At 49.9% G+C, this 284047-nt stretch overlaps 3 protein-coding genes, 1 long non-coding RNA gene and 1 other non-coding gene across 7 annotated transcripts in view; 1 reads left to right on the top strand and 4 right to left on the bottom strand.

The window, feature by feature from the left end:
* Positions 1-19592: 19592 nt before the first annotated feature.
* On the bottom strand, positions 19593-19682 carry LOC113986945. Its single transcript, XR_003540322.1, has one exon. It is a non-coding gene; the product is annotated as a small nucleolar RNA Z159/U59 (small nucleolar RNA).
* A 79615-nt stretch (positions 19683-99297) lies between these two features.
* On the bottom strand, positions 99298-108099 carry LOC120324229. The gene is made up of 3 exons (XM_039386118.1): positions 107775-108099; positions 99963-100043; positions 99298-99602 (listed from the first exon to the last, which is right to left on the bottom strand). Exons 1-3 carry the CDS (start codon positions 108097-108099, stop codon positions 99394-99396), a joined length of 615 nt encoding a protein of 204 aa, XP_039242052.1. The 3' UTR covers positions 99298-99393.
* On the top strand, positions 106776-226439 carry RALY (RALY heterogeneous nuclear ribonucleoprotein). 3 transcript variants are annotated; one of them, XM_027719124.2, is made up of 10 exons: positions 107275-107408; positions 151475-151562; positions 207265-207529; positions 212770-212842; positions 219294-219341; positions 219575-219735; positions 220919-221032; positions 221579-221724; positions 224506-224554; positions 224777-226439. In XM_027719124.2, the coding sequence occupies exons 3-9, from the start codon at positions 207274-207276 to the stop codon at positions 224548-224550; spliced, it is 843 nt and encodes a 280-aa protein (XP_027574925.1). In that variant the 5' UTR covers positions 107275-107408; positions 151475-151562; positions 207265-207273; the 3' UTR covers positions 224551-224554; positions 224777-226439. The 3 variants fall into 3 exon arrangements, with proteins under 3 accessions (XP_039242050.1, XP_039242049.1, XP_027574925.1); XM_039386116.1 differs by lacking the exons at positions 107275-107408; positions 224506-224554 and adding an exon at positions 106776-106869; XM_039386115.1 differs by lacking the exon at positions 224506-224554 and having other exon boundaries at positions 107270-107408.
* Positions 226440-233869: 7430 nt separating this feature from the next.
* On the bottom strand, positions 233870-246372 carry EIF2S2 (eukaryotic translation initiation factor 2 subunit beta). The gene is made up of 9 exons (XM_027719128.2): positions 246228-246372; positions 241850-242033; positions 240849-240952; positions 239791-239926; positions 239363-239463; positions 238766-238914; positions 237873-237929; positions 237351-237436; positions 233870-235431 (listed from the first exon to the last, which is right to left on the bottom strand). Exons 1-9 carry the CDS (start codon positions 246240-246242, stop codon positions 235256-235258), a joined length of 1008 nt encoding a protein of 335 aa, XP_027574929.1. The 5' UTR covers positions 246243-246372; the 3' UTR covers positions 233870-235255.
* A 36515-nt stretch (positions 246373-282887) lies between these two features.
* LOC120324228 overlaps positions 282888-284047 on the bottom strand; it is a 5191-nt gene continuing 4031 nt past the window's right edge. Inside the window, exon 3 of the long non-coding RNA XR_005565360.1 lies at positions 282888-284047. This exon is cut by the window's right edge and continues 1241 nt beyond it. This is a non-coding gene — a long non-coding RNA (uncharacterized LOC120324228).

The following is a 284047-nucleotide window of genomic DNA, read 5'->3' as shown; positions in this document are numbered from 1 at the left end:
CCCTACTCGCAGTTCTCATGCCTGCCCAGCTCCATTTCCAGACTTGCTATTTGCTTTCTTTTCTTTAGCGTATTTTCCAGCCACAGCAGCTTGAACCCAGAACCTCGAAATAGCCAGAAAATGATCAACAATTTTGGAGGAGAAAGGGGGGAAAAAAGAAACCACAGGGAAATTTCAGAGTTTGAACATTGGTGACAATGCAAGTTATTTGTTATTTTATGAAAATAATTTGTGCCCTCAGTAATTTCAATGACTCTGATAATCAGGGAGCACAGCCTGATTATTTTTGAAGAATCGCAGAATAGTGGATGGATGTTTGGGGTTTTTTTTATTCCATGGAGAGTGGTATTCCATGGAAACTGTCTCATCTGCTCCTGTCATTGTGCCCACATGATGTGACACCTGAGCTGACTTTGAACCACATTCTTCAGCAACTACTTCATCCCATTTCAGAGGATCTTGGGTCTTGAAAATTCGTGAATGTAAAAGCACAAGTGTTGCTGCAGAGATAAGGGTGCTGAGAACAGGCTGCTTTATTCCCCCTGGAACAAACACCTGGGTCCTTCTCCCATGTTTTCACTGCCTGCAGTTCCTGCCAACACCTCTTTCCAGCTGCTACAGGCACAACTGGATCTGAGAGCAAGCACGACCTCGGCATTCCAGCAGATCCCCAGGGGTGTGTTTCAGCAGGGCAGCACTGTCTGCCCCATCCCTGACCATCAGCACTTCCCAGCAGCTTGGAATCACAGAAAGGGTTGGGTTGGAAGGGACCTTAAACACCATCCAAATCCTGTATGGGCAGGGACACCTTCCACTAGCCCAGGTTGCTCCAAGCCCCGTCCAACCTGGCCTGGGACACTTCCAGGGATCCAGGGGCAGCCACAGCTTCTCTGGGCAACCTGTGCCAGGGCCTCCCCACCCTCACAGGGAAGGATTTCCTCCTAATACCCAACTAAATCTACCCTCCCTCAGCTTAAAGCCATTCCCCCTTGTCATACCATCCCTTGCCCAGAACTTTCCAGGCCAGCCCAGTGCCAGGCCTGCTGAGAGCTGGCACAGGGGGTTACCCCAAACACACAGCCAAGCCTCAGCCCAGCGCTCTGGCCCCTTGTTTTCACAAAATCCCAGTGGCAAAGCAGAGATGTGTTGCTCATGGGTAGCTTTTCCCAAGTGTTTTCATCACCATGGTAACCAAGCAGTTCACCACCACGCCCAGAATCAGCCTCACCCCAAAGGCTCCTCACTGGGCAACCCCTATTTGTGTGGGGAGTGGGACAAAATCCTGGGCTGGAGCAGCCCCTGGGAGGTGCCTGAACCCAGGGCTGTCCCAGGGCTCTGGGAGCATCACCCCACAGCACCAAAACTGCCTCTCACCTGCCTCCTTCCCTCCACTCAGCCTTCACTTGCCCCCATCCTCAGCCACCCATATCCCAGTGCGAGCACCCAATTAGGAAAGGGAAGCTGAACAATGTATGGCAGCAGCTGCCACCCCAGGCTCTGAAACACTTTCACAATAAGGATAAATTAATAATAAAATAATTTCATCTTAAGAATAAATTCATAATAAAATAAAATCATAATAAGAATAAATTCATAATAAGAATAAATTCCACTTTCTCCAGGAAGTGGCAGCAGAGCTGGGCGTTGCCAGAGGAAAACATTCCAGTCAGGCCTGTAAAACACGTCCAGGTGTCCATCAATATGCCAATCTGCACTGAAATTCAACTCTAGGGAAGCTCTTCCCTTAAAAAAAAAAAAGGTGGAGGGTGTGCGTAAACCAAATTGCAGAGAGAAAAAAAGAAATTGTGACTATAAAATAGAAAAGGGAAAAAAAAGAGCAGAAAGCAGTTAAAAAAACCCAGCAAAATGCATCCTGGCATGAAGTTGCCCAGTGGCTACAGTCATTTCTACAGTGATTTTCATGCTTTTTAAGCATTGAGAGTCACCATTTCAGGCCCCGTGGGCTGGCTGGAGAGCAGCTGGAGAGCTGGTGGGGACTTCTGAGCCACCTCCCAGTTATCACACACACTGTTCCCACTGTGTGTTTTTGGGAAAGGAGCTGCAAGAGCAGCCCTGGCACCCACAGTGACACTTGCTCCTTAAACCACCAAGGACCAACTGCACCAGGTTGGGCAGGAACCTGCAATCCCAATGGGGCTGATCCATGCTGGATCCACTTGGAAGGGAAGATTTCCCCAGCAGGTCACGTACTAATAGGTCATAGCTCTGCAAAATTAGCAGTGCAGCTCATTTCAAAGGTGAAACCCTGTAATGTAAGGGGTGTGACCACAGCACTTTGACTGTCCGTGGAAATCTTTCCATGGAAAGATTTAAGCAGCAATTACTTTGCAGCAATGCTATGTACAGGGCTGGACAGCACTGAATTGTTGGCTCAGAGCAGGAGGAATGGATTGGGAAGCAAATCACCAGCCTACTGCCTGATCTTATATCAAAGGTCGTTCTGGCTGGAAAGGGGACTGCAGGCGAAGAAATTAAACATCATGCCCCAGATATCTCCTTGCCAGGCAACTCCAGGACAGTCAAGGCAAGACTCCAGCCAGTCCCAGCCACAGAGCTGGCAGAGCACTCCCCAAAAAGCTCTGGAAAATGTTTATTCAAAGTTGCTCACATTTAGTCATTTCCCAGTCACCCTGTTCAGTGGAGCAATGGGGAAACGCTTCCCCCAAAGGCAAGACCCTCTGCAGGAGCAGACACACACCAGGGCAGCCTCTGGGTGTGCTCCAAGCACAACCTGGGTGCCAGTTAAAGACTTCAAACACCTCATGAACAACCATCAGGTGCTCTCTGTGCACCAATACTTGGTTCTAGATTGCTTGAACTCATAATCCAAACCGCCCACAAGCCAAGTAACCTCAGTGAGTGGCACAGAGACAACACTGAGCTGAGCAGCTGTGCTGAATTCCCTCTGCAGCAAGACATTGCAGGGAAAAAAATAAGAGCTTTAGCTTTAGCAAGGTGACATTAGTATAATATGAAATTCTTTTGTTACATTAGCAAATTACAGTAATCGTGCCCGGCATGCCTTAAACAAAACTTGCAGAGCAGTTTTATATATCAATAAATAATAATAAGCATCTTCAAGCATTAGTGGACACAGCCCACTTTATTGAAAAGTGGCATTAGCTGCCTAATGCAATCCTAACAATGTCTCATTTTGCAGCAGTAAAATCAGCATCAAAAGCAGCCAGTCATACTTGGACCATTCTTTGTTTTAGGATGAGGTTTCTCCCATGTTATCCACCTGCCTGGAGAGGTTTTTTGCCTCTATTTTTTCCACTGGACATTTGCAGAAGGTTCCAGAAGGGAGTCCCAGCAGGTCTTTTTACAGTCAATGAAGAGAAACCGGTAATTAAGTGCAGGGGTCCTGGCTGGGGCCTCTGGCCCATCCTCAGGAGCAGCCCTTGCTCTCGAGCCCCCAGGTGAGGATCAGCTGCTGGGAGGGCATTTCCCGGGGGCTGGGATGAAGGAATGGGTGGGGAGGGCTGTGGAGAAACCTCCTTTGCTTGCAGAGGAGCCACAGCCTGGAGCAGAGAGAGGCAGGAGCTGTGGCCCAGCAACACTGGGGTGAAGCTCTGAAGCCTCTTCTCCCAGGTAACAAGTGACAGGACGAGAGGAAACGGCCTCGAGTTGCTCCAGGGGAGGTGCAGGTTGGATAATAGGGAAAACTTCTACACTGGAAGAGTTGTCAAGCCTTGGGACAGGTTGACCAGGGCAGTGGTGGAGTCACCATCCCTGGAAGGGATCTAAAAACACGGGTATGGTTTGGTGGTGGACATGGAGGTGGTGCTGGGTTGACAGCTGGACTTGATGACCACAGAGGTCTTTTCCAACCTGAACTATTCTATTCTATGAATTCCTTTCCCTGAGGGTGTCATGGTGAGTGTTGGTAGCTGTTGGCATCCCTTCTCATCCCATCTGTTCCAGAGGACACCTGTGAGCTCCAGAGGATATTCTCCCTGTGGTCCTCCAGGCCAAACATGGAATCACAGAGTCATTTAGGCTGGAAAAGACCCCTGAGACCATCAGCTCCAGCCATGAACCCAGCCTGGTGGGCACAGCAGTGAGAAGGTGGAGCCCTGGCACTTCACCCATCCCCACTAAGGACCTCAGGGCTCATTCACTCACTGTCCCTTGTGCCACCCGTGCCAGGGGTGACACTGCTCTGGGTGTGCCCAGGTCATTTCACCGAGGCCCCAAACAGCTGGCAGAGGGCACAGGGGGATTGCAGAGTTCCATCCCCCATTACCAGTGTCCTCTGCCCTGTGCCTACAAGTACCACAGCGGGAACACTCCACCAGCCTGAGGGCAGAGATCCAAAACAACCTCCAGAAACTGTGCATGAAACAAACACCTTCACAGCCAACAAGGAGACAAACCTTGGAGCAAATAAAATGGAGCATTTCTGCTAAATAAATTTTCTGGTCTCTTTATCAGGACATTAAAATAAGCATCAGTGCTGTTCAGGTTTGGGGATGTTGTGGGTGTTTTGGGTTTTTTTTAAAGATTGTAATTGGCCTTATTTAAATTGGTTTGGGTTTTTTTGCCTCGTGGCATCACCTGGAAACTTGTTGTGTAATGTGGAGGATGATTTTGTAGAGATGTATGGGCAGACACCTTGGGTTCTTTCAGTTTTCATTAATTTGATTCCTTCCAGGCAAGAAAAGGCTGTAATAATGTGATAAAATGAGGAAACTGGTGACATTTAATATCATAAAAGAGCACAGAGGGAGGCTTGGTGTTTTTAAGTGTCACCAGCACATTTTTCGGAGCCGGCCCAGCCCTGGGAATCAGAGCTTTGAAATAATTTAATCTGTGCATGATAAAAGAAATCACCAGAAATAATTCACTCCTTGTCTTATTGCATATAGACTAGTTTGGGAGCTCATTATTTATTTGGCAAGTATTTAGCATAACAAATCAATTTCTAGTGACACCTCGGATGAGGTAATTTATACTGAAAGTCAAAGGAAGATGAAAAAAAGGGAGATTAAACTTTGTTATTTTAGCAGGAGATGGTTTTGGTGAGTCCAGGAAAGGCCGAGTGGAGCTGTGACACTGCCTGGGGTGGCAAAGTCCCTCCCCAGCTCTGCCTGCTCATGAGACCTTCACAAAACAGGGGTAAGGAGCCCATCTGTGCTCCAGGGTGCTGGGAAGAGCCTTGGATGGCAGACACAGCAAGGAGTGGAGCTGTATATTCCCATAGGAAGACCTGGCTTCTCCTTGGACACTCTTTTTTTCACCTGCACCCCAGACAAGACCCTCTGAACACACCTGCCAAGGAAGGAGCAAAGATACAACTCATGGGAAGATCAGCGTGGCCTCAACTTGCTTCACTTGTCGTGTTGTGTCCTGTCCTGTGTCTGGTTGCTGGACTCGGGTGAACAAAAATGCTCCTCTTGAAGCACAGTGGTGGCTCAGGAAAATTGTAAAGGACACCTCTGGGAGCAGGGAAGGCTGAGGGAGCTGGGGCTGTTCAGCTCCAGACTGAGAGGGGCCCTCCCCAGGGTGTGTCAGGGGCTGCAGGAGGGGGCAGAGGATGGACCAGGCTCTGCTGGGGAGGCCCAGCAATGGCACAGGAGGAACGGGCAGGAACTGATGCCCAGGAAGTTCCCCCTGGACATGAGGAAGAACCTCTTTGCTGGGCAGTGACTGAGCTCTGAACAGAGACCAGAGAGGGTGTGGAGTCTCCTCACTGGAGATATTCCAGAACTCTCTGGACACAATCCATGTGTCCAGCATGACCCTCTGGAGCAGGGAGGTGGGAACAGATGCCCCAGTGTGGTCCTTTCCAACCTGAGCCATTCTGGGACTCTGTGAAAAGGCTCTGAACGAGGCAGAACTCAAATGCCTTTCGTGTTTGGCTCAGGAATGCAGAACAGGATTGATGTGTCGAGCACAGATCCCCCCTAGATTTTTGTCTGAGCTTGCACAGAACCACTGCAAAGGGAAGCAGAGGATGGGCCTGTGACTGCCCAGAAAGTCACAGCAAATACATCTCATTGGCTTCTGCTGCTGCTGCCAGCCCAAAAAAGGGAAACTGGACAGGCAAGAGGAGAGCAGCAGGGAGTCTGGAGAGAGAACCCTCAGAAAGGAGCTCAGGGAGTGGATACACTGTGAGGTGGGATGTGTCCTGGCACAGCTTTGGGTTTATGGATTTGCTTCTGGGATTTTCACTGCAAACAGCCTGAACTCGTGGAAACACGTGTTCCCCCTGTGTCCCTCTCACCCAAGCCTGGATAAGGGCAGAGAAGGACTGAGATCCTTGGCAAAAACACCCATGTGGAGAGGAGCAGCTCAGCTTCCCAACCTACTGGGATGTCACAGGGAGGAGTGAACAGTGGGGATTTTTTGCCCATTTACAGCCAAATCAGTGAAAGTCAAGTTTTCCAAAGGATCAGTGGCACTGGGATTTGCATTGCACTGGCAAAACATGAGACAATGTTTCAAACCAGAATTTTTCTAGTAGAAACTTCTTCCTTTTTGTTTTTGGTTTTCAAATTGAAAAGAGGAACACTCAAAAATGAGATGAAATTTCTCGCTAAGGGGTCACAGAACACTTGGTGGTGACAAAAAATGCTTCTCAGAAGCCAGTGGCAGCTGTTGGGGTTTTAATCACTGAAAGAAACAGGATCATTTTCTGGTTTCCTTTGCCCTGATTTTTTTTTCTTCTCTAATATTTCAGTTCGGTGAAGGGTAAAAAAACCCCCACCAACAGTATTTGTCTGGCTTTAGGCACATCTGGGAATTCACAGCCAACTGCAAGGTGCCCTTTGCCCTAAGACACCTACAGAATAATATTCCTGGGGAGCAAAAGAGCACAGAACATGGCCCTGCCCTCTGCCCACACAGCCTGCTCTGCACTGCCAGGTTACACCTCAACAACAACAACCTGCAGATGTTCAGCCATTGGTTTCCTTGTCCTGTTTGTAACCTTGTGGCATCAACCACCCATTTCAGGATTCTGTTACAGCACAAAAAAAAATTCAGCTTCCTGCCTTCACCTGACAGAACATCCAAATCTCTCAGGCCAAAGCAGCCCCAAGGGATCAAAGGAAGCAGAAAAGGATTTATTTTTATGGAAATATGTGGATTAATTCTGGTGGGTCCTACTGAAATGAGTAAGTGGAAAATTACCTTGGTCACTGTTCTAACTGGGTGGTAAGTCCTAAACTTTATTTTTATAACTAGAATAAGTTTTGTGTTAGTTTTCCCATAAAGGTTAATTTTAATGGTGAAAGGAGCACCTGGCACCTTCTAGGAGAGATGGTGGGTTCACAAGGCTTATAAAGCATCTATTGCTCCCTCTAAAATCCAGCAGCACTTTCTGACTTAATGAAACAGCCCAAAATATCACAGACATGTAATTTTCACAGAAGTTTGAGGACTTTTTCCTTGTAAAGTCTCAGTGATGCACTGCAGGATGTCCAAACCACGCCAGAGAGACACAAACGGTGTCACCAAAGGCAGTGTGGATTTTATTCTCCCTCTGTAAAGAACAGCTAAAATCATTTCCAAACTGGGACCAGATCTCAGTGTGAGCAGCTCTGAACTTGGAAAAACTTTGTTCCTGCACCAGAAAGAGCTTTTGGCCCTTTATCATCTATTTAAATTGCTTCCCCTTCCTAATTAAGGCCTCCCTTGCTATGAACCCCACAGACTTAACTCCATTCTGCCTCAATTCCCAGCATATTTTAGGAACCTTGGACAGAAAATTGCACAGATTATAGAATCCTAAATGGTTTGGGTTGGAAGGGACTTTAAAGACCACCTAATTCCTCCCCCTTGCCATGGGCAGGGACACCTTCCACTAGACCAGGTTGCTCACAGCTCCATCCAACCTGTCCTTTAACATTTCCAGGGATTGGGCATCCGTTTTTCAGATCCAGATTTCACTGGTGGGCTACAGAACCGTGTTCCCCAGAAGCAAGACCCCTCTGTTGGCAGCATCCCATGGGAACCAGCTTCTCAGGGCAGGCCCAGCCATCCCCCCTGGCAGCAGGGACATCTTGGGGTCTTGTGGGATGGCATGGGGGGGGGATGTGTGTGCACCCAGAACGTGTTCGCTCTCACCTTCTCCATATTTGCATCCAGCTGTTAATTAACAGCCATTAAGGCTCAGCAAACATTTAAGCAGGCTTTAAACAGCCATGAAAACACAATTGCCATGGAAAGCATGCCCACCGAATTAGTGTAATTAAGCACCGATTCCAGAGCCTACCCGAGGCACAGCACGGCTCCCCCAACCCCCCCGCTGGGTGAGCTCACTCCAGCATTCCTGCACAATTTCTGAGGGATGGCTCAGTGGTGGCAGCAAGCCCAGGCTGGTGACAGGGAGGTCACCACAGCGCTGGTTCCCCACTCAGCACACCTCAAAGTCAGGGATGTGGCTCTTTTCCCATTCCCACTGCCTGCCACCCTCCCAGTTTTCCACTCCTTGTCCCCGTGTTGCCTCCTCCCTGATCAGGAGTTGTTGACTCCCTGCTCCTGTCCCTGGTGAGGATTCCAGGCTGCTCCCCAGGGTTTCAAAAACCCCCAGGTCCTGGGAAAATCACCTGCCTGGTGAGCACTCAAGTGATCTCTTTTTAAACTCATTTTTTACTGATGCCCCCGATTTCTGCAGCATATGTGAGGGGAAGACTCAAGATTTTTTCCCACAAATACACCCTACATTTCTCTAAGAAGAGGCAGGCATTCTCCCAGCCAGAGAAGCGCTGAGCTGGGACTGGGGCAGCATTCCCAACCCTGGGCACTGAGAGAGAACCCGGAGTCTGACAGTCTGCTCGGGCAAGGATTACATGAGTTTAACCCCAGCACAGGTGGTGTTACGTGGGGCAGCCTTTCTGAAGGCACAAATCAAAGAGTAAAAACAAATGCAGAGAAGTGCTGGTTTGACTGTGCCCTCGACAGACGTTTCCCTGCACAGCCCCGAGCCACAGTAACACCGAGAGCACAGGAAAAGCTGCTTTTCCAGCAGAACATTCCCTGGGAGGGAAGGGCTGACCCCACTGCTGTTGGGTTCATTCAGAGCTCCTCCTTGTCCAACTTGCCAAGACCACTTCATGCAAAGTCCCTGAACATCCTTCACCAGGAAAAACTTGTGCTCGTCCCCAACTTGGATGAAGTTCAGACAGAAGACCCGGGAGACAAAAGCATCAGCTTTAACCACCTCGAGTGAAATAAATTCAACCCTAAATCTCACTGTTAGTCATCTGGATCATCCAATTCCCCTTAGCTCTGCAGATGAATCAACCTCCCAAAGCCCACATAACCTCTTTCAGGCAAGGCTAAGGAGGTCTGGAGAGCTGCTCCCGTGCCATTATCCCTTTGGATCTCGCTGGGATTAAATGAACCTCTCCAGTAATACTCCCGAGCACCCTGTCTCTGCATTAAGCCCTGTGCTATTTTCCTCACATATGTGTTTATTTGTTTAGCCCTCTAAATTCCGAGCACAAACTTCTGCCTTGGCTCACCCTCTGTCCCCATCCCTGGGACATGGGATGTCCTGTAGGGGAGCAGAGCCAGGAGCTCTCCTGGGGCTCCATCCTCCCCCTGTGACAGCTCAAAGGAAGCCCCTAACCCAGCCCTGCAGAGCAGCTCCTGTGCACAGAGTGCCAGATTTCCTGATTAAGACAACAAATGCCTCCAAGCAATCTGTTCCAATGCCACAATTTCCTTTTTTTTTTTTTTTTCTGCATGGAGCCCTTGGTGACCCCAAAACCTGCCCTCCTCCCCTGCCTCCCTGCTCGTGCACAGTGCCCAGGGGGGCTGCAGGGAACCAGAGCAGGCAGAGGAGACCGAGGCCACAGACCTGAGCCAGAGAGGAGGCTCAGCTCTGCACCCATTGGCCTGTGTGTGTACATGCTAATTAACCATACCAGGTGTGAATAATTAGTAATAATTAACGGCATGTGTCCTGGCAGATAAGGATGCCCATTCCCTGGATCTCATCACACCTCCCCTACATTGTAGTAGGTACGTGCTGCACCCCAGACATTATCTGAATCTTCCCCAAAGCCCAGACAAGCAAGTCTGGTTTCCATCCACCCCTCTGGGCGTGGATTTCCACCTGCCTTTGGGTAAATCCTGGCCTTGGTGCAACACAGAATCACAGAATCAACGGGGTTGAAAAAGACCTCTGAGATCATCCAGTCCAACCCTTGATCCAACCCCGCCGTGGTTCCCAGACCATGGCACTGATGCCACATCCAGTCTGTCCTTAAACACCTCCAGGGATGGAGAATCCACCCCCTCCCTGGGCAGCCCATTCCAATGGCTGATCACCCTCTCTGTAAAGAATTTCTTCCTAATGTCCAACCTAAACCTCCCCGGCACAGCTTAAGACCGAGCCCTCAAAGGACAAAGGGTAATGATTTTAAACTAAAAGAGGGTTGATTTAGAGCCAATATAAGGAGGAAGTTTTTTACAAGGAGGGTAGGGGGGCACTGGCACAGGTTGCCCAGAGAGGTGGTGGATGCCCCATCCCTGGGAACATTCAAGGTCGGGTTGGATGGGGCTCTGAGTAACCTCATAAAACTGAAGATATTCACGCTCACTGCAAGGGAGTTGGACTAGATGGCCTTTAAAGGTCTCTCCCAACTCCAGCCATTGATTCTAAATCATGATTTTAATAATGTGATTTAGAATATCATTTAGAAATTATTCAGGATATCATTCAGAACGACACATCATTCTAAATCACGATTCTAAATCTCCCACATCTCTTAGTGGAATGGAGTCACAGTACAAGTGTGACTTGCCCCATTTCTGCCCTTGTGGCTCAAAGCACTGGAGAATCCTTGACCACCGAGGCTAATTAGGGGAAAGAACAACATGCAGAGGGTTACTTTGTTACATCCCCAGTTGTTTATGTCATTAATAATGTAAAATGACACCTCATTAGCTGTTGAGGAGAGGGAAGGTGCAGAAGTCTATTAGAGGGAGACAACAAGGAGCAGCAGCATTTCAAAAGGCAGCAGCATTTATCACAATCCATTTGAAGCTGAGCTGTCTGAGATGTGCAGTGTTGTTTTACAAAACTCCAAATGAGTATTGCTGTGATTGTAAAACACATCAGGATCTTTGTGCTGCCTTTAATCTGTCAGTTCACCTTCAGGAATGTAATGAACTCGTCTGGGTTACAAAATGTTTTATTCAAGGCAAAGTCTGATATTATCATTTAAGATGTAAATCCTAAACTAATAGAAGCTGAAGCTGATAATAAAACAGCAATTAATCCACATTGAGAGTAACAAAAATTAACAAGCGGCTGTTCAAATATTTATAGCAGGAAAGTTGTGTTCCTAGTTCATTGGTACAGGTTTGAAAACTGACTTTGAAAGTACAAACCCAGCTTTCTGCCAGGCAGGGAGTTCTCCTGGCAGGAGCTGCCTGGCACTTGCTGCAACAGAAACAGCCCCAGTGACAGCAGCATCCACTGCAGGGGGAACTCATGGAATATCCCGAGCTGGAAGGGACCCACCAGGATCATCCAGTCCAACCCCTGGCCCTGCACAGACACCCCAACAATCCCACCCTGTCCCTCAGAGTGTTGTCCAAACCCTCCTGGAGCTCTGGCAGCCTTGGGGCAGTGACAGCCGTGGGGAGGATTCATTTCTAATTAACCCAGTTTTCCTCCTGCCGTTTGCTGTTCTGAATATTTAACCTCTTCTCCGTTCCAGATGGGAGCTGGGGCAGGAGGGGCAGGGAAAGGATTCCTGAAGAGCTGTAATTCTGCAGCTGGTGGGTTCCTCATCCACCTCACTGCACTTGCCTGGCCCAATTTAAACATTTAATGTGCAATATATCCAGAGCAGCTTTCTAACCCCGGGGATAGACTCTTCTCTCTGGAGTTTTTCAGACTCAGTGGAAAGAAAAACAAGCAAACACAAACGGAGGGAATGATGTGTCTACACAGTGACGAGCTGGGCAGTGGAACCCACAGTCACATCTAAAGGAGAGGCACCAGGAACTGATGCAGGCACTGAAGAAGTGGAAGTACATGAAGAAGTCCAAGAACTGGGAGGCCTAGAAAGGTCCTGCTTCCACCTGCAAGGCAGGTACTGGCAGGGACCAAGAAGAACCTTCCTGCACAGAGTAGTTATTCTGTTCCTCACCCGTGGGCAGTTTTACTCTTGAGACACAAAGCCTGGGCTTGGTTTGTCATTTGGGTTTGGTGACAGGGGTGGGCTGTGCCCCCTCAGATCATTGCACCGTTGCTGGGGAGGAGAGAAGGGGAAGGGAGAGGAGGACACGACTCCCACAGCCCTACCCAACAAACCTGCCCTGACTAGATGGACCACCAGCCTGAGCTGCTGCACTTACTGCTTTGTGCCCCCACCTGGGAGATGGACTGTTCAATCCAAATCCCTAAGGCATTAAAAAAATCATCTGTGCACCCCCAGCCCCTCCCACAAACCCTCTGTGGGAGTCAGACAAAAATGAGAGAGGGGGAAAAGGTGTGTGCAAACATCTGCAGGTGGCTGCTCATCAAGGCACACAGTCATTTCATCCCCACCACTTCTCCCAGGCCAAAGGAAAAATTCAAGTTGGCATGTCACTCTGCAGGCAGATGTGTTTCATAATGCATGGGCAGGGTATATTTTATTAATTGTGTTTTTTTGTAGATCTCTGTTTGCAGAGTTTCATCCTTCCATGAAGCTGCTTTGGCTCTGCAGGTTGTGTGTCAGGTTTTTAATTATTTTTCTTTTCCTGTGGGATGCTGGTACAACCACCCAGCTGTGGGGATCTGAGCAGTTGGGACAGCAGTAGGAGGGTCCTTGGGACAGAGGAAAGAGAGTCCCAGGCTCAAGAATCAGGCAGGGAAGGCTGTTCTTGACATTGTGTGAGGCTTTTAAGTACAGAGTCACCTCTGCTAGACAGCAGTTTACAGTGTTCCCTTGAGACCAAACTAAAACCAGTTCCAGGAGATTTAATATTTTCCTTCAATAAACCTTTTGGAAGTGTCATTTGCTTATAGGATCTAACTGCTGAAGGGGAAACAAAAAAGCAGGGAGATTTCTGTGCTGAATGCCTGCTCTGCGTGTTGACTGATGTGTGACAAAACCTCATTTCCTACGAGGCTGCTCTGCTCTCCCATCCCCCTGCAAAACACCCCTGGTATATTTAGGCAGCGTGGTAAACTTTAAACCAGTGGAGAACCCAGGAGGGGGTGGAAAAACTGAGGGGTCAAGGGAGAGAATTTTGTGATGCTTCAGCCCCACACACGCTGCTCTGGCACTGCCAGCTCTCACAGCTGTGCCCCCAGGGAACCCAAGTGGAGAATTCCTGGCTCCAGGAAGCACCATGTTCTTCTGGTTGTTCTCACTTGGTTTCTCTGACTCCTTCAAGCAGTTTCCAACACTCTGATTTACTTCTGACAGGACCCAAGGGAATGGCTGGAGCTGTGCCAGGGCAGGGTCAGGTTGGATCTCAGGGAAAGGTTCTTCCCCCCCAGGGTGGTTGGCACTGACCAGGCTCCCCAGGGCAGTGGGCACAGCCCCAAGGCTGCCAGAGCTCCAGGAGGGTTTGGACAATGCTCTGAGGGACAGGGTGGGATTGCTGGGGTGTCTGTGCAGGGCCAGGAATTGAACACAGTGATCCTTGTGGGTCCCTTCCAGCTCAGGAGGTTCTGTGACTCTGTGAGGCCTGGACTGGAGGGTGTCACCATGGCAGGGCTCACCCTCTGTGTTTGCAGCACATCTCTCACAGCTCCTTTCAGAGGTTGCAGGAGGGGCTCCTGCCCCAGCCAACAGCACCAGCACAAACACACCTTCCCAAGGGGCCAAAACTGAGAGTGAAGCAACCTGGGTTTTTTCTGCCCCACCTCCAAGGTGAGCCTGGCTGCTGGGCACAGCCCCTGACTGCCCCAGGCAGCTCCTCCCTCCTGAGCCCATCACTTCCATTCCCCTTTAGATGTTCTTCTACAGGTGAAAAACCACAAGATTTGGGGGCAGGAAAAGGCAGAAGTTAATATTTGGCAGGGGCTGCTCAGGGAGGTGGTGGAGTCCCCAGCCCTGGAGGTGCCCAGGGAAGGACTGGAGGTGGCACTCGGTGCTCTGGGCTGGGGGACAGGGTGGGGATCTGGCACAGGGTGGGCTCAACCCTGGAGATCTTTTCCAACCCTAAAGGATTCTGTAATGGACCAGCCATTGGGAAACACACTGGGAATGAGACCACCCACCACTGGTACCATCTGGGGACCAGCACTCAGTTTACACAAAACATTTCAGGGCCAGGTTAAAACTGGATATTTTTGGAGCCACATTTCCAGGATGGGTTTTTTTGGTGAGGTTTTGTTGTCGGGTTTTTTGGGAGGTTGGGGTTATTTTCCCTCACCTTTTCTTTTCAAAACCTTTTCAGCCACCTTTCAATAGTTTCAAAGCTCAGAAGCACAGGCTGAGCAGCAGAGTGTTCAGCTATTCCCTCATGAAACCACACCGTGCCCCAGGGCCAGCCTGCAGAATGTGGGCAGAAACCCTCCTGCTCTCCCCTTATTTGACACCAAACAAAGGTTCTATCACTGGCCTCCTCTTGGGAAGGACACTCAGAAACAAACAGGTGACATTTGGGAATGTGAACAGGCTCATGAGGGCTTGGGGCAGGCCAGGATTTAGAGAGGTGCAAAGTTCTTTTTAGACAAGATATTTTCAGGGTTGGATTTTCTAATTATCTCTAAAAAGAATTGAAGGATATTTCTAGAAAAAAAAAGTGGCAAGCTTGAAATCATTGGTATCTTCCTTTGAAATCACAGAATGGTTTGGGTTGGAAGTGACCTTAGAAATCATCTCATTCCAATCCCCTGCCATGGGGGCTTGGTGTTCAGTCAAATATTTATATATTTATTTATTTTACCTCCACTTTTGCCTTTTACTGACTCAAATTTCCAAAACTCCCCATGTTTTTGAATATAAATTCTTTTTGCCAAGAAAGATTTTGACACCCCCCCCCCCATCAGAACCTACCTTGAATTCTGGTTTTTCACCAAAGCTTGGTAGGAAAGATGGAAAAGTACAGCTTTGTTTGCTGGGGATAAGGGCTGTTGTTCCCTTTTTTCAGCCCTGCACTCAAACTGCCAGTCCCACTCCCAAAATTCCATGTGGACGAAGACTCCTCCCAGACAGAAAGTGCCAGAATACATCAGATTCACCACAGATCTTGCTGGTGTTGGATGATAGATCTAAAATATATGGGCAAAATGGAAAAGAGAAAAAATATTAATAACAAAGAAGTGATTAATGAACAAAGCTACCCAAGTATGGTATAGAAAATTCATGCAGAAATATATATATATTATGCTACAGAAATCCATACATAGAAGGAGACTTGAAAATGGAGTTTCCTAAACTAACTCTTCCCAAAACTCAGTTTTTCCTATTTTCAGGTAACATGCTGGATGCCACACTGTGCCAAGGAGCTCAATGGCTGCAGTATTGGAGATTTCACAATATTCCTGCACTGATCCCTCTCAAACACAAGTGCTGGGAGCACCAACAATTCAAAGCCAATGACAGGAACGAATAAAGCAGATTGAACATAACATTAATTAAACCTTCAGACAAGTTCATGCAGTGAAATCAATGTCTTCTGTGCAGATAAACTTCATCTGGGCAAGAAGCAGTGAAGTGACAACAGGTTCCCAAATCCATAATCCTCCATGGCATCCCATCCTGGCCTTTCCCTTGAAGATGTTCAGAGCTGATGGAAAAATGGAAGTATTCCTGCACTTGCCTTCACCCCTGGATGAGTTAGGGATGGGAGAAGTCCCTTTGTGTCACAATGCCATTAAATTATGGCCCTGAGCACTCAAAAGCTGCTTTAATGTATGTTTTCCCAGTGTTGGGGTTTCACAGTGGATTTTAAACTGAAATATCCAGGCAAGGCAAAGCAAAACAACATCTCTCATTGCTGTGAGCGGCACAGATGCTTCAATGTGCTCATTTTCAAGGCTGAAAAGACATTTCTCCTGTTTTGGTTTTGTTTTGTTTTGGGGTTTTTTAATGCAAAAAGCTATTTTCTATGCTGTTATTTCATATTTAATGTCAAAGAGTGAGGCTCACTCAGGCCAACATTTCTTTTCTGATTCCCAATGCTGGCTCCTCCTGTATTCCTTCAGTTAAGAAATTTCTGATGAAAAATACACAAGCAACCAAGTGTTTAGCTCAAGAAACCATTATTTTTTAATTACAGAAAAACAGATGAAAACTAACTAAATAAAAAATCTGAGATAAAATTCTGATTCTAAAGGGTAAATTAATATTCAAGATTCCCAGAGGAGGGACAAAAAAGTAAGAAAAAACCCCCCTGAGCTGCTTTTGCACAGGTCCATAGCACAGAAGAAATAAAACAGTTCTATTTGATCAGAATTCAGGCATTTTTTGCTGTCACATCAGGTACAATTAAATACTGGGTTTGAAAATTCTTATTCTGGCAAATCCTGTGCTACAAACAGATCATTCCCAAAGGCTGAGGATGAGCCCAACCAGCCACTGGAATATCACTTCTATATTTAAATAAACCTCACCTGGACTAGGCACTGCCCCAATATTCTTCACATGGAACATTTCCAGTACCTTGGCATTTAACCTGCCTTTTATTGTCACCTGGTAACAAAGGCAGCCTTATTCCACGAGATCCAGGGGTGGATGGAAACATCCCCTCCCCACAGCCAGCCTGCCCTGCTCCTCCAGCCCTGTGCCCCCACCCATAACAGGTTTAATTCACTGCAGGAGCTCTTGGGGAGGTGGGACGAGGAATCAGCAGCTTCAACAGCACTGTTCATGTGCTGATAAATGAGAAATATTGATCAGTGTGGAGTTCCCTTCCCGGCTTTCCGACTGTTTTTCCTAATCTTGTTAAAATTCCCTCAGCTCTGGCAGCCCCAGGGAGCCCCTGTGCTGGTGGAGCCCGAGGGGATCACGGGTGCCAAAGGTGAGGAGCTGATGTGCAGGGAATTTCCAAGGGAAAAGGAACATCTCCCCTCTCTCCCTCTGCTCCACTCCCTTTGTGTGACTGTGTGTCCTGCCAAGCACAGGTCTGCCCCCGAAATGTTTTGCTGTTGATTAGGACAATGCCATCAGGATTAGTGGTGTTAGAAGACAGGGAATGTGTGAAGGAAGAATGATGAACCACTCACACCCATCTGCAATAGAATCACAGAATGGTTTGGGTTGGAAGGGACTTCAAAGCTCATCCCATTCCACCCCCTGCCATGGGCAGGGACACCTTCCACTAGCCCAGGTTGCTCCAAGCCCCATCCAGCCTGGCCTGGTGGCTCCAACCTGACCAGCCTGGAGCTCTGATTCCTGACTAACTCACCCTGCTTGGCCTAGAGAAGTTAAATAACGTGCAATCAGCCATCCATGGCCATTGACCCAACAAAGCACCACACAAGCAACAGCATCTCCTTGCCCTCACTCTGCCTTTGAGTTTTCCTTGCTGGGCAACTGCTGGAAGGGAGGACAACCTTCCCCATCCCACTCACTCGTGTCATGTGACAACAGCAATTGAATCCAGGCAGCTTTCATGCTCAATTTGGCATTATTTAAATGACTACGAGAGAAAGAAAATGCTTGGAAATACAAATTTTCATGCACTCGTGTGCTAATACACCGTGCAGATCTGACTGCTGCAAACAAAAGGAACATCTTAATGGCAAGTGTTTATTATGGAAGTTCAACCTTCTGGATCATCTTTGCTTATTTCCAGTCCCTTTGATTTAACTCCTTTATTTCAGTTTATCCATCAGCAAAGCTGCTGAAAAGCAAGTCCCAAAGGGAGAGTTTTATCCTTAATCTACAACTCGTATTTTCCTTGATTGTCCTTTTAAATCTGTGCCCCTTCCTGTAATCTCCAGGGTCTCTTTTGCCTGGCAAAGTGAGGGAGGAAGTTATGTGAACTCACCTAGTAACTGCAAGAACAAGTCACACACCCACGTGGGGATTTGTGCAGAGCAATCAGGGCTCATTCCTGCACAATTACACTAATTACAGGCACTGAATTAAAGAACATCTTCACATATAATTGCTTTGGGATGGGGGCCCTCTGCACATCTCCTTCAGTGTCTATCTATAGGCATTTCCCTGGAAAGTCTTGACTGGAATTTGGTGCTGTTTTGGGGGAACTAAAGCCTCCTGCAGAGGAGTTGCAACATTCCATTAAGAAAAATGGACTTCTTGCCTGAAATTCTCTTTTTCTCCAGAAGTGCTGCTTGCAGGTTTTTCCAGCAGGTCCCTGTGCTGGGGAGCTTGATACAGGGTAATCAAATATACTTCAAAGTGAGGAGAATGTCCTGCACCATTAGAGCATCACAGAATCACTGAGGTTGGAAAAGACATCCAAGATCATCAAGTCCAACCATTCCCCCAGCACTGCCAAGCCCAGCACTAACCCATGTCCCCGGGTGCCACATCCATGTGTTTCTGGAACACTTCCAAGGACACCACTGCCCTGGGCATCCTGTTCCAATGCCTGACCATCCTTTCAGTAAAGCAATTTTCCCTAATATCCAACCTAAACCTTCACTGGAGCAACTTGAGGCCGTTTCCTCTCATCCTGTCCCTTGTTCCCTGGGAACAGGGAACCTGTGGCTGCTCCATCCCTAGAAGTGTCCAAGGCCAGGTTGGACAGGGCTTGGAGCAACCTGGGATAGTGGAAGGGAGATGGAACAAGATGTTCTTTAAGGTCCTTCTCAACCCAAACTATTCTGGGATCTGGGATCTATTCTATGAACCACAGACAGTGTTTCCTATTTCGACACCTGCACAAAAGAGAAAAGAGGCAGCACCGAAATGAAATCAAACCCCACAGCTCTCCATCGCCCCAGCAGCAGCATCTGGGATGTGGGGGGTCCAAGTGAGGACATGGACTGTCTCATAGCACACCAGTTTCCAACATTAGGATCCAAAGATCGGAGCCTAAAAAGCAGGGGAAGACAAAGGGCTTGGGATGAGAGTCTTGTGCACTCAGGGAAAAACCTCTGAACAGACTCGTGTGAGCTGAGAGTGTGTTTGACTCCCAGTGTCACACACATTCTACCAGCAGCTAAAATAAGAAACTATTAGCAAGGCTGCCAGAACTGGGGAAGGGAATGAACAGGGAGTGAGGGGCGGCTTCCAGGAGCTGCTCGGGGGTGGGAACAGCTCGGGAGTGAGGAGCAGCTCCAAACACATGGCTCTGGTGCTCAGCCCAGGGGACCTCACTGCCCCGGGGGCTCAGCTCGCTTAAGCTGGCAGTGAAGGTCACTGCAGAGCACTAAAGCTCAGCCTGGCTCAGGACCAGCCCTCTGGGAGGGAAGGCTACAGACTGTCTCGTTCTAATTTAGGTGCTGGGGGTTTGTTATCCTTTTTATCTGCCTCTGGAATTTTCTCCCTTTAACAGAAAGGCGTTTGTTAAATCATTTGGTTCTTTTTTGGGAAAATGGGGAAATCCATTCACTGGACACTGGAAAATTAGGAACACTTCTGCCAAGTTTTGGGGTCAGTGCATGGAAACTCAGGCCTCATTAAGAGAGATCACAGCCTAAAGAAAAGCCTCACAAGGATCATCCACTGCCCAGACTTGTCATTGGCTTCTCTACCCCATCAGTCCGTGTTTCACCTCATTGTTTTTCCACATCTGAAGAACTGCACAAGAAGAAATACATAATTTTTTTCTTCCCCAGAGTCACAAGACTTGGTCCCACAGCCCTGGAAAAGGAACATCAGAGTACGCACGATATCCAACAGAAAGAACAGGCTCTGGAATTGTCCCTTTTTTTAATCCCATTCACCTGCAAATAGAAGAATTGGTGAAGATGGTAAGATGGGAACTTATCTGGCATTTTCAGAGAGACCTTCCCTGGATGCTCATGGACTCCTGTGACCAAAAACATGCTCCACAGCTGCATTCCAAAGTGGATGACAGACAATTTCATCCTTGCTGAAGTGTTTTGAGATTGCTGACACCTGGCATGTGAGAAACTGTCTGCACCAGTCTCAAAGATAAATCCCTACCCCCTTGCACATCCCAAGTAATCAAAGCTTTGGATAATCTTTCCCTCCCCCACTGGGGTATTTTGGTCCCCAGCTGGTGGTTTGTCTCCAGCCAAGGCTGGTGGGGCAGCCTGGAAGCCCTGTGGTGGTGACAGAAGGCAGTGCCTGAGCACCTGCTGCTCTTATTCCAGTTCCTGCTGGCAGGGAGATGATGGTGAAACAGCCCCTGGGAGAAAATTGGGGGCAACCAACAACATCCCACAGCAGAGGGGCATCCCTTCTCTTCCCTTCTCTTCCCTTCCACCATCCCACTGCCTCAGGGACCCCTGAGAGCTAAAGTGAGCACGAGTTTATCACTTTTCCCAGCCCATCTCCTGTGTCTTCACTGCTGTGGTGCCACAGAACCAAAGCCTTCCTGAAGAGGGATTCACACCCTCAAACTCATGCTCTTCAAGGCCTTCACTGCCTGAGGGGGAAGGTGCTATCCAGAGGAGTCAGGAGGGCTCCTGGCACCAGTGACAGGTGGTGACAAAAACTCACTTTGATCCAGTTGGAGAAGGAGCACTTGAATCCTGCTGCAGAAGGGCTGTGGAAGGGCTCCAGAGACTCCCAGCATGAGCAGTTTTATTGTCTCTCCTCTCTGGCAGCAGCAATTCTTCCATATCTCACGGGCCTGACAATCCCAGCAGGGCTCCCTGTGGGCCTTGCCCAGGGGTGAAACCCCCCTGGCCCAGCCTGGCACCTCCCCTGGGCAAAGGGTGTGCCACAGACCCGGGCCATGGCAGTGCCCCTCTGACCCAAGGTGGCTCTGGAGGGAAGGCAGTGCTGCAACCACCTGAACCAGGGCTCCCACGTGCATTTGAGGTTCCCTTCCAAAGGGCAGGGAAGAGAAAGGTCAGGAAGAGGTTCCCTGGTCCCTGAGGAAGCTGAAGATGCTAAACTCAAGGCCAGAAGCAGAGGGGGGACATGTCCCAGATTTCATCAGCTCCACAGAACTGCTTTGCTCACGAGCTGCAAGCAAGGCAGGGCACTTTAAAAAAAAAATCCATGGCAACATGGATGGGATGAGAAAGGAAATCCTCATTTTCATGGAGAATGGCGGGGGAAAAAGGATAATATGATAAGAAAGCATGTATTCAAACACAAACACCACTTTCAGAAAGAGCAGAGAGCAGAGAATTCAGGAATTCCTTCTCTGCCACCACACAGTCATTCACATCACGAGCCCAAGCTCCTCCTTTGCAGAAACATGATTAGGCCATATATTCCACCCTGGAATGAATGAGGGTCCCATGGCAAGCACAAGGAAAGATTCATTCCTCCCACAAAAGTGACAAATAAGGATAATTCCACCTCATTTCCTAGATGGGTTTTTGGCCTGGCTGCAATAAAACTGTAACTGTAATAGCATGGGCACACAAATTATCTGGTTTGGAATTACAAACCCCTGAGGAATTGGGCATTTCACTACATAGATCTGCTTGGCTTTGATTTTTGGGAATGGAGTGTGACCCAGAGCAGCTCACACAGTCCAAGTGAGAGCAAGCACATTTTGCAGAGTAGTTGGTGGGAAAAAGGACCTGAGCCACAGCTCAGCCTTTTATCAATGGTAATGTCAATCTTTCTACTCTGGGAAAGATTTGTGATAAGGGTAAAGATACCTCAGACTGTTCTTCCCTTCCCTTGCCATAAATTTACAACCCCAAGGATACCTGTTAGCACGAGTGGAGATAAGGAAGGACGCTCATATTTCCTTATCTGGAGCTCTCTGTTTTATAGCCCTGCAGCTTTATGGGACAACAGTGGTTGTATTCCCAGAGGGAAAGTCCCTGTGCACTTAAGGAACAGCTTCCTAAACACTCAGTGGCCTCCTGAGAAGACAGCAGTGATTCACACCTGCAATAGAGGCAGACACACTGATGTAGAGAGAAAAGCCATGGGAGTTCATCCAGCCCAGGTCCCCCTCCAGACAGGGGCTTTCCCATCAGGAATAAATATTCCAGGCTTGTTTTGGTCTCAGATACCATCAAACCCCAGATTGTCTCTGGTGGAGGCAAATGAGCACGAGCAGAGTGAGTGAAATGCCAGTCTGCATAAAATAATTAAGGAGCAACATCCGTGGAGCACCCAAAGCCACCTGAGTTTCGACACCATCTGCCACCTCTTTGTCTGGCTTTTCAAACAGCACCTACTGGCAAGGCTGTTTGACACTGTGCTTAATGTACTGTTAGTACATTCTTTTATTTTAACTGTAATTTATGAATAAATTCTATAAAAACCTACAGTGGTGCAGTCAATCCCTGAGTTTCTCTGACTTCTGCTCAGTTTGGGGTTGGCATGCAATCTAGAATTAGTACTTAAGCCAGGCTTTACAAATGCTGGAACCTGAGAGGGCAGAAAAGCCGTGTTTGTGAAGAAAATATCAAACTCAAAACATGGGGGATGGGATACTGAGATTGTATTCACACCTTCTAAATGATTATTATTCCATGCAAGTGATTTATTTCTCCTTGCAACAATAGGCACATAATTGGAGCTGGCTCCTGTGCTGAGCAGCACATGGTTCACTGCCCAGGCAGCACGTCCTGCTCCCACAGCAGGGATGGGTGGCAAGGGATCTTTCTTGATCCATAGGGAAAATCAGGAGGCAGTGCAGACTGTGGGAACACTCTCCATGACCCACTGGAAGAACTTTCCTGTCCAGGCACTGTGGCAGAGGCTGGAAGTGGCCACACAGATGTCTCAGGTCAGAGGAATTACTCGTTAGAAGGAGCTGCGGGTTCTGGTTTAGATGTGCAGGTGATTAAAGGCTGGTGGGACCAGCCCTGCTCTGGAGGTGACTGTGTGACCATCCCTGGGCTCCTGACACTGAGGACTCTGCAGCTTTTGGCCATATTGGACAGGATTTGTCCCTGAACTCAGCCAACCCCTCTCCCGTGGGCCCTCAGCATCAGGAGCTGTGGGCATTCAGCTCTGACATCCCTGTGTTTGTGGGCAAATGTGTCTCTGAGAATCAGGGAGTCAATCAGGTGGGAAAAGACCTCTAAAAGCACTGAGTCCAACCACCCCCCAGCACTGCAAGGCCACCTCTAACCCATGTCCCCAGGTGCCACATCTACATGTCTTTTAAATCCCTCCGGGGATGGGAACTCCACCACTGCTCTGGGCAGCTGTGCCAGTGGTGGACAATCCTCTCCCTGAGAAATTTTTCCGTTATATCCAACCTAAACCTTCACTGGAGCAACTTTAGGCCGTTTCCTCTGGTTCTGTCCCTTGTTCCCTGGGAGCAGAGCCCGACCCCCCCTGGCTCCCCCCTCCTGTCAGGGGGTTGCAGAGCCAGAAGGTCCCCCCTGAGCCTCCTTTTCTCCAGGCTGAGCCCCCCCCCAGCTCCCTCAGCTGCTCCTGCTGCTCCAGCCCCTTCCCCAGGTCCATTCCCTTCTCTGGACACTCTCCAGCCCCTCGATGTCCTTCTTGGTGTGAGAGCCCCCAGGAATTGAGGTGTGGCCTCACCAGTGCCCAGCACAGGGAGACAATCCCTGCCCTGGTCCTGCTGGGCACACCAGAGCTGATCCAACCAGCAGGATGTCCTGGATGATGGTTGTTGGATCACCCAGACACGTGTGATCCACACGCCCAGCCTTGGCCATCCAGCTGTGCCAAAGGATCCTCCCCCACTGCAAAGGCTCTGAGCCACCCCCAGGCAGCCAAAGTGCTTTCAAGTCACCTGTGCTTCAGGTGGAAAGGGTTGGATGGGCTTTGGAATATGGGAATGGGAGGAGGAAGGAGGAAGGCAGAAGATAAATGGGAAATCTCTGCTATTTGATCTGCTGAAATGAAAAGGTCTAAGAGCTCTTCCTTGAAGTGCACAAGGATGAAAGGAAGAGGAGCACAATTTGGAGTGTGCTTGTTTGCTTGCACTTGAGACTAAAACTGCAAAAAAGAGCTAAAAAAGAGAACTCCTTTTGCTTCATTTTATCTGAGGACAGGATGCAGACAGCAGGGTTCATATTTACCTCTCATTTAGATTCAACAAATGTGTCCTGTGACTACATTTTTAGAAACTATTTTTCTTCAGGAATACATTTTTTATTAGCTGTTATTGCTCAATTTGTGCTGGTTTTTAAAGAACTCATGTGGCTTGTAGGGACAGATGAGGAGGAGTGATTCATGACTCACTGCAAAGATCCCAGAGTTTTTAAAAAGCCTCATCAATAAGTGGTTTCATGGGTTTTTAACACAGGTGAACACTGGAGCAGTTGTGGCCTCTCTGGAAATGCACCTGGGGAAGACACATCCAGGCTTTGCACAAAGGCAGGAGGGACAGGTTGGAGGTGACAGAGGTGTTCACATGGCACATCTGCACATCCCCACTGCAGACATCTCCTTGTGTGATCCTTTAATTGTCTCCAACTCCGAAGCAATTGAGCTTTTCTTCCTTCTACTCCTCTATTCCCCCTCCTTTCCCACCACTAGAGCTCACAGGACAAATGGAATCAGGTATTGGGATTTTACTACTTCATTCACAGGGTTATTTGAGGGATAACACCATTTTTTACAACAGCAGAATATATTTTCCCATTAATATCTGAAGGGCAAGGCCAAGATGGAAACACCAGAGAAAAAATACCCCAGAAAGTGTGTCCAAGTCCTGAGTGCAGCAGAGCTGGGACATTTCAGGTTGCACAGGATCTGGGAATTCCTCCTTCAGTGGTAACAACTCCCTCACACTGATGCATAAGTAGATTCTTTGCAATGCATATTCTCCATACAAATCTATTTTCTGCATAGGGATATATGTGAAAAATAAGTCTGGGGGGAAATCTGTCTCTCTCCATCCCAAGATCACATTTGGGATCACAGACCCACTTCCTTGGTCATACTAAATGACTTGCCACTGAAATAAATCTTTAACTAAAAAAAAAAAAAAAAATCCATTTTCTTTTCCCATTATCCACTGAAGGAAAAAAAATAATGGAAAAAAAAAAGTCAATAGAACAACTAAAAGGAAACAGGAAAGAAAGCAATTCCTCCTCAACCTGCTCCTGCCTCACCAGCACCCGGAGGCTGGAGGACTTTTCTCCTCCAGGTATTTTTGCAGAAAGATTCCCAATGCACAGAGGGGTCACACCAAGTGCTCCAGCAGCCCCAGGGGATCTGGACCCCTGAGTTAAGTGTGAGGTTTCCTCAGGAAGGAATGACAAGCTGTGAAAGGAGTGAAGACACGGCACAGATTGCAGCCACACAGCCCTTCCCACGCAGGCAACACCCAGGGAAGGGCAGAGCCAGGCAGAAGGTAGAGCATCACTGCTATTGCTCCCAAACCTCTGAATTATGAGGCTGAGAAATACATTTTTTATTTCCTTTTTTTTCCCTCTAAAATAACCCCCCAATCCTAGAGATCCTTCAGCAATAACTCATGTCCTAAATTGCTTCCCTTTCCTGTTCACCCTACTAGTGAAGTGTTAAATAAATTGCATCCCAGGAATGTTCTGTTGTTCTCCTTTGAATTAGCTGGTACAGGGCTGTAAAAGAGGAGAGATTTAGATTAGATTTATGGAAGAAATCCTTCCCTGTGAGGGTGGGGAGGCCCTGGTACAGGTTGCCCAGAGAAGCTGTGGCTGCCCCTGGATCCCTGGAAGTGTCCAAGGCCAGGTTGGACAGGGCTTGGAGCAGCCTGGGCTAGTGGAAGGTGTCCCTGCCCATGGCAGAAGGGTGGAACAAGATGATCTCTAAGGTCCCTCCCATTCTGGGATTCTGTGAAATGTCTTCTCATCTTTTTCTGGAGGAAAACATAAAAAAAAAAGAGCATTTAGAAAACTATAAACTTGTAGAACGCAAAAAGTCCTGCATGAGGAAACTGCAAAACAGTCATTAAAAATATCTCAAAATAACAAGGAGCATGTGGCCTTTTGCAGAATTCGGTTGTCAAGAAGTGCATCTGCTCAGTACAAGACCAATTATTTTCTTGGTAGGAAAGCCTAAAGACTTAAGTGATATTTTAATTAAGGAGCTTGCAGAAGTAGGGACACATATTAAATGTTAGACAAATAAATGAAAGGCAACCACAGTGCAGTGTGATGGCTGAAAGGCTGATGAAATTGGGGAGGAAGAGGCTAATTATATTATTAGAGAATAGTTGCATGATTTCAGAGAAGGTGTGACACAAAAAACAAGGGGTGAATGTGACAATGGTGCTGAAGCAGCCACTCATCAGTGCTTTTCCCAGTCCCCAAATGCAGAAGTTGTGGGTGTCTGGCCAAGCAGGGCTTGTATTTTATCAGCTCAGTGGTACTTCAATCAATCCCTGGAAGTTTATTCCTCAAGTCACTGAGGAATAACCAACATGGAAGTTTATTCCTCAAGTCGCTGCAAACACACTGAAGGTTTTTCAAGAGTGACAAGAGCACTCCTCAGCAGCAATGTCATCAGCACAACAACCTGGGGGACAGGGAAATAGTGTGACAATGTCACTTCAGCCTCTTGATGAAGAACAGAAACCGATTCCAGGAGACCAGCTGGAATATTGTCTCTGATGTACAGGTTAATTAATCACCTCGGACCAAATAAAAGAGCCAAACTCAGCTCCCTACAAGGAACCAGGCAGTGAAGAAGCTGACTTTGACCTCCCCTCCTTCCAGGTAAATGCTTTTCTCTCCCTGGTACACTCCTGAACCTGAGAACCTTGTCCATCACATGTCAGAGAATATTGGTATGTTGTACAAAATATTTTTGTTTTAACCAAATGTCCATCGTCAAAGAAAATTGGTAATTCAAGCCTTGAAGCAACTGTACCCTGGGGGGATTTAAAACTCATGGGGAGGTGAGTCAGTGGCTTGGCTGTGCTGGGTTAGTGGTTGGACTCGGTGGTCTTAAAAAGGTCTTTTCCAACCTAAACAATTCTAAGACCTTAAGACAGAAGGGGCCTGGATCTCCCTCCTGCCTGGACTTTCAGGATCCTGGAAAGGGACCCCATAATTCCATAAATCATCACTGCTTCACTGAAGCCAAGGGAAACAGGACACTCCACAGCAGTTAAAGAGCTGCCCTCCAAAGTTTGGCACTTTGGAAGATTAAGTTAAAACATTTAACTCATAGTTCAAGCTTGTTGCAGCTTCATTTCCCAAAATGGGATAGAGGGAATTTCACTCCAAACGCTGTCTCTGCGATCAGGTGCACAAGCAAAGTTCCCATAAGTGGGAAAAAGAGCAGATATCTCCTGAACTGCTCTGCACCAGCCAACAGCAGGAATTTGGCTGAGGATGCTCTCACTTGGAAACAAAGGGCATCAAAGTCTTCAGGCAAAAGCTGCCTTTCTTCTGTTTCCCTCAAATATTCTGGTTTTGACGCCAACCTTGGCAGTTGCACCTATTTATAACTGTTGGCCAACAACAACAATGCAATTTGAAAACCAAATGCATCCCAGTCCTTTGGAGACAGCTCTTCCTTCACCTTGAGCTCCTTAAACGAAGCTGAGTGAAAGAATAACAACATTCTGTAAGGCCAGAAGGGGACTGATGGCCTCTCATTTTCTACGCCATTCACTTTGCTCCAAAAATACATGAAAAGTCAAAGCAAATCCTGCTGAGCAGCCCACCAAGGGTGAGAAGGGAGGTAGAGCCGTTCTGGTTTTCCAAATGTCACACTCCAGCTCTACACCGAGTTACTGCTCATCTCCAGCCCCGTTAGCTGAGGGTCTGCAGTGTTTGTTAGACATGAAATCACCCCAGAGGGATTCCTTTGACTGCCCACAGCTGATTGTTCCTTTCACACGTGGGTTCTCATGGTTAAAGCCTGGCAGGAAGCTCACTAGATTTGCTCATCCCTGACCTGGGATTGTGATTTTCCCCATGGATGGTTTCCTCCACAGATGCACAGCTCTGCTTATCCTCAGGCTCTGTCAAAGGCCGAGCCTGCCCACACCTTGCATTTGTGTTGTCTTTGTGTCTTATCCTCTTAGTATCTTCCTTTTGTGACCCTTTGGGTCCCAGCAGTGCCAGAGAGAGAGACCTATTCCCTGATGTTCTCCTGGGAATGCCCTGATCCAGCAGATCTCAGCTCATTTTGCTTCCTGCCCCGTTTCATTTGCAGAGATGCTCCTGCACTTGGACTGGGGAGGCTTTAAGGGGTGCACGTCACCAGTGATGCTGCTCATGGCAGGGGACTGGAACTGGATGATCTGGAAGGTCCCTTCCAACCCAAACCATTCTGGATTCTATGACTCCATGATTCCATGATTCTGTGCTCTGGGCTAGCTCTCCAGGACAAGGCTGTTCCCTGTATGGCCTCGGAGTGGTTCTCCAGAACCACTTACTCGTTAAAAGGGCAACTTTGACTCCACTAAACACCAGGTTTTGTACCAGTGCACCAGTCACCCACGAGCAAAGCTTCCAGCTCAAGGATCCCTGCCCAGAGGACTCGGGAAACCTGGTAAATCCCTGGAAAGCTTTTAATACAGAGTTACAAAATCCTTGTGCCAGCTCTGCCCCTTCCACCCGAAGGACCAACACAACCCTGATGGCAGATGGCTCCAGTTCCAGCTCCAGGGAGGGAAGACAGAGGGGGCAAGGGCAGGACAGGCAGCACCCTCAGACAGACAAACACACACTGCTGGTGTGGCAGAAAGTCCAGAAGGGTGAAGAAACATGAGGAGAACTCATCTCCAGAGACAGGACTCAAGGAACAGGCAGGGAGTTGTGCCAGGGCAGGGTCAGGTTGGATCTCAGGGAAAGGTTCTTCCCCCACAGGGTGGTTGGCACTGACCAGGCTCCCCAGGGCAGTGGGTACAGCCCCAAGGCTGCCAGAGCTCCAGGAGGGTTTGGACAATGCTCTGAGGGAAAGGGTGGGATTGTTGGGGTGTCTGTGCAGGGCCAGAAGTTGGGCTGGATGATCCTTGTGGGTCCCTTCCAGCTCAGGATATTCCATGATCCTGTGGTCCCAGTCTCCTCTGAGTATTTCAAACACGGGCACAGCCAGTCCTGCCCCAGCAGACCCATGGGCAGGGATGGGGTGCAGGGACCAGGCACAGACCCAGGGCCAGCCCATGGATGGTTCTCAACCAGCCTCAGTGGCAGAGGAGCCCTCAGCACTGCTCTTCCTAACAAGAGCTGATGGTCCCAGAAGCTCCAAACTAATTTTCTGATGTTTCTTCACCCTTGTACCCTTCAGGCTACATCTTCAGATAGGATGAGAGATCCTTTCCTCAGTTTAATTTTGCTCCCAGACAAGGCAAACTAAGAAAAGAAGCCATGACAAGCCCTGCTGTTCCAAATAAATGACAGAGTGAGACTGTCTTGAAGCACAGAAGTTACATGAGTATATTTTCTTGCCAGAGCAGAGTTTAATTTTCCATAAGGAAGTGGCTGAGAAATGTTTCTGGGAAGATGTGGGGAATGAAGGATTTATAAAGGCACATTTTTTCTGCTTCAGCTGCTGGATGCCCCTCCACCAACCTTTCCTTCCCTCTCCTCTGGGCCCAGCTCTCCAACTTTACCAGGAGCTCCAGTGCTGAGTTATCTCTGATGTGCAGCAGCAATGCACGAGTTTAACAAGCTGGAGTAGGAAAATAGGCACATTTATTACTATTAGTGGCATTGCTGGTTAAAAGAGGGATGGGCAGAGTGAGGACCTTTAAAAATATCCTCTTCTGTGTTGCCATGCATTTCAGGAGTCCTTGTTGTGCAGCACAGCAACCAAAGAGCACACTGAGGGAGCTGATCATCTCTGCCCATCTCTCCCTGTACAGCTGCTATATTTAACCAGGATAACCCATAACCATGCCCCTGTCCTCCAGGGACCCACAGTGGCAGCATCTCTGGGAGCTCCTGGGTCTGGTGTAGTGAACCTTCCTCAGTAGGTGCAGATCTTGCCAAAAAGAAAGGTAGTGGTTTGTACCTGGCAGGAGCCTGTGCTGATGGGGATCCACTGGCACTAATGGCAGTTCCTAGGGAACACCCATGGGATTTGGAGTGGCCTGTTTCCCTTTCTCTGAAAGGCTCTTCTTGGTGGTGCCAACTGACAGAACAAGAAGCAAAGGGCAGAAAATGATGCCCAGGAAGTTCCACCTGAACATGAGGAAGAATTTCTTTCCTGTTCCTGTTCCTGAGCATTGGAACAGAGACCAGAGAGGCTGTGGAGTCTCCCTCACTGCAGACATTCCAGAACTGTCTGGACATGATCCATGTGCTCTGGGATGACCCTGCTGGAGCAGGGAGGTGGGACCAGATGCCCCAGTGTGGTCCCTTCCAACCTGAACCATTCTGGGACTCTGTGTGTGAAAAGATCATCCAGGCTCTCCCTACAGCTTTTTTCTGGATTCCTTCCATTGTCACCCAGCTCAAAGTCAAGGATATGGATCATTTCAGCTTTTCCATGCTCTGCTTTTGCTCAATCACCAGAATTAACAGCATGTTCCAGTGTGCCCTCTTCCAACTGCCAGCTTTCCCCACTCCCACCAACACCACAGATGGGATTCCATCCAGGTTCCTTCACCCAGGCAGCAGGGCATCGAGTACAGCTGCAAAGAATTCCTCATGGAGAGAGGTGAGACCCTCTGGAAACAGGGAGTCCAGAAACTGCATTTCTCCTTACTCTTGTGCAGCATCCCAGTTGTGTTAAGCTCTGGATTCTCCAGCTTGGTTTCTTTTCTACATCTTACTTTTTTTTTTTTTTAATTCTTTTTAATTATTCCATTTTCATGCTAAGCGTAAGGAGAACCCCCATTCATTTCATATATTTAACGTATTTGATATATTAATTGTGTATTTCATATGCTAACTGTGTAGTTAATCATCTCACCACCCCACACTAACAGCATAACTCCAAATTCCATACTCAGATGTGTCCTGGTCCATCTTCACTGGGAAATGACCCCTTCCTGATGCATCAGACCATAAACCTCCTCTTTCCAGTGATTCCCACTGCATGTGCCTTTCTCCAGCACATCCTGCAGCAGTTATTGAACACCTCCAGCCCTGTGCTGGGACAGAGGCCCCTCTGCCCTCCAAGGGGAGGGCACTGCCAGGCCAGGAGAGCTCAGTGACGCCGTCCCCTGCACAGCTTCACCCCTGGAGCATTTTAGGAGGTCTCAGTCTTGCCAAAAAGCACTTTATGACCCGTATCTTGCACCCCTGGGCAGGGGAGGTGATGCCAGCACAGTTCTGGAGGCAGCACAGCCACACCACTGCATTTTTCCCTCTGCTGGAGCTGGCCCAGGTAAAACCCCAGTGGTGGATCCACTCAGAATTAACTCGATTTGACTCACAAGTAACTTTGCTCTTCCCTGACTCACTTTCCTTATCCTTAAATGCCTCCCTCTCTCCTCTCCCACACAGACAACTGAGCTCCTGGGGTGTCTCCTTCTAGGCAGCTTCCAGAGCAGCTTGGAATTTCAACACAAGCTTTTGAGAACCAAAAGGAAAAGCCACCAGGAGTGGACTTTGCTTGGTTTTTTAACTAATAATTTCTGGTTTTTTTTAGTTTTCAAGGCCCTTATCACTGAAAAAAAAAAAGGAGAAGGCAGAGAAGACATCAAAGTCTTCATGAGATCAGTCCTGAAATCTCAGAATTGTATTATAAATAAAAAGAAATCACTTCTCCTTTCTTGAGTGTGCAGATTTAAGAGACTGAATAAACATTTCAGCTTTTAATAAAACATCTCTTTTCCAGTCTTGTGGTAGCACAGAGAATTTGGAATCACAGAAATGTTCAAAGCAGACAACTTCAGGGTTAGATCAGGTCATTCAGTGCTTGTCCAACTGTGTTCTGAAACCCTCCAAGAATGTGCATCCCACATATTCATGGTCAACCACTGGTGGTGCTTCACAACTCCAGAAGCTGAACAGCTTCACCCAAGTCTGTACCAAAGGTTCAGAAACCTGCAGGTAACCAAACAGAAATGGCAAAATAAATTGCTTTACAAAAAAACCCCATGTGATTAAGGGAGCCTTCATCAACATTTGCATGTGAAGAGAGATGGCAAAGCAGGTCAAGCTGGTTCAGTTTTCCTTTATCATGAATAACTTCAAAAAGATAAATATCTGGTTATCTCACCAGTTAAAGTGCTTTAGCAGTTGGTTCTTCTGCAGTGTTTCATTTTCCTTGCAGCCCATACCATCATGGCCAGTTTAGGTGGACAGGAATGCCTTGGAATCTCTCAAAGGTATCCTCACTTTTGAGGAAGCACAAACAATGTTATGAGGGTCCAACTTCACTCTGAGAGCTCCTTGTCTGTCCCCCCAGCACGAGGCTCTGCTGAGGGGCCAATCCAAAGACCAAGGGGATCTGCTGAAAGGCTCTGCTGCCCTCAGAGATCCCTGGAAAAGCCACACCTTGCTGGCAGCCATTCCATGGGGCAGCAGTCCCGAGCCTGTTTTGATGCTCTAATTAATGGCTTTGTTCTTTCCCTTCTCAAGCTGACAGTTCATTTTCCCTCCCCCAGGTTCCTGCCATCACACAAGAGAATATTCACAGCCATTATTCCCCGTGCCTGTGCATCCTCCCAGACAACTCTTCATGGGACATCCACTCTCCCTGAAAGGAGGCAGAGAGAAATGGAAGCTGAGGAGTCTCTCAGGTTGCACATTTCCCTTGTGCCTCCCTTAATTTTCTCCCAGCCTCTCCAGTGTATGGAAAAAAAAGGAATACAGATTAAAATATTTCAAAAGTCATCTCTGATGAGGAACCCCACAAGGTGGGGACAGCATTCAGGAGGAATTTCTTCATGGAAAGGGTTGTTAAGCATTGGATGGAGTTGCCCAGGCAGGTTTGGAGTCCCCATCCCTGGAGGTGCCCGAGGAATGACTGGACATGGCACTGAGTGCTCTGGGCTGGGGGACAAGGTGGGGATGGGGCACAGGGTGGATTTGATGATCTTGGAGGTCTTTTCCAACCTGAATGAGTCTGTGATTCTGGGACTCTGGGACTCTCAACAGCCAGCTCTGACACAGGTGCAGCTGTATCCAGGTGTCAGGCTGTTGGGAAAGAGCTGGAAGGGCCCTTCTTGGAGCCTCTCACTCTGCTCCAGCCTTTCTCTTTGGCTCCAGCCTGGCCTAACCATGGGTAAGCCTGGGGTGCATGGCCTTGGGTCTTGCTGACCCGGACTTGGAGGTGACCCCAGGAGGGGTCTGGACCCACTGCTCTTGGCCAGGCCCCAGGGACTGCAGCAGGACACCACTCCTGCCTTCCTGTTCCCCACTCCTGCCTTGTGTTCCCCTGGGAAGAGCCCACTCCTGCTGCTCCCTGCCAACTTATAACCAACTCCATTTGTTGGAAAACACGGCTCAGAAAAGGGGGCAAACGTGGGAGAGGATCCCCTTCCCTCTTGTTATAAAACAGAACGTGGTTTTGCAGAGCTTGTTGCTGAAATTTTGCTTCCTGTGCTTTTCTTTTAGGCTCCTCTAGTCAAACCAAAAAAAGAATTCCACCCTTTTTGTCGGAAAGGAGCCAATTGCTGGGTGAATCGTGCCTGTGGATTCACACTTAGGTCTGTCTGTCACTCTGGTGCTGTCCTTCTAAGCTGGGAATTGGGATGTGCTGTTTTTAATGCAGGACAATCCTGGAAAAAGCCTGTTCTGCTGGCAGCAGTGACAGTGCTGGGACACAACACACCTCTGAGGACACCTCAACCCATATCCCAACCTCTCTGCTGCTGCAGATAGGAAGACTGAATGGATGTTTTGTGCAAAATAGGACATTAATTTTACTGACAGGGTAATAATAAGGCTACTAAATCAGTACTAGGATTTTTGTGTTACATACACTATTTAAATTACTTGTCATCTTTACAAATTGTAACCTAGATAAATGACCAGCAGAATGTTTACACATGTGACTTGAAATTGAGACTTTCTAACCATGAAGTGGCATTACTGAAGAAAAATGTGCTGGACAGTGATAGTCCTCAAAATACAGCAGTGTGGCAACAGGATGATTCACTCCTACTGAATGGGAACTGTCTCTCCTGAAGTGCATTAATGCTATAATCAAAATGTGACCTCCTGAGCCGCTGCTTAATCTACATCAAAAGGTGAAAATTAGGAAATGTGCTTCAGGATCCTATTTCTTGCACCTGGAAGCAGGTGCTTGCAGACCCCAGAGCATTCAGCCACGAGGTGCCAGCTCCTCCTGTCCTCAGCATGGAGTGTTTCCAGCAACCAGCACATTGCTCCAAGCAAGGTCCAGCCCCTGCTCACCTGCTTCAGGTGAGGTGCAGGGCTCACACTGGCTTTCCAAAAGCAGAAGCAGCACAGTATGTTCCAGAGAAAGGAATTATGGTGGTGGGAGTTGCTCTCTGAGATCTTGAAGCCATTCTGACCTGTGGCTGGTTTCTGCCTTGCACAGGAGTGAGTCCTGTGAGAAGATCCTCCCCTGCAGGAGTTTAGAGGGAGCACAGGCAGGTCCCACCATCCAGGGCTGTGTCTGTGGGCAGGTGACATTTTAGTGTGCAAGGCAAGGATTCCTGGCTTTGGAGGAACTACAGAATCACAGAAGGGATGAGGTTGGAAAAGGCCTCTGAGGTCATTTAGTCCAACCTATGACCCAACACCACCTTGTCAACCAGACCAGTGCCACATCCAGTCTGTCCTTAAACACCTCCAGGGACAGTGACAACCACAGCATCCTGCAAGAACAGCTCAGGGCAGACTGACAGAACACACACACAAGGACTTATCCCTTATCTTTTTGAAAGGTCAGACCTGTTCTTTCTTTTTTCTTCCTGTTGTCAAGTCCAAATTGTGAACTGGGCTCCCTTCCATCAGGGGATACCCAGGCATGATTTGGACACAGCAAACCAGCAGCTCTGGGGGCTGATCCTGCCCCACTCGAGAGGAGCAGTTTGTTTTCCACAGGAACAGATCCTTGTGGAGGGCAGAAAAGAAAAAAAATTTCCATTCTTTCCTGCCTGCTGGACCAGCAGCTCAACTGAGGGACAGGGAGATGTGCATGAGCTGACATTTATACCTCTTGATCTCTGTAATGCTCTCATAAAAGATCACACCTTGATATCTCTCCTCGAGCACTTGGAGGGCATTAGATGAAAGATTTATGGGGGCAACACAAAGTCCTTTTCCATGGAGTGAGTTTTCTTCTGTTTAGTGGCTGAGTTAAGTATTCCAGGAGGAGACCTGCTTGAAAAAGATGTTTCTTTCAAGCCTCCCATCTTAAGCCATGTGAAAGCAGCAAATGTAGAGAAAAGAGTGACCTGTCCCAGGGAGCACGTTTGGTAACAAGATCCTGAGTTTGAACAGTTTTGGCAGCAATGACCATGACCTGCAGTGGCAGAGCCCTCTCACATCCTGCAAAATAACTGTCATTTCAAGGTTCTTGTGTGGATAACACCTATTGCTCATTTTAAATCACTTAGAGCTGTCACAGAGACTGGAAGGAATCACTCCTGGGACAAAAAGATACTTGCAAATGGTTTGTTGGCTCTGCTGAAAGGAGATTTGGGCATGTCCAAAGAATTGTGTCCAGAGAAGAGCAGCGAGGCTGGGGAAGGGACTGGAGCACAAGTGCTGTGAGGAGAGGCTGAGGGAGCTGGGGGGGCTCAGCCTGGAGAGGAGGAGGCTCAGGGGAGACCTCCTGACTCTGCAACTCCCTGACAGGAGGGGGGAGCCGGGGGGGGTCAGGGTCTTCTCCCAGGAACCAGCAGCAGGACAAGAAGGCTGGGTCTTCAGCTGTGCCAGGGGAGGTTTAGGTTGGATATTGGGAAGAAATTCTTTACAGAGAGGGTAATCAGCCATTGGAATGGGCTGCCCAGGGAGGGGGTGGATTCACTGTCCCTGGAGGTGTTTAAGATGAGACTGGATGTGACATCAGTGCCATGGGCTGGGTGACAAGGTGTGCTGGTTTAAAGGTAAACCAGCAGGGGAAATGAACTCAATTCAAAAGAGAGATTATAAGTCAGAATAACAATTTAATAAAATAATACAGTAAGTATGATTATACAGACAAACAATTGGTTTTAACCCACAAAACCCAAATGTATAACCCAGCACCCTGGGGCATGAACAGAGTGGTGTTCTTTGGCCCCCCTGAGTCCAAAGTAAAAGGAGAGGGAAAAACTTGTTGGTGAGAGTGCTGGTGCAGCCTGGTCAAGAGTGGTGGTCTGCGGTCTGGTTGAGCACGGTGACCTGCAGTCTTCCTCTGGATCCCACGAGTGGTTAAAAAAGTCCCAAGACTCCAAGATTATATATCCTCCAGTTCAGGCAGAAATGCTCAGTACCTCCCTCAGGGCAGGGAGTTCCACAGTGGGTGTGAGGACAGGAGCATCCTCTTATCTTGAAGGCCTCTTAACACCCAGTTTACAGCCTGATGAGTCAGGGCTGCTCTGGGCAGAGAGTGCAAATAGTCTGTTGAGAACAGTTTCTGGGCAATGGCATGGAAGGCTCTAGAATACACAGTTCTGGGTTACACCTATACAGTGATGAACTGGTCCCAGCTGTTCTAACTAGGACACAAAGTGGTGTTGGGTCAAAGGTTGGACTTGATGATCTCAGAGGTCTTTCCCAACCTGGTTGACTGTGTGACTCTGTGTTTGGTGAAGCAGGTCTCCACTGGAAATTCCTGAGGGAGTAGAAGGCTTTGCTCCAAGCACAGCAATGAGGTGCCAGGATTGCCCTCCCCACCCTTGCCCCTGGCTCACCCCCTCTGGGACAGCCCCATGGTGGGAAGTTCCCTCTAGTTTCCTGCCTTGCTCTGCCACTTTTCTGTGTGTGGCCATGCAGAAGTCACTGTCCTTTCCTGCCCCTTCACATCCCTTCCCCATGGGACACAGCTTTTGGGTATTCACTCCCTGGGCAGGGACTGTCTCCAACAAACAGCACCAGGGGGACTTGGCCTGATGAGGTGCAGCCCTTGACTGAACAAATCCTTCCTATGGGAATCACTTCCTGACTCCTTTCTTTGCCATTTAAGAAATTTCTTTGCCAATTTAAGAAATCCTTACTCAGCTGCCTCTTTTGAGTAATACACAGTAACAGTGTGACTTCATGTGGACTCTGCATCTAAGACCTTGCTGGTTTGCTCCCTGTTCAGTCTCTATATTAAGCTGCAAATCTTTGATTCACCAGCCTTCCTGGGAAGTTTCCAAAGCTTCTTGCTTCGAGGCTTGTGCTGTGGCAGGGTTCCTGTTACCAGCCAGGAAGGTTTGGGAGTTCAGAACAAGGTAATGTCACACAATCTGTGTTAAAATAACACCACAGCAACAAGCTCTGCATTTCCAGCCTCAGTGACAACCACTCTGTTCTCTTCCAAGAGAAAGTCTTGCTTAAGTTTTCTGGCTGCACGAGCCTGAGCCCCTGGTGTTAATCCCCAGCCTCTCCAATCCCAAATTTCAGGCTGTTGCCTTGTCTGGCAGTTCACACAGAAAGGCAGCAGGGATTTTTTATGGCCACTCAACCACTGTGCTCAAGTTCCTTGGAAAAGTCTGTTGCCCTGACTGGGACAGGAGCAATTCCTTTCCCTGCCTGTGTCCCCTCCAAGGTGGGGACCCAGAGCTGAGACTTGGCCATGCAGCACAGCAGGGACAGGCTCGGTCCAAGGGGAACATTTTCCTCCCAGTAAACCCCGAGGAAGCTGAAACACTTCAGTGACAAAACACCACAATAAAAAGGAAGGATTTGTCTTGCTGCTGTGCCACAAACCCAATGGAGCCTCTGCACTGAACAGCCACGAGTATCCACTGCATTGGACAAAAGATCACAGAATGTCCTGAGCTGGAAGGGACCCACAGGGATCATCCATCCAGCTCCTGGCCCTGCACAGACACCCCAACAATCCCACCCTGTCCCTTAGAGCGTTGTCCAAACCCTCCTGGAGCTCTGGCAGCCTTGGGGCTGTGCCCACTGCCCTGGGGAGCCTGGTCAGTGCCAACCACCCTCTGGGGGAAGAACCTTTCCCTGAGATCCAACCTGACCCTGCCCTGACACAGCTCCAGCCACTCTCTGGGTCCTGTCACTGCTCCCAGAGCTCGGTGCTGCCTCTCTCATTGCCTCACTTTCCTTTCTCTTTTTCCCCCTCATCTTTCTTTCTCCTTTTTTTCCACCTCTTGCCTGCAGCTGTTTCACTTTGACAAACTCTGCACAGCTCGTGCCTCCCCAAGCCCCCAGCCCAGGCCAGCTCAGTGCTGGCTCTGCATTTCCCAGCCCTCCCTGCCCTGCCAGCTGCTCCCTGAGCACACCCCAACACATTCCCCAGCCCTCGGAGTGAATCGGGCTGGTACTTACAGGAGCATCATGTTACAAGCAACGGGGCTACTGGCACCTCAGCTGTTGCTGCCTTAAAATAAGCAGAGTTGCTATGTCTGGTGGTTCTGCACCTTGTTGTGACAGTGGGGTATTAAAGAGAAGGTCCCAGCAAGGTTTGGATTCTGCTCTCAGCAAAATGCTGCAGGAGAGCTAAGCTTAGACATCATTTAACCACAGCTTTATGGGCCTCTTAAAGCACCAGGAGAGAAATATGTTCCTTAGCCAAGGCAGTGCATTTTATTATGCTCATCCAACAGCATAACCTCAGCTTAACTCCAGGTTAATGAAACTTAGGGCAGCACTGAAGGAATAAAAATTGCCAATGAGCAAAAAGAATCCTAAATCTACATTTTTGAGGAGCCACTAAAAGTTGTACCACCTTAGGTTTGACCTCAGGAACAGGGTTGCAAGAGCAAAAGCCACCTGAATTATAATCTTCACTGGAGAGTTCAGATTTATGCTGAATGCTGTGGGTGTGGACTTGTCTTTCACTGTGTAATGAACAGCTCACAATGAGACTTTATTTCCTCTCTATATCACAGTGTAGAGAGGAAATACAACAATTACCCACCAAGCAGGGAAGAGATTTCTAGAGCACCACTTACACTAAATATACTCACTCCTCCACTAAAATATGCCAGAAAGACTTTCCATGAGAAACGTTTCCATGGGCACTTTTTAAATGAGCAAAGCTGGTGGAAGCTGGGAGAAACCTGCCTGTTCTTGTCTCAGCCACGTGGTGACCTGAGGACTCTGGTGGTTAAAGGCAGGAGACCACATGGCTTCATGTCCTCTCTGTCTCTGTCACCATTGCAGAGCCTGTCCCTGCTCAGGAGCAACCCCTGGAGTCCAGAATACCCAGAGCTACCTGATTTCCAGAAGGAAGACAGAGCACAGGGAAAGCAGCCCTTGCCTTCAGGCTGAGTCCTGGTCCAACACTGGGACCACACTGTGCTGTGGTGTCCTTCCTTTGATGGGTCACAGCGTGGTTGGGGTTGGAAGGGACCTTAGAGATCAGCTACCCCCTCTGCCATGGACAAGGATGCCACCACTAGATGAGGTTGGTCAAAGCCCCCTCAAAACCTGGTCTCGTGCTGCCCACAAGCTTTAACTCCCCACGCCTCTCCATCCCAGCTCCTCCCTGAGCCTCCATCTCTGAGACTGAGGACTCCAGAGCCCTAAGCTACCCCCTACTCCAGTCCCACACTCTCCTTGGCCACTAAAGAACCCAAAATCTACCTCCCAAAATAATCAAACCACCCTAAATACATCCCAGAGCTACTCCTGTCTTCCCACTCTATCCCAGATAACACCACTATTTCCAGCATCTGGCCTCAAATCCATCTGTGACCAATGGAAGTCCATCCCAGCAGCCCGGGGCACCAGCACCAGCTCAGCTCCAGCTGCAGCCTCCCCCTGGGAGCAGAGTGGCCATGGAACTGCCTCCTTAGGCCTGGGGACAGTCTGTGTGAGAAGGGGACGTGAATTGTGACACACTTGGCTCTCAGCTGATGTCCCCAGCCTTGTGGCTTGCTGGGAATGAGGATCTCTTGGCTGACATTTCCATGCAGGAATGCACAGCAGAGCTCTGGGCTCAGCTCACCAGGCTGTGCAGGAGGTGTGAGAAGATGTTTTGACTGTGGAGAGACAGGAGTTGCTGCCCAGTTCCAGGCAGAGGAGCAAACAGCCCCAGCTTCGTCTTGACCTGATGGGAAGAAGGGCTGTGGAGCAGAAAAGGAACCAGCTGTGGTATGAAGGGTGCTGAGCTGAGCTCTGCCATGCTCCCAAGGAGCAAAAAGCCTTTAACAGACCAGGAGGTGCCTGCAGGAATCCTGCTTTCTATATTCATGGAGAGGAGGAGGCTCTGGGGAGATCCCTTTGAGGCCTTACAGTACTGGAAGGGGACTTAAAAAAAGAGGGAGAGCAACTTTGTGTATGGGCAGAGTGTGATGGGACAAGGGGGGACAGTTTTAAACTAAAAGAGGAGAGATTTAGATCATATGTTAGGAAGAAATTCTTCCCTGTGAGGGTGGTGAGGCCCTGGCACAGGTTGCCCAGAGAAGCTGTGGCTGCCCCATCCCTGGAAGTGTCCAAGGCCAGGTTGGACGGGGCTTGGAGCAACCTGGGCTGGTGGAAGGTGTCCCTGCCCATGGCAGGGGGTGGGACAAGATGATCTTTAAGGTCCCTTCCAACTCAAACCATTCTGGGATTCTATGATTCTACAACAATACCTTTGTTCTTCCCCCATCATTGCAACCCCCAGACTAACTATGACCCTGTTGGGGTGGTTTTATTTTTGCAGTGGGTCAGGATGAGCCACTCGAGCCCTTCAGCTCAGGACACATGATCTGCTGGGTACTTAGTGACCATGGTTGGGCTGGGCAGGGGGTTGAACCTTTCCCATCCCTGGGCTGCACTCCTGGGTCCCAGTGGGAGCACAGCCCAGACACCACAAACCAAAATCCCTGGGATCTGAGCTCTTCAGACAAGTAGCACAGGGCAGGGCTTGGGGAACGTGAAGAGGGCCCTGTTAGCACCTTTATTTCCACAAAATATAGAGAAACCTGGAAAAGGGAAATGTTTGCATGGACGTGATCATTCCTGGGGCTTTGGCAGAGTCTGTGAGCAGCAGCCCAACCACAGCCATAAAGAACACAAGTTCCTGACCCCTTTCTCCTGTTGTTTTTAATTTTGCCTGACTTGTTTTCCCTGACAGTGGGAATCTGCTTTGCTTATTCCCACACATGAGCAGCATCAAATTTGGGAGGATGGTGCTTGTCACCCAGCTGAGTTCCTGTATCTGTGGGGTGCTCATGGTTTACATTCACCCTCAAATTACAGAGTGCCAACCCAAATCAGGGCTCTGTTGTGCTCCCAGTCAGGAACAAACCCTGTCATGCAGAGTTTACAACCAATATGTGAGAGACAGCACATTTCCCACTTTATAGAGTAGAAACAGAGTCATAAAGAGCCTGTTTAAAGCATATTTAAGCTCCAGGAAAGGCTCTCCTTGACTTCCCCAGGTTTTGGACCGTGCTCAGGGAAATTAAGCAAGGTGCCAAAATTCACAGAGTGAGTTTGCAGAAAAGCCAGAACCCCAAAGCTGGATTTGCCAAGTTCCAGCATTCCTGCTCAAACCGTCCCCACACTGGAGGTGCTGGAATGGCAACAACAATCTGCTGGAGTGTGAAATTGGAGCTGCCAACCTGGCAATGCTCTTAGTTCCCTGACCTGTTCCATTGCTCACATCCAGGATTTTCCTTGAGCAGAGAAGAATTACAGAGAAGACTTGGCCAGGTTCTTTCATGTCCTTGGTAATCCATTAGCCACAGAGAGGAGGGAAAGAAGCTCATTTTCTGGGATTGAGACAGACATTTGGGTCACCAGGGGGCTTAATGGTGACCCAAGGATGCAGCTTTGTGCAGCTCGGGCAGCAGCTTTTCAGGCTGTGAGCTCCCTGATGGATTTGCCTTCCCAAAGGCTGCATCCCAAGGATATTTGCTTTCCTCTGTGCCAACCATGAGGATAACCAGCCTGAGGTGGACAGCAGGCATTCTGCTTGCTCCAGTGCCCCTCACCCCCACTGTGAGAGGATGAGGTGATGGACATTGCCTGGGCAATATATTAATTTCATGACACCAATTAAGTCCTGAGATTACCCCTCTCTTTCACCCACAAGTGAGTCTGGCAGTGTTTTGTTTGTTTGTTAAGCTGCACATTCCAGCTCAGGGGCTTTCCCTAAAGAAAAATAGCTGCTGCTGTGGACAATGGATTATTTGGAATCACTTCCTATATCGACAAAGTGCAGCCTTTTCTGCAGGGAAATGCAGCAGCAATTTAACAGCAGTGGCCAGGAATGAAGACAACTACAGCAGTGAAAACTGCAAAGAAAAGTGAAGGTACCTATGCACATGGAGACACTTGATTTTGGCCAAGGTGTAAGTCAGTTGTTAGAAAAGCATCATTAAAGCTTTTCTGACTAAATGTCCTTTAGTTTTGGATCAGATAAAAACATCTTTTGGAGAGAAGGCAAGGTGGTGAATTTATTCGAAGCAACAAATTTGAAAATAGAGTATTCTGAGGGGATTTATTTAAAGATCTTGCCACTGTTCCGGGCTCTGAAGATCTATTTTTATGCCTTTGTTTTCATTTGAAAGAGAACACATTATTCCAACTGCCCTACGACTAGCAAAGATGATTATGAAAAAGAAAAGAAACGTGCAACTCCTTCTCCTCTTGGCTGAGGAATTTGCATGTTATAATAATGGGTGTAAATTTAACAGCCTAACAAAGCAGAAAGCCCAGACATCTGCAGGGTGTGGTGGCCTCTCCCCCCACCCCCCTGCCTTGTGTGCAGGATACAGGAGATCAACAGGAGCACTTGAGAAAGGGCACAGATCTGGGGAGAGTGTGTTGGGATTTGAACCACACAAATGGTGCAGAACCCCAGCCCTGCTTCATCAGGACAAGGCTGGCTTCAATCCTGATTTTAGAAAGATAAATCCAGTGTGGATTCCCCCCCTGCTCAGAGGAGCTCAAGGGATGTCAGAGCTTTAGCCTGGATGGGGCTGCCCAGGGGAGAGTCCTGTTTGAGAGGCAGCTTTAAAATCAATCATCTGACGGTGTAAATGTGTGTTATTTCTACAGTGCAATGGTATTTTACACGTTTTACTTCAACCTCTTATTATTTTGGCTCTGTGGCCACAGGAATTGGGTGGATGGAGTGGGCAGCAGGTGTCACTAAGCAGTGCAATGTCCCAGTGCAAACCAGCACCTTCCCCCTGCCAGGACCTGCCGTGTTCCCTCCCAGCCCCACAGCACAGCTCCCACCAGCCCGGCACAGATTCCCAGAGCAGTGATGGGGAGGGGGGTTTTCTCCTCCTCCTACACAAAGAGAACAAAATCATGAATTTATCTTAGAAAAGGAACGAGCAGCAGGTTGATCAGAGTCCCGAGGGAGCTATGAAATGGAGAGAAAACGCTTGGCTTTGCTGCTTTCCAACACAGGAACAGGTTAAAAAAAACCCCAGTGAAATAATAAGGGTTGAACTCAGGAGGGGAATGTCCTGTCCCAAATTGTGGCAGCTCTGGGGGAGTCTCAGAATCAGGGTGTCCAAGGCTTTGAACTTTGGAAACAAGACAAGACTTGTTACTTTAATGAAGTGTGAGTTCAGCACTAAGGAGATATTTTTTTTTTTAATGAATATTAAATCTTGTTTACAAGATGCAAACATATCTCAGTTATTAAACTAGAGGGTTGAGCACTTCATGGGGTTTGTTTAGACTCTCAAACAAACAGTGAGGGAGCCTTGGACTTGCCTCTTTTGCAGAAGAAAAAGATGCAACTGAAGAAGCCTCAGGAGTTCCCAGCTTGGGCTAAATCCATTCCTGGCAAAACCAGACATGATGGTGTATCTATGTGTTATTTCTACAGTCCAATGGTATATTACAAGTTTTACTTTAACATCTCATGTTTTTTGGCTAAGAGGTACCAAGAGGTAGATGAGGTGATAACATGGAAAAGTGCTGAGCAGAACTAATTTGGGAGCAGAGGTGCAGCACCCCAGAGACGTGGCTGCTCGGTGTCATCACAAGGTCTCTTTACAAGTTCTTTGATTTCTTTCACAGCGAGCAAATCGTTCTAATAAAGTATCTCAGTGAAGAACTGAGAGTATCTCAGTGAAGAATCAATAGCCTGCAATGCATGTCAGTGTGGGCTTATCACTAAGAGATGCAAGCAAAATAAAGAAGGGTAATATTTGGGAAGAAATAATATTATCACCAAACATTCTGGTTTAAAATAATCAGACCTACATGGACTTGCACTGCAGCAGCAACTGGTCCTGAAGAAAAAGCCAAGGGAGGTGGATATTTTGTTTCAAGCTTTTCTGGATTAAACAGTTTGATTTTTTTCTAAGTGGTTCAAAAAACATTCTTACATTTGACAGACAGTGGCAGAACAAAAGCAGTGTGTCTGCTCCAGTTGGAAATGTGTGCTGTCAGGAAGGCAAGGGAACGATACATTCTGCTTGTCTTCATCTAAAATACTCCAGATTTGGGCCACAGACTTAAAATTCCAGGATCTCAGCAGAAATGCAGATAAAAGAGTGGCTTTGGAGGGTTTTCAGAAGAGTTTAAGGCTTAGAAATAGCAAATCACAGAATGGTTTGGGTTGGAAAGGATTTTAAATCTCACCTTGTTCCACCTCCTGCCTTGGGCAGGGACACCTTCCACTAGCCCAGGTTGTTCCAAGCCCCGTCCAGCCTGGCCTTGCCCTCACCCTTTCCCATCCTCCCTTGGAGATATGACCTTCAGAGCCCCTGAGGGCACAGCTGGTCAGAGAAGTGCTTGTGGGCACCCAGAGTATGGGTAGGTGGTTTTTACGTATGGAAACACTTAAAAAAAAGTGGAATTCCCAAGTCTACCTCCCACTTCCCTGTGGCCTTGCTTGTGTCTCACACAGGGACTCTGCAACCAGGGAATGTTGTGTTCCTCCAGAACCATCCCCAGCCAACATCCCACACCAACCCCACCAGTCCACAAGGCTCAGCAAGGCAGAACAACGATGCTCAATCCTTCAGGCTCTCCTGTTTTACAGAATCACTGAGAATCACACAATCAACCAGGTTGGAAAAGACCTCTGAGATCATCAAGTCCAACCCTTGATCCAACCCCATCGTGGTTCCCAGACCACGGTACTGATGCCACATCCAGTCTCACCTTCAACACCTCCAGGGATAGAGGGTGGTGATTCCATCACTTCCCTGGGCAGCCCAATCCAATCTCTGTAAAGAATTTCTTCCTAATATCCAACCTAAACCTCTCCTGGCACAGCTGAAGACCCAGCCCTCTTGTCCTACTGCTGGTTCCTGGGAGAAGAGCCCGACTCCCCCCTGGCTCCCCCCTCCTGTCAGGGAGTTGCAGAGAGTGAGGAGGTCTCCCCTGAGCCTCCTCTTCTCCAGGCTGAGCCCCCCCAGCTCCCTCAGCCTCTCCTCCCAGCACTTGTGCTCCAGTCCCTTCCCCAGCCTCGTTGCTCTTCTCTGGCCCTGCTCCAGCCCCTCCATGTCCTTCCTGAGCTGAGGGCCCAGAACTGGACACAGCACTCCAGGGGTGGCCTCACCAGCGCTGAGTCCAGGGGCAGAATCCCTGCCCTGCTCCTGCTGCCACCCTGTTCCTGAGCCAGGCCAGGATCCATTGGCCCTTCTTGTCCCCCTGGGCACCCTCTGGCTCCTGTTCAGCTCCCTGTCCATCCCCACTCCCAGCTCCCTTCCTGCCTGGCTGCTCTCCAGCCCCTCTGGCCCAGCCTGTAGAACTGCCGGGGGTTGTTGTGGCCAAAGGGCAGGACCCGGCCCTTGGCCTGGTTGAACCTCATCCCCTTGGAATCAGCCCATGGATCCAGCCTGTCCAGGTCCCTCTGCAGAGCCCTCCTGCCCTCCAGCTGATCAACACTCTCTCCCAAGTTGGTATCTGCAAATTTGCTGCAAATTTCTCTTTGTAGGACAGGCAGAGTCCCCCAGGTTTTAACAGGGCAGAGCAAAGCCAAGCCACTGCCAGCACAGGCCTTGCTGTGGGTCAGGGAAAGGGACATTAGAAGGCAGAGACAAAAGGCTTTTACAACCACCATGTAAAAGCTTGGTCCTGAGGAAGGTATAACACACCCCTTCCAAGCTCGGCCATCCTGAAAACCCAGCTCTGAAGCTAAGTCCTGATGCTTTCCAAGGCACAGAGTGACAGGAAAGCTCCTGACTCACCCAACCCTTCTGCAAAGGGCTGCAACTCTCTCTTGGCTTTCACAGAGGCTCCTTTCAAAGCAGCAAACTTCAAAAGCTCTGATGAAGCACAGCTTAAAGGCTTCACCTCTTCCAGCTCTGGGTTCAAAATTAATCTGCTGCTGGTCTTCTTCCACTCCTCTCCTGCTATTTCCCAGCTGAATAGCCAGGAGAAACTAGAGCTCAATGCAGAAATGGGATTGGGATGGTGAAAGAAATCCATCTACGTGAAGTCCAGGAAGGAAAGTGTATTCCCAGGAGAGAAAGGAGCCCTCTCAGGGAAAAGAGGAAACAGGGAGTGATTTTAATAAGGTGCATCAATCAGATGCACAGCAGAAGGAGCCAGAGCAGACTCTCACAGCAAGAAGAGCAGCAAAGGCATCTCTGGGGACTCCGAGGCCTCCTTCCTTCCTGGAACAGGACAGCAGGACCCAACATCCTCAGGGAATGCACCCAAGAACCCACAACATTCCTGCTGTGCTCCTTCAGCCATGGCTTTCCCAGAGCTGAGCCAAGGCAGCAGGATCAGTTGGGGAAAGGAAAATGCCATGTCTTTGGACACAGAGAGGTCTCAGTTAATTCTCATGGTCATCCTGGCTCAAAACAGGGGCAGGATTCCGAGGACAATAAAAGATGTTGGAAATGTTCATAAAGGGGAACTAAAATGAACAAGGTCGTTGCTCAAAAAGAGACACAAGAGATTTAATTGCAAACATTCTGCTCTAAAGGAAGGAATAGGTGGGTAACAGAACATCAGGAAAATTAAGGAGTTCTGCTGGATAACATACAGAAAGGGAGCAGTCCAAGAAGTCAAAGGTGGGAATTCTAAAGGATGCAAAAGGCATCCAGAGCCTCTGTTTCCATATCTCGTCCCAAGTGAGCTCGAGCACAACCAACACTCCCCAAGACAGGAGAAACCTGATGATTTGAAAGCAATCCTGATGTTTCCTTTCATAGAAAGAGTACTTAGAGGTATCAATCCCACCAGCAGCACTGTGGAAGGGGGATTCATCTTTGTACATCAGGGCTGAAACTAAATGATAATTGTTAAAGATAGGGAAGATAGAACGTGTGGGCGAGTCCTTCCTTACCTGCTTCCATTAAGTTCTTACATTCTGCTCTGAAGAAGAAACTACTTTTAATTTTAGTTTTAAATCACAACATAAACCTCAGTAAGAAGGGTCTGATCCAGCCTGGCAGTTCTCCTGTTCCTTCATTGGTTATACTAATTTGCAAGGTAGCTTTTAAAGTTGCATTCTTATATCAGTCCTGAGCCTTTAGATACAACCATTAAGCAAATTATCTGTGAGAAAATCAGCCCTTCAGGTTTGCTTAAGTTACACCGTGCTCTGTGCACCTCTGTCCAAAAACATTTGCTTTCAGAATTGCATTGTTTGGTTTTAAGAACAGGGAAACCTAAAATGGGATGTACAGAGTAGCTGCTTGCCCTTTTTTTTAAACTTTCCAAGCAGTTCTCATTCCGTGGTGGCCTACAAGTCATTTAGGAGAGGGCTGGATTGAAAGCCCAGGCCTGGCAGAGGAGAGAGGTGAGTGATCTGCTCTGCAGAGCCTCCCTGGGCTCTGTTTATTTGCTGCCAGTTCTGTGCTCCATCACCAAGGCAAGTTTATTGACATCCAGGCATCTCCACAGACACCCTCACCGACTGCCCAGGACTGCAAATGAGGGGATGGAGATGCCAGGAGACATCCTGAGCGAGGAACAGAGCACAGAGGAGCCAGTGCAGGGTGGGAACTCATCGAGGGGGGAGTCACAATTATCTCAGCACCTACAGCACACCAGACAAGTCCAGGACATGCTACAAGCTCCTTAAAATACCAAGAAATCAGAGTGTTATTCTTCTGTTGCATAAATGACATTCAGATCACGCTCAGCTGCTCCAGAGGAGATCAGTGCAAGGACTAGTGATGATGTGACATCTGTCCCATCACACCCCCAGCACATCACCCACGGAGAGCAGCACAGGGAGCTGGTGGCTGGGGAAGGATTCAAGGACAGCACTTCCTGACCTTGCCTCTCTGCACATCTGCTCTCGGGAGATGAAGGAGAAAGTGCTGAGCAGAGCCATGAAAAAGGAATCAAGGAAGATCTGTCTCGGATTTGCTTCTTTTGAACACTCGGCGACAGCTGCAGAAGTTTCCATCCCTAAAAGCACAAGAACTCCAGTCTAGAGAAGCCTTTATTTCTGGTGACACAACGGGAGCCATTTCAGATGCAGAACTAAACAGGAAAAAGCCAAACAAATCCCACTGCCCAAGTTTTCAAGTCAAGTCTCCCCATTTTCTAGCAAAGCCCAGCTTCATCTTGTCAGATGCCAACAAACCCTAGAATTACCTACACTAAGGAAACAGGAACACCTGCAAATGCTGCTCCTTCCCCCAGTCTGACACATCTCCTGGATCCAACACAGACAAGTCAGAGCTCCTTCCAGAGCTCCCATGGGATCACCAAGATTCCTTCTTGTTCTGCTGAGTTGTGAGAACAGAGAGGGTTGTCCTTATATCCAAATAAATGCTAAAGCCCTAATTTTGGAAGCCAAGACCATCCTGCCTGTTCCTGCTCTCCCACAGAGGTAGAACACACAAACACTTTGGTCTCCAAGGTCAGCAACCCACAGTCACCACCCCAGGAGACAGGTTGTGCAATGCTGGTGTTCACTTGCTCTTCAGCACAGCTATTTTTAGTGGGTCATTTCTTTGAGAGCAGGCTCTGGGACATATCCACGTCCTGGTCCTGGGCAAATTGGGCTGTATTTGCTGCTCACTGATTTTCTAAACAAAATATCTCTGCAGGGAAAGGAGAAACGTGAGGGAGGCAAAGGGAACCAGCCTTCCAGGTCCCCCTGATATCACAGAGCTGTCACATTTTAATCTACTCCCCTCCACCTCTGCATGAGTTCTGTGTGGCCACTGACCACATGTTGCACCCAGGCTCATATTGCACATATTGAGGAGAGATGAAGCAAGCAGGAGGGACTGTGTGTGTGTGAGCAGGACATCAGTTCCAGTGTCTGACCCAAAATCCACAGCTGACTGAGCTCAGACTCCTTATTTCCCAGTACAAATCTTCAACTGGAGGACAATGGCAGACTTGCAAACATCCAGGTCACATCACCTGGGCAGAACTGCCTCCTGCTTGGGAAAACCTAGCCTGTGCTGGGCCATGGAGGAGGGAACTGCACAGCAGATGTCCTGCAGCAGCACCCTTTGATGAGGAGTAATGGATTTGCCTCCTGAACCACCAGGAATTCTTCAGACCTTCCTGCCATTCCAGCTGTCCCTCCCTTTGGAGCACTGAGTTGGTCTCTGTGCTCCACCTTGCACCATCTCCCTGCCTTCCAGCCCACAGAGGGACAAGCTCCCCGTCCATCCCTTACTATTTCCTCCCTCAAACACGTCTTCTCTGCTTCTCCAAGTCCTTCCCATCTCCTCTGAGCTTCCCATGAAGGACAGTCAAAGAGTACCCACATCTCAGGAAGCCATTCCTGCATTCCAGGGCTCCTGCCTCTGCAGCTGTAGCAGACCCTGGGAGCTCCCCCACTGTCCCTGAGCAGCAGGAATGCCAGGGAAGGTACAGGGGCAGCCCCTTTTGCTGATCTTTCCCTCCCCTGGATTCAATTTTGCAGCTCATTAGTGTAGTCAGTGAGATACACTCGGTGCTGTTTTTCTGAATCTTTGTGGGTAAAAAAAGAAGAGAGAAGAAAAAGGCCCAAATCTCAGCCATGGTTTTCTGATTCCACACTGAAACCAGAGCAGGGGTGTGGATGTAAAACTCGAGCTACATCGAGGTTCAGTTTTCCATCACTCTCTGCTGCTTCTTCCTCTCCAAAAGGACTCAGCTCTGAGGTTTGCCACCCTGAGTCCCCTTTGGTTGGCAAACACAGGCACTGAATCCCACTGCCACCTCCTGTCTCACTGTCAATTCTGCATTTGTTGACAGGACAATTAGGGGAACACAGACTTTTTCAGACTCAGCCGAGGGCAGGAAATGTGAAGGCAGAAAACCTCCTGAACCTTTCCAAGGCAGAGTCTGCTCCTTGGACACCACAACTCTTCCCAAAATCCCTTGTCTCTCATGCTTAAAGTTTCTGGGGTCACTGATATGTTGAAAATAAGGTCAGCTGCCACATATGCCAAGTCCCTGCTGCTTCCCTCCAGACATTTCCCACCCTTACCCCAACAGGAAATATTTAAGGCAAGCTTTCAAGCAGCCTGTTTGAATAAAACTCCAGGATTTTCCTTGCTTTCATCAGTGCTCACTTTGTTCCTTGCTGTGTGGCACAGACAGCAGGCAGGAGGGCGAGCTCAGCACCTTGATGCTCCCAGATCAAGAGGCATCATCTGAGCACATCAGTTCTGCTTTGCTACATGGGCTAATTGAGGAAATATATATGAATATATATATACATATATATATATATGAGCTCCTATCCAAGGGAAAGGACCCCACATAGCATCTGCCTACACTCAGTGTCCACAAATCATAAAAAGTTAGCATAAAAAAAAAAGCAATGTAGATTTTGCAAATATGAAATCAAAATGCAACTAAGACAACTAGGCAGTCAAAGAAGAAAAGTCAAGGAGAAAAAATGAAAATCAAAATGCAAGTCAAGACAACTAGAAAGTCAAGAAGATAAAGAGAAAATTCATACTTGATCCCATTTCTGAGGGATGGGACATCAAAAGAGAAGAAGTTCTGTAGAGAGATGAACAGGGACAATGACACCCCTCCAAAGGTTGTATTTCACATAACTCCCTTGGAATGTGTCCTGTAGACCCAGGGATATTTTGGTCTCCAGTCCTCCTGGGAGCAGCACTGGGGGCTGCAGGAAGGGTTCGTGTGCCTGAGGCATCTGTGGCTGCAGCTCTGTGCTCAGACAATCCCTGGCTCCTCTGTCCCATCCATTCCCTTCCATGTGTGGAGGGCAGGATGGAAATTTTTTTAAAAAATCAACCAACCCATGGCTGTATCACAGAATCCCAGAATGGTCAGGGTTGGAAGGGACCTTAAAGATCACCTCGTTCCACCCCTACAGGAGTGACTGTCCCTTCCTGCCCAAAGCCCTGCACCTCCAGGAGACACCTGCAGATCCTTCCCAGCACACACAGATCCATTTTGTTCCTCACAGACTTGGGTGTCCCAGCAGGAGACTGGTGCTGAACGAGCAACTCCCCTAAAATATTCCCATTTTCTGATGAGTAAGATGCTGCCTGCAGCTGCCAGTCAGTGCATCAGCCTCTTCATTGTGCTTTAAAATAGGAAATAAAGGAATCCACTGAAATGTCAGGCAGCAGCCTCTCATCCTGCCTGCTGTAGAAGAGTAAGTTTAAAATAATAATAAGCAATAATAAAGCCCTGTCAGCTCTGGAGTCCCCACCCTTATGTGAGGCTGCATGTGACAGGAATTTGCAGAATGACAAACCCAGCCAGAGACAACACGGCCCACCACTGGCCTTTGGCAAAGGCTTTGTCACAAAGGGACCTATCAACACCTTCCAGAAACCCCTTATCACAGACCCCACTGTGTGCCTGGGGCATTCCTTGAGCAATGTTCCTTGAGGATATTCCTGCTCTGTCTCCCTGGGCCTGCTCAGTCCCAGTTCCCAAAACACACCTCAGGGAACTTCAGAGCAAGGGGAGCTGCCAATGTCTGGGTGAGATTAAACTGCTGGGAGTCCCAGGAGGGGACATTAAGCAGCACAATATTTACAAATAGCCACACTAATTACCAGCCACTGGGACAGTAAATCAAATTCACCAGCTCCATATTTCAAAATTTGCACCAACACAGTCTTGGCAGAAAACCCCTTTCTTCGCTTTTATTCCAGTTTAATGAGATGAAAGTCCAGCAGGAAGGTCTCAGGACCTGATCCCGTGGTGCTGCTCAAGAGGGTATTTGCATAGTCAGGGAACCATCAGTGGTTTGGACATTTATTCACTCAGACTGAAGCTCTCCTTGACCAGCCTTGAAAGGAATCAAGGTATTGGAGGTGCTGGGAGCAGATCTGAGGTACCACAAGCAGTTCAAGGGCTGTGAATTAAGCACATTAGTCTAGGATTCAAACCCCTAAATATCCCCAAATCGTTCAAATTACCAGAATGTTTAGATCAAACATCAAAACAGGCAGTGGAGACAATTTAACTTCTTTTACGCTTCATTTCAAAGCGCTGGGTTTTTCAAACTGATAAAATTTGACCATTTGAAATTTTAGCTTTGTGCAGTACAGCAGCAAGCCATGCCAATTAAAAGATGAAAAAAAAAGAAAAGGGGTTTGTAATTTTTCTGAAGATATCAGAGTGGCAGCTTTCTGAGGAGAAGATGATTCGAAGCAAAAATATTATCAAAACAGCAATGTGGCAAAGCTTCAGCAGAACAGCCTCTGGCTACAGAAGCATCAGAGCTCCTGCTTTGGGGAGTTTGCTTTTTTAGAGAAGTTCAACTCCAGCCCAAAGGTCTGAAAGGGCAAGGACCTGACTAACACATCAGCTTCTCTTCTGAACAGAAAATGTCTTGGCTTGAGGTAGATGTTGACAAGCACAAATTTCAAATTCAGCTGAAAGGAGAAAAGATTAAAAATAGGCCATGGAGGTAAATGCTATTAATCAGTGTTTTGTGTAAGTGGCATTTTTCACAGGAATTCCCTGGGTCTTCTGCCTTCAGTGAGAAGAATTCAGCCTTTGGTTTAACTACTTTATCAAGAAGACAACCAAGAAAATCAGCAGGACAGGACAGCACTGCCAGCAGTGACAGTGCCTGCACAGAACCAAGAGGAACCTGAACACTAGAAAGATTTGGCCAGACATGGCAATGGTGCAAAGGGAGGCAATGGCTGAAAAGAGAGAGGGAAGTATCAGCTTAAAAACTGCTGAGATTTGCAGCATCCCACCTGAAGCTGAAAAAAAGAAAAAAGAAGCACTGCCCTGAAGCTGAGGGGAAAAAAAAAGAAGCATTGCCCTGAAGCTGCAAAAAAAAAAAAAAGAACTGCTTGTTACCAGAGCCACTTGAAAGTAGGAACACTGTCAGTGCAAGGAAACATCTCTTTCATTGGGGTTATCTAGCACTGGTTGGGCATTAGCAAAAGGGGAGACATTTTCTTCCCCAACTGGATACATGTCCCGTGATTTATATTCTTTACAGCGTTTTTATGAGCTTCCTTAGCACATCATCCAGTGTAATAACAGCATGGTAATTGTGTTGGCTGCATGTCCTGGCACTTAATTATAATGCTGTCATTGTCATTTCCCAGCTTGTCTAACACAATAACCTTGCCACGTGGCTGACATCCAATTAAGGGGAAGGGGGGAGAAGGGAAGAAAAAAAATGTACAAATATTATATCAATATAAAAGATAGTTGTTTGATGGCTTTGTGATAAAGTCCTTGAGTTACAGCTCTGCACAGTATCCCCTTCACCTGCAGGCTCCTCACATGGGTTTCTGTGTGCAACAGGGACCTCCTACAATCCAGAGGCTTCGTTTTCTTTAAGATGCCTCTTCTTCCTTTCCTTCTGGACCAGCACAAGTCAAGCTCCACCCTCGTTTTGGCAAATGTTTGCTGTGCTCACATGAGTGGAGCTTTCCCCCTTCCCTAAGTGCAGGTACAGCCCCAACCTTTGAATACCTGTCTGAAAACAGAGGGGAAAAGCTGGATGGAGAATGAAGTGACACCTCAGAGAAGTCTCAGACTGAGTCAGGAGGCAGTAATGAGTTAATCCTCCTCATTTTCTAGCTGAGGTTTCTGTTGTAGCTCTCCCTTCCTGCTCCTGCTGGCTAACACAGCTGATGGGGCTGGCACCCTCCTCCACTCATCCTCACTCACCAGCTCCCACCCAAAATCCAATTGAGAAAATCTGGCAAATCTGCAGTATCTCCTCTCCCACCTCCAGGATGCTCAGTGTGTTCCAACAGCCAGATCACCCTCAAGGCAGAGGCTCTCAATCAAAGCAGAACTGAATTCCCTCTGGTTATCCAGCCTGGCCCCTCCAGCACGGGTGTTCCAAGGGAGTTTGCTCTGGGATCACTCTGATGCCTTAAAGACCCTTTTAGTTTTTTTTGATTTTGCTAATTTTTATAAGCTTTATATGTAATTATAGTAGAAGTAGATTTTAGAAGTAGCTATATTATATCCCTTACCATTTAGCACAACAGTTTATACATTCCTCTACCCCATCACCCCATTCTATGTTCCCCATATCAATCCTACCCCTGAATTCCAGTAGAAAATGTTTAGTCTTCGGTCAAGGCAGGCCTCTTCTGTTTGAAGACATCTAATCCTGGCCTGAACTGCAAAAGTACACTCAAGAACCAGGTGACCGTGTACCCTCTGTGCTCTGAAGAAGATGGAGGTGATGAAGAGGTGGCCCTGAAAAACACCCCAGACCCAATTTCCAGGGGGTGGGCTGGGGGTGGACCAGAGCAAAAGCTACGGGGTGGAAACACTTGGGATTGGACAGGCACTATTATAAATTGTAACACCTGATCTTTATGCCTAGGCACAAATTAAACCCTTTTCTTATCCCATCCCCAATTTACTGCTCCGGAGTTTTTTTTCCTCAGCTCCTAACAGGCAACAACTCACCCAGGCAAGTTCCCAGCAGTGGTGCCCAGACTGTGCTGCTCCAGCCATCCCCGTGGTTGTACCTCACCTACAACAGCTCTTACAACAGCTCTGCTCCTTTGGGGGAACTCCTTCGTGTGGCAGCCCCACAGCCTGGGATGTGCTCTCCAGAACAGATGGATGCAATTTTGGTATCATCAGAGCCAGGTATTAGAAGTGCATTATTAAATGATCATTACCTGACCCCATAGTTGAGCATCACAGGAATTAAGGAGACACTGCAGCTGCTTCCCAGCTGTAGGAATTCCAGCCCTGGAAGCCTCAGCAAATGGAAGATTGCTGTGTTCTTGATGTCCTTTTCTGCAGTTATTATTCATGTAACTGGGATTAATAGACAAAAAAAAAGCTGTTGGCAAATAAAATACCTATAAAATAACAAACTGCAGTGCTGTAAGATATTAATTAAAATTCCTCACTGCTGAGCAGTTCCTACACAGAAGTTTGCCCTGAGAAATTTCTGTAGGTATACAGGATAAAATTTCCTCTCCCTCTCCCTCTTTGCTCTATGAACAAGAGGTGAGCACAAGGATGCCTTTCACAGGCTCCTCTTGCTCTTGCCTTCTCCCTGCCCCTGCCCCTGCCAGCAGGGCTGTGCCAGACTCTGCCAGGCCCTGGGACATGGGCAGAGGGGAAGAGTGAGAGCAGTGTGGCACTGCAACCACAGCTTTGAGATTTAATAAGTTGTTGTGGCTGTGTTTATTCTTCCCAGCTGAAAAAAAAAAAAATCCTGAAAACTAAATTAAAACAATAACTGAAATAAATGTGAGAACTGTGGAGTTTGGGGAGGCTGTTCCACTCACAGCATCCAATACAGCTTTTGGCACATGGAGTTTCTGCAGGTGGGAGAAGGAGCAAACAAGTCCTTTTTCCTCCCTCCCAGGACTAGTCACAGCTTTACTCTGAATTTTGGAGCATTGGCTTCTCTCCCCAAGAAGCAGAAGAAGTCCCACAGTCAGCAGAGTAGGTGGGCTGAGGGGACTGGGAGGGAAACTCCGAGCAGGAAGGTTTAAGTGAATGAAGTGTGGCAGAGAAGAAAGGCTTGTTTTCCCCCTTTCCATACAGAGTATAAAATCACTGAATCAAAGCTGGGCTGACAAGAGACTTGAGGTGAGAGCACCAGCATTTGGGAAGAAAGGTGATGTGCAGCTGGCTGTGGCAAAGCTGCCATGGCCAGGGATCAGCACCTTAGAACAAGGTGGGGCACCCCGGGGGGCTTTGGGGCACAGCCCAACAGCCCCGTGGCAGCTCCTGTTCCACTGCTGAGGCAGCTTTGGGCAGGACCCCTCCCCAGCCCTGCACACAGCTCCTGTCCCTGAGCTCTCCCCAGGCACCCAGGGCTCATCCCTGCTCCTCTGGGGCTCAGCAGCACCCCAGTGCTTGGGCTTCCCTTCCAGCTGCCTTCCCTGCAGGGCAGCTCCGTGCTCCTGGTTCCACATCCAGCCCCTGCAGCAGCTCCACAGCACAGCAGCCCGTGCTGGAGGGATGTGCCACGTCCCAGGGAGGCTGCAAAGGGTCACTGAGAATTGTTCCCCCTTGATTCCTGTTTTTGTTTAAAAGGAACTCTGCCGAAGTGCCGCTTTAATGTAAATTTTCCTACAACTTGCATTTAAATTGATTTACGAGCGTGCACACCGAGGGCTGCACCAGCTTAACCGAGGCAATTAAAAACCTGATGTTGGCTTAATTGGTTGGAGGTTTACTACAAGCAGAGCTGAAATGCTGAGCTGCCTGTCCAGGAGCACAGCACACAGGCTCACTGGTGTGCTGCTCCAAAGGCACGTGTTCGCCGGTGTCCTTGGGCCTTGCTGAGCAGAACTGAGACCAGACACCTGTGTGAGAGCTCAGGGCTCCTCAGGGGGGTCCAGTTTTTCCAAAAAGAGCCACGTGCCCCAGCTGGAATCAGTTCACTTATAACATGACCCCAAGTGTTGCCCTTTCCAGCTGTTACAGCAAAGCCTCATTAGCTTCCTTAATACAAAGGTTTAGATCCAAGTTCATGAACATCCCCAATCCTGATCTGCAGAGGCTTCAAGAAGAAGCTTGTGATTTAGCCCATCTTTCTCAGCAGCTTGATAACCTGATTTTTTTATTGTTAATCAATTTTTTCTGTCCTGCAAACAACCTCCCCTTCCCTCAGCACAACATAAGCACCTTAATTAAATGGATCTGAACCTGTGGCAGGGGTGAGCACACCAAGCTGGGCGAAATAACATCCCGTGCTCCACTGATCTCATGCTCATTTGCAGAGCTGAATAGGAGCCAAGGCTTTCACAAACAAGCCTTTACTGCTGTTTCACAGGAATTGCTATGGAGCACTCACTAAGTGAGATCACTAAGCAGGCATTTCTCAACTAAAGCACAATGTTCTTAGCCTGAAAATATTTTTATCTGTGTAGCTAATCTACAGTCTACACATGAGACCATTTCCCACCTTCTTTGCTAATCAGAAGCATTTTCCTGGGGGAAAAAAAATAAAAAGGTGATTATTTGATCCTAAGGTGGGAAGAAAGAAACTTTTAGTCTTGGTCAGGTAAAACCAAGGTGAAAGAAATCTTTATTAAAGCCAAATTCAATCTGATTTCTTTAAAAATTCCCTCATGAGCACTGTCTGATGACTATTTCCCATGTATACATTTCCATTTGATACAAGAATCCCATCTGATTTCATTCTGCTTGGAAAGATGATGGTACCATGTAGGGCTTTGCCTACATCCAGGCACACTGAAAAATGAAACAGCCCTTCAGAGGCTCCTTCTTGAAGTACTTCTAGAAGTCCTTAAAAATCTTCAGCTCTTGCAGGATTGCCCATCCAAACTGTACAATCTCCAGCATTTTCTCAGGAAAAGAACTTGCTTTTTCCATATGCTGTCTTGATCTGCACCATCCCTCTATCCAGATATCCCCATCACAGCCCCATCCCCTCCATCCTCCCTACTCTGAGCTGCCTGTTTGTGGGAGCCAAGGCATTTGCCTCAGATCCATTTATCTTCCAGCAACCAGGAGGATTAATTAAAACACCAGTGACATCAACACACACACTTTGCTGGGCCAATTTGCAGGCACTGAGACAAGAAAGAGGAAAAAGAACTTAAGCAACCAAGGAGGAGGTAAAGCAGCAGCTCATCTGCCCTCAGGCAGGTGGGAGCAGTGAGGATGCAAACATCAGCTCCCAGGAAAGAGCCAGGGAAGGACAATCCACCTGCCCATGATAAAGAAGTTTTGCCATTATTTTGCACTGTCTCATATCAAAAGCAGAAATACAGCTCCTACTCAAACAGTCATCAACAGGAATTGTCTTTGCAGTTACCATTTCAGGTTTTGCACTGAGGTTTTGTCTCACTCCAGAGCCATCACCTCCATGTTTAGAAAGCTCTCCTTACCCTGGCCTTGCATTGAGGATTTATTGTGTTTGCATCTCTTTGATATCACAAGTATTACTATCCCCCATCACCCTTGGTTTTCTCTTTACCCTATTTATTTAAGGGGACTTTTTCCACCTGACCCAGGCAAAAGCCCTTTTAGCAGCTGGAGATCAAAGCTAATTTACCCATCTCAAAGGGCTTCACAAAAGCACAATTAAAGGTATTTTGTCCTGGTTCAAGCTGCATTCTCAGACCTGCAAACAGGGGAGACAGAAGCAGCCCAAGAGTCCCCTCCAGCAGGTTCCTGCTGGATGCAGGCTGGGATCCTGCTGCCAAGGCCAGCACACAGGGACAGGGAGGAGACCTCTGGGGGGAAAAAGTGATGGAGATCCCCCTCCATAACGTACTGCATCAACCTTCCATCACCTTCCCTCACCCTGGACCTGGATTCTCAGATGTGCCATTCCAGACCTGCTTTTCCAAGGACAAAAGCTTTATATTTTGGAAGACCTCAAGTTTTTTCAACAGCTGCCAGGGGTGTAACTCAACCACAGCCTCAGGTGAGGGCAGTGGGGCTGCTGTGATCACCAAAATCTGACAGGAGATTCTCAGGAAGTGCTACTGAAAAGGACTGTATCCAGTATGATTTGTGGCATGGAATTCTGCTTCCCAGAATTACTCCCAAAGCCAGCCAGGTACTTTTTAAAATGATTTCTTAAAGTGAAATTTTCTCTTTTATTTCGATGATAACTCTCGTTTCATCTGATGTTGCCCCACCTGAGAGCAGTTTTGCAAGGAAACCTCTGCACTGGAGGGCAGAGAAAATCTTACCAGAACTTCCTTATCTTTTTATGCCACAGAATCATGAAGATCTCCATAATGGACCTCCCTTTGGTAATGATCCATGTAGCCAGGAGGCAATTTCCAGGCTTGAGTCCAAGCACAGAAAGCTCAACACTCCTGTCCAGACTTTTAGCACAGCTCTTACTGTGCTGCTCTCCTCAACTCCGAGTTTTCAGACAAGAGCTACAATTTTCCAGGATCAAGAAGAAGGGAAAAGCCAACAAACCTGAGCCCTGCTTCCTTTCAGGCAAGGCCTGGGACTCTTCCCACCTGGTCCAAAGGCTCCCAGCAGCAATGAGCAGCCTCTCAGTTTGCCAACAGCTCCAGGATGGACAGTGCTGGAAGTGTCAGAGGATGAGATTTTAAGGGACAGTGAGTAGGGGCAGAATGTGTGGAGACTCACAGTAAAACCAGGCCTGAAAAGCTCCAGTGTTTCCACCCCTCTGGGCTGTGGCCTCAAGAGCATCAGTTCAACATCAGGGGAAATTCGCCTTTCATGGAATTACAGAATCAAAGAAGGTTTGGATTGGAAAGGGGCCTTAAAGCTCATCTTGTCCCACCCCCTGCCATGGGCAGGGACACCTTCCACCAGCCCAGGTTGCTCCAAGCCCCATCCAACCTGGCCTTGGACACTTCCAGGGATCCAGGGGCAGCCACAGCTTCTCTGGGCAACCTGTGCCAGGGCCTCCCCACCCTCACAGGTAGATTAATATCTAACAAGCAGATTAATATTCAACCTAAACCTACTCTCTGTCAGTTTGAAACCATTTCCCCTTGTCCAGTCCCTCCATCCCTTGTCCCCAGTCCCTCTCCAGCTCTCCTGGAGCCCCTTTAGGCCCTGGAAGGGGCTCTCAGGTCTCCCCAGAGCCTTCTCTTCTCCAGGTGAACCCCCCCAGCTCTCCCGGCCTGGCTCCAGAGCAGAGGGGCTCCAGCCCTTGGAGCATCTTCATGGGCTCCTCTGGACTTGCTCCAACAGGTCCACGTCCTTCCTGTGCTGGGCACCCCAGAGCTGCAGGTGGGGTCTCACCAGAGCAGAGTAGAGGAAGCAAAGTGTTCTCCTCATTAAAGGCCATGAGACATATAAGGGAAAAAACCCCAAACAAGCATCAGATGAACTGCAATGTGCAGAACTGACAGTCTGGCCACTGAATTGCCCTCCAAAAATCAGCATCCAGGTGTACATTGTTGTTTTATCACTTGAAGGACTGTCCATTGCTATGCTGTGACACTCACAGGTTGCCAGCACAGCCCAGCTCTTTGCTGAGCCCTGGGCACAGGGAATGGAGCCCTGGTTCAGGGCATGTTCACCATGTGGGAGCTGTGTTGATGTCACTGAATGCCCCGAGCAATTCATGCCACCCTTGTGTGCCTCAGTTTCCCTCCTGGTAACTGGAAGTTATCGACAGCAACAAGATGTCCTAAGCCGGTGTTTACCACGAGGAATGCTGGAGGAAATCTGCTCCAGTTCCCCACGAAAATTAGGTCCTGACTGAAGTGAAGCAGCACAACAGACTCCAGATAAACCACTATAAACCAGTCAGGGACAGGCTTGCCACAGCCACCAAAGCAGCCACTGCAGCTGTGTCACTGCAGGAGACAGGTCTGTCCATCCCCCCCAGTGACACACACCATCAGTGTTGTCCTTCCCTGCTCCCCAGCTCCCGAGGGATTCCCTCCAACAGGCACAGCAAAGGAAAGGACAGACCTTTTCCCTTTTCCCTCAGAGTACGGGCACTTGGGCTGGCACTTCTGCTTGTTCCTGGGCACTGGCACTGCAGGGCCCACACGCACTTCCATGGACAGGTTCTTCTCCAGGGGGAAAAACCAGAAGCTTCTTTTGCACTTCTGAATGATACCACGATACCTCCTGGGACAGAGGTGTGGAAGACAGCTGATCCCACAATCCAGGGCATCCCATCTGCCCTATCAACATGCCAGCACACCATCCCTGCCCTGTGCCAGTCCCTGATGGACACCAGCTGGTGGAGAACATCGACCTGCAGGAGAAAAGACCATGGGAGCCCTGAACTCCAGCTCCCAGGAGTCACAGTGCTGCCATCCCAGCTCCAAACCACCCCTCATCCTTCCTCGTGCTTCACTTTACAACCTCATCCCATCAGCCTGCTGGTTTAGTGCTCCCAGGTCTCCCTCATAAAAACATGGTTTATGAACATTTTGCATAATCAATACAATTTTCTGTTTCTTTCTAAAGGGCCTGACCAGCATCAGGATGAGGAATTGAGGTCAGGTCACTCAGTTCACTGTCTATAACAGCAAAGTATCATCTTCAATAAATATTAGTGTACAGTGAGTGCTCTGGCAACCTCTGCCCCCGAATTTACAGCCCAGAGTTAATTTGCAGGTTGGTCCCTTTTCCCGTAAGGCTCTTTAAATAGGTATCTAATATTTATATCTGCATATACTGTACTTTGCTGGGAGCAAATAAGCATTTTTTTATGAGGCAACAACAAAGTGCATTCACTTTATTTGGTGCAGTAACTATTTCCTTTGCAATGATTTAGTTGATATTGTGATTTCTGTTGTCTGCTCAGGAGTTTCCACAGAAGGTTTGTTCATTAGTTAGAAAGTGTTACCAGCAGGTACAAACAGGGAATTCTGAAAATGCTCCCTGAGCGAGGCAAAGAGAAGGAACAAGGTCAAGATGCTGTTGCGGGGCTTCTTCTGGAGAAATGAGGTTGGTTTATTAAAGTCATAATCCGTGCTGGGAGTTTATATCAGCACCACCTCTTGGGTAAAAATAAAATGCCCCTTGCCATGAGTTCAGCACTGCGTGCACAGACATCTGTGTGCATCAGCATTAGGTGGGGCTGGTCACTTTGGGGGCAAAGGTGGCAAATCTCCCCCTGCAAATGTTCCTGCTGCAAACACGTCCTGGGAGCAGGACTGTGACTCACCAGGCCCTGCGTGAAAGGATGACACAAACTGTGCCCATGGCCTGGGATCAGGCTGAGCAAACAGCTGAGAGGGGACCAAAATAGAAGGAGGAGAAGAATGGACTGGAGGCAGGATGCTCTGAATTGAATCACTGGGCTCCTCGTCTCATGGCAGAGAAAAAGAGGAGAAATTAATAAACGACAATAATAATGTTCTACATAACCGATGTTGAAATCCTGCGTGACTTCCCAGAATGCAGGAACACACATTTTGGGGGTGATTCTGACATGCTACAGATGGATTTCGGGGGGGGATGAAGTCAGTCTCCACGTGGGTTTCCCGAGCGAGGACATGAGCTCCCAGAAATTGTCCCTTTGCCAGGAGATCATCACTAAAAACCCCAGTTCTGGGCACAGATTTCCATGGATTTCAAACAACGCCGTGCTCCCGGTGCTGCTGCAGAGACCCTGGGTGAGGAGGGAGGGGCTTTGCAGGAGCACAGAACACAACAGCTGAGGCTTGGAAATAGATTTCCCACCCTGCTTTTGTGTTCAGACAGCATCATGTCACAATTAGTCATTGTTTCCTTCACAAAACTCGGGTCAGGATCCCAAAATACAGATTCTTGTGGTCACAGGACACTTGCAAGGCTTTTGCTGGCTGCTCTGATCTCCAGGCCTTTCCTTTCAGCGCTTCTCCTCTGGATTCTGGCTTGCCAGCAGGAATTTTGCAATGCTTTTCCTCTCCCCCTCCCACCTGTGTCTCTCTTCTTCCCGCTCTGGGACAAGAAGCCAAGGAGCTTGGCACAGCCAGGCCCTGGGGAGCATCCCTGGACCCTTGGAGAGGCCAGAAGTTGTGGTCAGCTGGTGTCAGGGGAGTGCAGTGAAGATGCAGCCTCCTCTCGAAGGAGGAGGAGTTTAGGACAGTGGGTTTCACGGATCTAGAAGGAGGAAAGAGCCAAGAAGGAAGAGGTGACCTCACCAGGCAAGAGCAGGATAGAAGGAAATGTCTTCTGATGGTGACAGGCCCAGAAATGGGAGAAGAGCACTGGGGAGGAAGAACCTTGGCACGCAAACAACATGCAGGGTTGGAAGCAAATGTTATTGGAGAAGCCAGTCCAGACCTTGGTTGATTTATGCTCTGTGGAGTTTCCCAACATCAGGGAGGAGTCTCAGGCCAAGCCAGGCTTGCACAATCCCCCCATCCCCTCCCCAGCAAACACACCATGTGCATCCAAATGCCACCGGGCCTGGGAGCTGCTGCAAACCTACCTGGGGACAGCTCTGCCCTTTCCCAGCTCTGACTCACTGTTTGTCTGGCAACTGCATTACACAACCCATGTGAGAGCCCCTCTGCAGGAAGTGCTGACGTGAGGGAACTGCTCTGTTCATTTTTCATGAGATGTCTGCCCAGGAGTGCTTCTGGTAACTAAAGGACCCCGAGGAGCCAGGCTCCAGGAGCAGATGGGCAGTGTAAAGCACTGGGTGGTTTCTGCTGAAACATGTGTATAATGCTCACCTTCCTCTGTCCCTGAAGCCAGCTTAGCCCAGTTTCTTCTGCCCTGACAGAAATATTTGTCTTCAAATGTATGGCAAGGGAAAAAAGGTTTTTAAAGGCAACCTGCAGTTTGGTACCAGAGTCCCACCACGTGGCAGGAGGAGACGGGTTATGATGCCTCTGTGTAGCCTCTGAATTTGCCTTTCTGTGATTCCTAAAACGTTTTTCCGAAGTACCACTTGGCTTTGTTACTTTTATAAAGGAGCGCAGCTCACCAAGAGTGTGGGAAAGGGAATAGCCCCACTAGGTACTGTAATCTGAGCTTCTGAAGAATGATTTTTAGAGCCACCTTGTTTTCATAGGTTCCAGATGTGTATTAAGACATTTTGCAGATGAATAATTTTCAATATTCAAACCAAACTCCACCAATTTAGCATTTGAGTAGGTAATCCCAAATAAGACAAATAACAACAGCAACTGTATCTTCTACCCAAATCCCCAGAGAAAACTAGAAGTGGGCAGAAAAAGGAAGGGTAAAAATGATACCATGGGCATTTCGGGCACGGCAGAGACAGAAGTGTTTAAAGAAGATCAACCACAGAATATACAAAGGCAGAAATAAGCAAACCTAAGAAGTTAGGATGTTCCCTTTTCCCTCTACTCTTGCAGAGAAGCTGTGAGATGTTAAGGAAAGGGAACACCCCCCATTAGGACACTCCACAGGAGGTACTGCAGCACTCATCTCCTGGAGCCCTGTGATTTAAAAATGCTGCTGCTGCCAACACTCATTTTCCAGCGCTTGCAACTGCAAAGAAACCTTCAGAAAGCATTTCATTTTCCCCAGAATTTGAGGTCTGCCTCATGGCAAGCCCACAAAGAATTAGAGCAACCCTGCCCTGTGCCAGCAGCCACCTGTGAGTGATGGGAGAGCATTTCTGGCTGTGAGGTCAGACCTGCGTGGAGCCCACAGAGCTCTGAGACCCTTCCACGTGGGAAGTGTTAATAAAGCCAGGTGGAGCAGCATTGTTATTATTTTCTGCTTTATCTCCTTAATTTAATTTCATGCTTCTCTTTTGTTTTGTTGGTCTTTCGTGCGCTGGAACATTTATAATCAGTCATTATTCTGGTTGATAGAGAATGCATAATGTTTTAGGAGTGATATGACATTTACATTCACTTGTGAGTTATTAGATGTCTTCTTACAAGCAATGAAGAATGTCAGATCTTGACATCTTGTATTTTGCATATCCCTAAGTTTCCTTTGTAGCTTCTTCTCAGTTTATTCACTATAAAATCACAGAATGACAGTTATTCGCTATGAAATCACAGAATTCTAGAATGGTTTGGGTTGGAAGGGAGCTCAAATATCAACTCATTCCACCCCCTGCCATGGGCAGGGACACCTTCCACTAGCCCAGGTTACTTCTAACCTAGGACAGAGGCAATCACACCGACTTCATAACATGGACAGAAATAATAATAATTACAGCATCCATCCAATAATTACATTTTGCCTGGACAAGACTAGATTCTGCATCTTTGTTTATGTGGCTGATGTCTTTAAAGTCAAGGAATCTACTCCTGTGAGAAAGTGCTACTCAAGGTTGTAAAAACAGATCTTGAATGTATTGTAAAGTAGAATTATAGAGCTACTTAACTCCCAGTTATAAGCTGAAGCCTACGGAGTAAGGAAAAGGGTCTCTTTATAAAATATTACTGTCATTACCAAGCCTGAGAATGGTTATTAAAATCCTTTTGGCACCACAAGTTACCTGCAGGTCCTGCTCTCCTCTGTGGCCAGGGAGAGCCACTGACCCAGCGCAGCTCCCAGGGCAATTTTTCCATGGAGGATCAGCCCTGGCACGAATCCTTGCCTGGTGCTGCACAGGGGCTCTGTGGGGACATCAACCATGTCCTGGACAAGGAGCTGCCTCTGTTCCTACAGGATCCAGCAATGAGGGATTAAACACAGGGAGAGTGCAAGATAGATGGAGAGAGATTATTTACATGGAGGGACAGGACAAGGGGGAAGAGCTTCCCACTGCCAGAGGGCAGGGTTAGATGGGATAGTGGGAAGAAATCCTTCCCTGGGAGGGTGGGGAGGCCCTGGCACAGGTTGCCCAGAGAAGCTGTGGCTGCCCCTGGATCCCTGGAAGTGTCCAAGGCCAGGTTGGACAGTGCTTGGAGCAACCTGGGCTAGTGGAAGGTGTCCCTGCCCATGGCAGGGGGTGGCACTGGATGATCTTTAAGGACCCTTCCAACCCCAACCATTCCGTGATTCTATAATCCCTACTTATACTTCAGTGTTGACCTCCCATCCTAAAGTCTGAGAAGTTATTTTTAGAGTGTTTCTAGATGGCATTTTTCCCAGAAATTTACTTCTGAGAGAAAGTGAGATCTCCATTTTGATCCCGTGTCATTTCAACAGTGCAAAAAAACCCCACTGAGAAGGATTTCCTGTTGTCTGTAGAGTGTCTGCCTTCTCCTAGGGGTTAAACTGCATGAAATTTTCATCAGAAGCATTTAAACAGAGAGTGGCAGGAAGGAAAACCACACACCAATAGGATACACTGTCACTTTATCTCCCTCTGTTCCTGCACTGAGGAAGGAGCAGCGTCTCAGGCTTAATTGTGTATAACCAGGCTCCCAGACAGGCTGATAAAGCAGCTCAGTCCCCATCCCTGCTCCAGAGTGCCACCAGACAAGCTGCACTTCGACACAACTCATTTTTCTATGTCAAGCAATTTTCTCCAGCCTGCTCAGCTGCTCCATGGCTTTGATTTAAAGCCCTGCTCCTCCTCAGGGGAGCAGCCGAGTGGCCTTTCCCAAGGCTGGGGATGCTCTGAGCACTTCGGGGCTGCATCCATCATGGATCCAGGCATGACAAACAGTGCTGGGAAACCTGCTTGGGAGAACAGCAGGCAAACAGGGAACCGGGGGAAGGAAGCAGAGCACAAAGGAGCCAGAGAAGCAGCTCCATGGGTAACGTTCTTGCTGAGCAGGTTGTGTCCAGGTGATCCCTCTTCACTGAAAAGGGGTTTTTTTCCCCAAGTCAGTGTGGCAAAAGCTCTCCCTAATTTCGTACCAAAAGGTGGCAGCAGTCTAACCACTTAAAGATTTAAACCAGTCTAACCATTTAAAATGTAATTTGGCTGTCCCTCACCCTGCTTCTCTTTCCCAAGGTGCTGTAGAGAAAAGGACCTACAAACCACAGCTTTTGGAGTCAAGCAAGTGTTCCCATGAACTTACACACCATTAAAGTAACTTTTTGTCCTTTCACAGGTTGGTGAATGGGGACCAGCACTTCTTTAAAATACTTCATTATTCAAAATAAGGAAAACAGATCAAGGACAAGCATCAGTTAAAAAGCAAACAAAGTTGCCCAGAGAAGCTGTGGCTGCCCCTGGATCCCTGCAAGTGTCCAAGGCCAGGTTGGATGGGGCTTGGAGCAACCTGGGCTGGTGGAAGGTGTCCCTGCCCATGGCAGGGGGTGGGATGAGATGAGCTTTAAGGTCCCTTCCAACCCAAACTATTCTGTGATTCTGTGATAAGCAAAAAGATAAAAGAACTAGAGAGCAGCCCAGAGATCTCACTAAAAATTCATCTTTAATTCAGATTTCGTTAGAAACTCAGGAGCAACCATATGCAAGGCTGACTGAAACTGGAGGCAAAAGGATTAAGAACACACAGATTAATAATACAAACACCAAGAGCAGCTCAGTCAGTGTTGGGATAATCACCCCACCGACTGTGGGAGAGGGAGGGGGGGTGAAACAGAGATTGTAACACCTTGGCATCAGACCATCTGAGATCTGTATGCAAACCAGGAAAACAATCCAGAATTCTAACCAGTTGATTTTTATACTTCTATTAATACATATATCTCCATTCAGAGTCATTGCTTTGCCCTATTTGCTCCATTTTCTACTCAAGCAGCAGATGAGCAGTCCCTGGCCCCAGCATAAAATCCTGCACAGTTGTTCAGTCACAGGACTAAGAAATTTGGCTCTATTTTGTTCACAAACTGAGTTCACAAGTTCTGCTTGAAGACTTTAAGGTGAAACCTGACACTGTTGGAGTCAGTAGGTGTTTTTTTTCCCACTGCCTACCCTAATAACATAATAAATATATTAATTTATTAATTTATTTATTCATGAACTAAATGTTGTAGGCAAAAGCCATCTAAGCCAAGGATTTCCTCAGAGTTCATTCGATTTGAATATCAGCTATTTATTGCTCACAGAGCTTTTTCAGTCAACTGAGACTACATTTGCACCCACTTTTGTAACTGGAGATGTTGCAAAACTGTGCCAAATCCACCAAGATCACATGCTGGGTACCTGAGTGCTTCTCCTCCAGCTTTTACACGTACACTTGCATGTCACTTCTTGTAATTCCTATTAATATTCAAATGCTCCTTTTCTCCCAGAACTTCTCACAAACAAGATTCCCTTCTATGAATGCTGATGAGGAATGGCCAGAAAGGATCAGAAAATGCTGGAAAATGTGTTGTTTTGATTGGAATAAGTGTTCACACACATCTCCTCACTCTTTCCATTCAGGCACACACTTGCAGAAGTCATCTTTTTATTATTAATTGGTTTTAGTTTCCTGTATTTACTGAAACCACCTTTTTGCCAAGCAGTACAAGCAGCAAGTCAACACGACACCATTAGCAATAATTATACCTCGGGTTTGGCACTGAAATAACTTATTACTCTGGCAGCTGAAGCAAAATATGTCAGTCACTGGGAGTTTTACTTCCAAGGCACTGCAACTCCCCCCATCATCAAAGTACAGCAGCCTGTGACTGGCGTGGGATTCATGTTGTCACTTCAGCAGCCTCTGGTGACACCCTGCAAAGTCCCTGACACTGCTCTGTGTCCCTCTGAGATCACACACCCTCAAAGGCTTCCCTGAGGTCACTGGGGAGGAAAAGAACCTGTGCAGCAGGATCATTACACTGGAAGGGTTGGAAGGAAGAAATTAGAGCTGATTAAGAGAGACCATCAGCAGTTCTGGGCAGGGACCAAACTCCTGTGCTGGGCAGGCTGTTGTGGCACAGGCTGTGGTGACAGATACTCCTCAGTCAGCTCCTGAATAACTAGATATCAACTATTCTACTCCCCCTGGAGAACGTGAAGTTGCTCATGTCCCCTGGGGCTCCAATCTAGACCTCCTTTGGGACACAATTCCCAAACACATGCTGAAAGAGTTGTCAGTCAAGGACAGGGATGTGGGCTCTCAGTTAATCAGCCAGGCAACCTCCTGAAAATAGCTGATAGAAAATAGCTGATAACCAAAGCCCTGCAGGAGCTCTGCTGGCAGGAGGCAGCACAGGCAGGTGCAGGTCAGCTCTTGCCTGCACAGCTCATTAAAATGAATTGCATCATTCATAACCAGAGGGGCAAATCTGGGAGGTGCAGACAGTGCCCAGCTCCTGAGATCTTTGCTTTGCCAACTTACAAATGCCCCTCAGCTCGTGGACTCTCATAAAAATTAAAAGCTGAGAAGGAAAAAAAAATATCCTACAGTTCAGCAGCACTGATTTCTCCCACATTTAACCAGCAGGATTTGGATGTTCAGCCCCACAGCAAGTCCTTCAGCTGAGCTATAACGAGGAGCAGGAGGAAGCTGCTGGGGCTCTCATGGACCTCCAGGACAGAGGGATGGAGATGGTGATTATCAGCTGTTTACTAGACAGCAGAGATAACTGCCTGATTAATGGCTCCAGCTCCATGTGCATTGGGAACTTCTCTCTCCAAAGTCCTCTTCAGCCCCTGACCATCTCCCCACTGTGCTTCTCAGCAGCTCCTCCCAAATCACCTCCCACCTCTGTACCTGCTTTTTACATGCAGCTCTTACCTATTCTCTCTTTCTCTCTACTCTTCCTCAATAATCAAGCCCCAAGAGGCTGATTTTATTGGCAGCTTCCTCCACTGCCTGGAACAAAAGGTGCCTCCAGCCACCCAGCATCCCCAAGTCTAAAATGACTCTCCTAAATATACATTTAATCTACTCCTTGTGCTCCCTGTAACACAAATACAGCCCTTTGGAGAACGTGGCAGTGCTCACATACCTGTCACAAGGAGGCTGCTTTACCCACGTGCTGAGCACAAGCTTTCACTCAGCTCCTGCTGGATTTTAATGCCATATTTGGACTTTTCCCAGTTGGCACATTCTCCTCCTGTACCACCTTGGGGGTCTCCAACGAGCTTCCAGCAGGCCTTTGATGGGGAGCTGCCAGGCTGCTCATTAGCTGCTCATCAGTCCCTCTCCCAAGCTCCCCATCACTCCGTGGTGCAGCTGCAGTAATTGGGCTGCAGGTTTGCCAGTCCTGGGTTTTTCTGAAGGTTTTTTTCCATCCTGGATTGTACTGCAGGTTTGTCAGTCCTGGGTTTTATTGCAGATTTTTCAGCCCTGAGTTTTCCTGCAGGTTTTGCAGTCCTGGATTAGCATGCCCCAAGCCAAACCCACCCTGCAGCACATCCCACCTCGGTGCCAACACAGTGGCTTTGTCATTGGTTTGGGGTCCTGTTTATTTGTCAGGCAAATGGAGGAGTTTTAACATTGGGCTTGGGGACTTTTGCTCTGGGCTCTGCTCCTTGCCTTGCCTGCCCCAGAGGAGGGTGAGAGCAGGGATTGCCTGTCCTATTCCAGAAGCACCTGGTATGTGCTCAAGGTTGAGACAATTATGTTAGAGGAAGAAAAGCAAACTTCAAACCTGGCCAGCAAATATTTAAAAGCTTCAGATACCTGTTATAAAGCCATTTTCATGTTAGTGGGGATGGCATGGAGAGGGATCCTGCAGTTTAAAGAAGCAGCTGGTTCTCTCTGATTGCAGCACTGAGAAGCAGGCTCTTGGTCCCAGCCTGCCTGAGCTCAGCACACCCTGAGGACAAGCCCTACCCTGCCCTGCCCTCTCCTGCTGCAGCCTGGGCAGCAGACCCTGTGCTGGGGCTGGGCAAGGACTGCCATGGTTGCCTCCTTCTCCTCACTGTAGTTACAACTTCCTGTGAGGAGACAAGGAGGGGCAGGCCCTGAGCTCTCTCTGTGACCGGGGACAGCACCCAGGGAACGGCCTGAACTTGTGCCAGGGCAGGGTCAGGTTGGATATTAGAAGAAGGTTCTTCCCCCAGAGGGTGGTTGGGCACTGCCCAGGCTCCCCAGGGCAGTGGGCACAGCCCCAAGGCTGCCAGAGCTCCAGGAGGGTTTGGATGATGTTCTGAGGGACAGGGTGTGACTCCTGGGGATGGGCCTGTGCAGGGCCAGGAGCTGGACTCGATGATCCTTGTGAGTCCCTTCCAACACAACACATTCTGTGATTCTTCCCCAGAGCTGCCAGAGGGCTTTGTCAGCACCACTGCCACCTTTCATTCCAGAGCAGCTGGGATCCATGAAGCAGGCAAGGCTCAGCAGGAGAGGAGAAGGAAACATGGATCTGTAAATAGATCCAGCACATGGTGGCCACAGGGTCTCTGCCAGGCAGCTCCTCATCCTCATCCAGTGGGGCTCTGGGCTCAGCTGGGTCTGTGGAGCCTGCTCCAGGCTGTGTGCCACCCTCCCCTGGCAGACAAACTCTTTCCAAAGGGAAATGGGCAGTTCATGGTGGTTCTGGCCCAGTGAATGGGATCCCTCACCCCTGTGTCTCCACTGCCTTAAACTGCACGTGACACCTCCTGGGAGGGGACAGGATGGCAAACCCAGAGCTGCCCGTGCTAGGACACACCCTGGGGAGCACAGTGTGGCCAGGGAAAACTTGATCTAGACCCAGTAAAATCAGAGCTATCACCCCTCTCCTTCGATCCAGTTCTTCCTAAGACAAGAGCTCCCTGTGCTCTGCAAAGCCTGTCCAGTCACTTTGTCTGTGCATGGGATGATGGAATCAACCTGCTCCTGCCTGGTTTGAAAAGCAAATCCAACAGGGTCCAGCAGGGTGATCTTCCTGCAACGGAGATGCAGCAGAACTCTGAGTGTTCAGGGTATTTCTGCTTTAGCCAAGCTTCGATACAAACAAAACCCCACTTTCCACAAGTGATTGGAAACTGGGTGGGAAAGCTCCAAAGCCCAGCTCTGGGAATATGCAGAGTTGTTTCCCATTCACCAGTGCTTCATTTGCTTTATACCCCAGGTATTCAGATCTAAAACTTACAAGTGAAATTTGGGGAAGTATCCTTCTGTGTGGTGAGGAGAAGCAGCCAAGGCTTTTTGAGTTCCATGAGCTCAGGTGAGCTGGAGGGTCACAAATTCTTAACCACTGAAAATCAAATTCTAAAACTCATCAAGCTAAAATAAAATTCCTTGTAGAGGTGCTGGAGAGCTTGTTACAAGCCAAGATCAGAGCAGTGGAGTTTGCCATTTCCCCTACAACTGCATTAACAATAGGTCAGAAAAGGAGGAAATCACTTCCAGCTCCTATTTTTGTAATATTTTCATTTGTCACTCTGAATTTTCTCTGGGCTTTCAACCTTGGGCTTGGCTTGTGAGCTGCTCAGGGCTGCTCAGGCTTGTCACCTGCACCAGTGCCAAGGCAGAGAGCTCAAACCTGCCTCAAAACTTCCCTACAACATCCCAGAGCATGGGGAGAAGGACAAGAAAGCAGCCACTGAGAGGGACAGATCCATCCCTGTCATGGTCCCAGGAACAGGCTGGAAAGGTTGAAGTTCTTAGGTCTAATCCCCACTGGGGAAGTTGCACTTGTTTATTTACTGTTTGCCCTGAAGTTTCTCAAAAATCATAGAATCATGGGATATCCTGAGCTGGAAGGGACCCACCAGGATCACCCAATCCAGCTCCTGGCCCTGCCCAGGACACCCCAACAATCCCACCCTGTCCCTCAGAGCATTGTCCAGAACATAGAGAGAAACTGGGTTTGTTGAGCTGGGGTTTTGCTGAAGGCAGGTAGGTAAGAACAAAACAAATGTGTCAGAGATACTTTCCACCCATATTTAGTAAAAAAATCCCCGTGCTTCTCAACCCATCCCTTACTGCCATGCAGCAGTGTCAGTGTGCAGAGGGCTCAGAGGGTGGGATGCAGGGATGAGAAGATGCCTATGGAGCAAAACTGTGCTAAGGAAGCAGGAATTCCTGCTTGTTCCAGGAGCTGGAACAAGGCCACATCCCCATTGACCTGGAAGGACTTGGCAGGCTGGATGTCACCTTCCCAACAGTTTTGGTTCAGGCCACATCAACAGCACAGGCATTTTGGGCTACATCTAATCCAACAAGCTCTTGTGGGGGTCCTGCTCTGTGTAGCTTCTCCTGGGTGCTGGAAACCCACAGGTTGTTCCTTTCTTTGTTTTCCTTGGCACAGTGCTGGGCTGGGCCTGAAAGTCTGAGCATATTTGTTCTGAAACCAGGAAAAGAGCCATTCCCTGCTCTGGGATTCCCAGGCCACCACCACAGAAAACACACTGCCCTGGAGTCTCCCTGAGCCATGAAAACCACTTCACCACTTATGCCCCATATGTGCAGGAACTGAACAGATCCAAGGGGAGCACTCCAGGAGGGGGGTTCACCCTCCAGGAGGGGGATTTGTACCCAGGAGCCTCACAGAGATTAAAGATAGAGCAGAACCTCAGAGGGGCGTGTGCAGGGAAGTGACAAATCCCTGCAGGGCTCATTCCTCTGGCAGGCTGCTCCTAAAAAATGGGGACAACCCACAGCAGCTAAAAGGAGAGAGATTGATGGTCAAAGATCAGAAGGGACTGTCAAAGAAGCTTGATAAATACAGCCCATCACAGATCAGTAGCATATGAATGAAGGGCATAAAAGCATGTTTACTAAACCTCAGCCGTCCCAAATGAAGCTGGAGAACTTCGTGCAACTCCTGCACTCTGTTTTCTACCTGCTGTGTTTCCTTCCCAGTGTGTCCAGTGGAGGAGGGAAAGCATCTTTCTCATCAGACATTTCACTTGTTCCCATAAGCCCCTTTTCAAGAATCACCTGTTTTCCTGCTCTGCCTGAGGAGCGAGATGGGCAAATTCTTTTGCTCTCTGTGTTTCTGTTTTCCCACAAAGGAGCCTCACTGGGAAAGGTCTCCTGAGCCCAAAATGGACCTCAGTATTTGCCCAGCCTGTCTCTGAGCAAACATTGTTAATAATCTCAGCTGACCCAAGTAATTAACAATATCCCATATGGGAATGTTCTCCATCCGTCACCTCTGCACAGTCTGAGAAGGTCCCTGTGAGAAGAGGGTCTGTGTGTGTCTGCTGTGGACAGGTGATAAACTGTTAGTTCATCATCCCTGGGCAAAGACATCCTGACAAAGTGGGGGGATAGCCAGGCAGGAAAAGTGGAATGGTTTAGGTTGGAAGGGAAATCATCTCATTCCACCCCCTGCCATGGGCAGGGACACCTTCCACCAGCCCAGGTTGCTCCAAGCCCCATCCAGCCTGGCCTTGGACACTTCCAGGGATCCAGGGGCAGCCACAGCTTCTCTGGGCAACCTGTGCCAGGGCCTCCCCACCCTCCCAGGGAAGATGCTGCAGCAGCCAGCCTGTCTAAATGTTCTCCTCAGAAAGGACAAAGGTGACTCTTTGTCCCAGGGGTGCACAATCCAAGGTACCCCATGTTCTGTTGTCCCTGGATCTTACAGCCTTTCCTGGCCATGCACTTCCTGCACAGCAGAGCTTGGTTTTGCAGAAAGAGCAAAGAAAGGGGGGGCAAAGAAAGCCTCCCTGCTCCCAGATGTGGGGCACAAGAGCAGGCACCAAGTATGAGCAGCAGGCACCAAGCCAGCGTGTCCCAAAGGAACCCTGGCAGGGGGCTGTGCTCGATTCTGCAGAGGAAAAGAACCCCAGGGATGCTTCCCAGCTTCTCCATGAGCACATGCCCAAAGGGACCAGGGGAGCCCTGAGCAGTGGTGATGCTGCAGAGGAAGGCAAAAACACCTGGGGGCCAATGTTAATCTGTCCCAGGGGAAAACTCCTTCCTGACCCCAAAGATGGAGACTGGCTGTTCCCTGAGCACGTGAACAGGACCTGCCTCCTTGTCCCACAGGCTGGTCACACCTCCCAGGAGATGCCCAAGACCTGTTCCCCCTCACACTGGAGCCGTCTCAGGACCTTCCAAGTGGCAAAATCCCCCCAGTCTGATCAACCTTGAGAGCAGGAATCCCCCCCATGCCTGGCAGGACACCAGTGGGTGCTCCAGAGCACTGGGACCCCTTGTCCACTTGTACATCCCACTCCTCACTGTGCCCCTGGCTCTGGGGGGAGGAGGCTGGTGAGTTCTCCAGAGCTCCTCCTTGGCATTCCCTTGTCTTACCAGTGCAACCCAGCTGGAAAGGCCTGAGAGCCTTGGGCACCTCCGGGGGCAGGAATTGTCCTCCTTCCTCTGTCAGTTCTGATCTTCTGAGGGCTGACAGCTGTTCCCTGAAGGATGAGACAGGATTCCAGTCCACAGAGGAGCTTTAAAGATGGCCCTGCCAGGAGTAGGCCTTCCAGCAGAGCACCTCATCCAGCCTTTTACCCTCAGCCCCCTCCAAGTAATTCCACCGGCTCCTCACAGAATTCCTCTCCACTGCCCTTGGGCTGCCCAGGCTGGCTCTGAGGGTGAAGTGGGCAGGCTGGCAGTGCAACAGGGAGCAGATTCCCCTGCTCCTGCTGGACAGGACCTCTGTTTGCTCCTCCAGGAATGATCTCCTTAAGGACCAAAGTGAAACCCCCCTTTTGTCCCGGAGCTCAGTGATGCCACTTGTGTGTGCAGCACAACAGGAGCTCCTACAACTCCAGGAGCACTTCCAGACCTTTCCATGCACACCTGCTGCAGGCTGGGGAGCTCAGCTCTGCTCTGTGCATCGGACAGGTGGACTTGCTCAAAGGCATTGACTGAATTGGAGATCAATGTGCTGAAAATGGAACTCTCAGCTTCTGCAAAGTGTGACATACAGTGGCATTTAAGGCAGAGCTGGGGAGAATTGCTTCTCTTGCATTGCACAGAATACTAACAGGGATTGATTCCCCCCTGTGAAGGCCTGGGTTTGTTATTCAGTGGCTGAGGGGATTTTTGGTGGTTGTCACCAGTTTTGAATGCTTTGCCTAATCTCATGTTTGAAGCAGGTGAGAGGTGCCCTGTGTAAAATCAAGCCAAGGTTGCACAGACAAGGAGAATTCAGCTCCAAGACAGAAGCTGGAGTCCAAACCAACTGCTTTTATCTCTCCCTCTGCCACCTCAGTGCTCTCTCTGAAGCGAGAGCTGCTCCAGTGGGATGTCCAAAGCTGGGCAGCCCTGGTTTGTGAGGGTATCCCAGAGGAATACACGCTCTAGACAAGCTGCTCATAAGGCCACACGCCTGGCCCTGCGTGTCCTGGGGACTCTGGTGGCCTCTCCAGGTTCCTTGTGTGAGGAACTTTCATCCTCACCTCTCAGAGAATTTTCCTTCCAGGGTGCTGCAGGCAGGGTCTGACGAGCAAAGCCCACAGAAAACCTGTCTGAGGAGGCTCCTTTGGCTGCCCATCGAGGAGGAGGATAAATCACTGCCAACGAGGGGTGGTGCCACCTTTGTAAGGCAAACCACAGGGGCACAAAATGAGCAAACCCTCAGCAGGGCTGGGCTCAGAGCACTGAGACTGAGCAGGAACTTCTCAGCTTTCCCATCTCTGCTCAATCCTTGTCCAGGTCAGCCAAGGGTTTGAGTCCACAGAGCTCCTCCTGAAGGATATTGCAGTAACCACGTGAGCCAAAACCCAAAAAATCTAACCCAGTGCTCACTGGGGTTGGTGGAAAAGCTCTCTGTGACTCTGCAGAGTGTTTGCTGACTGCAGATCATTTTTTGGGTGCTCAGCCATTCCTAGAATCATAGAATGTTAAGGGTTGGAAGGGACCCTAAAGATCATCTAGTCCTAACCCCCCCTGCCACTGGCAGGGACACCTTCCAGCAGCCTATGTTGCTCAAGGCCCTTTCCAACCTGGCTCTGAACACTGCCAGGGTTGGGGCATCCACCATCTCCTTGGGCAACCTGTGCCAGTGTCTCACCACCCTCACAGCAAAGAATTTCTTCCTAACATCTCACCTAAATTTCCTCTTTCAACTTGTCCCCATTACTCCTTGTCCTGTCCCTACAGTCACTGAGCATGTTGTGGTGCTCTCAGCTTTCCCCACATTACAAATCCTGGTCTGCCTGACATCCCTGGTGCCCAGCTAAGAACTGACTGTGCCCAAGATGCCCAAGAGGCTCCTGTTTTCTTGAGGGGATGGTGCATTTTGGTCATAGCTGAGGCACACAGTGGAAATCCATACTGCTCCTGCTGTTATCCTCTTTACCAAAAAGTGTAACTCCAGTCTCACAGCAGAGGAAGAAAATGACTGTGTCTGGAGATAATTGTTTTGCCTTATCTAATAGTGATTTGCTCATCCTTTTGTTCAGAGAACATTCATTAAACAGGGAGCAGGGGCAGGTGGAGTACTCCATGTCATGATCCAGAAGGGACTCGTGTCAGGGAAGTTTGTCTTTCCCACATCACATCTGTTGCACTCTCTGTCTCTTCATCCTCTGATGCTGTGGGAGCTCTTGGGCTCATCACTGACTGGGCTCAACAGACACCTAAGAGTAGGTTTAGTCCCAGCTTTATCTCATCAATCTGGGGAGTGCTCCAGTCTCACTTCAGATGGATGTCTTCATCTGGGATTGTGCACACGTCTTTCTCCTGGATTGCAAGACTAGAGGAAAACGTGGCTCAGTTTCTGCAGCCCCCGAAGCTGGAGTCTCACTTCATTCAGACCCACAAAAGCCTGGAGTCCCTCCATCAGTTACACTAATTCCAGCTTGCCCAAAATCCAGTGGAAATCCAGCCCCATGAGGGCTGGGAGCACACCTCTGCTGTCAGAAGTGGGTCCAAATAACCCACTTCACTGATCACCCCCCCTGCATGATGAGAGGCAATATTGTCCAATACTCTTGCTCAGTGTTTCCCACGGACACTGGAGCTGCTGTGCCGAGTGTTTCCAGAGCTCAGCTCTGCAAAGGAAGGGAGACAGCAGTGTCAGTGTTAAAAAACTCCTCCTCAGAGTCTCTGCTTCAGCTGCCCAGGGATTGTAAGGCCAGAGCAGAGCAGGACGATTATTGAGCCTGATTTTCTGATAACCCAAAGTTCACCCCAGGATTTCCACACCAAAGCCACTGACTGGCAGCAGAACTGAGTGCTTCAAAAGGACACTGGACCTCAGTTCAAAAGCCTCCATATCCATCTCTCAGTAACCTGGCTCAGTGATTTAAGTACTGCCACTGCCCAAAAGTGAACTTGATTTCTATCTGAATATTTTACTCACGGCCACATTCCTGTTATTTACAGATTTTTGCAGGGCAACTTCTGTTCAGTTGCATCATTTCCTGCAATAACAAATGGACCTACTGTTTTAGCAGTTATGGATCACACCTGCTTGTCAAAAAAGGGAAATTAGAAGGCATTTTAGCTGACAAAAGATGAGTTAGAGAGTGCAGGTCGCCTGTGCCAAGTGCAAGGACACTGATACTTGGAGCAGTGGGAAGTGTGGGAACGGAGCTTCTGTGGTTGTGAAGATCATGATTGATACACGTGGGATCCAATGAAGGGGAAATGATGGATATGTTTATTGTTTGAAGTTCAGCTTCAATCATTTTGACTCAGCCTTAAATGCATGAGGGTTTCTCTCCACTTAAGGGAGATCCAGCTCAGCTAATTGTGTCTGGAGGCTCTGACTGAGCTTCAGGAAGGTCCAGCTCCAAGCCTGGAGGAATGGCCAGGCAGGAATTAGCCAGGCTCTGCAGCAGCACAGTCTGTTTCTGGAATGAATAACGTTCAGGAATATGCAGCAGCACTTTCCCTCTAAATGGGATATTGTTACGAGGAAAAATAAAACCAAAATGGGAAAATAAAGTCGCTTTTTCTACATTTGTAAAGCTTTTTAGCCAAACAATCCACCACAATCACTATCAAATGTTTTGTCAGACAAAATCAGATTTTCACAGCAGAAAAAAAAAAAAACAGGCTTGGGTTAAAAAACTTTAAAAAAAAACCCTTGTAAGGGTTAAATACACTTTAAATTTCTCTGTTGTGTTCTCTGGGCCACTAATCAACACAGAGTTAAAGCTGACCTTCCCAGATTTTTAAGACAGTCCTTTGGGAATCCGTGATGAATGTATAATCTTCCTCATGAAGCAGTTCCTGCTTCCACACCACCATCCTCACAAAGGTTAGTCAGCTAATGAGACTTCACCAAAGCTGTGAATGAAGGGAGGAGGGAGATGGTTTCAGCTGTAAATGGCTGCAAACAAAAGAAGGCATTTGTAGCAATTCCGCAATTTATTTACTTCTTCAGAAAAAAAAAAATGTTCAGTCTCCTTTAAGGATGACATATCTGTGACAGGATTTCTTTTTAAATGCCATTTTGTTTAATAAATCATGTAAATTCCAGCGTGTAAACTAGAGCATTACAGACAGGCTTGTAAATAATTAACTGCTCGTTTGCATGAAGGGGGAGAAAATACCCAATTCAGCAAATCAGGCAGGCAGTGGAGGGTTTGCCCTCCTGAGGGATAAAAGGTTGGCTCCTAAAATTCTTGTGAGTGTGCTGATGTGATGAGAGACATGGTTTTTGCTCAGGATATTGGTTGGAGATGGGGAATTTAGTGTGGTTTGAGCTGGCTAGGAAGTGCTTCTGTACCTTTAAGCTTTGTGAAGGGGCTGTAATAAAGCTTACAGGTTTTTGGGGGCTTGGGTTGGGGGTTTTTTTGTTTATTTTTTCCTCAACTTTCTGATGTGGGAGTGATGGGGTGGGGGATATGAGCAGCAAGGGGATGGTTAAAGTAGGCTGATGGTTCTGTAGTAAGAACAAAGCTGAATTATTGATGAACATCTGAACCCACAAAGTCCTGCTAAAACATAAGAACTCGCTGTGTCTTCCTGGGGCATCCTTTACTGAGTTTAGTAAAGGAAATAGTTCCAGTTCTCACAATGGTGGTGCCTTCAGCAATGAAATCATCCAGGGCTCCAGGGAATCTGTGCAAAAAAACCCTCCTCAACAGATCTGTCAGTCCCTCAGGAAGCACCGAGGTCTGTATGAGGCTTAATTTCAGGAATGATGGGTTTTGGTGAAGGGCTAAGTCAGTTAATACTAAAGCTACTAAAGTTTTCTGGATCTTCTCTCCCCTTTGAGCTTCCAGTCTTTGAACCTGTTATTAGAGTAGCCTCTTATTTGGACAACTAAAAAAACAACTAAATAGGGAGTTAGGCAGGTTAGAGGACAAAAATCTGCCTTGCCTTTGCAGGGCTGTCTGCACAAATGCCCGTGGACACATTAAAGTGAGATGTGCCAGCCAAAGGTGCCACCTCTGCTGTTAAATTGCTGCGATGTGATTGAGTGGATGGAATCACAAGGGGCTACCAGGCCACTTACTGTAATATCTCAGGGAAAACAACAAAATTAGCAAGAAGCAAAAAAAGCACATTAGTCAAAGAAACACATTAGTCAGAAAAACTTGCTGCTGCCTAAAGAAGTCCTTGGCAGCTCTGGCCCTTTGTGAGCAGACCCCGTTCCTGCCCCGGGGCAGCTCTCGGTGGCTCTGTAATGCTCGAGCCCATTATTGGCACCGATTGGAAGCTGGATGTGGGAATGAGCAGCGGTATCACGCCAGGCTGCCTGTAAAATGGGTTGTTCCCGGGCAAAGCAGCGTGTGCAGTGTATCTCCGGGGGAGCAGAGCCGTATCTCTCAGCATGACAAAGCTTTGCCTTTCTGCAGCGCCAAGTTACTGCCGGTGAAAGGCGGCGCCTAAACGTGATTTAGTCTGTGCCTAATTCCAGCCCGGTCTGCTGGGTCAGTGTTACTGGTGCTGCCTCGGGAGGACAGAAATAGGCCACGAGGTGATCTGGGGATAGAGCAAATGGCTGGGATCGGAGCTCCCACCCGCTGACTGTGGGTGCCCCATCCCCTGCCCTGCACACCCTGAACTGGGGGCTGCAGCACCCAAAGGTGCTCCTCTGCCTCCGAGGTGTCCCTTTAGACAGGGAAGGTGTCACAGCACAGGAGAGCAGCCTTGGGATCCCTGTGCCATGGCCGGGGCACATCGAGGTAGATTCCTGGAAAATTCCCTTCCTTTGGGAGCTCTGCCCTGCTGGAGCCTGGCACTGGTGACAGTGTGCCCTGGCAGCCAGGAGGGACATCCCTGTCCTGGGGCATCAGGGAGGGGACTGTCCTGCCCTGCACTGCCCTGGGGAGGCCTCACCTTGAATATTGGGGCAGTTTGGGGGGACACAATGGAAGGAAGATGTTCAGCCATCAGAGAGTGTCCAAAGGAGGAAACGAAGATGGGGAAGGGCCTTGATTTGAAGCTGTGTGAGGACGCTGAGGGCACTTGGTGTGTTCAGCTGGAGCAGAGGAGACTGAGGGGAGACCTCAGTGCAGTTCCAACTGCCTGGGCAGGGGCAGAGGAGGGGCAGGGACTGAGCTCTGCTCTGGGGGGACCAGGGACAGCACCCAGGGAATGGCTGGAGCTGGGACAGGGCAGGGTCAGGTTGGATCTCAGGGAAAGGTTCTTCCCCCAGAGGGTGGTTGGGCACTGCCCAGGTTCCCCAGGGCAGTGGGCACAGCCCCAAGGCTGCCAGAGCTCCAGGAGGGTTTGGATGATCCTCTGGGGCACAGGGTGGGACTCTTGGGGATGGGCCTGTGCAGGGCTGAGGGTTGGACTGGATGATCCTTGTGAGTCCCTTCCAACTCAGCATACTCTGTGATTCTGTGTCAAATACTTGTATCTGCTTCTCCACAGCATTTTGTGCTTTCTCTGTTCCCTCCTTCCACCTGCTCTTCCAAGGGGACCACAGTCCTGCAAGCGAGATCAGTCTGTTGCTATGGAAATGGTTGTCACAAATGAAGACTTCACAGCAAGGCAGTGGTATTAAACCCAGACATTTACATTTGCCTCTGGCTCCGGGGGGATTTGGGTCTCCTCACTGAGCACACAGAAAGATGAGGCTGCTTTCCTGTTCTACCCAGGGTGGTGCTGGCCAGGGAGACCCAGGGTGGTGGTGGGATCCAGGGAAGCCTTCCCAGTGCCTGTCTGCTGGAATGTGGGTCAGCAGCCAGTCCTGCAGCATTAATGCCTCCTCCTCAAAGCACTCAGGCTTTCCCTCTGAAGTGCTGCACTACAGAGCAGCAATGTCAGCAGCCAGGAGAGAGAAGTCAGGGAAGAGTATTGGAAATAAATGTGTAGGGAGGGTGGCTCTGGAACCCAAACGTGCTGCAGGGCCGTGCAGTCTCCTGGACATCACTGGGGGGATTAAAGCTTCCCCCTGGGAAGGGGGCTAGGGGTAACAGGAATAATCCAAACATGGCATCTTGGCATTCCTTCCCCTAAGCGTTGCTAAGTTTAGCTGCACTGCTTCCAAGAAGGACTGCTCAGCTAAATCCCAAGGCCTGGCTTTGAAAATTTCAGCACGTCCCCTGTACTGCAAAATCAAAGCTTCTCCCCTGCTGAATACACCTTTGATCAGAACTGTGAGAAATATTTGCAACCATGTGAAACTTGAATGATTTGGGGTTTCATTACACACTTGAAACTCAGACCATTTTCATCAAAGGCATTGCTAAAGTTCACCAACCCTCCAAGAGAACCTTTGATGCTTTAAGGCTCGCGTTTTGTGTCAAACTCGCAGGTTTGCTCGACTTTTCGTAAGTGAGACTGGCTGAGAGTGGCTTTGACTGCTTTTGGAGAACTGAGCACCACAGAAAAGGCAGCCAGACGGATTTGGTTGCGTTCAGAGCTGCTGTAATCTTGCAATAAAGGGTAATTCTGTTGCAAACCAGTGTTCAGGGTTTGGGGCTGTACCTGGTGAGAAGGGAGCAGGGAGTGCTGGTGTGGCTGTGCTCTGCTCTGCACTCTGGGCTGGAGATCCCATGGCAGCAGCAGGGCTTGGTGTCAAGAAGATTGACATTTCTCAGTGCTGGCAAGTGCCCGGGGCTGCATCTTCCACCAGAGCACTTAGAGAGGGCCCAGCTTCTGGAATGTGGGACTCCATGGAGAACAACCTCTCCTTGTCCAGGTTCTGTCCCCAACAGGGTATTTTATCATCTCTAATGGTTCTGTTCCCCAAAACATGCCCCACTTGTTACTCTCTTACCCCATCACTAACTTTTGCACCTCTCTTCCCAGGCTGCTGCACCTTCCCTCCCACGGCCTGGGAGCTCTGACCTGCCCCTGCTTGTTCAGGACTGTGTTCTCTCTCTGGCAATGAGGTTCCTTCCCAGATTGGCTCATCCCAGAAAAAGCCTGGTCCAGGCAGAGTAGTGTCACTGGAGGGGAAGGGGGATCTCTCACTGAGCTCAAAATTCTCCAACTGCAGCACTGTCCCGGTCAGCTGCTGCACTCCTGCTGCCCTTGCTAACCAGCAGTGAGAAGCACGAGGGGAAAAGCAGTGGCTCGTGCTAAAGGGTCAGTCACAGAATGATTAAGATCAGAAAAGACCTCTAAGATCACTGAGTTCAATCAAGAACTAGATGGGTAAATGTTACATTGGCCATTTTCCTGGGCAGTCCCTGTGTATGGACTGTATTTGCATTCTCTCCTGGAAATCACTGAGATGTTCAGGGCAGCATTTCCTACCTGGAACCACTTGCAAACATTCAGAAGCCAGAGCCTCTGCTACATGTTTCCATCTCACCTTTTATTTGATGGATCTAACATCCCTGTGGAAGAGCTGGAAGTTGATTATGGTTAATCCTCAGTCCAAAGGCACAAAGCTGAGGAAACTGAGGAGTTCTTCTCTGCATTGAAAAAGAGCTGGGAGAGTTGCATTTGCATTACATGTGTCTATCTGAGAAGTCTTTGCATGTTTAGAAGCAAACTTTTGATTCAAGTGAAATATAAACCTTGGAAAATCACGTGTGTACAATACATGTTGGTACCTTGCTGCCTGAGGCAGCTGCTGGAGTGCCTCAAGGGATGCCAGAGGTGTCCAGCACGTTGTACTTTCTGTAACAAGTGACTTCTTGGCCATGAAACATGACTTTTGTCAACCTTTCATTACCTCCCCTAACCCAAGCACCAGAATTTGGAGTTAATTATGGGTGTGCTAAGCAGGAGTCAAAGCATCAGGCTTTGAAATGCAACATTTGGTTTGAAACGTGACCTGAAATGGAACCTCTCTGCTGCTCATAGTGCTGTGGGGACACTGTTTCCTGCTTTCCTTGCCTTTTTCTCCAGTTGCTTGAGCACCCCACTCCCCATGAGGCTGCTTCTCTGCATTGGAGTTGCAGCACAACTCCAGGCATTCCTCTGGTGGGGAGCCAAACAGAGTAAATAAATAGTGAGTGGCGAGAGATAGGTCAAGTCTTACACAAAATTCAGGGCTGAACTTCTTAAATCTTCATTGGAGCAGGCAGAGAATCTCATCCCTACCTTTGTCCACCATGCCTGGTGGATCCTGAGCTCTCCTCACCTCCCCAGGAGTCAGAGGGGGCAGATGGAAGCCAGATCAACGCTACATGATGTGGACATGGCTGCAAACCTTTCCTCTGGCATCCTAATGAGATAAAAACTAGGGAAAAAGAAATGAAAAATGCCTCTTTGACTGCATCTGACCAAGTGCAGTCCTGGCCCATCACCTTTCCTGTCCTGGGGATGCCCCTCCAAGAAAGAGCAGCTCTCTGCACACACACAGTGCACAGCCATCAGTGTGGGGGTGGCTTTTCCATGGGTGGAGGGAGGAGTCAGGCAAGGATAAATTGCTTTGCAAACCTCAGAGCCCAGGGAAAGGCAGCAAAAGTAAAAGAAGAATGAGGGTCAGTTATTGCTGGTCAGGCTGGCCTGGAGTGGTGAGATGAAGTGGGACAGTTTCTGGGTTACCTCACATGCTCTGCACTCACTGGGGTGTGTGGAGGGGGCACCTTGACATGGCAAGCTGGAGATGTGAGGGCATGATGGGCTTCTTAACCTAGCAAGAAGGATGGGGACATGGTCTATCAACCAAAATGAACATCCAGGGTGGGTTCTGGGGTTCTAGAACACACAGAAGCCCCTCCTGTCACCGAGTTCCTGTGGATGTTGGCTGGGCTGGGGAGATCAGAGCCAGCAAGCCAGGCTGCCTGAACTGCATTCCTGTTAGATCCCTGCCAAAAGGGTGATCTGGCCAAGGAAGGAAGGAGAGAGCAGCTGAGGAGCTGCGGAGGAAGGGAGAAGGTCAGGCATGCAGGAGGAAGCTGCTGATACCAGCGATGATCCCAAGACAGAGGTTCCAAGAAGGGCACTGAGACTGGTTGGAATCAGGAGCTGAAAACTGGGACTAGAAGAGAATTTTTGAGAGAAGTTACTGACCCAGAAGGTGCTAACTAACATTTACAGCCCAGGCTGTGTCCCAGCATACTGGATGTCTGTCCACAGCAGCAGAAGGCAGTGGGAGCACATTGCCCAGCATTGCCCGTGTGCAGGCTGGAGAGGGGGACAGGGCACTGAAGCATCTTTTATCTGCTGCTCACACAGTGCTGTGCCATCCCAAATGTGAGAGTTCAGGGTGAGGCCACTCCAAGGGAAGCTCAGAGCTTGGAGCTGGCCCAGGCTGTGTGTGGGTGTGCACACACAACGTGCTGTGTGTGTGTGTGTGTGCTGCTGACTGGTGTGTGCAAACCATATGGCACGTGAGAGAGGGTCAACACATGCATCATCAGGAGGCCAGGCAGGGACAGCCACCCCCTGTCCCCTTGTTGAAGGGTTTGTGCCCTACCTTATGCCAGAGGAAAGACACTCAGAAGGAGCTGCAGGAGCAGCAGCCGGGAGCAGAGTGCCTGTCAGGCTTGGAGATTAAATAGAAGCACGACAAAACAGGATTGTTCCTGCCAAAACCAACTTTCATTACTTTATAATTCAACATGTGTTACCAGCTCCTATTATTAGAAAGCCAAACTTCCTCCACTGTGGGAAGAGGCTGAGATGGAGCTTTCTAGCCCTGTGTAAGTTAATTACAGTACACATGTTAAAAGCAGCATCTGTCTTAGTCAATCTAGTTGATTATTGCAGCACTTTATTTTTAGTTATTATCGAGGTGGAGGATGACACTAATATAAGTGGAGAGCTTTGCACAGATATTGCTCAACTGCGTGTTCTCCAAAACCAGATCTGGTGGGTCTTGTCTCCTGGAGCTGGGCCAGGCAAAGCCCTTGATGGACTTGTAGGAACAGAGTCCATGTAACGTGCTTTGCCTTCAGAGTCACCACAAAGATACTGAGACCTGGCTGTGAAAATCAGCTGTGAAAACAGCAGGGCTGGTGGATCTTTGTAGTACTCCAGTGGCCAAAATCTTTGATGCTTCACTTCTATTCCAAGCTCCCTCTGATGCAAGTATTTCTGGCCTCATGACTGAATGCTTTGATTTATTGCATAACAACACCCTGTTCATTCCCTTACGTGTAATTCTGCTCCCTGGTGTTGTTTCAGCTCCTGGACAATGTGTGAGTGTCAAGGTGATCCTGGCAAAACCAACAGGAGCATGCCAGGAGAGTTTTCCTTGTGAATATGGGAAGCTTCTCCTGAACCACTGTGAAGCCTTAAGGTCTTTGAACCTGGCACTGGCACCATTCCTTGTGGACTGGAGACCTGGGGAAACCTTGGTTTGCTTCCTATTCACAGCACAGATGAGAAGAATCTGTCTCCTCCCCAAGCTCGAATGAACAGGTAAACAAGAAATGAGAAATCTTAGACAGAAACTCCCTCTGGGTTTTAGAGCAGCAGCACTTGGAAAGCCCAGGGAATGAGCAGTGTGGAGTGTGAGGGCAATGACTGCCCCCAGGGATGGTCCTCCTGGGCCTGGTCGGTGATCTCATGGCCAGGAAACCTAATTAAGTGGGGATGGAGAATGGAAAGAGTATTAACAGACCCTCATCACACTGAAACTCCATGGACCTGTGTTTGTTCCCTTCAGGACACTTCTCAGAGGGCTTGGACCTGTGTTTGTTCCCTTCAGGACACTTCTCAGAGGGCTTGGACCTGTGTTTGTTCCTTTCAGGACACTTCTCAGAGGGCTTGGACCTGTGTTTGTTCCCTTCAGGACACTTCTCAGAGGGCTTGCCTTTCTGAGCCCGTGTCTGTAAGAGCCTAAAGGGTCTCCCACCGTGTTTCTGTGGGGGGTTTCAGAGTTCCTGCAGGTGCCAGCTGTGGGGTTTGTGTGGCAGACAAGCACACAGACACCTTGTGCAGCAGATCTGGTGTCTGTTTGCTGGATCAAAGGGAAATTTAAATGTGCTGACAATCTCTGTCCTGCAGCAGCATGGGAGGCTGATGCTGTGTGAGAAGAGAGCAAACTTCCCAGGGGTTTGTGCAAGGACCATTGCCGGTGTGTTTGTCATCCTTAGAATTCCTGGGGGGTTTTTTGAATTGCTGCTTATCTTTCCAGAATGACAGAACAAGATGTAGCTGGAAAAGTGATGCCTGATTTATTGCTCTAATGTTGGATTTTAAAGGTACAAGGGTTATCAGGGGGTGGCCACGATTCCTGGTGCTTCCTCCCCACCTCATCCCAAGGAAATCCCCAGAGACAGGGAGTGTTGGGGGCAGGGTGGGAGTTTCAGACAGAGTTTATCAGGGAGACCCTCCCATGGGGGCAGAACCACCAAGTGCCTTTCACTTCTTCAGGTCCCCATCCAGGGACTGAGGCAAAAGCAGTGTCACCCTCCATGATTTTGGCACTTCCTGGGATGCACTGACTCCATTCACCTCTTTCATCTGGTAACCCAACAAGGACTGATGGTCCATGTGTGGTGGAGAGTGTGGTTTGTTTGCAGTGACCAGTGACACACCTGATGGGGCCACGAGTGAACATCATCCCCAGGTCACTCTGCAGAGCCGAGAGCTGTGAACAAACAGCTCAGGGGTTGGGAGAAGCTCTTTGGGTATTTCTGGCTCAGCTGGAGTGGTGCCCCTTGAAATACTTTGAGGAGGGATCATCAAACACTTCAAGGAGCCACCAGCTGACTTTCCAGAGACAATGCAGATAAAGTGGGTTAGTTGGGAGGGGAATTAATGTCCCTTGGAACACTAGAAATGTAAGATACAGTAGCCCTGTCCCCTTCAGTCCTTTTTAAAGAGGGCCTGGGCCCCACACCAAGGGTGTCTCTGGGATCAGTACCACAGGAACAGCTGGAGCAAAGCACTGGAGCCGTTGTGTCCGACTCCCACTGCCCACCGGGCAATGTGCTTATTCTGGAACAATTCACGGTCGTGTGATCAGAGAGAACTATTTCTCAGTGGAAGATCGCTTCAAAAGGTCACAGTTGCTGTGTGTTTACTCCCAGGAGGTCTGTGGATCCACTCTGGAATGAGGGATGGAGGACACCACGTCCCGGCTGACCAAGGGGACGCTCCCACAACACGCCCGAGGTTCCTCCTGGTCCTTCTCCTCGTTCTGCTCTGCCCGTGCCTCTGCCTGTGCCTCCAGGGCAGGGGAGCCTGTTCTGGCCGTGGCTGGGGTGGTGTGGGGCGGGCAGGGCAGGCAGGGAGCTGCCGGCAGGGGCTGTGTGTGGGTGTCCCACTGACCTCACTGTGACCAGGAGGAGGGACTGACGTGCTGAAAATGCCTCTGCTCGGCCTGAATCTTTGTAGTGCTGCAGCCCGGGGATAAAGTGTTCAAACACACCCCCCGAGGGAGCCTTTTTTCCCCCCCTGACACGAGCTGGAGCTGTTTGCAGAGGCTCCTCACCTGTGGCTGGAGCCCTGCCTGCTCCTCCCCTCCAGCTGAAGGCGCAGGAAAGGCTCCTTCTCGTTTGGCAACAAAGAACTTCCAAGGCCCTTCCAAGAGACTTTCAACTTAACTGCTCTCTTTGCTCCTTTCATGTCTCCTCTTTGTTTGGGGAGTGCACTAATGCAAGCCCCAAATAAGCATCTGTGCTCATAAGACATGAACAAATAGGGAGAGGATAATAATACCCGAAGGTTTTACAGGAGAGGTTAAAAAGGGAGCCAGACTACAGAGGCTGCTCAACAGTGGTTTGCTTGACTGATGTTACAAAGGCAAAAGGCAGAAAAATCCTTGGAAAATACCTCTGAGTGGTGATTGCTTTCTCAGAAAGCCTTGCAATTAGGCATGAAAGGAGTCCTCCCAAGCTTCTCAGATGTATTAAAGATGGTATTATGAAATAATCGAGCTACATGGAACAATTTGAGATCCTCTCTGTCCCCATCTGTTGAGGTCTTTATGTAGAGGTGACATGACAGGTCTTAGCAGCCCTCAGACCATTCAGATGCTCCTGGCTCCCAGTGCTCTGCCCAAACTGGACAAGAAAGGTGAAAGGAGCTCTGTGTGTTAATGGCAGCATCCTAAAGCACAGACCCGCCCAGCCAGAGCCCTGCCAGCACTGACTCCTGATCTCTGGAACTGTCTGTGACCTCAGGATGCCCCAGAGCTGCTCCCCCTGGCCCCAGGTGGTCACACTGCCCCCACCACACAGGGGGTCTGTGCTGGCCAGCACCTCTGTGCTTCTCCAGGGGCTTTGCTGGGGCGTTTCTGAGCACAGAAATTACAAGGCTGGATTAATTCCTTCTTAAATCCATCCAGCAGCTGATTGGTATCTTCTCCAATTCATCTTTGCCATGTTTACTCTGCTGCTGAGAATGGGAAGTCAGTGTTTTCTCAAGCAAATGTTGTATGTGACTCTGTGTTTCTGGGAAGCTAAAAAGGAAAGATTCAGTAGCTTGAAAACCCAGAATGGTGTCAGTGCTGAATTTGAGCAGTTATTAGTGTAAGGCTTTCCTTGTCCTTCCTTACTGGGTGCTCCATGGGGACCCAGTCTGGGTCTTCCCAGGAAGGCACAGGCTGGTCCAGAGCAGCTCCATGGGCCTGTGAGGTGGGAGGGGCTGCAGGCAGGGATCCAGGAGCTGTGTTCCATGTAGGAATGCTGTCCTGAGAGCTGGGACCTGTAAGCATGGACATAACATGGTGATACCTGGGATTTTTTCACTCCCACTGGCCATCTGATGGGTTCCCTGCAATAAAACCCTGCTGACATGGGATAGGATGTGGCAGGGCCAGCACTGGTGTGTGTGGCACAGCAGGGACCCTCTCACAGGCTGTTTGGTGGCCAGGCACTGCATTTCCCTGTGGATCCCACCAGGATCCAGCCTGGGGCTGTGTTCCCGTGGTTCAGATGTGAGTGCTGGGAGGTGAAACACTGCCAGGGAGTTCAGGGTGCTGATGGGGGAGAAGGAACCCCCCAGGGAGGAATCCTTCCCACTGTCCTCATGGCTGGGCAGCTTTTAAACCCCAGACAGCCAAGCCAGAACTCTGTGAACAGCCTTGTTCACTGACAGTTGCATTACACAGCTATAAACTGAATTATTAAACCTACAGGAGCCCCATAAAACCAGGGAACAAGCAATTAATACCATTTGACTCCACATTCCACTCTGGAAAAGAATTAGACAGGGCACAATCATGCTTGGTACAGAAGGTGAGGGGCAGCTCTGTTCACCCCATGGAGTCTGAGCTCTGGAATTACACTTGTGACTGCTGACATTTCTTAAATCTCCAGCCTGTTAGAGCCTCTCTTTGTTCTTTCTCCTCCAAGCTCAGTGTCAATTTGCTCCCAGTGTGGTGTTATCCTGAGCTCAGTCTGCCTCAGAACACGACAGCTCACCCCTTTCTCCCCAGTCCTAGGGATGCCTGTACAGTGGGAGGCTTTACTCGGTGTGGAGCCCACCAGTGTTTCCAGGAGCACTGGCTGAGCTGGCACAGCCCCTGGCCATGCTGGGATGTTCTCCTGGCTGTGGCACTGGCTGGAACGTGCAGCAACCCTCGGTGTCATTTCACACCACACTTTCCAACCCTCTCCCTGTCCTTTCCCGTGGGTCTGCTTTTCCTTGGAGACTGGGGCAGTTGAAGGAGCCACTCCTACACCACCTGCCTTCCCTTTGGAGAGGCATCATCTCCAGTGACTGCAGAGTGTCTCCAACCCAGGAGCTCCTCCAGGAGTTCCTCCTAAGCAGAAGGGGCTCAGCCCTGCTCAGAACCTTGTGCTATTGCCCCCAAAGCCATGAGAAGCTGGTGGGAACACCCAAGGCATGAGCTGGCCCTCAGGGAACCCCCCCAGCAGTGCTGCATCCCCCCTGTGCTGGGTCAGCATGTGCCCAAGAACCCCTGGTGAGGGTCTGAGATGGAATGGGTTGGGTTGGAAGGGACCTTAAAGATCATCCCATCCCACCCTCTGCCATGGGCAGGGACACATTTCCACTAGCCCAGGTTGCTCCAAGTCCCGTCCAACCTGGCCTTGGACACTTCCAGGGATGGGGCAGCCACAGCTTCTCTGGGCAACCTGTGCCAGGGCCTCACCACCCTCACAGGGAAGGATTTCCTCCTTCTATCTAAGCTAAACTTCCCCTCTTTCAGTTTGAACCCAAGGATCAGCTCCTCCAAGGAGCCACTGGCAGGACTGGCAGGCACGGTTGCTAATCCAACATCCATCATAGCTGGAAAACCGGGGCAGTCAGGAGAAGCTCCCAACAGCTGGATAAAGGGGAATACAGCCCTCATTTTAAAAAAGGGGGAAAGCAGAAGACCTGGAGAACTACAAACAAGGCTCACAAGGTACCAGTAAGGTACCCAAGCCCTGCTGTGTGTTTGAGGAAGAAGTTCTGCACTTCTCTGCACTCCAATACTCTCCCTCTCCACCAGGAACTGCACTGGGTGATGGTCTTTCCCAAGTGCATTCCTATTAAAAGCAGTGCTGCAGAACCTGGAGTCCTTACCCAGGGTTTTCACCCTCTCGAGCTCAGTGGGCTGAGAGAAAAGCAGCGTTTGAGACAGAGGATTTCACTTGAGGGGAAAAACAGAGAAGTTTCTTTCTGGGATTTGCTGCTAAGGAGATCTGTTCCAGACCAGAGGAGTTGTGTGGGTTTCCCAATCTGATATTTTCTTTCATTTATTGAACTCAGCTGAACTATGTGTGTTGTCAAGCATTTCTTTTGTAAATGCATGGATTAATTAGCTGAAGGACTTAATGTATGTCCTGAGAAAAACATTTTCTGCTTTCTGGTGCTGCCTTTAATGTAAAGTCTCTTTGACAGGAGGTTTCAGGAACATTTTCCTGATGACTCACCCGAAGCACAGGGGGGAGTCTGCATTCCCATTTACCTTGGTGGAGAATGATACCCTCCTGTCAGTGTGTGAGCAGGGTTTGATCAGTGCCTTGAAAGGAAATTTCATCCCTCCAGGAGATCTTTAGTCTTTAGAGCAGGACTCAGTGATCTAAACTAGGTCCAGCCTTCTTCAAGTGAGAGGTGATGCTCCCAAGCCCTGGGATGGGAGCTGGGCAAGGCACCTCCTGCCAGTCCCTGAGCCCTGTGCTTGGCACCTGGAGATGCTGCTGCTGCTGGACCACTGGCAGGACTGCTCAGGTGTGGGTGGGATAAACCACCCTCTGGGACAGCTCTGTGCAGTCTCAGGGGACTTCCTCCTGCATCAGCCAAGAGCAAAAGTTCATCTCCAGGTGAGAGAGATCCATCTCCAGCCATGAGACATCTCAGAAACCAGGTCCTGGAGGAGCCCTGGGGGAGAAGACACAGTCTGTCTTATCTTTAACCCTGCAGAGGTCCAAGCAAAAGGCAGCATCAATGCAGAGAAGCAGCAAAATGTCCTTCCCACACTGGAATATGATGGAATTGAGGACTAGGCACCCCTTGGCAGAACCTACTGTGATAGAGCTCGGGGTGCAGCTGGGCCCCCTGGGACAGAGACAGCCATGGAGGGGCTCTTCATCCCCACCTTGTTCCCTCTGGATCTTAAAGAAATGAAAGACAATCCTAAAGACCTCTTAAAGAGATGGAAGACAACAGCAAGGAGCTCCTTGGTCCATCTGCCTCGTGCTGGGAAATGTCAGGAGGCACCAGCAGGACCTGCCAGGCTGTCACTGGTGCCAGCAGCAGCAAGGACTGATGGCCAGCTCTGGCAACTCGTTATTCCATGGTCCCAGATGACCAAGGGGAGAAAGCTCATTTCAGCACAAATAGCTCAGGAAAGCTTGGTATTAGTTTAGATGAAAAAAATTAGTTTCACCATCAAAAGGCCAAGAAACCTTTCCTTTCCCCCCCTCCCCTTTTTTTTTCCCCCCCTTCACTTATTTCTAATGAAAGCTTCAAGTCTGAAACAAAGAACAAAATCCATGGGGATGCTCTAAACCCTCTGAATGTGTGGATTTTATCCACGCTTGAACATTTTGTGTGCCTCTGCCTGTGCAAAATGAATTAAAGGTTTCAATCCAGCTCCTGGTGGAAAAAGTGCTCCCATCACAACTGGCACTAATTGGCTCCCTTGTTAACAGCCCGGAGAGGAGGTGAGGAGAGAGCTCCACACAGCCTGAATCCCAGCAAGAGCCCAGCTCCCACCCCAGCAGCTCCTGGGATGGGCTGGGAAGTCAGGGAAGCAGGTCCTGACGTTTTGCCTCTACCAGGGAACATCAGCCTGTGCCTTCCAGGCCTGCCAACTTAGCATTAAATTCCCCTAAATCTTGTTTGTGATGGAAGCATCACCCTGACAGATTAATTGAGCTGTAAGATATGCAAAGTAACACGAAAAAGGGAGGCAGTTGCATTACCCAGTGTTAATGCTGCAAATAGACCCCACTACCTGCAGTGCTGGCTCTCCTGAATGCTGAAGGATCCCAGGCCTGGCTGCAGCAAATGAGGCATTTTAATGGGGAAAAAAACATCATTTTAGGCTCACCTACAGCTGAAGGAAAGGGAATCACATCTGGGAAGGGGCTCTGTGGTGACTACAGCGCTTCATCCATCAATATTAATAATAACACATAAAACTGTGGCTTGCATATTATCTCCCAATGAGCAGAAGGCAGACACTGGGTTCCATGTAATTTAATTTCAATTAGTGCATTGGAGCTTTTTAAAGAATGGACTATATATTCTTCTACAGTTACTTGCAGACTATTAAACACAATGCAGAAAAATTTTTATGTAAATGAGAATTATCTTATTGGCTTTAGTATCTTTCTCCCTTTTCCTTCCCCAGGTAATTGGGTAGGAATGTGCTGGGGAAAAAAAGCAGGTGATGGGGAATGTGAATAATGAAATCTCCACAGCATTCCCTCCTGTTAGATGCAGGAGCCCAGAATATATGTGTGTGTCAGTTTAATTTGCTGTTAATTAGCTTAAATGGCAGTGTTACCTTCCTCTGCTTTCACCGCATTTCTGTCCAGCTCTCATTAGGCAGCAGGATAAAGCAGGTGCTTGTTAAAAATACCATAAGTGCTTATTTACATTACAAAGCCATTCCCAGCACTTGTGGTAAAGGAGCTGAAGTCTTGTCCCTGGATACAGCTGGGAGAGGGGAAGCAACACCCTGTTTTCACATGTTTAAACACTAGAACATTAATTCCTAATACTAGTAAGATGATAATTTAAAATACAAGGGGCAGAAGGTTGGAAGGGACCTTAAAGCCCATCCAGTGGCACCCCCTGCCATGGGCAGGGACACCTTCCACCAGCCCAGGTTGCTCCAAGTTCCGTCCAGCCTGGCCTTGGACACTTCCAGGGATCCAGGGGCAGCCACAGCTTCTCTGGGCAACCTGTGCCAGGGCCTCCCCACCCTCCCAGGGAAGGATTCCTTCCCAATATCCCATCCTACCCTGCCCTCTGGCAGTGGGAAGCCATTCCCCCTTGTCCTGTCATTCCGTGCCCTCATCCAAATCCTCTTTCCAGCTCTCTCGGAGCCCCTTAAGGCACCAAAAGGCCACAATTAGGTCACACCAGCCCCTTCTCTTCTCCAGGCCAAATAATCCCAATTCTCTCGGGCTTTCCCCATGTGAGAGGTGCTCCATCCCCATAAATCCAGCAAATAAGCAGGTGTGGAGCTTCCTCCAAGGCCAGGTGGACAGCAGGCATTCACAAATCTGCCTGGAGGATTCAAGTGTTCGCTTTTTAGTCCACACAAGGGGTCACACCTCTCCAGGGATATGGAGATCTCCTTTCAATGGACATCAGAAAAGGAAGTTCCCAGTTTTTTAAAAGGAAACGTAAAATCTGGGGTTGATTTTTATCAGCACGGATAAACCTGGGAGAGAAAGAAGAGGTGGGCAAGAGGCAGCAGGGATGGAAAGGGGCACAGAGCAAGAACGCAGCGTAGGGGAGTGTGCTTTCAAATATTGACATGGGAAAGGTATAAATAGAAACCAAGGCAGGCTCGTGGAGCTAATAAAGGGCTTGTTTACAAGGGAGCAGAGGTTCATTAAGAATGAGAACGAGCACCTGCTCTGAAAATAAGGGAAATACTTAAACACTGAGAGGGTGGAGAAAGGGATTTGAGTCCAAGTGTGCTCAAGGAAGAGAGGAGTTCAGCAGCTCCCATCGCTCACCTTCACCATTTGCCTGCAGGGTCCCACCCCAGGGGCTTCCAGGAGAGCACATTCCAGAGCAGAGCAGTGGGGAAGGCACGGGGAGCTCAGGAATGGAGTATCTTGTTCCCAGTACTTTATCCCAAGGAGTATTAAATCCAAGCACAGGAAACAAACACCTCAGCTCCTTTCTTATTTTCAATTCAGCAGCTTCTCCAGCCTTTTTGGTTTGTTTTTTTTTTTTTTTTTTTTCACCTCACTTATTTCCATCCAGAGAAAAAAACCAGAGGCAGGGAGCAGAGTGTGAACTCCCTGGCAGTGTCCTGGTTCCACTCGTGACACAGACGTTTCCAGCTGCCCCTCAGCTCTGCAGGGGTGGGGGATTAGGTTGTGGTGCCATGAGGTTAAATCCTTCCTTGTATCCATCTTCACAAGGCCCCAGCTCTCGGGGTGTGCCCGGGCAGGGACACGTGCTGGGGCTGTGAGATCTCAATGCTGGCTGAGCAGGGAGAACAATGGTCAAATAACCTCCAGGAGTCACAGAACCTCCTGAGTTGGAAAGGACCCACAAGGGTGATGGAGTCCAACTCCTGGCCCTGCACAGGGCACCCCAAGAATCCCACCCTGTGCCTTGAAAATAAGCATGGAGGTGAATAGGGAGAGTGGTGAGAAAGAATGGCTGTGTCTTCTCCTGTGACCTCCCTCCAGAAGAGCTCTCTGGAGCCTGCCCCCCATCCTGCCGTGCTTTCTCTGAGGCTGTGATGGACCCCAGCTCTCTTGGCCTGGACCCCTGTGGCTTCACAGATGCAAAGAAGGCATTTTCCTGCCCAGGTCTGTCTGACCAGAGTGAGGAGGAATTTAAATGGGTGGTATTCAGTGGGGCAGAGCTGTTTGAGTCACCTCCTTTCTGCCCCTTGCTCCCAGCACTCCTACACCTCTCACCTGGAAAGGAGGGACTTCTCTTGAGTTTGGAACCAGTGCAAGACAAGAAAATTTCCTTGTTCCATTGAGAGCTCTCCTTCTTCCTCCCTGCCAGCCTGGTACAGACCGAGAAAATAATTTGAGTATGACCCTGGGAGAGCTGTGGCTGCTCCTGGGAAGGGGTTTGAAACTGCTGGTTGGCAAACCAGGCTCTTCACCAACTCACCTGCAACCTGACATTTGGGGTGAGGATAATCATAACATGGAGAGCAGCCTGAAAGCAAGCCCTTGCTTTCCACAGGGAATAGTTCAGTATTCCTTGGTGGCAGGGAAGTGGTGTCTGAGGGGGAAGGCTGCTGTCTGAGCCCTCACTTCTTCCTGCAGGGAGAGACAAGGAAGGCCCGTGCCCTGAGCTGACCTCTGCCTGCTCCCTGGCAGGGTCAGCTCTACCAGCCCCTGCTGTTTCCAAAAAAGCCTTGGAGGCCATTGCAGCAGAGGTACCCAGATAGCCAGTTCAGCACAGTTTGATCCTGCTCCTGGGACCAGAGCAGCAACCCTGAAGCTCCTGCTAAACTCCTGCCTCAGCTGGAGCTCTGCGGGGGGAGAGGAGCCCCGGCTTTGATCGTGGGGCTGCTGACAGCTTGGCAGGGCTTCAGGCACTCAAACCCATCTCTCCTGGGCTGGTGCTGCCCCTCCCAGTGCAAGTGCCCCCAGCCAGGCAGGCACACACTGTCTGCTTCCCCACTCCTCTCCTCCTGGGATTGCTGGGATTATCCCAGGGGTGTCTGCCTGCTCTGGGAGAAAGGAGCAGCCCTCCCTGCCCAGCACTGGGTGTTTGCACTGAGGTGAAGAGGAGCATCTTCCAATAGCTGTGTCTGCTGTTTGGCACAGAGTGTCCTGATGTCCATGAAGGCCATCTCCCTGTCTCTGCTGAGCAAAGGGATCAAATCACACTGTCACAAGGCACTGGGAGTGCAGGGTGGGAGGGTTTGGCCTTCCTGCACATCCCCTCGGGGTGGGTTTGCAGTGCAGATGGAGACAGAGCTCCCTGGTCTGCCCCAACAGCCCCGTGGTGAGGACGAGGAGTAAAGAGCCCATTTGTTCATTCTCCCAGCATGATCTGATTTCATACTCTGTGTTTAGCACAGAAGCTGTTTCCCCTTGAGCAGAGTTATGCACTTTGCAGTTACTTCTTTAAAATGACTTAGTTATACATTTGCTCCATGTTATTTTGAATTCTCTTGAAGATCAAGGACGCTACAAAGCCAGCAAGATAAAATTAGCATCTGAGCTGGAGCCTTTGCTTGGTATAAGAAATGCAGATCAGCCTCACTTGCAGTGAGTGCTGGAAGGTGAATTTGATTTCTGTCTTCCTCCAGCAGACCTAGTTCTGCCATCCCTGTTTGCTTTGAGTGCCACCACAGCCCCTGAGCTGTCCCGGTGGTTTCTGTACAGCTGCTTCCTGAGAGAAGCATCAGACAGCAGCAGGAGTGGTGAATTGGACCTCCAGCTGATAAGAAATCAGTTTGTTCCAAATCAGTTCTTACCTACTCCCAGTGTGATCCCCGGGTGTTCCAACAGGGGAGCAGTCAGGGTGGGTTCAGTTCGGGTACAACTCTTAACCCAGCACCAAACCTGGGGGTGTAAAAGCTGTCAAAGGGGGGAGTGTGGATGGAGAAGAGCCTCAGAAATGACTTTAGGGTGGGAGAAGTGCCATGAGGTGGGGGCTGTGATGGCCTGTCAGTCTGGGATGTGTCCAGGCCCAAGAGGCACCTGGCTGTGATGAGCAGTGAGTGCTCTCTGAGCAGACAGCAGTGCTCTTGGAGGCCCCTGCAGTGCAGCAGAGAGAGGCTGAACAATTGCTGGCACATGTTTAAAAAGTGAGATTAACCATCAGGAGGAGTGGCCAGAATGGTGCCTCAAGAGCTCTCCCCTCAACACCTTCCCCTGGAGGCAAATTTCTCACTCAGGTGCTTTCAGGGAGGGGAATTTCAGAGAATCCCAGATTATCTCAAGCTGGAGGGGACAGACCCATGAAGACCATAACATCACTCTCCTTACAGGTGTACCTAGAACTAAACTGTATGATTAAGATTCTTGTCTGAGTGCTCCTGAACTGTGGCAGCTGTGACCTGGGGAGCCTGTTCCAGTGCCTGACCACCCTCTGGGGCAAGGACCACTTCCTAATGTCCAATTTGAAGTTCCCCTGATGCAGCTTCATTCCATTGCCACACGTCCTACCACTACAGAGAGGAGATCAGCACCTTCCCCTTCACTGCCCCCTTGAAGCTGAACAAGTTTAACCCTGCACAGGTCCTCAAAATGGCAACAACTGAGCAAAATCCCATTGCATGTTCCAGACATCCAGGGAGAGGATCTGCCCAGCACCACTTTGGCACAACCTGACCCCTTCCAGGCCTTCAGGTGCAGGGTTGGAGCAGAATGGACCATGTCATTCAAAGTTTAGATCCTTCATTTTTTTTTCCTTTGGCCACCATTTGAGCTTTTATCCATCATCTCTAGCCTTCATCTCTCTTCCCGTGGATTTCCTGATATCTCTTTGAAAACAGACCTCAAACTGACAGCCTTCCCTGCGTTGCCTTGGCCCTGTTGGGTCTCACAGATGAAGCCTTATCTTCTCACCCTGGAGCAGGAGGTGACTCCAGGTGCCCCTGGAGCTGAACCCCTTGGGCTCTGCAGCTTTCCTGTCCTGCAGCTCTGGAGCTGGAGCAATGACCCCTCCAGCAAAGGTTTCATTTGAATCTGGCACATCCTAATCTTTTATTCATGGTGGGTCACCCCCAGTGACAAAGAGTCAGAGGAGGAGGAGGAGGAGGAAAGATTAGAGCAGCAGCAGAGCTGCCTGAGGATGCAGATGGGACAGTCAGGATTAAGAGATCCATTTTCAAAACCGGCGAATTCCTTTCAATGCTTCCTGTTTGCAGATTCTTCACCCAGAACCTGAGGAGCTCCACATTTCCAGCAAATTAATTCCCCTGAAATAAGGGCTGCCTTTTCTGTCTGTGTGCTTGCACACATTTCAGAACAATTCTGAGTGTTTCCACAGTGTCTGAGATGATTTACTGAGTCAGATCTAAGCTGGGTTGTCAGTGAGCATGACTGGGTGCCAGGCCCTTGATCTTCATTGATTTATATCCATTTATGCCAACACAGGATTATTCTTTCAAGAAAGTGGCTACAAATACCCAGGTTTTAAAGCCCAAGTTGTTTTAATTGGACTCATAGGCAGAGTGTTTCATGTTTCTGAAGTGAGCACTCAGTGGGATGAATTCAAAGACACTCACAGAGTTACTGATACAAATTAAATGTAGGTGTTTGTGGGAACAGTGCTGTCGTTTCTGCTCCTGTGTTTACAGTGAGCAGCAAGGAGCAAAGCAAACACAGTCCATCTGGATCCACTGGCACCAGCATCCACTCCACAACAGCAACCAGGGAGCTCTGGGTGCTTCAACGGGACTGTGAGCAGCCACACTCTTTGTTAAGGTAGGTAATGGTGTGCATCGAGCTGAAGATGGACATGTGCCACAAACATCCCCATCCAGACTTCACAATTTGGGATTTTCCATCCAGATTCTTTTGTCTGTCCCATTAGAGGTGAATTTTAGCTCTGGAAACAACTTCTGCCCAGTCTGCAGGAGGTGGGAAGGTGGACTCAGGCTGGACCAGAACACTGTGTCCTTATTGATGAATCCCCTGCTGGCCCAGGGAGGACAATCCTGCTCTGCCTCTGCTCACAGGACATGGAGCAGAGCAGTGAGGAGGAGGAGCAGGGCAGGTGCTGCTCCCACCCAGCCAGGACTGGTCCCCACTGCTGTGGTTACAGAGGAGAGCTCAGGATGAGCTATCCCAGCAGGAAGAGAGGGATAACTGGTGGGCTGCTGACATTGTAAGGATTTCTGCTGGTCCAGTCAAGCCTGTCCTACCTTGGGAAAAGGACAAAGTCCTCAAGGACCATGGATGACTGGGACTTCCAGAATGTTGTAGTAGTACCCAGCAGGTTTCCTGCCTTACTGTTTCCTGCTGGGGTTAGTATTCCCAAACAAAAGAGGCAGGTCACTGTGCAAGACTTTAATTTGTGGAACATAGAAAATGAAGGAGCCTGCAGTTTTCTTGTCTTCTCTTCCAACCCTAAAACAGAAGATCAAAAGGAGGGATTGTATTTCACCTCTCTAACATCTGCCTAAAACCCCCCTGAAATGGTTTGCTTGGTCTCCAAGTTACTCTCATTTGAGGCTTCACACTTTTCTTTCTGCTGTTATTTTACGTTTCGTTATCTCGGTGTTTGCAGATGAAAACTCCAGCAAGTCACTGCATGGGTGTTTTCCCTCTGTTGCACACACAGTGCTTCCCTGTCCCTCCTCAGCACCCAGCCCTTGGCAGCAGCAATATCCCTTTCATTAGATGGGTCAGAACCATCCTGCACCTTCTGTATTGGTTCCCCCCCTGATGCTGGTGTTGACGTGAGGCTGATTTCCATGAGCTCCTTACTTGTCCTAAAGCAAAATGTAGACTTGTGTGGGTACACCCACGTGCTGCTTTTCACCTCCTGCTTCCAAGCTGACGTGGAATCTGCAGGGAAAAGACAGATGTTATTTGCCTGTTGGGTCTACTAATTACAGGACGTGTTTTGGGGAGGAAAAAAATTGTTTTCACTCGCAGTCTTTCCAATCTGTTTTGAATTAGGAGACACTCAGGATTAGAAAGTGTATTCTCATTAGAACAAATGTCACAGATTTAAAAATCTCTTCATTTAAATTCCTCCTAATGTTCTTTGGCTTGAACGAGTGAGCTCTTAATGTCCGTTTTAATTAAAGCATTTCAGTGGGATTTCAGCTGGGCACCCACTGACAGCAGGGCTGGGGATGTGGTCCAACTAGGAAGGGGAATTCTAGGATGAGAACTTCAGCAGAAACTGTCCTTTGGGGCTTTTTAGGGAGAAGTGCTAAAGGACACACCAATTAAGGTGTGGACAAACGATCCCACAATTCCAGTGGCAGAAACACTGTGTGGTTTGGGAGCTGGGTTTGCAAAGAGATTGATCTTATACTTCCCAAGCCACTTGGAATTTCTCTCTTTTTGCTGCTGTTTGCAGGCCCTCAGCAGAGGCTGTGGCAGCAGAGCAGGATTGCTGGGCAGCTTTGGCACCTGCCTGTGCTGGGACATCCCTCCCTCCCTCCCCCCACCCACTGCCCCCCACATCCCTCATTTCCATTCAGGTGAGTGTTTGGTCCTTCCCCTGCTCCTCAGCACCTCCCATGGTGTTGGATCCATTTGGGAGCTGCCAGTGAGCAGGACATTGTTGTCTTTTCTGGGAAACAAATCCTTTGAAACATCAGATTTCACTGGGCAGGTCTGATGGTACAGGAAGGCAGTGGAGTGCTGTGAGCATCCATCAGGCACATCCACATTCCTTCCTGGAGCATGGCAATGGCAGTAAGAAGCTGATGGGGAATAGGATTGTCCAGCTTTTCAATGTTCTTCTTTTCCAGCTGCTCCCTGGCCAGCAGGAGTGCTCCCACTGCTCCCTGGAGCAGCCTGGGGCAGCTCAGAGGGGAGAGGCTGGTCCCTGCCTCTGCCACACCACGGGGATGCCATCCCGGGGGATCCATGGACAGGAGAAGGACCTGAAGGCCCAGAGCCATCAGACACTGGGAGCAGCATGTGGGGAGTGTTTCCTCATAGTCAGAATTGAAAGAGAAACAAACCACAGGGCCAGATGTCACTGCTGGAAATCAGAGAGCTTGGGAAAGTCAGAAGCTTCCCCTGGGTTCACACCAGTGCTGTCTGGCTCACTCTGTCCGTCCCTGAGTGATGAATAAACCTGGAGACAGTTAATAATGAAAGACTATTAAGATAAGATTTAGTCTTTATTGTTCTCGTGTTTCCTTCATTTGTCAAGCACTCGAACCAAACAGAGGAAATGTCGATCTGGGAAATGCTGTTGATACCCAGAGAGCAGCAGATTTATTGGTGCTTGTGCCCAGGCACTATCTGAGCAAGGAGGAGCTTCCTGGGCAGGTGTTGCCTGGTGGGATCAGCAGCTCTGCTCCCTTCCCTCAGGACAGCCATTTAAAGCAGCCACCTTCACCTGGGAGCTGATAAACAGTGGCACTGCTGGAGCTGGGCAGCATCTCTGGACCCAAAAGCAACTTTACAGGAAGAAAATCACAGAATCCCAAAATGGTTTGGGTTGGAAGGGACCTTAAAGATCATCTCATCAACCTTGCATGGGCAGGGACACCTTCCACCAGCCCAGGTTGCTCCAAGCCCCGTCCAGCCTGGCCTTGGACACTTCCAGGGATCCAGGGGCAGCCACAGCTTCTCTGGGCAACCTGTGCCAGGGCTGCTTAACCACCACAGTTCAGACAAAGAGGTTCATTTTGAATGATCCCTGGAAGTAATATTCTTTATTTGCTTCCCCCTCACCACCATGTTAATTGGTTTTCTTTCTTATTGCAGAGAATCCCGTTTGTGCTCCCTCACAGACTGTGAGTTGCTGTCTATCCTGGTGAGGTGGGAGGGAGTGTTTGAGTGAATCTTTGACTTCCTCACTTTAACAGCAGCAGAAAATAAGCAAAAAGTTTTTTTTCAGCCCATCTGCAGCTGCATGTAGTGTGTATTTTCTGGAAGAAATGGCACCTGGATACACACAAGGCAGTGGGCACGGCCCCAAAGCTGCCAGAGCTCCAGGAGCATTTGGACAACACTCTGAGGGACAGGGTGGGATTGTTGGAGTGTCTGTGCAGGGCCAGGAGTTGGACTGGATGATCCCTGGGGGTTCCTTTCAGCTCAGGAGATTCTATTCCATGATTCCATGATTCCCTAACAGGTGTTTCTGCACTCAGGGAAGCAGCAGGAAACCCTTCCTGAGACAACAGTGGTGTGGATCCAGCACGGCCACCTTACAAGCATCTGCTTTCTGGGATCATGTCCTCTGAGCTTTTCTCCTTTAACGTGGACGAGCCCTGCCTCCCCCCCTCCAACATCCCTTTGTTGCTTTTAGACTGACTTTGAGAGAGGGCAGGAAAAGAAATCTGAGAGAGGTGAGATCCAAGGTCAGTGCTGCTCACCCGCCTCTGTCATCCCACTGAGCTCAGAAATTGGTGTTAACACCTCCTGGAAAGAACAACAAATATCAAAAGAGAACCTTGCTCTCCCACTGGGAAGCAGACCCATTACTGGAGCAGGAGTCTGGCAGGACAGCAAATCCACTCCAATTCCACCCCCTGTTCAGCCCAGCTGTGCTCCCCTCCCCAGCATCCTGCCCATCTCCCACACAGGCAGGAGAAATCGGCCTTTTTAGGCAACCTCTCAAAGCACCCGTGTGTTTCTTGTTCCTCTGCTATCAGAAATCTCCTCTTACAGAATGCTCTTTTTTTCCCCCCTTGTTCTTTAACCAGCTCCTTACAACAGGGCTTCGTGGTGTGGAAAGCACAAATAAGTTCAGAGCCTTTGAGATGCTCCCCCCCCCTTTCATTGATGATTCTCCTCAGAGGGATTCATAAAATCTATTATTGCTGCTGCAGATTGGCCATGCTGTGACTTTGGAGAAAATTCTGTGTTGACACTGTTGCTTCCTTGTTATTCTTTCTGTACCAGTGGAAAAAAAATGAAAAATTCATTAAAAACAGAGAGAAAAACAAAAGGAAGAAAGAAACCCACTGGCATTTCTCTATCTCCCAGCACAAAAATCAAATGTTTGAGATTGGAATCAGGGTGATGCGGAGAGAAGGGTGAGAGGGTTAAATGTCTGAAAGATTCACAGCCACACATGCAGTGTCCTGGACAAACAGGCCAATAAAAAGGACCTGTCATCTCCTTCACAGGGTCCCACTATCAAATTAGGAGCCAGGAAAGGGTCTCACAGGAGGATGTGCTGTCTTTGGGATGTTTCAGCAGGCAGGGACCCCTTGGAGGAGCCCTGGGAGCACATGGCCCCTGGGAGCTCCCCACGCAGGGGGCTCTGCCTTTGGCCCTGCTCTCACACAATCACAGAATAGGGTATGCTGAGCTGGAAGGGACCCACAGGATCATCCATCCAACTCCTGGCCCTGCACAGACACCCCAGCAATCCCACCCTGTCCCTCAGAGCATTGTCCAAACCCTCCTGGAGCTCTGGCAGCCTTGGGGCCGTGCCCACTGCCCTGGGGAGCCTGGTCAGTGCCAACCACCCTGGGGGGGAAGAACCTTTCCCTGAGATCCAACCTGAGCCTGCCCTGACACAGCCCCAGCCATTCCCTGGGTGCTGTCACTGCTCCCAGAGAGCAGAGATTGGAGCTGCCCCTCCTCTGCCTCTCTTAGGAAGCTGCAGCCCCTGATGAGGTCTGACCTCAGCCTCCTCTTCTCCAGCTGAACCAGCCAAGTGCCCTCAGCCACTCCTTGGGGGCTTGCCCTGCAGACCCTCCAAGCCTGGCGGATCCCCACACACCCCTTTTGCAGACAGGTTGGCACCCACAATCCTCACACGGCCCCGAGTTCCCCCGACTTCCTTTCCAGCCTGGCCTGTCCCATTGCTCCAAGGAGGGAGGCCAGCCAGGGCAGGAGGGGGTGGGAGAGGACAAGCTGAGGGAAGCTGAGGCAGGGACAGGCTCTGCAGCAGTGGGACCCTAGGACCAGCTCTCCACCACACAGATGCTCTGGTGGGCTCCCAGTGCCTCCTTCCCTGGCAGTGGTGTTGGCAAGGGGAGGCTCTGCAGGCTGGAGCTCCCACCCACCCTTTCCTGGGATGAGGTGGACAAGGAACATTGTCCTGGTGATGGAGGTGGACAAGAAGGATCATTGGTGGTTCCTTACCTGGAATCCCACCCCACCCCACGTTCCTTGGTGCTGGCAAGGGCTTTGGCTCCCACAGCATCCTGGCATTCAAGTCAGGACATCACAGTCCAGAGGGGGGGCTCTGTAAAGCTGTGAAAGACTGGCTGGATACCCGGGCTCCAGGGAGATTAGGGGTGGGTTGGGCTCTACCTGGATGCCAGTGACAAGGGGCGAGACCTCCCCTTCCAATGGGAAAACCCCTCAGGAGTTTTTCCTGAGACCTGCCCTGATATCCATAGCAACGACCTGAGGACAAAATGCACCTCAAAATGAGACCCTCAGGGTCCCTTCCAACCTGAGCTCTCCAGGGACCTCGAGGCTCCCCAACCCCCTTCCCAAATATGCTGCAGGTTTGCTCCGCAGCTGCAGCTTTTTATTCTCATGACAGGTCTTGATCTGCACCACTATCAGGGTGTTATGTTCCATCTCACAAAGGGGACACCCCCCAAAATAAACATCTAAATATTTTTTAAAAATAAAAATGGCACAACATTTCCCAGCATCTCTGCTGAGGGGTGTCACGGGGGAAGAAAAATTCCTTTTGTGATCAAGAGGCTTAACTTCAAAACACCCAAACTGCACATCTCCACGGGGCACCTTTCTGCAGGGTTATTAATAAGAAATAATTGTTTTAAATGCAGAAAAGTCTGTGTACTTTTTATTCCCTTCCCAAAGCCCTCCATCGCTTGTCCTTAATGAATAATGAAAGATGCTTTTGTATTGCTTCCCAACCATAGACTTTCAAGTGATTTTTAAGCAATAATAAATAGGACTTTAAAGAAAACCAGGGTTTGATGGAAACTGAATTCTGGACTAATATGAGAAGCACCTGCTGTTGCACAAATTTATAGACATTCCTGGGGCTTTGGTGGGTGGAGAATTTTGGTGAAAGCTCTGAATGTCCCAACACTGGAAAAAAAATCACTAAATGACTTTGAAATGCTGTAGCACAGCTCCATAGGAATTAGAATTTGGAGGCCCTTGATCCTCTTTCTGGAAGGGAACCAGAGACTGCCTTGCCCAGGATATGCACTTTGCTACCCTGAACTCAGCACTGCTGTGATGCCCTGTCTCCCCTCACTCTGAGGGGGAATCTTCCATGGGAAGCCAAACCTGAGGTGGACATTGTTCTCTGAGGAGAGAGGCAGCACAACATCCCATGTCAGACTGGGGTATTTGGATTTCATGGAAAAACAATGCATTCCACTGGGAAGCTGCTGTGGCTCTCAACCCTTCCATGGGAAGCCCTCTCTGAAGGTGAAAACTGAAGCTTGGAAGGGATATCACAGAATCATGGAATGATTTGGGTTGGAAGGGACCTTAAAGATCATCTCATTCCAGCCCCTGCCATGGGCAGGGACACCTTCCACTAGCCCAGGTTGCTCCAAGCCCCGTCCAACCTGGCCTTGGACACTTCCAGGGATCCAGGGGCAGCCACAGCTTCTCTGGGCAACCTGTGCCAGGGCCTCCCCACCCTCACAGCCAAGAATTTCTCCCCAATATCCCCTCTAATCCTGCCCTGTCAGTGGGAATCCATGAGTTGCCCAAGAAAAACTAAGCTGAAAAACGCACTTAATTCTTCATGCTGGTCTTGCCTTGAGCCCACAGACAGTTAGGTCTGTCTTGATGTTGGCAAGAGAGTTCACCTCACTAAGGAGTCTCCTACTAGTGACCAACCCAACCTTCAGAGGTGTCTTCTGAGCACCTCATCACTCCCACCAGTCTCACCAGGAACAACCACCAGGCTGGGGAGTTTTGTGTACCTGAGCACTTAAACACCATCATAGTTCAGTTGGGATCAGTGGGGAAAACTTCAAGGGGGATTTGTCTCTGCCTTGATTATCAGTTGATCATCCCTGCTGTGGTTTTCATCCCAGAAATGTTGTAATGGGGAAAAAAAATTCTTCATGGAAAGGGTTGTCCAGTGTTGGCACAGCTGCCCAGGGCAGTGCTGGAGTCACCATCCCTGGAGAGATTTAAAAGGTGTGGATGTGGCACTTGGAGACATGGCTTAGTGGTGGGGGAACAGTTGGACTCAATGATATTATGGGGCTCTTCCAACCTTACTGATCCTGTGATCCTATGATTTTATGACCCTGTGCACACTGTGATGGGTCACTCCTGGTGGTGGGCTCCTGCTCTTCACTGACACACTGCAGACAGCGGTTGCACAAAATTATTTGCAGTAAATGTCTCGGTGACCCGAACACCATTCCCGCGAGCCGGGACGCCCCGCGGGAGCTTCTGGAACCCGTGTGCCACCTCCAACTGATGCTGTGCCTGCGCTACTCCCTGAACCCCTCGGCGTGTGCCCGTCCCCCCGGTGCCAGCGCTCTTAGCGCGGGCTTCCCACGCCTTTATGGAATGACGAAATGCCGCACGTTCAGTTTGGTCAGGAAACATCAGATTCCCAAGAGAATCGTTCTCTTCCCGGTGAGTGCGGAGGAGCGGGCGCAGAATGGAGCAGCCGAGCTGAGGATCGCTGTGTTACCGAGAGCACCGGGGCTGGACCGAGACCTCCGCTCGGCTCCGCGGGGACGCTGCGGGTGCGAACTTCGGCTGCGGCGCCGGCGGACCGGGGGTAGGGAAAACGCGAGCGGCTGCTCTGCAGCTCCGGGGTGCGCCGCGGGACCGGACCCCGCCGTGCCCGGCCCCGCCGTCAGCCCCGCACCGGGACCGCAGCGGGACCCGCCGCCCGGAGCATCCCCGCGCCCCGGCCCCGCCCGGCCCCGCCCCGCTCTGGACTCTTCCACCGCTCCGCCCGCCGAGCGGGAGGGATCGGCACCGGCGGACTCGCGGCGCTGCCCCCGGCCGAGCCCCGGCGGCGCCGCCCGGCCCCGCCCGGCCCCGCAAAGACCGCTCGGTGCGGGCCGCGCCGCGGGGGCACGGCGGGCGGGCGGGGCCTGCCCGGGTGTTCTCCCCCCTCGCCCCGCGTCCCCCCCGGCGCGGGGCCGTGGTACGGTCGGCGGGAAGGAGCCGCGGCGCGGGGCGGTGCGCGGCACTGAGCCGGCGGCTCCCGCGGGCGACGCGGGACGGGACGGGCCCTCTGTCCGCTCCGCCAGGCGGCCCCGCACCGCAGCCCCGCACCGCCCGCCCCGCATCCCGGCACCGACCCGCCCGGTGAGTGCTCTGCCCCTTCCCCCGGTGCTCCCCCGCGCTCTTTGCCGTGCGGTCCCGCTGGCAGCGCGGGTCCCCCCTGCCTCCGCCAGCGAATTACCGCCGCGTTAGTAATTAATTTTGATTTTCAGTTTTCTCTTCCTCCGCTGGTTTTCTAGCGTTCGGCTCGGTTTTCCCCCCCATCCTGACCCACGTTTAACGGGAAGCGGGAAGGAGCGTGGGGATGCCGGCGCCCGCGGGATGGGGAAGGCGCGGGAGCGGCTGCCGGTGGGTCCCGTCCTGCCGGGGGCGGCTCCGGGGCTGAGCCCCGCGGGTCCCGCACGCTGGTGGCGGCGGTGCCGGGGAGGGATGTCCGCGGTCGAGACTTACTTTGTGTCTCCTGCCGCCCGGAGATGCTCCGGGTCTCTGGCGAGAGGGGCCGGGAGCGGCTGCAGAGGGATGTCGAGCCCGAGCGGCGGGATGAGCCGCCTCGACCTGCGCGGGTGGTGCCCGGGCTTAACCCCGCTCCCCGCGGGTCCGTGCGGAGCCTGCGAGCGGTGCTGGAGCCTGCGGAGCCTTCCCTGTCGGGATTATGTTCAGGCTGCCGGTTTCCGTCGGTATCCGTGTTTGGGAACAGGCTCTCCTGGGAGTCACCGTCCCTGGAATTGTTAAAAACGAGTGGATGTGACACTTGGCGGCGCGGCTTAGTGAGCATGGGGGCACTCTGTCATAGGTTGGACTTGATGGTCTGGGAGGTCTTTTCCAACCCTAAATGATTCTGGGATTTGAGGTGATGTGTGAAACTCCAGGTCTTAGTCCTGGCTCTGCCAGAAGGGCTTTGGTGGATGTGAAAGAGTCAGCTTTGGCTGTGCCTTTGGGAGGGTGTCCAACGACTGATTCCTCTTGTTAGACAGCCCAGAAGGCTGGGACAGAAACTGCCGGGATGGAGAACAGCATGGATGTGCACCTTTGTTTTCCTGACTTGCTCCTGAAGAGCAAGAGCCCACCTGCAGGAACGACCCTGGTTGCTGCAGTGCTTCAGCACAGAGCCCTGGAATCACTAGGGTTGGAAAAGTCCTCCAGGATCACCGAGTCCAGTCGTTCCCCCAGCACTGCCAAGCTCACCACTAACCAGTATTCCCAAGTGCCATATCTGCACATCTTTTAAATCCCTCTAGGAATGGTGACTCCACCACTTCTGAGGATAATTTTTGGATGCTTTTGGTGTGGGGCAAGGCTGGGCTGGGCTGTGGGGCTGAGCTGGGAACCAGCCCACGCTGAGCTGTGGCTCCGGGGCCTTCCCACGCTCCAGTCACCGCTCGGGTCTCCGGGAGCTTGGGATTTTGAGGAGGCTGAAGTCAACAGCAGCACAACTGACTTGGGCTTACTTTTAAGGCCAGAAAAAACAAGACCCTCTTATTTCATATTAAGGAAATAGTTGTCTTTCCCCTGCCAGTAAATACCAGGGTGAGCGATGGCTGGTGCCAGCGCTGGCTGGGCACTGAGGGAGCCGGGGTGGCAGCACTGCTGGCTCTCCCCGAGCTGGCAGGGGCAGCACGAGCCTTCAGCCTGGCATTTGCTGTGGATCTCAGCACCCAGGCGGATCCTGTTTTCTTTGGCTGTGTCATCAGAGGAGCTGTCACGGTATGGAAGGGGTGGACTGTGTCACAGGACCCTCCTGGTTGTCCCTGCTGTGAGGAGAAGGGCTGTGCTCTTCCACAGGAGCCTCCACTCTTGGTCCCCTTTAAGCAGTTAGGGGGGAGATGGTGCTTTTCCTTTCGTTTTGTCCTGTCCTTTATTCTGCAGTTTGTTGGGATTTGGGCCCTTTACATGATTTTCTTCTAAAGGACAGGGAAGGAGCTTGGTTTCCAAGCGAAGCAGAGCTCGAGATGAGGAGCCTGCACTGATGGGCTGTAAAGGGAAGAACTGCTGGTTTTGGGGAGGTAAAGAGCCTGTGCCATGAGGAAAACCCCAAGTTAAGCCACAGCAGTGTGACCCTTGGTGACAGTTGTCACCAGGTTTATTGCTCACATTCCTGGAAGTCTTTTTGTGACTCTTGTTCTCAGGGAGCACTTGGCCGTGTGTGAAACCTTCCTCCAGGAGGGCTGGGTGTGCAGCCACACTCCTTCACTGTTCCCTGGAGCATGGCTGGGGTTTTACTTCCATCTCCAATATTATCTTGACAGATTTCAGGGGAATGGCCAAGCAGACGAAGGTGGGTCTCTTAAGAACCACTTCCTTTAGAAAAGGCAGATAACAGACAGCGAGTTTGGGGAGGATGTTTTATTTAGGGATTGAAAAGGGAGGATTAAAGCTCTTGACAGAGAACAGTTTATGTGGAGTAAGTGATGTGACTTGATCATTCAGAAAAAGAAGACTCTTAACATGTTCCCATCACTGAGAGAGCTTTCAGCTCTCCTTGTCCCAAATTATTCAATAAAAGCAGCAGAACTTCTTTTGATTTGAGTTCTTTATTGGTGGTTGAATAAGGAGTTTTCAGACCTAGAAGTAAACTTGCATCTGCCCAAAGAAAATGGCTTATGGCTATAAAAACCTGTGATATGCTGAAGGTGCTGTGGAGTTACCCAAGGTGTTAATTACAGGCACTGGAAGGAGCTGTGTCTGTCTGGGAGAATTGCAGCTTTTCCTTCCTTGCCCCCTCCCATTAAGTCACTGCCTTGCCTGGCACAGGGCTGTGCTCCTGGATTTGCAGAAGCACAAAGTCACTGCTTGCAGAATTACTGAAATAAAGTAGGTTTGTGGAGGGGAGAAGAAATAGGAATCAAATTTTAGGCTCAAGTTTTGATTCCAAAACAAGTCACTCATTCTTCTCACAGCTTGAGGTTTGTGATGGAAAGGTTGAAAACACCCAGCAAGAAAAACAAGCTAGAAAAAAATATCTGAACAAGCTGAACGGAGTGAAATTCAGAATAAACTGTCATCAGAGAGTGTTTATAAACCTACTGGAGAAAAGGGAGGGAGGAACCATTCAGATCAATAACAAGTTGGGGTTTTTTTGTAACTGTAGAGCCTTAATCATACAGTTTTAAAAAATAATCCTAAATGTGTGCTTTTTATACCTGTGCTGGTAGCTGGGGCTAAATCTGCAGAGTTCCTGCTGATCTGGGTAATCTGAATCAAGCTGAATAGTAAAGAGGCTCTTAGGAGGATCTGAAACCCAGGAGGCATTTTTCAAACCTGAGTTATGTCACTTTTTTTAGAGGTGCCTCAGGCAATTGCATTTTAAGAGGACAAAGCTTTTGTTTTCAAGCTGGCCTAGAAAAATGCCAAGGATGAATCCAAAGTAAAGGCTTTCAGAAGTTGTCATTTGTGATTAAGTTGATTTTGCTGTTGTGCACAGAATGCTCTTCCTTCCCCTGTGCTGTGAGAACTGGGGCTGTTTTTATTTTTGCCACCAGTCCTGGTGTACCTGTTTAATCCAAGTGAGTACCATCACACAGCAGGGTCTAACCTGAAAGTGTGTGTTTAATTAGAAGGTCGGGTGTCTGCTGGCCCCATCTCCAATATAAAATTAATTGTGTGTGCTTTATAAAAGGCAGAATTGAGATGACACCAGGGCAGAGATTGACTTAGGTGGGTGTTCTGCAGAATTAACATTGGTCTGTGTTCTGGTTTTAAGATTTAAGATGCTGGAACTATCAAAGCCAAGGCTTGTAGCCGTGAGCAAAGGCTGTTTCCTTTGGCATGTCTCAGGCAATCCTTGGCTTGCAAGGAGACAAGCCTGCATGCACATAGTGAATCTAAAGCTTTTCTTGGGGCTTCTCATGTTTCTTGCAGCTTAAAACGATCAGGAGGAGTATCCTGGGCTTGCCAGGCTGTGGGCAAACAAGAGGAGCTGGTTCTGCAGAGCCCGAGCTGGCAGATATTGTGCAGGATGGAGCAGATGATGCTGGAGCATGGATGTGAAGAAGGGTGTTGCCTGCAGTCTGTGCTGGTGTGAGCTCCCAGCAAGGTCCTCCTTGTTAGAGAGGTGAAATCCTGGGGGTGCTGTAGAGACTTCATTGTCTTGAATAAAATGAGAATGGTTTTTGTCTTAAAATCTGACCGTGTTAAAGTGTGCCCACCCTAAAGCAGTGCTGGCTGCTCAGTGCCCAGGGCTGTGCCACCTGGGCAGGAGGTGTCCTGGGGCTCACCTCACCCCGAGAACCAGCTGCCTCCTTATCCTGGCATGGCCCTGGATAACCTGGGAAGGGCTATAAGGGCAGTGTGAGTCATGTTTTTGGCTCATGTCTGACACTGTTGCACACAAACAGTGCTGTTTGTTCTGCTGCCTGTATTGTCCAACACGAGGAGGTGGAAGAGTGGATGGACCCTCTCTTACTGAGAGGGGGACCTGCTGAGCTGCTTTCCAAGCAGGTGGGTCCTGCAGGTCTCACACTGGCACCTCACAATCGTGGTATTTTATTTTTTTTTAAAGCAAGGCTTGAGGAAAACGTGTTGCAGCCAAATCCTGATGTAGAGCAAGTTGTGCCGGGGAGGAGCCTCCGAGGCAAGACTTGGCCTTGCCTTTGCAGGGCAGGTCCCTGATTGATTTAAGGCCTGCTGAGCTCTTGCTTCTCCTCTGCTGCTGGAGCTGCACAGCAGGATGTGCCCAGCAGGATGCCCAGCTCTGTGCCAGCAGCATCTCTGCACCTGCAGCAGAGGATTTCCTTACTGAACATCCACAGACTTGGCTGGTGATGTTGCCCAACTGTCCTTTTTTTTTTATTTGTTCCAAAAAGTCTGGTTTTAAAATAGAAAACACAATGCCAGGTTGTTTGTTTGTTTGTTTTGTTTTTTTTTCCTCCCTAACAAGACTGAGGTAAATAGCTGAACACCTGGGGGCTGTGTCTGTGTGAATTCAGTGGTTCCCAGGTGATGTCTGCAGCATCACCTCCATGTGCTGACTGATGGTGCCAAACAAAAGATGCTGAGAAGAGCCACAGCTTTATCTGATGCTTTTGCAAGCAGCTTCAATTCCAACAAACACAGCCACAGTGGGGATAAATGTGAACTCATTTTCTGATTGCTCCTACAAGCAGAATAAGAATGGGCAGGTTAAATGTATGAGCAGGAGCAATAACTGAGGCAGTGCAGCTCCTGCTCCTGCTGTGGCAGGATTAAGTGGCTCCTGCTGTGTCTCACCTTCCCTGGAGGGAGAGCATCCTTCAGCTGGGGGTCTGCCTGCTGGCACTTAAACATGGAAGTAGCAGAGCCAGTTTCTGCAGGAGAAGGTGTTGTGGGAATGGTGGCATTGGAGACTCACCTGGAATCGCTGTCGCTCATTTTAATGTGTGAATTCTGAGCTCAGGACTAGGCTGGCAAAGGACACGAGGGGGACAGAGAAGGTGGTTGCAGATCTTCCCCACCTGGGCTCTTGATGTCTTTATTAGTCTGAATCTTGTGCTTTCCTTCTGTCTTCAGCAAACTGTTTTTTGGAAAACTGTCTAGGGAGCAATTCTGGGAGAAAGAGTTCCTTTAGCAGGACGTGGGGAGCACTGGCTCTGTCAGCTCTCCTGCACAGGCACAAAGTGCTCGAACCTAACGTGTGGATGAAGCCCAGTCTTGAAGAAATAGGGATAATTTGGTGCTCCAATGAAGATATTTGGACCTCAACCAGAGGGGGCTTCATGGTGACAGCTGCTGCTGTGGCTGTGGTGTGACAGTCGGCTCTGTGAGTGTCCTCAGTGTTCTTGGTGCCTTTCACCTGCCCTTCAGCTGCTCCTGGACTTGCCAGGACTTCAAGGTGATTCTTCTGGCCTGAGATGTGGCCCCAGTGTAGCAGACTGCAGGCGGCTGCTGCTCAAACATACTTGTGTTTTTTCAAATGTAGAAACCCTTCTGAGGTTGCTCTGGGGCAGACATCACAGGGCTGGTGGTGCTGCCTGGCCTGGCTGGGTGTGTTCCTGCTCAAGGACAGCACTTGGTGGTTCAGCAGGTCCTGGTTTCTGTCCCTGGAGCTGGATCTGCTCGTAAAACAGGTATTGCTTGTGACTGTTGGTACTGCAGCAACCTGCAGTGCTTGGAGCTCTTACAGCCCCTGAAACTCTTTCTGGAGTGGTATGAGCTACAAGCTCTGCAAAAAATCTTCTTGAGCTCCTCTAGTAAGTTAAGGTTAGGTTTTTTTTATAATTTATATTTTTTAACTTTTGCTCCAAAGTTCAGTGTGCAACACATGTTTCAAGAGGTGAGTAAAACGTCTTTGGATTTGTGAGAATCACAGAATGGTTTGGGAGGGACCATAAACCTCATCCCATCCCACCCCCTGCCACAGGCAGGGACACCTTCCACCAGCCCAGGTTGCTCCAAGCCCTGTCCAACCTGGCCTTGGACACTTCCAGGGATCCAGGGGCAGCCACAGCTTCTGTGGGCAACCTGTGCCAGGGCCTCCCCACCCTCACAGCCAAGAATTTCTCCCCAATATCCCATCTAACCCTGCCCTCTGGCAGTGGGAAGCCATTCCCCTTGTCCTGTCCCTCCATCCCTTGTCCCAATTCCCTCTCCAGCTCTCCTGGAGCCCCTTTAGGCCCTGCAAGGGGCTCTCAGGTCTCCCTGGAGCCTTCTCTTCTCCAGGTGAACCCCCCCAGCTCTCCCAGCCTGGCTCCAGAGCAGAGGGGCTTCAGCCCTGGGAGCATCTCTGTGGCCTCCTCTGGACTTGCTCCAAGAGCTCCATGTCCTTCCTGTGCTGGGGACCCCAGAGGGTCTCATATTCTCCCTGAGCCTGGTACCCAAGTCCAGGACAGACCTCCCCACTACAAAACTACTGAAAAATCCTTGCTCCAGCTCTTCTCCTGTAGCCAGTGCCCATCCTTTACCCCAGTGGCATCTTGGCACCCACAGGTGATGACCAAGAAGAACATCCCATGGTAAACTCCCCTGGAAGGATGTGCTGTGACAGTGATGCTGTGGAGCATCTTCAGCACCTGGGGAGTGACTCCACATCAAAGGGGGTCTTTGTGTGTTTTCCTCCTGCTGAGGAGCCGAGTGCTCTCCTGCAGTGGAGCTCCCCAGCCCTTTGACTGCAGCTCAAACAGCAATTCCAGGGGGGGCACAGGAATAAACAGGGCTTTGTTAATACCTCCTGTGAGCACAACCACACCTCGTGGCAGGAAACAGGCAGGAAGGGCTTAGATGCTTTTAATTAAAGTTGTTGTGAGGGAGAAATTAAACTTGGGCTCTGGCCCTGCCCGTGTGAGGAGGGGAGCGAGCTCAGCCTCTCTGAACTGAGCCATCACTTGCCTTCTGTTTGCCTTGGAAAAAAAAGGCAATTTCTCCTTCAGCTTTTCCTCTGGCTCCTGGGCCCCAATTGCCTGTTTGTCTTCAGCAGCTCCCCCAAATCGCTTTGAAGATGCGCCTAAATATTGATCATCTCTGACAGTCCTTCATCTGTGTTCTGCCAGCAGACATTAGAAAAGATATTTTAAATTACCTCTTTTCCCCTAAATGGACGGGCTGTGTGTATGGTCTGGGAGAATTAAAGCTCTTCCAGCCCAAGTAGAAATCAGCTGCTCCCACGTTTGCTCCCCCAGCAGCAAGGATTCCAGGAAAGAGAAAAGCCAAAGTGAGACTTCATGTCGAGGCAGAATCCACCCAATGCTCCATCTGAGGAGCAGGATCCTGGTTAAAAATGACTTTCTCTCCCTTTATTGCCCCAGGGGTATCTTTTGCTCTTGCTGCTCCCTGGGGAAGGGCTGGGAGGGGTCTGTGGTGATGGCAGAGGGGAGGTGATGCCTGGCACTGGATCTCTTTCTTCCTTTCCTATCTGAGCACTGAGATCTGGGGAAAAAATACCCCGTAAGAGCAGAACATTTATTCTGTGTAAAACAAGCAGAAGACAGCAGAGGTGGCTAATTCAGCACAGAAAAGCTAGAGCTGAGCAGGAAGGAAGGTTTAATAAATCATATGTACCGTGTTTCTGGGGCTGCTTTATGCACAGAATGTCTTTTTTGGGGACACTTTGGTGGTGGCAGCTCCCTCTGCCCCCTTTCCCAAGCTGACCTGGAAGGCAGCACATCACTGATTAGTTATTTAGGTGCACAATGATCCTTGTTCCTGGTGCATGTTCCCAAATCCTGGTGAGAAGAGGTCCTGGAGAGCTTGGGATGCAGAGCTGTGCTCAGTGAAGGGGGGGTGCAGCAGCCTGAGCTGTGTGTGTGCATTTGTGATCCAGGCTGGCCTCTGCACTCATTGCTTTTGTTATCACTTATCATATCATAGAATCCCACACTGCTTTGGGGTGGAAGGGACCTTAAAGCTCATCCAGTTCCAGTCTCCTGCAGTTCAATTGGCAGGTTCCCTCTCACCAGTTTCGTGTGCTGGTGGTTTGTGCCTTTTCAGATCCTGGTTTGAGGGGGGAAATCAGTGTTTGTGACCTCAGAATAAGTAGGTTTTAGCAATATATGTAGCATAAACATCTATATTTTGTTGAGACATATTGATGCCTGGGATTCTGGCTCAGCAAGTCAAAGGCTTTTACCCACTCAGTCATGTGGGTACTTTATGGCTTGCCCCAAGTCTGCACAGCTGGGTTGCCAAACTGCAGCACGTTGAGGAGTAAATATTGCATGTTTACACAAAGCCTTTTCTCCCCAGGTCCCAAAAAAGAAGCTGAACCACACTTCAAGAGGCTGCTCAGGCTGTGGAGGTGCCATGTCCTGGGGCAAAATGCACTTGGACAAAGCAGCCCAGCAATACCTGATAAATATAGTAAATTTGGATTTACTGAGCATCTGCACAACCTGCAGTGATGTGACAGTGAAAAGCTTTGTGCCCTGATGGGAAACAGCCTTTAGACCCACGGAGTGGCTGCTAAAAGCAGGTGCCTTTGGAAGCTGATGCCTTTGGAAGCTGATGCCCTGTGCCCATGCTGGACTGCTGTCCCTGTCAGTAACAAACAGGCTGATGCTGCCAAGGTGCTCCTCCCCAAACGCAGGGGGTGAGGATTTGTGCAGCTGGGGGCTGCTTTATCAATTTCCAGATCAAATCAAGCAAGAAGTTGGGAGGTTTTTCTTTCTTACCCTGAAGTTTGTCAACTTTTTATTTCCCTTTCAGAGCCTCACAGGCGTGAACAAGGGGAATCTCTGGCAAGCGGGCTTTGTGATAAAATTGATACAAACCAATTAATTTAGTTGATTAGAAATATAAAATACCCTGAGCTGGAAGGGACCCACAAGGATCATCCAGTCCAACTCCTGGCCCTGCACAGACACCCCAACAATCCCACCCTGTCCCTCAGAGCATTGTCCAAACCCTCCTGGAGCTCTGGCAGCCTTGGGGCTGTCATCATTTCCCTGAGTTCTTGTTTATCCCTTGCATTTTGTTTGTTGGAAGTTTTCTAGTTAGAGTAAAGGTGACCAGGAGGTATTGCTAAGTCTTCCCACCCTGCTTTTCGTCCTCTCCCTGAAAAAAAAAAAAAAAAAAATCTATTTTTTAACAACTCTGAACAACCTGGAGGACTTTCTAGCCCGTCCTGCCACTTTTCCTTGCAGTGGGATGGTGTTGGAGCTCTGAGCTCGCAGCTGGTGAGCAGCAGTCGTGGCTCTGGAGTTTCAGCTCTAAATATATAACAGGTAGGAGGGCATGTGACTGGGCCTGACCTTGGGCAGCAGCAGAGCTGGGAACAAGGCCAGGTCCCCCAGCTCCCAGTTCCCACTCTCTGACGTGGGTTCCCTGAGCTCTCTCCTCCCCCCAGACCTGCCTGCAGAGCCCTGACCTGCAGCTGGGGGGGGGGGATGCCTGAATCCAGCCTGCTGCCTTCCCATCCCATTCCTGGGGGCTTTACCCTGTCACAGCTGATGTTCCCAGAGGGACTGGCCTCTGGGGAATGCCTGGCATGTGATCCTCACCTCGGAGCAGGCACATAGCAGCCGTTTTTGCAAGGCTTAGTGTTGGCCTGGGAGGAGATGACCCTTCTCTGAGCACCTTCCTGGAGCGCCTGGATTTTGTTTCCTGTTGCTGCATCTACTCATTTTCCTGCTCTTTTTGTCTCAAGGTTAAACTGTGAGGTTCTCTTATGGCAATAACCCCCCAGAATCACAGAGTCACTGAGGTTGCAAAAGACCTTTAAGATCATCAGTCCAGCCATTAACCCAGCATCGTGTTCACCAGTAACCCATGTCCCCAGGTGCCACATCCACGTGTTTTTTGAGCTCTTCCAGGGATGGTGACTCCATCACTGCCCTGGGCAGCCTGTTCCTGAGCCTGACCACCCTTTCAAGGGAAGAAATTTTCCCCAGCATCCAACCTAAACCCCTCCTGGGGCAACTTGGGGCTGTTTCCTTTTATCCTGTCACTTGTTACCTGGGAGAAGAGACCAACCCCAACCTGCCCAAATGGACCTGGGCTTTTGGTAGGTCACCTGGGTGCTGCAGGAGTGTGCAGCTTGTTTGAAATGAGGCTGTTTTGCAGTGGTGCTGGTGGTGGGACAGATGTCACTCCCTCACATTCCTCCCCAGGGCTACAGGCCTTTCAGTCTCCATAACAAAAGCTGTGTCTTAGTCTGGAAAATCATAGAATCCTACATTAGTTTGGGTTGGAAGGGACCTTAAAGACCATCTCGTTCCACCCTGGGCCAGGTTGCTGTCCAGCCTTGAACACTTCCAGGGGTTGGGGTGTCCACAACCTCTCTGGGCAACCTTGGGAGGGGTATTTAAACAAAAAGATGGACGTGCAGCTCTAAGTGCCCCCTGGATCCTGGTGCAGCGCTCCTGGGCACAGCTGCCTCCTGTGCCTGCACGTTCCCAGGCAAAGCAGGTGGTGTTCCATGTTTTTTTGCATTAAAGCCCTGCTCTGTGGAGCGGTGTGTGAGGCTCCTCACATCTGTGCACTCTATGTAGGTCACATGTGGAGTTGCTTCTTTACGAAGACTCAACTTGACAGCGTTTCCTCTGCGCAGCCAGCGAGGGAGGATCACAAAATTCACAGGCTGGCTCCAGCAGGAGTGTCCTGAGGGAAGGCCCCCGAGGGGCTGCGTGTGCAGGTGAAGTTTGTGGGCTTCATCATGTGCTCCAGGTTTGTCACAATGAGCTTTATTGGTGAAAGATTTATCTGAGCCCTGTACCCGGGGTTGATGCAGTGTCAGATCAGATTAGTCTTGCAGCTGGAAATACTAAATGCTTCCCTGCCCTTCTTCCAGCAGCTGCCTCTTGCTTTGCTCTGACTAAAAAGCCTTTTTCCTAATCTCTCAAGCCTGTGTTTCCGTTGCTGTTATTTCTTAATATGCAAATAGTTCTCCCTCCCCTTTCCTCCCCCCCAGCCAGTCCTGTTCTGGTATTCCTTGACCTCTTCTGACTCTGGTAGTGGTGGAGGATAAAATGAGCTGGGAACAGACAATCTGTCTTGCCCAGAAACCATTTAGGGGCCTGATCTCACACCTTTTAAAGCAGCTGCCTCCCTTTGGTCTGTGGATGTGGCCTCAGATCCAGATGTGGTTGGTCCTGTGGAAGATGCTCTACTGGGCTGAAACTAGTGGGGATCAAAGGAATGGTTCCTGCTAATTACCCACTCCTCAGGGTCCTCTGGTCTCCTTGGTTTGACTCCAGCCCATGAAGTTGGGCACCTAACCCAGTCTGCCTGGATTCTACGTGTTGGGGAGTTTCTTTGTCTCCAGTCCTGAAGTTCTGTGCTGATGTGAGAACTTTGTTTCTCACACAAGGAGCTTTGTGGAGGCAAAACTTGAAAATGGGTCCCTAAGCATCCATTAGAAGCAGATAAACAGAGGATCTGGGGTTTATTTTAAAGCTGGAAGGAACTGCTTTATTTTTCCTTAGCTGAGGTGACCTTGGAATTCACCACATTTGAAGCAGTGGCAGAGGGGGATCAGAGCAGATCAGATGGATAGATGGATGTCCTTATGCAACCCAATGCAGGGTGAGAGAGATTTCTAGTATTAAAACTTCTCTGCTTGCTCTAAAAGTCTATTAGGAACCTTTGAAGTGAAAGAAGGGCTCCACCTGCCACCTCCTCCTTTAGCAAATAGTCAACATCTGCAGATGGACATCACCCAGAGCTCTTCCTTCAGCAAAGGGATGATTGTCCACGAGCACTGCCAGCCTCCCAGGACTCTTGGAATGGGATGGGAAGTTCTGGGCTGAAGCAGCAGGATGACTATCCAGCACTTTGGGATCTCTCAGCAATGAGCAGATCCTGGTGATTTGAGCAGTAAATCGTAGTAGGTGGAGCCCCCCAAGCTGATTTGGCTCTGACTGATCCATGGATTTAGGAGCATTGGTCTGGGAATGGGCTGTAGCAGGTTTCCAGGGGGAGGAAATGGACTCTGGGCTTCGTAGAGCTGCACAAAGTTACATGGAAAAGAGCAGTGCTGGGGCACTTGAGGGGAAATTGGAATAATTGGCAATTGTCTGTCCTATTCTGTGAGAATTCCAGCAGGAGTCTTGGTTCTCAGTGTATAAATGTGTGAAGAGAGGGTGTGAGGACACCTCAGTACAGATCTTTCTGCTGGAGAGACCACCTTGCTAATTGCTCTGTTGCTGTGCTCAGCAGGAAATCCAGGGATGAGATGTTTCCCATGGCTGCTCCTTCCCTTCTTCCTAAATAAGATGAACAGTGCCTTGTTAGGGAAGCTCCAGAGTGCAACCAATCCCTTAAATCCCTGCTGATCAACTGAAACTAAGAGGAAACTAATGAAAATCCCTGTTGTCACAACATATTTGTTTTGACCTTTAAAAGGAAAATGTGCTGGTGAGTCAGGAATCCCACTGGGAAATCTGTTCAGCTCCTTTTGGGCAGAAGGTGAGTGGAGCTGGAAGAGGACAGGAGCAGTTTAAAACAGAGGGCAGAGCAGGGCACAAATGTGCCATGCTCTGGGTTATGGTGAGCTCAGAACTGGGCTCCCCTGAGCTGTTGGGTGTCTCTCAGCTTTTCTGTTTGTGAAGCAAAGAGAGTTATTCAAGTATTTTACAGTTTTTTCCTGATATGATTTTAAAACCAGTGTATAAACTCCTTATTTTTGGAGAATAAATAAGGGAGGGAGGGGGGAAGAATGCTGGTCCCTGCCCTGCATTTACATCAGAAGTGAAAGGACTGTTTTGGTCAAAACAAGTGATCTTGAACATTTTTATGACAGTGAGTCCCTCTGAGAAAGGTCTGGGTGAAGTCTGTGCTTCAGGGCAGTGCCTGGCTGAGCCTCTCAGGCTTGACAAAGCCTTTATTGATTTGATGTAAACTCAGAGTGAGATGGGAGAAGATGGGCTGGGTTCGGGTGCTTTGAGGAGGTTTTCCTCCTGAAAGTTTGGAGGCCAAGAGGATTTTCAGTGGGCCTGTGCCTTCAGCAGGACTAGGAAGCTCCTCCCAGCAGCCTGTTTGTTCTCTCCCTCCTTACAACCAGCATTAAATCAGTCCTCTACGTGAGCTGTTGGAATAATTCCCATGACAAACAAGTGTGACATCTCAGGAAGAGCCACAAGGGCCACAGAGGTCCCAGGACTGTCAAAAGGCTACCAAACTGTGTCTCTGCCTCTGCCAGCCACCCTGAGTGCCCCAGGAAGGAGTTTATTAACCTTCTGCAGATATTTTCTGTCCACATGCTCCTGGTTCAAATCAGGCGAGGCTGGGTGGGAATTAGGATGAAAGTGCCCCTGAAGCCCTGTTTGGGCTCCACACCCTGCCTGCCTGGAGAGCTTCTCCACTGGACCTGCCATCATCCCTGGTGCTGATCCAGGAGCAAACCTTCATGGGCAGGGGTCAGGAGGCACCTTTGTAACTCCAGGACTTCAGTGAGGTTGTCTCTGTTAACTTGTAGTGTTAAAAACACTGGGTTTGTTCACCCTGGAGAGGAGGAGGCTGAGGGGAGACCTCACACTGTCCACAGCTCCCTCCTGAGGGACAGTGGAGGGGCAGGCACTGATCTCTGCTCTCTGTGAGCAGGGACAGCACCCAGGGCAGGGCTGGAGCTGGGACAGGGCAGGCTCAGGTTGGATCTCAGCAAAAGGTTCTTCCCCCAGAGGGTGGTTGGCACTGACCAGGCTCCCCAGGGCAGTGGGCACAGCCCCAAGGCTGCCAGAGCTCCAGGAGCTTTTGGACAACGCTCTGAGGGACAGGGTGGGATTGTTGGGGTGTCTGTGCAGGGCCAGGAGTTGGACTGGACGATCCTTGTGGGTCCTTTCCAACTCAGAATCACAGAATATCCTGTAATAAGAAACCCAGAAGCTGATCCCTGGTGCAGGGTGGGCAGTGATGTTGCCCTGCCACCCCCTCTGCTGCCACCAGCGCTGGGCTTTGATTTGCCTCCTTGCACACACGGATTATTTTGATCTTCAGCCATCTGGGAATGCCACAAGAGCTGGAAATCCTGCATCCCCTGCTTGCTGCAGTTTATTAAAATCCCACATTCATAAACAATAACTCTTCAAAGCTCCAGGAGCTGCAGTGCTGGGCCATGTATAAAACATGATGCTGGGAAACCCAGGCTGGGCCTCTGTGGGCAGCTCAGATGTGGCCAGCCTTGAAATAATGCTCCAAACAAGGTGTGTCCTGTCTGTTCAGCAGAACCTGAGACTCCTTTAGATTAGAATGTGACACTGGATGTTGTCACTGGGATGTGATTTGTCCCTTGGAACGGGAATTATTTCCTGGCTGATGTCAGCAGTGCCTCTGGGATGGTGGGATTTAGCTGCAGATTAGCAGGAGGTACTTGGTTTGAAGGAAGGCAAAACAACCCACCAGCCTGAGCAATTTGACCAAGCTTTCTATTTATCTGTGTTGCAGGGACAGAAAGGAGCTCCCCCAGCCCAGGCTGGAGCTGTCAGTGCTGGTGGCTGTGTGTGGCACCCTGTCCTCACTGGAAAGGGGCTCAGGAGGTGGGAAAAGTCACATTTTATGCCTTGAGAAGGGGGAGAAACGTGATGGTTTCATGTGATGGTTCCACGGTGGCTGAGTGGTGTGAACTGGGGAGGGCTCAGAAGTCAGATCCTTCAGCAGGAGCTCTGCACATCTGGACTGTCCTGTCACTATTTCACATTTCCCTTGGGTGGGATTTCATACTCTTCGAGGTGATAAATTGGCACAACCAGCTAAAAAGTTGGATCAAAAAACCATTCTTCCTACTTGTGGTACTCCCTGACTAAAATATCTTCCATTAAACTTCTTCTCTCTGTAGACACATCATAACATTCTTGCTGGGTTTTGTTACCCTTTTCTGTCCCAAGATGAATTTCCCCCAAATACCAAGCGGTCTCATGATTTCAAATTCAGTGTTATTTTTTTGAGTGTTGCACTTTTCTTTCCTCTCTTACCTTTTGCTGCCTGAACTCCTCCAGGGATGTTGTTTTCAGGATTTATTCTTGCAGCTGTTCCAGCAGGATGGGCCAGCAGCAGGCTTGGGAGGGGGGAAAAACCCTCAAAAACCTCAGGATTTCACGTTGCTTGACCTTGGGAGCCCCAAGGGTCAAGAACCCAATAATAAACACTGCCAAATCTTGGAATGCTGAGCTGCACCTTTGCACCTGGTGAGGGCCTGGGAATTTCTCTTTTTTTAATTATATTCTGGGTTAAGCCCCAAAAGCCTAAGAAATCCTTGAAGTTCCTTATGGCTCCTCTCTTGTGAGTGCTTTTTAATTTCTATATCCTCATTTGCTGCTACAGCAATGATCCTGGAAAGGCAGCAAAGGGAAAATGACTGTGGGAGATATTAAAAAAATTCCTACCTAGAGTTTGAGGAGCTTTGGGGTGTGGTGGAGGTGCATCCTCAGCCATGGACTCTGTAGGACCAACGTGTGTCTGTGCTTTGGTGTGAAGTGTCTTTTCACACTTCATATATCCCTGCTCCCAGCTGGATTTGGCTGTGCCATGAGAGGATCACAGGATGGTTTGGCTTGGAAGGGACCTTAAAGCTCTTCCAGTCCCACCCCCTGCCATGGGCAGGGACACCTTCCACTAGCCCAGGTTGCTCCAAGCCCTGTCCAACCTGGCCTTGGACACTTCCAGGGATGGGGCAGCCACAGCTTCTCTGGGCAACCTGGGCCAGGGCCTCCCCACCCTCCCAGGGAAGAATTTTTTCCTGGTATCTAATCCAAACCTACCTTCTTTCCATCGAAATTCATTGCCCCTCGTCCTGTCCCTCCACCCCTTATCCAGACTCCTTCTCCAGCTCTTTTGGAGCCCCTTTAGGCACTGGAAGGTGCTGGAAGGTCCTAGTTTTTAAAGATGTCCCGAGTTGTTGCCTTTGTCTCTCTGGCAGTCCAGTTTGTCTTCAAAACTTGCCAAGTTCCTGATCTTTATGGTGGCACCTCTTTGCTCTGGCAGAGCAGTCTCCAGGCCAGATGTGTCCCTTATCTGTCCCTGATGTGCTGGAGTGGCTGGACAAGCCCTCCTGGTGTTCCAGGGGACTCTGTGCTCTCTCCATCCCCTGCCTGCACTGTGGGCAGGCTGTGATCACCTGCACTGCTCTTCCCCTTGCCCTGGGTGTGTTTTAGAAGCTGGGGAGCCCTGTGCCCATCCCCAGGGGGCTCCTGCCCTGTCCTGGCAGAGCCCACCCCGGCTGCTGTCGGGTCATGCCGCTGTGGGGAGCCAGGGATGTTACACAGAACAAGGGATTTCCTTGGAATGACATGATGTTATTCACTGGGTGGCTTTTTCCTGCCAAAACACTTTTACTGCTGATGAGGTGAACTTGGCTTGCTGATATCCTGGGATGAACTGGGAGTAATTCTTCTGGTTTCACTGCACTGCTTTGATATACAGCAGTAGGAGAATGGGGCTCTGTGATAAATAGGGCTTTTGTGGGGCAAGGACATTGGCAGACAGCAGACCTGGACCACACAGCTCAAAAGAAACCTTCTTGACCTCATGAAGTAGCCTTAGTGCTTTGTTATTGTTACAAACAAATCCATGTTTCTCCTGTTCTTCCCCCTGTGCAGGCTTGTCCAAAGGCTCCCCTGCAGTGTCAGCCCATGTATTTCAGGGGAATTTCCTTGGATAGCTCCAGACTTCTGGGGTGCTCCACGTGCCCCAAATTTGTGGGGTTACCAGTTTTGTCACCTCCCCGGTCCCAGCTCTGTGACAGCAGAGGGAGCTCAGAGATGATATGCCAAGGTGGGCACCCAGGGCTGTAGGGCAGCTTTTCCATGGGGTTTGTGCAGCCCAGCCCTGGCAGGACTCACCTACACGTGCAGGAGCTCTGCTTGTCCCTCTGGGGCTCCTTGGTCTCTGCTGGGATGGTCCCACCCTGCCCACTGTTGGACCAGCAGAGGCGGCGGCGCTTCCCGAGCCTTTATTTCACAGGATTATTTAATTCCTTGTTTGGAATGCACTGGAAGGGTGTGAGTCCCTCTGCTCCAAAGCTGCTGAAGCCTTTGGAATGCCTCTCACTAGTTCTTGGATGCGAGTCTGGCTGTTGATGGAAAATTTGAGGATCCTCTGCCAAGCCAGTGCAGGTTGGCCCAAAGTCTATGAGCAGGAATTCTGCATTCCCCTTTGGAAGCCTCATCCCCCAGCACCCCTGGAAAAGGCAGGACCAACTAAACTGATGGGGTTTGACATGTGCTGGGTTCTCCAGGTGCCTCCTCTTCCCTGGGGCACCTTGGATATTTTCCATAGGGAAGAGGGCCACACTCAACACTAGCAGCTTCCCAAGGAGCAGAGTCTGTGGAATGTGAAATCCAAGAATTAAATCCTGCACATTCACAGACACCTGTGTGTCCATCCAGCCCAGCTCTGCTCAAAGTCGTGTCCCTTCTGCTCCTGCTGATGCTGAAAATCCAGAGCTATTTTGGCATCTACAATTAATCAAGGAAGAATAGTTGATTATTTTCTTTAAAATCATGTTCACCCTCATCTTTAGGGAGGAGGGAGCTTGGCGAAACTTCATTTCCTTGAGTGTCTTTGCCCTGTGGTTGATAATTATTTTTAAACTGCCCATCATGTTGTGAGTGGGGTTGTTGTAGAGTTTTTTTGCAGTTGTCAAAATGTCAATTCTAATGAAAATCTCCACAGACACGCTGTACCTGAGTGATTTAAGCCTTTAGGCTAAACAGGCTGCTGGGAGCATTTTCAGATGAGTCAGAAAGGTTTGTGTGTGTCTTTTTTTTTAATATATTTTTGTTTGCTTGGAATGTCTTCATCAAAATCGGTTGTTGAAGGTGGGTTTTTTTCCCTTTTTAAAGGCTAAGCTGCTGCCTGTCAGCTCACCACAGAGCTGTTTGGAATTCAGCATCTTCCACAGCAGTCACATTTGGGAAAAAGGAAGTTCCTGTGTAATAACAATAATTGAAAATTAATAGTAGATTAAATTAATACATAATTAGAAAACACTAATGCTCCCTGTGAACAAAAGGCTGATTCCTAGAGGAGCTTTGTGAACTGAAGAGGGAGAGTGTGTGATGCTTTCCCTGGGCCCTGTCTATTCCAGCCTGCAGATCATTAAAGCAATTATAATTTCACAGAGGTTTGATCTGGAATTGATTTCTTTGTGATAATTCAATTTAGAGCCCTGCTTCCTCCGGGGGGGGGAAGATGACAGAAGATGAAATGTGTAATTCCTGAGCAGTGTCCACAGGCACGTGTGGAGCTGGAACCCAGCCAGGGAGGGACTGAGCTCGGGAACACTCTGCCTTTAGGGTGGATCTCAGGGAAAGGTTCTTCCCCCAGAGGGTGGTTGGCACTGACCAGGCTCCCCAGAGCAGTGGGCACAGCCCCAAGGCTGCCAGAGCTCCAGGAGGGTTTGGACAATGCTCTGAGGGACAGGGTGGGATTGTTGGGGTGTCTGTGCAGGGCCAGGAGTTGGACTGGGTGATCCTTGTGGGTCCCTTCCAGCTCAGGATGTTCTGTGATCCTTGACAGGGAGCTTTGCCCATCTGTTCCATGGCCCAGGTCAGACCTTGGGAAACAATTCCTGAGGGTGTCCTGCCATGTGAGCCCAGCTTGGTGTTTCCCAGCCTGAGCTGTTTTGAGCTCATCCCAATCGCCAGAAGCCAACATGACCTTGTCCAGAGGTGGTAAAAGCAGGACATTGGGCCCTGATGATCATGGAATCCCAGGATGGTTTGGGTTGGAAGGGACCTTAAAGCTGATCCAGTTCCACCCCCTGCCCTGGGCAGGGACACCTTCCACTGTCCCAGGTTGCTCCAAGCCCCGTCCAACCTGGCCTTGGACACTTCCAGGGATCCAGGGGCAGCCACAGCTTCTCTGGGCAACCTGGGCCAGGGCCTCCCCACCCTCCCAGGGAAGAATTCCTTCCAATATCCCATCTAACCCTGCCCTGTGTCCCCCATTCCCTGGGCCATGGAGGAGCCCCCTGGGGATGCACAGTGTGCTGTCCTGCTGCTTTACTCAGGGCAGAGCACGATGGGCTTCTGAAGGCTCTTTTTTTGGTAACCAGACCTGTGGGTTGTGATGAAATGAGCAGGGAAAGAGATGAGGAGGAGGAAGGGAGGAAAGAAAACAAAGCAGGGGACAGCAGAATCCGTGGAGACACACTGAATCCAAGGCAGCAGGGAAAATTGGGACTTCCTGAAAAATCATGCCAAAGTTTGCTGAGCAGCTGCTGTGCCCCAGCCCTCCCCTCCCAATTAGGCTGATTAGTGGCTCTTGGGAAGTACCTCAGCCTGCTGAAACTCAGAGAGGCAGAAAGAACCATTCCCCTGTGGATTTGCTTTCATCTTGGCCCAGCACAGCATTTAACTTTTATTTTTGTAGCTTTGTGCACAAACCAGCTCTGTTTCCCTGCTCTTTGAGGTGTGTGTTTGGGAATCCTGCAGGAATGGCTCCTCGGGCTGGGGGTTTGTTCCTGCCTATCCAGTTCTGTTTGTGCAAGTTGTGACTTCAGTCACTGTTCCCTTAAAGGGCTTTAAAAGAAAGAATAAATGGAACCTGTTCAGAAGGGAGAGAAATTAAGAGACTTTTAGCTTTAATTGCATTCCTTAGGCCTGGTGGTGATAATGAAGGAATGTCAGGGAAAGATGACTAAAATAAAATCCATTTTTTCAATCAGAGGTAGGCAGGAGGGGTTCATGGTTGATTACATAACACTTCTGAGGACTGAGTGCTTATTCAATGACTGCATTTGTTGTGATCTGTCTTGTCTTTATGTTTAGTGAGAGGGGAAAAAGCCATCTCAGCCCTGCAGGAGTTGTGCCTTTGAGTTATAAATCACAGAATGGGTTTGGGTTGGAAGGGACCTTAAAGCTGATCTCATCCCACCCCCTGCCATGGGCAGGGACACCTTCCACCAGCCCAGGTTGCTCCAAGCCCCATCCAGCTTGGCCTTGGACACTTGCAGGGTTCTTGTGTGGCTGCTGTGGGGATACACAGAGGCAACACCCCAGTGAGGTCCCACGGGGTGGGTGCTGTGGGTGGGGAGCTGAGGGGCTGCCCTGCCCCTGGTTCCCCCAGTCCAGCTATAGGGAGGACACAAGATCCAAGATCCTTCCAGCCTTGGGGTGATGTGGGAAGCCCCAAGATGGGATCTCCAGCCCCCAAGCCCTGTCATTAGGGGTTATCCCTGCTCCCAGGTGCCAGGGGATTGGGATGGAGTGATGTGGCACCTCCTGGGGCTCCAGGGCTCTGCCACTCCCTGCCAGGGGAGGGTCGGGCTCTTCTCCCAGGGAACAAATGACATGACGAGGAAACGGCCTCAAGTTGTGCCAGGGGATGTTTAAATTGGACATTTCTTCCCTGAAAGGGTGGCCAGGCCCTGGCACAGCTGCCCAGGGCAGTGGTGGAGTCCCCATCCCTGGAGGGATTTGAAGATGTGTAGATGTGGCACTTGGGGACAGGGGTTAGTGGTGGCCTTGGCAGAGCTGGGGGAATGATCCTGGAGGTCTTTTCCAACGTAAATCATTCTCTGATCCTCTCCCTGTGACACCTCCTTGTTATAATCCAGCAGTGGGGCTTGTGGTGTCCCAACCATTAGGGAACCAAACTGTCTGGACCTGCAGTGGGGAGTTTGGAGGCTGAATGTCCTCTGCTGTAGAGGTGGGCCTTTTTTCTCATCTCTTCTGGATCCCTTTGGAAGCATCTCCCTGCCCTTCACTTTCACAGAGCAGTGCCCTGAGCTGTGCTGGGGGAAGGTGTGATGAGCAGCCCTCCCTGCTGGCTGTGGGGGGCTCCTGGAAGTGGGAAATGATCTGTAAGAGATTCTAATGCTTCAGTGTCTGACACCTTGACAAGAACATCTGACAAGACTGAAAGTTGTACTCGCAAAATAAAAACAAATTGGGAGAATTTGCTGTTTTCCACTTCACTCTGAGGGGTTTTGCAGCATCATTCGTGTTGCTGGGAGTGTCAATAAAACGACATGTAAAAATGGGGATTGTTTTGATGCTTATTTTGATGCTTTGAAATGCTGGTTCAAAGGAAAAAAAAGATCAAACCCTTTTTTGCTTTCACATTTCTCATTAGAAGAAAACCCCTCTAACAGTACATTTTCCTTCAGGAGAATGGAGAGTTTTGTTGAGGATTCTTTAATTTCTGTGAGACCCCAGTTGCTGAGGTTGCTGCACATTTGGGTGCTGCAGCTCTGGTTTGCACCATTCAGGTGCAGTGGTTTCACTCTTCCAGTGCAAATGGACAGAGCAGGACTATTTCTTTCACAGAATCAGAGAGTGATTTGGGTTGGAAGGAAACTTAAAGCCCATCTCATTGCACCCCCTGCCATGGGCAGGGACACCTTCCACTGTCCCACACTGCTCTGAGCCCCGTCCAACCTGGCCTTTCTTTCTGCAGATTAAATGTGTCCAGAAAAGGAATTTTGGTCTGTTGCTGGATTTAACATGCATGGATTTAACAGCCCCTGCTCGGGGTCTCAATGTGCAAAGGGCATCATTAAACTCAGGTTGTGTCCTGGGCAGGGAGCAGGTGGGATGGGAAGAGGTGCTGGGTGTCTGTACATTTATTTAATCTACAATCAGTGCAGGCACACAGGTTGTTCCTGGCTGGAGGAGCTGCAAACACAAGGCTGGGCTCTCCTCCTTGGCTCTTTGTGCTGAGCACGTTGGCACCCCCAGAAAGGATGAAAATTCATCCCAGAGGGTCACAGGTCACACCTGCTCTGAGACAGCTCATTTTTTACCTGGCACCAAGATGGATTTGTGTGATAACGAGCTCCAGTGTATTAGAAAAATCTTGCTTAAAGCATCTGGGTCAAATGGAGCTAATTGGCTCTAACCTCATAAATTCAGAAGCCCAATTAATTTGGTGTATTTTGAGGAAGCTGGGGGAGGGCTGGGCTTTGCTGTCCTCCAGGGCCCAGTCCAGCACTGGATTGTGGAAAAGCAGCTGGATATTGGGCAAGAACTTTGGCATCAAAGTGAGTGATGGCTTTATACACAGAGCTGCCTGTGGCTGAGGAGAGACTACATCAAACCTGCTCTTTAAGGACAGGCAAAATGTTGGTGACTGTCTCAAATACAAAATCTGGGAGGCTGTTTGCTCAGAGCCTGGGATCTTGGAGCTCCCAGATGTTAATTCACACTGGACCCTCCCCAGTTTGGGACTGGGATAAGCACAGTGCCGCCCCAGGCACTGTCTAGAACTATTCCACATTTTTCATCCTAGAAAGTACCTGTGGAAAGAAACCATCGTTGCTTAGAGGTTCTGCTTCTGCAGAGGGATTCACATCTGCAAGGACCAGTGGCTGTGAGTGGAGTCCTCAGGCTCCTCATGGAATTCCAGGTGCTTGGGTGGTGTCTCTTGGTTGGAGGTTCCTTTCAGTGCCTCCTTCAAGCCTCCAAACCATTTCCTCGGGCACTTCACCCTCCAGACAGACCAGGGAGTCTTGTAGGAACACGTAGGAATATGCAGCTCTTCCTTTCATCTCTGTGCATGTGGGGTGCCTGGCTGGGTTGGATGGAAACAAGATATTGTGCTGCTGGAGACAAGATTTGAGTTGGATCCCTTCACCATGGGGTAAAATGAGAGGTGGATTTCTTTCTGGAGAGGTTCCCAGGTGGATTCCCCACCCCAGCATCCTGGGGAGGCAGGTGTGATGCTCCTGGCTGTGCTGGCACGTTTGCTTTGCTCTGACCCCGTCATGAGGCACAGTGTGGGTGCATTTCATGGTCTGAAGTGCTGAGCTGCTTTTAAAACTGTTCAAAGACGGGGAGAATTGGAAGATTGTAGGTTTGGGAGCTGAATCCTGCCTGGCTGGGGATGAGGCAGCTGAGCTTCCAGCGTTTGGGGTAGATGAAGGGCAGGAGCTCAAGGACCTTGCAGGGGTGCTCTGCTTGGCACCACCACTGAGTTGGGAGAGGAGGAAGGAGGGAAGGCCTGTGGATTTGAGGGGTGGGACACTGAGAGCCAGGAGCCTGTGCTCTTGCAGTCACAGAACCATAGAATATGCTAATTTAGAAGGGACTCATCAGGATCACTGAGTGCAGCTCCTGGCCCTGCACAGACACCCCAACAATCCCACCCTGTCCCTCAGAGTGTTGTCCAAACCCTCCTGGAGCTCTGGCAGCCTTGGGGTTGTGCCCACTGCCCTGGGGAGCCTGGTCAGTGCCAACCACCCTCTGGGGGAAGAACCTTTGCCTGAGATCCACCCTAAACCAGCTGGATCGCTGGGACAAAGCCTCTCAGCACAGTTCCCTGTGTCTCCTTGTGCAGTGGGTGCTTTAGGGGGCTGCTCAGAAAAGCCCGTGCCCTGTGTGTGCAGGGCTGGCCCTGAGATCTGCAGTGTGTGTGCTCTGCTCCTGCTCTCCCTGCACTCTCAGCTCTCTCCCCTCTCCCTGCCAGGCTCCTCTGCCCCCCAAATCTTCTCTTTCTCTTCTTGCTGTGCACTGGTGTCTACATCTGCAGCCAGGGAGGTGGCATTGCCAGTCCCAGGAATCTCTGCCTTGGGTACCAATTCATCCATGATTCAGCATCACCCCATTATCCTGGGCCTGTTATCAGGGACCAGCCTGAGCCCCATGGAAGCCTTTTCCTGGTCTCCCAGAGGACCTGCAGCTCCTGGTGTGAGGGAGTTGCTCATCTGCACAGCTTGATATCTGGCCTGGTGGAAAAATCCTCACTGGAGGCTGCTGAGCTCATGGGCTGGAGTGGGAACAGTGCAGATGTGCCTGGCACTGCCATGGCCTTTCTGCATCCCTGAGGAGACAGGCAGAGATCACAGGGAGGTTTGACTGGCACAAAAGTCCCCAGGAATCCTCTGCTCTACTGCAGATTTTAAGGAGACATTACAGCCACAGTGTGGGTGAAATGAATGTTTCATATTGGGTGATCTTTAGAGTCCAGGGCAAATTTAGCAACATTTTTCCTCTGAGAGAGGTGAGGTGGAAAGCATCTTTCCTATGAATGAGAAGAAATAAGGAAAACTTTGAGGTGTTGGGGAAACTGCAGGGTCTCTATGGACCTCTCTGGGTCATAGAGGAGATGTAAGTTCTATTTCAGAAGAAATGTGTGAAGCCTTTGTCTGCTCTTTCCTGCTTCTGGGAACCCTGGGCTCCAGGATGGGGCACAGTAGTGCCCACCAGTTCATCCTCTGTGCTCTCTGACACTGGTTAATCTCTGGAGCAGCCCAGCACAGAGCTGATGCATTTGGATTTTTGTCCAGTTTTGAACTGGCACCATAGTTTATAAGGACTAAAAGTTATTTTGTAGAATGAGAGAGAACAATCTTGCAGGCCCACATGGCAAGGGTGGGTACTGATGCCAAAGAACAACCACATTTGGAATTGTATGACTTGAATGTGGCCAGTGACTGGCATTTAAACCAGAAAAGAGGGAAGCAGTTCTATGGGTTTTAATATTTTCATGGTCCCTGTGCTTCGTCTTTAAAATAAATGAAACTTATACCCCATAGAAACACCAGAGGTGTTGGATTTTATTTTGTTTGGGGTTTGTTAGAGTAGGGAATAGCTGTTTGTCTGTAATTTCTGTTCCTGCTGCCCATACACCCCAGAAAAGAATCTTGAACTGCAGGGCTGGGTTTGTGTAGAAGGGACTTGGTGCCCAGTGAACAGATGGGCTGAGGAACTTGGCTGGGCACGACATCTCCTGCCAGCTTGTTCCTGTTGGAACATAACGCTGGGTTGTTCAAGAGGAAGGGCCACACAGGCAGCAGGACACACCAGGGGGGTGATGGGGATGGTGTGGTGGTGGCACCTCTGCTGTGATCCGGGGGAGGTTCTGCCCAGCTGTTGTGGGGGATGTGACCCCCCAGCCCAGCTGTGGCTCTGCAGGTGAGCACAGGGCAGCAGTGTCAGCTGGCAGAGGGTTTGAGCTGCCTTGGAGTGAGAGGTGTAATGTGAAGGGATTTGCTGTGTGTTTAATATGCTGAGTATTTAATATGTTTAACAGCCGGACTGTCAGTGGAGCCCAAGTTTCTCACTGACTTGTGTCTCACCTGCACCTGAGTGAATTCCAAGGGTGTTGGATCACCTGCACTCCCCAGGTGTTTTTGAAAAGCCAGGCCTGACAGTGGAAGGGAATCACAGAATCCCAGAATGGTTTGGGTTGGAAGGAACATTAAAACTCATCCAGTGCCACCCCCTGCCACGGGCAGGGACACCTTCCCCTAGCCCAGGTTGTTCCAATCCCATCCAACCTGGCCTTGGACACTTCCAGGGATCCAGGGGCAGCCACAGCTTCTCTGGGCAACCTGGGCCAGGGCCTCCCCACCCTCACAGCCAAGAATTTCTCCCCAGTATCCCAGTGGAAGCCATTCCTCCTTGTCCTATCCCTCCATCCCTTGTCCCCAGTCCCTCTCCAGCTCTCCTGGAGCCCCTTTAGGCCCTGGAAGGGGCTCTCAGCTCTCCCTGGAGCCTTCTCTTCTCCAGGTGAACCCCCCCAGCTCTCCCAGCCTGGCTCCAGACCAGAGGTGCTCCAGCCCTTGGAACATCTCCGTGGCCTTCTCTGGACTTGCTCCAGCAGCTCCAGGTCCTTCCCTGGGCACAGCAGGGGCAGGGAAGGAAAGCCTCCTCTCCATACACAGAGGGAGGAATCCCAAACTGTTATTCCTGCCTCAACAGGACCTGTCTATTTTCCAACCAGCACAGATCTGCTTGGCTGCAGGAGTCAGAAATACTCTTCCAATCTGTTTTCCTCTTCCCTTAAGAAACCAGTGGGAATGGGAAATCAATTTAGGACAAATTGGGCTAAATCAATCCAGGGAGGATGCTCTTTGAAATCAGGGAAGTGCTTGTATCTCCTCCACTGGCATCCTGGCCCAGAGCTGGTCGTGAGGGCATTGGTCTGGGGGCTGTGGGGTGGGTCAGTGTGTGCTGAGCCCTGTTTTGGGGATACACAAACCCCACTGCTGTCTGGGGCTGTTGGAGGATGGGCACAGCCCTCACAACTGGATCTGGTCAGGTTTTCTCTCTGGGGACAGGACTGCCCAGGAAAATGGATGTGACTGTAGTCTGAGAGTCTTCCCATTGCTGCAGGGGTAATTCCAGAGGGGATTTTGGCTGGCAGGATCCATTACTAGAGCAGGACATGGGTGCAGCCCTGGAAGGTACCTTCTGCTGTAATTACCTAAGAGTAATTACCTTTCTGTGAGGTAATTGCCACCATGTTACACCTCCCCATCTTCCTGTGACTCTTCCATTCCCTCAGACATGGGCTTAACATCCCTTTGGTTCCCTGGAGACAAGGCAGGGGTGGACAGTCAGCCTCCTCAGGAGGAGGAGGGAATTGTTCCAGGGCACCATGGAGCTGCTGTTCCATGTCTGCTGGCTGCAGGAGAACCCATCAGGGGGTGACCTGTTCCTGTTAATCCATAGCACCCCCTCCTCTGCAAGGACACAGCAGGGCTGTCATTGCAGGGCTGCCTCTCCCTTCCCACTCCCAGATAGTATTTCCAGGATCCAAGCTCTCATCCACAGCCCTGTGTGAGATACCACAGTGATCCCTTGTTCTGTGCTGAGGAGGAGCCTGCAAAGCAGGGGTGCCCAAAAAGGGGGGTTTGGGGGTAACTGGGGTGTTGGCAGAGCAAGGAGGAAGGTGCTGGGGCTGTTCTGGTGGCTGGGGGGGGTGTTTGGAGCTCCTTTGGCAGCTCAGGACCTGAGTTAAATCCTTCAGAGTGGTGGGAGATCCTTGGTACAGGGGAGCAGCTCATGTTGGGGTGCTGCCTGAGGGGGACCCTCCCCAAGATTTGGGGGTGTGCTCAGGCCACCCCCTCTGCACCCACCTGCCTCCATCTGTCTGGGCAAGGAGGAGCCACCTGTGCCCCGTGTGAAGAGAGCCAGGAGGGCTCAGCCAGGGGCTGCTGAGCAACAGGGACAGCTCAGCTGCCCCAGGGCTCTGCTGACCCCAGAGTGTGACCCACAGGGGTCACCTGTGGGACCATCCCATCCTGCTGCAGGGCTGGGTTTGGGGTCTCTGTGCAGTGGAGGAGTCACAGCAGGGCCCTGAATCCTGCCCATCCGCACGGTGTGACACGTGGCTGAGGGCCTTGGGAAGCAGCTGGTGCTTGGGATTTTGTGAAGGTTTGGAGTTGCAGGAGCCAGGGGAGGGGGGGCTGCACTGATTCCTGCACTGATTCCTGCACTGATTCCCGCAGCAGGGCTTGTGTTACACCCAGCACACGTGGGGGGGTGAAAGAAGGGCTGAGGTTTCCTTCAGGGGTCTGTCACTCCCCACTTTGAGCAGAAGGATGGTCAGGAGGCAGGGGGTGTTACTGCCCCTCAGCAAAGCCATTCCCACTTCTCCCCAAACTGTTCCAATTCCCTACCTGTTGTTCTGCAGCCTGGGGAGTGACTAAATGAGACCTGTTCTTTCAGGAAAGGCAAAATATTGGTGACTATCTCAAATATAAAATTTGGGAGGCTGTTTGCTCAGAGCCTGGGATCTTGAAGCTCTCAGCAGATGTTAACTCAGGCTGGGCCCTCCCCAGTTTGGGACTGGGATCAGCACAGTGCTGCCCCTCATACTGGCTAGAGCTGTTCCAGATTCAGGCATCCCATGGCCAAGAGGAAAGTCCTGCCACCCCAATACACTTCTGCTGAGCTCCAGAACGGAGCAGTTCAGATGGGAGGGGACCTTTGGAGATCCCTCATCCAGTCTCTGAGTGGAGAAGCTGAGGAAGGTGTTTTAGGACTGGAGGGAGAGCTGGGAATGGTGGTGTAGGTTGGTTGTCCTGGCTTGGCTGGGCTGGTGTTTCCCAGCATGTTCTCAGGGGCTGCCTCCTGCTTGACCCCTGGGATTCCTCCTCATCAGGGTTCTCTATCCCTGTCCCAATGGTATTTTTTCCAAGGATTTCTTCCCAAAACCTCCCTCTGAGCCCTTCTCCCCTTTCCATCCTTAGGGTGTAGTAACGCTCCCAGACATGCCTAGAGCATGTCCAAAGCTCTGAGGTTCCTCACCCACCACGGTGGAACTCCAGAGGGCAACATTCCCTTTGCTCATCCCACTTGGATGATGTTCAGCAGCTCCATCCTTCTGGATCCTGTGACTGGGAAAAAGACGTGGACAAACCTGAGAGGGATGAAGCCCCCTGAGCTCCCCAGCTCAGCTCTGGGAATTATTATCTGGGACAATTTGTTTCCATCACAGCAATTAAAAAAAGAAGAAAAAAAATAAAAAGAAAAAAAATGAAGGAAACAAAATTCCTGAGTGCACTAAAACAATAAATAAAAGATGACCTTACCAGGCAAGGATTTTTGACAGGGACAGACCTATTCTGGTGGCCCTGTCCCTGACATTCCATGCCCTGTGGGCTGTGTTGGGAGCCTGCACGTCCAGAGGGTGTGAGAAGCTGTTCTCTCCTAATCACCACCCACTTAGCACCTCTAGGTAAATCAATGCTCACTCACCATTGCAAGGTAAGAAGAGGTCCTGAATGAGATCTTTTTCATAGAATAGCTTTTTTTCATCAATTTGGAAACGTTTGGGAAAACACAGATGTGCCAGGAAAAGTGTTGGACAGAAAAAAGTGTTCCAGTTAAAAGTCTGCTTTGAAAATTCCATTTCTTTGGTATAAATTTTGGGTTGTGATCAGGGATTTTTTTTTTTAATGTTTGTTCTATTATCAGGACACCGTGGTGAAGTCCTGGAACCCATACTTTATACCAGAGGAGAGCAGAAGAGAAGCTGAACACCCTAAAAATGTAGAGTTTTGGAAGTTTGAGTATGAACAGTCCATACTCATTCCAGGGTGTGGCAGATTCAAGTTCAAGGTCCATCTCAGATTTCTGCTGGGGCTGGTTCTCAGCAGTAATTTGGTTGGCTTTCAAATTAATTTTCATTTTCCTCCATTCAAAACCAGTCACCTCACATTTTGATGAGGAGTTTTGGACTAAAAGTGAAGGAGTTCTGCTTTTAAATGAAGTGAAAATGAACTTCTGGCCTAAGTCCATCGACTCTACCCCCGTTCTTGGAGTGTTAGAGGACCACCATCCTCAGAAACCAGAATTTCTCCTTACCCCTTGGGAGATTTGCTGTAGATCCTGATGGATTCAGGTTCCTCTGCTGCACCAGCTGCTGCTCCAGACATGAGTTTTCTCCCAGGCTTGTTCATCAAGTGGTTTTGATGAAGAGCTCTCAGAGTTGTTCCACTCGAGGCAGTGTTTGAAATTCCTGCTGTGCCCCTCGTCTGGGATTGGCCTGAGGAGCTGGAGGGTTCCTGAGAGTCCCTCAGGGCTGGGATTGGAATGAGCACCAGGAGCACTTCCACACCAACACCCTGCAGGTGGGCAGAAGTTTTATTCCACCCACAGGTCTGGGAGAAATTGGAGCAGCAGGGAGCGTGTACCTGAGGGGAAGCTGGGGAGGGTGAAGAAAACAAACCACACAGTGTGACTCTCACCTGGGTGTGCAGTTAAACACCTTGTTTGAATTAGCTCCAGATATGACTGCAAACATGTCTTAGGGTCCTTCAGATGTTTGTTAAGGACCTCCTTTAATCAAATGCTCTTATCCTTGTGAGTGAGTTGGTGGTGGAACTGGTTCCCCCTTTTCCCACCTGCCAGTGCTGCTGCTGGAGAAGCAGTTTAATGGAAAAAAACTCTTCAGGAGAAGCCATGATTTTTGGAGTTGTTGTCACCTGCACTTTTAGAGCTGCTGTTTTCTATCTCTTCCAGCTTTTTTTCAAATCCTGCCATAACTTGTCACAGCTGGGGCTGAGCCAGGGTAGGTTTTGCCTTCTCAGAAGCTCTGGGCCCTTCTCCCAGCCCAGGGAAGGTGTGGATCATCCCCTTGGGTGGCCACCTTGGCCTTAAGCTGAGCCTTGCCATGAGGGCTGTGCTGCACTGTTCCTGCTTAAGTGGGAGTAGTTACTTAAGGTGCAAACACTGCTCAGAGTAGTCAGGCATTGTGTAAAAGTGATAGTAAAGCTGGCTGTCCACTTACCAGCAGATAACTCCACGTCTGGGGGCTATTTCTTGTCTCTGCTTCATTTCCCCATCTGTAAAAATGGTCTAATGGAAAAAAGCTCAGGCTCAAGTCTCTCAGGAGAGCATTTTCTCGCTGCTTTCCTGGATGCTTTGTGTGTTTTCCCCTGGGTGCAGAGAGCACTCAGCCCATTACAGGTGCCTGGTGCCAGTGCTGTGCCAGCAGCTCTCCCAGAAGGAGGAGCTCAGGGAGCCTTTTGGAGCTGCAGTGCCACGGGGTGAGTCCAAGTTCTGCTCTCACTGTGCCACAGAATGCTTTTCTGCCTTGGGGTGAATTCAAACAACTTTGGATTTCAGTGGCCTCACCTGGCTGGAGTGAAAGCATCTGGTGGCAAGCTGGGCAGGCCAGGTTGGACAGGGCTTGGAGCAACCTGGTCTCGTGGGTGACATCCCTGCCTTTGGCAGTGAGCCTGGAATGAGAGGATCTTTAAAGTTCCTTCCAACCCAAACCATTCCATGATTTCTCTGTGTGACAGTCTCTCCTTTAGTTCAGATGATTTTCCATCTGACCTGATGCTTTCCCTGTGGAAAGCAGCCTCTGTCACCTCTCAGATTTCATTTCTAGGATAAAATAGCCAAAAACGGGCAACCAGGTTCCTTGATCCTTCCCGTTGGTGCTTCCCAGCTGGGACCCACCAGTCTGGGTCCTGTGGGTCTGCACCCGCCTCTGCCTGTCTGGCCTTTTGTAAAAGCCTTCTGATCCCTTAGGATTTCTCCAAATGGAGACATTAAATGACTTCAGCTCACTGCTCCACCAGATCATCTCCATAGAGCTGGTTTAGTTCAGAAATGTTTGGTGTCAGGAGCTGAAACCACAGTTGCTCATTATCCAAGCAGCTGCTTAGGATGAGGTGCCTCATATGTGCTGCAGTGGGGCTGTCTGACACCAAGTCACTCAAGCCAACACAATTTTAATTCAGTCAAAATAATGGTATCATCAGGCCTTATACACTTACAAGAGTGTCCCTGCTTCCACAGGGAATAGCAGGATTTGGTGCTACAAATTAGAAAACCAGTTATCCCAAACAATGCAAAAGCAGAGGCAAAAAAGCTCACCTCCCATGATGACCCTCTCCTGGCCTGGCTGGGTAGCAGGTGGCACTTGGTTCTCCAGAAAATGCCAAGAATCCACCTCAAAATGGTCAATATCACATCTTCTGACTATGAAGTATTCATTTGCTATGGGTACCTATGAAAACAGTTGCCCTTAAGTTGGCATATTCTGCATTTGGAATATGAATGTCCCATTCCTGTGTCCCAGCTGTGGTGGTGGCCATTCCATCTCCTGGTCCTGAGCCCAGCTGGGTGCTTGGGGCTGGTGCCTCCAGGGCAGCACCAGGGGCTGCAGCATCAGCCTCCTGACTGCGCTGGTTGGCAGGAGATAAAAACAATGCCTGGAACTGGTCGTATTTTCCACATTTCTCGCCTGAGTTCTGCTTTTTAGCCATGCAAAATGGGCCTGATGTTCAGCATTCTGCACACCTTGTGAAGGCCCCAGAACTGAAGATGCCATTTGTTGCAGGTTATCAGTCAGCTCTGGGAGCTACAGAGAAATCCGTCACCGTCTCATAAACCCCCATCCAAGCAGTATTTGTTTGCCACTGTGTGAAATAACTCAGTGAATTTCTAATTACACAGCTCTAATTAAAGGCTGGATGGAACGAGTGTGCCTAATCGGGATGATACACCCATTTCATTACAGGCAGGGAATTGCTTGTGTACAACAAACCACCAGCTCAGGGCAGGATTAATATCCCCTCTCTGGAGCTGAGGGAGTGCTGGGCGGGGTGGACATCCCTGGCAGTTCCTGGGGAGTCTCATGTGGCTGCACTGGGAACACTGGCTCCTTTGGAAGGAGGTTCTCAAGATGATGGGGGTGAGAAAGGACCCTCCCAACCAGCCAGAGCTTGGAGGGACCATGCTCTGTGCACCACGACCAAAAGCATCCAGGTGGCTGCTGAACTGGGATTTAGTGGGCTTTGTGTCAAAGCTTAGACTGGTGGTAGAGCAGCAGAGGCTCCTCTCCTCTTTCATACCAGCTCTCCCTGATCTGATGTGCTCTTGGAGAACAGAGTAGCACAAAAAATGAATTATCCCACGTTGGAGATCTTTTTTCCCTGGATTTCGGCACTGGAGCCAAGAGCATCTCTCTGATGGAAGCCTGATGGGGAAAACCTTTCGGATCCTCTGTTCCCACGAGGTGCCTCTGCCATCTGTAGTGAGATGAAAGCACATAACCCCTGCAGTGAGCAGGCAGCTGCCTCCAGCCCTGCTGGCTGAGCCAGGTGCTCACCAGGCTCTGCTGACTCATGTCCTGCTCAAATGATCCTTCCTTTCAGCCCTGATGCAGTGCCTGCAATCCCAGAATGGTTTGGGTTGGAAGGGACCTTCCAGGTGATCTAGTCCAAACCCCTGCCATGGACAGGGACGCCTTCCACTAGAGCAGGTCGCTCAAAGCATGGCCTTGAAAATCAAGTACCCGCTTATCCAAGAGCTCCACCAGCATTCCTGTCACAAGGAGATGTTTCTTACAGCAGGACATGGACCTTAATCCATGTTGAGTGCAGGTTGCAGAGGGAACAGCTGCTCTTAAAGGTCTGGAGTTTTCTATTCATATTTTTGCAGCAGTTTGATGCTGAAACCTCCACTTGCAGGAGAAACTCTGACATTATCCTTTCCTTACCTTGGAAGTTTGTCCTGCCTGAATTCCTGTCAGATGTCAGGGTGGAATCAAACATGAGACAGAGGGAATAATAGCTGGGCTAGAGGTTAAATAGACCGATAATTGATTCCTCTCAGTGCTGGTCTCAGGTGTTAGTCCATTGTGGTTAATGAAGGAAGGCAAGTGGAATTGAGGAGCCCTGGGTGGGAAGCTCAGCCTGGCACATGCCTGGTGCCAAAGGCTCCTCGTGGTGCTCCCGTGGTGTTGGAGTGGCTGCACCTTGGTGTCACTGTTCCTGTTTCCACTGGCTGAGCAGAGCTGAGCTCTGACAGCTCCAGTCATGGAACAGGTTGCCCCGAGAAGCTGTGGCTGCCCCATCCCTGGAAGTGTCCAAGGCCAGGTTGGATGGGGCCCTGAGTAGCCTGGTCAAGTGGAAGGTGTTTAATAATTGAAAATAAAGTAAAACACAGTAATAATGGCAAATAATAATAATAATGATAATAAAAAATGGAAAAAAGAAGTGATGCTCAATGCAGTTCCTCACCATCCACTGAGCAATGCCAGACCCCCCTTCCCAAACCCAGATCAGCCCCCAAAATACAGAGGTGCTCGCAATGCTGAATGTTTACACCAGGTTGGTGCCCTGAGCAGTGACACCGTGAAGGAAGAGCCCAAACCCCCTGTGGCAGGCACCCAGGGCTGGGGCAGGGCAGTGGGAGCCCTGGGGGGAGCACAGACCAGCCCAATTCTGCACCAGGCACTGGGCATCTCCCACCCAGCTCAGGCTGCTGGTAGAGCTTCTGGGAGATATTTCCATCTTGGATCCCACAAACTCTGGGCAGGTTTGAGCACAGCCCCTGCTGGTGCTTGGATCCTGAGCTCCCTGTCACAGTGGAAGGGGAGAGGCTTTACCAGGGTGGTGATTTCCATTTCCCTCTGCTCCTGCACCTTACCCTGCTTTGTGCAGCAGCTAAAAATAGAGGGAGGAAAGGTGTGAGGCTGCTCTGGGGGAAGGGCAGAGGGAAGCCCCGTGTGTGTGTGAGGAATTGGACTCCTGCAGCTGCAGGAGCGTGTCTGTCAGGCAGGCACCGTGTGTGCAGCCTCTCCTGCTGGGTGGGCACTGGCCACAGAAATAAACAGGCTCTGTTTTCGGGCACCCCACCAATGCCTCTTGCTAGCCTTGACTTTTTGGCTTGTCTCTGTATTTTTAGCTGCAGGACACCCTGTCCCCAAGCCTGGAGAGGGGCTGTGTTTCTCATACCTCTGCAGACGTGTGAAGCCAGCTCTCGCACTTCCCTGCTCCCAGTTTAGCAAGGGGAGGGCAGCAGGGTGGCTGAGCTGAGGGCCTGGGATGTGAACATCCATTTGTCCTGGAGCTTATTTATGGTTGGGATGGATAAAGTGGTTGTTTAGTGTGGAGAAAAGGAGGCTCAGGGGGGACATTCTCACTCTCTACAGCTCCCTCACAGGACAGGGGAGCCAGGTGGGGATTGGTCCCTTCTCCAAGCAACAGGACAAGAGGAAATGGCTTCAAGTTGTGCCAGGGAGGTTTAGATTGGATATTAGGAAAGATTTCTTCCCAGAAAGGATGGTCAAACACTGGAACAGGCAACCCAGGGCAGTAGTGGAGTCACCACCCCTGAAAGTGCTTAAAAAACATGTGGATGTGGTGCTTAGGGACATGGCCTTGACAGTACTGGGTTAATGGTTGGACTCAATTATCTTAGAGGTCCTTTCCAACCTTAATGATTCTGTGATTGTAAGTGAAGGGAAAAACACCCTACAGATCCCATTCAGCACAATGCACTATTTCTTTGTGTTTCACTGAGAGGGGGATGAGTTTGGGAGTTTATTCTCTTTTATTCAGAATTACAGAATGATTTAGCACAATGCAAAATTAAATGTCACTTTGAATAAAGGATCAAATGTTCTTCCATTTGCCAAGTGCTGGAGAGAGCACATGATTCATGGTGCACTACTTCAGTCACGCTGAATCCACCTTTGCATCCTTCTCTACTCGTGTGGCAGAATCCACCTTTCCAGCCAGCTGAGCCCTTGTATTAACCTAGTCCTGCTTTGGGAGCCTCCTGCCACACCTGAGCATCCTCACCCTGGTCCTTGTCACTGTCTAGGGCAGCGAGGCTGGGGAAGGGACTGGAGCACAAGTGCTGTGAGGAGAGGCTGAGGGAGCTGGGGGGGCTCAGCCTGGAGAGGAGGAGGCTCAGGGGAGACCTCCTGACTCTGCAACTCCCTGACAGGAGGGGGGAGCCAGGTGGGGGTCAGTCTCCCAGCAGTAGGACACAGTCTTAAGCTGTGCCAGGAGAGGTTTAGGTTGGATATTAGGAAGAAATTCTTTACAGAGTGATCAGACCTTGGAATGGGCTGCCCAGGGAGGGGGTGGATCCACCGTCCCTGGAGGTGTTTAAGAAGAGACTGGATGTGGCTCTTAGTGCCATGGTTTAGTAGGCCAGGTGGTGTTGGGTCAAAGGTTGGACTCGATGATCTCAGAGGTCTTTTCCAACCTGGCTGATTGTGTGATTCTGAGATTCTGTCTCATTTAGCCTGCGGGTTCAGCTCCTCTTCATCCCCCTTACTCCTTCTGTCTGCTCTGAAATCCTCACTCAGGTGCTCCCTTAGGTGTGGACTGAAGTGTCTGAAGGGCTCCCTGGATGGCATTAGTGCTGTTTGTGTGCTTGGAGTGAAGCACTTTGCTGGATGGGGGCACAAAAACCCACAGGCTTCAGCAGAGCAGGTTTGCTCAGGCCCTGGGGGCTGCCAGCCCTGCTCCCCGTCCCTGTCCAGTGTAAGATGAGCTGGGGATTGTTCCGGGATTGTGGCAGCTCCGTGCCCTCCTGTGACAGGCTGGATGTCCTGAGATCTGTTGTTTGTGCCCCTGCTGTGACAGACTGACTGTCCTAAGGCCTGTTGTCGCCACGCTGACGTGTGTCCCTGGAGGATTGTATGACCTCCTTGTCCCTGGGGAGGGCCACCCAAGGTCACAGGCTGCTGGCAAACCTCAACACCCCTGCTACTGATATGCTGTGGAGATGCTATTTTGGCTCCTCGAGGGCTCCCAGGGCAGGCAGGGACTGGGGGTGCTGGAGCCAGTCCCAGGCAGGCACCCCTGTATCCCCATCCCCACCTCACATGGGAGGCACGTGCCAGGGTGGCTGGGTGGGAATTGTGCAGTCAGAGAGAGGAAAAGCAAGACAGAGCAGGTGCAGGTGCAGGTTTTATTCTCTGTGAGCAGGCTCCTGTGCATCCAGCTGCTCCCCAGGCCTTTGGGAACGTGGATCAGGCTGCCCTGTGCTGCCCTGCTGGGAAGTTTGGTAAGGACAGCTTGAGCTTGCCCTTCTTGTCCTCTGCCAAGAGAGGGTGGTGTGGGCTTAGCATAGAATCTTAAAACCCACCATGATTTGGGTTGGAAGAGACTTTAAAACTCCTCTCATTCCACCCCTGCCATGGGCAGGGACACCTTCCACCAGTCCAGGTTGCTCCAAGCCCTGTCCAACCTGGCCTTGGACACTTCCAGGGATGGGGCAGCCACAGCTTCTCTGGGCACCCTGTGCCAGGGCCTCAGGATTATGCTGTTATCCCACTGCACACCAGGCTGGGAGAAGGCACTGTGGGCTGGACAAGGCTTAGCTGACTTTCATTAAAGCAGAAATAGGTGCATATTTTGGGGGGCAGCCACACAGCTCCTTACAAGAGGCTGCTGCTGGATTTTCCTGGGCATTACTACCTGTTCTCCCTGTGCAACTGGTGCTCCCCAAGCTCCTAATTCCCTGTGCCAGTGCCGAGATGAACAGCTGAGAGATTTTGCATTTTTTAATGGCCCTCTGCTGTGCCTGAATTAATGGGAAAATGGACTGAAACGAAGATGAAGGTATTGAAGGGAGAGGATGACAAATTGGCTTTGGAGCATGGCAGCAACGAGCACTGTCAGGGGTTCACGCACTGACCTTTATCTAAACAGAACTGTGTGTAACAGATAAGAATATTTAACAATAATTAATGTCACATCAGCGCAGAGAACAAAATGACTACATCAAACGGGCAAGAAATCCACTGCAAATTACTCAGAAGAGAAATGTCAGCTCCTTCCTATCTGCAGCCTCCTTGTGCTGATGGGGCTGGAATTAGCTGGGAGGGCATGGGGGGAGAGGGGCCATTAAAAATGATTTAGGGACTGGGTGATATCCACAGGAATGAGGTAGAGGAAGCAGGAACAGCAGCAAGTCTGCTGGACCAGAGTCCTGTAAAATCAAACACTAAACTGAGCTGATAATTGGGTGGGGAGAAATGTGTACAAACCAATTATCTCCACTGCTGAAGTTCTGACAGGCAGCTCAGGGCTTCTCTTTCCTTCCACCGAGGTGTCCCAGTGTGCTGGGCTTCAGCAGACACTGCCCTGGCTCCTGAGCCTCCCTTTGTGTTTTACAGAAGGGAGAAAACATTGCTGGGCAGGGATGTTGGGATGTTTTTCATTGTCTTTCCAAGCTGGGGTTATCCCAGCTTCCCAGGAGCTGGGATGTGTGGAGGCAGTGTCAGTGCTGGGGGAGTGATGGGGGAAAGCAGCTGGGCCCCAGGGGCTGCCTGTTTGGGCTGAGGAAGGGACTCTGCAATTCCTAAATTCCTCAAAATGAAGATGGTGCATGGACTGCTCTCTGGATTTCACCCATCCAGGTAACAGAACCAGCTGAGGAGGAGTTAACCCCTTCCTGACCTGCCTCCTGCTGTGGAGCATCCCCTGGCCCTGGGCATGTCACAGAACCACAGGATGGGTTGGGCTGGAAGGGACCTTAAACACCATCTCATTCCACCCCCTGCCACGGGCAGGGACACCTTCCACCAGCCCAGGTTGCTCCAAGCCCCGTCCAACCTGGCCTTGAACATTTCCAGGGATGGGGCAGCCACAGCTTCCCTGGGCACCCTGTGCCACTCAAGTTGCTCAGCCCAGACATTGTGAGAATATCCAGCTCATGCACAAGTCTGGTGAAGAGCCTGGCTCTGTACAGACCAGATTACAGCCATTCTTGGCTCCATTCCCCTGAAGGTGGTAGTGGTGCAGGGAAAACACATCCATTTTTATTCCAAATGGGCCCATCATAATGGGTTATTTTCTGAACGTGAATTAATTTATCTGCGTGGCCACCCTTGGGAAGTGTTATCAGCCTCAGGGAGAGGAGGTGAGCACAGAGCTGAAGCCCAAGGTCATGAAGGGAGTGCAGGGAAGCGCCAGGAACCGCTCCTGAATCCCTGGAATTTTTGGCTGGTACCCTAAAGGCCAGTGCTGTCTGTCTGGAGCACCTCTCCCCCCCCAGGTCCTGCTGCCCACTAATTAGTTTCGTTGTCAGCATTTCCCTGTGGGAGCAGGCAGCCAGGTGCCTCTGGATTAGCAAGGGTGTGAAAAATTGCTTTCCAACTGGCCTGGTGACCTTGTGACAGCAGGAGGATTGACAGGCAGGAGATGGAGACGTCACGATATAAAATTAGGAACGATGGGGAGCTGTGTCCGTGCCCCTTGAAGAGGAACAGGAAGAGTGACCTGTCCCTGCTGCCATCCTGGGCTGGGACCTGGTGTAGGGTTTCATGTCTCCATGACAGAAGATGCTGGGGCCTGTTTGCCTTGGGCAAGGCATGTTTTGTTCCCAGAGCTGTGTGGGTTTTGGAGTGGGATGGTGTGGGAGAGAGGTGGGAGCAGAGCTGGTTCCCAGAGCGCTCCCTGAGCACCATCCTGGCCAAGAGGTTTGGTCAGGAAAAGTGTCTGATGTGCTCAGTGGCTAAAGAAACCCAGCCCAAGGCAGGATGAGCAGATCAGTGACAATTAGAGGGTCTGAATATCCTGCTTATGGCAAGGGGTTGGAATGAGATGATCCTTAAGGTCCCTTCTGACCCAAACCATTCTGTGATTCTCTGAATATTAATTCACTGGGGAGAAAACATGACATTTAAGGATCACTGGAAGACTGAAGCCAAACTGAGGTATTGCTTAGAATGAAAGGCTGTGAATTTGCATCAGAATATGAGAGCAGGGCTTTGACAGCAACAGGCAACTAATTAAAGTGCATCAGTTAAACGGGGTTCCTCCTCTTTTATCTCCCATGGTAGAGGTATAGAAAAGGTACCTGTTAGAAAAACAGATTTAAATAAATCCAGGGCGTTACTGATAACATCTGGAAAAGCAGGAAGGGCAGAGATCTCTGCTCTGGTTCACACTGCAGGCATCTGTTTTCCAGGAGGAACCTGCAGTCACTCAGCCCAGCCAAGCAGCCAGAGCAGGTGTTCCCACTCCCAGCTGAGCTACTCTGCTTTGGGATCGAAGTCAAATGGTTTGGTTTCTCCAGGTTTCCTGCTGGTCTCTCCCAGAGGTCCCATTCACCCACTGGTTTTGTGCAGAAGGGGGTCTGCATGAGCAGGTCCAAGCTCCCAGCCTGGATGGAGAGCTGGAGGAGTTCTCAGCAGGGAGGGACACGTGAGGATTCCGAGTTTGAGCTTCTTCAGATGACAAAGCCTCAGTGGTGGAAGCTGTTTTGGGAAGGCTTGAGCCAACTGAGCTGCCTTAAATTCCATGAACTCTCCCCAGCAGCTCAAAAGGTGAAGTCCAGGTCTCTTTTCCCTTGTAACAAGCAGCACAACCAATCCATAGGCTCTCCTTCTCTTCCTTGCCTCTGCTCTCTGAAACCCTCAACATGAACGTGGTGGAAGTGAGTTATCACATTGTTCCTCCTGGTGCTGGAGCTTGGAGAGAGGGGCTGGGAGACCTGAGGGAAAGCAGAAACCCTCTCCCACCCAAGTCAGCTCCCAAGGCAAACATCAGCACCTTGAGGTCACTTGACCAGGACAGGACCTGAAGGAACGGCTGGAGCTGTGCCAGGGGAGCTTCAGGCTGGATCTCAGGAAAAGGTTCTTCCCCCAGAGGGTGGTTGGCACTGACCAGGCTCCCCAGGGCAGTGGGCACAGCCCCAAGGCTGCCAGAGCTCCAGGAGGGTTTGGACAATGCTCTGAGGGACAGGGTGTGATTGTTGGGGTGTCTGTGCAGGGCCAGGAGCTGGACTCGATGGTCCTGTGGGTCCCTTCCAGCCAAGGATATTCTGTAACTCTGTGATTCACTTCCACAGTGCTGCACTCACCTGCAAGCACCCAACCCATGGATGTCTTATCCAGGACAGAACAGGGAGGCAAAGGGATACCCAGAGAGGAAGAAGAAGGAGCAGCAGGTTCAGCACTGCCACCTCTGTCACCTGAACACATGTGGCTGTGCTGATGGACCTCCACTGGCCCATCCTTGTTGCCAACCCCAGCCCTGCCCACATTTCTCAGGGACCATTGCTGTGCCTCAGCACCTGATGCTGAAACAACCTTCTCTTCTGTTCAGCCCCCTTGGCTCTGCAGAGATGCCATTTCTTCTCACCCATTTCCAAACTGAATTTCTCAGAGAAGTTTGAGAAAACAAAGGAAGGAAGAACCTGAAGGGAACAGGAGTTTCTAAGTTGCACCATCTGATTCAATCTGGGACATGCTGCTGGTGTCACCCTTTTTCATGCACATCCGGAGCTGGTGCCATTCCACACCTGCTCCACACTTGTTTTAAATGACACGTAATTATGACAGGCAGTGCAGAGATGGAGCTTCATCCCCAATTAAATTACACTCTCTGTCTTTTCATTTCCTGCTCCTGTTGAGGAGCAAACCCCTGGAGAGCAAAATCTTTAGGTTTAATGAAGTAGAAGGTGCCTACACAGTTACAGGTGATCTTGTTTATTAGCAGCAAATCGGTGTTGATATGTAGTGTTTCCAAAATACTGGGCTTGTGTGGTGCCCTGGGGAGTGTTCCAGGTGAGTGGAATGCTGATGCCAGGATCCCAGGTCATCAGGTGAGGGAACATCCCATCCAGGAGAGCAGCTGCTCAGAGGTGCCTCTATCCCCACTCCAGCACTGGGCTGGTCCCTCTTTACTTTTCCTGAAGTCCCCAGTTGATCCCACTGCTGGTGGCAGTGAGACAGCCCTGAGGGGAGAGGGAGGCAGCCCTGGTCCCATGGGGCCATCCCTGCAGGCCCTTTGGATGAGCAAGAAGGGCACTTCTTGGAAACCCCTCAGAAAGACCATCTGTTTGCAGCTCTTCTGCCCTCAGCAGTTACCAACCAGTACAGAACTGTGGCTTTAGGGAAATTAGAGGGTGTTTTCATCAGGGCCTTCATCCCCACATGAGCTGGGGGTGCAGGGGTGGTGCTGGGGGCACACTCCCTGTGCTCTGAGCCCCGTGGGACTGTGGGCACCATGTACCAACCCCACTGCTGTGCTGGGCACATTCCCTTTGCTGCTTCACCAAAACTTACCCCTTGTGTGGATCCTGCCCTGAGGACGAGTCTTGGGTGTTTAAGGGTCTCTGGTGTATCTTAGGCAGTATCTGCACTGCTTCACTCTTTATTCCCTCCCCCAGCTCCCTCTGAATGCCATCCAGACCATGATATATGACCCTTCAGTGCCTTTTGCTTTTTCTTGGAGAACTTCTATTTAATTTTTATGCCCATTATCATTTGGGGAGAGAAGGGAAAGGCTTGGGGAGCCCAGAGTGAAAATAAACCAGCACATTTTAGTGCAGTTACTTGGTTCCAAATATGTTGTATTTTGGCAGAGGACCTGCACCCATTCTCCTTCACTTTTGCAATGTGGGTTGAAGTGGTTCTAGAAAAATCAGGGCACGGGACGCTCAGCTCATTGACTCAACCCTGCAAAGGCTGGACTCTGCTTTTCCTGCTGCCTGAATTCCACAGGACTCACACAGTAAAGAGGACCTTGGTGTAAGAGCAGGTTATGACTTTAAGCTGGGGAGGGTGGATTTGGATGGGATATTGGGAAGAAATCCTCCCCTGGGAGGGTGGTGAGGCCCTGGCACAGGTTGCCCAGAGAAGCTGTGGCTGCCCCTGGATCCCTGGAAGTGTCCAAGGCCAGGTTGGATGGGGCTTGGAGCAACCTGGGCTGGTGGAAGGTGTCCCTGCCCATGGCAGGGGGTGGCACTGGATGATCTTTAAGGTCCCTTCCAACCCAAACCATTCTGGGATTCTGTGATAGTTTGGTCTTTCATGTAGCTGTACCTTTGGGAAGAGGGATTATGGAGCAGCAGAGGTGGACATGCTTTTTTCAGCTCCCTTGATCTTGCTAATGGTGAAGTTTTTCTGTGCCACCCCTTTACTGCTTCCATTTGAGGTTATCAGCCAGCTTTGTGACCTCATCTGGGTCTAACTGAACATCCTCAGGGACACAAAGACAGGCAGGAATTTGGCTCTTGGTCTCAAAGAGGTGGAGCCAAGAGCAGAACTTCGAGCTTCTGATGCTCTTTGATATCCCTCTGCCCCTCCAGCTGTGGGTTGTTCTTTGCAGCAGTAGAAGGCTTTAGGAGCCAGAGGAGCACTTTGGCCTCTGTCCAGGTGTCAGGGTGAGTTTGGGAGGAGATGGGAAATCAGAACTTCAGATTTCCAGCAGGTATCACCAGATCAGGCCACGAGCCATTTGCTTTTCCCCTTTCCTAGTGTATCTATGAGAGTTTTGATGTCCAGGGCTCTGCTCAGTCATGGTTTGGCCTCCAGTTTCTCCTACTCTCTCCTCTTTCCTGTATCTCTCCTTCTTGAAGGCCCATTCCCAGAGCATTGCTGCAGTCTCTGATTCCAGCACTTTGCACACACATTGAATTGAACTTCTGAGAAATGCTGCCAGACCCCTGGAGAGGCTCAATAAACACGAGTGATGGATCCATTGGAATGGAGGGGAACTGAGGAAACAGCACTGGGAAGCTGTTCATCTCCAATGCTTTGTTGGGTTCTTGGATGACAGGAAACGTGGCCCTGTGGCAGCATCCCCTGCTTTTAACCTCTGTCACTGTGGTGGCTTTTCCATGGCCCCAGTGCAGGAGGGATTGTCCCTGGAGTGTGGAAGCCACTGTGTCATCTCTGATGGGCTCACTAGACCTGTGTGACCTCGGGGTTGGTTGGAGCCCAGGGCTGCAGTTCTCTGTCTCTTTAGCACTTCCTGAGTTTTAATTAAAAGCTTCATTCCAGTTTGACCTTTTGCAGTGCTGTGGCACAACTGGGGCTGAACTGAGCCTCTCAGTCTGGAGAGTCTCTGCTGCCAGGCTGGGAGGAGCTATAACTGTTCACCATCACGTTTGTGGTGTCTGCAGGAGCCCTGACTGCCCTTCCTGCCCTCCCATGGGATCAGGCAGCCCATGTATCCAAGTGTCATAGGCCAGAACCATAATCTCAGAATGGTTTGGGTTGGAAGGGACCTTAAAGACCATCTCCTTCCACCCCTCTGCCATGGGCAGGGACACCTTCCACTAGCCCAGGTTGCTCCAAGCCCCGTCCAACCTGGCCTTGGACACTTCCAGGGATCCAGGGGCAGCCACAGCTTCTCTGGGCAACCTGTGCCAGGGCCTCCCCACCCTCTCAGGGAAGAGTTTCTCCCCAATATCCCATCTAACCCTGCCCTCCTTCAGCTTGTAGCCATTCCCCCTTGTCCTTTCACTCCATCCCTTGTCCAAAGTCCCTCTCCAGCTCTCTTGGAGCCTCAGTAGGCCACGAGAAGGCCACAATAAGGTCACTCCAGAGCCTTCTCCTCTCCAGGCTGAACAATCTCAATTCCATCAACAGAACATTTCAATTCAAGTTTATCTAACCCAAAGCAAATCCTTCAGTTTCAAACCACATTTTCCATACAGAAAACCAAACAATAAATAACACCATGAAAAGCTTTTACTGTGGGACATTTCAGTTTGAAGAAACTCTCATTTCCCTGAGTAAATCCCAGCCATCGTGACCAAAAATTCCTGCCTCCATCGGCCCATTTCTGTGTTCTCTGCCAGCATTAACCTGAGGTAGCAGTTTTTGTGGGATTTCTGGTGCCCAAGCTGCCCTGAACCACCCCCAGCAGCTCTCCCAGTGCTCAGCCCTACAAACACAACCACCTCTGTCTGCTCCCCTTCCAGCTCCCTGCTAAGCAGCTCAGAGTCTTAGCTCGGAAAGTCCCGGCTCTGATCTTTGCAGACATCCAGCAGCTTTGCTTTCCAACACCACACTCCCTGCTCTGCTGAGGGTTAGAAAGTACTGGATTATCCTCTTACCATCCCTCTGTGTCCTGGTTCTTGCAGGGTGAGGCTGAGACTGTCGAGGGGTTGTGCGCCTGCTCCCGGAGCGGTGACGGGAGGACTGACAAACCCCAAGTGCCAGCCAGTCCCGGTAAGTAAATGGATCTTGATGTACTTTTAGATGTGAGGAGTGATGGGAGAGATCCCTGCAATCCCCAGTTTTGTGGCTGGGGGACTCAGCAGTGGGATTTGGGGCGGCACAGACACCTTGCCTGAGGTGATGAGCTGTCCCGAGTGGCTTCGTCCCGGAGTCGGGCGGAAGGTGCTGATCCTGCTGGCACTGGGCTCATCCTGCTGGGAGCCTTCAAGGAGTCAGAGGTTGCTGGATTTGCTGAGAACCTGCCATTGCCCTCAGTGCTGTTGGTGACAGAGACAGGATTGCTTTAAGTACACCCTGCAGGGCAGGTTGGGCTCGTTGTGGACACGGTGGCTTTCGGTGTGGTTGCATTTCTGAGTCCTGTTGCTTCTCAAAGTTACCTTTGCAGTTTGCTGTGGTGAAGATGAATGTGAGTGTCTAGAGCAGTCTAGAGGTGGGCTCTGCTCCTGACTTCCCTGTGCCTGTCCCAGAGCAAGGGGCTGCAAGGAGCAGCTGGGTGGAAGTGCTTCCCACAGGGAACACTGTGCTTGGGGCGGGCACAGAGGGTGCCCAGAGCTTGGTCAAACCCCTGGTGCCTCCTGTGCACAGGGCAAGCAGAGCAGCTGCTGGCACAGGGGGTGGCAGGAGCAGGCTCAGGGGATCTCCTTGGACATCAGCACACTGGGGTTTGTTGGTGCTTTGCTCAGGACAGAGGAGTTGCCCATCCCCAAAGGGTGCAGCAGTGTCCTCAGGCCACAATTTAGGAAGAGAGCTATCTCCCAGGTGCCAACAGACATGGCACTGTCAGGACACGAGCCTGGACATCCCCCAAACCCAGCTTGGCCAGGTAGGCTGAGCTGAAAGCACCTCTGTGAAGAAGAGGTTTTGTGGAAGGGTGGGAGAGGATTTAGGAATGAGCTCCAGTGACAGCATGACCTGAGTGTTGGGAAATACTGATCCAGAGTGACCGTGGCTGTTGGAAACTTGCTGTGCTCCCTGAGCAGTGAGGTCCATGAGGACCAGAGGTGGGAACTCTCTGTCTGCTCTGGTAGGAGTTTTGTTTTGGGGAGAATAGAGCAGCAGGACTTCAGGTGAATAAAACCTGGGGTTTGCTTCAGCACAGGGAGAATGAAGATTTCAGGCATGAAGATGGAGTGGTGTAACATTTTCAACAGTGCACTTTCCTTTCCAATTCCCAGGCAGATGGACAAAAACAGGAATCACAGATTAACAAAATGGTTTGGATTGGAAGGGACCTTAAAGCCCATCCAGTTCCACCCCCTGCCATAGGCAGGGACACCTTCCACCAGCCCAGGTTGTTCAAAGCCCTGTCCAACCTGGCCTTGGACACTTCCAGGGATGGAATCCTCAGTTTCCAGTTCAGCAGGTTTTACAGTCCTGGTGTTTTAATTGGTATCACAATTGTTTTTTTCATTGGGAACTTAGATAAGAGGGAGAAAATAAAAGTGTGATCAGGCAAAACCTCTCCTCACACAGGCAGGAACTGTGCTGCTGTGTGATGGACCTCAGGAGACACCGTGTGCAGTAATCCAGGAGTTTTACATTTCTTACTGATTTGGAAGTCTAATCTAAAAAACTCCAAATGGCAGAGGTGTAAAGATTCACCTGAACTTTTCCAAAGCCAGATCAGGCAGTTGAGGGAGAAAGGGAACTTGGGTTTGCTTCTGATTTGTCTGGAACCATTTCCTGCTCCAGCTTAGTGTATCTGCCCGTGGTGGTAATGGGAGTATTTTGACACAAAGTAGGACAAAAAATTTCTGGCATGCAGATATGTTAAACAAATGAACTGGCTAAAAACCCTTTTCTGCATGAATAAGACAACTACTGTGCCCTAATTCCATAGACCAGGATTTAACTCAACAAATGAAATTACGGGATTCAGCAGCGTGGAAGAAATACATGATTTATTTATTATTGACAACATTTTTACAAAAGGACACTGCCAGAAACTTTGAAAAGTTTTGTTTTGGCTGCTGGCACATGAAACAGTGCTTTAAACTGTGGAGCCTTCTTTTTGTACAAGGAATTTACTGGAAGTGGAGGAAACTGTCTTTTATCTGGTGAGTTCTTCGCTTTCACAGGAGTCCTGAACTCTGAACGCTGTGCTGGTTGATTATTTGCTTTTTCATTTTTCCCTTCTCCCTCCAATTATTGGTGGCACACAGGATAAAGGTTGAAGCTCCTTATTTCTTGGGAGGTTCAGTAAAAACTGTGGAGTTATCTGTCATTCAGGCAGTTGGAGAAGAACACTGAGAGTAGAGGAGGAGGGCTGATGAAAATGCCCATTATTCCAGCAGTGAGGGGAAGGTCATGAAAATACCTGTTACTGAGTCCATCAGTGCAGGGTTGCAAGTGTCCCATAATGAGAGGACGTGGAGCATCCTCCACAAACACTGGATGGCTGAAGTTTTGTGTGTGTCTGAGATGAACCCCAGTGTCAGAGGGGCCGTCCTCGTGTCTGAGCACAAATAAATCCCGACTCTAATCACCTGCTCAGGTGGTTTATGAGCTCCAGCAGTTCCTGTCCTGCCAGGATTAGGGTGGCACTTGGTGGCCCTTTAAGCCACGATCTGTGGTGACCTTCTTAGCACCCCGTGGGCCAAGGAAGGATGTAAGAGGTTCTTAATTTAGAGGAGCTGGCGGGTCAGGGGGAGGTCGCAGGTGTCGGTGCCCAGCGAGGGCAGAGCTGGGCAGGGGCTGCAGCGTCTGGTGTGGGACAGGGACCTCACAGGGGTCAGGATCCACTCTAAACCAGCCAAACTGTGGCACTCAGTTGCCCTCTGTGCCTCAGAGGCCTTTCCCAAGGCAGTGAACGGGCAGTGGGATCGCTCGTGTGTCTCACTCTCGGGTTGGAATTCGGTCGTGTCTCACTGTCAGGCTGGAATTCGTTCCAGAGGCTCCACAGGTGTCCTGAACCATCAGAAACCATCAGAGGTCACGGTGTGGAGGACACAAACAGAAATTCCCTCCAAAGCTAATGCTCCCCAACCTTTATCTACTGTGAAAAAATGCAAAGAGCCAGTTTAAACTCCTTTCTAAGCTCTCTGGAAGAATTGCCCATGTCCGTGCTGGCTGTGACCTAATGGAATGTGCAACACTGAGTGGTTGGCTGGAGGACGTTCCCAAGTATCTAGTTCATCTGGAACAGGTTTTGTTCTGAGCTAGGATCAGGTTTTCCAGTGAGAGCCAAGTCCTGACCCACTGAACTGCCTTCCTCACACTGGAGCCTTCAGAGATGGGCACTGGGTGAGCAAGTGGAAGAGGAGATGCTAATTAACCCTTCATTAACAGCCTCCTGGCTCTGTCTCTGTGGTTACCTGGGCTTTAAATAAGCAAATTAATTGCCTGAAGCTCTCAACTGCTCTGCCAAAGCAATAGGAAAAATGCCAAGTGATGGATGCAGGACAGGCCATGGCCAGACCCTCCTGCTCAGGACCTTCCTTCCTGCTGATGGAGCAAAAAGCTGTGTAACTCAGGTGTCTGTTGGTATCTGAGAAGAGCAGAGTTTTGGGTGTGGTTTAAGGTCAGCAAGGCTGAACAGAAAATCAACCCCGTGTTCACACAGCAAACACGATCCTGTGCATTGCACTGCACCTGCTTTGGGATGTAAAACCTTGAGAAACCAGAGAAACGCCAGCACGTTGTAATTTTAAACCTATAAATTCAATCAAAACACACTCAAAGAAAGCCACGGGTTAATAACACCTTCCCGAGCCAACAATTCATCTCTAGAGCTGAGCTGGCTTCCTGTGATCAACCAAAATGTTTGATTCTCTTAAGAGCTGAGCAAGCCATTCATAATGAACACTCAGTTTTCTGCAAATCTTGATCTTCTCGACGTGTGACGTCGATTTAAATTATCTGATTGGGGGATTTTTGGGGGTTTTTTTATCTTTTCATTTCAAGATTTGCTTTTTGAAATATCTGTTTCTCAGAGGTTCTCAAGACTCGAAGCTTAATTCAGATTAAGGCAGTGTGTGAATGGAAAGTGTCAAATCTTTTCCCAAATACCTGCTTGTGTAAACACCAGCTGGCAGATGATGACATGAGCCCTTCCTTCTGCCTTGGTGGAGGGATAATTCCTGTGCTCAAACTTGGGCTGAAAACGTTTGCAGAATGAAACCTGAGAGGTTTCTGAGTTGCTGCAGAGGGAAGGTTGGAGCTGCCCTGGGTGTTAGTGGTGTCTCACAGGAGCATCCCACGTGTTCATGGAACAGGAACCCACCTGGAGGGAGCTTGGAAGGAGCTCAAGGAATGCTCATGGTGGGAGTGGGGCTGGTTGTATTTATCACCTTAAATCCTTAGAGAAACAGGCTCATGGCCAGAGGGACTGGGGATGGGTTCTTCTCACCTCTTTCTGAACCACCAGCTCCTCACCATTTGTCTTGTCCTCCCCATCACCTGCAAGGTGTTTTCTGCCTCTCCTGTCAAGAGCCTGTCACTGAAGTACTAAATGGAGGGAAAGGGCAGAGGACAGGATTTAATGCCACGTTTCAGTGTCTGCCTCAAGGTTCAAGTTCTCTCCATAATTTCCCAGATTCCCTGCTCAGCTGGCTGGGCTTCAGCCATCAAAGGCCTCCAGTCAGTGTTGAGGAGCTGGGCCTGGATTTACAATCACAGAATCATGAAGGTTGGAAAAGCCCTCTCAGATCGAGTCCAGCTGTTAACCCAGCACTAAACCAGGTGCAATTCCCCAGTTCTCAGCAATTTCTCAGTTCTCAGCCCAAAAGAGAACAGTCTTTCTGCTCCAGCTTGAGCTGGTGCTATGCCCATGCAGACACTGCTCCACGAGCTGCTCAGACACTGGGAAGGAGACAAGGGACTCCTCAGTGCTGCTCCTCCTCTCTGCCCTCCCCTGCCCAGCTCCTGCTTTCTGGCTGCATCCCTGAGCACTGGAGCTGCAACATGAGTCAGAAAGCAGAAGTCAAGGGGAAGCCTGAGAATGAAAATACAAAAATAGACCTCTCTTTGCACATCTTCCCTCAGCCTCCCTTTGCAGGGCTGGATGGGCGTGTGCCTGATGGGATCTGATGGCTCTGACCTTGGCAGATGCATCAGATGTGACATGTGAGCATGGATTCTGTTATTGGCTTTTTAAGGAGAGAAATAAGGGTTAGCAAGAAATGCAGAGAAGACAAACAGAGACATGGCCACATTCCTTCATCCATAGAAATCCAGGCCCGAGATTTGCTTCCAGCTCGGCCTGAACAGGAGATTTCAGGAAATGAGCCAAAAAGTTGCTTATTTTACCATCCCCTTTCTGCAGCATTTCATTATCAGATGTGCTGCTTCTCGAGGCACTGACCTTTCACAGGCTGTGCTGTGACAAAAGATGTGTGTAATGTGAGGGCCCTTGTGCTGCCTGCAGAGGATGGGCTGGATCCCTTTCCCTGTGTGCTGGGACATCCAGAGGGTGTGGGATGATGCCACACACCCTGTGGAACATGAGGTAGGGTGGGGAGTTTTTTTCTGCTCAAATCCTTTCTTCCTCATTTCTTCCTGAGGGCAGAGGTTCAACTAAAAATGCAGGACTGGTGGATCAGTGAGGATGACCTTGGGATGTGCTGGGTGACCTTGGAGGACCCAGGTGGGTCCCCAGCTTTCACCTGGTAGGTGAACTCTGCAGAGACTCCTCAGGGCAGTGGGCACGGCCCCAAGGCTGCCAGAGCTCCAGGAGGGTTTGGACAACGCTCTGAGGGACAGGGGGGGATTGTTGGGGTGTCTGTGCAGGGCCAGGAGTTGGACTGGATGATCCTCGTGGGTCCCTTCCAGCTCAGGAGATCCTGTGATTTTTTGAGGCAAGCACTTGGTCATGGGCTGTTCCCAGTCCCTTCACAGGACAGGGACAAACAGGGACCATGACAGCCTTGGTCTCCTGCCTGTTTTTCCTGGAGAAAAGCCTTATAATCAAACCTTGTTTCATTCCTCCACATCTTTCCCTAAAAGGCTGGGTTTGCTGTGCTGGGAACCAGGACATGGTGCCTGCTCCCTGTCCACCTCCCCTGGGTCATCTCCTCAAAGAATCAGGGAATCATTAAGGTTGGGAGGGACCTGGAAGATCATCAAGACCAACTGTGGACCAGCACTGCCAGATCCACCACTAACCCTTGTCCCCAAGTGCCACATCCCCATGTTTTATGAACACTTCCAGGGATGGGGACTCCACCAGTGCCCTGGGCAGCCTGTGCCAATGCCTGACCACCCTTTCAGTGAGGAGATTTCCCCCAAGATCCAGTCTAAACCTTCCCTGGCACAATTTGAGGCTGTTTCCTCTTGCCCTTGTTACCTGAGAAAAGAGACCAACCCACCCCTGGCTCCACCCTCCTGTCAGGGGGTTGCAGAGAACCATAAGAAATACACCCTTTTCTTCCTCTCTTTACATTACAGCTTCCATGAGAATGGACCTGCTCCCTGTTGCTTGTGGGGTGCCATAAACTATCCCTTGGCTACCTACAGTCCTGCTCAGAAGCCAAAGAGAACTTTGTTGAGGCAGAGAGAGGTTTTTGGGCCTCTGAGCTTTCTCTAGTGTTGTTAATTATCCATTACCTCTTGTCCTGCTTCCCTTACGAGCATTCCCTGCCTGACCAGTGTCCCCTGGGACCTGTGAAAGTCCTTGTGCTTCTTCTGGTTGGGTGGCTCTGAATCTGTTCCTTGTGCCTTGATCTTGCTTGTGCTCCTCCTGCTACATCCCAAATTTTTGCTGCATTCTTTTATTTTTCATTTCCTTGTCATAGCTTTGAATGCTTTTATTATTCCTTCTTCCCTCCTCTGGCATAGGTGTCTCTGCTCATAATCCTCTTAGCACTGAGGCAGCCTGTTCATCTCGGAGAAAGCTGCTTTAAAGGCAGGTGTGAGCCAGGCTTGGCCCATTCTTTCACCCGTCCTGTGACTTGAAGGGCCAGAAAATATTTGTGGAATCACTTCACAGGATCACAGAATTGCTTTGGGTTGGAAGGGACCTTAAAGCTGATCCCATCCCACCCCCCTGGTGTCCCTGGGCAGCAGGAGCTGGGGATGCCTGCAGGGAAGGCTGCAGGGAGCCTGTGGGTTCCTTCTGGAGAGCCAGAGGGGAGTCCTGGAGGCAGCCAGCTCCACTCTGACCTGCTCACCCCTTCCCTGGGGCTCAGCAGACACACCTGGAAGACACCCAGGTAACCCCCCCCACCCTGCAGCAGGTGCCACGTGGTGCTCAGCACAGGGGCCAAGGAACACTGTGCTGGTCCTGTGCCGGGGGGCTGGGTTCTGCATCTGTCTTTGGGGGTTAAAAAGTTTGCTCTCATTGTATTTATTGTAATTTTTTTTTTTTTTAGTAGATGGTAACTCTGACTTGTAATCTCCCTCCAGTTGGGTTCATCTCTCCCTCCAGTTTACTTTTAAACCAGCACAGGGCCGGAGGGGTCAGTGAAGGGAACCACTGGCAGGAAGGAGGGGGGAGTCAACATCTCGCTGCATTTTGGCCACAAAAGCCAAGGATTGGGGCTTGGTGTGTCAGCACCCCCACCCTGGCAATGCTGCCTCTGGCTGTGAGATGCTTCCCTTCTTCTCCAATGGTTTCTTACTTCTTGGAGTCTTGAAAATGCATCTGTGTTGTTTGTCTGACCCTCCCAGCCTTTACAGCCTCTGCCCTGGCTCTTATTACACTTTCCAAAGCCTCTTCATTGTCTGGGTCCTCTAATCTTTCCAGCAGCACCCATGTTTTATGCCTTGGTTATGCCTCCCTTCCTCTTAATTAATTTTTCACACTGCCTTGCTCGTCCCTGTTGCCCTCTTTGATTTAATTTGTTGCTCACTAGCCATCATAACACCTGGGCAAGCCTTTAATTTATCTCTTCCTGTGGCCCATCACCCCCCTCTGTCCTCTCCTGTTATTGATTTCTCCAGTTTGATTTCACCCTGGGCTTTCCACCATCCTCTCCTACCCTTCCCTCCCCCTCAGAATTTCTTGCATGAATTCCCTCCCCCCATTAGTGACTTTGTTGCCTTGTAATTCCTGGCCCAACAGGGCTGGGATTGCTGCTTGTTGGGTCCCCCCCTTGCTCATGCTTGGCTTCCACCCCAAGTGTCTCAAAATTAACTCTGAGTAATTGCTGTGATAAGGAAAAGGTCCTTTTCCAAGGAGCCTCCTCCAAGTGGAAGAGGTTCCATGGCCATGACCTGGTGTAGCTTCTCTGCTGAGCAGGATGGACCTGCTGGGTCACAGAATCCACCAGGTTCCAGCTCTGACCAAGGAGTGCAGTCTGTGCTCTCAGCAGCCCTTTATTCCTGCCCTTATCCTGGAGATGGGAATGTGCAGCAGAACCTGCCCTGCCGAGCCCTGGCTGCTCCCAGCCCAGCTCTCCTGCTGCTCTGAAGCTTTTACATTTAAATAGTGAGGAAAGTGTGGAAAGGAAGAGGGAATAAATAAGTTTTCTTTGTCCTTCAGCTGCCCTGTGCCTGCCACAGCCCAGCTCCCTGGGGTTGGCTGTGCTCAGGCTCACACCAAGAGGGAACCTCCAGCTTTGCTCCCTGGCTGTGAGGAACTGAGGGCTCTGATTCACCACCCACAAATGGTCCATTTACTGACAGACAGTTCCTGCCATTACCACAATGGGTTGGGGAAGCACATTTCTGCAGATACACAGGTTATTTGGTCATCTGTGTCCGTGGGATTCGCCAGCTGAGCCCAAAAGTGGGAGAGGGTCGGAGGATGGGAACCACATGTTTTTGAAGAACACACAGCAAGGCAAGAACTCGAGCTATTACCTGTAAAACAGGCACAGCACAAGGCCTGCTGTGACTCAAAATTGGGATTATCTACATAGTTCCCTGAGCTGTTGGTGCTAAAAAATACTGTGGATGAAGCTGTGCTTGTATATGGGATTTCCATTTTGATGGGATGTTGTGGAGCTGAGCTGGTTATGTCTGATGAAGGACCAGGGTGTATAAAGGGGGAGTTTGAAACTGTCTCTAGCAAAGGACATGATTGGATATATCCTGTCCTTTCTCAGGAAAAGGTTCTTCCCCCAGAGGCTGGTTGGGCACTGACCAGGCTCCCCAGGGCAGTGGGCACGGCCCCAAGGCTGCCAGAGCTCCAGGAGGGTTTGGACAATGCTCTGAGGGACAGGGTGGGATTGTTGGGGTGTCTGTGCAGGGCCAGAGTTGGACTGGATGATCCTCGTGGGTCCCTTCCAGCTCAGGATATTCCAGGATTCTGTGATTCCATCTCCTGACTCCTAGGCCACCAAATCCCTGGAGTACCACAGCCCTGGGATGTGATCACCACCTGGGAAATGAGGAAACACAAAGGGCACTGCCTGGGTCCTGTAAAGCTTAGGAGATCTCAGAGAGGTTCAGAGGAACTGATTGAGTATTGTTGGTTTAATGGGTGGTTGGTTATAAACACTTGTAGTTCCACAGTGAGGTGTGGGAATGGTGAGATTTGGCACAGGAATAAAATATGGGAACTATGGCACTGAAACAGTCTGTGCCCTGGGGGAGCTGCTGCTCTCAGCAGAGGTGTGGGATGGGCCCTGAAACCTGGGAATTCAGCAGACCTCCCAAGTTCAGTGCCACAGCCTCTTGTTGGACTCGATTTTATTCTATTAATTATCTTTTATTCTTCTATCATTTTAGTTCTCCCTGTTTTCCATTCTCCCTCCCTCCTTTGAGTTTGATGTGGTGGGTAGGATCACCCCATGAACTCTGAAGGTAGGTCATTCCCTGATGCTGTCAGGGAGATCTGTAGGTGTCTGGGAGGTGCTGACCCTTTTCTTCCAAATTAAGACGCTCTCCTTGTCCATCTTTGACAATTTTTATCAATGCATGGGAAAAGTAGACCAGCTTCCTTCTACCCCTACATGCAGAAATATCCTTTATTCCTGCAGGAGCAGCCCCCCATCCTTCCCATCTTTACCCTCCCCTATATTTTACAAAGGCACAGAGTGACAGGACAAGGGGGAATGGCTTTAAGCTGAAGGAGGGCAGGGTTAGATGGGATAGTGGGAAGAAATTCTGATTGACTCAGCCTTGCAAAGGCTGGACTCTGCTTCTCCAGCTGCCTGAATTCCACGGGACTCACCCAGAAAAGAGGAACTCGGTGTAAGAGCAGGGAATGGCTACAAGCTGGAGGAGCATGGATTTGGATGGGATATTGGGAAGGAATCCTTCCCTGGGAGGGTGGGGAGGCCCTGGCACAGGTTGCTCAGAGAAGCTGTGGCTGCCCCATCCCTGGAAGTGTCCAAGGCCAGGTTGGACAGGGCTTGGAGCAACCTGGGCTAGTGGAAGGTGTCCCTGCCCATGGCAGGGGGTAGAACTGGATGATCCTTAAGGTCCCTTCCAACCCAACCCATTCAAGGATTCCATGAGACAGCAGTTTGCAGAAGAGATTTTGTTTCCCAGCTATCAGAGGAGACTTTCAAAGATGCTGGAGACCATTTGGTCAGTCAGTGATACAGCCAAGGAGGCTTGAGATTGAGACTCCCTTTGTCATTCAACTTGGGCAAAGCTGAAAACTGCAGAAGAAAGCTGTACTTTGCTGTTAGACCTAAAAAAAAAAGGCTTCTGCTTTATTTTTTGTGAAGTTTGTTCTGAGACAGTAACTGACAGCCCAGGATGTGTTTGGATCTGTTCAGATAATTTATCTTCTATTGTGAATTGTGGTTCTTTTGTGAAGCACCCCAGGCCCCTCCACGTAGGGATTGATTCAATACATCTGCCTTCCCCTGGGAATGACATCTCTTCCCCTCTCCACGGGCTCTGTGCAAACAAGGAGCTATAAATAAACACCAATATCTGTATTTGCAGGGGGTGCAAAGCTGCTCTGGAGCTTTTCCTTTGTACCTTGTAAACAAAAATGGACCGTTAAGGGATTGCTGGAAGTCAGAGCTGGGCAGAAATCAGGAACACACCGAGATGCTGCTTTGTGACATGTTTGTTTTTCAGTGCTGTAAAAGCAGGTGATATTATTTTGTGATTTGAGGAAAAAGCATATAAGGGATGGAGAGTTTTTAGGAAGGACCAGCCAAGCCTTTCAGTGGCTTTTTCTTTCTCGTGCTCACAAGCAGAGCGTAAATGATGGAGTTTGTGGTCCTGGAGGGTCAAGGCTTGATGGACTGGCAGCAGGGATGCACTGGGAGGGGGTGGAGGAAGCTGCAGTTGCCTTTCCCGGCTGTGGCAAGTCTGCTGGGACCCTCTGAGAGGAGATCTGGGGAAAAACCTTGTTGATGCAGGGCCTTGGTGCTGTGAGCTGAGGGGAAGCCTGAGCGGTGCCTCCTGTGTGCAGTGGTGCAGCTGGACATGGAGCAGCAGTAATTGGAGCTGCTGGGAAGTTTGAGGAGCAATGTAAAATTCAGGTTCTTCTCTGATTTTTGGTTTTCAGGTTCTGCAGTGAGAGAATTCCTGCAGGCACCTCACCCTGGGGGTCCAGCTCGTGGGCACCTTCAGCATGGGGAGCGTGTCCAGAGGAGGGAACAGAGCTGGGGAAGGGGCTGGAGCAGCAGGAGCAGCTGAGGGAGCTGGGGGGGCTCAGCCTGGAGAAAAGGAGGCTCAGGGTGACCTTATCCCTCTCTGCAACTCCCTGACAGGAGGGGGAAGCTGGGGGGGTGCCGGGCTCTGCTCCCAGGGAACAAGGGACAGGATGAGAGGAAACGGCCTCAAGCTGTGCCAGGGGAGGTTTATATTGAATATGGGAAATTTTCTTCATGGAAAGGGTGGTCAAGCACTGGCACAGCCTGCCTGGGGCAGTGGTAGAGTCACCATCCCTGGAGGTGTTCAGAAAGAGTGTAGATGTGGTGCCTGGGGACATGGTTTAGTGGTGGCCTTGGAGTGCTGGGGGATGGTTGGACTTGATGATCTTGGGGGTCTTTTCCAATCTTAATGATTCCATGATTCTTTGAGCCTGCAGGATGAGTCCATTGGGATTGTCCTGCTCAGAGCTGGCAGCCAAGTCCTGGTACTCAGTTAAGAGCTGTTCTGTCACTTTATGGGACTGTTTTTTAAGAGAAATGATCCCAGAAACTGGTTCATTGAGCTTTTTGTTGCAGCAGTGGCATTTCTTCCTCATCAGCATTTCCCCCCAGAGCTGTCTCCTTGGGAAGTTGTAATCCAGAGATCAGGAGCTCCATCTTGGAGCCACCTGTGGCATAAAAATCCTTCACCATCTCTCAGCAGCATCCATGGAATCTCTGCCAGCCACTCACTGCTGCCTGGCTGTCCTTTGGCTGTCCTTCTGTCCTGCCTTCAGGACTCCTGATGGTGGCATCCCGAGAGGGATGTCCCCAGGCTGCAGGAACCTGCTGGCAGCTCTACCTGCACACTGGTGAAGCCCCTCCTGGGACAGCCCTGCTTTGGGGCACAGCAGGGCAAGGGGAAGTGTCCAGTGTGGTGGTGTCTGCTCTGGGAATCGTCTGTGGAGGCAGGATGGGGAGTGGACACGGAGCTCCTGCCTCTGGCCCTCCCTGTGAGCCCACCCAGAGCCCTGGTGGTGATCCCAAAGTTCCTCCACCCCGAAAGCCTCTGTTGGGGCTGGAGCTGCAGCAGCCCCGAGGGGGGTGGGGGGCTGAAGGGGTGCAGGAGGTCTGTGATCACAGAATCATGGAATGGTTTGGATTGGAAGGAACATTAAAACTCATCCAGTGCCACCCCCTGCCATGGGCAGGGACACCTTCCACTAGCCCAGGTTGCTCCAAACCCATCCAACCTGGCCTTGGACACTTCCAGGGATGGGGCAGCCACAGCTTCTCTGGGCAACCTGTGCCAGGGCCTCCCCACCCTCCCAGGGAAGAATTTCTTCCCAATATCCCATCTCTCCCTGCCCTCTGGCAGTGGGAAGCCATTCCCCCTTGTCCTATCCCTCCATCCCTTCTCCCAAGTCCCTCCCCAGCTCTCCTGGAGCCCCTTTAGGCCCTGCAAGGGGCTCTCAGGTCTCCCTGGAGCCTTCTCTTCTCCAGGTGAACCCCCCCAGCTCTCCCAGCCTGGCTCCAGAGCAGAGGGGCTCCAGTCCTGGGAGCATCTTTATGGTCTCCTTGCCATGAAGATGCTCCTCCTTGCCACTCGTTCTAACAGCTCCATGTCCTTCCTGTGCTGGACATCCCAGCAGCATGGGGCAGCACTGCAGTTGGGGCCTCACCAGGGGAGGGGAGCAGAGGAGGAAAATCCCCTCCCTTGAGGTGACCATGAGCTGACATTGCCTCGTGCTACAAAAATAGGGCACTTTCTGCTGCCCCACAAACCACTTCTGATGAGTTCAGTGAGACCTCATGGATGAACCTGCCCTGTCCCTCAGTCCCCATGCTCTGCCTCACCTCTTTTCATTTGCAGCAGTATTTCTGTGGTGCTGCAGGAGTCCACCAGCCCCTCAGGCAAGTTTTGGGCTTCTTTGCCTTCACCTTTTGCACCATCTGTGTCCACTCCTGCAGTGCCAGGGCTGCTGTGCTGGGGCAGGGAAGTTGTTCTCAGGCATCAGCATCACCAAACTGGGATGGCACTGCCTGCACTCAGCTGACTTGTATTTCCTTCTTATCCTTGGCATTAATATCAAACTTGCAAAATCACAAGGTATTAGGTTTTTATGGAGACAGTTCTCTTTGTGTGACGAGACAGCTGATGGAAGTCTTAAAACTGCAGGTGGGGAGCTGCCAATCCATGTAAAGCTGTGCTGTATTAGCACTCTGATATCAGAAATATCCCTCCTGATAGCAGGAGGATCCCTCCTGGGGAGAGCTCTGGGAAGCAGAGTGCTCTGCCTGTGTGTCTGTGTGCACACAGCTCCGGGCTGGAATCCACAGTCTGGCACATCCAGGATGCCCCCTGGGGAATCTGGATATTAGTGTGGGGAAAAAAAGACAGAAAAGCACCCCATTTCCAAAAATGTGAGGTTGTGAGGCAGCCCCTGAGGCAGGAGGAGGGGACGGGGCTGGGGGGGCTGTTCTGGGCTGTCCCCAGTGGGGTGTGTCTGCACAACTGGGGGCACTGGGGAGCTGCCAGTCCCACGCCACGGAGGTGCTCAGCTCTTGTTCCTCTGCCCTCTTCCGTGTTCATCTTCTCCCTTTCCTGGTGTGAGACAACCATGGCCAAGTGTGGGGTCCTGAGTTTGGGGAGCCTGCCTGGCCCGGGGGCTCAGGTCATGCAGGGCAGACAGTGGAAGGGATACGTGGATGTCTGGAGTGACATTTGGGCTGGGAACTAAAACAAAACCACTGGATTTGTAGGACCGAGAACCTGCTTTCTGTTGGGCCACTGGTGGTTTTCAGTTCTAAAAATAACTCAGAACAGGAGGCAGGAAACAAACTGTATAATTTATAAAATCAAACTGTTGTGGTTGTGGTGGACTGCAACATCTTCAGAAAATTCTTTTCTCCTTTTCTCACTATAATTCTCCACAGGGACCAGGCTGGTTTTTCCCCACCTTGTTCCAAACAGCAAACACTGCTCATCCCCCCAGGATTCATCATTCTTTTGCCCTGTAGCAGATCCATCTCTTGTCTCAGTGTTTATAGGCAGGAGCCCAGCTGAGATGAAAGGCTGGGAAGGAGGGATGTGTTGCTCTAAAGACTCCAGCTCTGATGATGGAGCAGCTTTCAGTGTGGTGAGAGCAGTGAGGGCAGAACAGGCGATGAATAAATATGGAATATGTTCTATGGAGTAACTTGGTAATTCCCAATTAATACCCTAATTGCCCCTTTTTTTAATTATTGACTCCAAAATTACCGAGCTGAGTTGCAAATGCTGTGGAATATAAAAAGGAAGGAAGGACTCTTTATTGACATTTTGGAATTACAAATTATGTTTGTTGTGAAAAAACGAGAGACCGTCTGTTTAATTGGTCGTAGGATGCAATTTGTGAGCACTTAGGTAAGAAAAATACAGCTGTCTGGGGGATCATTACAGATCCCTTTCCTCTGAGTCAGCAAAGTGCAGGGCTGGGAAGGAAACGGATCTATATTCCATAAAATTCAAACTAACAAGGAGCCTGGTCCAGGGGTTGCTCTTGGCTGACGTGGGTGGGCTGTGGTGGGATGGAAAGAACAGGTTTGGGGGTTCAGACCTCAAAAAGAAAGAGTATTTCCAAGCTAAGTTGGCTTGACCCTACTTCACATTCCCTTGTGGAATGTGGGGCGAGCCCATTGGGTCAGAGGAGGTTTCTGGCTGCAAACAGTAATTTGGGATTCATCTACTGGCTTGAAGCTGGCAGAGGGGAGGGTTAGATGGGATATTAGGGAGAAATTCTTGGTTGTGAGGATGGTGAGGCCCTGGCACAGGTTGCCCAGAGAAGCTGTGGCTGCCCCTGGATCCCTGGAAGTGTCCAAGGCCAGGCTGGACGGGGCTTGGAGCAACCTGGGCTGGTGGAAGGTGTCCCTGCCCATGGCAGGGGGTGGGATGAGATGAGCTTTAAGGTCTCTTCCAACCCAAACCATTCTGTGATTCTGGAATCTCTCCTGAAAAATAGAGGTGAAAGGCTTATCCTGCTTATCCAGGATGCCTCTCTGGTCTGTAAATGAAAGCAGTGATCCCTCTCACCTTGCACGGATTTCCCCCAAAAAAGGAAAATCCAAACTATCTCTGCCTAAAGCAGTTTGTGTTTCCTGCCCCCGTGGAGGGAGGTGAAGGCCAGCACACAGAACAAAGCTGGGACACCAACTGAAGGCACTGCAGGAAGGTGATGAGGTCTCCAGAGGCATGGAATGCCATGGAATATCCCTAACTCCAGGGAATAAACAGGCACGTGCCTCAACACGGGGCGGTGGTCTCTGCTCTCCAGAGTAGTTTCCCTCAGGAAGGGAATGTGGTGCTGGTGACGTTCTGACAAAGCCCTTGGAAAAATACCTCTGGAAGCTTGTTAGTGCAGGCAAGTTCATTAACAGCATTAATTGGAAGTGAAGGCACACTCCAGGTGGCAGAAGCCTCTGGAGATTAAAGACCAACATTTGGACTAAGCAAGGCTCTGCTCTTGCTCTTGTGATGGATCACAGCATCTGGCACGGGATGGCTTTGGGGAAATCAGGGCTGTGTGGTGTCATCATCCCATGGGTGAGGAGGAGGAGGGAGATGGTGAGGGGATGGGTGGAAGAGCAGGGCAAGGGATGGATGTAGCATGGCAAGGGATGGATCTAAGAAGGGACCTTAAAACTCATCTTGTTCCAACCCCTGCCGTGGGCAGGGACACCTTGCACCAGCCCAGGTTGCTCCAAGCCAACTTGGCCTTGAACACTTCCAGGATCCAGGGGCAGCCACAGCTTCTCTGGGCAACCTGTAGCTTGGGCAACCTGTGGGAAGGTCAAAGTTCCATCTCTCTGGGTGGGTCCTGTGCCAAGGCCAATGTGGGAGAGGCCACCAGGCACTCTGCAGAGAGGAGGCACATGTGATGGAAGTGGGGATTGCTCCTGGTCCACACCAGGATGCTTTTGCTCCTTCAGGGGTTCTGCCAGCCTGTGGAACAGTTTTGTCCCTTTGGGCCCCATTTTCCTGCTCCTTCAGGCTGTTCCTGCCCCCGGGGCTGGGGCAGAGCATCACCCACTGCCCCACACTGAGCCCTGACCCTGCAGCCACACTCACACAGGGCTTTGCCTCTGACTCCAGCCTGGCTTGTGTCGAGCTGGAGATGTTAAACCTTCACCATCCCACTGCAACCCCCTTGGAAACACCAGAATTCACAGTCATTCCTCCACCCTGGGCTGAGATTTAACTGAGGAGCAACTCGATGTTCCTCCCATGATTTTTTTTTTTCCTTCTTCGTTTTCCCCAGATCTAATCAATGCTATAAAGGGCAAAGCAGCACTTTTATTTATTTATCATGGGAAGCAGCACAGCAAACAGTCCATCACTTTTCAGTTTGCTGACCAGTGTCCCAGATAATCAGCGTTTCTGAGTCTCTTTGCAGGGAAGTCCTGTGGGGTGGGATACATCAATAATGCCATGATCCCAGAATTTGATGGGAAGGCCACCTTTTATGGATTTCATAGCTCTCCAGAGCAATAACATTGGGGGGGGGGTTGGTTCTACAGAAGAAAAATAAAAAAGGGCGAGTTTTCGTTCAAGTTTTTTAGGTTAAAAATTACTTTTTCAGTGCAGATGGACAGAATCATAGAATCACAGAGTGGTTTGGGTTGATAGGGACCTTAAAGATGAGAGAATGTTTGGGCTCTAAGAGACCTTAAAGCTCATCTTATTCCACCCCTTGCCATGGGCAGGGCCACCTTCACTAGCCCAGCTTGCTCCAAGCCCCCTCCAACCTGGCCTTGGACACTTCCAGGGATGGGACAATTGTCATAGAAAGGAACTCATTTTGGGGCTGTCACATTTTAAATAAAAGAATGAAAGCTGTAACATTTAATGAGAAGGAGTGAATTGTAACTTGGAGTTTTAATCCAAGAAAAGGGCCACGGTTGATACATTTTTGTATGAGCTTTGTCATCCTATTTCACATATTTCACAGAAAACCCTTTCCCCTTCCTCTCCAGCTGCTCTCCAGGCAGGGGGTGATTTGCTAATAGAAGTGGGAGGATTCCTCAGCAAAGCCCCCTCCATGTGGCAGCTGTTCATCCCAGCCCAGGGTGCTGTGTCCCTCTTCCCAAAGTCCTGCAAACCCTCGTGCATCTCATTTGGCCACATCTCCTTTCACAGCACAGGCTTCTTCCTCAAGGGCAAAATTAGCTTTCAAGCCCTGCCAGAGCAGCGTGGGCTGCTGGAGATAAGGGTGACAAATTGGCCTGTGGGGAATAAACTTGGGTCCTTGAATAAACTTGGGTCCTTTAACGCCGTCTCCAGCCTTTGCTGGGATAAAACACAGCCAGGGCACAGCACTTTGGCAGATCACTTATTAAATGCCCTCCTTAAAATGCTGAAAATGTTGGCCTTGACTCCCTGAAAGGATGGTTCACCCTCTGCCCTCCATCCTCAGTGCCAGCCCATGTCCCCACAGCCTTTCTCCTCAACCATTCCCTGTATATCCACCTCCTAATCAGCAGGAATTGCTCTGTCTCTGGGGTGGCTGGGCTGGAGTTTTCCCTGGATCCCAGCACAGGCTTTCCTGTCCCTGTGGCAGGGCAGGAGCCTGATGTGGGGCAGCCCCTGATGCCCAAATCCAGCAGCTCTGGCAGCTCCAACCCCCGGGCTGGGATCAGCAGGAGTGGGCAGGAGCACCCCCAGGCACAGGGAAAAGGGATGGATTCCACTGCTGCCAGCAGTGCCCTCTGGCACTTCCCAACAGTGGGAAGAACTGCTTTCAGTGCAGACCTGCCCAAAACCTGCTGTCTGCTGGTTCGAGGAGCCGAGCAGAGCCTGGCCCGGGAGGTTTCATGGATTGTGTCAACAGAACGACCTTCTTAAGCCTCTCCCTTTGAGCTGGGCTTTTCCAGAAGGGAGTTGTTAGACCTCAGTTGTGTCCTCTCTGCTCAGGGCTGGATTTGAGGGAGTCTCAGCAGCATCATTTCATTCAGGACCAGCCACGTGGCCACGAGGAGCAGCCTCAGGTTCCCCCCAGGAGGGTACCCAGAGGTGTCCCAGGCACGTCCCCCTTGTCCCACCTGTGGAAAAAAAGACCTGTTGGCCTTTGCTGGGGCTGTGGCTGTCGAGGAGCAGCCTCAGAGACGCAGCTCCCCATTGATCCACCTCCCAAGGACAGTGTTCTCAGCGGGACTGTCAGGGTGTAGCACACAAATATTTGCTCTGTGAGAAGCACTTGGCAGCCTGTGGGTAAATATTATTAGAGGAGTGAGGAGCAGGGACTCCATTAATGGACTCCAGAGACAGGGCACAGCCTCTGCATGGAGGAGCCCTGGGCTGGGCTGGGCACCCTGTGCCCCCACCAGTTCCCCCCAGAGCCACTCACAGACCCTCATGGATGTGTGTCCTTGGGGGTCAGGGAATGTGCAAACCTTCCCTTGCTTCTTCAGCCCCTGAGAGATAACCCCTTGGGTGTGCACTGCCCCTGGAAATGGCCTGGAGAAGAGAGAACCCCCAGAACAGACTCCCCACTGGTTGAACTGGGACTCCCAGTGAGTACGGAGCCCCTCACCAGTATCAGTCCGTGGTTCTCCCAGGACAGCCCTGGGTGGAAGGTGGCACTCACGTGCGGGATCTCAGCCAGGGCTGGGATGCCAGTGGCCTCAAGTTGCACCAGGGGTGGTTTAGTTGGGATATTAGTTAAAATTTCCTCATGGAAAGGGTTGCCAGGCAGTGAAACAGGCTGCCCAGGGAGGTGGTGGAGTCACCATCCCTTGAAGTTCTCCCAGAACAGGTGGATGTGGCACTTGGGGACACAGGGAACACGGTGGTGGTGCTGGGGTGATGGAGAGGAGTTTCCCAGCCTTAATGATCCCATCATTCCGTGCTGGACAGCGAGCTCCAGGAGCAGGTGGTGGCCATGCCCTGGCATCAGTGGGTTCCTGCCTGGACCTCCAGCTGGGGACCACCAGGAGTTTGTCTGTGGGGGTGAGAGGAGCCGCCTTGGGAAGGGGCTCCCCCGGGGCTCCCTCTGCAGTTCCTCCCTCAAAGGAAGACACCGGTGTTTCAGCAGGAGGGTTTGCCCACCCTGGAGCTCCCAGATCAATAACGTGATGTGCAGCAGCTGCTGCCAGCAAACTGTGTCCACGAGGCTCATTACCGGGGCTGATGAGAGCAGTTGAGTGTAATTGCTCTCTGTGCTTAAAAACCGGCACCGGGAGGAATTGCTGGGATGCATTCCCTGGGTGTGAAAGGCTGGAATAATGGAGCTGAGGTCTAGACGTTTATATTCAGAGCAGTATTAAAAAAAGCAGAGCTGTGATCTAAGGCAGCAAATAAAACCTTTCACCTGGTGCTGCAGTTTTACACAGACAGGTTCTTACGGCCTCTTCTGCAGAGAGCCTGGTGGCAGAGGAGGGGAATGTGGCTGGGCTGGGATTCCCCAGGCTGGGGTCCCACAGCAGGCTGGCATCTCCCAGGAGTGCAGCAGTGTTCAGCCACTGCTCTGAGCCACGGGCAGGTTTCCCTGGGGATGGGTTTCCCTCAGGAGAAGCCTGGAGGGTCCGTGGGGTGTTGAGATCAGCCCATCACCATCACTCCACCGTCCTGGTGTTCCCTCACAGTCCAACCCAGCTCAGCCTGGCAACCTGTGAGTGATTAAAGTGTCTCTTTCAAACACACACACGGTGAAGATGTCAACAGTCAGACTCCCTGTCCCCCCTGACACTTGTGCCAGTGGTTAATCATCTCCCTGTTATAATTTGTGCCCTTTATCTCATTTGAATTGGTTGGGTTTCAGCCTGCAGCCATTTATTCCTGGTCTGTCTTTACCCTTTTGATTAAAGAGCTTTTTCCTATATGGTATTGTCTGCACATGAAAGTTCTTACACAGAGAAATCACATCACCTTCCCATATCCCTTTTGATAACCTAAACAGAACAAAGTCTTTAATTTTCTCTTTGTCAAGCATTTTCTTCAACCCTGGAATCATCTTTGTGGCTCCATGCTGTACTTTCTTTTTTTTTTTAATCTGTAACATTTGGATGCTGAATTGGGTGTTTCAATTTTCAAATCACAAATGCAAAAGTCCTGCCACACCTCAAGCCCTGAGTGTGGAGTCTGACCATGACCTGGACCTCACCTCCCAGTGAGCAGGTCCAGAGGAGGCCATGGAGATGCTCCAAGGGCTGGAGCCCCTCTGGAGCCAGGCTGGGAGAGCTGGAGGTGTTCAGCCTGGAGAAGAGAAGGCTCCAGGGAGAGCTGAGAGCCCCTTGCAGGGCCTAAAGGGGCTCCAGGAGAGCTGGAGAGGGACTGGGGACAAGGGATGGAGGGACAGGACAAAGGGGGAATGGCTTCCCACTGCCAGAGGGAATTGGGATATTGGGATAGATGGGATATTGGGAAGGAATTCTTGGCTGTGAGGGTGGGGAGGCCCTGGCACAGGTTGCCCAGAGAAGCTGTGGCTGCCCCATCCCTGGAAGTGTCCAAGGCCAGGTTGGATGGGGCTTGGAGCAACCTGGGCTGGTGGAAGGTGTCCCTGCCCATGGCAGGGAGTGGGATGAGATGAACTTTAAGGTCCCTTTAAACCCAAACCATTCTGGGATTCATTTTATGATCCATCACGTGCTCACACCCATCAGCCTCCAGCTGAGGAGGGTGAGTCTGCCCAGGGCAGTTCTCAGCAGGCTGAGCTGCAGCCTCACCAAACCCTCCAACCCTCAGGGATCAGGGTCAGGACAAGTGCCCAGGGGCATTTCCATGGATCTGAAGGTGGTTTCTCCTCCCTGGTGCTCTCCTGATGGGACACTTGGCACATCCTGGAGCCGTGCCAGGTACAGGGGTGGGTTCAGGTGGGCAGTGCCCGTGGGGAGCTGTTCACCCAAACCCTCACCAGAGCCCCTGTGCCCCCGGGGCCACCAGCACTGAGGGCACCTCCAGCTCTCCTGGGGCGTTTTTCTTTCTGCTCCTCCATCAGAACACGCAGGGGAGGAAAGGACACACCTGAAGTGACTGAGTTTCCTGAACCTTTGTTGAAGTCTCCACAACAGCTGTTGGGCCCTTCCCTGCTCCTCTGCCCCGGGTCCCTGAGAGGAGCCTTTCCCTGCTGGTGAAGAGCCCAGGGCAGGGGGCTGCAGGAGGCAGCACTCCAGCAGTGCCCGTGGAAATCTGGGGCATCCTCTTGAAATCAGAGAACCTGTGGGACCCTGAACTCACTGAGGATCACTCCCTTAATAAACACACTGCTGTCACTGTCTCAGAGCCATTCCAGAGATGGTGCATCCTCATTTCTTTGCAGCAAACCTTACAGTCGACCCAAGGGGGGAGTTATATTTGCATAGTCTTCACTTTTTTTTATCACTCTCTCGTGTTTCTTGAAAGCTTGGATATCTCAAGCACTTAGCTCTGCCTTGAGTGGCTCATTAAATTTCAGAACCCTGCTTTCCCTGGCTCTGTTAATTAAGCACTTGATTGAAAGTCTAAATCTGAAGGCTTGGGTGGTGAGTAGAGCTCTGCTAAGCTGGGCTGATCTCAGCTCAGTGTAGTTCCAGCTTGCCCAGCCAGTCTGTGCACATCCCTCACCCTTCATCCCCAGGATGACAGGCTGCTGCAAACCTTGGGTTTCCACATGGGCTGGGGACAGTCCCTGAGGTTTATTTTAGCTCTGGAGCTCTGTTGTCACTGGAGTTTTCTGCAGCAGTTGTTGGTTAATAAAGCCTGTCTGACCACTTAGCAGGCAGCACTTAACAACCAGCAAGAATTTTGTCTGGAATGCTCCAGTGGCCTGTTGGTTTTTCAGTTGTTTGATTTTTTTTTTAATTTTATAGAGTATTTCATGTATTTGCATAACAAGGAGCCCTCTGTCAGAGGCCAACATGCTTTTCATACCTGCAATTTAAGCTTCAGTGTGTTCACCTGCCTGACATGGGGGTGTTTAGGGCCAGTCTCCAGTGCTGCTCAGCTCAAGTGTGATGTCCCTGCACCATGCCAGGCCAGGCTGTGCTGCCCACCTTGCAGGGACCACTTACTGCTAACCCTCTCTGACCCTCTGCTTGGAAAGGAATGAATGTCTGCTTTTGTTTCTCTGGATTTGCCTTCTCTACCTCGTAATTCCATACTTTGAATTGCCTCCTGCAACTGGTATGTTCCAGCTGCTCCAGTATCTGCTCCAGGTGGTGCATCCTCCCATCCCTGGACACTTTTCCTTCCCACTCAGCTCTCCCCAGATCACCACTTGTCTCAGCCAGCCCTCCTTGGTATGCCCATTGCATCCCAGCCAAGGTGGCAATCAGGGTCGACTGTAATTTAATTGAATTTGCTTCTGAAGCTGTAAGTGGGATAATCCTAAAGCTTAGCTTTGCCTCTGAGTCACAGCCTTGGTCACTTGTGAAAGGTTTCTTTTTATTAGTTTCTTGGTCTAATCAGCACCTCTCCTTGCTGTCTTTGCTTGTGAGGAATATTTCTGCCCTGTTTGTAGGCAGAGGATTGCTGAGACCACAGAGAGCAGCTCTGTGCATGTGTGTGCATGGGCAGAGAGGCTCAAACGTGGATTTGGAGGGGAACAACATTAGTGCTCCGTGCAAAAGTAGCCTTTTTGTTCTCTGAAGGTAACAGGCACTTTCTGTCCTTCTCCCCCCAGTTCCAGAATTTAGGACATGTTAAAAGGGACAGTGGTGCCAGTGTGCTGCAAGGTACAAACCTGCACAGCAATGTGGCCGAGATAAAAGAAAAAACAAAGCACTCAGCAGCCCCTGCTGTGGCTTTGCTGTCATTTGTTGAGCTCCCGGGGCAGGATCTGATGTCCCTGTGCAGGGGTGGCAGTGCCCTGCAGTCACCAAGGGTTAATGAATTAGCAGGGACACGAGGCAGCTGCATTAGCTCCATTTATAGATGGCCCTGGAAAGGTTAAATACCTGCCTGAGGTGGCACGTGAGGCTGGTGGCTGAGGGGGGACCTGGATGCAGATCCCACATTCTCCTCTGGCTGTTCCCAGAGCTGGCTCTGCCCCCAGGATGTTGGTCCTGACCCTGGGGGTGGTGAGGCAGGACCCCCGTGGGGACTCACCCCCTCCAGAGCTCCGGGAGGGATGAGTGGGGAGATGTGTGCTGCTTTGGGATGCACTGGGATGGATGTGTGGTGGTTTGGGATGGGTGGGGGATGTGTGCTGCTTTGGGATGCACTGGGATGGATGTGTGGTGGTTTGGGATGGGTGGGGGATATGTGCTGCTCTGGGATGGTTGGGGGATGTGTGCTGCTTTGGGATGGCCTGGGATGGATGTGTGCTGCTTTGGGATGGACTGGGATGGATGTGTGCTGCTTTGGGATGGCCTGGGATGGATGTGTGCTGCTTTGGGATGGACTGGGATGGATGTGTGCTGCTCTGGGATGGTTGGGGGATGTGTGCTGCTCTGGAATGGACTGGGATGGATGTGTGCTGCTTTGGGATGGACTGGGATGGATGTGTGCTGCTTTGGGATGCACTGGGATGGATGTGTGCTGCTTTGGGATGGGAGAGTGTTCATTTTCCTCCCAGAAGCTGGAGTGGGCTGTGGTTTGGATTAGTGCTGGGAACAGTGTAGGTGTTCCAGAGATGCTGGAGTTACTGCTGGGCAGGGCTGACACAGAATCAGGGGCTTTTCTGCTTCTCACCTCACCCCAGCAAGGGGGCTGGGGGTCTACAAGGAGCTGGGAGGGGACACAGCCAGGACAGCTGATCCCAGCTGACCCCAGGGGTGTTCCAGACCATATGGATCATGCTCAGCATGTAGAGCTGGGGGAAGAAGGACGGTGGTGACGTTTGGAGTGATGGTGTTTGTCTGCCCAAGTGACCATGAGATGTGATGGGGTCCTGCTTTCTTGGAGGTGTCCTGGAAGTGTTCAAGGCCAGGTTCAACGGGGATTGGAGCAACCTGGGCTAGTGGAGGGTGCCCCTGCCCATGGAAGGTGTCCCTACCTGGGGCAGGGGGGTGGAACAAGATGAGCTTTCAGGTCCCTTCCAACCCAACTCGTTCTGTGATGATTCTGTGATGATTCTGTGATGGCTGAAACCTTCCTGCCCATGGGAAGTGGGGAATGAATTCCTTGTTTTACTTTGCTTGCATGTGCAGCTTTTGCTTTCCCTTTAAACTGCCTTTATCCCAACTCAGTTTTCTCACTTTTACCCTTCAGTTCTCCCCCACATCCCACCCAGGGAGGGAGGTGAGTGGCTGCCTGGGGCTGAGTTGGGGTTAAACCACAACAGGGTGAAATGATGCAGAAGGTGGCTTGGGATGAATGAAGAACTGGGAGACAGGTGAATTCAGAGCAGACAAATTTGGGGAAACGTGGTAGTGTTGATGTGCAGAGCTGGGTTCCCAGTTCAGCACTGACCCCTCACAGTGACAGTGTGTTCAAAGCAGGCAGCAGCCAAACCTCCTCCAAACCAGCTGCTGGTAAAAAAGAGCCATGGAAATGCTGGTGGGAACATGCAGGAGGAAGTTGCCATCCTGTGGGAGCTGGGAGTTCCCAGCACAGCCAAGAGCTTGTGCCAGCAGGGAGGGCTGGAGGTGGCACATCCCTGCCCCACCACCACAGCAGGAGCCACCCCGTGCCCACCACCCTTCCTGCTCCTTTGGGGTGCCTTGGCCTCTGCTGGTTTGGGGTGTTTTCCAGTTGGTACTGGATGTTTGGGATGTTTGTCTCCATAGCTTGATTTTCAAGGCCAGGTTTGGCGGGGCTTGGAGAAACCTGGAGTGGTGGAAGGTGTCCCTGCCCATGGCAGGGGCTTGGAATGAGATGAGCTTGAAGGTCCCTTCCAACCCAACCCATTCCATGATTCTGTGATCTCTGGGGAATTAGTGAGGGGTTTTTGGCACAGGGTTTGCAGAGGCTTTCAGCAAGGCCCGTATTTTTGGGGCAGTCCCTGCAGGGTTGGCAGCAGTGCTAGTGAGGGGTCATTACTAAAATCTTTGCAGCTCTGCAGGCTGAAGAAAGATAAATAAAGTCATTGTGGCTGGGAAGAGACAGAGATTTTGGGGGGTTGATTCATAGGAGGAGGGTTGGGAGGGAGAAGCTGGGGGTTGCTGGTAGGTTGGGATAATCCCCCTTTGCCATCCTGCCTGCTGGGCAAATTCAGCACCTCCAGATTGGGCAGAAACCCCATCATTGCACACCCAGTGTCTGTCCTGTGTCCTCTGCATTGCTGCAGGGGAGCTTTGCTGGGGATCAGGAGGTGGTTCAGCTCAGCTGGAGGTGCTCAGTGGGATGCAGGGGCTCCTCCTGGGAGGCAGCAGCTCAAGGACCAGCTCTCGAGAGGTCCTTTGGGGCATCCAAAATCAGCCAGGGTCACACAGGCTTGTCCCTTCTTTGAGGGAACACAATCGTTCCATTTTTTTCCTTTTTTTGACTGCAAAGACAGGACAGGGTTGATCCCTTTTTCAGTTCCCTGGCAGCACAGTGTGGTGGGCAGAGGAGGAGGGAGCCGGGGGCCGTGCACATTGCTCCTCCCTGCCTTCAGACCACGGCTCACAGCATGAGGAATAGAAATTGTAAACTGAGGAGGGCATTAAATAAAGGCTACATTTCTCCCTCCCTCCTTCTCTGTCAGAAGAATTTAATCAAAATCCCTCTGTCTTCTGCACAGAGCCCCTGGCTCTATCCTTTCTATCAGGGAGCTGGTCCAGCAAAACACTTAAGCTGGAGGGGTGTCCCTGTGCATCTAATTAGGCTGCTCTTGTGCTCAGAGTTAAACAAATAATTAACTGATTACCTAAACCAGCACCAGGGTACTCAGCACCTTCTTTGTGTTGCGGAGCAGAGCATTCCCCAGGGATGGACCCGACCTCTGGTGAGCAGTGACAGGACCCAGGGAATGGCTGGAGCTGTGTCAGGGCAGGGTCAGGTTGGATCTCAGGAAAAGGTTCTTCCCCCAGAGGGTGGTTGGCACTGACCAGGCTCCCCAGGGCAGTGGGCACAGCCCCAAGGCTGCCAGAGCTCCAGGAGGGTTTGGACAATGCTCTGAGGGACAGGGTGGGATTGTTGGGGTGTCTGTGCAGGGCCAGAGTTGGACTGGGTGATCTTTGTAGGTCCCTTCCAGCTCAGGATATTCCATGATTTTTCTGTGGTTCCTTTCTGCAGCTGTGCTGCCTCACAGAGAAGGAGAATTAGTTGAGAATCCACAGCAATATTCACAGGGAATGTTTCCAGCTCCTTCCTCAGCTCCTGCTATGAGACTGCAGGATATGAGCTCGGAGCTCCCACCTTGGCTCTGGCAGCAGTTCCCAGCATCACACACTGCTGGGAGCTGGAGTTTGAGCCAGCCTGGATCAGAGGGGCTGGAATTCCATCACAGCCACGTGGTGGGTGTTCAGTGACCCGGGTTCAGTGATTGGCATCACTGCAATAAAATTGTGAGCGTGTGTTAGTCTGTATTTATCAAGTGGAGTTCATAAATATGCTCACTTTCTGGGTTCCATGAGCTTTACACTCTCTGGGAGGAATGGAAAGTGCAGTAAATGAAGGCTGTCTTGGTTTTAATGGAAGTTTTGTGGAAATGTTTTCCCAAATGCCTGTACTTTGGGTAATGGTGCGGGTGAATGGTGCATTTGCTGGGTGCAAAGCACACGTGGGGAGCTTTGGGAGGTGCTACTGGCAAGGGTGGATGAGGCAGAACATCCATCAGGATCCAAAAGGACCACCAGGATTATCCTGTGGATAGGAAGGGTCAGCTTATAGCAAAGAGTCACTTTGACTGGTTCCACTGGAGGGCTCTGAAGCTGGTGAGATGCTTCATCCCAGAATATTCTGAGACCAGAATTAGGCCACAGGCTGAGCTGGTGGCACTGCCCAGCTGCTGTGCTAAAAACCACGGGAATTGATGCCAATTTAAACACTCCAGGCTGCAAACAGCAGCTGTGGAGGTGTCAGCCACTTCTGTTCTCCACCTGGGGGGCTCCAGCCTTCAGCCTTACAGGGAAAATCCGAAATCAGGGGATTCAGACCTCCAAGGAGAGGTTTGGACCAAGCAGCACTTGAGCCCACGTGTTATTTTCTGGCTGAGTCTGGGGCTGTGTTTTACTGTGGAAGTTGCAGGAGCTGACATGCAGGGAAGTTTCTGAAGAATGGATGTCTTAATTTTTACAACATCCTACTGAGCCAGGAGTGGATTTGGCAGAAATGATGCCATGTTGTTTGGGATCAGAGCAGCACCTGGACCTGTAGGTGGTTAAACTGAAGTCCAGGTCCATGGTCTGGAGCCCATGTGTTCTGATGCCCAGGGCCCTTCAAAAGCTTAGTGCCAGCAGAAAGGGCAGCTCAGGGCTGCAGTCGCCTCTTCCACCTTCTTTGCCACGTTTCTTGTCCCCACAGGGTGGTTTGGGTTGGAAGGGACCTTAAGGCTCATCTAAATCCAACCCCCTGCCATGGGCAGGGACACTTCCACTAGACCAGGTTGGTCAGGGCCCATCCAACCTGGCCTTGGACACTTGCAGGGATGGGAATGTTCCTCAGCTGTGTTTCTTCAGGTCCTCTGTTCAATTATGGGATGCATTCAGTGTCACCCTGCACAGCCCTGCCCCGTGTGCCACCCAGGCAGCTGGGCTGGAGCTTTGCTTTGACCTGGGCCAGCAGTTTGGATGTTCCTGTGGGTGTTGGTGCTAGAAGGAGATCTCCTGTTCCTCTAAGAGGTTTTGAAGCTGGCTGGTCGTTTCCAGCTGGAGTTCTGGGGGGCTGAAGGCCCCAGCAGCTCTGAGTTCCCGTTGAAACCCAGTGAGGTGGATGGATGTACACGTGGATCCTGTCCCTGTGGCCCCCTTCTCTGGCCATCCTTCCTGGGATTATTTGCTTTACACAGGGCCTGGAAACATTGGGGTGCTCTCTGTGCTTTGGGTGCTGTGCTGTCCCATATCACAGTGGGGTGACCTGCTCACACCCCTTCCTGTGGGAATTCCAGCAATGATCCCATATAAAGAGGAAGAGCTCTTTATATCCAGACCACACTGAACAGCTCTTTCTACATAACATGCCTGCAAAAATCCCTGGGTGTAGTTTGAGGAGTCGGTGGGAAGTGCAGGACATTTATCTTTTTCCTTTGTAAGCAATAGCTCCAAAATCTGTATTATCAGGCAGCAGGAGAAAGCTGCTCCCCAGAGCTTTTAGCTGGGCCATTCAGCATCTTATCTGAGTGAGGGAAATGAGAGCTGAGCAAACACAGGGTCAGGCAGCCTGTGGAGTGTCTGGGAAATGCAGAACAAAAGCCTCTTTGCACTCCCAGTAAATTGGTCCCACAGGAATTTTGCTTTGAAATTCTAACTGATCCAGGGAGGAAAATGATTTCATGGACTTTGAACTCATTAAAAAACTCCCATCATTCACCTGCAGTTTATTCCTGACACCTAATCAAAAGAAATGTGATGATCTTCCTAACAAACCTGGTGTAATGTTGTTGGGATTGTGTCTGCTCTGAAAAACACGGCACTGACTGAGAGTGGAAGGTGTTTATTAACTCTGTTTATCCTCTCAGGAACTCCAGAAGTTTCCAGAATTAGGAGCAATCATTTTGACATCTTTAAATCACAGGTTTTGGTGAATTTGTGGAATTCCATCTTTTTTGGAATTTTGTAGCTTTAAAATCTTCTTTTATCCAAATATAACATGAGAAAAATAATATATGGCCGTAAACCCCAGATTAAAGAAATATTTAGAAGAGAATTTTTTGAAAGCAAATTTGAGTGACAGTTTTAAATCAAGCTTTGAGTGCACAGACATTAAATTTCAGGACATTCAGAGCAAACCCCCCAGTCCAGGCCTTGTGTTGGAAGCATCTCTGCTCAAGAAAGCATTTTCTTATGTGGCCAACTTGAATCATAGAATGGTTTGGGCTGGAAGGGACCTCAAAGCTCAGGTCATTCCCACCCCCTGCCATGGGCAGAGACACCTTCCACTAGCCCAGGTTGCTCCAGGCCCCATCCAGCCTGGGACACTTCCAGGGATCCAGGGGCAGCCACAGCTTCTCTGGGCAACCTGTACCAGGGCCTCCCCACCCTCTTCAGAGAGAGAAGATGGTCTTTACTCAGGAGGTTCTTCAACGAGATACAATTTTAGGGAAAAAATTCACATTTCCTGCTTGGACTTGGCAGACTTAAAAGACCTTGTTTTTAGGTGCCTTCTGATGGTGGGTTCTCTTCTTGAGCAGGTGATGTCAGACTTGGCAGTGGTTCTATACAGGATGAACTGTGCACAATTGGACTTTGGAGAGCTGGAATTGCCTCTAGTCACACCCTGTGTGTCCCAGGATGCCACGTTTCACCCCAAATCACGCTGCTGTGCTCACCCCGAGGTCACAAGGAGCTTTGGAGAAGGTGCCTAAAACACGGCCCCACGGTTTTCACCCATCCTGAAAATCCAAAGGTTTGGAAATCCTTTGGTAGTTTGTAAATCCTGCTACTTCTGTAGTAATTCCTTAACTGAGTGTTGTCACCTGGCAGTGTTTTCCAGAGGGTGAATAAAACCAAATGAAGTTCTCCTGGTGTTTCCTTAGGGGCTAATCCTGCTGCACTGGAGACTTTGGGAAGTGCAGGGCAGGCCCTGGAGTTCCACATGCAGCTGGAGCAGCTGGAGCTCGTGCAGGGCAGCTTTTGCTCTCAGTTCCTGGACTTTTCAGCTGAATTGTGCCAAGTTTTCAGCACGGGCTGAGCTCTTCCTTGGTATTGGTGGGTCTGAAGTGGGAGTGCTGTAATGGCAGGAGGAGGTTCAGACCTCACACCCCACCAGGCACCAGAGAGTCTGGGCAGGAGGAAATGTCTGAGTGAGACGTGGATTTTCTCCTGGATAATGGACTTGGGCTGAAAGGTTTTCTGCAGCTGGATTGTTCAGAACCTCCCACTTCTTCTTGTGGCTCCTCTGATGGCTAAAAAGGGTTGTGCTCATGTTGGAGTCTTACCCAAGAGGGTCACTAAGACCTTCTTAGGGGTGGTCTCTTCCCAGCCACTCGTTTTTAGGAAACTTAGAGGAGTTTACATCTCAGGTGCAGGAGCATGAGCAGCTCTCAGGTTTGTCAGTCTGTCCCAGTCTCATCCTTCTGGATTTCGTCCTTGGCTAAAGAAGTCAAGGACAACAAAAGGGCTTTTTCAAAAACATCAATAAGAGAAGGAATACTGAGGATAACCTGAAAGGCAGGGGGCTCTGGAAACAGGATGCAGAGCAGTCAGATAAACTGAGCTCCTGCTTTGACCAACCCTCAGGGATCCCTGACCCAGGAGAGCGGGGAAAAGGAATGTGGGAATGTTGGAAGGGGGTCCTAGGAACCACCATACAGCAGATATGAGATGAGAGGTGATTCCTGGGAACCCACAGAGACCCTGGAGAGACACATCTCCCAGTGCCTGGGGACCCTCCAGTGCAGATATGGGGTCACAGTCAGTGCAGATATGGGGTCACAGTGCAGATATGGGGTCACAGTTAGTGCAGATGTGGGATCACAGTGCAGATATGGGGCCACAGTTAGTGCAGATGTGGGGTCACAGTGCAAATGTGGGGTCACAGTGCAGATGTGGGGTGACACTGCAGATATGGGGTCACACTTACTCTTTCCTGGGCACAGCAGAAGGTCTCACCTCCCCCTGCCCCAGCTGTACCATGACTCCCCCTCCAGCACATTACACACCCAGTGAGAAACAGCCCCAAAGCCCCCCCAGAGATCCCCACCCTGTGTCACCACAGTTCTTGGGGTGGAAGCATCCCCCACAGCCCCAGAGGGTGTCTGCAGGAGGGGATGGGCTCACATGGGTGTTGTCTTTGAGCCATGTGTTGGGTTTCCCACCCGTGACTGCCCCTGACCTCCCACTGCCACTGCAGGAGCTGCCCTGGCACGAGGGATGCCCTCGGCATGAGGGGCCTGCTCCCAAGTGCTGTGGGCACCCTGATGGCCATATTCCACTGCAACACATTTGTGTTCACTCCCAATACCTCTAAAGTCAAACCCAGGCACTGCCTCTTGCCACTGATCCTCCCCTCGGGTGCCTGGGGGTGCACGAGCAAAAGTGAGGCTGGGAGCCAGGTCAGGAGATAGAAAATGACACTTTCTAAAGAAAAAAAGTGCATAAATCTCATAAAGTTTCCTTCCCCTGTCCCTGCCTGTGAATCCTGCCTGTGCTGGGAAGCAGCAGGGTTCCCTTCCAGGGTCTGAGCTTCTCAAAATGATGAAAATCCCTCAGAGGCAAATCCGAAAATTATCGGGGCAGGAGGAGCATGAAGGGCTCTGCAGATCCACAGGGTCATGGGCAGGCTCAGGAGGCACCAGGAGGTTGTTCTGCCTGGCAGGGGGTGTCAGGGGGATGGATGGCCCTGCTCCTGGAGGACAAGCCACCCTTGGCCATGTGGGCTATGAACTGCAGAGCCATCCCAGGGGTAGGGAGGTGTTTCCCCCTGGAGATGGACACAAAGGGAAGGCTTGAGCTGAGGGGTGTCTTTTAGGGGGTGTTCTTTGCTCTCCCTTGGAACAGCAGTGCCTGGTTTTGTGCTGTGTTTCTTGTCTGGATGTCTTTACCCAGACAAATTAATTCTCTTTTGGGCTTTATGAGAGTGTGACTGATTCAGCAAAGTGCCGTGGCAGATGAGACAGCCCAGATGAGCATCACATCACATCCAGGCTGGTGTTGGCTGCCTCCAGCAGCTGATACCCATCTGAGCCCTGCCAGCTTTCACCAAGAGGGAGATTGTCCCCAGATAACCAGCTGGGTCCCCTTCAATAATCCTTGTGTCTGATCCTGTATAAAACCCCAACCCACTTATATTTCCTCTAAATGGAGACATTTCTCGTGCACATCCCACTGCAAAGCAGCATCATTATCCATGTGTGCTTGGGCACAGAACTCTCAGATATATTTTGAGCATCTGACATTTTTCCAAGAATAAACAATGGGAGAGTTGTCAAGTGTTTGCAAACTTTCCCTTCCCGCTTCCTAACCCCACAGAGAGCAAGCAGTAAATATTCAGTCCTTTAATTAAATGTTTATGGATTCATTTAAATGCTAATGAATTTTTTTAATTTTGAAATAAAGAAAGGGAAAAAAAGAACAGCCAGGATGATTTCCCTCCCCAGCTGATGCTGGGACTCTGTCTGTCCATTCTGCCAGCTCAGTCACTTTGTTCCTTTCAGCTTGGTGAGAAGTTTGTCCTGTTGTCCCATTGCTGTCTCTACTGGTGGGTTGAGTGGCTGAACTGCTTTGAATAGAGGGTAGTAAAGTTTACTCTGGTCTTAGCAGGACCAAGTGAGTCCACAGTGGAGGTGGTACAGAGTGAGGAGCCCTGGGCAGGACTGGGGACACTCAGCCCTCTGAGGCAGGATCTGTCCTCTCCTTATGCCTCATTTGCCACCTTGCCCTCACATCCCTTATTGTGGCTCCCAAAAGCACCATAATCAATAACCAACAATCAGCTGGAATGTGGTACTTTAAATTTAAAATTACAAAAAGCAGCAGTGCTGGGCAAGTCCATCTTATTCCTCAGCGTTAAGCAGAAAGGAAATTGGTTTTATCATAATTTTATCCTAATTTACATGTGGATGTGGCACTTGGGGACATGGTTAGTGGTGGCCTTGGGGAATGGTTGGAATCAATGATCTAAGAAGCCTTTTCCAACCTAAGTAATTCTGTGACTCTAATTACACTCAAACGTGCTCCAGCTCTGGTCAGAGTGTCTCTTCTGGCCCCAGTTTGTCCTGGAAAAAGACTGTCACTGCCACCTTCACTTTTCCCTGCTGGATTTGGTGTCCTGGCAAACACATCCCAGCACATGGAGCAACCCAAGCCCTGTGGGGAGTCGCCGTGGCTGTGAGATGTGGTGCAGTGGAGGGTGGGACCTGGATCTCCCCTCTGTGCTGGTGCTGTGTGTGCATTCCCGTGTGCAGCACCCGGGCTGTTCCCGTGGTTTGGGCATTGATGGATCAGGTCAGAGGAGCCAAAGCAGCCTCCAGGAGAACTGAATCGGGGGAAGGGATTGGTAAATATTGTTTTGTTGTTGTTATTGCTGCCTGTTTGGTCTCTGTAGGGGCTGCAGGGTGGGGATGGGCAGCACCCCAGGGTGGTACAGGCAGGTTGTGCTGCCCTTGGAAGAGCCCAGCACTGCCTGAGAAGGGTCTCTGTGCCAAAACCAAGCTCCAAACCCACTGCTGTTCCAGCACCTGAGGGATGTCTGTCTGCAGGGGCCACCCCACTGGAGAACAGTGTCTCCAGCCCGTTGTACAGGTGGGCAAATTGAAGCTCAGAGCTGCTGAGGGACTCCCTGGGGTGCCCAGGGCACTGGGGGCCAGTTCTGTCTCATGAGTCTCAGGTCAGGGTTTTATTCACTTCATTCCACTGGGCATGAAATCATATCAGATAATCACAGGATCATTTGGGCTGGAAGGGACCTTAAAGATCATCCAGTGCCACCCCCTGCCATGGGCAGGGACACCTTCCACCAGCCCAGGTTGCTCCAAACCCATCCAACCTGGCCTTGGACACTTCCAGGGATTCAGGGGCAGCCACAGCTTCTCTGGGCAACCTGTGCCAGGGCCTCCCCACCCTCCCAGCCAAGAATTTCTCCCCAATCTCCCATCTCTCCCTGCCTCTGGCAGTGGGAAGCCATTCCCCCTTGTCTGTCCCTCCATCCCTTGTTCCCAGTCCCTCTCCAGCTCTCCTGGAGCCCCTTTAGGCCCTGCAAGGGGCTCTCAGCTCTCCCTGGAGCCTTCTCTTCTCCAGGTGAACCCCCCCAGCTCTCCCAGCCTGGCTCCAGAGCAGAGGGGCTCCAGCCCTTGGAGCATCTCCGTGGCCTCCTCTGGACTTGCTCCAACAGGTCCCCATCCTGCTTGTGCTGAGGACCCCAGAACTGGACACAGTGCTCCAGGTGGGGCTCACCTGAGCAGAGCAGTGCTGCCCTTGCATATAATCCAAAGCTTTAGGCTGTTTTGGCCTTGGAATAGTTTTGTCCAGGATTCTGGATGGGATCTCGGGAGGATCTGAGCCAGTTTTTTTAAGTGGGATTCTTTAATCCAGCAGTAAACAGAGCATCCCTGCTGCAGGCAGTGTCTGCCCCATTAGAGAGAGATCTCCTCACTGCTTTTTTCCTCTGTCAGTGCTTATGAAAGAAAAAGAAATGCTGTGGGATTCCTCCCCTAATGAATAGACCCGTGTGTGCATGAATGTAGTGCAGCATCTTACAAGTCCATCTCAGTAGTTTTTAGGTCTGAGAATGAAAGTTAAAATGAGGAAAATATTGATTTCCCATAAAAGGGCTTTAATCAAATGCCCTGACACCCCAAGGGGGACAGAGCTCTGCTACAACACCAAATTGCACTTCATACACCATCTATTTTTCAAACAGTGTATAAATGAGCCTGCCCAGTGGATATATGAGAGTTCCCAGATGTCATACATCACAGGAGCAGGGAGAGCTGTGAGGAGAGCCAGTGCTGCCTGGCTGGGGAAGGGGGTGCTCTGGCAAACCCTCTGTGGGGAAAGCAAGGCTGGTTCTTTGAATGCAGGACCTGCAGCCAAAGGTCTGACAAGAGGTGCTTGCTCAGGACTTTAAAGCTCTCATGGCCCTGTTTCTCCTGGAGTGAGGGTTTTTTTTTTTTTCCTTGGGGCTCTAAGGCCTCCCTGGAACCTTCTCCAGGTTGAACAACCCAAACTTTCCCAGCCTGTCCCCAGAGCAGAGGGGCTCCAGCTCTCAAAGCATCTTCGTGGCCTCCTCTGGACTTGCTCCAGCAGATCCACGTCCTTCTTATCTTGGGGGCCCCAGAACTTGGAGGGCAAACACCTTTCTGGCTCTGGGGTTTGATCTGTGCCACCACAGCAGCAGAAAGAACTTCTTTGGTGCTCAGGAGTCAGCAAACTTGAGAGGAGCTTCAAGGTGATGCTGTTGACCCCGAGGTTCACACCTCAGGGAAATAACAGAGCCCTGGAGACCCAGATGAAAGCTCTGCCTTCAGGGGCCGTGTCAGGCATTCCTGGGAGCCAGTCAGTCTCAGCAATTTGCATTATTAGCTTTAGCTTTCCTTGCTTCCATATTCCTGCCCACCATCCTCTTCTGCCTCACCTCACAGTTGGGAAGTTCTTATTTATGTTTTGGCTTAAATCAAATTGCCTTGGCTTTGTAGCAGGGAGCCAGACAATATTAGCACCAGGGAATCAGTATTCCAGAGGTGCACTGCCTGCTTCCTGAGGACTTATTTATCCATCCTGGAGGAGGGGAGGGTGTGCAGTGTCTGTGCCTCCTTGTCCTGCCGGGAGCATCCTCCCAGCCCAGTGTCACCCTCCAGGTGGAGCTGGGTGCCCCTGACAGGGTTCTTCCAGGAGTTATCTGAACTGCTGTTGATTTGATTAGAGCAGTTTGTCCTTCCCTGCCACACATAATTCCTGTTATGATGGCTCATTTTTCTTGGCTGTAAGTGGAATTGCAGCAAACAGATAAGTTGTCTTGCCCTTCCCCGCTGATGGATCGTGCTGCTTCCTCCCCATGTCCTGCCTGCTCTGGGCTCACTGTCACTGCTCCACAATAAATACTCCCCCGTTCCCAGTGCTCTGTAAATCTCACCCAGAGCCTGGAAAGTTTTAGAAGTGCTCTGTCAAGTCACTCTGTCGTGGTTGCGGGAGCAACCAAAGCAGGAGGGTTTCAGCCTCCTCTCTGAATCACCAGCTCTCCCCAGGCTGGGCAAGGCTGAGCACTGCTGACCCCAAGTGGAGTCTGTGCACACACCCTGAGCACGTTTAGAACCAGAGAGGCACAAGAGCCACCCCCAGTGCTTGCCCCCGAGGGCCCAGGGGACTCTGTGTGCTCAGCCAGGGGTGCTGGGTGCCACCCAGCACTTGGAATGGGGACACCCGTGTTGGTGTCACTCGTGGTGTGGTGGGGGGGCTGCCCCTCTGGCACCCGGGGTGGAGGGTCACTGCCTTCGACCCTCGTGCTCCCCAGAGCCACCAGCAGCTCCTGAGGCAGCTGGAGAGTGAAAAGCAACAGAGTCATGGAATTGTTTAGTTTGGAAAAGACCTCTAAAACCATCACATCCAACTGTTCCCCCAGCACTGCCAGTGCCACCCCGAAACCATTTCCCCACGTGCCTTCTGAACACCTCCAGAGATGGGGACTCCACCACTGCCCTGGGCAGCTGTGCCAGTGCCTGACCACCCGTTCAGGCAAGAAATTTTCCCCTGAATCCAACCTAAACCTCCCCTGGCACAGCTTGAGGCTCTTTCCTCTATTCCTGTCCCTTGTTCCGTGGGAGCAGAGCCCGACCCCCACCTGACTCCCCCAGGCAGTTGTGGAGAGCAAGGTCCCCCCTGAGCCTCCTTTTCTCCAGGCTGAGCCCCCCCAGCTCCCTCAGCCCCTCCTGCTGCTCCAGCCCCTTCCCCAGCTCTGTTCCCTTCCCTGGACACACTCCAGCCCCTCAATGTCCTTCTTGTCATGAGGGGCCCAAAACTGATCCCAGGATTTCAGGGGGGCCCTCATCAGTGCCCAGCACAGGGGTTGGTCACTGCCCTGGTCCTGCTGGACACATTATGGCTGATAAATTGGTGACAACCTCAGGAATAAATCAGGAGCAACTCATAGAAAGCAGCAAAGTCTTGCCACCTCCAGAATGAGGGTAATGAGGGAGAGCCAGACCAGCAGCACTGATAGGGAATGATTACAGTGACTATTGATTTTTCTGGAGGAGTGAATCACAGATCAGATTAGGAGGTACAGCCCCTCTCTGCAAGGCACAGTGCAAGTGATCCAAGGGACAGTCTTGGCTCCAGCGACCTTCTGATCATGGTCAGGCTTTGGGAACTGGAAACCCCCGTGGAGCATCCTTGCTGCCACCTTCTCAGCTTTACATGGGGGATTTTGGAATTTAATTGAAACATCTGAAACCACTGGATTCCGTTAACAGCCCTAATCTGCCTTAATTTAACTGTGCATGGGGGTTTTGAAGTGTAAGTAGGTTAACAGGTTTAATACTCCAGTTCAGACCCTCTGGCATGGACCTGTTTTCGTTCTGGTTTCTGGCATTGCAGGGGAGGCTGAGCTCCATAAACATGTCTGTCAGGATTTACACCTCTCTGCACCCCCGTTGAGACTTCAAAACAAAATCTGAGTTACCTGTTTGCAGTGGGCTGGTTGTGCTGGTCCCAGCTGGGAGCCAGGAGCACCAGTGAGGGCTCTGCAGTGCTGAGGGAGGTTTAGCTCTGCTGCTGCTCCCGGTGTTGGAGCTGTCAGGGACCATCAGGGGTGTGTTCCTTGGTGGGATTGCACATCACACACCTGCCCATCGCCCCAGGAGACTCAGTGCTGTGTCAGCAATGTGGGGAGGGAGGGATTGGATCGAGGATGTCGATGTTGTCTGGTGGAAATCTGGCTGTGTCTGTATTGGAACAAAACTCCTGAATCAGTTAAAAAACACTTTTGTGCGTCTCAGGTTGTCAACCATTTTTATTATAGAGACCCAAACCCTTCTCACTTGCTCTTTCCCTTTAGATTCATGTTTGCTTCCTACTACTCTGCACCAAAGCACCTGGACTGTGGGTGGATTTCATGAGCAGAAGGAAAGTGTGACCCCAGTCCTGCTCTGCTCTGTGAGAGAGAAGTTGGTTACAGACTGACACATCAAAGATCATTTAAAATGGCTTTTTGCCTGGCCATTACACACCCCTCCTCCTCCTCCTGATCCAGCCCTTGCAGTAATTCAGAGGAGCTCCAGGGGTGGTAGGTGGTCCCAGTGCCATCACTGCAGGGCTCTGCCTGTGGCACAGGGACACCAGCTTGGCCCAGGTTCAGTTGCACCAACCTGTTCCGTGGCTCAGGGAAGTACCTGTGTTAGGGGAAGAGCCCTTCATCCACCCCAACCTGCCTTCCAAGCACTTGGCATCTCCCAGGAGTGCATCCTCCTGTCTGTGCGTGCCAAAAGCACGGGGCTGCTCTGCCTTGGTGACCTGAGAGGGACAAGGAGTCACCTGTAGGAAAGTCCCTTCAGCCCTGGGGATGTGAATCTCCCTCTGACCATCTTGGTTTGTCTGTCCAGTGCAAGGGAGGCTGGGTGTGCTCTGGGGTGGTGCTCATGGGGGATGGTGGACACAGCAACTCAAAGCATCTGCACCTCCAGAAAGTGTCAGGGCTGGATGGAGCACCCCTGGGAGCCTGGGCAGAAGTGACCACCCTCTGCACTGTGGGGTGGTGAGGGATGGCACAGGTTGCCCAGAGAAGCTGTGGCTGCCCCATCCCTGGAAGTGTCCAAGGCCAGGTTGGACGGGGCTTGGAGCAGCCTGGGCTAGTGGGAGGTGTCCCTGCCCATGGCAGGGGTGGGATTGGATGAGCTTTAAGGTCTCTTCCAACCCAACCCATTCTGTGGTTCTGTGACATATGAGGCACAAGCAGAGCAGATGCCTCCAGGGGTTGGAGCTGTTCCAGACTGTCTCAGCAGGGTTGCAGGGAGGGGTCTTGCTGTGAATCCCTTTTAGTGCTGGGCCTGAGGGGGTGTCCAGAAGTGCTGCAGGGTGTGCAGTGCTGGGGGGCATTTGGAGATGGTCTCTACAAAAGCCATGAAGATGGTGAAGGGTCTGGAGGGGCCATATGAGGAGCAGCTGAGGGCACTTGATGTGTTCAGCCTGGAGAAGAGGAGACTGAGGGCAGAGCTCATCAGGGGCAGCTCCAATCTCTGCTCCCTGTGAGCAGTGACAGGACCCAGGGAATGGCTGGAGCTGGGACAGGGCAGGCTCAGGTTGGATCTCAGGAAAAGGTTCTTCCCCCACAGGGTGGTTGGCACTGACCAGGCTCCCCAGGGCAGTGGGCACAGCCCCAAGGCTGCCAGAGCTCCAGGAGGGTTTGGACAATGCTCTGAGGGACAGGGTGGGATTGTTGGGGTGTCTGTGCAAGGCCAGGAGTTGGACTGGATGATCCTGGTGGGTCCTTTCCAGCTCAGGAGATTCTGTGAGGATGAAGCTTTCACTGGAGGCACACACGCACTGCTGGGCTTCCTGGGCTTACAGGATTATCTGGGCTGCACAAGTCAGCAGGGACTGAGGATGGAGAAATCCAGGCTTGAAATGGCCAGCATAGAAAAGCAGCTGCCCTGGGAGTCACTGCTCCCTCTGCAGGAGCTGCATTCAGGGACAAGGAGAAACCTGCAGAACTAAGGGGGGACATCTCTGGGAGCTGGTCCCCAAGGCCAGGATCCTGCAGCCTCTGCAGCACCACCAGTCCTCCTCTTCCCTTCTCTGTGCCTGGGGAGAACGGAGAGGGAAGAACATATTCCTGACTTGTAAACCCCACTTTGGAAAGTCTCCAAGAGTTCTTTCCACCACCTGCTTTTTACAGGCTCAGTTAAATTTTGGTTTGATCAGGGCTGGATATTTAACTGGCCCGAGATACCAGTTAATGTGGGAAAAGCACAACCCTCCCAGGGACAGGGGTGAGGGTGAAAGGAAGGAGAGAGCTTGGCAGGGTGTTGCCAGTGCTGAACTAAAACACTGCCCATATGTCTGTGAAAATAAGGTATCTGCACTTTATTCCTTCTGCAGGAGCTCCAGTGGGACCTTTTCCATGCCTCGAGAGTAGTGTTCAGCCTACCCCAAAATACAATTTTTAGTCAATGAACTACTCATCTGGAAATGTTCTTCCCAGCTTTACTCTAGCAGTGCTTTGTTTGTTGTGTTCATAAAACCATGTTCTCTGCCACACTGATACCCCCATTCACTCTCTTCACCTCATTTACAAAGGAGCAGAGGAGAGATGCTTTGTCTCTGCACCATCTAAAATATATATTAGTACTTCCACATGGCATGGGCCAAGCATTTTACTGGTCAAATAACCTTGCTTCAGGATAAAGTTTTCCCACTTTCCTGTAGGAGAAAATCCTCGTTTTTAAACACCCGTTGTAAATTAAGACCTTGGTATTTTCTAAAGCCCCTCACTTTCCTGCCTCATCATTTATAAGCTTCTAATCCCTTTAATCTTCCTAGTCAGGAGAGGTTCAGGCAGCAGGGAGCTTTGTAAAGGTGTGGGGATCTCACCAAATTCCTGTGTAATGCCCTCCTGCTCCGTGCTCTGGGTGACTCTGAGGTGACACTTTACCCAGCTGAGGGAGGGAGATCACGGCAGGGCAGTTCCCAGAGGGTGGGATAATGATTCCATGAGCTGGAAGCTGGTTAAGAACAAACCAGCTTTCTAAACCCTTTCCTCTCCCATCTTCTGGGAGTTTTACCCATCTTCACCATGGCACATTTGGGATGGACCATCCACCTCCTTCACTGCACAGCACCAGGGACAGGGACAGGGACAGGGACAGTGCTGCTGTGCTGCCCTTGGCAGGTCACAAACTCCACGTGACAAACTGGAGGCACAATCTGTGCAGAGCATCAGGGTGGCCAAATTTGAGCTTGGCTGCAATTTCTACATCTGGACCTATTTAATGCTGGTATTTGCCCATCTCCTCCTCCTCCTCCAGCCACATTTCATTTCCCAGAGGTTTAAACTGATCAGTAGAGAGAACAGAGCAACTTCCAGAGGTGTTGTGTTGCCCAGATGGGCAACTAACTCAAAAGGGTAGATCTGAAATGTGAAGGTGGCAGGAATTGTCTCATCCATGGCTCAGTCCTGGAGCTTCTGGTGCAGTTCTGGTGGTTTTTCCAGAGGTTCTGTTTCCCAGAAGCAGGTGCCTCCCTGGTGGGGCTGGCTGGGTGCTGCTGGAGGGACACCTCCCTCTTTAGCCAAGTCTCCATCCAAGCTGATGTTTTACTGTTCAGGTTTCATAGTGAAAACATGTGCCCTAAGTCAAACATCTTAAAGGAGTCTGAGATTATTGATACTCTTGCCACCTCTCTAAACCCAACTTGGGATCTTGCTGTGAAATGGTCTCTCTTGACTGAAGGTGTGCATGAGGTGAGTGGCATTAGTGGTCTTACAGATTTTATCTACAGCAGGTACCACTGGCACCATTTGCATTTACAGGTGGCTTTTCAGGTGGTTCACAGCCATGAAATCTTCGTGACTTTGTCTCCAACCCAAAAAGCAGCTCCTGTGGACTGTGGCATGGGGAGGTTGCAGATCACAGTGAAAGAAGGAGGATTTCTCCCAGAGTTCCCATGTAAGGTGCTCCAAAGGGTGAGGTTTCCAGCTCCTTACATGAAGGATCATCACCCTTCATGCAGAGCCCTCCCAGTTTCAGCTGTGCTTCCAAACTGGCAGCCAGTCACAGGGACGAAATGCCTGTGAGGCACAGAGACAAGAAATTAAATAACTTTTAGGAAGTGACTGCAGGGATATTTATTCCTCCCCACTCATGAGCCAGAGGTCCTCTGGGCAAGGAGTGCTGTGGGAAACACCTCTGCAAAACCAGGAAGACAAACACAACTTAGGGAATTCTTCCTTTGGAAAACAAATGTTTTGGATGGTCTGATATGCTAAAGCTGGTGTGGTGCCCCATGAGCTGCAGGTAGCAGAAAACAAGGCATCCTTCTCTCCCCATCACATCTCTGGTCCATCCCAACACTCCCATGGGGGCACTGGGCTCGTGGAGCTGCAGGATGTTCCCATGGGTGGGAATCCTCAGCCAGGGGGGCTCTGTGGGGGACCAGTTCCCTCAGGGCAGGTCAAGGCAGACCCCTGAGGTCCAACATATTCAGTAGGTGATGAAGAGTCTCCTGAACCCACCTGGCCTCTTCCAGAAATCCAGAGGTTTCTCCAAGCTCCTGGAGATCCCCTGCCTCACAGCAGCTGATGGAGGGAGTTCTGGCCTTTACCTCCCTCACCCTCTTCACCAGTTTGGTTTTTAAAAAAATGAGCATTTTTCAAATAAACACCCTTTTCTCTTTATTCCTGCCGTGTCTGAGGGACGTGGTTTAGTGGTGCACTTGGCAGTGTTGGGTTAATGATTGGACTCAGCGATCTTAGAGGGCTTTTCCAACCCAAATAATTCTGTGATTTTAAGATTCTAAAGCGGTCAGGGGACCTTTGCTCTTGTCCACTGCAAAGGCATCATGGGAGTTGTGGTTTGCAAAATCCAGACAGGTTTCACAGCATCACCTGGTCCCCAGTGGGTTCCCAGTACAGTCATTAAATGGGAGTGCCAAATGCTGCCCCGCTGCCACTACAGACTCCACCCGCAAAAAACCAAGAGTTGCCACTGTGACCTAACAAAATTGAAGTCTTGTGGGTGAAGGAGGGTTAGGAAAACACTTCAAAATGGAATTTCCTTGCTTTCTCTGTCTCTAGTGTGGTGTGGTGCAGTAGTGGGTCCCTAAGCAATAACCACGTGGTGTAGGGAGCTGTTGGCATGTCTCAGGCTCCTTTATAAAATATAAATGCATAACATTATAAAGCCTCCTTGCCTTTCCCAGAGCCAGACTCTCACCAGAGCACAAGGGCTTGTGGGTGCCATGCCTGGGGATGTATCACTGTGTGTTCCCATGCACATCCAGCACCCTGGCAAGGGGGAAGACGAGGGAACGGCTGAAACCCCAGCACAGTGAACCACAGAGTTTCATAAACCACCTCAAATTCCCCATTTGACTTCATCAGTTCCAGCTCATCAGAGAGCCCGTGCTGGCTCAGGGCTGTGGGCACAGCCATGCCAGGAGCCCCCTGTTATTTATGGCGAGGGGCAGCAGGAGGACACAGTTCACAGGCAGCTCATTTAGCACCTGCACATGAGCACTCACAGAGGGAGCCAGTGTGGGTTGGCTGCTCAGGGTTTATCCATGAGGGTCAATAGGAGATTCCCTGTGGGGATCATCATCCATCACACTGGAACAAGCCCTGGGCATCTGAGAGCTGAGCCCAAGCCTTGAGCATGCGTGGAGCTCTGGAGCAGGAGCAGCCTTCCTGGTGTCTGCCCTCCTGGGGGATGGAAAGAACGGAGGCAAACTCATCCAGGCAGGGCAGGGGGAACTCAAGGTTATGAAAATGAAATCATTCTTCTTTTGCTTTTCCAGTGACTGCTAGTGTTAAAATGAGTAACTGTGGAGCAGCCATTTCCAGGCAGATCTGTTCCTGCTCACAGCTCCTGGTGACACTCAGAGACACCCTGTGCAGCCAGGAAAGCAAACAGAGCTGAACGTCTTGGGGGAGACCTCAGAGGTCTGTGGGTCAGTGGTGGGAGACACAGTCCCAGGCAGCCAGTTTTACTGATAAAAGATCAGTTTTGATGAGGCTAAATAGGATAAAATAGGGTTAACAGGATAAATGCCTCACTGCTTCCTGTGCATGGGCAGTGAGGGTGAATGAGGGATATTCAGACTTTGGGCATGAGGGTGTCAGGCACACACAGGGGACCCAAAGGCTGTTCTTTGTCACCTCTGCTGGTGTTCCAGGCAGTGGTGGGGTGTTGGCCACTGCCAGATGCAGCACACAGAGCTCCTGGCACAGCCATGTGGTCCGTGGTGGCAGCCCCACAACTGCAGTACCACGGCCCTGCTGTGGTGTGGCTCCTCCAGGGCACCTCAGTGGGCTCTGGTAGGGGAAAGTTTGGAGAGAAGCTCATCTCAAGGGTTTAAGTGACACGTTTTGTTGTCTGGGAAAGCAAAGTTTGCCACTGTGAGTGCTCCCTCCACCAGGCCCAACAAATTAAGGCCAAACAGGCAATAAATGTCCATGGGCCATTACCCCTCTCACAGAGGAGGCTGTGTGATGAGGGCCAAATTGCCATTTAATGGGATCTAATTGATTTTATAAGCTGTTGTGTTAACAAGAAGCTCTCCAGTGTCCCCTGCCATCCCCCAGGCAGTTTGACACGTGGGCTGTGCCCTTCCCCAGGGCTGGGAGAGCTCTGGGAGAGCTCTGGGAGAGCTCTGGGAGCTGCTGACAGGCACCTGCTCTGCTGTGACCCCCACCCTGGGGCTGGGGGCTGCAGAGGCCTGCAGAGCTTCCACCTCCCAGCCACGGCTCAGGGCTGGTAGCCTGGCTTCCCTGTGGGGTTTGGGAGCCTGGTGTGAGTGGGAGCAGCAGGAGTGCCTGCCTGCTGCAGGGAAGCTGTTCAGCATCCCATGGGAAGGGCGAGGTCGAGCAGCCTGTGTGGGTGAGGAGTTGCAGGGTCCTCACGGAGCAAGGCAGTGCTTGGGGTCAGCACTGGCCCCTGCCCTGGCAGGAAAATTTGACTTTAAGTGGATGCCTCCATCAGGATAATCCATGGGGAGCATCCCCCATCCCAGAGCAGAGCCAGCAGGCCGTGGCAGTGCTGCTGGCTGGGGTGACAGAGGTGGCCCTGGCTCTGGTGCCACGGACAACACCAGCTGCTCTCCTGGCAAACGGGCTCTCCAGGCTTCATCCTCCTCCTCCTCCACAGGAGAGGGGATGCTGGTCGTGTCCCCTGGCCCCAGCCCTCAGCTCCTGCAGCCCTTTCAGCTGTGTCTCCCCCTTGGGAAGGTGGGAGATGCTCCTCCTCCCCAAATGGAGATGCTCCTCCTCCCCAAAGGTTTAATGAACGCTGATAAAGCCACATGCAAAGTGTCTGTTGTCCCTGAGTCCCTCAGCCTGGTGCTGTGGCAGGGACCCCCCAGCTCTGATGGTTCCAGCAGCTGTGGGGGTATTTCAGTTGGTTTTTATTTAGGAATTCGGTGGGTCCCTGGTAATTGGAATGTGGCAACTCTGCACACATAACAGATGAGATGGCCCTGGAGGGGATTTGTCACTGCTTCACTCCCCTCTGGCAAGGAGGGTTCATAAGTCACAGCTGACAAATCTTTTAATGACTTTTAAACTTCATTTACAGAAAAGAACGACCGTAATCAACAAACAGTGATGGGCTACTAATCTTGCTGTGTTAAAAAGGGGGCCTGTGTCTTTAGCCCCTGGCGTGGGAGCTGGGAAGGGAAGGGAGGGGTGATGCTGTCCCACAGAAGGCCTGGCAGGGTGTGAAGGGATGAAAACAGGAGTCCCGAGAGTGCTGGCAGTCCTGAGCCATCCCACATCGTGGTATGCACGACTGACAGGGTGATACTGATGGAGGATGAGAGCACAGATGACGTCCCTTCATCCCTGGCTTTGGCCCAGCACCCGCTGACGTCGGTGGGAAATCCCCAGCCCATGGGTGTGGAGGGTGGCACAGCACCCAGGAGCAGCTGTGCCCTCCACAAAGCCAGGCTTTCCTTTGCTCCCTGCATCCACGGAGAGCTGGAGAGGCACAGAGCAGTAGATGGGGAGCAGGATTTGTTGTTTTCCAGGAGGAAAAGGAATGGCTGCCAGCATAGGTCTTGCGTTGGCACCTGGAGCAGCTCAGCTGCTTTCCAGGTCTCCCTCCCCCGTCCCTGCAGGCTGCACCCCATCTGAGGTGCTTTCCTCGGGGAGAGGGTGGAGCCTCAGAGGTGGCATTCAGCAAAATCCCACCTCAAGTGAAGTGGGAGCCACATCCCAACAGCTCTGCAGAGATTTGTGTCTTAATCATTTATGTCATTCTCCTATTGAATGTGTCTGAAATAATTTTGAGAGGCACACAGCTGATGATTAACTCAGAGAGAGGAAAGGAGGACATCAAACTCCTCAGCTGGTGAAGAATTGATGGTTGCTGTGCCAAGGACCTGCAGCTTCCCCTTTCCTGTGCTCCCTAAGGCTCCTCATCCCATGTCCTGCTCCCACTGCCACCAGCCCAATCCCTGGAAGTCTGGCTTTGGTGACACCCATGATGTGGAGTCCTTTAGCAAGTGAGAGATGGTTTGGAAAACATGGACAAGCATTTTGGAGGAGCAGTCTGGTCTGGGTCCCAGGGACCCCTTTGATGTGCTCCCCCAGGATCCTCAGCTCAGGACTTAGCTGCTGAGTCTCCTGGTGGTTGGGCCTTTGTTAAAATCCCCAGGGGCAGGAAGCACGTGGTGACACAGAAATCCTGATTTCTGCTCATCACTCAGAAGAACCAGGCAGAGCCCTCATGGAAGAGGCAGGGCTGGGGGAGGAGCAGGACCAGTTTGGCTGGGAACAGCAGCACTGGGGTGTTAAAGAAGCCGTGGCATCACAGTGCAGGACTTCAGCTTAGGAGACGGGGCTGGTGGTTGGACTCCATGATCTGAGAGGTCCTGTCCAACCCCAGTGATTCTGTGATCCTTTGAGACACCAGCAGAGCTCCACCTGCAGCAGCTCCTCTTTGGGAGCTGGGTGGCCCTGGCAGGGGATCAAATCAACTGGTGGTGGGTTGGCAGCATGAAATGGGGTCCCTCCTGGAGCCCAGGTTTTCCCTCTAGTTCAGTGTTGCCCCGTGGTAAGAGATCCATGTGTCCTTCCCACAGGAACCTGCGTCGTGCCCGGGGTAAGGTGGGACATGGTCCAGCACTGGAGCCTGGGAGTATGAGAAATAAAAATACGTTTTTTATAGGCGTATAGTGAAGTTGTAAGATATCCAAGTTCAAAAAAAGCCTGGACTTGAGTATCAGGGTCTTTTTCAGCCAGATAAGGGAAATGCAAGAGTTCTTAAAAATCTTTTGGGGCCATTTTGTACAAAAGGGTTCTTTTCTCTCTTTGGGCTAAGAACAAAGGAAGATCCATCATCCTTGACAGGGGACACCTTGCAGCCAATCAGAATAAAAGGAAAGCCCCTTTTCAGAGAAAAGAAACCTTTTTAGGCAAAAATGAATATATTAAACTTATCTGAAAAAGAGTGGGATTTTGTGAAACTATAAAATGTATAAGATGTAAGGCCAAAGGGTCTTTTCCCTGGAAACTCGGTGAGGGAAAGACCCGGCGCACCAAATAAATTCTTCTTTGTTTCTTTGTTCCCTGAGTTTATGCCGTCTTTCTAAATTTAAAGAGGAGTATTTCTCACAGGAGGACTCTTGGACATGGCCAGAGGGGTTTGGGATGAGGAGGAGAGCACTGGGCTCATGGAGTGGGACACGAGGCTCCTCTGTGGCCAGACTGGGAGCCCTGCTCTCCCACCCCTCCCTGCCAGGAGCTGCTGAAAGCAGCAGAACAATGGCAGTTCATTAACAGCTGAGAAAGTTCCCGGCGACTTCACTTGTTTTTCCTCATAAATAAATCATTTGCTGTTAAAACAACAATTGGGCTGCAGGGGGGGTTGGTCATTAAGGAACATCAAGTCAATGGGCAGCTGATGAGAACCTGTCTCCACTGTGTGCCAGTGGGAGGGGGGGCATGGAAACATTGCCTTTTCCTGTTAGGCTGGGAATGATAAAGAATTAAAGAATAATTCTCAAGAAATTAGTCATGGCCAGCCATTAATGAGCATCTCAGTAACACACTAATGAGCTGGCTTCAGATGCCTGTAAAAAAGGCCTTTAATTAGATTAATACATGTAGCATTGTCCATCACCCTGTAGGTAATCATCAGGTTTTGCACCAGTGGGAATACAGATGATATTCTGTTTAATTGCTGTTGCCTTTTCATTCTCTTCCTTTCTTTTTTTCTTTTAAATATTCTTCCCTCCAAAGAATTCTGTTTCTGTTCTCGAACATAACCTAAATGTTATCCATGGAATTCTGCATCTGAAAGGGCTGCCAGACTGGGCTTATCTGATTCAATTGACCTTTAAAATTTATTTTGCTGCTGTCAAAAAGAATGTTGGTCTATTCAGGAGAGATTTCTGGGGCGATTAGAAGCAGAGACTCCAGAAAACTCTACTTGTTGCACAGGCTGCAATCAGAGGACAGTCTTAGTTGGGGTGGGCTTTTAGGAGAAAAGTGCCTTAATTTAAAATATGTTTTCATGGAAAAGCAGAGTCCAGAAGAGTTCAGTGTGAATGGGGAGACCATGTTCAAGTAGACAGTAAAGGAACTGCTGAGGAGCTCCTTCTCACAGGGGGATGAAACCCAGGGATTGATCCCTGTAGGCTTCAGAAGATGCCTTAATTCTTGCTTCTAGCTCAGTGCTGACAGTGAGATTTCTTTTTTGACCTCGTATCCTGTCAGGACTCCCATGTTTTAGGTGCAGTTTTGTTAGTGTGGGAGTGGAGACACAAATTTAACCCCCCAAGGTTGCTACCTGCATGAGCATCCTCATCAGAGGATGACAGACATCCTGGTTTTCAAAGGAATTCTGCTCTGAACTGCAGGGCAGGACTGAGGCTCAGGGCACTTGGGGTGCTCCTCACTGTCCCATTGCTCTGCTGGTGGGACAGTGTTGGTCTGATGTGGCCCAAAGAGAGGCTTTGGCCTTGTCAAGCAGATGGAGATGGTGGATTCCCCATCCCTGGAAGTGTCCAAGGCCAGGTTGGACGGGGCTTGGAGCAACCTGGGCTAGTGGAAGGTGTCCCTGCCCATGGCAGGGGGTGGAACAAGTCAGTCTTTAAAGGTCCCTTCCAACACAAACCATTCCATAATTCTTTGGGATAAAACATTACCTGCAAAGGTGATGTAGAGGAGCAGCTCTAGCAGGACCCCACACCTGAGCAATGAGCTGTGCAGCGTTTGGAGGGAGCCCCAGATCTGTGGAGACACACAGGGAGAGGAGCAGGGCTGCTCCAAGGGCTGCCCGGATGGATCTCAGTGTCCAGCTGAGGTCATCCCTTTATCACACTTATTAGGAAGGATTTAAAGCTCTAATGAATAGATTTTTAAGCTTCTACAGGCATGGATAATATGTTGGACAGATGGTAACGAGCCACAGCTATAAACTATGTGCTTGACCTGATAGACTTTGTGACCACTGCACCTTTAACAGCTGATTAAATACTTATTACAACAGCTATTGATTATTTATGGCTCCTTCATGAAGGATTTCAGTTGCACAGAAATTGAAACCAGAGCCAGGTTTTCAAAGGATTGGCAGGATTTCTCTGGTTCAAAATGACTTGTTTTAGTCAAAAATTAATAAAGGGAGACTGCACAGCAAGATGGAGAGTCGAGGGAGGTCTGTGAGGGAGCTGATTCTGCTCACACACAGTCTGAGTGCATGGGATGGTGCAGCCTCCACCCGGGCAGGGGAAGGGGACAGGGTGGGGAGCAGCTCCCCCCTCACTCTCCCCATAAACTGGGAGCTGAGTGCTCAGTGGGGCAGGCACTGAGGGCAGTCAGGAACAGTCCCAGGAGTTTCCAGGTGCTTGCAAAGGCAGGAATGTCTGGATGTTCTCCCAGGGGGTGTGGAGGCACCGCCACCTCTGTCCTTATGGGCTGTCCAGAGCTGGGATGGTGCTGGTGTCTCCCTTCAGGTGAGGTGTTTACAAGATTTCATTCTTCCAAGGAAAACAGAGTGGAAACTGGGCTGAAACCGGGCTGAAACAGGGCTCCCTGAGCTGCCTGCTCAGAGAGGGAGCCTCTGCAGGGGCTGGGAGTGATGGCCACTGACAGAACCTGACCCAGGACAGGGCTGGGCTTAGCCAGGTGGGAGCCTGATGGCCTCAAGTAGTGCCAGGAAAGGCTTAGATTGGATGTTAGGAAAAAATTCCTCATGGAAAGGGTTATCAAGCACTGGGACAGGCTGCCCAGGGCAGTGGTGGAGTCACCATCACTGGGAGTGTTGGAATAGCCCCTGGGACATGGTTTAGTGATGACCATGGAGGTGGTGCTGGGTTGATGGTTGGACTTGGTGTTTTTAGAGGTCTTTTGCAACCCTAATGGTTCTGTGATCTGCAAGGTGGAGCTCTGGGAAATGTTTGAAAAATTCCCAGACCCTTGTCTGCCTGGAGGGGGGACAGCCCAAACCAGCACTCAAGGACCCCCTCCCTCTGCAGTGAGAGGATCCTCCCTCACTGGGATGTGCTTGGTTGCACTTTACAGGGGGAACAAGATTTGCAAAGGGACCCCACAGCTTCAGACCCAGCTAGTCTGGCTCCTGCTGAGCTCATCTCCAGCTCTCAGCATAGCAGAGATTTCCCCAAAAGACAGCCCTGGTGCTGCAGAACCGGTCTAAGAATTGTGACATCTTTGTCTGTGCCCTTTTTTTAATAACTTCCTGGTCCTTTAACAATTCTGTCTGGTAGAATCAAAGCTGTTCTCCCCAGAAAAGCCAAGAACTGGTTTCCTCCCAGTTTCTTCTATTTATTGAAGCTCAGCAGTGAAGAGGGTCCTCCTGCTCTCCTGAGCCCTCCGGGTTTCTGTGCAGGACTTGGGGACTCAGATGTTATTAAAAAGATTGCAGGGTTTGTGTTGGTTATTAAACCAACATTTCAGAGCCTGGCTCTGCTGTTTGGGGACTCACTAGCAAATTACTCAGGGCTCTCTGGGGGGAAGATGATTGGCACTGGAGCTGCTGGAGCCCGTGATTCCGAGCTCATGTGCAGTTCTGTGCTCTCGGTGGGGCTGTGCAGTGCCATCAGGGGAGTCCCTCTGTCTTGCAGCTGGCCATGTTTCTCTTTAAAACTGCCTTTTTTCACCTCAAGGGACCGTTTTAGTCAGAAAACAGGTTGCCCAGAGAAGCTGTGGCTGCCCCATCCCTGGAAGTGTCCAAGGCCAGGTTGGACAGGGCTTGGAGCAACCTGGGCTGGTGGAAGGTGTCCCTGCCCATGGCAGGGGGTGGAATGAGATGAGCTTTAAGGTCCCTTCCAAACCAAACCAGGAAGGAAGGAAGGAACCAACCAACCAGCTCACTTCTGGCGATCTCATCCCTAAGTCTCCTTATGTCTTTGGGGGCATTTGGCAGCAGGAAGTGTCACTGTGATGTGTCTGTGGCCCTTGGTGAGGCTGGTGGCACACACTCCTCCACCCCAGACCCCTCCTGTCTGAGCCTCAGTTTCCCTTGCAGAAAACAGGGATAATCCTAGTACTCTGTCCTTGATGTTCTCTGGGGTCCTACAGGGAAAGAACCCCTTTGTACATTCATTTATTCATGTTCAAGTGCCATTCCTAGTTGCCTTTTGTCTTGTTCTCTTTTCCAACTCAAGTCCATCTCGTTGCAGTTGTGGGTTGGGGGCTGAAAGGTGAAAGGAGAGCTGTGGAAATGCATCAGCTGATGACAGTGATGGTTGTGAGAATGTCCATCTATACCCAGGAATAGGTGTCTCTGCTCTGTGTGTGGTTTTAACCAGACACATCACCAAGATGCTCTGGCTCAGGCTCTCTGCTTTTTGCATGGCATATCAAAGCTCTAGTGGCTGGAGAGGACACTGTTCCACAGTTGAAGAGCTGTGGAGGGGACACTGAGCCACCATGGTGGTGGCTGTGCTGGATTTAGTCTGGACACAGCACAGAGTGCCCTGGAATGCAGGGGGGGGAGTGTGAAATGTTAACAGTGATGACTAAAATGTCCTTCTCCAGTTTTTACAGTCGGGGGCCAAGAAGTGGTGTAAAATAACTATTGTGCCTGAGAGGAACCAGAAACGAGTGGGACAGAGAAGACAAGGGAGGCTGTTTTCTCCAGGGAATGCTGGGCTTGCACGAGCAGCAGAAGAGCCCTTTGCACGGGGTGTTTGAGCACTGAGGGGTTTATGACATGCAAAGTGAGACTTGGGCAGGCACTGGGAGACCCCAAAAGCTCTGAGCAGTGCTGTGCTGGAAGCCCCAGCTCCCCAGCCTTGGCCTTCCCAGCCCTCCCTGCCAAATCCCTGCCTGTGCAGGGCCAGCAGTGTGTGGGCAGATGGCCCTGGGAGAGCATCCCATCTGCAGAGGCGGCGGGTTCCCACTGGCTCCTTCCCAAGCCCTTCCCAGCAGCACAGCCCTCACCTTGCCTGACCTTGGCTTTGCCATCTGGTGGCCCCGTCCCATCGTCATCAACTCCAGGCACAGCTCCTGCACAGACCTGCCGTGTCCTGACACGGCCCCAGAGCCACTGGGGCTTCCAAGGGAAGGCTGTGCCCAGGGAGGGGGTGCTGAGCACCCCAACCCATCACCCCTCCCTGCAATGAGGGGTGGGAGTCACTGCTCTCATCTCCAGCCTCCAAGGCCAAAGACTGGGCAGTTTCCCTTGCAGAAAACAGGGATAATCCCAGTTCTCTGTTCTTGGAGTTTTCTGGGGTACAGGTCAAGAACCCCTTTACATTCATTTATTTGTGCCCAAGTATCATTCCTGGTTGCCTTGACATGGCAAGTTGCCTTGACACTTGCCTAGGACGTGGCATGGTTGGTGTCTGCCCTAACTTCAGGAAGGCTTTTGACATGGTCTCCTGCAGTGTCCAGATGGGATACAAGCCTGGATGGGTGGCTCCCAGAGCAGTGCAAGCTGGATGGTGGGCTCCAAGGGCAGGGAGAAGGGCTCATACTCTGCCCAGAGGCCAGTTGTGAGGGCAGCTCCTCCAGGAACTGGGAATGGGGGAAAGGAGGGCCGTGGGTACACAGTAAAATGGGTGGGAGACTTGCATAGAGTCTGGCAAACAAGCAAGGATGGAAAAGTGGGAATGCATCATCTGGAGGGGAGGCAGCTAAGAGGGGCCAAGGGTGTCCATGTGGCATGGCCTGGGGTGGGTGACAGAGATGCCAGGGCAGGTTTGCTCTGAAACAGAAGTTACAGGCAGCTACAGCTGGGAGCTCCAGGAGTGCCCAAGTGTAAAGCCACGTGCTGAGGTCACTGTGGAGTGACATCCCTGAATCCCCAGGGCAGGGACACCAGGGGGTCACAGCAGGTCTGGTGTGTCCTTGGGGTAGCAAGACCACCCAGGCCACCTGGCTGCAGATACCCCACATGTGTGCAGGCTCTCTGAAGGTCCCACACAGCCCCAGCCGGTCCCAGCACGTCTAGGATTCCCTGGGGACTGGCCATGCCAGAACAGCCTCCAGCTGGGATTTGTGCAGGTACTCAGGATTTCTGTCCTTGAGGCTCAGGCTGGGAACCCAGAGGGACCAAACTGCTGGAAAACCCCTCCATTTCTCTCCATCTCCACTGGAATGGGGCAGTTTCCTTTGTGAATCTCTTCCAGATGGCACTGCAAATATAAATTAAAATAGACACCATTAAACAAAGGCGAGTTTCTGGTTTGGAAGTTGGAGCAACCTGAAGAAGTTGGGCACCACTTGCCAAAGGTTGAGAGTTGAAGTCACTTAGATCCCTTTAAAAGTCCTGTCCTTTGGCTCTTTTTCCTGGTGTTTTTAGGAACACTCTGTCTGCCAGGAACTGTTTTGAAAGTAATAAAACAAAAGTCTCTGGCTCTTCTAATCCATAAGCGTGAAAGGGAAGATGCAACAAGCCAGAACTCGGACAAAGCCTAACTCTTTTTTTGATTGGATTTAGCAGGAAGATTATTTCCAGTCTCACTGGCAGGTTAATGGAGTCTCAGGGGTTGGAGCCAGATGAGATTTATTGTGGAGTCTCATCCTCACACAGAGGCTCAGACTTTCCAACTGTCTCCAGTGCTCTGGACGGTTTTAAAGGATGAAAGGGATCGAGTGTCCAGCTCCCAGATGGAGAAGGTGGAGGTGTGCACGTGGATCTGGGCTGTGCAGAGCTCAGTGGTGGGGTTGCTCTTGCAGCACCCTGTGGCTCCCCAGGTGGGCTCTGCCTGTGGGGTGGGTGACTCTCCTCCCTTGGCTCTGTCCTGGACTGAAGTTCCAAATCCTGGGAATACAGAGCAAGTGCTGCTGAGCCCGGACCCGCTGCTGCTTGTCTGTGTGGGTGCAGCTGCCCTCGGGCAAAACGGGGCCGTGGGCAGGAGCAGCCCCTGCTGGGTATCCCGGGGAACAACATCCATCACCTGAGGAGCCGAAATGGGGCTGCCCTGGCGATGGGTGTGGTGATGCTCTGCCCCCAGACAGGCTTAAGAGGAGACAGAAATCCTGTGGGGAAGATCTGTGCAGGAGAGGACAAGGAAGGAGGAGGACAGGGGTTTTTGGAAAGCGTTGGATGCAACCCCAGAATGTTGTGGCTTTTTCCCAGGCTCTGCCTGCCGGGTGGGAAGTGTAGGAAAGGTAACTCTGGTTTAGGCTCAGCACTAACTGGCTCGGTGTCAGTGCCTCGGGCAGGCTGGGCTGTGGGCAAGCAGAGCCTGCCAGGGCTTGGGCACAGGGAGACAGGGTCCACAGGGGCTGCACCCATCCAGTCAGGCAGCTGCCACTGTCCCCAGCTCGGACCAAGCTGCTCAGACTTGGGCTTTGAGCCCACAGAGCCAAAACCCCAAAGCCAGGCAGGGCTGTAGCTCTGCCCCAGTGCCAGGGCAGACGCTGGGGATCACCGGGGAGGGCACTCCATGGTAGCAGTGCATCCCCTGTGCCAGGCTTGGGGACCTCCAGAAGTTGTGGGCACCCTGGTGGTGTTGCCCTTGGTGGTAGGAGCACCTGTGGGTGCTGCTGGAAGGGGATGGGGAAGAGCAGCACCTCAATCTGCATCGTAAAACATCTTGCCTGGATCCCAAGTAAATCTGCAGCACAGCAGCGATGCCAAAGCATCCCCGTGTGTCTGGAAGGTGAAAATGAAGCTGATCTCTTTGGCCAGCTGTGGGTTTTGCTGCAGGAGGGGGAGCAGGCAGCCTTAGAGCAGCCAGCCTGGCTTTGATTTCACACAGCGTCCAGTCCTGTCCCTTGGTCCTCAGTCCTCGGGGGGAAACCCCTTCTCAGGGGCTGCCCATGAGCCACTCGAGGCAAGAAACTTGGAGGCTCGTGCCGTGCAGCCACGGGAAGGGGTTGGAGTGGCTCCCAGCCGATCTGGCTGAGGGCTCTGGGATTTCCAGGCTAACAGTGACACCTCCTGTTTGAAGCACAGAACCCAGCTCGAAGCCCAGGCAGTGCCGTGCAGGTGCCACACAGGAGCACAGGGGCTGCTTCACTGCTCACATCTCTTTGTTTGCATCCAGAAAACTCGAGTCCTCTTCCAGGTGTGAGAGGGGACCTGTGGGGACAAGGCTGTACCTGTGTGTGATGAGAGTTGGGCTGTACTGGGAGGTTGGTGGCAGGGGAAAGGCTGCAAAAGTGGGCATGAACCAAGGTGCTGAATGCAAACTGCTTCAAAAAGAGCAGCTCTTTGAATGGTAATTAGGTATAGAGAGGTAAAAGCTTTTGTATAACGGCATTAAAGATGTAAAATTTATTTAAATCTTGCTTTCTCCCCTAAAAACCTTAGAATCATAGAATACCCTGAGCTAGAAGGGACCCAGTGGGGTCCAACTCCTGGCCCTGCACAGGATCAGCCAAGTGTCAGCCTCGTCAGTGGGTTTCCAGCAAGAGTTTAGAACTGACTGTGCTGGTTGCCTGGCAGGAGGGATCCCCTGGAGGTGGGATCCCCTGGAGGTGGGATCCCCTGGAGGTGGGATCTCCTGGAGGTGGGATCTCCTGGAGGTGGGATCTCCTGGAGGTGGGATCCCCTGGAGGTGGGATCCCCCTGCTGTTGAAGTTGAAGGGCTGGTTGAAGTTGTTGCTAGTTGAAGACCAGCTGAAGTTGAGGAGCTGGTTCCCTCACTCCAGGCTCACTGAGAGATTTGTCCCCTCTCCCTTCCTGTGAGCCACTGACACTCCCCTTGGCATGCCCTCCTGACCCCCCAATTCCTTCTTCCAGGCGTCCAAGATGTCACTGAAGGTGCAGACGAGCAACATCACGAACAAGAATGACCCCAAGTCCATCAACTCCCGGGTGTTCATCGGCAACCTCAACACGGCCGTGGTGAAGAAGTCGGATGTGGAGACCATCTTCTCCAAGTACGGGCGGGTGGTGGGCTGCTCCGTGCACAAGGGCTACGCCTTCGTGCAGTACTCCAACGAGAGGCACGCGCGCGCCGCCGTGCTGGGCGAGAACGGCCGCGTCCTGGCGGGGCAGACCCTGGGTGAGTAGCTCCTCAAACCGCTCCGGGTGCCCGGGGGCAGCGCGGGTTGGTCGTTCTGTAGATAAAATTTGATCAAACAGCCCTGCTGTTAAGCCACGAGGGGCAGAAGGGACTGCCCTGCTTTCTGAACTCCTCAGGCAGGAGTCAGGCTGTGGCTGGATCCAGCATCGGCCTCAGGTTGGAAAAGAGTCATCAAGTCCAGCTTTTGACCCAACACCACCTTGTCTGCTAGACCATGGCATTGATGCCACATCCAGTCTCACCTTAAACACCTCCAGGGACAGTGAATCCACCCCCTCCCTGGGCAGCCCATTCCAATGGCTGAGCACTCTCTCTGTAAAAAATTTCTCCCTAATGTCCAACCTAAACCTCCCCTGGCACAGCTTCAGACCAAGCCTTCTTGTCCTACTGCTGGTTCCTGGGAGAAGAGACCAACCCCCCCAGCAGCCACAACCTCCTGTCAGGGAGTTGCAGAGTTATGTCAACATTTTGAATTTAAGGAATTACAGAGGTGGGATTGAACCACTTTTGTCCCACAGGTTTTAATGACTGGCAAAATGAGAATATTTATATAAAAAGAATCATTTATCATTATAAGTGATCAGACAAAAGATCTTAATCAAAATCATTTACTACACAATATAAAAGCTAAAACTACCAGTAGTAAGATAAGATAGGACAGTGCACTATATTGAAGCAATTACTGAGGCAATTATATTAAAGCTGGCAAAAAGAAACAATTATTCAGTAGGGATTTGATGTAACTCACCCAGACCAGTGGTGGCACAGTTCCACAGGGGGTGGTCAAGGGGTGGCCAGTCCCAGGTCAAGCTTGGACATGGATGTGCAGATGGTGTCCAGTGATGGTGAGCAGGTCACAGATGACCCGGGGATGACCGAGCAAGGCCGTGGTGACAAGGCAGGTCTGGGGCAGGGTCAGCAGGATCCATGGCTGTGGCAGAGCTGGAGACCAGCACTCCAACACCACCACCCAGGCAGGGGCCAAAGGCTCCCGTGTGGAATGGGGTCAGAAATGAAGCTGCTCGTGGCCAAGCAGGCACGTCAGTGCCCTCAGGGCTTTGACATTGCGGCCCAAAAACTCACGTGTGGGCTGTGACTGTAGAAGCTAAAGCACAGTTCTGAATCTTCCCATGTCCTTGTCCTGGAACCGATGGGTGGGAAAAGACATTGCGTGGTATCAAAGAAAGGACAAGGGGGAATGGCTTCAAACCGACAATGCAGGGTGGGTTAGATGGGATATTGGGAAGAAATTCTTCCCTGTGAGGGTGGGGAGGCCCTGGCACAGGTTGCCCACAGAAGCTGTGGCTGCTCTGGATCCCTGGAAGTGTCCAAGGCCAGGTTGGACAGGGCTTGGAGCAACCTGGGCTAGTGGAAGGTGTCCCTGCCCATGGCAGGGGGTGGAATGAGATGATCTTTAAGGTCCCTTCCAACCCAAACCATTCCATGACTCAATGATTCCCTTCCTGGACCAGGCCTCACCCTTAGCCTGTCAGGGGACGTGATAGTCTGACTCAGCCCAGCTCAGCCTAACTTTAGCCAGCCCATGTTAAATGAGAGAACTTCCCCCATGTTGCACTGTTGTGGGATGAGAACTAACAAGCAACCCCCCTGGGCTGCTCCCAGCTGCAGCCTTGGTTTGCATATTGCTCTGAAGTGTCTCGTGCTGAGAAGCTCTTGTCACCAGCTCCAAGCTGAGAATTGGAACTGGAGACAGTATTTTTAATGAAAAGTGGTGATTTCCAAGGCTGCTGCAGGCAGTGGGCACTGGGCACCAAGGAAAGCAATTTGCAGCCCATTCCCACCCTGCTCCTGGCCCAGCAGTCTGAAATGAGAAGCTTCCTGCTCGAGCTGATCTTGCTGCTCCAGCTGGGGTTTATCTGGAGAGGAGAAACTTCTTTTCACTTCTCTAATGGTCCAGAGAGCGGAGCTGCAGCCAAGGCCAAGCACATGTGCCAGGGATGCTCCCAGCCCAGGGGATGCCCACGTGTGCAGTCTGTAGGTAGGATGGAGAGGGCCCTGGGGAGAAAAGGAGCTCCTTGTGATGCTCCACAGAGATACAGGAGACAGGCAGCACTTGCCCATTTAGCTGAAGACAGAGATGAAAAGTTTGCCATGATAGGAACCTCTTTCTCCTCTCAGTGCTGGTCCCAGAACTCTGGCATTCCAAGGCAAAGGACTGTATTAGAGCTGGGTGTCCTGTACATGTCCTGGACAAGGTGGAAATTCAGCTCCCTTTCATCTGCCTTCCCTTCATGGGCCACTCTTGCCACTAAAGAGCTCAGCAGGCTTCCCACTGCTGTCCTTGGGGGAGTGTAAACACTGGGATACTCCCCTTCCAGGAGAACCCAGCAGAGAAGGGCTGAGCAATGTGATTGGAAAATCGAGGTTGAAAGTCTTCCCCTAAAAGGAGGAGTGATGGTCGTGCAGGAACATGGAGGGGGAGGACAAGGTGGGACTGGCTGAAAAGACTGTCCCTGCTTCTGTTCATGGCAGGGTTTGGGGGTCCTTTGAGGTGATGGTCAAACTTCCCTGCCCAGGTGGGCAGCAGGAGGGTGAGCGTTGTGCCCTGGCAGCCCCAGCCAGTGAGTTCAGCAGGATGAGCTGTGGAAGAGCTGCAGCCCAGCCCTGCCAGGCTGCCTTTGGGTGTGCCAGGAGCTCAGGGGGGATCATGGCCACACAGTGGGACAGCCTGGCTCCAGGGCCTGGGGTAGGGGCAAAGCACCCCCAGCCTGCACAGGGGCAGCAGCTTATTGATGTGCATGGTCACCTGTCCCCAGTGCCAGCTCGTGTCCCTGGGGTGACAATGTCCAGCACATGCCAGGGTGGATGAGCAGAGCAAACAGCATCCTCCTGGCTCTCATCTCATCTCTCATCTCAGGCTGAGGCCTTTAGGAGCAGTTCTGCCATTTCTTCTTTTATTTTCCTTACCAGATATGCAAGCGATCCAACTTGCATTTTAATTGATCAACAAGTTACTGAAAGCATCACAAAACCACAGCTGCAGCCCCTCCTGTGCTGGGACACGGGCTGCTCTGCCAGGCAAGTCCTGGCAACCTCTGTGCCTTCTCCAGATGCTCCCAGACCCCCCAGTCATTGCAGGAGGCAGGTGCCATTCCTGTGGGGAGCTCTGCACTGGAAGGTGGGCCCACACCATCCCTCACCCTGCCCCGCTGGCTGCACAAAGCACAGCCTCCCTGTGGGAACAAGTGCCTGGATATGAGCAGGAGGGATCCATGCTGCCTTTGGGTGGGCAGATGGATTCAGGGATGCAGAGGAGGCAACCAGAAAGGGAATGAGATGCAAAATCTGTCCTGGGTGATGTGAAGGCTGAGCTCTTATCTCTCCTTTTTCACTATCAGGGGAATCCTGTGGGATCTGAGTGCCCATCACCACTAGAGCTGAGAGTATGAATTCCCTGCTCAGGCTGCAGGTGGCTGTGAAGGCTCCACAGGGCTCTTTGCAGCACTGGGGAACACCAGTTGTCCTTCTCCACCTCTGGGCTTTCACTGCCTCTCCCCTGAAGGTGTTGATCAGCCTGGTGCTGGAATTACCTTCCCCGTTCACCAGAGGAGTGAGTGGCAGCTGGCAAGATGCACCCTGATGGCAAAAAGGGGTCACAGCCAGGGAACTGGGGCTGGGCAGGGTTCTGGGATGCACTAAGGAAGGCTTCATTCCTCTCTCCCTCAGAGCAAACAGCCCTGCCAGCAGCACTGTGTGGCTCAGCAGGCTCAGGAAGGGGATCGTGTGCCTGATGTTGGCTCTGGCCCTGCCCTGTGGCCATGGACAGCCTTGTCAGCATTCAGCTCAGCTCTCCTGCACACCCCTGAGCACTGGGAACGGGGGGATGGAGGGACAGAGGCAGCAAGGAGGAGAGGAGAACGTTCCAGAGGAACACTGGGTGTGAGAGCTGAGCGACACCTCAACATGTCCTACAGCCTCACAGACAGGCTGAGCTCCAGCCCCAGCAGGAGTGGCCTCTTGCAGACCCTGACAGGCAGTCCAAGGAATTGCACAAGGCATTTGGGCAGTGGGAGCACGTCTGTGCTCCTCCAGAGCCCTGTCCCACTGTGCTCCTCCTGCCCAGCCCATTCCAGCAGTGCTGCAATTCCCTGCTGCTCCTGGAGGTGATTTTCTTGGTTAATAACAAAGTCAGTAGAATGTTCCTTTGGATCACTTTGCAGGTGCTTTATTTGATGGTGTGTGGACCAGCCTGTCCACATTTCTCCATAAAGTGCCTCTAGACAGTGTGGGAAAAAAAAGGTTTAAATGGCCTGACGTGCTGAAAGCTGTTTGGATGCCCCATAAGCTGCAGGTGGCAGAAATCAAGGCATCACTGAAGAAACACTTCTCTGGGAGGGTGGGGAGGCCCTGGCACAGGTTGCCCAGAGAAGCTGTGGCTGCCCCTGAATCCCTGGAAGTGTCCAAGGCCAGGTTGGACAGGGCTTGGAGCAAGTGGAAGCTGTCCCTGCCCATGGCAGGGGGGTGGGACTGGATGAGCTGTAGGAGAAGATCCCTTCCAACCCAAGTCCCTCACCACCCTCACAGTAAAGAATTTCTTCCCAATCTCTAATCTGAACCTGCCCTCTTTCAGTTTGAAGCCACCCCCCCTTGTCCTATCACTCCATACCTTTGTAAAATGTCTCTCTCCAATTATTGTCATGTTTATTTTCATGTCAGAAATGTCTGGCTCTGAGGCCGAGGAGAGAAATTTCCTCAGTGGATTAGAGGAGCTCATTCTCCCCTCCCCTGGTGGCAGATGCTCCTCTGAGATGAGCTGCACCCCCACAGCTTTCAGCACAGCCTAACCCCCAGCAGTGCCCTCCTGGCTCGTGCTGAGCTTTCCTAGTCCTTGCAGAAGGAGCCAGGGATGGATTGCCAGCAGTTATCAACGGGCAGCAGGTTTATATGTTGTCTGTGCTTTGTCACAGCAGCACCAAGTTCTCCCCAAACCTTGTTCTGGATCCGTGTGTGTGGATTAGAGCACGGGCAGGGCCTCGACTGCGGAGTGACCCGTCGTTGGCTCTGTAAAGGAAAAGGGGGAGGTTTTCCCAGTGCAAGAATTTGCCTTCTTGTGGAGGTGCAGCAGGCCCCCAGCCGTGCCAAAAGCAGGTGGAGATGGGGTGGGAGGTGTGGAGGAGCCCTGGCAGGGGCTCTCCCTGTGCTTGGGGTGGGTGAGGGTGAGCAGGGCCGTGTCACAGCTGTGTGTCCCTTCCTTGCAGATATCAACATGGCCGGGGAACCCAAACCCAACAGACCCAAAGGGCTCAAGAGAGCAGCCTCTGCCTTGTACAGGTAGGTCTCCACAGCATCACCTCCCTTCAACAAGGTCTCCAGGTTGGTCTTTGCCCACAACCACTGCCCTGAGCTCCCTGCTCCCCACCCCCAGCTCCTGGGACATCCAGGTCTCCTCCCGGGGCTCCTGGTCCTCTGCAGGGCCCTCAGTGCTTGGCTGAAGGGAAGAGAACCAGCACAAGGCAGCAGTGGCTGCCCCAGGGTCGGCCAACCCTGCCTGGGCAGGGTCCCACCTATGCAGGAGCTGTTTGGAAAGGGTGGGCAGGACCTGCTTTAACCACATCAGAGACCTTGAAAGAGGGGCACCAAGAGGAGCCCCCTCTTCAGCCCCAGAGCCTCCAGCCAGGGGGGCACAACAGTGCTGGGAGTTGGGGGAGGGCAGGGAACAGGGATAATTCAGGGAAAAATGCTCAAAAAATGGGCAAGAGAAAAAAGACAGGGAAAGGAAGAGAAGAAAAGGAGAAAATTGGAAGCCTCTGAGGTGACAAACCAAGGGGGTGTCTGGGGGAAGCCCCGAGGGAGCCCGGTTTGAGGAGCAGTGACCAAGGGATCAAGGGAATGCAAGGGACAGATGGGACATGGAGTAGGTCTGTGGGGGATGTAACGTGTTACAGATGTCAAAAAGAGCCTTCAGCTCTACAGACTTCACCACAATTTTCACAAGAAGTGAAGATTTTCGTTTAAGCCCCAGACTGGAGTCATGGGAGTGGGGGAGAAGCCCAGTTAAGTTTTTGCTCCTGTGGTTGCAGAAGGGAAAACTTAAAAAAGGTGTTTGAAGAGCACCCTGCAGGTTCAAGAAGCCAAAACCAAGTAACAAGATCCCCAAATGTGCTTTATTTATAAATTCTCGTTGTTTTGATGCCAGTCCCGTGGTGTGGAGACTGGGGAGCTGAGTCAGGAGGCAGAAGGTGTGATGTGGGGAAGGAAGGACTAAAATGAGTATCAGGATTATAGGTGGGTGTAGTAAAAATGGAAATCATGAGAGAACTGTAGATTTTTCTACAAAAAGGAGAAAAAAGGGATAGGGCTGAGGAGAACCCACAGTTCAGACTCAGCCGTGTGGTGTGCTGCTGGGATGACAAACCTTGGGGGTGACAACACTGTTGTGGCACAGACAGACCCACCTGAGCCCCAGGAGCCCTCCCACCACCCCCAGGGTGTCTGTGGAGACCTTCCACAAGTCACAGCTGAGACTCTGCAGCTTTCAGGCAGATTTTGCCTCCCACCCTGGGCCAGTTTGGACCTTCACCAGGAAGTGGCCCTCTGGATTCCCACTTGAGGGGAGTGGGACTGTGCATTCCCCACACTGGTGGAAACAGAGATGACACAAATCCTGCTGTTTGGACAGCACATGTGCAGCTCAGGTGGGGCTGGGCCATAACACACATCAGCTCCCTCCATCCATCTTGCACCAACAAGCATTTCATTCCCTGCTCATCCGTGCCTGGAGCTCTAATCCCTGTCTGTGGAATGCCCAATATTTCAGACTTCCAGGCTGCTGAGAGAGAGCAAACAAGAGATTTTTGTTCCCTCCCACAAATATGGATATGCTAAAAGATGGGCCAGAGAGCTGCACTGCTCTGAGCACCAGCAATATTTCATCCCAGACTGGCTGTCAGATTTAAACTTTGCCATCTGGACTAGCAGAGCTTCCAATGTCTCCCAGAAAGCAGGGAATGCAGGTTTGCAGAGGGCTGTGATTACAGCTTCCTGAACCACCATCCATTTTTCTAAATGTTAGACTTCAAAAAATCACAGCACCATAATTTATAGAAATGCTGGGTTAAACACAGCACAGGAGTTTTCCAAAGGTTGGAGTTTCCTTTGCCTCAATCCAAGTCTGTGTGAGAGGGGGAAAAGGAAGGGAAGGTTTGGGAAGGTTTGGGAAGGGAAGGTTTGGGAAGGGAAGGTTTGGGAAGGTTTGGGAAGGTTTGGGAAGGGAAGGTTTGGGAAGGTTTGGGAAGGTTTGGGAAGGTTTGGGAAGGTTTGGGAAGGTTTGGGAAGGTTTGGGAAGGGAAGGGAAGGGAAGGGAAGGGAAGGGAAGGGAAGGGAAGGGAAGGGAAGGGAAGGGAAGGGAAGGGAAGGGAAGGGAAGGGAAGGGAAGGGAAGGGAAGGGACAAGATCTCCTGGGGCATTTGGGGCCATGTTCAGGGCAGTGCCAGTGAACCCACCTTGCTGGGAGCTCGTGGGAAGGGAAGGTGGCTCTGCCCCAAGGCAGCAGGGGCTGCCAGTGCCCTTTGGGGGCACAAATCCCTGCCCTGCCCTGCAGAGCTGGTGCTGACACTGCTCTGTAGCCAAAGGCACGGTGAGGACAACCCAGGAACTGCAGGAGCAGCTCAGTGGCCCATGGAAGGGTCTCTGAAGTGGTGACAGGCACAAACTGATCGTCACAGGCAGCAGGTGCAGGTGGGCAGTGCCCTTCCAGCTCACTGGAATCTAAATCCCTCGTGATCCTGTTACAATCCCTGCAATCCCTGCTGTCAGCCCATCTCCAGACACTCCTCCAGGTCCTGGCAGCGGTGCTGGGAGCAGTGACACCTCAGGGCCAAATGCACCCAGGCAGGGCTCAGAGCAGCCTCAGGGCACAGGGGAGGTGGGCAGTGGTGCCCCAGCCCAGCAGAGCCAGCACTGGCAAGGGATGTCCATGCCATCCCAGCTTAGAGCAGCCCCAGCACCTTAGGAATGCCACATTCCTCCCCAGTTTCCCACTGTTTGCTGGAGGAAGGAATCTCACAGCAGCTACAGGGTTCGCTCTTTGGTCAACACCAGATTTTCCAAGGAAAATCCAGCAGGTGCTCATGGAGGCTGTGCAGCCATGAGCAGGGAGGGTGGCAGCTGAGCACAAATGTGTCCCTCATAATTATTGGCATCAGGCAGCAATTAAAGCCCAGATGCTCCAATGCACATTTGCCTGATCAGAGCTGGTCCCCCAAACGTGGGGCAGGGGCAGCACGTACAGACAGTCACCCTCCTGTTCTGAACAGTTGCATTTGGAGCCTTGGTGAGTCGTTAGTAAATGTTATTTAATTGCTAAAGGAAAACAAAGCAGGAGCAGTGCAGCAGGAGGTGGAAGCAGGGTGTTACTTGGAGCCTTCCAGCCTCTCCCTCCAGTTGTCCCAACTTTATTTTTAAAGGGTGCAATGTCACCAACGGATTGAAAAACAGCAGAAATGGTTCCTGTGCACAAAGTCAGGCCTGGCAGGTCCCTGGTAAATGATCCATCAGTCTCAGGAGGGTTTATCCCACGTGCAGTGGAATTTTGAGGCACACATAAATCACCAATGCAAGAGCACTCCCTTTTACCAGCCTTTTTCCTGGGTTGATACTGGAAGAGCTGCCCTGTGCTCAAAGCCTGATTCCAAAGGTGAAGCTAAAAGCATCCAGGCACTGCCTCCCTGGCACTGTCTGTTGAGCCATGACTGACTGGGGTGTTATAGCAGGGTCAGACAGCCACAGACTTATTCCCTTATTACTCCCTTATTATTCCCATATTCCCTTATTATTCCCTTGTTCCAGCCTGCTGCCTTCCCTGAAGGCTGTGCCGTGGTCAGCAGGTACTGAAGCATCACTGCCAGAGGCTGGGATCAGTGTTTTGGGAAGTCAGGACCAGCTCCCCAGGACAATTATGCCCCTAATTCCCTTTGAAGCAGGTGGGATTGTCTCCAATCCCATAGAAATTCAGGGCCAGGGCAGGAGTTGCTCCCAGCCTCGTGCTTTGCACCCACAGATGTTCTTGGTGCCCTGCCCTGCAGTCCAGGCAGGGGGTGACCCCTCCACTGCCTCTGTGAACACACTGCAGAACTGGGCCAGGAGTGATTCCCACCAGGAAAATGCAAGGCTGCCCTCTTTGGTCACACATTCCAAATGGAAAAAGGGAGTAACACAGCAGAATAACATTTACAGGGTTCATTGGCCACTTCATCCAGCAAACTGCTGTTTGACTGGTCTTGAAAAAGGCTGGGGAGTTCACCTGAGCTTTCAGGCTTCTCCATCCTTCTCCAGTCCACACCAGGTGGGATCCACAGGTATTTGAGGCCAGGATTTATCCTGCTGGTGCTGGAGCTGAGCCCGGGAGTGAGGTGGAGGTGCCCAAATGCAGGGCAGGGTAAGTGATGGAGAGATGGAGGGTGTCTGCCCTGCTCAGGGCTGCAGTCCTTGTTCCCAGATGCCAGGCTGTGCCCAGGACAGCGCTGGCTGCAGAGGGGCAGTGCCCCTGTGATGGAGTTGGAGCTTCCCAACCAGGATGGGGCTTCCCTGGGGAGCAAAGGCTTGGAGGAAAAGCTCAGCCCTGGAACGTGAATGGGATCAGGAGAAAGGAATGTGGCCATTTCAGCATCTTGCCAAATATCCCCTAGCTTTGTGCTGTTTATGAACAAATGCCCTAAAGCTGCCTCGTGGTCTCCAAGCCACAGAGAACTTCCTAACTGGAGCCACTCCCCATGGAAGGGGCTTTAGCTGGGAATAAAGACACTGCTCGCAGAGAGACGCCACTGGTTTCTCTTGCCTGTGGCTACAGAGAACATTGGCTCCAAGGCACTGATGGAGTAAGTCAGAAACACCTCATCAGAGCCTGTCAGGATTGAAAATATTACAAAATTGCAGCAATTTCATTTGAGTGAATCTAAGGAGGAGAAAAAAAATTGAAGAGGGGGAGTCTGACAGTGTAGAAGCATCCTAGTTCAATTTTCCTTTCAAATGACTTCCTATTTTGCTGGTATTCTGTGTTTGTTGGATTCAAGCAGGACTGGAGTCAAATATCCTCGGTGATCAGAATAGATTGGCAGGCTGAGGGGAGCTGTTTTCTTGGAGATTTTCTGTATCTCCAGGTTTCTTCCCAGGTTAGAAAGAAAATCAATTTACCAGTCACAGAAACCTCATGAAGGTCCATCTCATTCCATGCTGCCCATCTGGTTTATTCCAGCAGGAGAATTACCTTCCCCTTTCAATGCAAAAAGGGAATAAACAAACACAGATTGTTTATTAACCCAGTAGTTGGGACAGAGGCTGCAGGATATTCCTCTGAGCCCAGCAGAAATGTTGGCTACAACTTGGGTCAGAAGGGGAGGGCACCAAGACTGAAAAGCATTTGGAATTCACCTATGAGGCTGTAAAAAATGGCTGGTTTTCCTCAAAAATTCGGGATTGGGAAGGGCTGTGGTGATAACACCTCCATGATCACGTCTGCCCTCCCCCAGCCGTGAATGCCACAGGCAGCAGCTGCTCAGGGAGAAGGTCCCGATCCATAAGAAGTCCCTGGCAGGGTCTGGTGGTGGCAGCAAAGCCCAGAGGAGGCAGTAGGTGCACATGCCTTGACCTTAACCCCTCACACCAGCTCTGGGTGCCTCCAACCATCCACACTGTGCTCAAGGCCCCCTGAGGCACAGACTGAGTCTCCACATGTGCCACAGGTGTCTAGGGAACCCAAGGAACATCCAAGGAACATGGAAAAATCACATTTAAGAAATCAGCCAGTACCTGAAACTCAGCAGTGGCTGGGAAGCCCAGTGCCAGCATAGACAAGACAGACTTGTTGGGTCCAGCCTGGAATTCCTGGTCCAAACCACACTTCCCACCAGCCTTTCAAGCCACACATTCTTCTTGTCACTTCTGCTTTAGATGCTGGACACCACATTTACTCTCAGCTACATACTTGAGTGCTGGTCCTTCCCTCTGCCCATCCCCAGATCCTCCTGGCTCAGAGTTCTTCCCTTTTCCCATCAGTCTCTCTTCCCATTAGATTTTTTTATAAGCCAGTTCAAGGAGTTTCAGGAAGCAGGACAGATTCTTTGTTTTCAGGGGCTGCAGTAGCCCTTCTGTTTGTTGGGAGCAGAGAGAAGGGACTGTCACCATCACTCCTGACCTGCCCAGGCTGACTGAGCCTCAGCACAGCGGGGAGGTGGGACAGCAGCTCCCAGTGTGGCTCAAACCACCTGGTCTGTGCTGCCTTGGGAAAAAACAGCTGCAGCAGGAGGGAAAACCAGTTCCTGGGTGTCCAGGGAGTGGGAAAGGTTCTGACTTTGGGTTAAAATGCAGCTCAGGCTTAAGAAAACAGGCTGTGGGCATTGTCTGGCTGGGGTGAAAGAGGTTTAAACACCTTTGAAAGTAAAGATGTTAAATTAATAAATATCCCCTTCTTCCTGACTTCTCTCCCTGCACATCTTCTCACTTCATCTCAAGAGAACCAGGTTAACACACTGCTGCCATCACCCCTCTCTCCAGTGCCTTAAGCCCCCCCAAATCTTCCTCCTGGGCTCAGCCCAGGTCTCTGCAGCCCTTGCAGCCGGGAGGACGAGTCTCCATGTCCTGCCAGGTGAAAGGACAGAGGGGCCCTTATGGAGGGGGAGCAATTTATTTATCCTTTATGGCCCTGGGGGTGCTCAGCAGGCAGTGGGGAGCAGTAGAATGAATGCCCAGCAGGGCTGAACCTGTGCTCCCCTCACTGTCTCCGCAGTGGCTACGACTTCGACTATGACTATTACAGAGACGACTTCTACGACAGGTGAGCGGGGCAGGGTCAGCCCAGGGGGGGTTTCTGTGGGGTAAAACCTTCCCTGCAGTGTGGGGGAGGGAGGTGGGTGCAGAGTGGTCCAGCCCAGCCCCATGGTGGGCTCTGGTGGCCGGGCTGTGCCCTGGATCTTCACCAGCACCCCTTGGGCTCCAGCTGGGTGTCAGGGCAGGGCCGGGGGTGCTGCAGGGCTGCTTCACCCCCTCCATCCTTCCCCCCACCTCCAGGCTCTTCGAGTACCGGGGCAGAGTGTCCCCAGTGCCCAGGGTGGTCCCTGTGAAGAGGCCCCGGGTCACCATCCCCCTGGTGCGGCGCGTGAAGGCCTCGCTGCCCGTGAAGCTCTTTGCCAGGTCGGCCGCCATCGCCAACAGCTCGGCCAAGCTCAAGTGTGAGTGTGGGATGAGGGGCTGGATGGTACCCAACAGGGTGGGGATCAACCAGGCCAAGGGCCGGGTCCTGCCCTTTGGCCACAACAACCCCCGGCAGTTCTACAGGCTGGGACAGAGGGGCTGGAGAGCAGCCAGGCAGGAAGGGAGCTGGGAGTGGGGATGGACAGGGAGCTGAACAGGAGCCAGAGTGTGCCCAGGGGGACAAGAGGGCCAATGGATCCTGGCCTGGCTCAGGAACAGTGTGGCAGCAGGAGCAGGGCAGGGATTCTGCCCCTGGACTCAGCACTGGGGAGGCCACCCCTGGAGTGCTGTGTCCAGCTCTGGGCCCTCAGCTCAGGAAGGACATGGAGGGGCTGGAGCAGGGCCAGGGAAGAGCAGCGAGGCTGGGGAAGGGACTGGAGCACAAGTGCTGTGAGGAGAGGCTGAGGGAGCTGGGGGGACTCAGCCTGGAGAAGAGGAGGCTCAGGGGAGACCTCCTGACTCTGCAACTCCCTGACAGGAGGGGGGAGCCGGGGGGGGGGTCAGGGTCTTCTCCCAGGAACCAGCAGCAGGACAAGAGGGCACAGCTTGAGCTGTGCCAGGGGAGGTTTAGGTTGGATATTAGGAAGAAATTCTTTACAGAGAGAGTGCTCAGTCATTGGAATGGGCTGCCCAGGGAAGGGGTGGAGTCATCATCCCTGGAGGTGTTTAAGGTGAGACTGGATGTGGCATCAGTGCCATGGGCTGGGAACCACGGCGGGGTTGGATCAAGGTTGGACTCAATGGGCTCGGAGGTCTTTTCCAATCTGGTTGATTCTGGGATTCTATGGGTGTGCACATGGACCCCCTGGCCCCAGGCACCCACCCACGGGCAGGGTGCTCCCAGGGAAAGCCTTCACCCCAGAACATCTGGAAACAACAGCCTGAGCAGCTGGGGAAGGGTTGGGCCAAAACCTGGTGTCAGTCTCCACAAGCTGCCTGGGCAGCAGACTCCCAGGCTTTTTTGGGTGCATGCAGCCCCCAGCAGGCAGTAGGGACTGAGGAGCAGTTTCCAGCGTGGGGTTCCTCCTTGTGTTTTCACCCTGCTCAGCAGCTGGGGTTCCTCCATGTCTGTAACCCTGGGCCGGGGGGGTGAGGGCAGGCTCTGCGGGTGCTCTGCAGGGCACTAAAGGCCTTTTTTTCCCCCCCCTTCCTCCCTCCAAGTGAAGAGCAGTGAGCTGCAGACAATCAAAACTGAGCTGACACAGATTAAGTCCAACATTGATGCTCTGCTGGGCCGGCTGGAGCAGATTGCAGAGGAACAGAAGCTGTCTGCAGGTCAGTGGCGTGGGGGAGTGCCTCGGGGCCAGCCCCGAGCAGCACAACTTAGAGCATCCTCTGGCCTCTAACAGTGAAGGGTCAGCCCCCAGGATCCAGGGTAGAAGCACAAGCCATAATTACACATCAGAATTCCCCAAATTATGGACTTGGGTTCAAAATTATGAGATTTTTTTTTTCTTTAGTCATATGGTTTGTGTTTTCTTAGTCTGCTTTTTTTTTCTATTATTCTGTTCTACTCTTCTCTGTCCTATCCTAGGCTAGCCTAGCCTATCCCATCCTGCCTGGCTTCCACACTCCCTGGAGTGATGTAGAATCCACTCTGCTCTTTCCAGGGTCTCTGGGGCAGTTTCCTCAAAATCAGCAAAACTTCCCTTTACAGAAAACCCCCGAGATCCTTATTTACCCACCGAGTGAATTCGGGAGCCCTCTGCACTGGTGTGCCCCGACTCTGGCACTGCCCCCGGCCCCTGATCCCTCTGCGCTGGTGTGCCCAGGCTCTGGTGGTGCCCCCAGCCCCTGATCCCAGTGCTTTTGCCCCCTCAGAGGTTCGGAAGAAGGCTGAGAGCAGCAAAAGTGAAGTGTCCCAGGAGGACACGGCGTCGGAGGCCGAGGCCAACACGGAGGAGCCGCTCAACGGGGACGAGGGGGAGGAGGAGGGTCTTGCACGGGATGAGTGTGAAGATGAACTGGTAAGAGAGCTTGGATGATGCCTCCTCCCAGCCAAAGGAGTTCATAGTGGACCACAGTTTTACTGGAACTTGCTAAATCCCTGGGAAGAGTAGTTTTCCCTTCCTCCAAAGAAATCAGTGTCTTTAAATCCCGTGATTGTTCTCAGCTCTTTCCTCCCAACTGTTCTGCTGCCCTTGCAAATGTGTGGGGAGATGCTGAAGAAACATGCTTGGCTCTTGAAATTCAAACCACATTTTCCTTGATTTCACAACTAGTAATTGTTTAAACCAAATTGCTCTGCTCCCAAGTAATTCTTGGATGGATTTGAACACATGGCAAAGACAGGCCGTGGTAAATTAACTGCACTTTCCTGGCTGTGTGCATTTGCAGTGCCCTTCCATCTGACCAGACATCCATGGAATCACAGGAGTTGGAAGGACCTGAAAGCCCATCCAGTTCCAACCCCTGCCATGGGCAGGGACACCTTCCACCAGCCCAGGTTGCTCCAAGCCCCGTCCAACCTGGCCTTGGACACTTCCAGGGATCCAGGGGCAGCCACAGCTTCTGTGGGCAACCTGTGCCAGGGCCTCCCCACCCTCCCAGGGAAGGATTTCTTCCCAATATCCCATCTCTCCCTGCCCTCTGGCAGTGGGAAGCCATTGCCCCTTGTGCTATCATTCCATGCTTGGGTATAGCAGTGCCATACAGGGCACTGTGTGACCACTGGCAGCACTGTCATTTATCCAAAATTAAGACTTTGATGAGAACAGGATCATCTCCAGACCCAGGTCAGGGCAATAGGGGTGGAAGGACTGCCCTGCTGTCCACAGCCCTGGGAAGCTGGGTTGGCTGGCATGGCAGGGGCAGGCCCTGAACCTGCCCTGAGTGTCCCCTGGTACAGGTCCGTTCCTTCCCCACCCTGGCACTGGTGGCAGCAGAAGTGAGGATGAAGCTCAGCATCCCTCTCTTATTCCTCACCCCTCATCTGTGGGGTGAGCTCACAACACACCCCCAGCACTCCTCCAGTGGCCAGAGAGCTCCTGTGGCTCCAAACACTTCCCGGGAGAGCTGGTTTGTGCTCTCCTGCTCTGTCCTGCCTTAAGTCAGGATGGATGAGGGGGCTGAACGGGGTCTTCCTTCACTGCTGCTAAATCCTGGGAGAGCTGATGAGGGGGAGACATCATAGCAGGTACTGGAAGAAGAAAGGCACAAGCTCTGTGCCAGTTGGATAAGGAAGGCCAGGTTTGAATTACATCAAGGGAAACAGATGGGAGAAATTAAGGGGTAACTTGCTGATGTTAATGATGATAAAGCAGCACACAGCCTGTCAACAAAAAATGTGGACTTCTCTGCCAATGTTGGGATAAGAAAACAGTGAACAGACATCTGCTGGCACTGGTTTGGGAAGAGCTGGTCTTCATTAGGAGATGAACAGGATGACTATTTCAGCTCCCTTCCATCTCTGTTTTCTGTAACTCTCTGGTCCTGAAGTGGCTTTGAGACCAGAAATATTTCCCTCCCAACATCAGACAGGCTCCCATGTGCTCTCCTGGGGCAGGTCAGTGTGTGCAGGCCATGTGAGGGTCTCAAGCACTGAGAGGCAGCTCCCCAGAGCCAGCCTTTGGGGTGTGCTTCTGACCTGACAACACTGAACAGCTCTGAAGTCTTCCCAGTTCCTGGGGAGTGACTCCTTTATCCCACATCTCTTTGGCTCACACACATCACTGTGGCCATCACCATCTGCTGTCCATGGACATGGTGCCCACACGGGTCCCCAAAACCCCTTTGGCTCTGCTCCATCAGATCTGTGAGTGACCTCTGACTCTTCTCCTGTAACACCCCCACCCCTCAGAGCCAAAGGGATGTTTTTGGACCACCAATCCAAGTGCACTTGTTAAATACTGAGCTCTGAGCAGTGAATTTAGGTGTGGAAAATACTTGATAAGTGCAGCATAAAGTGGTTGATTCATAGTCAGATTTTCTGCTATGTTAATGCAGTTTTGGCTTATCAGCACAAGTCTGAGGGGCAGCTGAGAGGGAACTGGGGGGGCTCAGCCTGGAGAAAAGGAGGCTCAGGGGGGACCTTCTGGCTCTGCAACTCCCTGACAGGAGGGGGGAGCCGGGGGATTCGGGCTCTGCTCCCAGGGAACAAGGGACAGGAGGAGAGGGAACGGCCTCCAGCTGTGCCAGGGGAGGTTTAGGTTGGATATCAGGGAAAAATTCTTCCTTGAAAGGGTGGCCAGGCATTGGAACAGCTGCACAGGGAAGTGAACACAGAGGTGCTGGGTTAATGGTTGGACTTGATGATCTTAGAAGTCTTTTCCAACCAAAATGATTCTATGAATTCTGTCACTTCAAAGCCCAGGAGAGAATCCCACATCCCAGGTCTGCTTGGCAGAGCCATCCCAGAATAAGAAGCCAGAGGAAACTTTTGGTTTTGCCTGCAACTGTTGTGTGCCAGAAACCACCTCCAGGGCACCTGGTGCCCATGGTCCGTGTGTTTTGTAGCTTCTCCCTCACCCTGAGCATCCTGGCACTGCTCTCCCACCCCAGGGCACCAGCTGGTCACCACGTGAGAGGTGTCACAGCACCCCAGGCAGGGCAGGAGGGATGTGTGACCCAAGAGCCCTCAGCCTCCTCTTTGTTCCTCCTTCCTGGGTTTATCCAGTTTTCCTGGGACAGATGGGACTGAAACTCAGGCAGCACTTTATTCAGATCTGATGTGTCCTGCCCACCTCCTTCCCCTCCAAAACACACCCCCACGTGGTGATCTCCTGTTTCTGGTTCCCTTTTCCCTGCAGGAGAACAGCCATTACACAGATGTGGAGGATGCCAGACTACAGTAACCAGGTACAGCTCCTGCACTGCTGTTTGGAGGCTGATTCTGAGCAAGAGCTCTCCTTCTGGGCATGCTGGGGTGGGGGGTTGCTGCTTCAGAAGATGCTCTTTCCCACTGATCCAGGGAGCTTGGCTGCTCAGCTGGGTCCCTGGCCAGCCCCTCGCTCCCTTTCCTAAATGCCAAATCTTTGGGGTTCAAGGACAATGATGTCCCTCCCCCTTCTCCCCTCACAGCCCTCTCAAAACAGCAGTGAGCAACTGTGTGAGGAAAGCACGAGGCTAAACCCTGTCCTGGCACGTTGAGCAAGACAAGCTGAATGGAAGTGCTGCTGTCATCTCTACCTGGCATCCAAAAGGAGAAACATGGCCCGACATCTTCCATCCATCTGTAAAGCAAAGACAAGGAAAACTCATCATCCCAGCGAATCCCCACTGCCCCTGCAATGGATTGGGAGCTCTGCAGCCAGGGGAGGCAGGAGCCCAACCTGCCCAGCCCAGAGCCACCACGGACTGGAGAACGGGAGAGTGGTGTCCCCAGGGAGCCCCAGGGGTTTGCAGGAGAGCGGGGAGGACTCAGCCCAGCCCAACACAGACGTTTTTCCCGTGTGAGGTGAGAGCCAGAGCATTTCCTGACTGAGGGGAAAGTACTGTCTCAGTGTGGATGGTTTGTGTTCCTGCACTGGGGATCCTGGTGAGGAGGAGGGTGTGGGGTGAGCTGCCCTCCACAACAGTCACCTCCTGTCACGGCTCTCCTGCCCCATGAACCACCGTGGGCCCACAGGCACTGCCAGGTGGGAAGGAGTCGGAGCTGGAGCTTGTGCTGTGCTCTGGAAGCTGCTTGGAAGAGGGAAGGGGAGAGGAAGCTGCAGGAAAGCAAGTGATGCCAAGCAGGAGGAACAAAGCCCACGTCATCTTCAGTGGTTTGGTCTCCTCATTGTCCACTGGGAAGGCACCGTGTGAAGGCTGAGCAAGGCTCTGCAGAGTGAGGGGGGGTGAGGGTGAGACCCTTGGCTTGGTCCAGCTGCTCCCTGCGAGGGATGGAGAGCATCCACTTTTGCAGCCCAGTGCCAGAGACATCAGCCCCTTCCCTGGGGAGCCCACAGCTCCTCCTGCCCCCTCTCACACCGACCTGGCACGTCAGGAGAGCTCCAGCAGCTCCTGTTCCTGCCGTGCTCCGTCACAGCCCGCGGGGGCCGTGCAGTGGGACAGCCCCTGGGAACAGGGAATGCTCCCAGCACGGTGCACGTGGGGGTGCAGGCACCTCCCCTGCTCCCCACATTGCAGCGGCTCCTCAGGGGAGCCCCCTCATGCCACAGCCCCCGAGAGCTCTCAGCCTTTCTCCTCCTCCTTCCTCCTTCCCGGGCTTACCTGGTTTTCCTGGGCTAGATGGGACTGGAACTCACTGCAGCACTTTATTCTGATCCGACGTGTCCTGCCCACCTCCTGGCCCTCCAAAACACACACACACACCCCCAGTGCTTTGACTCCAGCCCGGTGTCCACACCCTCTCCTTGGTCAGACCCTCCCACCCCACGCATGGCCCCGGGTCCTTCCGAGTGCTCCGACCTCATCCATGGCATCTCTGAAGGGTGAAGGGGAAAACAGGCCTGGGGGCAACACTCCAAGCCCCCCAGGGCCACCCTGGAGTGAAGTACAAGGTTTGATTTGCATTTCTTAGTTTGGAATGTTTGGTGAGGGATCAAAGGGATAACAGAGCTTTCCCCTCCCTGTGCCGGTTCCTGTCCAGTCTCCACTGTTGTGCTGAGCCTTGTAGAGCTGTTTTCTAGGCCTGGAGAGATGAGCTGCAGTTTTTGCTATGAACTGACTGTGATGCTGATGTTTGGGAGAAAGGTGACCTTGTACATACGATCCTGTATAATAAAAGAAAGAAATCTAATTTCTTTCCCTCTCTTCTCTCTCTGTCTCCCACACACACACTGTTTTCTTCTACTTCAGACAAGTCTTTCCCTTTCTAAGCCTCAGCTCTGCCCACAGGATTTGCTGTCCCTTACACAAGGTATATCCCACTGGGCTGAGCAAAACATCTGGGTTCACAAGGGCTCTGGGATTTTTCCCCTGGAGGCTTGGAAACTCCTTTGATGCAGGAGAGCAGGGGACAAATCCAGGCCTTTAATCTCTGGACTTTGCACTGGTCCAGCTCATAACGGACTGGAAAAATTTGGCTGCTGTTCCAGTTTGCACAAGGCAACAATACAACTGCTCCTGAGGCACAATGTTGGCACCAGAGCAGTGTCAGGAGAGACCAGTGATCACCAAGGGGAGAATCAGAGGATCCCAGAATGGTTTGGGTTGGAAGGGACCTGAAAGCTCATCTTGTTCCAACCTCCTGCCATGGGCAGGGACATCTCCACCAGCCCAGGTGGAATCCAGGTGCTGCCAGGCTTTCAGTGCATTTGAAAGGTTAATTTTGAGTCCTAAAAGGTTCTCTGCTGAGCCTGGTCTGAGCTGTCACCCAGCACTGGAGGGCAAAGCTGCCTAGTGCAGCTGATCAAGAGCATGGTGAGTCTGAGGATGTTTGAACATCCATCCATCCATCCATTCATCCATCCATTGATCCATCCATCCTGGCCTCAGTCACCAGTTCACTTCAAGATGAGGAATGCAGCAGCTGCAATTAGTGGGTGCATGTCCTTGCAACAGGGAAGGAGGAAATGGGGGAGGGAGAAAAAAAAAACCAACCAAAAAAAAGGAAGTCAAAATGGCTCTAAAGAAGACAAAAATCAGCCCTACCTTAGCTCTGCTGAGCCAAGTACCCAGCTCAGAGTGGCTGTGGGGCAGTGCCTGGAGGCTGGGGCTGGGTCACTCCAGCTCCAGGCCATCAGAGCAAGGCTGAGGTCTCCAGTGAACAACTGCTTTGATTTTATTAATTATTTTGGGGGGAGAGCAAGGGACTTTGGAAGCTCCCAGGCAGCCCCCTGTGTGGTCATTAACTTTGCTCTTGGCTGTAGGTGGGGCCTCAGTGAAATGAGTCCTGGGGTTTTGGTGCTCACTGGGTTCTGCACCAGCCAGTGACCCACATGAGATGGGAGGGTGCAGCAGTGGGTGGGAAAGGGGACACACACACACAGCCCCCTTCACCCCTTCAGACCTTGAAACCACTGCAAAGTTTCCTTCTGACTCCACTGGTCCCTCAAGAGAGGGACAGGGGGACAGGAGGTGTCACCCCTCCCCTGAGCAGGGGTGGCACAGAGGGCAGGGGTGGGAGGTCCCCACTGCCAGGGCACAGGGGACACTGCAGGGACACACAGAGTCACTCCCTGTAATCGTCCCTGCCCTGCTGGGGTGTGGGAAGACGAGGGTTAGGCCAGTCCATTCTCCCCACAACATCCCCCAAGGCAACAGTCAATTCAACATCTGCATACTCTGAATTAAAACGACCAACATAAACTGAGCAGCAGAACTGAACTACACACAGTTTCCACGGGGTGAACTGGAAAAAAAAAGCCTTTGTTAAAGGCTTTCCCCAGCCCCCCACAGAGGGAAGATCCCATTACCAAATGTCCTGGACCTCTCCTGGCTTCCCACATTTGCTGCTCTGCTTGTTACTGTCCCACTGTTGCTCTCCTGTGCCCAGAGCAGCGTGGCCTTGGTTGGAAACAAACCCGAAGTCTCCAACCCCACTGCCATTCCTGCACCTCAGCAAAGGAAACAGGGAGTGTCTGGGGTGGCCAACACACTTTGGGCTTGGATGTGCTGCTCTGGCTGGGATGAGCAGATGTGTAGGAAGCTTTGGTGCTCTGTTTTTCACATGCTGGTCTGGGCACTCATTAGAGCAACAGAGCAGGGTTACTCCATCTCCAGATCCTCCTTCCATGTGCTTCTGGACATGGAAAAACACTCTGTGGGGCCAGAACGGCTGTAATTGTTCAGTTTGAGTCAAGAGATGTAACAAAAGCCTCCAGTGATTTCATAACTTCCATTAACTGTGATGAGCATCACAGTTCCATCCAGCAGTGCTTTGGAAACACTTCAGTTACTGCAGCTGAAACAGGACCATCCTTTGGGGAATTTGTAAGAGCCAGTTACTGTCTCTGTGACAGTGGTTATATCCCTCCTGCATTGTCCTTCTGTTATCTGCAGGACATTTAATTCCATCTTTTTCCTCTTCTCCAGAAAGTTTCAGAAACCTTCGGAGATGTGGTCGAGAACCCCAAGGGCTCCTGGTGGAGTCCATCCATCCCCTGCCAGGAAAACACACCCAGGGCAGGGGCAGTGATGCTGAAAGGACTCAGCCAGGAGTCCATGGATGTGCTGCTCCAGTCCAGCAAGAAAACCCTTTATAACACTGGTTCAGCGCCTTCTTGGTGCCATTTCAGGTGGATAATTTTCCCTGCCAGGCTCGGGATGCAGGGGGGCAGCCTGGGCAGGAGAGGGAGGCAGGGCTACAGCAGTGCATCACTCCCAGTGTTTGCTTGGAGCTCCCTCCTGCTGGATGATCCCGAGCCATTCCAGGTCAGGAGGACAGGCCTGGCAGCTCAGCTGGGACATCCCCTCCTGACCCTCACCCTGCGCTCCAGCTTGGCCCCTCCTGCTGCTCAGAAGACCCATTTCATCCCCAAAGGCCAAAGCATCCTTGCTTTTGGCCAGCTCAGGAGGCCCCTGTGTGCCCACAGCACCCCCCCGAGGTGCAGCCAGGCCCCCAAGCCCCAGCACACTCCTCACTGTGCAGGCACAAGGGTTGTCCTGGGCAGGGGCAGGGTTTGACGGCACCTCCCTCGGCCAGGACAAAGTGCAGAGGGAAACAATGTCCTTCAGCACACAGCTGAAATGGATTTGGGAAAGTGGAGAAGGCCTGGAATTATAAACACTCATGGACAGAACATATTGGAGACCCCCCAGCCAGCCCCACACAGCCTCTCACCAACAGGGAAACCTCAACAGCACCCACGGCCCAAAGCCTAAACCAGCACCCCCAGAGGACCCCAGAGGAGGATCCCACTCCTTCAGAACAGAGAAAGCAATTCCTCCTCCCTCTGCTGGCTGAGGGTGTTGGGAGGTGCGGGGACAAGGCAGCAAAGAAAAGTGGTTTTTAAGCTCCATTTTAATTTTTTCACACGCGTGGTGGAAAAAAAGGTTCTTTTAGTGCCGAACAAAAACACAGCACAAGGCCTGTGACAGGCTGTGAGGGCCCTGAGCGGGACAGAGACGTGGCAGGCCACAAAACAAAAAGTAACTGGAAATTTTTTACTTGCCCTTTGTGCCTAATTCTCAAAATTAATCACATCTGACTGCTCTCCCTGTAACGAAGGCAAGAAATCTCCCTTTTCCTTTCAAAATGAAAATTAATATTATCAGCAGAGGACCGTAAAGCCACGTTAGAAGCACCAAGATCCTACAAAAAAACTGAAGAGGGACCTTGGACATGGGCCTGGAGTGACAGGACACAGGGCAGGTTTAGGTTGGACATTAGGAAGAAATTCTTTCCAGAGAGGGTGCTCAGCCATTGGAATGGGCTGCCCAGGGAGGGGGTGGATTCCCCATCCCTGGAGGTGTTTAAGGACAGACTGGATGTGGCATCAGTGCCATGGGCTGGGAACCACGGCGGGGTTGGATCAAGGGTTGGATTTGATGATCTCAGAGGTCCTTTCCAACCCAGCTGATTCTGTGATTCTGTGACACGGGGAATGGCTTCCCACTGCCAGAGGGCAGGGTTAGGTGGGATATTGGGAAGAAATCCTTCCCTGGGAGGTGGGGAGGCCCTGGCACAGGTTGCCCAGAGAAGCTGTGGCTGCCCCTGGATCCCTGGAAGTGTCCAAGGCCAGGTTGGACGGGGCTTGGAGCAACCTGGGCTAGTGGAAGGTGTCCCTGCCCATGGTAGGGGGTGGAATTGGATGATCCTTAAGGTCCCTTCCAACCCAAACCATTTTGGGATTCTGTGATCCAGCCATGTCATCTGACACTGGTGACAATCACAAGGTCCTGCTCCACCCCCAGTGAAATGCTTCCACATGGGAGAGAGAAATGCATGGAAACAATGGGATAATTACCCAAAGCAGGGCTGGAGTAATTAGTTTTAAAACAGAGGTTTTAAAACTAATTTGCTTTACTGCAGGACGGAGAATTAAGGAAGCTGCCTCTGTTACAAACCCCAAAACCTCTGTGAGCCCAGAGAGCCACTGAGGACGATGCAAGAGGCTGAAGAGGGAGGGAGGTTCCACACACTTCTGCTGGGTATTCCACTGAAAAATGCCTCCTAACCCATATGGAAAGGGATGACTGTGTTATCTCAGAATTCTGCCCTTGTTTGCAGTGTGCAAAAAGGATGAACATTAAGGAGTGGGCCTGGTCTTAGAGACACAAGCAGAAGGGAAGGGAGAAAGTATTTCTCTTCCTGCAAGGAAAAGCCGATTTTATCAGTTTATCAGGCAGGAACCTGTTTCCAGGGCCAGCTGGAATTTCTACTTCTGTGGCTGCTCCCTTGGGCTTGGGACAGAGACTGACAGCACAGGCTCAGCCATGGTTTTACACAGAATAGATGAGAATGGCCAGTGTATATGTGTATGATACCTGTGTGAATATGTACACAGAGCTTATCTATATTCATCTATGGTCACACACCTACAGCAAAAGCAGCTCTTTCTGAAAAAACTAAGACTGGCTGAATTGCCTCTGGAGGCACTTCCCTGTCTTCACCTTTGGAATAGTTAAAATAATGAAAAAGCTGAAATAATTAATAATAATGAATAATAAAACAGCTAAAATAAGCAAAGAGCTAAACTCACCAGACTTCTTAGCCAAGGAGCTGGAGCTGGGTGAGGTCCCTTCAATCCAAAGGCTTGTACAGATGGAATAGTGCATGTTAAAGATCAGCAACAGCCCTTGAAGCTGTTTGTCTTGGGGAAAGATGTTTCTCTTTAGGAGGAAGATACTTCAAGTAGTATCTTCTTTCAAAAAAGCCTTTTCCCTTCTCCTATCACAAGGCTCAGAGCAGCCCTTCTGCTCCCTCAGCTCTCTGCACCTGAGGGAAAGGACACCTGGAGCTGTGCTCCCTTCCCTGCCATGGGATTTTACGGCTCATCCAAAATCCTTTCAGCCCAAATTAGAGCCTCTTGAGAAGAGCCCTTCCAAGGTGGGCAGACAGCTGGAACTAGAGTGAGCTGTGACACAGGGGAAGTGCCAAAATGTCTCTGTATATGAGGGCAGAGCCAGACAGGTCCACCAAGGCCAGGTTTGGATCCCCACGAACTTTGTGGGAATACAAGCCTCTGCAGACCTCTTGGCACTGCTGGAAAAACCAAGGAAGGCTTTCAGGGGGACAGGCTTGTCCTGATACCTCCCCACTGTCTCTGACCCAGGTAATCTGCTCCACAGACAACAAGCACTGCCCTTCACCACGGCAAGAACAACTCAGGAACAGAAAAGCAAACAATTCTCTTGGAAGCTGATGTGGCTTTGTAGTTTGCTGGCTGTCCAGGCTGAAGCTGAACTGGTAGTTCTTGTGCAGCTACTGTTTTCTGTTCAACATCTGCTTTCAATAGTGTCTCACAGCTTGTCCTCTCACTTCCTTGGATGCTCTTCCAGTGATCTGGAATAAACCTCTAGGATAAAACTGAGCAGAGGGGTAGAACAGAGAGCTGGAGAAATGTTATGGGAAAGATTAACAGTAAGTTCTAATGATCTTTAGCTGCCAGAATCACACTCAACTTCCTTTTTTCTGGACTTTCAGAGCTTTCCTGCTGTTTCTATCTCTGTCCCTCCCCCACCAGACACCATCACAGGCACTTTCACCTGATTACAGCACAACACCCCCCGCAATTCCTGACTAACCCTGTCCTGTTTGCAGCAGCTTGGAAAATCTGCTTTTTCTTCTCCTTGCTTACATTCCCGGGTGCCCAAACCTCCCTGACAAGCTGCCCCCCGGCTGACACAACCCAGGGATCCCGGGGTGTGGTGTCCCTGCCTGGAGGACACAACACACAATGCCTGGGAATGACCGGGAATGCCCCGCCCTCAATGGAAACATTTTAGAAACTGCTCCTCCTTTACACCATTTCTGGTTATAGAAGTTGATTAAATCCTTGTTCTGGCCAGAAGCTTCCAGCAAAAGAGTTCATTCTCCCTTACTCTGGTGATACCCAGCAGTTATTTCAGCGGGACAGAAGCACATGAGGGCAGCTGATCCCACTGGTTGTGCTGAACAGGCCAGGAGAGGTTGGGTTGTTCCAGTGCCCTGAGCAAGGCCCCCAACCCTCTGAGTCACAACCCTCTGACTCCACAGCAGAGACAAAAACATTTACCTGGCACAAGGGGGTTGTAAAGAGATTATTCTTTGAAGAGTATCAAAACTTCAGGCTGCCCGACCACAGCACAACTTCTTTTGTTAAGTTCTCCCAGGAAATCCAGAGACAAGACTCAGATTTCTCTGTCCTGGCTGGAAGATGTGTTTCACCTTTGCTGCTGGAACAGACCTACAAGAGCTCAGACTAACTGGGTAAGGTGAAGGAGAGCTGGGCACGGCAGAAGCCATGGAGAGAACCAGCCCAGCCCTTTGTTCCCACAGGGACTCCATCCTGCTCCCCAGTACCTCAAATCTGCCTCCCACATCTCCTTACAGCCAATTTCCAGCTCAGAGAAAACAACCATGGAGAAGCACAGCTCTGTCTGCCTCCCAAAAGATGCCTGCAGGCAGAGCTGGGGCAAACACAGCCACCCCCTCCTGAGAACCCCCTCCTTAAGCTGCTTTCTCAGAGCCAGCTCAAGCAGAAACTCGTCTTTTTGCCTCCACACTCCAAGCTCACATCAGCCTTACGGGCAGCAAGAGGCATTTGTGTTCATACCCCACTTTTGGAACGGACACACTGAAAGGAGTTTTTTCTAAAAAAAATGAAACCCAACTGGTATCTGCTCCTAGAAATGACTTTTCCTGCATCATTGAGGTTATTCCAGAGCCTCCACTCAAGATGTTGCACTCCAACATTAGCCATCAGGATTTCACAGTCTCAAAACCCATCTACAAAATACACCTATAAAGCTCTCCTTGCAAGCCAGAGCTCAAAAGTAAGAGGTTTGAACAATTATTTATTCCTTTATTAACTTGGATTTGTTGATCCAATTATACTGAAATCAAACTTTGTATTTAATGCACTAAAATATAGCAGCCACACTGTATTTGTTTTTAAGTATGTTAAAGGTATTTGACCCAGGAAAAAGCCAGTTAGTAAAAACAGAAAGTATCATTTTTCTTCAGCTATTTTAGTGTGTCCCAACAGCAATTCACCAAAACAAAAAGGCAACTAGCACTTCTCCAGAAAGTGTTACTCCCAGCAGGAGGAGTAGAAACAAGAGGAAGAAACAAGAATACAACAATAATGTTACAAGAGGCACTGATCCTGGCTTTATTCACTTTAAGATACATCCAACATTGTTATAGCTCACTTGAAATTCAAAATGTTTTTAAAGAAACCAACCATAAAACCTTGATTCTTGCCTTACAGTGCTGTCAAGTTTGCAAACAGCGAGTGACTTCCCAGCAAGGCTGTGCTCTGTATTAACAAAGGTTACAACTCAGTACAAACCTTTCAAGTTCCTGATTTTGGAGGAATTGCATCCAGAATGAGCACTTTCCCCGGGGAGGAGGCTGCTGTGCTCACCTGCAGGGCTGGGTGCTGTGACACCTTCCCCTCACCCTGGGGCACTTTGGCAATCAAGTGACAACTGACCCCCCTTAAGGTCCCCAGGAGGGACTTCACTGCCCCTGTGCATCTTTGTGCTTGACTGGGAAGACCAGCAGGGACAGCACTGAGTGTGTCCCCTCGAGATTCCTGACAGACTGTGAGCAGAGGGAAGTGCTCAGGATGATCCCGAAACAAAATGTGTTAATTTGGAACTCAAACTACTTGGCAGCATCTTCTGTAAATTCAAGATTTATAGAAGACTGGGTCGCAGCCAGCACACAATGACATTTAGACCTACTTTTTTTTTTTTTCTGCATTTAGATTCATTTTAAAGTGATGAAGAGTGCAGGACTTCAGAAATATAAACATTTCTCTATTAGAAATTGCAAACTTTAGTACTATGACACTATGAAAACTTACAGTACAGTTTACTGATTCTGTGTTAAGCTTCAGCATCAATCTGGTGTCTGAAGTCTCTCAGAGCTACTTTTTGCCTAAGGCAGCAGTACCAACAAGTCCTGCTGTCCCTGTCTGTGCACCCAAGGGTGTAAAAGCACAAGCAGGTCTCATGCTGGCACAGCCCTGTGACTCTGGGACTGGTTTCTCTGTTTAATGACAGCCTAACTAAAAATCAGCTTGTTAGGGAAAAGCAAAACAACCTCTACCTTAATCTTCATTCTGGGTCTTGGACATAGTTCAGTGACATGATCTGCAGAACAACACACCAACCGTTCCCACCAGCGTGAGAGAGGAAACTGAAGGAAGAATCCAAATCCAAGACACTCACTGTTATAGGATCTTTAATTTATCTCGTCTTTTACACAAGTCTGAACGGATTAAAAAGCACCTCCTTTCCCATCACGTTCCTTACAGTTGGTAAAATATATTCAATGAGCAAATGTATGTGAACAGCTTGAGGATCTGCATCTTGCAAGGGTTTCACAGCCCAACCAACCAAAAGCCAAATTTCTCGCGGTTTTTACAATCTCGTTTTAACGCAACGGTCAATCCGCTCCTGGAAACCTGTCCAGTGCCACCTCCCCAGAACACTGTGCACAATCCAGTGGTGATTAGCAGACTAATTAGCTTTGGCACGGAGCTGGGCTCTCTTGCCTGTGACAGCCTGGAAGCCTGTTTTGATGCTGGCGACGGAGCAGCGGGAGTGGCAGGTCTCGCACTGCAGGAAGTATAACCTGGTGTCCTTCTGCAGGATGGTGTCCGGGGAGCGACACGTGTGGCAGGTGACATACTCCTCTGAGGGGAGGAACACAGGGGCAGTTAAACATCATGCACATGAAGTCATCGCTTCTTGAGAGTTCAGGCCCGGAACACTGTCAAAATGCACCTGCTAACTCAGAAGGGCTTGCTGTGGAAACCCAAAAGTTGCCCCCCAGTTCCCAGGTTAATAAAGATGAGGTTTCGTAGGCACTTGTTACCTAAAATCTAAGAAAAAATTCTCTGCACAGTTTTGAGGACAGAAAGGTAAAGAGCAGTTCTTTAATTAAAGGAATTCTGGGTATAGAAAGGTAAAGAGCATTTAAAAGATAATGCATACAAGTCACCACTTCTTGAGCCTTTATTCTTGAGACACTGTTCAAATGCATCTGCTAACTCACAAGGGCTTACTATGAAAAGCTAGAAGTTGCCCCCCAGTTCCCAGGTTAATAAAGATGAGGTTTCATACTGTACATTATGCACCTGTTACTTAAAATTGAAGAAAACACTCTCTGGATAATTTTGAGGTTAAAGTGCAGTTAAAAGATAATGCAGCCAAGTCACCACTTTAGCCTTTAGTCTTGAAACACTGTTCAAATCCATCTGCTAACTCAAAAGGGCTTACTAAGAAAAGCTAGAAGTTGCCTGCAGTTCCCAGGTAAATAAAAATGAGGTTTCATGTGGTACATTATGCACTTGTTACCTAAAATCTAAGAAAAAATTCTCTGCACAGTTTTGAGGACAGAAAGGTAAAGAGCAGTTCTTTAATTAAAGGAATTCTGGGTATAGAAAGGTAAAGAGCATTTAAAAGATAATGCATACAAGTCACCACTTCTTGAGCCTTTCTTCTTGAAACACTGTTCAAATGCATCTGCTAACTCAGAAGGGCTTACTATGAAATCCTAAAAATTGCCCCCCCATTCCCAGGTTAATAAAGATGAGCTTTCATTATGGACTTGTTACCTAAAATTGAAGAAAACATTCTCTGGACAATTTTAAATATAGGGAGGTAAAGAGCAGTTTTTTAAGGGCACAACATACATATTGCCCCCCACACAGCAGAGGCCTCACAATTTTAGAACACAAGCTGCTTATAATATTTAATCATCACATCACAGGTTACACCCAGTTCCCAAACAGTCCATCCCATGGGACCTCCCTCAGGCAACACCTCCTGAGTTGGGTCAGGGGTCTCAAAAAGACCACTCCTTCTTCCCACCTTCATCATGATCCTCTGCTTGGACCAATGTCAAGGCCTCTGGGTCCTCTCTGAGTAGTTTTGACTAGGTTATATCAAGCAATGTGTCCTTTCTAGGTACATTCTCTACAAATAAGATGTTCTCTGCCCTGCTGAAAATCTCTATTGAAATCCTTGACAAGAAATATTAAACCATATTTCAAAAATTTGGTACAAAGGGTGTTTACCTAAAGGTTCTAAAGTGCTAAAAAGCTGTGCTAAAATCTATATGTGCTCTAAGGCATCACACTGACACTGGGATTTTCAAAATAATAACCAGTTAAAGCTTCCCACTGTTGCTCCCTCAGCATTCCCAGGTGTCAGCAACTCTGGGGCAGGCACAGTACTAAATATTTTGTTACATGTAATGTGGACATGAGTCTTCTGCCCAGCAGTGACACACACACTGCATCTGCTAATTAATGTGTACAACAGACTTTAAAATTAACAATTACTGGTGTTTGCCATAGTCCTCATCACTGCCAAGAAATGAAAACAAGCAGTTCTCAAATGCTCTCACTGTTTTCCTTGGCATGCTTTAATGCATGACAGGGTACGACATATGTGGTTACTGTAACCCTGGCAGAGCCACCAGTATTTGAACTATTTCATAAATTATTCCATATTGCATAAAGTTGTGGCTGGTTAGCCCAAACTGTCCACTGTGCCCACACACACGGGCCTGAGAGAAATCTGTAGTGGCAAAGGGAGTTCTACTTACTGATATATCTTCTCAAGACATTTTCTATCTGTTTTTGCTGGAATCTTCCTTTGATTACAAGCTGGTTGTTACCATCTATTGAGCCACTAATTTAAAAGAAAAAAAAAATCAATGGGTTGATTTGCAGAAGATGTGAAGTGTTAAAACAAGTCATGAACACGAAGAGAGGTAACAGTGTGTTCTTCAAGGGAAGAGTAAGACTGAGTTGCTTTGGGGGAAAAAAATGCAGAATTCTGAAGGCATTTAAAATCCTGCAGGAAGTTTTGCCCAAGCAAAAGCAAACCCCAGCACAGTTAAGGTTCCTAATCAGAAGAACTTCGAGCTGAGAATTAACACAGCTCTCTAGTAAGGTGTAATCTGAGTAATAAGATCATCTTCTAAACATTCTAATGTAGTAAATGGAATGTTTTGTCACATTCTGGTTTCTAATTTTTTAAGTCATCTGGAGCACAAGAGACTCCAAAGCCCAATCAAATGGGCATTTGTCATGTATCACTGTAAAACACAGCCCAGCAGCCTTACCTTGTACCCAATTCTGCCAACAAAAATGCCAGGAGATGTTTGGGCTGACGATGTAATCTAAAAACAAAGGAACAGTATGTTTAGCCTTCCCCCTTCCAAGAAATCTGGTATTTATACAGGAATGGCAGGGGAAAAATTACCAAGTCTAAAAGGGGGTAGTGCCAGAGGGTCTGCACCAAAGACAGTGGCCAAGGACACAAGAAACCTGACCAGTCCACACAAAAAAACCCTCCACCATTCCCCCCAAACCAAACTCACAATTACAGTGGCTATTGAAAATAAGTTTTCTATTTGAGATTTTCCATTCTTACTCTCCCATCCCCTGAAAAAAATGCCAGTAGCTACCATTAAAAATCCCTTTTAGTACAGTGCCCAGATCCTCAGTGGGATTTCAGCAGGACTGTTTTCTGGCACACACATGGAACCAATCAGAGCTGCATTCCCAGGAGTGCTCACAAAGAACAGAATTGCCTTCACAAGACATAATTAAGACATAGAAAGCACTGCAGAAAACAGTGGGAAAACATTACTGGACTCCAGACCATTTACCAAGAGAACAGTATTTGTAGTCAGCTCAAATTAGAAAGAACTTTCCCCACTCTCCTGCTCAACACTTGCAAATAAATATCACTGGTGACTGGACTTGATAAAGGCCAATGAACTCCCAAAGTTTCAGTCCAAGAGGCCCATGTAGCAGCCCTGCCACTGTCCTAATTTAAGTATAAAAGAAGAAATTATCTCAATAAATCATTTTCATAAATATCTTCTCCCAGAGAAATGGAGAGGTAATGACTAAAATAGCTTCTGATTTGCCAGAAAACATCCCTTCAACACCCCAGCCACGAGCACAGAATCCATCTGCTATTCTTGGGAAATCCAAAGAGCACACTTACAATTTGCAGATATCTGTGAAGTTGACAAAAGATGTTTTCTTGGTCCCTACTCTCACAACCTGGGGAGGCTTCATGACAAATTTCCGTTTTTCTCCAGCCACCATGTCCGGGTTTTTTTCCCGCATGATGTTAAAAACTCTATTGAGCAGCTGCAAGAGAAGGGATTCACAGCCATGAGCAGCTTGAATTTCTCAGGTGAGCCCCTCACTTCCAAAAACACCTGAACCAGCATTCACAGTGAGTATCATGCTGTCTTTGCCCACCAGCATTTCCTCATGTGCTCTGGAACACACTTCAGATGCTCTGATAAATGCAAAACTAACACACTTCGAATGCTCTGATAAATGCAAAATCTAAACACTGTTTCCCCCAGGGTTTGCTTCACAATGACCAGCACCCCAGCCCACCTGCAGAGGTGTCTGAACTATCACCAATACTGCCCCGTGTGATAATTAACTGTGACAGAACACGGGCTTTGTTGTTTTTCTGTTCCTGACCCTCTGAATACAAGTCCTTTAGGTTAAAAATAGGCAAGATAAGGCTCTACTGATGCAGATGAACATGGACAATGTTTTTTAGAAGCCTTTGGAACGTTACCTCATCATATGTGTAGTCCCTTTCTGAGCCTGCCCACGCAGGTCCTGACTGAAGGCTAAAAGAAATTCCATCATCTTTTTTGCTGTCTTCATCCTCAAATGCTGTAAAGGAAGGTTTTGGGGATTCATTAAAAAAAAGAAACATTGTTTAACTTCATGCTTACAGCATTTCTAAAAGGGACATCAAAGAAGATTCCACTAAGGTGTGGACTCAAGTCTTCTCTGTTTGTCTACAGGGGACACCAGCACTAATGAGAAATTCATACAGGACGTTTTTCTGATAAATATAATAGTTTTTCTGATAAATATAATAGTAAAGGTAGTAAAGTGACTTTTGGAACAAAAAAGGCACTTGAACAGAACTTATTCACCTACAAGATGGACTACATTTCCCTTTCAGCACCTCACTGAGCTAGGTTATACTTCTACCTTCATCCTTCTCCATTATCTCATCTTCATCTGGAAACTTCACATTCTTCTTTTTCTTCTTTTTATTGCCCAGCATGATATCAAGGTCATCTTCAGGTTCTACTGCCTCTGGCACATCTCCTTCAATTTTCAATTCCTGCAAAGAAACAGGACTACAGTTTAGAGCATTAAACACCAATCCCCACTGCACAGCATCACAAACCCCACGAGGGGCACACCGTACGAGGTGGATACTGGTAACAACCACCACAGCCCTGGAGCTCAACAGGGAACAGTGCAATTAAGGATGTTGAAGAGAGTCCTGCACTCCTACCACAAGCAGGGCCAGATTTTTACCCTCTGGTCTGACTTCAAGGACAAGGTCATGCTATACTCAAAGGCAACAGTCATTTGAGGGCATGAGGGAACTAAACACCCTCCCCAGCAGGCAAAGCTGTGCTTCCTGCAGCTACCCCAGCTTATTACCACGGTTCTGCACGTGGGGAGAACACAGAGCAAGTATTTTGTCTGTCTGGGGCAGATCAGAAGGACATTTCCTTCCCCAAAGGGCAGAATCTGAAGTGGAGGTTTACATGTAGCATAACATTTCTCTGTCCTCTCTGGGCTTGCCAGTGACATGTGATACAAAACCACCGCTTGGAATAAAACTCCAGAAGAGTAAAAATATCTCCTACACCTTCTGGAACATGGCACAGGAGCCAATCCTTCCTAAAGACAACACCAGAGGGAAAACAGAGTTCTTGGCAGGTGTGTGCACTTCATTTGCAGGACTGTTCTGTGCATGGCTTCTGACATCCATTTACTTCTCTAACCCCAAAAGACAATTAACCTGGAGGCAAATCAGCCCTTCCTGCAGATTGCAGAACTACTGCTGATTGTGCAGAGCAGTCAGGTTTTGAGCAACGTGTTCATCAGAACCTGCTGCATGTGAAAGATATGTAAAGCTTCAGCATGAACACAACAACAGATTTGAAACAACTCCTGCACTGCCAAGCCCAGGAAAAAGAAAACAAGAAAGTTTTCACCATAGTCAGGATGGCCTAGTTATGTAAACAAACCTTTACACCTTCTTCTGCTTCATCTATATCAAATATCTTTTTTGTTTTTTTCTTCTTTTTCTTTTGATTGAAGAAGTTTAAGTCATCCAAGTCATCTGTTGTATCTAAAAAACCCAAAAGATTAAAACAGTATAACTGAAGAAACAGTTCAGAACTTAAAGTTTCTAATTTATATCCAAATTTTCAAAACATTCCAGTAAGACATGAGCAATGACCTCTATGGATATCCTCCAGGTTTATAAGAGATTGTTCCCCTCTGACCCAAAATACCTCAGTACTGTTTCAGTTTCTGCATCTTCTAACTGCATCTTCTGATTTTTAAGTGTTTAATCTTTCTTTTTATTGTACAAGAGAAATTAAGTCACTTTTGTCATTACGGATGCTTGATAAAAATAAGAAGAAAACTGTAGGAGGAAGGTATAGTTTCTTTGGTCTACAGCAGGAGCCAGTTTTACCAACAAACTGGATTAAAGTGAACAGAACCCTCTCAATCAGGTCATCTTGAAATGCCATTGGCCTCAATTTAAAAAGTAAGCTTATATACACAATTTAAAAAGTAAGCTTATATACACAATTTAAAAAGTAAGCTTATATACACAATCACATACTTATTTCCTGAAAGATTCCAAAGAACGCTCCAGTTATCACATTCACACTTATCAAAAAAACTAGAAGCCTTTTAAACCATGTTTCTGTTATTCACACTATTGCTTAATCATTCCAATGAAAAAGAACCGTAATTATGGAATTACTGCATGTGGAACATGTGAAACTTCACCCTCACTCTTTTGGAGAGTCTCCTTTCATTGCCTCACACAAAAAGAAAATGGAAATTACACAAGCACTGGGAGCTTGGTGGATGTCTGTGATTTCAAGCAGGAGGGAAATGTGCCCTCTGAACAGGCAGCAGAGATCACTGAGAACAAACCAGGGCCTGCAATTACACCCTGGGATGCCAAGGCTTGTAGTCTCAAAATGCCACTGTGGAGAGTTCATCTTACCTTTCTTCCTGCTGTCTTCTTCATCTGCTTCCACGTCTTTGTCTTCTGTTGGCTCTGGTTCAACTTCCTTTGTTTCTGATTGCTGAGTCTCCTCTGTTTGTGTATCTCCTCCTCCTTCCTCATCCAGCATAAAGGGCTTCTTCTTTTTCTTCTTCTTCTTGCTCATAGTAGGGTCAAAAATCATCTGGAAAAGTCAAAGAGTTCCTTAGTTGCACAATAATCACCTGTCACTTCATATTTAGAACACCTGGAAGTTTCTCTCACCATCCCCTCATTTCCCAAAGTGTTCCTTGCCTTCAATCTCAACTGTTTATCAGTTGCAAGGGAAGACCTGCTTGACAGTTTCCAGCTTCAGCTACTTTTCCTGTAGTCCAAGTTTCCTGCCATCCAGTTATTAGTATTATCTAGTCGTGAGTTCAGCTGAAAATCCATTAAAGCTGCAACTCTTTGACAGCCTGGCTACCAGCTCCTTCTCCATTTTATTACCATTCTGGACTCCAGATCTGCACTAAGACTGTGCACACTCAGCATCACTGAAGCACAGAGTCTGATCAGGAGTCACTTCCACTTGGGAGACATGTTAACTTCCAGATTTATTAAAGGCAGGATCTGGCAACAACTCTCTTGACAAGGACACTCTGGACTAGAGGCAAACCTACAAGGGGCTGGTGACACAGACCTGCCTCAGCTCCAACACCACGAAATGGCAAAGGTCTGAGCTCTTCCCCTCCCCGGGGGAGAGACTGAACCTCAGACACCAAGGGATTAAAAGCTGTTAATGAGCTCTTTAGCCAGCAAAGCAGCTTAATTCCCCTAGTCTGACTGTGAGGAAGGCACTGACCTCAGAGATTCACTTTTAACCTATTCATCATCTGCAGACCTGAGGTGTTTTACACACCAGCTCTCCAGTTTTCCATTAATGCTTTAATTAATGTAACACATTAATGTTTCTTACTTTTGTCATCTCAGTGCAAGGTGACATCAGGTGTTGGCCAGCTCTGTTACTCACACCTGCCCATACAGTCACACCAGAGTATGGATTTAACACAACAATTTTAGACACTCAGTGAGATTTTCTCCAGTGTTCTTCTCATCTAGTAATGGAAGAGTGTTCTCACAGAGTTCCAATTCAGCATCATGAACAGCCTCACTCAGGAAAGTGAGGGTGCACTTCACCAAAGAGCAGCTCTCTGACTTCAGTTACACCCTGCAAGTCTGGTGCTTTCCCTCTCCCCACAAAACCATTTTTTCCTTGCACTTCTCATTCTCCTCCACAAGACATTCTTGTGATATTCTTCCAATTTTCTGCAAAGTACATGTTTCATAAAGGCTCTACTAAAGGCAGTAAACTGCACACAGGGGTTTCTGAAGCACAGCATCCCAAAAGTGTCCACATATTTGGCACACTGAGGCTTTCACACTGCTCAAGTGTGTCTTTAGTTGCACACACTGTGCTAGAAGGATCTTCTAAAGAGTTCTGCCAGAGGGCTTTCCTCTGATGCTTCCTCAGACACTGCTGTGAATCATGCTCTTGTAATGCACAGAAATCACAGAGTATGTCCAACTGGTTACACTGTCTGTAACCTCCCCAGCCTGCTGGGACACAAGGAAAGCTGCTCCAGCAGCAGAGTCCACAGCTTTGGGAACAGGCACAGTGCCTGACTCATTTCCATGAAGATGCTTTGCAAGACTGAAGAGGTTTTTATTTCCTCATGTGAAGCAAACATAAGATCAGACGTAAGAGTTTCTAAGAAGGAAACTCAAATCACTCTTCCCTTTGTGAAGAGAAAGACACCTCTCACTCTGAACCACCACAAAGGATCTCTTGTGTCTGCAGAGACAGGCTGTGACTTCAGCCCAACCACACTAAACTCCAGTCAACACTCAAGGACAACTGGATGCAGGAGAGTGGCTTTCCAGCACTAAAAACAGGCACTGGCCTTGGGCAGGGCACTGCTCTGAGGGGCCACCCCAGCCAGGGCAAGCCAAGCTTCTGCAAACCCAAGACTTACTCGTAACATGCCACCTGCTCACAGGAAAGTGATGTAAGACCCCACAACCTGAGGAGGAAGAGGAGGCCTGTGCCTGAAATGTTTTGTTCATCAAGGGCAGAGCCTTGGGTCACACAGGCTTAAACAAGTCACGATACAAATGAACTGGCCTGACAACCAGGGCACTCCATGTCTGGGCTCTCTGAGCTGGATGCTTCAGAACTGTCTTTGTTCCTTTTCTCTACTCAGTATGTTTTGTTAGTTATGATGCCATTTAAGTGTTGAAAGTTGGAGGTTTCTTACTGAAGGAACTGCAGCCCCCAGTCCAAACACACCTAACATCCGTGCTCTTCCTGTGCAAAAAGGTTTTAAATTCCCATCCTGTTTCTGCTCTCAGAGCCAAATTCCCATATGGGGTTTTCTCCTCTGTAGACCAAATGGTTCTTTCTCACATCCAGCTCCATGTACCTGCTCCTTATTTCAAATGCCTACAGTCAAAATCCCAACGTACAGAAATTAGCAAGTGAAAGAAAAGAGGGGAAAAAAGTATCAAAGACTCACAGTCCAAATGCAACTGTCAAGACAGAAGCCAAGGTTACTCTGAACTGCTGTGACAGTGGCAAATGCTGGGGATTCTAACGGAAGTCACGAATAAATCCCATTTCCTCATCTGAAAAAACACAGGCATGGGAAGCAAACAGCAACCCTGCCCTGATCAAGTGAGCTCAGGAATGCTTACACTACACTGACTTATGTCTGCGATGAGATGCAAAATTATTAAGACCAATCAGCACCTAAATTTTCTCAAAACACAGCAATCTCTAACACTATTGCCTGGAGCTTCACAAAAATACAGGATCTAGAGAACTTTCCCATCTCTGGTGGGATTATACACATTGCAGGATCTTTAATAAACCAAACAGATGTTAACAGACTGATTCCCCTCACAAACCAGGCCTGTGCTGCCCCTGCTGTGCCACAGTTCTGGGCAGCACCCAGTGGTGCTCCTACCAGGGAGCTTCATTTGTTCACAGCTCTGAAAACGTTAAGCTACAGTTCAATACTACAAAGTTTGTACCATCTACACCAGCTCAAGGTGCCAATTTGTCTCGATGTGTCTTCACTCTCCTTAACTTTATAGGCTTCAAAAAGTTTCACCAACTTACCATCAATACCAAACTATCCCGCTCCCAACAACCAGACGTTGGGAAGGCACACAGACTCTCACAGTACAGGAACTGTCACTCTGAGTTCTTCAGGTTCAACTGTGTTACCTGCTATTATGTGTCACTCTGACACATAAAGCAACCCACAGAGGTAACTTCACTGTCCTACAGATTGCAGGAATCACCTCAATGGCAAAAAAAATTCATTATGCAAGAAAAATAGTCTTGCTGGTACTTAAACTAAACCCAAAGCAGGGCACTCCATATGAACTCCATGGTCCTGGGATCATCTGAGTCAGGAAGCACCTGATGCAAGGATTGCTGAGTGCAGAGTACAGCCCAGCCATCACAACTGCAGCTCCAACGACAAATGGGGCACAGAAGTGCAGTATATTCATTCTGGATGTTAAAGCAGCTGAGTAAGGCAGTCTCAGCTCCTTTTAAAACTATTAATAATTTTTCTTCTTTATTACGAACGACAAATTATGACCTGCCTATCTCCAAGGCTTGGGTGCTCACTTTGCTCTGAAGGAAACAAGCCACGGGGGTATTTGAAACACCACCTGAGAGATGACACAAGCCCAGGAGCAGAATCCATCTCATGGATGAATCCATCTCATGGGTGCAGCCAGGGCACCCCAGGCCACACAGTCACCCATCACTTCACACACGTAAAACGGGCCTTTTCGCCACGAGAGCGAGGGAAATGAGACCAGTGAAGGTGCCAACACACGGCACCTACAACACCCGAAAAATTTCTCAAAGCCAAACGAATCAGCTCCCCTGGAAGTGTGTCCGAGCCAGCACCAGCAGACCCGGAAAGCCTGAAGTTATCGCTTGTTACGATGGAGCTATTTAGTTCTCTGGGTTATAGACCAAGATTTAAAGCTCCATAGACATGGGTAAGTGAACTGGCTACATGGTAGAAGGGCACGGAACACAACGAGAAGCGCTGGCGGGGCCCTCCGCCTCCCTCCCCGGCCTCCCCCCGCCAGGGGCGGCCGCCGGCGGCACCCGGGGAGCTCCTGGCCTCCGCAGCACCCGCGGCCCCTTCCCACAGCCGCGGTTCCTCCGCCCGTCCCGGCGGGACCCCCGGCCTGCCCCGGCCCCGCGCGGCCGCGCCCGCTCAGGCCTCAGGCCCGGCGCCCACATGGCGGCGGCGGCGCCGGCGCGGCGCAGGGCCCGGGCGCGGCTCCCCCGGCGGTGCGGGCGGGTTCTTACCTCGTCGCCGGACATGTCGGCGGCCGGGGGGTGTGCGGGAGGCCGGGGGTGGGTGGGTGGGTGGGTCGGTCGGTCGCTCTGTCTGTCGGTCGGTCTGTCGGCCTGCGGGGCCCGCGGGGGTCAGTCCGTGCTCGGCTCTTGCATCAGCGCCGCGCGCCCGCCCCGCCCGCGCCTGCGCGTGCGCGTGTGTGTGTGTGTGTGTGTGTGTGTGCGCGGGGTGGGCCCGCGCTGCGCACGCGCGGGGGCGGCGGCGGGAGCGCTGAGGGGCCGCGGGAGGGAGGGGCCCTTGGGCCGCGTTCGAACAGTCCCGGAGCCCCGGGACGGGTCAGGCTGGGAGGGAACGCGGCGGAGCGTTAATGTGAGCGCCTGACTGTGGCCGGCAGGATATCTCACGCTGTGACACGGAGGCGCAGGGGTTGCCGTGCTCGCCTTCTTTACCCATCACAGGTCCTGCCTTTCGTCGTCCCTCATCGAAGAGTCCTCAGCCAAAGTGCGTCACTCTGCACTTCATCATCATGGCTGGGCTTCGCGAACGAAGCTTTGAGGATTCTATCCATGCTTGCTACAAACGTGCTGGTGGCTGAAAAGGCCAATGCGAGACGGACAAGTCCGGTTGCAAAAGGCACAGCGGAAAGTTTCCTTAGGCGGTATTGGCAAGACACGGTTATTTCTGCGTTGTCTTTTCTCCTCAAGAATGATCCTGGTGTGTTCTCAAAAGAAGCAGCAGCGTTATAGGTGGTGTGTCTCCATGTCTCCTGGTTGGAGGCCAGAGCAGACCAGTTATGATGATCAGTATGGCCAAGGCTGAGATGTTTTTTCATGGAGTTCTTGTATCTCCTCTTTGGGGCTCCTCTCTTGCGGCAGCTGGTGGCAAGTTTGCCATAGAGCACGATGTTAGGGAGGGGGTGGTTGGTCCTTCATCCTGGAGACGTGCCCTGCCCAGCACAGCTGTGTTCTCAGCAACATGGCCTCAATACTTGTGACTGCTGCCTATTCAAGAACAGACATATTAGTCATGTAATCAGTCCAGTGGATGTTTACGATTGTATGGAGGCAGCGCTGATGGAAGCACTTACTATTGGCCAAACTCTGAAACACAGGATTTCTGCAGTTTAGTGGGTGTGCTCTAGTGAACGGGAGCTCAGCAGATGCAGCAACTTGCTGCCATCCCCAAAATGACTGGCGTGGAGTTTCCTGATTTCAGTGGATGTCTTTGTTATTCACAAAAGCACCTTCTGAAACTTCTCTCTATTGCAGTGCAGAAGTGATAAAGGTGACAGAAAGTTAAGGTGTTGAGGCAGAAGTAGGTAATGCTCCATTCCAGATCACAGAACGGGTCAGGTTGGAAGGGACCCCAGAGGGGCAGCTGGTCCCATCCCCCTGGTCAAGCACATCCCAGAGCACATGGCACAGGACTGTGTCCAGAGGGTTCTGGAATATCTCCAGTGAGGGAGACTCCACAGCCTCTCTGGGCAATCTGCCCCAGTGCACCATCACCTGCACAGCACAGACATTTTTCCTCATGTTCAGGTGGAATTCCTGGGCACCAGTTTTTGCCCGTGGCCTCTTGTCCCATTGCTGAGCACCATGAGGTCCATCCTCTGCCCCCTCCCTGCAGCCCCTGACACACCCTGGGGAGGGCCCCTCTCAGTGTCTGCTCTGGAGGCTGAACAGCCCCAGCTCCCTCAGCCTTCCCTGCTCCCAGAGATGCTCCATCCCTTCGGCATCTCCACAGCCTGCACTGGACCCGCTCCAGGAACTCCGTGTGTGTCCTGTGCTGAGGAGCCAGAGCTGGACACAGCCCCCCAGCTGTGCCTCCCAGGGCTGAGCAGAGGGGCAGGATCCCCTCCCTGTCCTTCTGGCAATGTCCTTCCTAATGCACCTCCAGATCCCTTTGGCCTCCTTGGCCCCAGGGCTCACTGCTGGCTCAGGGGCAGCTGGTTCTCCCCCAGGACCCCCAGGTCCTTCTCCCAGAGCTGCTCTCCAGCAGGTCACCCCAGGCCGTGCTGGTGTCTGGGGTTGCTCCTCCCCAGGTGCAGGACTCTGCATTTGCCCTGGTTGAATTTCAGACAGTTCCTCTCTCCCATCTCTCCAGCCTGTCCAGGTCCCTCTGAAGGGCTGAGCCCTCTGGGGGATCGGCCACTCCTCCAGCCTTGTGTCACCAGCTGAGGAGGGATCGACCCCCTCATCCCAGTCATTGTTGAACGAGTTAATGAGCAGTACTGGGCCCAGTCTTGAACCCTGGGGGACACCACTAGGGACAGCCCTCCAACCAGACCCTGTGCCACTGTTCTTTCTGACCAACTGGGGGCTGGGATGTTGTCAGTCCCATGAAAGTCTTCCTTCTCATCCTGGGTTATTCTTGACCTGGTGCTGAGCAAATTTCCACCATATCCTTGAAGTGAGCCCATGATGTCTCTAGTGGGACGTGCCATTGTAAATGCCCCATTTTTCAGAACATCAAGGGCTCTTTTGCACATAAGGACATGCATTCTTCTGCTTTTTAATAATGTGAAAACCCCTTTGGGAATCGTGGCTCCTGGGGCACAGTCAGTTCCTGGGGCAAGGAGCCTGTCCCCACTCTTGAATACAGAATTACAGAATGAATTAGGTTGGAAAAGACCTCTGAGATCATCAAGTCCAACCTATGACCCAACACCACCTTGTCAACCAGACTGTGGCACTGAGTGCCATGTCCAGTCTTTCCTTAAACACCTCCAGGGACAGTGACTCCACCCCCTCCCTGGGCAGCCCATCCCAATGTCAGGTACCAGCTGGAAAAGAGAGTGTGACCTGCATGAGCTTGTGACTGATACAGGTTTGTTGCTCAGCCTCTGGCTGATGTCTGTGAGCAGCAGTTCCAAGGACAGGGCAGGAGGTGTTTATCCCTTGCTTAGCTTTGTTACTGCTCCCCAGGATAAATCCTGGTGAATCCAGGAGGAGGTGGAGTGCTCTTTGAAGGGTGCTGGTGCTTTTTGGCTGCAGGTGAATTACGGTGGGAATTTCAGGTGTATTTGAGGTTTATGCATCTCGATGGTTTTCAGTCCAGTTGCTGAATCTATTTTGAGTTCCCATGTGAACATTTCCTGTTGGGCTTGGCAGTTCTCACTGTTTGATCTGCTTTCTCTGCAGCACTCTCTAAAAGGCATGAAGGGGATAAGGGGAATAAGCAGCAGAGAATGGCAGGGCTGAGGCACAGGGGAGGGGGAGAACTGGGTGGTTGCTCTGATCAAAGTAAGGGAGAAGTGCAATACTGCCTTGTCCATCATTACAACAGCAGATCTTCCTTCTTTCCCCAGATCTGAGGACTTGTGGGTGTAGGGAAGGACTCTGGAAAGTGTCTGGTCCAACATCCTTGCTCACAGGAGCGGCAGGAACAGGTTGCTCAGGAACTTCTGGGTTTTGAGCATCTCCAAGGATGGGAACACCACAACCTCCTTGGGCGACTTCTATCTTCACAATAAAAAAGTTATTCTGTTTTTAAGCAGAATTTCCTGTATTTCAGCCTGTGTCTGCTGCCCCTTCTCCTGTCACCCAGAAGAGCCTGGCTCTGTCTTGTTTAGCCCCTCTATACATATCGATATGATCCCTTGAGCCTCCTCTGTCTGGGTTTAGCAACCCAGGCTCTCTCAGCTTCTCAGTCAGATACTCCAGTCCCTTAGTTACAGAATCACAGAGTGGTTTGGGTTGGAAGGCACCTTAAAATCATCTGGTTTCGACCCCCTGCTGTGGGTAGGGACACCTTCCTCATTCCATTTCCCTAACACTTCCTGATAAAAAAACATGGCACTAACAACAAAAGTTATGTGCCACAAAGTGTTAAAATCCTGCCTCCCAACCAACTCTGAAATTTAAAGGTCATCCATTTCATGCAAGATTTAGTGCTAAAGCAGACAGAGCCATCGGCCCAAACATTGTTACAGGGTGTTTAACATTTTAATATTTCCAAACCGTTTGGATTCTTGGAGGCCATCATTTCCCATTACGTGGTGTAAACCTGTGGGAGTTTATGCACACTGTATCATTTATCTTTGTCTTCCCCTACAAGAAATAACTGCCCATCTTTTCCAGCCTTGGTCTTCCTTTCATGTACCTTCGCTTGCCTCGGTTGGCAATGAGGGCACTCGGCACACTCCACAAGCAAAGCCATGTGTTTGGAGACATAGCAGGCACCAGGACAGGACAATTTTCCCAGGATTACTACAGTATTTTTCTGTTAAACCCCCAAAACCCAACTTCAAGAGATTACTTTTCTTTCTTGCCTCGTCACCACCACCTTTCCCTGGGTGTTTGCCCCTTTTGTGTCTTTGTCACTTGCCGTTATATCGCAGGGATTCCATGGATTTTCAGGTACTGCAGGCAGCTACTCTTTAAAGAATATCCTTGGGAAGGGACCCACAAGGACCATCCATCCAGCTCCTGGCCCTGCACAGACACCCCAACAATCCCACCCTGTCCCTCAGAGCATTGTCCAAACCCTCCTGGAGCTCTGGCAGCCTTGGGGCTGTGCCCACTGCTGTGGGGAGCCTGGTCAGTGCCAACCACCCTCTGGGGGAAGAACCTTTTGCTGAGATCCAACCTGACCCTGCCCTGTCCCAGCTCCAGCCGTTCCCTGGGTCTTGTCACTGGTCACCGGAGAGCAGATGCTGTTGATCAGCTGAGCAGACGTGTTGGGTGTTGCTGTAACACTGAAAATGGTCTCCCACCAAATTCTTCTTCCTTCTTTTGCTGCAGGTGTTTGCTTTGCTATCCCTGTCACATGAGACTGTTCACACTGGGACACTTTTCGTTGGCATGAAGCCAGAGCACAGGGGTTGCTGATGGCTGTGGTGGCACTGCCCCAACACCCTCCTCACTGCCCAGAGCTCACTTAGCCCAGCCTCCTGTCCTGAAACACTATAATGTTTTTTTTGTATCATCCCCATTCTGTGTGTTTGTGCTGTTCTTAAAACCACCATGGACAGAGATTTCCTCTGCAGCCTCTTCAAGTGCCTGACAACAAAACTGCTTCACCTTTCTCACTGTGACTTAACCCAGTGCCTGTTGTGGTTGTCCCTGAGGACACACAAGCTCACTGTTCCCTGTGTGATAACCCACAGGCCTTCAGAATACCACTGTGCCCTTCTTGTCTTGTCCCCACAGTTTTCTTTTTCAAAAGCTGCAAATCCAGCCCCTCCAACCTTTTTGTTCTCATTTTCATTGCTGTCTCCTGCACCTCAGTCACTTATGTCCATAGTCCTGCAGTTTGGTGCCCAGCTCTGGACACTTCCATCAGATCCTGGGCAGTACCAAACAGAGCTGGGTAATTCCCCTAATGCCTCATCCGTCCTGTTAACACATTCCAGAGCAAGTTTCTCTCTTTTCTTTGTCAGTAATACTTGAGGACCATGTGTATTACTGGTGACAAATACCCTGAGATATTCAATGGTCAAACCCCCTGAGATTCCCTCCCCCTGGGCTGCCAGTGAATAACACATAACATAATGTTGTGTATGATACACAATATTTGGAAAACCTCAGTGGAAAAGCTGGTGGGAGCTGCCAGAAGTGCTGGACTTATGACCTGATGTCCAGATAGAAACCAAAACACTGTCTTTGAAGCTCCTGGCTACAGACACACAACATCAAAGGCACGCTGGGGACATCACCTTATATCAATTTTTCCCCCTCCTGTGCTAACAGACTGTTCAGGCTGCAGAACTTTCCTGTTCTGTTTTCTTCTGTGCTCTCCTTGTGAATTAAACAAGTTCCAGAAACTGAAGAGTGCTGGTGCATTAGTTCATAATTAGTTGTTACCAATTACATTTGGCAGAGACCAAACTTGTATCTTTGAGCTGATATTTGGGGAAAAGAAATCCTACATGAGTTTTTGTGAGAAAAGCCCAGTCTGGGTTGAAGAGTTTGCAGAAACATCCAGAATAAAAGGTTTCTTCTTCTTCAATTTGTTGGTGAGCAACAGTTGTGACATATTAAGGCAGAGACATATGAGGCATCATGTCAAGTAGAATTTTAACTTCAGTAACTAAAACTCTAATCCTTAAAGCTCAGAACTTGAGTGCACCGGAAGGACTGTGCAGTCACCCAAGTTCCAGGGATGAGCAATCACAGCCTGGGATAAATAAACTTCAAATACAACCTTGAATTTGGGGGAGTGGCCCAGGGAAAATCACAATCATGAGAAACACTCCTGTGGAGGCTTTGAGTGTGTCTTCCCTCTGAGTATTCCCAGCCCTCCAGACAAATACCTGGTGAATTTGCCTTGCTGAATTCTGAGCCCTGTTCTAGAGCTCCCTGCGGTGCTGAAGCATCACCCAGTGCCAAAACCTGAAGACATCACATCTATCTTAAGTAGCTAATACACAAAATTAGGTTATAGAATGGTGCATGGCTGTTCCATCTCTGCTGTGTCTGTAGGATTTTCTGGGGAGCAAAAGGAAGGATTCCATTCTGGCCACTGCTGGATGATGGTCAAACATCTCTTTCTGCACAGAGTGAGGTTCACTCTTCAAGAGTGTTGGTATAAGGCACATGAACATTGAGTTTTAAAGTAGATTTTGCTTTAAGTTTTGTATCAGTTAGTTTTTACTAAGTCTATTCATAGCACTGAATTCTGCTCTCAGTGAGTAATTTAATTTTAGAATGTTTAGTCTAAAGACTGCTGTAGAATTAATGGTGTCAACAGCTGGGTGTAAACTCCTCACACAGATTTAACCACTGCCCTCTGCTTAAATATCTGTAAGAGAGAATTGTAGCCCTGTTTCCACCAAAAAAAGAGTGAAGCAGCAATGAGGACCCACGATGGAAATCTGGAGCAAACAGATCTGTGCTGCTGGAGAAGCTCAGGGAGTGGGTAAAGTAGGTTTGGAGAAGAAGGTGGTAGTTTGGAAAAAGGAGACTTTCTGGCAGAGCAGCCCAGACAAGCAGGACCCCTGTGAGGAGGTGCTGGACAGACCTGCAGGACCTGAGCACAGCCCAGGGGTGAGGACAGACATCTGCACAGCCCAGAGCCCAGCTGGGAGGGGCAGGGGGGGTGGAATTCCGGCTGTGCAGAAGAGGAACAGCTGAAAGGGTTTCAAACCCTCCCCGTGGGTTTGCTTCCACAACACATCTTTCTGAAAAGCCAAATTTGCATTTTAATCAGCGTGTTCCTACAGTGGGGAAAGCTCTTCCCAATGGGATGCAGCACGTGGTCAAAAGGCCTGGTTTTGAGGCTTCTCCCAGCATCGTGCAGGCTCAGAACAAGTCTTCTTCTTCCTGCCTTTCACCCTGCTTTTATCCACCCAGGGTGTGAAATCCTTATCACTCCAAACCCATCCTCCAAATCCAACCTGACTCCTTTTTGTCAGAATACTCACAAAAACATCACAGTGCTTTATGCTGGTGTACTCCATTCTCTCTCATTATCTTCTTTCCCATTCCTCTGCTGGGTATTGTATTTTTTCTGGATTTCTGTTATTGAAAAATAATAATAAAATAGATCCTACACTCGCTTTCTTTGGAGGCAGATTGTTCACCAGTGTTTTGAGAGAAAAATGGAAAATAACTCTCAGAGCACCATTAAGTTGTTTGTTAGGAAGCGGAATGTCCCATAATTAATCATACAAAAATCCATTTTGCACTCTAAAAAGGATCCTGCATTGTTTCCAACCAGATTAAAGAGTAGAATCACTCTCAAACAACCTAAAACAATTAAGGGAATATTACATTGGACTGCAGTCAAATGAAAATGCACACAAAGTGAGAGGTTTGAGCCTCGTGGCACATTTTCAAGCAATGGGTTTAAATTAGATAGTCACTTTGGGGTTGCTGGAGAAAAAGAGAGACAAAAGCAGCATAAAAAAGGGTGACAGTTATAGCCCAAAGCTGAACTTCATGACAATTGACAGCTTAGGAGAATAATAAGCCAAAGGCTGGGGTCTTACAGGAGAAAACTCTAGTTACAGTCAGTTATCTGACTTCCCTGCTCTCTGGAATCCAGGAATTAGGCAGGCTACAGCCCTCCTGCCAGTCCATCCTTGCCTTGCTTTTCCCTCTCAAAACCTCTTAGTTCCTGTTTCCCTTTGGTTCCTGCACACAAAGCATTTCTGCCCAAATGCTTTCTCAGGTCTGCAGGAGAACTCACCCACTTCTCACAACCAGAGATTAAATCCCCAAACCTGCCACTATAATGTTGTGTATAAAGTCTCCTTTCCTGAGAGCCACACTCCCATGGCTGTGGATGTATTTGCTCCTTGGAGCAATGACATGTTAGGCCACACTTTGCAGGCATTTATGGTCATCAGCCATAAATGTCTTCTGAGGTTTCTCCCAACTATAGTCCTGAGGGGACTTGGTCCTAAAGCCTGTAGTTCTTAAGGGCTTACTGAAAGTGTTTTACTGCAGAAAAGATTCTGCTCCTAAATGGGGTCTAACCCTGCTGCTCAAGACTGCAGTGATGCATCTCTTTAAGCTCCTGAGGGCTTGTTTGCCACCTCCCCATGTTGGTGATCCTGGGGTTTGTGGCTGTGGGCTGTCTGCAGGGAAGAGAAATAGAGAACAAGGTGATCATCCCTCCCACTTCATACCATTTTCTTCCTGGACTGGGTTATTCTCTGAACCTTTTCCTGTATCCGATCCCAAATAATCTGTAAATCAGGAAATACAATGATTGTTTTCTTCCCTCCACTTCGTGCCCTGAGGGCTGGAATGTCCCTTGCACATTGAACACCGAATGTCCATCACCCTTCTTGCTTGGGAGCTTTTCTGTCTGCTCAGCTGTTTGTGTCACAGACAACGATCTCCATGCAGAGGTTAACAAAAGGATGGGTTATGTCAAGATTTATTATGGGATTGGAAGGGTTGGTTGGCCTGAAGTAATCAGAGCACAGGTGCTGGAGCACAAGCTGCATGTCTTGTCTCACAAAACACATCTCCAGAGCCGCTTCAAGTGCTGCTCATCTGCCAGTCTGTCCCCACGAAACTCCCCGTTCTGGTGCACCAGAAGCTGGACATGACCTGGCAATGTGCCCCCACAGCCCCCAAAGCCGCAGGTGTCCCAGGCTGGCTCCGGAGCAGAGTGGGCAGCGGGGCAGGGGAGGGGATTGTCCCCCTCTAGTCCACTCCGGTGAGATCCCACCTGCAGATTTGCCTCCAGCTCTGGGGGCCCAGAGTAGGAAGGACCTGGAGCTGCTGGAGCAAGTCCAGAGGAGGCCACGGAGATGCTCCAAGGGCTGGAGCTCCTCTGCTCTGGAGCCAGGGAGAGCTGGGGGGGTTCACCTGGAGAAGAGAAGGCTCCAGGGAGAGCTGAGAGCCCCTTCCAGGGCCTAAAGGGGCTCCAGGAGAGCTGGAGAGGGACTGGAGACAAGGGATAGAGAGAGGACAAGGGGAATGGCTTCCCACTACCACAGGGCAGGGTTAGGTGGGATATATATAGGTAAGGAATTCTCATCTGTGAGGGTGGGGAGGCCCTGGCACAGGTTGCCCAGAGGAGCTGTGGCTGCCCCTGAATCCCTGGAAGTGTCCAAGGCCAGGTTGGACAGGGCTTGGAGCAACCTGGGCTAGTGGAAGGTGTCCCTGCCCATGACAGGGGGTTGGAATGATAATGATCTTTGAGTTCCCTTCCAACCCAAACCATTCTGGGATTCCGTGATCCCTGTGGATTGTGCAGTGAGGAGGCTGCATGGGAAGAGCCACGAGCACAGCGGTCCCTGGCCCTGCCCGCGGGGAGACGGGCACAGCCCGGAGTGCCAGAGGGACGAGGTGTCCTCCCTCGGAGCGCTCCCGATCCCGGCGATCCATCCCTTCCACGGGGGAATCCCAAGGGAAGGTGCGCAGTCCCCGCCAGCGCCGCCAGAGGGCGCTCAGGAATTCTGAGGGGACGGCCCCGATCCCGGGAAAGGGGACCCGGGAAGGGACATCCCGGGAAAGGACATCCCGGGAAAGGACATCCCGGGAAGGGACATCCCGGGAAAGGACATCCCGGGAAGGGACATCCCGGGAAAGGACATCCCGGGAAAGGACATCCCGGGAAGGGACATCCCGGGGAGGGACATCCCGGGAAGGGACATCTCGGGAAGGGACATCTCGGGACAGGGGATCCCGGAAAGGGCATCCCGCGGGATCTGGAGCGAGGGTCCCGCCAGGGAAACCCACCGTGACCGACATTCCTCACGGATTCCCCGCAGCACGGGCACAGAACCGCAGGGCTGATGGAGTGGGGATATCCCCTTCTGCCGCACCCCTTTCGGGAAAGGGGATAAGAGGGGGCACAGCGGCTCGTGGTAGAGCTCAGAGCAGGTTTTTTTCCAGAACACTGGAAGATCAGGCAGCTCTCCGTTGGGATCTGCCAGCGACAGCGACAGAGGTTTGGGGTTGGAGCCGCACGTGCATTCCATGCAAAGGAAAGTTCAAACACTGTTTTAAAGGGGGTGAGGCAGGACCTTGTTCTTCTCCTGGCTGTCTCCCATTCTTTGCTGTTTTGAACATGGTGTTTGCAGACATTTTCAACAGTTACTGAACAAACCAGGTACTCGAAATCCACCAAAACCTGTGGGTGTAGAGAGCCCAACTCCCCCCTGTCACAGCTCAGTGTTCTGAACTTCCTCCCTGGATAACCCCACAGAGTGTCCTTTAAGGTGAACACTTTGTCCGGGGTGAGAGAAATGCTCGGGTTAGGAACTGTAGCCCTTGCCATGTAGCTTTTACAGCCACATTTGTGCCTCCCTGCTGTGGCAGCCGCAGTGCAGAGCCCGCCTGGGAGCTCCCTGGGGGCCTAAAACACACAATGTCGCTGTCTCTGTCCCTCCTATAGCACTGCATGACAAAAATCACAGAAAAATCCGTTTGGGAATAGAGTTATATGCAGACAGAACTTTTGAAAAGTATCATTTTCAATACAGATGGAAAAGAAGACGAGAAAGAGAGGAAATGTTTGTGTGTTAAAAAAGCCAGGAAAATGAACACACCCCCTGGACCAGCTCTACATATGGCTGAGAAAGAGCAAGTGAAAATAGGTTTGGTCCTGAAAGCCAAGAACGTGGTTCATGTTCAGCTCCTCCTGCACACACAAGAACAGAGGACTCTTGCCTTTCACATAATCAGCATTCCCTGTCTCCATCAGCCTTTTCTCTTACAGAGGTGCAGAAACCGCCTGCAAGACTCACATTTTCAGAGGCATCACTTTTTCCACTTAAGACTTTCCTGCACTTGAAGGTTCATTGAGATCAAAAGAATTTAAGGCATTGTTGCAGTTCTTTAATTACATCTCACTCTGGAAACATTGTCAATAGGTTTGATCCAGAACACCACCATGTGTACACAACATTTTAATTGCATCTATTTAAACAAAGAGTAAATCCTACCTCAGTTTCCAGGAAACACTCTGTTCCATGTCTATATTTCAGAAAGTTGCATGTGGATAAAAATGTCAGAGGTAAGTCTAGGAATGATACAAGAGCGTAAACAACCTTTTCCAGATCTGGTGGAAATGCCACCTTCTGTCACCAGTTGTGATCAGGCAAATACAGGAAGCAAGTGGATACACATGGACATATGGCTTGGATTATTTTCTAATTGCAGCCCCTTGACTGGAAGTTGACACACACCTGTTGGATAATTGGAAATACGAATCAACAGCAGGTTTTTAGTGTTGACAAACCCAAATTGCATCAAGGTTCCGGAATTCCAACAAAGTCTGTGAAGAAAGTAAAAGCAATTAGATCCACTTCTAACCTGTCACAATGGCACAGAACTGTGAATGCAGACGTTTCTCTTATCTTTCTATCACCTAAATTTCTAAGCACTTGACTTTAGGCCCAAGTTGCTGAACTTCTTCCTCAGTCTGGCAGTGAATTGTTTAAGATCCACTGTGATATTACTTTTATATATCTATATATAATATTTATTATTAGTATATTTATTTATTATATACTATATATTATTTATTATATTTTATTATAGTAACATTAATTATATGTTTACGTATTTATATATAATAAGATAATGTATATTAATCTATAGTTTATATGTTGATTTATTTAAGATACTGTGAATTGTTAAGGATTCTGTGAATTGTTTAAGAATCAAATAGCTCAAAATAATGTTTGATTCTTTCATCTTATTTTCAAATGCTGATATCACACAAGCAAGCTGGACGTGCCCCTCCTTCACAGCGTTGGGAAGACCATTCAGTCAATGAAGATTGGTGTATCTGGCAAATTTAAAAGCAAATATCTTGGCTTAAAGATGGCAGAAAACCCAGAGTGAGATCAGAACCATTCAGTAAATTACAAAGGAGCTGGTTTGGGTAACATGGAAATGGTTTCTTTCATCAGTCACACGTTTTGTTAGGTTCCAGTGCTTTGGCAGTCACTCATGGATGATCAATAAAGAGACTTTTCAGACTCCCTGTGTGCTGCACCATCCCAAACACACGGGGAAACACACCTTTTGCTTCACAGAACACCTTACCTGGCTCTGGGAGCAAGGAATGCTGCCATTATGAAGCTGTTGGTGCCCATGGAAAGCAAGGAAAGGATTTATCAGAGCTTTTTGCTGGGGCTGCACAAGTGCTGCAGCAGTTCCTGGGACTAAATCCTAACTCTCAAAGGCTCTTTGGCCTTTAGAAACATGGAGCCAGAAGGAAACAGTGGGGCTCTGAGGTGTTGATGGCATTGAGAACATCTTGAAAAGCCTTCAGATGCCTCAGGGAAAAGGAGGCAGCACGTTTCTTTCTAGGCTTTGGATCCCAGCCTGCCCAACTGTCTGTACAACACAAACCCCTGGAAGTGTTCCAGGCCAGGCTGAACAGGGCTTGGAGCCCTGTGTGTGGTGGAAGATGGGCTGGGACTAGATGGCCTTTTAAGGTCTCTTCCAACCCAAACCATTCTGGAATTCAGTGATGTTTTTATGAAGCAAATGACCTCAGGCTGGCTCTGGTGGGGCCCTCAGCCCCCTGTGATGTGTCCAGTCTCCCAGCAAAGCACACGAGCAGAGCAGGAGCCTTGGAACCACCCAGCATGGTGTGACCACAGGGCAGCAGCTCTGTCCCCCACAAAGCCAGAGCTCTTGGGCTGTGGGAAAGCAAATGGTCTCCATTTCATTTCTCCCCCCAGAGCACAGAGTTGATCCTCATCCCCCATTTCTCCAGCACACGCCCCAGCAACGGGGCAAAGGGACAGCAGGGCCTTCTCTGGCTGCCTTTGAAGCTGCTCTGCCTTGCATAAAACACTGAAACCATTCAAGCAGTGGTGGTTGTTTGCAGATCTCCAAGGAAAATGCTTTTCCCACTGGCCATCTCTCTCATTCCCTCTGACTCAGCGGGTGCTGAGACCCTCTTGAGGTTGGACTGCAGCAACAGGGGTGACTGGGGAAGTTCACTGCTGAAAAACTTGGGCAGGGCTCAAGCCAGGATTGAAGGATCTCAGTTCTACTGAAATTTCACTTTACCCCAGGCTCTGTAAAGATCTTAAGTGCCCAGCTCCCTTTATTTCTCACTTGAATATTGGTGGTCACTCAGGCCTTTGCTTCTCTGCTTTTCCCTTATCAGCTTTCCTCAACCCTGTAGAAGTTGATGTGTTGAAGAGTCTGTTCCTAAGCACAGGTGGGGCTGTGCAGCCCCCACAGCAAGTTCACCAGTGTGCTCAGCCTTCCTTGAGAACAAACTCTGACAAACGGGCAGTCGTTTAAACAAAACGCAAATCGTAATTTTTTCAGTTATCCAAGAATTCTGAGAGGCAGGAGAAGGTGCTGAAAATATGAAGAATAGCTTTGTAGAACAGCCAGAAGATTCAATTACACAGTGAAACAGGATAAATGTGTCTCAGGTGAATATCAGACTCAGCTTTCACTACAAACAATAATATTTTTAGCTCGTTAGCTTCATGAAATTGCTGTCCAAGCCCTTATTTCAGGCGAACCTGTCTTCAAGACACTAAGAAATTTAAAAAGATGTGTTGGGCCCAGAATGCTGCTTCTATTTCTTAGGAGCAGTATGAAAACAAAGGCACAAGGACTGTTTGCAGCAGGGCATGGCTGTCATTAAAATCTGGCATAAGAGAAATAACACTTGATTTGATACAGACACAGCAGAGTTGCTGGACCTTGAGCTGATCTTTGGGAATGGACAGCGATTCCATTGCCTGTTGCCACCACAGAGACAAAGCCTGCAGGAGCCAAACATCTGGGGGGGTTATACCCCAGCCTGTACTTGTGCATGAAAGCAAAGAAGGATCAAGGAATCATGGAGTGGTTTGGGGTGGAAGGGACCTTAAAGCTCCTCTCATCCCAGCCCCCGAGATCTCCTGGGACATTCTCCACAGGGACAGTCGTGGCTGTATTTGCTTTGCTGAGAGCACCTCTGGCAGAACCAAACTTAGCACCCACCACCCCAGTGCAGCTGTTGAGCTTTGCCTCAGGGAGTGGTGAGGGTTTATAAGCACATCTGCATCTGGCTTGCCCTGGGAGGTGCTGGATCTCCACCCTGCTCATGGTGGGCAGCCCCTGCAGCTGGGATCATGACATCCCGGTCACAGTAACTGCAGGTATGATCCAGCTGCAGCTTCCTGGGAGTCGGAATGCCAAAGGCAGCCTCGTGTTTCCCTCCCTCTCTCACCTTTACACGCTCTCACAGCAGCAGGTTCTGTGCACTCAGCTCTGTGACTGCGGGTTTTAGGGAAGGGAAACCACAAAACCGTTCCCAGTTCCATGTTTGAGGGAAACCTGAATCCCTACAGAGCAAGCATCCATGCTCCTTGTCCCTCATCTGGGATGTAAGCAGGTCCTGGACTAGCGGGAGCTGATCTCCCCTTCCAGCAAAGGTCATGGCAAGTGGCTGGTTCTTCTCTCTTCAGTCTCTGCAGATGATGGACAGCTGATGAGAAAATATTCTATTTTACAACAACAAGCCAAACAAAACAGATTAGTGGTCACAAAGGAAAAAAAAACATTGAGAAAGACACGAATGAGATCATTCTGAAAACAAACAAACAAACAAACAAAAAAAACAAAACAAAAAAAAAAAAAAAGGGAAAAAAAGAGCAATCAATCAGTCATATCCTTGTGGGAACTGGACCAGAGGAGGGGACAGCCCTGTGTGGTGTGGGGTGCTCTGCAAAGGGAAGGGCAGAGGCTCAGATAGCCCAGGGTTTCTGCCCACCCATCTAGTGGGGTTTGTCTTTGAACTGCAAACACAAAACTAAATACAAATTGCTTCCCAGTTCTGGGTTTGAACATAAGGATTGTGGTGGAAAGGGGAACCAAGGACCCTTCTCCTGGTCTGCCAGGAGCACCACAGCCTTCCCAGTGCAGCTGTCTGGAAAAGCCTGCACTACCAAAGAATTGTTTGAGGTTTCCCACAAGTGTTTCTTTCACGGTAAAAAAGCCATGAAATTCTTAACAAGTAAATATCTGCCTTGGTGTAGGATGCTTTTGTTTACATTGAGCCAAGTGAGAAAGAAAACAGAAATTAAGAGCCCAAGTTTCAGAAGTGACAACCACATCTTTTCTCCAAATACCTTGACTTCTAGTCGTCCAAAGACATAGGGAAAGCAGCTGAAACATGCCTGGAGATTTATGGATCTTTGACTCACATCCAAATGCTTTGTTTCTCTCCACATCATGCTCTGATTTGGCTGCATTTTCCACTGCACACAATAGACTTTAACTTTCAGTCAGGTTTTAGCATAAGAATACAAGTACTGGGAAGATTCATCCATCCCCATCTCCATCTTAAAAGTGATCAAGTTTAGTTTAGTTACTAAAAGCTGCTCTCAGAGCCTGGGAGGTTTGCCCTGCTCAAAGGCCTCTGTGCCCCTTGAGAGCACCTTCCATTTTTGCTGAGTTCCCAAATTAGGGTGCAACAGCCATGGCCAAGGCTGGACCAGAGCCCTGCAGGAAGAGGGTGTTTGCTTGAAACACTCAAATGAATTGGTCCAGGATGCTGGTTTGAATCACCCCTGGTGAAGGGACACATTTTGGCCCAGTGGAGAGGCTGTTCATTCTATGATGGATGATTCTTCTCCAGAGAAGCCCCTTCAGGGCCAGCCTGGCTTTCAGGAATTCCAGGAGAGGTTTCCATGTGGCTGTTTTAGCCTTTTTCTCCCTGACCTGTGAGCAGCACATGGTTGCAGCAGCAGTGGAGAAGAAATAAAATCCCTTTCCACAACCCTCTTTCCACTGAAAAACTCTGCCCAGAGTTGGGAGCCCCATGCACTAAAGCATCTTGGACCATTTCACTTGGGTTCCACTGCCTTTGGAACACACATTCCCCAGCTTTGCCACCACCAGCACTGGCACTGTGGCTGTTGTTCTGCTCTGGGTTACACACTGCTCCCAAAGCACAGCCTGGAGAACCCAGGGATCCTGATGTTGGACACTTCCCTGCTGTTTGAATTTCCCCCCTTGAGGAGACAACTTGGTGATTTTCTGGGCTTGGTGCCACAGTTCTCATGGACGAGGTGAACGTGGGTTTGTGCTGGAACTCAGGAACACCAGCACTGGGCAGAAGGTAAAGGCAACCCAGCAAGGACCCACTCAGAAAGAGGTTCTGAGGGGGGCAGAAGCTCCTGCTGTGCCTTCTGTGCAGGCTGAGCTGGGAATCCCTTGTTTGTTGGAAGGTTTCAGCAATAATTGTCTCAAGTCTCTTGTCTGCTGTCCCAGAGTTACTTAACTTTGTTACTTAACTCCCATGAGGGGAGAAAATCCAGTTCACCCGTCTATTGTTACCACTCCCTTTTTCTGGGAGAAAAAGACGTCTTCTCTTTCATGACCAAATTCATGACTTTATTATTGCCACAGCAGCGACTAAACCAAACCACAGTGAACAGCAAGGATTAGTAAACAAGGGCAAAGATAAATAGAGCCCACTTAAAGTCATGTTTAGCTCATCGGCTCACTGGTAATTTTGAGAACTGTATTTCTTTTGTCCCTGAGTCCTGCCTTTCCCTTGCACATCTTTCTCTTTTAAGCACAATCTGGAGCTTTTCCATCACACAGAGATGAACAGGGTTGACCCTGCTGGACACCAGATGCCCACCAGGCCACTTGGAAGTGCCTGACGTGGCATCCATGTGGAGTGACCCAGAAGGTGGTTCATTAGATAGATCCCCTCATGTTCATGGCTCTGTAAGCACATAGGAAGACAATTCCTACCCTAAGAGATGTAGGAACAAATCTGTAAAGTCATTCCAACCATTTTCTCTTTGGGGTTGCACCTGTGCTTTCATCCCTGTGTTTCATTCAGGTCTGATCCACAGGCAGAAATCCCAGAGTGGGGCAGTTTATCTGCCTGTTCTGCTTAAAGTGGCATTAAAAGAGTTCAGGTGATTGCTGTGATTTTGTACTAAACAGTGAAATTAAGAAAATCCACACCAACAGTTATATTCTTTCTGAACAGGCAACAGCAGAAAGATTCTCCCTGGAAAATCTAGAACGAAGTCTCTCAATATCACAAAACAAGAATCCTCTTTTACCGTGATGATTGAAGCCATTTGTTGCGAGAAACTTGAACCTGAAAGTAGAAATAACACCCTGATCATATCCTTCCCTGGTGAGCTTGAACTTGCAGGCAGGAAGCAAACACTTTCTACAATTAAAACCAATAGCAAGTTTTCTGAAAAATGTAGCTCCTTTCCACACACTTGCCATTAATATCCATTTTTAAACCTCACTATGAAAAAATTGCAGCTCAGTGTCATTTTCCAGGAGAGCTGAGAATTCCCAGCAAGTGGTATTCATCAGCTGGTAATGAAATCAAGTGTTTTTCAGAGGAACATTTTTCACTCCTTTTGTCGTCATCTTTGGCCTCACAATACAACTTCTTGCTGTAGCGTTGGTACATCTGTTATGTACTTTTAATGAGGTTTATGTGCAACTCAGAGTCCTTACAAAAAACAAGGAAAATGTAACTGTTCAAGGAAAACTGGAAATCCTTCCTTCTTAGCCAGAACACTTCCCATATTCTGACAGCACTGACTGAAAGGCAGACATTGGCTTATTTCCAGAGCACTGTTTCTGCCAGGAGCTGGATCATATCAGCACAAGACTCCCTGGTGTAGGTTTGGTTGTAAAAGGATCAGTTCAAACAGGGTACCTGCAGAAAGAGGGATGGCATGTTTTGGAGAGCACAAGGAGCAGGTAAGGCACAGCCCTTCTGCCTGGAGCTGTTTGCTATAGTTTATCCCGCCCGCAAGCACTCATGCAAAACTCCATTCTTGGGATTATGTCATTATTTCTTCTGAGGTTTCATCCCGCTGTTTACTCTGTGCTGTTGTTCAAATGCTTGTCAATGGCTCTCCAAAGCAAAGGGCAAAGAAACCACTGTCTGACACGCTGGGCTGGAAACGAGATCATCATCTTGAGATTGGTACACTCAGGAAACTCCTGAGGTTCCTAATCATCTCTCAAAGAGGAAAGAAACAAATGGGAATCCACACATTCCCTCCCAATATTTAGGACTGCAAATAGAATTGTTCATTGATCACAAATACTACAACAAAAAACATCTGCCCATCCCACAGTTTCATGTGCCATTAGGGGCTATACAGTTTGGGTACCTTCTCTGTAAAAATCACAGAAAACTATTGAGTGTCTGGACAATTTTTCCCTTATGATCAGAAGTATGCTCAGATCATGCTTTGGGTTTTGAAAATAGATAAAATGTAGTTGAAAGATGGTTCTCCAGACAGTGCCATCTCTGCTTCTACCAGACACGCTTTAAAAGGGAATCAAAAAGTCTGTGTGAGGTTTCTGTAACAATTAAAAAAGTTCTGATTTGACAAAATGGTTCCAAACATGAAACTTGATCGAAACAAAGCTAAACAGCTTCAGTTTTCATTCCTCCTTTAATTGCATTCTATTCTCTTCAGTTCCAACCACACTCCTTGCTTCAGTGCAATCCCAAACAAAACCTTGTTTATTGAGATTTCCTGGAAATAGAACCATCTGCAAAAACAATATGTCAGACTAAAAATACTTCCCTTGTGTTCAAAGAAATATGAATGTGTAGCCCAACAAATGAAAACAGTGAAGTTTCCAGAATTCCTTAGCGTGGAAATGTCCTTCACATGTTTCTTACAAAAGCTGCAAAGGTGAAGATAAGGTAAGCTAAATAATTAATGCCAGGAAGAAATCAGAGAACAGGTGGAAATACGACAGACACATGGGATTTTACCTATTATTGGGTAAAATCAAGGTATCTGGAACATGTCCAGGGAAGGGGATGGAGCTGGGGAAGGGGCTGGAGCAGCAGGAGCAGCTGAGGGAGCTGAGGGGGCTCAGCCTGGAGAAAAAGAGGCTCAGGGGGGACCTTCTGGCTCTGCAACTCCCTGACAGGAGGGGGGACCCGGGGGGGTTCAGGCTGCATATTAAGGAAAATTTCTTCCCTGCAGGGGTGGTCAGGCACTGGAACTGTCCCGTTGGAGCTGGTCAGGCACTGCCAAGGGAAGCCGTGGAGGTGTCCAAAAAACATGGATGTGGCACTTGGTGAACACAGAGCTGGGTTAATGGTTGGACTTGAGGATCTTGGAGATCTTTTCCAACCTTAGTGATTCTATGATTCTGTTCAATTTAATTGAAGATCAAGGGAAGGTACAACCAAGTGAAGGCAGCAGGTTTCAAACCAACAGTGTTTCCTTACCTTGATGATAGAGATTTGAATTCATAGACATGAAATAAAACTGTGATTAAGAGCTTCAGCCCAGACAAAGGCCAGAGAGTCACAAGTCTACCAAGAATATTCATATTTATCAGAAAGAGGAGAGACACTGAGAAGATAGATGATGGAGGAATTCTGCTCTGGGAGCTGAGCCCTCTCCAGGTGTCAGGATGAAGCTCCTCTGACCCAGTGGTGATGGAGCCTGGGCTGGCTGAAGCCCTGGTCCAGGGCAGGGCAGCCTGTTTTATGGATTTACAGGTTACTGATGACCCTTCTGTCCTTTTCCATTTCTTCAGATAAGGACAAAGCCTCACCTCCCAGTGCCCAGCGTCTCCTGGGTGACTGGTTTTGCAGCTGCACCAGTGCTGATGTGTGGTCTGGAATTTTCACAGGAGATCCTGTAGATCAGATAGTTTTTCAGAGGAGATGCTGCACTGAACACACTCAGGTCTGGTCGGGTTGTTCAGATGGGTGACATAAAAGAACTCACGTAAATTTGTTCTCTGTATTGCAGAGAAAAGAGTGAATTTTCTGTTCCTGATGCAGAGAATTGAGAACAGGGGCGTGAAACAAAAATAACATGCACCTAAATCAAAAAGGCAAGACTTGTGCACCACCTGAAGTTCCCCCAAACAAAACATGGAAGTGGTTTGCTGTTAACTGCCCACTCATTCTTCAAAGCAGACATGTTTGCTCCCACTGTGACCTTTAAATCTTGTGTTACAAAAGAATGAAAACAGTGAGGTTTATAGCTTAGCAAAGAACTAAGTCTGCATATTGTACACCTGGGATTTATCCACAAAGGATGTAGCAACCTTACCTCCACATTTATTAAATACTTTATGATGTAATATCCCTCCCAGTAGCTCTTTTTTTAATGCAATTGCCATGGCTTGAGAAAGGCTGCACCAAGAACACTCCCATTTTGATTCTTGCAGTGTATGGGGGAAAAACATGAAAATTAAGTGATCAGCAGTAACTCTGCAGTAGAGTTCATTCTTATTTACTGGGATATAGCACCTGGAAACACATAAAATGGTTTGCTTTGGAAAGGACCTTAAAGATCATTTAGTTGCAAACCCCCTACACATGACAGGGACACCTTCCACTAGCCCAGGTTGCTCCAAGCCCCATCCAACCTGGCCCTGGACACTTCCAGGGATGGGGCAGCCACAGCTTCTCTGGGCAGCCTGTGCCAGAGCCTCAGAGGGAAGAGTTTCTTCCATCTTTAGCTGTAGGACAAGATGGATCTACAGCAAAACCTTCTGCAATCACAACAATCATAGATGAAAAATAACTAATCCTGGAAAGTCACCCAGTGGAAATGACCCCAGTGACAAAAACCTCTGTGGAAGGCAGAGGACACACAACAAGATGTATTGATGTATTATCTCTGCACAGCTCTATTGCCTCTGGCAAGTGCAGATTTTTGAAATCCAATTCTATACAGGAAAGGAAAAAATAAGAAAAATGGATGGTGTAAAGAGAAAGAAAGAAGGAAACAGAAACGATGAGGAAAGACCAGACACAGTTTTTTTCTGTAATGAATTTAAACCCCAGCAGATTAGAGAACCTAAAGAATTCTCATCCAGGAAGGGGAAGAGACAGAAACAAAGATGGGAAAGAGAAACCCAGCTGCAAAGGTTTTTCTTTCCCCTACTCCCCCCTGCTCTCTGCATCTCCGACCTCATTTCCCAAGCCTTCCCTCAGGTACCCCTGCTGCCTCAGCCACTTCTCCTGAGAGGGATGTGAATGGAAATGATATTTCTGTTCCCAATTTCCATTGCTTCCCACCTGATTTGTGGCCCCATTACAAATCTGAAAACAATCAACCTCCAAAATGACCAGTGAGCTCATTAAGGTTTAATCAAAGTGTCTTGGCTCTGCAGCTCTGCAGTGTCGGTCCTGCCTCCCACGTGCTTCATCCAGGACTGAGCCAGGGCAGATTCCAAAGGGCTGTAGTAGAAATAATCACTTTCCCTATCACATTTTAACGTGGATGGAACGGACTTTGAGAGGCAGGACACCACTGGAGCACCACAGGCAGGAGAGGAACCATCTGTGGATGCTCAAGGGCTCAGTAGGGCTGTGGCTGTTTAGGCATTGAGGCTTTGCTGGTTGTGGTTCTGCCTCATGTGGCCTGTATGGTCTAACAGTTTAATTTAGATAACAGACTGGGTAAATTTTTGCCAGCTTTTGTTGAAATTTTAGCTAAGAATTTCCCGAGGTGCCAAACAGAAACAAAAAATTGTTTTAAATCTAGCAAATGTGCCTCCAATTACATGTGTATGAACTTGAGAAGAGGGAGGAAATAAGAAAATTACGTACATAGCTTTCTAGTTCATCCTGGGAGAATTCGTGCAGCAAATTTAAGCCATTTAAGTTTAGATCTGATGTAGTTTAGCCACCCTGGTTTAAATTATGACCTTAGTTCTTAGGTGACTCCTGAGATTGACAGGACTGTTTGCTCTTCTGAGGGCCTCGTTGTGCAGTTTGAAACAGGAAGGCTTTCATTTCATATTCCCAATTCCTTTTCATCAGTGTAATTCTACTTCATTCTGCAGCCCACAGAAACAAGGCACAGACCAGTTACCAAAGGGGGGGTTCTGGGACAGGGATAAAGGTCAACAACTCAGACTGTGCCAGGAAACAGGTGGGACTGTTTGCCAGCATGGGACTGTGGCTTTGTTTGGGGTGTTAGAGTTGTGGGGGGGTTTCTTCATTTTTTTAAAAAAAGAAACTGAGAACTAGTGGAAGGAGAAACAAATATCATAAACTTAAGGTGTGGCACAACCTACACACAGATACTGCCCCATCATTTTTATTCATAGCTTTGAATGTCACCCTTCTCTGAGGGGACCGGGCGCTGTAACAAAGCAAAGGACATCCCAAATAATTCATTTCTGCTGCTGCTCTTCCCCTAGGGATCTGGGTAACAGCACCCCAACACCTGACCTCATTCATGGCCTTCTGGCTGGCACAAGACCTTCACCCCCATGTTGGCAGAAGCACTGTCTGCACCAGCACAGCCGGTGCTGCCTCCCGGGGATCCTCACAGGAATCATATTCTGATGCCAGCGGGGATGTTTCTGCAAGGAATTCCAGGTTTGGGTGTTTAAAGGTTTGTGCAGACCAAGAGCACCGGCCAGGTAATTGAAATAAAATTCGTAACAGATTTAGAATGTTTCTTCTCATGCTGAAATAATCATAGATTTTTCCAATATCGTTCAGAAAAATGGACATTTAAAGGCATCTCGTTTCTACTTAGAAGTGTCTAAGACACCTCATCAGACCTGAAAGCTTTTGACTTTGAATTCTTCAGACAAATTTGAAAACAAGTTCCTCCTGGCTGAATGTATCAAATGTTCTTTTGAAAAGAGTTTGGGTGTTTTTTCCTGGCCCGTGATAACTCTGCTTCATCTTCCTTTGCGCTGCTTTAACTACAGTGTCAGGTAAAAATGTCTGAGAACAGTTCCCTGCCCCCATCGACCCATTTCCCTTCAAAGTGGAAGCAGCAAAGCACCTGGGCTTAGAGAGCAGTACCAAAAACCCCACTTTGGGCAGGCAGGGCTCACACCCCGTGGCTGCTCTGAGGTACTGAGGTGCTTCCAGAAGAGCCCCTGCAAAGCCAGATCCAACCCAGGGATTATACTTTGGTCTGTACCAGGTAGATGTTTCCCCAATTTACTTTGAACCCTGTTTCCATAACTGTAGCTAACACTTGGTTAATTCACTTTTTAACTTCCGTTTGAACAACTGAAACCACAACCACACATGAAACATGGACTTGGTCAGCTGAGGATTTTTCCTGCATCCAGATGATGCAGGGATAACACAGCTGGGCACTGTGAGCCCCTTGGTGAAGCTCAGTAAAGCCCTACTGCTGTCTTTGCAAAGACAGGCCTGTAGCAACACCACTTAGGAGCAGGGCAAGTAAAGCCTTTGCTGAGTTTTCTCCACTGAGCCGCTGTGACAGTCAGGAACTGCTGGCAATTTATTCTGTTTTTTGCTCCAACTGGTATTGTTTGGTGCACAATAGCATTTAATCCTAAAAATTCGTTAATAGTCATTGATACAAATGCCTACATTAAAAATAAATTGGAGTTATTAATACACAAAAAGAGGTTGTCTGGTGCTTCCAGGACATGCCAAACAGGATCCCTATGGGCATTGTACAACTATTCCTTGCCCTAAGAAGCCCCTGGAGGTGGGCTCCTCACTTCCCACTGTGGCCAAGGATGTTTTGACTTTCTCTGGGACAGAGGATCAGGATGTTTATTTCCTAAAATCCAGTATTAATTCATTTTCTCCCAAAAAGGCTGGAGGCAGAAGGACTTGCTCTCACTCCCAGCATTAGGCTGTGCACAAAGTGTTCTAGTTCCTCTCCTGAAGCCAATATGGACTTCAGTAGGTCCAATTTCTTTACATTTTACTGAGCATCTGGTAAAAGATTGAAGCTTTGTAGTTGTCCTGCAGCCCCCCATGCTGGAGGTGGGTGGGCAGGTGCCCAGCATTGTCCTGGTGGCACAGCAGCCCCAGGGCAGCAGGACCCAGCCCGGGATGCTCCTTATTGCCCTGTCACCTTGGAAATCCCTGTTCCTGCAGGGCACTCTCTGCTCCACAGGCTCTGCTGAAGCAGGTGATGGACACCCCTACTCCAGAGCTGAGGAGATGGAGGCCTTGGGCTCACCTGCCCTGTTTTTCATCCTGATCTCTGCCAAGGGATCAAGTGGGACATTTCCTGAAGACTTGTTTCATCCTCCCCACCCCCTCCAGGCCATTTCCACGCTGAGCTCGTGTTTCTCCTGTGGAAATCCATTCCTGGGCTATTTATCTAATGTTCCCCAAAGGGTTACATTATTTTGTCTCTTTTTTTGTCACCCTCCTTTTCTGTCCTTCCCCAGGGGAATGTGTCAGGGAGTTACAGCAGCAAAGGCCATTCCTTTTCCTTACAGTTCCATTTTTTTAGCTGTGTTCATTATTTCCATCTATTCCTGCCTGCCCCAGACCTTCTAACACACCCCATGCTGTTCCTACATCTGCACACCTTCAGGGTAGACACGTGGACACATTTCTGGGGTCAGGCCATCCACTAAAGTTGTTTTAAATGCCACCTGGTTATAATTTGGAGCCTGTCCAGCCCCTGTCCAGCTGGCGGCCGGTCACCAGTGGTGTCCCCCAGGGATCAGTGCTGGGCCCAGTTCTGTTTAATATCTTAATTGATGATCTGGATGATTTGAGTCCACCATTAGCAAATTCGCAGACGACACCAAGTTGGGGGGGAGTATTGATCTGTTGAAGGCAAGAGGGCTCTGCAGAGGGACCTGGACAGGTTGGATCCATGGGCTGGTTCCAAGGGGATTTGGCCACAACAACCCCCGGCAGTTCTACAGGCTGGGCCAGAGGGGCTGGAGAGCAGCCAGGCAGGAAGGGAGCTGGGAGTGGGGATGGACAGGGAGCTGAACAGGAGCCAGAGTGTACCCAGGGGGACAAGAGGGCCAATGGATCCTGGCCTGGCTCAGGAACAGTGTGGCAGCAGGAGCAGGGCAGGGATTCTGCCCCTGGACTCAGCACTGGGGAGGCCACCCCTGGAGTGCTGTGTCCAGCTCTGGGCCCTCAGCTCAGGAAGGACATGGAGGGGCTGGAGCAGGGCCAGAGAAGGGCAACAAGGCTGGGGAAGGGACTGGAGCACAAGTGCTGTGAGGAGAGGCTGAGGGAGCTGGGGGGGCTCAGCCTGGAGAGGAGGAGGCTCAGGGGAGACCTCCTCACTCTCTGCAACTCCCTGACAGGAGGGGGGAGCCAGGGGGGAGTTGGGCTCTTCTCCCAGGAACCAGCAGTGGGACAAGAGGGCTGGGTCTTCAGCTGTGCCAGGGGAGGTTTAGGTTGGGTATTAGGAAGAAATTCTTTACAGAGAGGGTGCTCTGCCATTGGAATGGGCTGCCCAGGGAAGTGGTGGATTCTCCGTCCCTGGAGGTGTTTAAGATGAGGCTGGACGTGGCACTTAGAGCCATGGTCTAGCAACTGTGGTGGTAGTGGATCAAGGGTTGCACTTGATGATCTCAGAGGTCCTTTCAACCCAGCTGATTCTATGATTAAAGACCACAAACAGAAGCTTTCAACCCTAAATATATTTCAGTGCTTTCACTGGACTTGGGCTCCTCTAGATGATTTTTTTTCCCTTTCATTCCTATTTCTGCTCTTACTTTTGAAGCTTACATGGCACTCTTGCCATTTGCTACCACAGGAGCTGCATTTAATTGAGTTTTTAAAGCTGCTGGGTGAGAAGCAGCAGCACTGCCTTGGCAGAGCTCTCTGGGTCACTCAGTTAAGCTCCTTTCTCACCTAGCAGGATGTAATACGTATGTTTTTGCTTAAAGGACTTAACTGCTGAGCCAGAGCTTTTAATTGTTTTGGCATCAGCTCAACAGTAACTTGTCCCTTCTCTGAAAGTCTGAAGAGCTGATATTTTGATAGACTGGGAAATACCAGCTATAGGTGGTATTTTCACCTTTCTGCCTGTTGTTCCACCCTTTCTGCTTTTACAGCAACCCAATAATAACCAGGGGTCCAGGATTCATTCCTTTGAATGCTTCCAGGTCCCGAAAGACAGGAGTGCAGCTCTTTAGGTCTCCATCTCCTGTTTTTAAAGAGCTCCCACTAATGTCTCCTGCACCCTTTGACACACACCCCACTCTTCTCCCTTCAGTGTCCAGCTTTGGATCTGTCACTGCACTAAGGCCTGAGCACTGCATGGAGAGGAAGGTCTATCCCACGTTTGTTTTACACCATCCAGCTGCTCCCTCTTCGCAGTGGAATTCCTGCCTTTCCCCTGCAGCAGGATGCACTGGGCTCAGGGGCTGGGATGGCTCTGAGCCCACAGCAGGTTTGTCCCCCACACCTCTCACATGGTCATTGGTCCCCTGAGCCATCTGTAAGAAATTCATGATTCCTGCTCCACATTTAGTACCCTCCAGGCATCCTTCCTCTTTGACAGGGAGCTGTTGGCAGGGATTCCACACAATTAGGAGCTTCTTTACTGAAAAACACTGAAAATACTGAAAAACTCCTCACTGATTGCCTGGTTTGAACACACGTGCTGTCACCTCCCATCAGGACCTGCTGCTTCTCTGGGTCTCATTGCTTTAACTATTAAAAAAAAATAATATCAGTCTTGTTCATGCAACAGTATTTACCCAGGCACTATAGCCATGATCCCAGAAGGCAACATGGGATCAGGAACATTAAAATTTAAGGGATTTAAGGGATTTAAGGTCCCTTCCAACCCAAACCATTGTGTGGTTCTGTGATCGTGGCAGAGACAACAGAGAAGGGCTGTGGCTGAAGAGCAGTTGGTTCTGATATCTCATCCTTGCACTGTGTGCAGGCTTGAATCCTTGGAAAACAACCTGCTTCCCTTCCCAAGAGAACTTCTCTGCTACTGCTTGGAAGAACAGAGTGAACACACCAGTATGGAATCATGCAAGGTTTGTTTGGTTTTTATTTAATGTTACCATCACGTTATGCTACAGTAAAAGTGAATTAAATACAAGTACAAAGTCAGGTTCAGAATGAAATCCTGGCTCTGCTAAAGTGGGAACTCACCATCTTTTCCACAGGATGCTTTCTGTGCAATTTATCCCATTTACTGTTTTTTTGCCTAAGACAGTCACACCCTCAGTTATGAAGCACTCTGGAAACCTGGGCACCTGCACATGCAGCTCAATACTTTGCCACAAAACCTGGCATTCTGCTCCAGTTCTTATAATACTTAAAATTGGAACCAAGGAAATTTGTGCTGCTCCAGAGGCAGGACTGCTCCCCTCCCTCCAGGCAGGCACAGGGATTGCCTTGCCCCTCATCATGCTGCCAAGAGCACAGGTAAGAACACTCCAGAAGCACCAGCCAGGTAATTGAAATAAAATTCCTAACAAATTTATTATATTTCTACTTAGAAGTGTCTAAGATGTCTCATCAGGCCTCAGAGCTTTAGGTTTAAGTTCTTCAGACAAATTTGAAAACAAGTTCTTCCCAACTGAATGTATCAAATGTTCTTTTGAAAAGAGTTTGGGTGTTTTTTCCTGGCTCATAATAACTCTGCTTCATCTTCCTTTACACTGCTTTAACTACAGTACCAGGTAAAAATGTCTGAGAACAGTTCCCTGCCCCCAGCAACGCACATTCCTTCAAAATGGGCTTAGAGTGAAATGTTAAAAACACAAACAATTTTGACCATACATTAAGAATCTTTACTGCAGAGAAAAGGATTAGAGCTTATCATTAACTCATCTGAAAGTGTAAAACCAGATTCCTGTCAGGTCTACAGATTGTTCTTGTAATTTTTGCTATTAACTATTCATTAGGTCATTAACAATCCCATTAGGTAACACTTTCCTATGAGGACTTTTCCCTCCATGGATGCTCTGATTCAGAAAAACAAGCTACCAGGATCAGACAAAAAATAAGAATCAAATCAAAGCTTTCTTTTATTAAATTCTTTTACACCTCTTTCACCATTCTTCCTCAGTTTTAAGAGGTTTAGCTCATCATTCCACAAAGTCAAAATACCTGTTTTTCAGTAGTCACGGTCTCTTTTTGGTTATTAATTTTAGACTGGAATTTGGGCAGGCAATCTTGAAAAGTCTGGAGTTTCTTAGAGTTATCTTAACCCTTTCATTCTGGGCAGAGTTATTCCTGTGTTAACAAATTCATCTGCTGCAGATTGCCCAGATACATCTCAGCTCCTCACTCCTGCACCAGTTACAAGCATCCACAGGCAACTGCAGGTCATTCAAGTCTTCTTCCTTCACTGAATTCCCCAGTTGTTCTTGTGTTCCCCACAGGATAAACAAAACAAAATAGTGTGGCCAAAGCAGCTTGGAAAAGGAAAACCACCACTGCTTTGACATGTTCATCATCTCCAAAGTGCACGAGATTGAAAGAGCATTTTGGAAGAGCCTCTTCCTTTCACAAGACTTCCTATAGAGGAGACTCGGGGGTCTTTCAGATGAGGCCTCTAAATTTGCTGCTTCTTTTTGACTGCACCACCAAGAGGCCAAAGGCAAGAATCAACAGTTCTGGGGTTTGCACTGGAATTGTTTGTGTATGGTGAGTGTTATAAAATAACATTTGTGTTGAGAGGAGACATATTCTCGTCGACTTTCTCACAGAAAAGCCTCCATTGCTTTTAAAATTTGCCAAAATGAGGAAAATAAGAAGGCTGACAAAGAGACTCGATATTTTCCTCCCTTGCACTGCTGTAGGAATATGAGGCTCCCTGAGGACATCACCCCTAGCGTGGTTTTATGTTCCTGGCATGTGGGACAGAAGATATGAGTGATTGCCAAATTTGCCTGTCCTGGGAGGGCCCCAGCAGCAGGGCTGAGCACTGGGGAGCCTCAGAGGATGCTGAAGTCACGTTCGGAGCGCCAGGAAGAGATGGATGTTGAAAGTGTACAAAATGTGCTATGAAATACCCATCTTTAAAAGCTGAGCAGGACAATGTTTGCCATGTAATTAGGGATGCACACAACTCCAAAATAAAGATTGCCTTGGGACCATAAACATGGCTGGGCAGAACTGAGCTTAATAAATCATTGCACTGTCAAGAGTCATTTTATGAAAAGACTATTTTTTCTAAGATTTAGACTGTGCTTTGTCCTATTGATTTTTAATTCTGACAGTTGTTTCCCTTCATAATTTTTAAGTCAGACCCATTGACTGTTATCTGCCTGGAGAACTCTCTGTCTCTGTACTTATGGTGCCTTTCTGTTGGGGCTGCAATTCTACTCTATAGTCTAGGGTTGAGTAGTGCTTCTCTTGCCAGTCAGCTTTGTTTTCTTCCTGGGTTTGGTGGGGGTTTTAAGCCTTGGGGTTTGTTTGCTGTGGGTTTTTAAAGTTTCTTTTCATGCTTTAGTCCCTTTATCGTACTTGCCTTTGCTAAAAATTCCAAGTATCCAGTTCTCAGGCCATATCTTAGATACCTCCCATATTTCTTCAATATCCTTCCTTTCTTTCCTTCACCTCTTTCAGGTCATGTAATCAAGTCATCTTTCATTATTTGAAAAAGTGTCCTTCATAAGTTTTACTTCATCAGCTTCAGGCAAATGCTGAATCTACACACTCAGTACAGACATGGAGAGCTTGAGGCAGGATCATCCCAGGCTTCCTTCTCTTCCTCCCTGGAGGCAGGGGGTCCGTGTGATTCTGCCAGCACCTCTGCATGGGCCAGACAATCAAACTGCTTGAAACCACTGTGGGAAATGGTCTGGACTAACTCAGCAACTCATTTGTGACTGAGTGTCTTCTCCTGCACGCTCAGCTCTGGGAGAGGGTGTTCATCCAGCCAGGGATCAGTGACAGGGACCTTAGAGACCTTTTGCAGGGACAGTCTGACCAACTGACTCTTCTGATCACTGTTATCACGTCTGAGGAGACACTCAGTTGGAATTCTTGCTCCATTTACAGCAGCATGACCTGAAGATGAACTGGGCAACCCTTAGAGAGAATGAGCTTCAAACCAGCACAAAACATCTGCTGTGGCTGCCACCTTGGCCTTCAGCTCCATGTCACAGCAAGGATCAGTGAGTGTTCAGAAAACATCCATCTTATCCTTGCTTTTCTGTTCTCCATCCCAGCACAGCTGTCAGGGGCTCACACTCCCTCCGAACACGGGCCAGGGGCAGCTGTAACACCCCGGGAGTGGGAAGCCAGCAGGGATTCATTGGAACACCGAAATGAGGGGGTTGCCACAGGATCTATGAGGAAGCAGCAAGAGTGGGGCTTCCCCAGGAGGGGGACAAGCCAGAGGCCAAGGGGAGCCCCAGTTCAAGCCGTGCCCTCGCCAGCAAGGCCCAGTCCCACTGGGTGCAAACAGGGCAGCCAGGGCTGGGTGCTGCTGACGGGATCAGTCCCGGGCAAGGAGAGCAACGAACCAGCTCCAGGGGCCATCCAGGGGGAGTCCAGCAGGGAGCAGAGGGACTATAACACACACCTAAAGCCCAGCCAGGAGATGGGCCCTGCCTCCAAGAAGGCCCATCCAGGAGAGCAGCTGCTCACAGCAACATCCAGGGTCAATCCAGGAGGACGGTGCCCCCTCAGCTCAGGGAGGGAGGGAGCCACCAGCCTTCAGCTTCAATGGGGCACCAGAACCCCACGGCAGGACATGTGGGTGGGAGTGTGAAGGGGCCCAGACCCAGCTGTCAGCAAAAAGGAATTTGATCAGCTTGAGCTGTAAACCTTGGGCAACAAGGGCTGACAAAAATCCCATGATCTGAAGGAGCTGGACCCTTCTCACAAGACCTGTAAAAGTTCAACCTTGTGGATTTGGCCTGGCTCCTGCAGCAGAAACAATAAAGGACTCTTGGGATAATTGTATCAGACCATGTCTAAGCCCTTTAATCCTCTTCCCCCTTGGAACCTTGGTTGAGAGAAATATTAACCCATTGGGCAACGGTAGTAAAAACTTGTGTAATTCCCTAATTAACATAGCTCGTCCTCCTCATTAAGATGTCCTGCTCCAAGACCCTTAAATTGTGTTCTGGCGTTCAATAAAGTGTTCCAGTTTATACCCCACACTGGGGTTGCTTGGTTTGTGATCCCCACTGGAGTGCCAGCTGAGCCTGCCCAGGGCCATCACACCCCATCAGTGCCCTCAGGGCCTCACCTTCACACAACTGTGCTCAGGGTGTGGAGGCCACAGGCCCCTTTCACTGCTGCAAACTCCTCCTTCTGCACAGCCACGAGCTCCAGAGTCCTCTGCACTACCTTTGGTTGGCAAAGACTGTGGGGTCTGTGAGGCTCCAGGGCTCTTAAAATAGTGGTGAGAAAGGACTCGACATCCTGGCCAGATTTCCATAACCAAGGCTGGATCTGCAGCCCCCTCCATCCCATTTGTCCATCCCAATGGGAATATACAGCTCCTGTAAGAGGTCAGCCAGGAACTGCCCAGCTCCAGCTGGGAGACCAGGGATGACCCAGTTCCCAGCCAGACTGTGCAAGCATAGCCAGGATTTTAGCAGCATTTTAGGAGGGTTCTTAATTTCTTGTAGAGGCAAGGAAGAGGAGAGCACAGATTTGTCCACAGAAAATGTTACTGACCTTTTTTTTTTTAATAAAGAAAAGCAGAAGAGGGAAAGAAGTGCACATCTTTGGAAGACATCTGTGGAAGACATCTGTGGAAGAGATTGTTTGTCTTAAGACCAAATCAGTTCCTTGCAAATGTCCAGATCATCTGGGAATATTCATTGGTTTGTGTTGGGCATCGACTGCAGCAGAACGAGTTCCATGAGTAAAGAAAATCCACAGTGTACATTCCAAACCTGGAGGAAGCAGTGATGATGCAGGGAGGAAAAGCTGGATGGCTGCATCCTTGTGGGTTTAAGGAAGTTAATTCTTCTTTTCCTGTACACCAGTCAATAAAACCAGCTTCTTCCACTGGTCCTAGAAAACCTCCTGAGATGGCATTTAACAATTCCATTTCCACATGTCTTATCCGTGATGTGCTTCCCTTTCATTTTTGGCATTAAACTATATTGTGTTTCCCAGCACTGATGGAATTAGAGGTTATTTATGCCATAACATGGCTTCACAAAAGATGAGAGAAAATAGAGATTGCTTTATACAATAGTCTGGATTAGCAGATTAAGTGAGCTGGTTAATGAAAAGGTTTGTAGATTAAATTCTTATGTAGCCTACTCTCAAAAGGTGAATTATCTTTCAAAATATATTTTGCCTATAATTGTTCTGACATTATTTACCTGTATCCCTCCCCTTAGATTATACCTGTCCAGTATCAGATAAATTAGAATTTGCAAAGACTGTTCCCTAAAATAAGGTGGGGCAGAAGGGACTAGAGGTATCAAGAGTGTCTGAAATCACACAATGTAGCCAGGAAAAAAATACTGATATGTCAAAGAAATTACATTAATATTAAACATTTACATCAAGAGCTGTGTGGTCAATAAAAGGAAGAGAAAGCTGAGTTGGTCCAGTTGCTGGGAACTTTTCCAGTTACCAGTGAGAAATATTTGCTAGAGGATTGATTCTCTTCCTGTTTAAGATTGCCAGACTATATTGGAAATGGATAGAAATAGCCTGAAACCATAACATTTCTCTTATTCTTTGCCCAAGACTATATTAGGACAAGCTTTGATTTGCACCAGCTGGTCCCAGTCCTGGTGTGCAGAGGTGGGCTGGGAAATGGCAAAGCCAGGCCAGCCACGAGCTGGAGCTGAGGAGCTGGAAGGGAAGGGCTGTAGGAATTGGTGACCCCCTGTGACAGCAGCTCCAGCCTTCCTATCTGCAAACCCAGCTCCCACTGGAGCGGGACCGGCACAGCTGGAGTGACTGAACAGGGAGAATCCATCAGTGACTGAACAGGGAGAGTCCATCAGTGACTGAACAGGGAGAGTCCATCAGTGACTGAATCAGAATCCATCAGTGACTGAATCAGAATCCATCAGTGACTGAACAGGGAGAGTCCATCAGTGACTGAATCAGAATCCATCAGTGACTGAATCAGAATCCATCAGAAACTGATGATCCTGATGATCACAGAATTGGGCAAAAGCCCAAAGGAGGGAAGGCTCTGAGGGAGCCTGGGCCAGGTTGTGTTCAGGTACCACCAGGAATGCCACTGCTCCCAGCACAACACCCGGGTTGCTTTCGTGAAAAGTCTCTACTTAGATTTTCACAGGGCCACAAATTAATCAAGATGTCCCATGAATTCCCCCACAAATTAGAACCAGGAAGAAGACCCTGAATGGCCCTGCAGTCGATGCCACATCTGGAGGAGAACATAATCAAGCTGACTATACCCCCAGTGCATTTTCTTTTCAGGTGAGTTCCATTTGGAAGCCAGCAATAAAAGCTTCTGAACAGGGAGATGGGAAGATTGGTGGATTTGGGGGGGAGGCAGAGTGGGTTTGGCCTTTACTATTTTGGTGTTGATTTTTTCCACCTCCTTTTTATGTTACGTGTGTCATTTTTGGGGGCCTGGTGCCAGATTTCTTATTTCCTGAGAGGCTGCAGCTTCTTAAAGGCAGCAGCTGCTGCAGCTGCATTAGAGGGGATTTGGAGCTGCTCTCTGCTCAGGTAGGACAGAGCTGAGTCTGTTCCTCAAGTCAAATCCTGTCCACTTCCTTTCCAATTCCTGCCTCTTTTTCCCCAATCCTTTAGTGATGCTGCATGTTGTAAAAAAAGATACCATTTCTTGGTTATTCCAGAATTTGTCTTGCTCTGGATTTTATGTTTTCCTTTTCAGCTGTCAACGTAGAGGAGATTTTGGTGAAGGCTCAAAGTTATTGTGTGATTAGAAGGAACATGATTCATGTGTACCATATTTCTGAAGTCAATATTCTGGAGGAAAGCTGACTATTTTAATGGCTAAATCATCCCTTGAACAAGCTGCTGAAAATATCTGTCGTTACCTCATAATTTAGAGACATCTATAAAGATAGGTGCTTATATATCTCAATATATATATTATATCTTGAACTGGTGCTGCAAACACCAAGGATTTCTTCTTGCAATACCTGGAAATCACTTTGTTTAAAAGGAATCTCACAATCTTTTAAAAATATATTTAATAGGTCTTCACAGATACAGGTTTGTACCCACAGATCTCGATGTGACATTTCCTGTTTGCCAGGAATTTATCTTTTGTAGGAATTTTTTTTTTCCCAAATAACAACCTGACTTGTTTTAGATTGATGCACCAAATTTGTGTGTGATAATTATCACTAACACAAATAAGAGGAGAAATATATTTCTGTGTTATCCATACAAAGCCACACAAAGCTCAGGTTGATGCTGCACTGATGCTCAGAATCTTTTAATTTAAAATCCATACTGTTTTTTGTAGAATATTTCCTTTTTTGTAGTAGCTTTTTTACCTTCTGAGCCATTCTCAATTAAACTTTTATTATTCAGTCATAAAATTTCCAAGTAGAATTTTTTATATCTTTAAAATACAAGGAGCTGATTTGCCAAGACCCTTGGATTGATGGGCATTGCTTAAACTGCCAAAGAAGAAACAAAATTCAAAATTATGGTTTCCCACCAGTGTTTATAGTCACTGTTTAACTCTCAGTTTTATAAGGAAAAATTGTCATCTGCTGTTTTATCTTTGTGCTCACTGAGACTGGAGTGTTTCCAATATGCAACATATATGGACCACTAGTTTTATTTATTTCATATTAGGAGGGGATGGTAATAAAGTCGAGCTCTAATGCAGCCCTGAAATACAAAAAGCACCTCTTTAAAGCTCTAATAAAAAAAATATTTGGGGTTTTTTGGACTTCCTTTTTTTTTTCATTTTCTCAATTATACTTAATTTAGAACATGACGAAACAGGAGATAACACAGCTCGTTTTTAAAAGTGACTGTGGTTCACCAACTGAACTCCCTTCAAGCCCTCTGCTAATGAAAGTTGGCTTTTCCTGGGAGGGGAAGTGCAGGAATGACATTTGTGAAGCTCCTCAGGTATTTATGAGAAGATAAAAATCCTCCCCATAACCACAGGTGTTTTTAATATTTGGGGGGAAATTCCACTGAATGAGTTTTGGGAGTGTTTCAGTAACTGTGTTTCTCTGTAATTGCCACAAATATCTGATGCAAAACCTATTCCAGCTCCTGTGAAAATGGCAGTTCTCTGCTGATGTTATTTCATGACCAAAGTGTCTGGTTCTAGGAGATTATTTTAAAGAATCCAAACTCAGCAAGTGCCACGCTCATGCAAATTGTGATTATGGTTCTCTTTATCCTTAAAAATGTAATAATCCACAAAGTATATATATATTAATATATATATATTATATTTATATCTATATTTATATATACACATAAAGTGTATACACACACATACAGATCCCTGCCAGCTGGCTGTTTACAGGAAGTTTTGAGTTATTAAAATAACACTTGTAACATTCTGATTTAAAGTATTTGTTGAAAAGCTTTTCTCAAAGAATTAAAGTATAATTTAACCACACTTTCTGTTTCATGTAAAGTCCACTGAGTTGTTTTAATCTACTATTGTTTTAATCTACTTTCCTGGCTCCCATATACTTATTAAATTTTTTCCTTATTCAATCTTGCTTTCAGTTTCCAAAATGCCAGATAAGTTTTACGCTGTTAGTTTCGTGTTTCAAATGCCGTATTTTCCTTTAATATATGAAATTGATTTTTCACAGTGCATTTCAACATTCCTCAGGCTGAAAAGACACAAGCTACACTTAAAAGGAGAGCTTTTTCAGGTTAAATTGTCCCTCCCTCCTTCCATGTTCTGTGGGCAGAAAAATAACCTGAGCTTTACGTGGCTGACGAAAGCACATCGTAATTTTTGCTTGGGTTTCATTAGTTTTTAGAAAATCTGGCCAAAGTTTGAAACTTCAAATTGATTTGTGAACGAAATAAAAATATGTATGTGTGTTGAGTAATACATCTGGGGGGGGGGGAACTCAAAACCAAAACAACCAAATTGCAATTCAGATTGTCCTTGCCTGATTAGCAATGTTGGATTTTATAGATTTTCGGTGAGTCTGAAGAAATAAAGCCCTTGCTGGCAGAGAAACCTGTTTCAGCTGCTGGATAAAAAAAAAGAAAAAGCATCTTAAAGAAAGTCTTGATGAATAAAAAACTTCCAGGGACAGATTTTACAGAAGTCACAAACCTCCCCAATCTGACATTTAACTAATTACTGACAAAAAGGATTCTCACTTCCCTGTCCAAAATGGAAACTTTAAATGTATTTCCTTCAGAAAGAATCTTAAATAAATACTACTTTGTTTTTAATAACTCGAAAATGAAATCCTTGCATGTTTAGCACAGTCACCTCTGTTACCGTAACGGGGTTTGTGTTTCGAATGCCCACGTGCTGCAAGAGCTTGAGGTCATTTTTGGAATCTCCCAGATCCCTTTTTTTAAGACTCTGAGCCCCACAGCTCCCTTGACTTCTCGCTGCCATGCTGCCAATCCTCCCCAGGGGGGTTGTGGACGGAGTTTTCCACGTGGGAGCTCAGCTCAGGAAATCCAGGGAGTGAATCACGGTCCGTGTCCTGCACAACCTGACTCGTGTGCTTGCCCTTGCACACTCCAGGTGGGATAATTGGCTGCAATAATATGTTGTGTGGCACTTCAACGAGGATTTTTATTCATAATTAGTATTAAAATATAACGTTTTTTATAAATCTAAAAATTATTTGTAAGCCATTTTAATGATTTCATTGTTGAAACAAGTGAAACCATTTTTTTCCTGATCTAGGTTTGCTCCCAACCTGTTCGTGGGCACGAGCCCATCCTGACTTGCCCTGTCCCCATCCCACAGTCAGGGCAAATGTTTGGCCCAGAGTTGGGATTTTGTCCTTGTTTCAGATTAACACTTAAGAAACAAGCTTAAGGTTTTGCCAGTACAGTCCAATGAGCAAAATCTGTTCAAATTATTTTATCCAAGAATCCACTACAGCATTCGTTGAAAACAGGAGCAAGATTTTCTTCAGACCTGCAGAATAAGCCTGTAAAGTTTGCCAACTGTGAAAATAAAAGACAAAAAAAAGGACAGAAATGTATTAATTGTCAGACTCAGAATCTGGGAACCCTTTGGAAATTTATAGCTGTGCTTCTATTTAAATATGACATTAAAACTTTTCAGTCTAAAGCTTCGGGGAAAGAACTAGAGGGGAAATATTACAGCAACATCTTTAACAAATTACTCAAATTCACTGCAAACTATATTTTGTGGAGACCAAATTCCCTGGCAGGCTTGGAAAAAAGGAAGGGGATGGCAATGTCAAAATATCACACTGCTAGGAAAAATGGTGCCTTTCAACATTTCTTTAATGCTCTGCATTGGCTCTTTCACTCTGTGTGTACCTTAAACAGAAGTGTTGAAGAGTTGAGGCAGCAGAAGGGGAAGCCTGGACAGATCCATTGAGCTAAAATTCCTCCTGCAATTTGCCTTACCACATATTGATTTATTTTTCCATTTTTCCCAGAGAAATATAAATCCTATATTTCTCATAATTCTAGGAAAGGGTTTGTGGGACAAAGGCATTGAAAAATTTTAGTTTTTTGTTTTGGTGTCCAACAGGAATTACAAGTTTCTCTTGAATGTCTACTGTGGTCTATTTTTCTCACGAGTTTAAACAGGCATTCTTGCAAAAAGGGTTTGCTGCAAACCTGGTCACAAAGCCTTGAT

This window comes from Pipra filicauda, unplaced genomic scaffold, assembly GCF_003945595.2.
Source record: "Pipra filicauda isolate LSUMZ 115617 unplaced genomic scaffold, ASM394559v2 scaffold464_size512166_pilon, whole genome shotgun sequence".
Lineage (NCBI taxonomy): Eukaryota > Metazoa > Chordata > Aves > Passeriformes > Pipridae > Pipra > Pipra filicauda.
Note: the sequence above shows the minus strand (reverse complement) of the source record. Positions and strands in the feature narration are given on the sequence as shown.

Bases quoted from the DNA above. Each gene is read 5' to 3' on its own strand.
- LOC120324229 (XM_039386118.1), bottom strand. From the start codon at position 108,099: ATGCTCACTAAGCCGCGCCGCCAAGTGTCACATCCACTCGTTTTTAAC. The intron at 100,044-107,774 runs GTAAGTCTCGAC...TTTTCCCTGCAG, and splicing joins CGGGCGGCAGGAGACACAAA to ATTCCACGTCAGCTTGGAAG. The intron at 99,603-99,962 runs GTAAGGAGCTCA...CTTCTGTTTTAG, and splicing joins TACATTTTGCTTTAGGACAA to GGTTGGAAGAGAAGACAAGA.
- EIF2S2 (XM_027719128.2), bottom strand. The intron at 240,953-241,849 runs GTAAGATGAACT...TGGGTTTTTTAG, and splicing joins AGAAGACAGCAGGAAGAAAG to ATACAACAGATGACTTGGAT. The intron at 238,915-239,362 runs GTAACGTTCCAA...CTTCTCTTGCAG, and splicing joins GGGACTACACATATGATGAG to CTGCTCAATAGAGTTTTTAA.
- RALY (XM_039386116.1), top strand. From the start codon at position 207,274: ATGTCACTGAAGGTGCAGACGAGCAACATCACGAACAAGAATGACCCC. The intron at 219,736-220,918 runs GTGAGTGTGGGA...CCTCCCTCCAAG, and splicing joins CAGCTCGGCCAAGCTCAAGT to TGAAGAGCAGTGAGCTGCAG. The intron at 221,725-224,776 runs GTAAGAGAGCTT...CTCCCCTCACAG, and splicing joins ATGAGTGTGAAGATGAACTG to CCCTCTCAAAACAGCAGTGA.